General features: G+C 52.5%; 10 protein-coding genes and 1 pseudogene across 16 annotated transcripts; 6 read left to right on the forward strand and 5 right to left on the reverse strand.

Moving 5' to 3' along the window:
* Positions 1–47,960: 47,960 nt before the first annotated feature.
* On the forward strand, positions 47,961–104,508 carry NFIC (nuclear factor I C). 3 transcript variants are annotated; one of them, XM_087816637.1, is made up of 11 exons: positions 47,961–48,038; positions 57,588–58,119; positions 83,405–83,476; positions 86,977–87,051; positions 87,817–87,940; positions 88,570–88,694; positions 94,757–94,882; positions 96,875–97,059; positions 97,687–97,834; positions 99,999–100,084; positions 104,301–104,508. In XM_087816637.1, exons 1-11 carry the CDS (start codon positions 48,009–48,011, stop codon positions 104,316–104,318), a joined length of 1,521 nt encoding a protein of 506 aa, XP_087672763.1. In that variant the 5' UTR covers positions 47,961–48,008; the 3' UTR covers positions 104,319–104,508. The 3 variants fall into 3 exon arrangements, with proteins under 3 accessions (XP_087672763.1, XP_087672761.1, XP_087672762.1); XM_087816635.1 differs by lacking the exon at positions 97,687–97,834; XM_087816636.1 differs by lacking the exons at positions 97,687–97,834; positions 99,999–100,084.
* Positions 104,509–115,777: 11,269 nt separating this feature from the next.
* SMIM24 (small integral membrane protein 24) lies at positions 115,778–117,825 on the reverse strand. Its single transcript, XM_016197932.2, has 4 exons — positions 117,599–117,825; positions 117,190–117,301; positions 116,837–116,899; positions 115,778–115,904 (listed from the first exon to the last, which is right to left on the reverse strand). The coding sequence occupies exons 1-4, from the start codon at positions 117,672–117,674 to the stop codon at positions 115,778–115,780; spliced, it is 378 nt and encodes a 125-aa protein (XP_016053418.2). The 5' UTR covers positions 117,675–117,825.
* Positions 117,826–119,217: 1,392 nt separating this feature from the next.
* Positions 119,218–121,163, reverse strand: SMIM44 (small integral membrane protein 44). Its single transcript, XM_087815998.1, has 3 exons — positions 120,993–121,163; positions 119,652–119,861; positions 119,218–119,456 (listed from the first exon to the last, which is right to left on the reverse strand). The coding sequence occupies exons 2-3, from the start codon at positions 119,851–119,853 to the stop codon at positions 119,218–119,220; spliced, it is 441 nt and encodes a 146-aa protein (XP_087672124.1). The 5' UTR covers positions 119,854–119,861; positions 120,993–121,163.
* A 2,368-nt stretch (positions 121,164–123,531) lies between these two features.
* On the reverse strand, positions 123,532–130,969 carry DOHH (deoxyhypusine hydroxylase). 2 transcript variants are annotated; one of them, XM_016197826.2, is made up of 5 exons: positions 130,589–130,969; positions 127,832–128,150; positions 127,057–127,133; positions 126,220–126,460; positions 123,532–125,819 (listed from the first exon to the last, which is right to left on the reverse strand). In XM_016197826.2, exons 2-5 carry the CDS (start codon positions 128,103–128,105, stop codon positions 125,500–125,502), a joined length of 912 nt encoding a protein of 303 aa, XP_016053312.1. In that variant the 5' UTR covers positions 128,106–128,150; positions 130,589–130,969; the 3' UTR covers positions 123,532–125,499. The 2 variants fall into 2 exon arrangements, with proteins under 2 accessions (XP_016053312.1, XP_016053311.1); XM_016197825.2 differs by lacking the exon at positions 130,589–130,969 and adding an exon at positions 129,236–130,558.
* FZR1 (fizzy and cell division cycle 20 related 1) lies at positions 130,933–166,620 on the forward strand. 3 transcript variants are annotated; one of them, XM_016197822.2, is made up of 14 exons: positions 130,933–130,954; positions 156,481–156,601; positions 157,663–157,788; positions 157,912–157,975; positions 158,059–158,186; positions 158,856–158,938; positions 159,352–159,535; positions 160,371–160,436; positions 161,237–161,339; positions 161,483–161,667; positions 161,856–162,089; positions 162,461–162,565; positions 163,149–163,250; positions 163,529–166,620. In XM_016197822.2, the coding sequence occupies exons 2-14, from the start codon at positions 156,533–156,535 to the stop codon at positions 163,568–163,570; spliced, it is 1,491 nt and encodes a 496-aa protein (XP_016053308.1). In that variant the 5' UTR covers positions 130,933–130,954; positions 156,481–156,532; the 3' UTR covers positions 163,571–166,620. The 3 variants fall into 3 exon arrangements, with proteins under 3 accessions (XP_016053308.1, XP_087672764.1, XP_087672765.1); XM_087816638.1 differs by lacking the exon at positions 130,933–130,954 and adding an exon at positions 141,416–141,522; XM_087816639.1 differs by lacking the exon at positions 130,933–130,954 and adding an exon at positions 141,416–141,522 and having other exon boundaries at positions 163,149–163,241.
* On the forward strand, positions 133,608–134,246 carry LOC107525627 (large ribosomal subunit protein eL38 pseudogene; annotated as a pseudogene).
* A 532-nt stretch (positions 166,621–167,152) lies between the features above and the next one.
* Positions 167,153–170,880, forward strand: TEKTIP1 (tektin bundle interacting protein 1). The gene is made up of 4 exons (XM_016197827.2): positions 167,153–167,250; positions 169,902–170,140; positions 170,227–170,352; positions 170,446–170,880. Exons 1-4 carry the CDS (start codon positions 167,168–167,170, stop codon positions 170,622–170,624), a joined length of 627 nt encoding a protein of 208 aa, XP_016053313.2. The 5' UTR covers positions 167,153–167,167; the 3' UTR covers positions 170,625–170,880.
* MFSD12 (major facilitator superfamily domain containing 12) lies at positions 170,376–181,361 on the reverse strand. Of its 2 annotated transcripts, XM_087816641.1 has the most exons (10): positions 180,956–181,361; positions 176,789–176,999; positions 174,151–174,289; positions 173,844–174,026; positions 173,464–173,556; positions 173,281–173,373; positions 172,663–172,833; positions 172,483–172,577; positions 171,334–171,464; positions 171,142–171,232 (listed from the first exon to the last, which is right to left on the reverse strand). In XM_087816641.1, coding segments are annotated over exons 1-10 (1,416 nt in total). In that variant the 5' UTR covers positions 181,254–181,361; the 3' UTR covers positions 171,142–171,230. The 2 variants fall into 2 exon arrangements, with proteins under 2 accessions (XP_087672768.1, XP_087672767.1); XM_087816642.1 differs by lacking the exons at positions 172,483–172,577; positions 172,663–172,833 and having other exon boundaries at positions 170,376–171,232.
* A 9,578-nt stretch (positions 181,362–190,939) lies between these two features.
* HMG20B (high mobility group 20B) lies at positions 190,940–196,325 on the forward strand. Its single transcript, XM_016197965.2, has 9 exons — positions 190,940–191,268; positions 191,690–191,798; positions 192,339–192,542; positions 193,146–193,266; positions 193,417–193,463; positions 193,741–193,813; positions 194,081–194,296; positions 194,983–195,115; positions 195,661–196,325. The coding sequence occupies exons 1-9, from the start codon at positions 191,231–191,233 to the stop codon at positions 195,671–195,673; spliced, it is 954 nt and encodes a 317-aa protein (XP_016053451.1). The 5' UTR covers positions 190,940–191,230; the 3' UTR covers positions 195,674–196,325.
* Positions 196,326–199,444: 3,119 nt separating this feature from the next.
* On the forward strand, positions 199,445–202,214 carry GIPC3 (GIPC PDZ domain containing family member 3). Its single transcript, XM_016197934.2, has 6 exons — positions 199,445–199,705; positions 200,479–200,664; positions 200,786–200,966; positions 201,395–201,507; positions 201,772–201,853; positions 201,978–202,214. Exons 1-6 carry the CDS (start codon positions 199,445–199,447, stop codon positions 202,127–202,129), a joined length of 975 nt encoding a protein of 324 aa, XP_016053420.2. The 3' UTR covers positions 202,130–202,214.
* Positions 202,215–205,788: 3,574 nt separating this feature from the next.
* TBXA2R (thromboxane A2 receptor) lies at positions 205,789–214,187 on the reverse strand. The gene is made up of 3 exons (XM_016197966.2): positions 213,832–214,187; positions 208,380–209,248; positions 205,789–207,421 (listed from the first exon to the last, which is right to left on the reverse strand). Exons 2-3 carry the CDS (start codon positions 209,163–209,165, stop codon positions 207,176–207,178), a joined length of 1,032 nt encoding a protein of 343 aa, XP_016053452.1. The 5' UTR covers positions 209,166–209,248; positions 213,832–214,187; the 3' UTR covers positions 205,789–207,175.
* Positions 214,188–217,868: the final 3,681 nt, after the last annotated feature.

Consider the following 217,868-nt stretch of genomic DNA (forward strand, 5'->3'; position numbering starts at 1 on the left):
GAGAGGAGACTATACAACACATTTTTGAAAATTGGGGTAAAACTCACCCTAAAATTCACAAATTTTATCATTTTAAAATGTACAGCTCAATGGCATTAAGTACATTCACAAGGGTGTGCAGCCATCACTTCTGTCTAATTCCAGATCATTCCGTCACCCCAAAGCAATCTCATCTTCCTTAGCAGTCACTCCCCGTTCCCTTCCCCCAGCCCCTGGCAACCACTAACCCACTCTCTGTCTCTCTGGACATTTCACAAAAATGGAATCACACACTGTGGCCTTTTGTGTCTGGCTTCTCTCACTGAGCATCATGTTTTCAAGGTTCATGAATGTTGTAGTGTGTCAGTGCCTCCTTTTAATGGCTAAATAATATTCCAGTGTGTGGATAGTCCACATGGTGTGTATTAATTCATCAATTGTTGCCACCTTTGGGCTATTGTGAATAGTTCCACCCTAAATATTTGTGTACAGTTTTTGTTTGAACACCTGTTTCAGTTGTTTCGGGCAGACATCTATGAGCAGACTTGCTGGGTCATGTGGTAATTCTATGTTTAGCTCTTTGAGGAACCACCCAACCATTGTCCATGATGACTGCCCCATTTTACACATCCACCAGCAGTACACAAGGGCTCCAGTTTCTCCACATCCTTGTCAACACTGTTATACAATAGATTTTTAATTGGAATGTTGAGGGAGAAAGTCCCCAATTTGACCTGTAGCCAAGGACCCAGAAATGCTCCAAGGAAGGCATGAAGTGAGCCATGAAGGAGATGAAATTAGAGAGATGATGTGGTTTTGGCTCCTGCCCCACTCCAGTGGAGGCCTCAAAGTCCCCCCAAAACAAAAAATCCTGGTACCTGGGGTGGGCCCGGGATGGGGGTGTGAATAGTGGAGACAGCCACACCCAAGCTGAGTCTCTTGAAATGGATGGGAGTCATACTAACCACTTGATTTAATGAGCTACTGAATATCCTGCCAGATACTTTGCAAAACCATGTCTCTTATTGGTAATTCATCCTATTTTATGGTTGAGGAAACTGAGGCTCAGAGACATGAAGTGCCTTGCTCTAGCACCCACAGAGGACAAGGCCCAGCTGGGATATAAGCTGGGAGGATGAGTCTGAGTCTGCCTAGAAGGGTTTTTGTGTGGAAGGAACAGCCTGGGCAAAGGCTCACAGGCCTCAGATGGTGTGGTGGTGGTTGGACAGTTGGCTAAGACTGCAGCACTGGGCAAAGAAACAGAGGCAGAGATGACGGGGGCCAGATTACAGAGGTCCTTTCACGATGAAGCACCTACTGTGTGCCAGACCTTGTCCCTCCCGAGGCCTCAGTCAAGGAGAGATGTGGACAAAGAAATAAAAGTACCCATCTCTGCAAGAAAAAGTAATTCTAGAGAATGCTAAAAGTCCTGACCATGATGAGATTAGCAAATCTAGGACAATACCTTAGGGTGATCGGGAACCACAGAAGGGCTTTGAGCAGAGAAGGGCCATGATCAGATTGGGGTGTTAGGAGGATACCTGGGGTGACCTCCAAGCTGGTGAAGTATAAATTGATGCTCTGGAGGATAATTTGGCAGGATAATATTCCTACAAAGCATTTATTAAGCACTTACTATTTGCCAAGCATTGTTTCAAGCCTGTGTCATCTAATACAGTAGGCATTAGTACATGTGGCTATTTAAATTTAAATCAGTTTTGCCCGGCTGGCGTGGCTCAGCGGTTGAGCATCAACCTATGATCCAGGAGATCAAGGTTCAATTCTCAGCCAGGGCACATGCCTGGGTTGTGGGCTCGATCCCCAGTAGGGGTGTGTAGGAGGCAGTCAATCAATGACTCTCTCATCATTGATGTTTCTATCTCTCTCCCCTTCTCCCTTCCTCTCTCCAAAATCAATAAAGACATATTTAAAAAATTTTTAAGTCAGTTTTAATTATTATAAATTATCTTCCTCAGTCATACTAAGCTACATTTTAAGGGCTCAATAGCCACTGCAGAAAGTTCTACAAGGCAGCATTGGCCTAGGTGTTTCACGTGACAATTCATTTAGCCTGCCACCATCCTATGAGTATGTTCTAATAATAGCCCAAATTTATGAGTTAGTAAACTGGGGCCCAGAGAGGTTAAGTGACTTGCCTGAGGCTGCACAGCAGGAACTGAATCCAGGCTTTCAGGTTTGTCTCTTAACTGCTACACTACCCCACTTCCCTGTGCTGTGTAGTGGCTGAAATTCAAATGTTAGATTGTAATTCAAGTTATTATTTGTAACACTTCAATTTCAGCTTTTAAATTTAGCTCAAAGTTGTTAAACATTTAGAATGTGCATCCTTACTATACGAATGTCTCTGTAGAGTGAACAGGTTTGGGACAGCTAAGCCATGGCTGTGGTGTAGCTGTTTATCCAGGGGGATAGGCTAAGTGACATCCGGGGTATATCAGTTAGCTATTGCTGCATGACAAATTATACCTCCCCAATTTGAGTGGATTAAAACAATACACATTCATCATCTCACAGTTTCTGTAGGTCAGGAATTCAGGAACGACATAGCTGGGTGGTTATAGCTTGGGGTTTCTCATGAGGTCACAGTCAAGACATCAGTCAGGCCTGCCTTATCTGAAGGCTTGACGGGCTGGAGGAGCCCCTTCTAGCTGGTTCCCTCATGTGACTGTTGGCAAGAGGTCTCAGTTCCTCTCCATGTGGACCTCTTGAATCCTGCCTTTTGTGACTTGTCTCCAGGTCACCCCCCTTCACCTCTGCCTTATTCTATTCGTTAGAAGCGAGTCACGAAGCTTAGCCTACAGTCACAGCAGGGGTTACACACAGGCATAAATACCAGGAGGTGGGGACAGAGGCCCCCACAGGGAGTACTCCCACTGTGGAATACCATGTGGCTGTTAAACAATGGAATCATCTCCAGGTCACACTGTTAGATGAAAACAGGAGAGATGCAGAAAAATACACACAGCAGGAAGTAATCCATGAAGGGGGGTGTATGTGGGTGTGTGGTTTAAAAAATATATATACATTCTCTCCCAGGACCATGTATATGCTTGTAAGAAAGAGAAGGGAAGACTAGAAGTGTGTTCACTGGAACGATGAAGGTGGTGGGTTTTCAGAGTGAGGCACTGGGGCCAGGATGAAGCAGCGTTGAGCCTTAGCTGCAACTTTACAAGGTGAATATATTCAGGTATCACTTAGGAAATTAAGAATTCATTTTAAATACATTTTCAAAAGATGAATGGAAAAGGCAGGTATGAGAGATATCTGGGGGAAAGTGCCTACATTTAATTCACCCACTTCTCTATGGAGAGGCCCATGTGGCAAAGGCCAACAGCCAGCCAGGAACTGAGTCCTGCCAACAACCACACAAGCTTGGAAGTGGACCCTTCCCCAGTCAGGCTTTCAGAAGAGACCCAAGCCTAGCTAACACCTTGATTGCAGCCTGCAAGAGACCCTGAAGAAGAGAACCAAGCTAAGTAACCCCAGATTCCTGACCCACAGACATTGCGAGATAAATGTTTGAAGCTACTAAGTTTTCAAGTAATTCATTATGTAGCAATGATAACCAAAACCTTATCTATAACAACAAAAACTACAAAGTGCCTGAAATAAACCTCAGGGAAACCTGGAGAACTTGGTAATATTTTTTTGAAAGACATAAAAGAAAAAGTGGTGAACTGGACAATGATGGTACCCACGGCAACTCAGGATTTTAAAGGGTCAGTTCTCTCCCGGATAAAATGAATTTCTGCTCAGTTCAGATCCCCACAGTAATTTCCATGGAACTGGACAAACTGATTCTCAAATTTATGTGGATAATTGGACAGTAAGGGAAACAAAACTGGAATGGGCCAAAGTGAATGGCTGTTTATTGAGCACCTACTATGTGCCAGACACAGTACCTAGTGTGTCTCATCTCATTTAATCACCACAGTAGTCCTAGGAGATAGGATATAGTTCACAGATGGGGAAGTACAGAGAGGTTGGCTGACTGGCTGCAGAGCCTGCCTACTTAACCTCTATGCCAGGCTACTCTATAAAGCACTAAGGCACATTATGAAGCCATAGTAACTAAAATAGCATGTCACCAGTGCCTGCCATATCTTATTTCCTTTTCTATTCTCTAGAGCCCTGCTAAATGTCCTAAAAGCATAGTGGTTAAGCCTGGAGGCCAACTACCCAGGATTTGAATCCCAGTTATGACTTTTATCAGACGAGCGGCTGATCTCTCTGCAGCTCAGTCCCTCCCCCCTAGCCTCCACCCCCCGTCTTCTGGAAAATGAGGCTAATAGGATACACGCTTCTGAGGGTTGTTGTGAGAGTTAATAGTTATAAAGCCCAGCGAAAGCTTCAGAAGTGTCAGAATAATCCCTTTGAAAAGTAAAAAAATGTACTTTCCAGAGGCTTCACCCCTAACCACCAGCAGGGGCCAGCAGAGACCCATGCCTTCCTTCAGTATTGGAGCCTTCATTTAAAATGCCTCAAGCATTACTTAGCATCCCGCGTGTGCCACCTGCTACGCAGCTGCATGAGGTTGTGAGGGCAACTCTGGGCTCTCTTCTGGGGCACAAAGGCTACCCTGTGCAAATTTCTTAGCTTGTCCCTTAAAGCCTGCCCCACCTCCCTTCTCTCCCCTCTTTTCTACAGATTGAATGTATTCTGGACACTCCATCCCTCCACTCCCCCACCCCTGGAGTTCTGCAGTGGAGGCACATGTGACCTTTCAGATGCAAGGAACAGCACTGGCCGAGGTATACAGGTAGGAATTATTCGGGTCCTAGTCAGAGAATAGAGGGCCTTCAGCCTGGTTGGCCTCCAGGCTGCACAGAGGGTGGAAGCAGGGCATGTGGTGGTCAAACTGAGGTTGAAATTGGACATGAGGCCTAGGAGGACAGAGACTGACATGCTCACCTGTCGGTTGTCAATATTTGGTGAGCAATTTAAGGTTTGCATGCCTTTGAGCAATCTCGTTCTCTCTCCAAACCTCAGTTTCCTCATATGTAAAGTGAAGCTCATGATAGTATGCACCATTCAGGTGTGTTGCAAAGACCAGGGAGATTAATTAATGCACACATATAACAGCCTTGTCCTTATAATATTTTGAAAAGGCAAAACAGGAACTACTCCAAAATCAGAAAAGTGAATTCTTAGACTTCGCTCCTACTGGATTCGAGCAGCAAAGAGCATTTATTGAACACCTGCCATTTGCCAGGTGCTGTGGTAGATATTGGAGACACATCCAGGACAAAATCACAAAATTCCCTGACCACCCCCAACCCCAGAGCCGTGTCCCCAGCCCTGCCTCTTCTCTGCTCCCCCTTTTCCCAAGCCTACCAGAGCAAGTTGGATGTAAGGGTAATCTACATATTCATAAGGCCATCAGCCAATCCACAATCTGAATTCGGGCTTGACTTCAGAGCCTGGGTGATCGTGACATCAGTAGTGACGCATTCAGTGGTCCTTAAAGGAGCAGTACACTGTAAGTCAGTCCCAAACTTTCCTATAGAGAAGGGAGTTTGGAACCAACTTATAGAGACACATACGTGCCTCTCTTTGGGGAGGTCTGTGTAATGCAGGTTGGGGAGTGCAAGGCAGAGAAACCAATGAAGACTAATGGCACCAAATAGCTTTGGTATCCTGGGTAAAGTCCAGGGAAGCGTTTTGAGCGCTCGCTCGCGCTCCCGCCAGGTTGCAGCAGAGAGCTGGAGTTTCAGCACCGGGGGTCGCGGACAGCTCCAGGGTCTGCACCGAGGGCTGCTGTGTGGGTGGGTGGATGGGTATACAGGCGGTTCTGGGGACAAGGTCCAGAAGGAACCCCTGGCCCTCAGCCCGCCCACGGGGACAAGGACCTAACCTTTCTCTGCCTGTCTGCCCCCCACCAAAGCCTCCGATGAGCCCAGCCCTAAACCTATTGACCCACCTACATCTCCAGGCAGATGTTACTCAGGTGGAAACTGTTCCTGATCCCCAATCCTGCTCCTCCACATCGTCTTCATCTCAGCAGATGGCAGTCCCATCCTTCCAGGTGCTGGGGCCAAACAGCACTTTTTTTTCTTGCTCGCTCCATATCCAATCTACTAGGAAGTCCTGTTGCCTCTGCCTTCAGAATTCTATCCTGGATCTGCCCACTTCTCCCCACTCCTCTGCCTCCACCTGGTCCAGCCCCATCATTTCCCACCTACACCTGCACAGCCCTCTGTTCTAGTCCCCAGGCTCTCCTCCTTGCGCCACCTTTGGTCCTGTCCCCCTGAAGCAGCCACCAGAGGGTGCACGTAAGCAACCTCCTCTGCACCTCTGCTCACAGCCCTCCAGGGCTCCCACCTCCCTAGGGGTAAAAGCCCAAGTCCTCCCTTCCACCCACTAGGCCCTGCATGAATGCCCCTGTCTCCTCCCAGCCCTCATCTCCCCCTCGCTCACTCTGCTCCAACCTTAGGGGCCTTCTTCTAACATTCCAGGCACCGTACTACCCCAGGGCCTTTGCATGGGCTTTGCCCTTTGCTTAGAACCCTCTTCCCCCAGATGCTCACCTCCTTCTCACTCACATGGGTATCCTGGATGGGGAGTGGAGGTGTGAGAAATTAGCAGAGGACTAACTATGAAGGCATCACAGGCCCCAGAGACCCAGTGAGAACATTGATCTCTATAAAGGCAATAAAGAGCCATGGGAGGGTTTTATATGGGGCAGAGGTCAGACAATCACATCTGCATTTTTAAAAATGTTTTTATTGATTTCGGAGAGAGGAAGGTAGAGGGAGAGAGATATAGGAACATCAATGATAAGAGAGTCATTGGTCAACTGCCTCCTGCAAGCTCCCTACTGGGGACTGAGCTCGAAACCTGGGCATATGTCTGGACCGGGAATTGAACCATGACATCCTGGTTCATAGGTCGACACTCAGCCACTGAGCCATGCCAACTGGGCAAATCTGCATTTTTAAGCCTCTCCCTGGCTGCTGTGTGGAGAACATGCTTCAAGGGAGACTAGGTAAAAAGAGGAGGCTTGTACTGGCTTCTAGGCAAGCAAGGGTGTGGTTTGGATGAGCCCAGGGCCCCCCAGAATTCTCCCAGAATCTGCCACCTTTGTCATTTAAACATGAATGTGTGTAATTATTTACCTAATGTCCATCTCCTCCGGCATACTGTGGGCTCCTCGAGGGCAAGATTGGGGTCTGCCTTGGTCCTACTATGTTCCCCAGAGCTCAGTACAGGACCTGGCATATAGCAGGTGCTCAGTAAAAGTCTGATGAATGATTGAATAAATATATCATGCCCAAGGACCTGGCTTGAGGACACCTGACATCATATTAAACTCACACTAAAGTTACAAAGAATGTGTCATTGGGCCCACTGTACAGATGAAAAATTTGAGACTCAAAAAGGGGAAGGAATTTTCCTGAACAAACCCAGACCACATGAGAGGGTCCTCTGGTGGTCATGGAAAGGTTCCAGGGGAAGGTGGCATTTGGGTGGGAGCTGGAAGGGTAGGGATGAAGGTCAAGGACCAGAAGAATTCACTCCAAGCTACAGGAAGGGTGTGAGAGTCAAGTGGTTCAATTGCAGGAGGGTGAGATCCAGCTGGGCAGAATGTGTGGGGCTTGAGGGTCAGAGAGATGGTCTTGAGCTGGAAAGCTTTGTGAAGTACAGAGAAGAGTGCTGTGGACTGCCAACTACCGTGGCATTTGTCCAGCCCTGCCCTTCGGTCAGCCCCTCCCCTTGAGTGTGGGGAGGACCTTGACTTGCTCTAATCAATAGAATTTGGTAAAGGTAACAATGTCATTTTCATGGTCTGTTTATTCCCCCCACCTTTGTGTTTTTTCAGTTGTGGTAAAATAGATGAAGCATAAAATTACCCATTTTAACTTTTTTAGGTGTAGAGCTCAATGGCATTAAAGTATATTTACATAATTTATAACATAAGCATCTATTACATACAATATAAATAATATAAAATGCTATAATATAAGCATTTATATGAAATATAATGTATATAATACTAAAAGCTATGCTTTTTCTCCTAAGCACTGTTTTAGCTACATTTCACAAAGTTTGATATGTTGCCATTTTCATTTTCATTGAATTAAAAGTATTTTCTCAGATCACAAAGATTTTTTCTTTGATCTAGGTTATTAAGAATTTTGTTGTTTAGCCCTGGCCGATTTGCTCAGTGGTTAGAGCGTCGGCCTGTGGACTGAAGGGTCACAAGTTCGATTCCCAGTCAAGGGCATGTACCTGGGTTCAGGTTCAATCCCTGGCCCCGGTCGGAGCACCTGTGGGAGGCAACTAATTGATGTGTCTTTCTCACATTGATATTCCTCTCCCCTCCCCCATCTCTGGAAATCAGTGGAAAAAAATGTAAAAAATATCCTCGGGTGAAGATTAACAACAACAAAAAAAGAATTTTGTTGTTTAATTTCCAAATATTTGGAGATTTTTTTTTATGTACCTTTTTGTAATTAATATCTTATTTAATTTTGTTATGGTCAGAGATGTAATTTGGATGATTTGAATTTTCTTAAATTTATTAAAGTTTGTTTTATGGCCTATCTCGGGGAATATGATTAAAAAGTATGGTCTTTTTAAAAAAATTCTTTTTCTTGTTAATCCTCACCCAAAGATATTTTTTCCATTGATTTTTAGAGAGAGTGGAGGAAGGGAGGGAGGGGGGAGAGAGAGAAACATGGATGTGAGAGAGACACATCAATTGGTTGCCTCCCACACATGCCCGGACTGGGGCTGGGGATCAAACCTGCAACCAAGGTACATGCCCTTGACCAGGAATTGAACTCGAGATCCTTCGGTGCCTGGGCCAGTGCTCTAACTACTGAGCAACATCATCCTGGGCTGATGCCCTATGCGCTGAGCCACACTGGCCAGGTGAGTATGCTCTATCTTGATGAATGTTCCATTGTAACTTAAAAAGATGTATACTCACCTGGCTGGGCATGGCTTAGTGGTTGAGCATCGACCTAGGATCCAGGAGATCAAGGTTCAATTCCCAGTCAGGGCACATGCCCAGGTTGCAGGCTCAATCCCCAGTAAGGGGCATGCAGGAAGCAGCTGATCAATGACATTCTCATCATTGATGTTTCTATCTCTCCTTCTTCCTTCCACTCTCTGAAATCAATAAAAAAATTTTTTTAATGTATACTCTACTGTTGTTGGATGGAGTATTCTATAAATGTCATTTCAAGTTGGTTTGTAGTATTATTCAGGTCTTCTATATCTTTGCAGATTTTTTGTCTACTTTTTTCAGCAATTGCTGAGAGAATAGTGTTGGAGTCTTCAAGTATAATTGCAGATTTGCCAATTTCTTCTTTAAGCTCTATTAGTGTATTTTGATTGTATATTGCTGGATTGTATGTGATTAGATGCATACACATTCAGAGTCAGTGAACTGACCTCTTTATAATTATATGTCCCTTGCTGCAATGTCTGCTTTGCCTGATTTTTAAAATTTTAGTTTTTCAGTTACAGTTGGCATACAATTGCTTTGTCTGATTTTAATGTATCCACTCCAGCATTTTTTAAATTAATGTTTTCTTGGTATATTTTCCACCATCCTTTCACCTGTAACTTATCTATATCTTTTATTTAAAGTGCGTTTCTTGCCCAGCTGGGCATGGCTCAGTGGTTAAAGCGTCAACCTAGGATCCGGGCAATCAGGGTTTGATTCCCAGTCAGGGCACATGCCCGGGTTGCGGGCTGCAGCCGATCAATGACTTTCTCATCATTGGTGTTTCTATCTCTCTCCCTCTCCTTTCCTCTCTCTGAAATCAATAAAGATGTATTTAAAGTGCGTTTCTTACTAATCATAAAATTTCTGTTTTTGTTTGCTGAAAAAAACCCTTCATTTCTCCTTTATTTTCAAACGACATTTTCACTGGGTATAAAATTCTGGGTTGAGAGTCTTTTCCTACCAGCACTTTAAAGATGTCACTCCATTGTCTCCTTGCTTGCACTGTTTCTGATGAGAAATCTGCTGTTATTCTTGTCTTTGTTCCTCTATGCAATTTTTTTTCTTTTTTTATTTCTGGCTGCTTTCAATAATTTTCTCTTTTTCTTTAATTTTCTACATTTTGAATATTACAAGTCTGGCTATGTGTTTGGGGTGATATTTGTTCTGTTTGGTATTTTCTGATCTTCTTGGATCTGTGATTTAATGTCTTTAATTTTGGAAAATTGTTGGCCCCTCACTCTTAAAATATTCTGCTCTCTTTCTTCTCCTTCTTGGATTCTGATTACAAACATGTTAGATCACTTGATCTTGTCCCACAGCCCTTGGGTTCTCCTAACCTGTCTGTGACACATCTCTAATTCTTGAATATCTTTTTAACAAAGAGAGCAGGCTTCAGGTTTAATCTCTGAGTAGAACTGGGTAAGATTGAGGAGGTTCTTGTTGCATTTATCTTTATAGCTGACCTTGACTCATAGTAGCCAGTAGTTATGTTTTTCTCTTTAAATACATCCAAGTCTCTTTATATAAATGGTTGAATCAAAAGAAAAATGTTCAGTAATACCTGGACACAGGCAAAATGGAGATGGTGGTCTGGAGTTACAGAAAGGTGAAAGAGACTTCCCTATCTAGCTTCATCATTTTGAAGCTGGGGAAACTGAGGCACAGAGTGGACCTGGGTCCTCTGCCCTTGGTATTGGAGGATGGGAAGTGGTGGAGGAGCTGGGGAACCCTCACAGAGATCCAGGCCTTGGCCCAGTTCAGCTGCTGCTGAAGGATTGGGCATTGGGCTGTCCCTCAGGGGTCTCAGCTTTCTTGAGTGGAAAATGTGGTTGGAGTATGGCTAGGTCTCTTGGCCTTTCTTGTTCCATCTCTCTGTATGTCTCTGTTTTCTCTGTCTCAATTTGTTTCTCTGTCTCTCCTTGCCTCTGCCCCACTCTGTGTATGTCTCTCTCTCCTGTCTCCCTTTTATCCTCTTTACATCTCTGTCCATCTTTGTGTCTGTCTTTAATGTGTGTGCATGTCTCTGTCTATCTCTGTTTATCTCTTTTAATGTATGTCTCTCTCTTCCTCTCCCTCCTTCCCTCTTTCTCCCATTCTTCCTCTCTTTTCTCTGTTTCTATTTGTCTTCTTTTCTTTGTGTGTAGTTTCTCTCTCTATTTCTCTTTTACTCTCTGTGTGTCTCTGTCTCTCTCTCCTTCCTCTCTCTATTTCCCCCTCTCCTGCCGCTCTCTCTCTGTCTCTGTCAATTTCTTCCCCTGTCTCTATCTCTCTCAGGGTAGTTCTATCTCTCTCTTTCTTTCTCTCCCTCCCTTTCTCCCTCTCCTGTTTGCTCTCTCCCTCTCCCTCTTTCTCTCCCTCTCCCTCCCTCCTTTCCCGTTTGAAGGCTGCCTCCCACATCTGCCTTCCGCCAAGGCCCAGGCTCTGACCCTCCATCTGAATGCCTCACTCCAACCGCACATCTGTGGGGTAATTGTCTCCTAGACCACAAGGTACTGAGGCAAATTATAGTTATGGGGCGGGGGCCTCCATGTGGGCGAACCGCGTCCGCTGGGCTGGGCTTTGCTGGCCTCAGCTGGGTGAGATGGCCGAGGCGTGGCCCCACTCAGGCCATGGGAGCTATGCTTGGCTTCTTGCCCCTCCCCACCCCCCTTGCCAGACCTGCATCTTTTATGCCAAGATGTAAATGCCTTTTGTGAAAGTCAGCAGGAAATGCCAATGTTTGCAAAACCCTAGACACGTTATTCACTCATTCGTTCATTCATTCAATAGATATATTACTGAGTGCCTATTCCGTGCTGGATGCTGTTCTGGGTACTGAGGCCAAAGAGTGAATAAGACAGACAAAAGCTGAGACTCCAATGGGGGACACAGACAAGTAATAATAGTGATAAAGAAAAATAAAGCTGGAGGGAGGAGAAAGAGTCAGGGGAGGAGGAGCAGTTTTCAACAGGAGGTCAGAGAAGGCTTCCATAGGAGGGTTACATCCTGAGACCTATAGGAGGTGGGGGAGGGAGCTGGGTGAATAGTTGCCTCCCCTGCCTCACAAGGGTGAATTCTACTGACTGTGTGTCCCTGGGGTCTGACTAAATGTCTCTGATCCTCAGTTTCCCTATCTGTAAAAGAGGAACAATCAAAGTATTGACCTCACATGGCTCTTGGGAGAGGGTAGGGTGTGATTGTCCACCTGGTGCATAGTAACTGGTGGATCAGCAGTTTCTGTTAATAACGATGATTCAAATAACCGGGTTTAATGCACATGCTTGCCTTTTGTGAGTGATCATTGGAGCCTATTGTGTGCACAGTTCTGTCCTGGGTGACTGGGAGTCCCAGTGAGGGCTTAGACCTGGAGCCTGTTCTCCAGGAGCCCTCATGTGCTCAGGGCTTGGGCCTGGGGCTAGGAGGGCGTGTGTCACACAGGCATCTTTTTCTCAAGGAAAATATGGCTGATAATCCAGGCCTCTTGGGTGGGAGTTAAGAGTGTGTGACCCAGACAATGGATGGGGTGAGGCTGAGTGTCTCTCTCTAACCCTCTCACTGTCTCTTACTCTCACTCTATCTCTGTTTCTTTCTTTTTTTTTTAATCCTCACCAAAACATCGATTGAGAGAGACACATTGATTAGTTACCTCCTGCACGCACTCCGACTGGGGCCAGGGATTGAGTCTGCAATCAAGGCATGTGCCCTTGGCTGGAATTGAACTCAAGGCCCTTTAGTCCACAGGTTGATGCTGTAACCACTGAGCCAAACCGGCTAGGGCTCATCTCTGTCTCTTTCTTTGTCTCTGTATCTGTTTCCCTTTGTCTCTATCTAACTCTCATTCTCACTCTGGGGGTGAGTGGGGCTGGGTTTTAAAGAGTGCATAGGAGTCTCCAGGTGATAGAAGAGAAAGGGTGTGCCAGACTGAGAGGATGAGGGGGAAGCCAGCCTCAGTCCCAGTGGGGCCCTTAACCTGGCGACGCTGGGGATCAAGCAGCGGAAGGAACTAGTCAGAACTGTGTTTTAGGAAGATGTCTACTAGTAGGTTGTTGTGGGGCAGAGGAGGTGGGGGGGAAACCTGTGGCAGCTACATTCCCACATGCCACTCTGTCTTCACTCCCTATTCCACAGAAATCAGCCTCTGTCCCCATTTATGTCCAGCACCTGCTGCTCGACATCTCCCGTTCCCTCTGTCCACTCCTAATTCATAGCCTGCAAGGCCACATGCAAAAGCAGAGGCCAAATGCTTTCTAGCCAGACCCTGTCACTGCCTTTCAGAGTCCATTGGCAGGCCCTTGCTGGGAAGTTCTTCCTGCTGTCTACCTTCAGTCTCTCCTACTGCCAGTGTGGGTCCAGGACAACCAACCCACACAGAGCAGTGATCAGCCCCTTCTCATTTAGCTTGTACTCACACTCAGCACTCCCCTAAAGCATAGTGGGGATTCCATCATTAAAACAAGAGAATCCCCCTGGTTTGGGATTCTCTGCTCAGAGGTTGGGAAAAGGAAGGAAAGAAAAGGGAATCATGGCAATTACATCTCCTTCTATGGGCTTTGTATTTTGTCTCATTTCCACCCCTTCACCCCTCCACCGTTGTCAGTGATTATCTGCCATTTTTAAGGTAGGTGGAGTGAAGTCCAGAGAGGCATGGTGACTTGTCCAAGATCACACAGCCAGAAAGCAACACCATACCTCTTTCCAAATCCAAGGCCCTTGCCCCAACTCTCTTTGCACACTGAGAGCACCTTTCTCATCTCTCAAAACATACCTGTTTACTGTCCCATAGCTTCAGGCCCCACCTGGAACTAACAGTGCCTCTGGGAATGTTCAGGGGTGCCCTCCTCAGCTGGCATCTAGAACAGGGTGGTGGGTGGGTCGCGGTTCCAGATTTTCTTCCCTGATGGAGTTGATGCGGAGGCAAATAGGCCTGGAATGGGGTGGGGGTGGGGTAGATGAGACAAGCTACACTCCTTCCGGGGCTTGAGGGGGGATATTCCCAATCAGAGTCTCATTCACAAATCCATGCTTTAGTGTGATCATACTGACTGCCGAAACAGACACACACACAGTGCACACACACACACACACACACACACACACACACACGGCCTTCCACAGCCTCCTCGGGCTGTGGGTGGCCACTTGCATGAGACTGGTGGCCTGGTGTGTCTCAGATTAACGTATCTCCATTCCTCCGCCTCTCCCTCTCTCTCTCTCTCTCTCTCTCCCTCTTCTCTCCCTCTCTCTCTCTCTCAAGCCTATGATCTCCAGCTCTGAACATCCCAGGCACCCTCCTCTGACTCCCCGAAGAAAGCCCCCTTGCCCAGGGCCATGGGAGCTGGATCCCTGCACCCCAGGCAGCCATCCCAGCCCTTGCTTCTATCTGAATAAGGCGAGGTGGGGCCAGCCTCCCCCTCCGTCCAGACATGGAGGTGCCTGGGGCCCCCGTGTCCAGCAAACCGGGAGAGACCTCAGTCAAATGGCAGCTCTGCTACGACATGACAGCCAAAATGTGGTGGATGGTGAGTGGGGAGGTGCCCTTCGGCACCTGAGTGGGGACTCAGGCGGCTGTCATGGGGGCAGGAGGGGGCAGCGGGCAGAAGGGAGGGGTTTCTCAGATGTGTGGACATTTGAGCATTGGTGCTGGGGTGTCAGGCGTGGTTGGCAGTGGCAGTGACCCTGTCCTGAGCATTTGAAAATGGGAAAGCTGGTTAGAAGTGGGGAAACCGAGACCAGACAATGGAGAGAAAAGCTGTTCCTGAGTCTTGCACTTGAAAGCGTGGCCGAGACTCCCCAGATGCAATTTAGGGTCCAAGTGCACCAGTTTCCGTGCCCCGGGAGGGCGCCAAGGGCGGCCACTGTCTTGGAAGATTGGCAGTGAGTTAGCTGGACTGGAGACCTTGCCATGGCGTCACCACGACTCCTGCAACCCCAGGGCCTGCAATGAGAAGTTGTGAGTGCGGCAAGGTCTTGGGGGCTGGAGGGGTGCTAGGGAGCACCCAGGTTAACTGGCCAGGAGGCAAGAGGCTCAGAGTCTGAGCCTGTGGGACCTTGGTCATTTCTGCGTCCTGGATCCCAGGGAGAGAGTGGGTACCCTGCAGCATCCACCCCTAGGACTTAGCACCCTCCAGAAGTTTCCCCAACCCAGCCAATGAGGGGAGAAGCCAGAGCAGTGCAAGCCATGGGGCCTGGGGATGGAAGCCCAGTGTCTCGCAGGCCAGTATGAGGCTATTAGGCCAATGCACAGTTGCCTGCCCTGCTGTCCATCCATCTGTCCACCCAGAAACTGGCCTGTCACCCATAGTGGAATTCTGAAACCTATAAACATGGTTCTAGATCACACATACCCAGGTTTGAACCTGGGTGTGCTGTGTGATCTTGGACCAGTGGCTTACCCTCTCTGGCCTTTGGTTTCCCCGTTGGAGAAATGGTGTGGGGTCTGAATGTCTTGAGCTTCGTGGCCAGTGCTCTGTGAGTCTCCAAGGAGAGTTGGGCCTCAGGGTGGGAGACAACACCTTCTGTGACCCCTCATAGCTGCTGCCGTTTCTTGGGTTCATTGATTCACGCATGTTGGGGACTGTGGGAGTTGTTCTCCCCAGTTTCAAAGTACTGAGGTCTCAGAGTCCATGAGGACAGATTTTCCACATATCCCGGGGGAGTGTCATGAGTTGTTTTCAGTTTTCATTCTTCATTTAGCCAGCATTCATTGAACACCTATTGTGTCTCCTGTTATCCTGGGGACACAGCAGTGACCCAGACAATGATACTTGTCCGCTTGGGGCAGATGTTCCAGTGGGGGAGACAGAAAATAAAAATATCAGTGAAAATATTTTTAAGTAGGACTTAGTTATGGTTGTGTAAGGGGCTATAAGAAGCTGGGGGGCCTTTGAGACTGGGCAGTCAAGGAAGGCTTCACTAAGGAGGGGACATTTGATCTGAGACCTGGCAGATGACAGAATTCACTAAAGAGGTACAAATTCTAGTTCGAGGGAGGAGTATATGCAAAGACACTGAGGCAGGACAATGCCTGGCATGTTGCAGGAACGAGGAGGCCTATGTAGCTGAAGCAGTGAGTGAGTGAGTGAGGGGGAGGGGGGGTGAGAGCACAAAGGGGGGGGGGCTGGTCACTCAGGGCCTTGCGGACTGGTGGGGACTTGGGCTTTTAATCCAGTGAGATGGGTGCCCTGGAGGGCTGTGAGCAGAGGAGGGATGGGACCTGTTTTGCATTTTTAAAGCTTCCTTGGGCTTCTGCAGGAAGCAGGGATAGTCTGGACCTGACGTGGCAGCCGGAGGCCAGGGGAAGGCTGGGGCAGTGTCAGGCCAGTGACGATGGGGGCCTGGAGGTGGAGAGAAGTGGGTGGGCTTCAGATGAAGAATGGTGGAGACTTGGTGTTTCAGTCAGAAGCACAAATAACAGAGTGACTTGTTCAAAGTCATGGAGCAAGCGAAGGGCAGAGCTGGAAATGGGAGAAGAGGCCTGGGGTCAGAGGTGAGGGTAGCAATTCCCCATCCCCAACCTCCAGGGTCCTGGGAGAGTCACGCAGGCTGGCAATTTGAGAAAAGGAGAATGTTTCTGTGCAACTTTGAGGTCTTATTAATAGAGGTAAAAGCCCATACAGGGGAGGTTATGGACCCACTTATCAGCCAAGGGCAGGAGTCAAACTGGGGTGTATCAGGAAGAAAGAAGAGGATGGGGTTCAGCAGCCTGAAGGGAAAGATTGAGAGACAGGGCTTTAGCCCAAAGAAGACGCTGCCTGGGAGAATTCGGTTCAATTAACCATGTTCCTCCTGACCTTTCCCTGAGGGCCCGCTCTGAGTTCAGTCATCTGGGTTCCCCATAGAGGATCAGTTCCAGCCCCACCCACAAGGAGCCCGAATCACAGGGGCTGAAACAGCCAGCCTCAAGGCGGGTCTCAAATCTTCCCAGCACAGGTCTCAAATCTGCCCTTGAGCACAGAAAGCTGACAAGGCTGGGGTAGGGAAGGGGTCTGTTCAACCCCAGAGGTCAGAGCTCAGCCTCTGAAGGGTCAGTTCACCTTCCCAAGGACTTCCTCCTAATTGGCTGAAAGGTAATGAGGTGTTCATCACAGGAGGCATCCAAGCCCCAATCAGTGGGAGTTTCATGCTCTTCAGTAGCGTGAGCCAGGTAATTCCAAAAAGGTCCCTTTATGCTCAGAGCCTCAGGGGTCCCCAGGGGGGGAGGGGTCCAGGCAGCATGAAAATGTGGGACTGAATGGGGGAGAGAGGGGCCAGAGACTCAGCCCCCAAATCCCAGGCAGACTCAACGCCTCCCACAGCCACAGGAGGCATGGCACCGGGGGGGGCCTGCGAGACTTTTGGGGTCCTCGTAAATATTTTAATTTTTACTTCCTTTACAACCAGAAGAAAGCAGTGATGTAATGAGTACATAGAAACGAATCCAGCTTGGGCTATATTCCTCTGTATACCGATGCAGCCCTGAAAGATAATGCTTAATAATTGTTTTCAAGGAGGAAGGCCAAAGTGCACCAGGCCCTCCAAAGTCATAACAGCCAAGTTCATTCAACCTCTGTTCATTCATCAGAGAGCAAGCTAGCTCACCACCTCTCTGTGCCTCAGTTTCCTGATCTGTAAAATGAGGGATCATGAATAACAGGACCTCGCTCCCAACAGGGTCTCTGTGGGAAATCCAATGAGCAGATGGCTGTGGAGGTGTCTTGCAAACTGTTAAGGACTGTACCCAGGTCAGAAACTGTGTGATAGTCACACAGCTAAAGCAGAAGAGATCGTGGTCAGATTTCAGGAGGACTTCCGTGGTTGTTCCATCTATTCAGTGAGTGCTTGTTACATGTCTGCGGCGAATGAGGCCTACCCAGCCCTGCCCTTCCTGGGCTCACAGCCCAGCGTGGGGAACAGTAAAAGAGAAAATGAATAAATGCGTGAAATAATTTCAAATTGGGAGAAAGACTGCAGAGACTTTAGAAGAGGGCGATGGGAGCCGGGCGGGCAGGGAAGGCCTCTCTAAGGAGGTGGCATTGCAGTCTGCATGGTCTCAATGGACCAAAAGATCTGAGGGCAGAGAGAACAAGAGCACGTGCAAAGGCCCTGGGGTAGGCCGTGCCTGGCATGTGGGAGGGACAGCGAGGCGGCCCTGAGGCCAGAGCAGAGTGAGTGAGGGGGAGAGGGAGGAGGTGAGGATAGGTAGGGCAGGGCTTTGTGGGTCCCAGGGAGGACTTGGGTCTTATTCAAGGGGCACCGGGAAGCCCTGGGAGGGCTATTAGCAGGGGAGGCCCTCCCCCATCTGCCCAAGCAGGTCCCTCTTCCTGTCTGTGAGTGCCACCCACCGCCTCCCCCACCGGGTGCCCGGTGCTGGAGTGGGGGTCGGGGGCGCGCAGTCTCCCCAGCCCCCGGCCTGCGCCCGCCCGGCCGCCGCCCACTCTGCCCACATCTGAAGCTCCGAGGAGCCGGACAGTCTGCTGCAAACCACGGAATGTTTCCCGGAGCGCCCGGGCTGGGAATGCCGGTGGTGAGGAGGGGAAGGGTGGGGAGCCCCGAGAAGAGAGTCGGGGAGACACAGACAACAGGCCCAGGGCAGGGAGAGGGCCGGGACAGCACCACAGGCCAACATGACGTTATTGTCAGTGATGCCTCCCTCTTTACACATGGGGAAACTGAGGCACAGAGCGGCAGATGGACTTCCACAGGGCTGGGGAGAGTAGCACTGGGATTCAAACTCAGACCAGCTGGCCGCAGAGCTCGGGGCTTAAATGCTCACCCATAGTGAAGGAGTCAGTGCAGTTCTTTCAGTGAATGAATGAATGGATGAACGAATGATGTAAGTGAATGAAGGCAGAAAATACCAGTTAGCTCAGCCTCCCAGTTCAACCTGACACAAACCAGCATCCTGATGGCACCGGCCAGACCCCCATTCTCCAGTTCCCAGCACATCTGCCTTCTGGAAACACTTCCTCATGTCCCACCTCGGCCTCTTCTCGACCCTTCTTTCTCCAGGGCAGACAAACGAGGGGTGTTCAGACCTGCCCTGGGGGCCCTTGAGGCTCTCCCTGCAGCAGAAGGTTAGAACCGGGCTACTGCTTATTCTAGAAGTGATCAGAGAAGGGAAAGCCAAGGCTCAGGGCGACGGCACGTTTTCCAGGATCACACAGCAAATGGCTGTAAACTCAGAGTCCCGAGCTGAGACCTCAGATCATAACCAATTGGAGTCACAGCCAGCTGAGCCTCCCACGTTTTATTTCATTGCATCCTCCCCACAAGCTTCTGAAGAAGGAACCACTCTTATCACCGTCTTATGGATGGGGAAACTGAGACCCATAGAGGGTCACTGTACAAGGTTGCAGGGTAACACTATGGTTCAGAGCTCACCTGCTGGGTCAGAGTGGACAGAGATCAGCGTCTGGCTTTGCCATCTGCGAATGGATGGTATTCTGGGAGGCTGCACACCCAGGAAGCGTGTGTCACACCCTAGTTTCACACTAAGTGCTCCGGACTTTCACGATATGGTGCTTTTGTCCAACATTGCACCTGGTGTCCTTGCAGGCCTCTGAGAGCCTGAACAGAGCCACTGGCAGGGTGGAGGTACCTGGTCCTTTGATAGGAAGTCACAAGCAGGTAGCTGCTGGCTTCCTGGAGAAGGAACTGCCCAAAGGTGTGGAAGTGGGAATGTGCTGGGTGTGACAGCTACAACGGGGAGGTGGTGAGAGAGAAGTGCTAAGTCAGACCATGATGGTCCTTGAACGCCAGGCTGTATTCAAGGGAGCAGGGGCTTTCTCCCAGAGCAATAGGGAGTCATGGGAGGTGTTAGAGCAGGGGGTGGCATGGGCAGATCTAAGGCAGGTGTGGGAATTTGAACGGGGGCCAGGAGGAAATAGAAGCTGTGATCCAGATGGAAGGAAAGTAGACATGAGCTGAGACCGAGTGGGTCAGGGAAAGGCCCAGGGGGAGAGTGGGCAGAATATGGGGACTGACAGGCCATGGGGAGTGAGGAGGAGGGAGGAAATGAGGCCAATGGTTGAATCCCTGCCTCAGAGGTGGGGAACGATGGTAAAATTGTCTCTGAGATGGCACAGGGAGGGGTGGGTTTGAGGAGGAAGATTCTGAATTCAGGCCCCTGGGGATGTTCTGGGGAAATGCTGAATAAGTGTGGAGAAGACCACTGGGCCTAAAACAATACCTGGTGCCTATGTGATCAAAAACTGCCTGTCAATGGAATGGAGGGATGAATGGGTGGGTAGTAGAGGGATAGAAGGATGGAGGAATGGACAGATGATGGATGGATGGGTGAACAAATGAGTGGGTGATGGATGGATGGGTGGGTGGGTGGGTGGATGGGGGGGTGGAGGCTGAAGACAGGAGTGCTTGCTCTGAGTGTGAAGGGCCAAGGACCTGGCACAGCCCCAGGAATCCCCCACTTCAGGACCAGGCAGGGGAGATTTGGAGGCCCCAGAAACCATGCCAGTTGTCCCCATCACTGTCTCTCGGTGAGGTCTCCCCACCAAGTCCTTTCCTCTGTCCTCATTCCTCATAAACGACATTGGAACTTCATGTTCCTCTGCACACACACATGGCTCAGCTCTGGGGGGCCCACCGCAGACAAATCAGTGGAAAATTAAAATAGTCCCTGTGTGCTGGTGATCGGCGGCTTCAGCTGGGCCACTTAATGACCCCTTTCTGAGGATTGTTACCAGCTGGAGGTGGCTGGGGGAGGGGGTCAGCACAAAGCCACCCAATCTGCAAGGGAGAGAGAGGGGGGCTGCAAACAGCGCTGCTGGGAGAGCCATATGGTGGTCACGATTGGTGGGGAGGGTCAGGGAAAAAATGACCCTGATTTCTGGGGATGGACCCACCTGTGCCCCTGCATCCCTGTGGGTCCTCCCTCAGGTCCTTTGCCCATGCAATTTCCCCTGCCGGGGGTGCTATTTCTCCCTTAATTTACCTGGGTCATCTATTAGGTCTCAGCTCCAATGTCACCACCTCCAGGAAGCCCTCCAAGACTAGGTCATCTCTTCCACTCACTTACTCTCAGAGGCATCTGCCCTGCCCACCTACAATCTTAACCTCCTAGATACACAGGGATTAAGAACAAGAACCCTACGTTACCACTCACAAGCTGTGTCCTTGTGCAGGCTCCTTTCCTCTCCATGCCTTGTTTTCTCATCATTAAAAAAGGGATAATAATAATCCCTCCCTCATAGGGCTGTGGGGAGGATTAAATGAGCTGTTCAGGGCAAACTGCTACTTACTGAGCATTCGTGATGTGCCAGACATAGGACTGTCTGGTCACCAAACCCTTGCAATCTCATTTTAGGGTTGGGGTCACTGAGGCCCCCAGAAGTTAGAAAAATTGACCTGATAGCATCGTTGTATGCCTGGACTGGTACAATTCCTTCTGCCCTGGTCCCTGGCTCCCACCCAGGAACCCGCAGTCTGTCCTCCTTGAAGCTGCCCGAAGGTGCCTGTGACCACCTAAGCCAGGTCCTGCCCCTCCTCTGCCCACAGCCATCCCATCTCCCTGGAATAAAAGCTCAAGTCCTCCCCCAGCCCTAAGGCCCTGCACGGTCTGCCCCACTCATGTGAGGTCCCTAGAGGAGTCAGATTCAGACAGAAAGTGGAATGGTGGGTGCCAGAGGCTTGGGAGGGCGATAGGGAGTTAATGTTTGATGGGGACGGAGTTTCTCTTTGGAAAGATAAAAAGATCCGCAAATGGATGGTGGTGATGACTGCACAACAGTGTGAATGTCCTTCATGCCACTGAATTGTAGAGTTAAGAATGGTTAAGATGGTAAATTTTAGATCACATATATTTAATTACAATTTTAAAAACCAAACAAACTGTGGTGCGTGCATGCAGTAGGCCACTGCAGCGACTAACCAGCTTGAGTTTTAGCTGCTCTGACGGGCAAACCATCTGTAAAATAAACCGGGATAAGGGCTGCGATGCTCACAGGTGCCAGTAGAGGGCAGCACATGAGCGGGAGACCCGCCCTCAGGCTTTGATCTCCTTGGCACTTATTGAGGGTTTTCTTTCTCCTGTTTCTCACCCACCACTTATTTTTCTTTTATTTACCTAAGTATTCCTATCCTTTTTTCCTATTACCTTTACTCTATAGACAAGCATTTCAGTGTTCAGTGTGTGTGTTTTATTTCCATGTGTCCTCGAAAAATATATTTTGGTGTTGTAGGTTGCATATGTTCCTAATATGCCTGAAAAGGTGACACATAGTGAATGGGTGTGGCTGTGTGCCAATAAAATTTTATTTATAAAAGCAGGTGATGGGCTGAGTATCGATCAGGGTTCTCCAAAGAAATCAAACCAATAGAGATGTGTGTGTACATATATGTATGATGTACGTGTGGATGGATAGATAGATACAGAGAGATAGACATAGAAATATAGATATAAATAGATAAAGATGAGGCTGGCAAGCCCAAAATGTGTAGGACAGGCCAGCATGCTGAAAATTTGAGTAAGAGTCGATGTTATGGTTTTAAGCCTGACATCTGCAGGCCAGGCAGGCAGGCTGGAAACTCGGGCAGCATTTCTTGAGGCACAATTTCTTCTTCACCAGGAAATCTGTTTTTGCTCTTAAGCCTTTCGAATGATTGGGTGAGGCCCACCCACATGACAGAAGGCCATCTCCATCACTTAAAGTCAACTGATTGTAAATGTAAGTTGCACCTATGAAACACCTGCACAGTGACATCTGGAGCAGTGTTGGGACCAAATAGCTGGACACCATGGCCTGGCCAAGTGGACACAGAGAATTTAACCATCACAGGCTGGGTTTGATCCATGGGACATAACTTGCCATACCTGGGGCATTCGTTTCCTGGAGCTGCTATAACAAAGACCACAAATTGAGTGGCTTAAACAATTGAAATGGACTGTCACACAGTTCTAGAAGCTAGAAGTCTAAAATCAAGGTGTTGGCAAGGCTGGTTCCTTCTGAGAGCCATGAGGGAGAATGTAACCCAGGCCTCTCTCCTTGGCTTATAGATGGCCGTCGACATGTTTACGTGGCATTTTTCCTGTGTGTGCATCTCTGTCCAAATTTCCCCTTTTTACAAGGGCCCCAGTCATATTGGATTAGGGCCCATTCTAACGACCTCATTTTTAGCTTGATCACCTCTATGAAGATCCCACCTCCAAATACAGTCATATTCTGAGGTCCTGGTGGTTAGGGTTTCAACATATGAATTGAGGAGACACACACAATTTCACTCATGATATAGTCAAATTATAGATGTGAGTGGTTCTTTTTGTTGTTAATCCTCACCTGAGGATATTTTTTCCATTGATTTTAAAGAGAGTGGAAGGGAGGGAGAAGAGAGAGAGAGAGAGAAACATTGATATGAGAAAGACACAATTGGTTTCCTCCCACATGCACCCTGACCTGGGCTGAGGATGGAACCTTCAACACTTCAGTGCTTGGGTGGACACTCCAACCACTGAGCCACACCAGCCAGGTAATGTGGGTGGTTCTTTTTCATTGCTGCGTAATACTCCACCGTGTGAATATACCTTAGTTTTTTCATCTGTTCTAGTATGGATGGGCTTTTATGTTGTTTCTAGTTTGAGGTTTTTATGAATGAAGTTTCTGTGAACATTCCTGTGCTTGCCTTCTGGTGGAGAGATGCGGCCTTTCGGTTGGGTGTGTACCTATCTGTGGCAACTAGTGGTGACAGACTGCTCCCTAGAGGGGTTGTCACAGTCCAAACTCACACACACACACAAACACACACAGAGGGCTCCCAGGTCCTCACATCCCTGCAATCCTTGGCATCGTCTATCTTCTTCATTTTTGCCTCTCTGATAGGGGTAAAGTGATACCTGACTGCTGTGCTATTTTGCATTACTCAGGGAAACCTGCATTCTTCTTGAGCCTGGTGGTCTTTAGGCTTCTATCCTCTGAAAGTTGCCTGTTCATACATTTTGTCCACTTTGCTCTGGTGGTGCCATCTTTTTGCAGTAGTTTTGAGGAATGGGGTCACCATACGGTACACGTCCAGGGCAAACATTTCCATTGGGACTTCTTGAAACTCAGTTAGATAGAATGAGAATGACTCCCCCTGCAATATGCAATACAGCAGCCCTGGGTAGGAGTTTCTTGTATACTCCAGCTATCAGCCTTGCCATTTCTTCTATTCTGTCATCTCTCTATTCACTCTGTTCATAGTGTCCTTCACTGGACAGAAATCTTTTTTTTTATTGTTGAAAATCAGTAAGAATAAACTTTAATTGTACAACTTACAAGAAAAGATAAACACTCTTCAAGTTACTGGCTTGACATGAAAGTTGGGATAATTAAACAGGAAAAGAAAAACAACATAAATACATTTTAAAAACAGAAACAAACACACATAATAAACTTGGGCATGTCAATGAAACAGTTTGTAAAGAGAAATAGAGCCTCCCTCAGTTTAAACCTAATTAAAATACATATTTCAAACATCTTAAGAATAACTCTGACCATAACTAGATTTGGCTATCTGAATAAATAAATAATGGAAGTAGTTAAAGAGATACAATCACCAAGGTATTAATCTTGTAAAGATAAGTATGGAAGCCTAGTTATGTGTTAAGGTCTCATATGCATTCTTTTGTATTTAAATTTTATTTTTCAATTACAGTTTTTATTAAATATTATTTTGTATTCATTTCCGTGTACAGCATAGTGGTTAGACAATCATATACTTTACAAAGTGTTCCCCAGTACCCACCATACATGGTTATTACAATATTGTTGACTACATTCTCTACGCTGACTTTACATGCCTGTGACTATTCTGTGACTATCAATTTACACTTCTCAATCCCTTCGCCTTTTCCACCCAGCCCCTAACCCCCTCCCCTCTGGAACCAGCAGTCTGTTCTTTCACTGAACAGAAATCTTTCATTTTAATGTCACCGATTTCACACATCTTTTGCCTTCTGGCTTGTGCTTCAGAAGTTTTGTTTAAGAAGTTCTTTCTCACCCTCCGGTCATAAAGCTCTTCTACACTTTCTTCTTCTAATGCTCCCGTTTGATCTTTCCCATTTAGGTCTTTAGTCCAGGTGGCGTCCACCTCTAAGGTGAGTTAGTCAGGGACCCAGCCTGAGTTTTCTCACGAAGCGAGCCAGTTTCCCCGAACCTTCTTTTCTTCATCAGCTTGTTACCACTCTACAGATTTTCAAGGATGCATCTCTGGGCTCTCAGATCTCTCAGTTGGTCCATTTGATTACTGTGAACATATTGCCCCGCTGGGTGCTGTTTGTGAGGTCAGGATTCTGGCAATCTCCATTTGAAAGGTGGGAAACTGAGGCTCGGGGAAAGGGAAGAGTGCTCCCAAGTCATAGTGGGGGAGGCTGACATATGTCAGGTGCCTGGTTGGTGCCCATCACAGAAGACCAAGGAACAGAATGGAAGGAGAGCAGAAGATTGAAGGTTGAAAGGGCCAAGAAAACTGTGCCCTGCTTGGCAAGTCCACGCCCACTCTCACTGAGTCTGTGCCAGTCATGGGGGAAGGGGGTCCCCAGGAGAAGCTACCAGTTGGGTTTAGCCACTGTCGGAGGGTATGGGTTTCTGAAGGCTGAGGACAGGTTGCTAAGATGGGACCGAGTGGATTGTGGCATGGACCGCACAGGGGCCACCCTGTGGGACAGTCTGGGGCGCATCTGCGGTCGGGAAGCCTCTAATGCCTCTTTCCTGCCTCGAGGACACCAGACACCTGAAAGGGAAGCGGGCAGCTAGGCCAGGGTTGGAGGGCAGCGGTAACGCCACGCCCTTGTCTAGTCCCGCAGCCGCTGGCGGAGGCCGTGACCTTTCTCCCAGATCCCGGAGCTGAGTAATCGTCATGGGGAAAATCGCTCAGCCCGCCCAGGGGCTGCCCTTACCCTCCTGTGGGGGCGGGGGCGGGGGGGGGGGGGGCTCAGGCTCGGCCCCCAGCCTGGCGGGTGGAGACAGGAGTGGCAGGGCCTCTGATGTGTAACAGGGCCGAGGTTCCCCCTTGGCAGTCTCATGTGTTTCCTCACACGTTGGTCCCAGAGGACCAAGTGTGTCCAGAAGGAACAAGTTAGCAACTTGGTCAGGAGCCTTGACATCAAGGAGGGCTGGGTTCAAATCTCAGCTCTGTTGCTTTTTTTTTTCAGAGTCACCTTAAGCAGGTGACCCCCCCTTTCTGAGCCTCAGTGTCCTCCTCTGGAAAACGAGAGCAATGAACCCCCCCTTTCCTGGTTTTGTGAGACTCGAATGTGATGCCGACGCTCTGAGAGCAGAGCACGGTCCCCAGTGGCTCCGCAATACATGCGAGCGGCTCGGCCCCGCTCCCAAGACATGCACAGGGCGGCTCCCGGTGCCAGGTCCTGTCCTAGATGCCGGTGATACAGCAGCGAACAAAACAAAGATGCCCATCCCGTAGAACTTGCCTTCCAGGGAGACACACACAACAGACAGAACAACAGCGCGTGTGGAGGAGCGCTTGGCACCATAAAGAAAACGGAAGCAATCATGAGATTTTATTATCATGATTGCTGTTGTTGACGCTCCATCAATAGCGTGGATAGCCCACACTCCAGCTTCCAAGGCCTTCCAAAATGCACAGCTATTTAGTGCCAATTGTGTACCAAGCTCCAAATGCATAATCCTGCCAGCCCATTTCCCAGAGGAGAAAGCAAGGTCCCTGGTTTGTCAAAGGTCACAAGCTGGTTGTGCAGGTAGAGCCCGGGGAGTGGATCTGCCAGGTGTCATAGTTCCTGGACCCTGCCCCTCCCCCCAGTGCTGGCACCCTTCCAGCTGCAACCCCCACCCCCCAAATTCCAATCTTTCCCAAACAGGGATCCAGGAAGGCTGGGCCTCAGGAGGGAAGTAGCTAAGGCAGGCACCTGGGCAGGGCAAGGCAGGGCAGACTGGGAGCCTGGTGCCCGTCACCCACCCCCGGGGCTGCCTGGGAAACGCCAGCGCCTAATCCTGGCTCAGGAGGACACGTTGTCCTAGAGATTACATAAACCAGCCTCTCCCTGTGTTTGTTTAATTCTTGCAGGCTTCCCCTCATCTGTCACTCCTTAATCGCTCTGTTAACTGGGCTGGGGATGGGGCACTTGGGGCCAGGCATCTTTGAGGAGGGGGGTCTGCAGCCCAACCCTCCCTACCAGCCGGGCCCTGGGCCACCCCCTTCCCTCTCCATGAAGATCTAGTGGGTCCAGCTGGTGGAAGGGGCATGGGGCTGGGCATGGCTGATGGAGCATGTCTTAGACATGGGAGTTTAGGCCCAGACTGAGGACACCAAAGTCAGGCTCTGACCCCAAGCATATCATCTCTCTACTCTGCACCTCAGTTTCCTCCTCCAGAAAATGGGGGGCCCTGGTGGTCCCAACTTCCAATTTGTTGAGAAGGCCACTCAAGGAATGAGCATGGCATATAGTAAGTGTTCAGTTAACACAGGTTGTTTGCTAAGATGTACCCTGAGAGGTATTGATGCTGACCCCACACACACATGGGGCACCTGGGCACAGGTTAGCCCCAGGACTGGCCCCGGGACACTGTGACCTTGGTGGCTCTCCCAAGATTCGAGAGGACAGTGTGCACCTTCTCCCTCGGCTAAGTCTCAGGGAGATCCCCACAGGGAGGCCTGGTTCACATCCCAGCTTCTCCTCTACCAGCTATGCCATCCCAGCCACTTCGTCACTCTGTGCCTCAGTTTCCCTGTCAGTAAAGTAGGGATCCTATTAGTATGCCCTCTTCCTCCAGGGTCTCTGAGGAGATTAAGTTCATCCGTTGATATAAAAAGGGTTTAGAATGAGTGCTGGCACAGGTGAAGAGATGTGTCTGCTAAATAAGAGAAAATTAGAACTAAAAAGAAGTAAATAAATAAACCAAGCTCGTTGCACGAATGAACAAACCAAGCTGGGGTTCAAATGGTGTATCAGGGGCAGGGCTGGGTGTCGAGAAACCAAGTTGGCTGCCTCCCACCTCTCCACTCCCATGGTGCCCAGTGGAGGGGTGTCTGGGGCAGATGGAGAGATGGGGTGAGGGTGTCCAGTCCCAATGGGCCTGGATTCAAATCTCCACCTGGCTACCTCAAACTAGTGGCCACCCTGCTCTGAACCTTTATTTCCCTCCTCTGTCAGACAGAACTGAGATGGGCAGCAATGTCAAGGTGCCCACCCTCCCCAACCTGCCACTCTGCCCCTTTGCATAATCTGGCAGTGGCAGCACAGCCGGAAATCGCAGCGCCAACGACTCCCTCCCTCTGTAACCGACTTCCTGCCGTTACCCACCCACCTTGGGTACCAGCCACCCGCTCCCCACCCCCCCACCCTGGGCTCAGGAACAGAGGGTTGCAATCTCTCACCCAGAGGCTCCCACCCCAAGGAATGAGCGCCTGCCCCCTCCCTCCACCCCGTCCCCAGTGGCACATCCTCCTGGATGGGTCCCTGGGCTGCTGGTGGCCATCACCAGGCTTCCTTCTGCCCCTTGGCTGGCAGGTTGCTTGCTGCCTGCCCTCTGCTTAAAGGTCAGAGGGCAAAGGCCAAGAAGCCCCCTTTTCAGATGGAGAGAAGCAAGAGTTGCCTCCCAAACTGCGGTAGGGAAACAAACCTCCAGTTCAGCAGGACTTCAGAGCAGCTGGCAGGGGCAGGGGCTGTCCTCGGGTGCACAGGGAGATGACCCCAAACCTGGCCTGGAAGTGGATATGGGAGACATGCGAGGTGGTCTCTAGGACACTCCTCCAGCCAGCAGCACAGTTGACAAATAATTACAGCCACGGGACTGTGCCCATTTTGTAGATGGGGAAGCTGAGGCATGGAGAGAGCATGCTACCTGGCCAAGGCCACATGATCTGCAAGCGGCAGAGCTGGGATTTGAACCTCCAAAGGCCTGACTGCCAGGGCCTTGGGACATCAGGGAAGAAGGCCTGGGTGGGCTCTGTGGGGTGGAAATCACAATGCCACCCTCCCATTTCTGCACAGAATTAGGTATCTTTTCTTCCCTGTGGCAACCCTTGCCAGGCAGGGAGTTAGTGTGGGACGGGGGGAACTGAGGCCCAGACAACAGAAGCAACTCGTCCAAGTTCCCACACAACAGTGGGAGGCACCCAGCCTGGGAAGTGCCTGAGTTGGGCATTAACGGGGAACATGTAGGCAGTGTCCCCACACCCCATATCTTTCAGCAGCTCTCATCCTGTGAGATCCTGGCACCCTTGGGCCTCAGTTTCTCCATCTGAAGGGAGAGGCTCCAGAGAGATGGGAGTTGGACTTGGGAGGCTGGCCCTGGGGACCTGCGTGTGTGGGCAGGTTCCTGAGTTCCTGGCAGGGCGAGCCCACACCCAGGTGCTCGCGCCAGGCCCGGGGGCAAGGGGCTGGGTGGAGGCTCCCCCTCATCCCCATGGAGTCTGGGTTTGGCTCTGGCCACCTCACTCCATGGCCTCACTGTCCTCGAACATGCCAAGCTCAGTCCCACCTCCAGACCTCAGCCCAAAGTCACATAGCAAGTGACAAAACCAGGATTCCATCCCAGCTTAGCCCAGCCCCAAAGCTCAACATCTGGAGAATTTAAAAGGATTCAAGGGTACCAGCTCCCCGAGAGCCAGGGGCCCTGCTGCCCACGGGCAAGTGGCTATGGTTCCCCAAGCTGCAATTGCCCTGTCTCCTCCAAAAGGATCATCACTCGCCTGCTCTGGACTCAGGTCCACTTTCAAGGGCATGGAATGTATCCACAGTGGGGAGAAAGACTGGGGAAATTCCCTGCTCCCCAGATCTCCAAACGTGGGAAGTGCTACCAGGCCTCTTGCTGCTTTGCCTCTCCTCCTAGCTGTTTAGAGAGCCATAGGGAGGAGCCCAGATAAGCCCTGAGCATATCGACAGCAGTGCACCCCCTCTCCCAAGGGGTCGGGATAAGAGGCTGGGGGACCTAATGCGGCAGAAACGCAGGCAGCAGCCTCCAAGCGTGGGACTGGGACCCACCAAGATGTGGGTTCAAGTCTGAGGTGACCTGGGAACCTGCATGTTGCATGAGGCCATGGAGCCCTGGAAGAGACGCGTACCTTTCTAGGCCTCAGTTTCCCCACCTGTAAAACGTGGGCAATAGTGCTCCCCCCCCAGTCAGCTTTGAGGATCCATGCATGGACTGTGTAAAAGATTTGGCACAGCATCTGGCGCCCAGCAGGCTGTCCTTGATATTGGCTATTGATATTCCTACTATGAATACAAGTGAGTCTATCTACACCACATGCAGGGGCGCCACCAAAGCATTTGACAACCACCAGAGCCTGGGCTGACTGAGAATAGATGCTGGTTGTGGACACTGGGAAGGGCCTCTGGGTGGGTGAAAGGTCTTGACTCTGCCTCTTTGTCCTAGGCAAGAGTAGGGGGGGCTGAACTGAAGGAGCACCACCTACAGTGCACTCTTGTCAAACCAGGGCAGCCTGCAGAGATGGGTACAGTGGTTACTGGGCAGAGAACAGAGAGCCCCAGGCAGGGCCAGGCATTGGGGTGGAGGGAGCCTGAGTTGGCCTCTGGTTCAGTGTGTGACCAGGGGCACATGCCTCAGTTTGCACATCTGTGAAATGGGGTGAGACGAGACAGGCACGTCCTGGTTGTGAGATGGACTCATATGTGGAAGAGGCGTGGGCATTGCCTGGCACACAGTAGGTGCACAATAAAACGGTCATGCTTTCACTGTCCCCACCTCCCAAAGCTGCCATGAGGATAAACGAAGCTCGCCCTAGAAGGGCCTGGCCCATGACAGCAGTCTGATAAATGCTTGCTGAGTAAATAATAACCAGGCAGTCCCTTTCTTGCACACATTCCAAAATGGCAAGACCTCTGCGCAGAGCTCTCCCCCTTGGTACTGCTAACATCGGGGCCTAGGTCACTCTCTGTGGGGGCTGGCCTGGGCACTGTGGAGTGTGAAGCAGCATCCCACCAGAGACCAGGAGCACCCCAGTATGAAAACTGGGGATGTCCTCAGATGTCATCCAGTGTCCCCTGGGGGGCAGAACCATTCCCCTGGTCTCATTAACATCCACTGCAACAGGTCGATGCTCTCCTTCAGCAGAGGACAGAATTAAGGCTCAGAGAGGGGCACAGGCTTGCTGGGGCACACAGCACGTGGGGTGGAGCTGGCCCCCGCCCCAGGCTTCCTCACCACACGAGACTCTGGGCCCGCATGGCGAGGAGTGGGCAGTCCACACCCCCAGCCATGCCAGGGTTCCAGGAACTGGCAGAGGAGACCAGGGCATGCCACAGCGGCATGCCTGGGCGGTGCCACCATCTTGGCCCCACGAGCACGCTAAGAAAGAGAAAGCAACTCAGAACTGGGCACCAGGACAAAAGGTGGAACCCTAGGCCTGGGGGTGGCCGCTGGAGAAGAGCCCAGTCAGAGACTGCGCCTTGCTGCGGGCCTATTAAGACACAGTCGGTAAGGCCTCAGCCAATCAGGCCACACCTCCAAGTGAAGCCCATTGGTCCAATGAAAAGATTGAGGGTGGGTCCCTTAGATCCCCCAAATCCAGCCCTCTTGGTCCTTTACAGAGGATCCTCTGCTCGTGCTTCCTAATATGGGGGTGCAAGGGTTGGTTTGAGGAAGCTCCCTGTTCAGATATGTGCCCTTGAGCTGTTATTACCTTATCAGAGCAGTAGTATGCTTAAAAGTTCAGTAAGTCATTCATTAAACATTCATTAAGGATGTGAAGCTGATTGAAGAAAAGCCATTTTGGAAGGAAAGCTTTCCAGGCAGAGGACACAGCCTATGCAAAGGCCCTGGGGCAGGACTAGGCCTTAGTGTGTTGAAGGAATGATGAGGAGGCTCGTGTGGCTGGAGCAGAGTGAGCAAGGGAAGATGTGAGGGCAGGGTAGAGATGGGGCAGTTTGGGCAAGGCCTGTGGGCCGCATGGAGAAGAATGGATTTTGTCATAGACAATGGAGAGCCCTGGAGGGCTTTAGACAGTGGGGAGATGTGATGTGCCACCTAAAAACTGTGAGATTTGGGGCAAGGTCCTTTCCCTCTCTGGGCTATAATCTCCTCATCCATCAACTGGGGAAAGATAAAACCTACTTGGGGAACTGATGTGAACGTAAAGAAAGGGTATGGCAAGGTGGTTGGCACATAGTAGGTGCACAGCCTTCAACTGATCCAGCCCCTATCATCACTCTCCTAGACCTGCATAGTGACCCCAGTCTTGGTCCCCTGGCTCACATCCTCGCCACCTACAGTCTGTCCTCTCCACAGTGGCCAGAGGGCACTTGTGAGCACTGCAGTCAGGTCCCACTCCTCCCTCTGCCCATAGACCTTTTTGTGGTCCACAAGGCCCTGCATTGTACAACCCATTCCTGTCCCCTCCCTTCCCTCACCTCTTAACTCTCTCCTCCTCACTTACTCTGCTCCAGCCACATGGGCCTCTTCACTGTTCCTCCAACATGGCAGGCCTGTTCTTGCCCCAGGGACTTTGCATATCCTGGTTCCCTCTGAACACCCTTCCCCCAAAGACCCACATGGCTCCTCATTCGCCTCCTTCAGGTCTCCCCTCCTTTAAAATTGCACCCCCGACCCTGACCCACACTTCCCCTCCCCCTTTCTCTCTAGCTTCATTTATCTGTCATGCTCACCCCCAGCAGCCCTCAGCCACCTTGCCACACTGACAACCACTTATATGTCCCCATGGTGCTCTTTCTGAATTAGAAGGGGAGTGAACGAAGTTGTGGCCATGTTTGTGTTTGTGGGAAGGTTCCATGGCCTGGGCAGGCCTTGCCAAGTGGTTGGCTGGGCCTCCGTTCTGGTCAACATTGGAAGGTATCAGCCTGGTTCCCAGAGGAACTGAGGAGACAGATCTGTGTGGATGTGAGCAGATGTGTGTAGGGGTCTCAATCCCCCCGCCCAGTCCAGAAGCTCACCTTGGATCATCAGGGGCCTCTGAGGCCCAGGCCAGCCTTCTCCTCATACATTTCAGGCCCAGCAGTCCTGCCATTAGCTCCAGAATCTCTCTGCCAAGGAAACCCCAGTGCTGAGGTTTTCCATGATGAACAAACATATGGCCTCAGGCCGAGTGGGGTGGGGTGCTGAGCTGAGCCCTGGAAGTAACCAGGGGTCCCTAGAGCAGCTCTGCTGCCCTTCTAGGGGGAACTGAGGCAGGGAGCTCCTCCATGCCTCTGTGCCCAGAGTCGGGGGGTGCCACTCTTGCAAGGTCCCCAGGTTTGGCTATGTAGCGTTTGGCAAAGGATAGCATGGGGGAAGGCGGAGACCTGGGCCTGCTGCCATGTCAAATTCCTCCCAGCAGCAGTGGAGGCAGAGGGAGAGGGTTTTCGTTGTGTGTTTTCTCTTTTCTTTTTTTCCCCTCCCCAACAGAATCAAAGAGTGAGAGAGAGAAAGAGAGAGAGAGGGAGGGAGAGAACTGTTGGCAGGAAGAAGGCACTGAGCCAAAACTAGGCGGGCTCTCTCCTGGCCTCACTCAGTGCTCAGAGGCTGGGACTGGGGTGGCTGGAAGGGAGAATGGAGAGGCTCGTCTTCCACCAGCATCCCAGCGTTTGGCAGAAAAGTGGTGGCCTCCTGGAAGGACACCAAGCACAGCCTTCAAGGCCCCCTGGTGGCAGCTGCAGCCCCTCTCCCACCAGTTTCTCAGCAGGCTTCTCTGCCTGCGGACCTTTTCCCAGACTGGTCCCTCTGCCTGAGATGCCCTCCCCATCCATCTCAGCATCCCCCCAGGCCACCTTGAATCTGGTCTGCCCTCCCCCTGGACCTACAGGGCCAATGTGAGCCAGGATGGAGCCTAAGGCCAAAAGAAAAATTAGTAATACTATCATGTCTTTATTTAAACATGATATTGTGTTCATCGTGGATTTTCTGCATTCATTTGGATTCTTTAAAAGATGAAATAAAAGATTAGTTATCTTGATGACTGAGTTTTTCGCATACATCCTCCCTTAAATGTTGCACCCCCCACAATAAGTGCCACAATTGCCTCATCCATATTTCGGCCCTGGGGATCTAGTTTATGCCAGGGCCAATTCAAAAGCTGGGGGAGGGGAGGGGAGGGATACAAGGTGAGGAGGTAAGGAATAGGAAGATGGAGGTCTGGCCCCCACTCCTGGAGACAGACCCTTGGGGACATGACCCCAGCAGACCTGGTCACACCTACTTACCCACTGTGTGACCCTGGGCAAGTCATTTCTCTCTCTGGGCTTGAGCCCATGCCTTGTCTATCAAATAAGCTAATAAGGGTTCCTCTGCCTGCCTCCAGGGCTGTGTGTCCATCAAATAGAATAATAGCCCTAAATGGTTGCCTACACAATGTAAGCTGTTATTAGGGCTTCAGGGCCACCCATGGGCCTCAATTTCCTCATCTATAAAATGGGCATAATGATACCTGCTGCTGCTAACCTCTCAGGGCTCCGGAGAATTCAAGGGGTAGTGATGATGCTTTGCAGAGGAGACATCTGAAGGCTGAGAATGTTCTGCAAGGGTGGGGACAGTGGCTTCTGTTGGGAAGTCCAAACCTTCCTCCCCCCACCCCAATTATAACATCTCATGCAGAAACATTGAAAAGGAAAAAAAAAATCAGCCAACACCAGTGTTGCAATTTAGACCTCTTTCCTCCTTGTCCATCCCTTCCAACCCCACCATTTTTTTTCCTGCCCTTTTTTTATAGCTAAGCGCTAGAAGGTGGGACCATCCAGGATTAGAAAAATGGGCCTTGTGAACCAGGCTGCCCAGGTTCAGATCCCAGGTTTACCATGTACTGGCTGTGTGACCTTGGGCAACTCCCTCAGCCTCTCTGCCTTAGCTTCCTTATCTGTAAATGGGGATGATGACAGTACTTTTCATGTGGAACTGTGGCAATGAGTTAACTTAGGGATCAGCAAACTATGTTACAGGGGATGGATTTTTTTGTTCATCATGTGAGCTAAGAATAGTTTTTACATTTTTAAATGGTTGGAAGAAATCAAAAGAATAATATTTTGTAACACGCAAAAATTATGTGAAATTAAATAAAGTTTTATTGGCACAAGGCCCATTTGTTGATATGCCATTTCTGGTATCTTTTGACTTTTGTGCTACAAGGGCAGAGCTGAATAGGTGGGACAGAGACCATCTGGTTGGCAAAGCTAAAATATGCACTCTTTGGCTCTTTACAGGAAAACTGCAATCCCTGAGCTACTTTGAATAGTGCTGGGCTCAAAATGAGCTTGGTCCAGGTGTGCTTGCTATTGTTGGTAAATGTGTGGTTTGTACAAAAGTCGCATGCTATTTTCCCCCTGTAACCATCGCATTGCCAACATTTCTCCCACACCACTGACAATTCTTGGAAGCCTGCCTTACTCCCCAAATGTGAAATCTCCATAGTCCCACCCTGATGGGCACTTAGGTTGTTGGTGGCTAAGGCCAGAGCTGCAGTGAATAGCCTCAATTCTCTAGCCTTTTTTTTTTTTTAATGTAACAAACACTTCTCTCTCATTCACTTGGTGATGGATCCTATTCTAGGCACTTTGCAAATAACTTATTTAATCCTTACTATGACTACTGTGATTCTCCCATATTACAGATGAACAAACTGAGGCTTAGAGAGTTAAGGTGATTTCCCCAGGGCTACACTGCTGGGATTTGAACCCAGGCTGGGTGGCTCCTGTCTGTGCCTTGGGCCATTCTCCGCTTTCCTTGAGATAAAGACCCGAAAGCTGAATCCTTGTATCAAATGATTCAAGGATTCCACGACTGGCAAACTGCCCCCACTGGACATATAGGGAGATCATTTAGGGCCAGCCTGAAGTTTGATACTTGCGACTCAACTATGGGCTCCCAAGGGTGAGCCCTGGACTCAGTCACCAGGAAAATTGTCCATCCCTGCCAAGACTGGTGAGTGACAACCCCTGGTTAGAATCCAGGTGTGGTGGCCCTGCCCCAGCCCTGCAGCCGCTCCTCTGCCCTGGTCCTGGAGGGTGTGGCCAGCACACCACGGCATAATCCAGCCCTCTCGGTTCATCCCTCGCTTGGCTCACTCCCTCACCCCCACCCCCGCTGCCATCCGATTGGCACTCTTGCCGTCACTCACCCACAGGAGGCGTCCGTTCCTCTGTCCGGCCACAGCCACCGGAAGTGGGGCGGCCTGAGCTCCCCGTCGCTGCGGGTGGGCGTGTCCAGTGGTGCCACCACCATGGAAAACAGTCTAACAGGTTTAAAAAAGTTAAACACACACCTGCCACCCTGGGATCCAACCTTTTACACTAGGTCTTAATAACCCAAGAGGAATGAAAGGCTATGGCCATGGAAAGGCTTTTGCATACATGCACTTGGCGCATGGCGCATTCCACTCCCGAGCATTCATCCAAGGGGAATGAGAGCAACTGTTCCCTCCAAGGCTGTGCAAGGAGGCTCAGAGCCGCTTTAGGGTAACAGTGTGGCTGCTATACCAGGCAGCCACGCAGAGGCAGGAACTGTTGGTACACGAGGCAACGTGGATGAACCGCGGAATAATTAGGCCGAGTGGAAGAAACCAGGCAGAAAGAACGTGCGCACACAGCCACACCCATTCCTGTACTTACCTTCTGTGTCCAACTGGGTGCTTCAAAGGCAGAGCGGAGTAGTAAGTAACTTTGGGTAGTCAGTAACTCTCGGCCTCAGTCTCCCATCTGCAAACCGGGGCTAGATATCTGCCAGTTTGTATTGTGTGGATTTGTTTGTGTTCTTTTTACATAAATGCTGGAAGCATATATTTATCATCCAGTGATTTGGGTTTTCTTTTTTTCCCTCCAAAAAAAGCATCTTGGAGATCAGGTCATATCAGTGCTGTTTGAGGAAGCCTGGTGTGTGTGTGTGTATGATTCTTTTAAATATGTATATTTACATATTTAATATATAATAATGATATATGTATATCATATATAATACATGTTGCATATCTAACATATATGCATTTTATATATGTATATGTCATGTATAATACTTGGTTAATAATATACATTTATAATACATTTTATATATGTATATATTATATGTATCATATTTAATACATATGCATTTTATATAATATATTTTTATATGTATATATAATACATATATTTGATACATATATATACACATATATATGATTGTTTTAAAATAGGATTTACAAGGCCTTTGGTCCCTCTGAGACTTTCATTAACTCCACAAATATTTATTGAACACCTACTATGTACCAGGCACTGTTTTCAGTGTCTGGAATGCAGCTGTGAACAAGACAGACTCTCCCCCACCACACTCCATCATGGAGCTGACAGTCTACTCTCAGCGCATTCTAATTTTGAGTTAATGATTTAGCTATTTATTTGGGCTTTAGATGCTGGAATGAGTGTAATCCCAGTCTGACTCATGACTTGCTTTCATCATTGTTCCCTTTATTACTAAGTGTAAAGGTTTGCTAATAGAATAAACACCTGAAAACTCAACAGCACCAGGCTAAACAGAACTTTAGCAATAATCTGCACCCCAAAGTTAACCATACTCCTGAAACTGGAATTTATCTTTTCCTTACTTGAAAATAATTGTATCTCAAATATGTATTTCCTAAAAAATATTGTTTCACTTTAGTTACTGTAACTTCATAAAGAGGGCATCTTGTTGTGTGAAATATTTGGGAGATTCTTGTTCCACTTGATGTTATCTTGCTAAATCCATTCCTACTATTTGCCTATGGCTGAGAATACCACTCATGGCTGCAGATAATAGGCCCTTGGGTGAATTTCCCACAATGCATTTCTCCATTCTCAGCTATGGGCATTAGAGTTGTTTCTGGGGTTTTGTATTCTTCACAGTACAGTGATGAACATTCTGGGGCATGTTTCCTGGGGCAGCAAGCAAGGGTTTCTTGTGGCTATGTATCTGGGAGAGGAAAGGCTATGTTATGTGACACATGAATGTTCAGTGTTGTAATTAATGTTAGCCTGTTTTCCAAAGTAGTTGCAATGTGGAAGAGCCCTGCATATTTAAAGTCTCTCCAGCATTTGGTATTGGTGGACATTTTAAATTTGGTGCAATGATATAGGAGTAAGATGGGGCCTTGTTGTGGCCTTGTCATGCATTTGCTTGATCCTAAAGAGGTTGGACATCTCTCCATGCACTTGTTGGTCACCCATGTTTCACTGTTCACAATATGCCTGTTCATGCTTTTTGCACATTTTCCTCTTGAGTAGTTGTCTTTTTCTTATTCCTTCTTTTTAAAAGATTGTATCACATTCCATCAGAAGGCTACACCACTATTCATAGCATGCATCCTCAACGGAGGCAGAAGTTTGTTCATGCAGGATGAAAAAAATTTTGCTCTTTTAGTGTACAAAACACAGATATAAGTTCAGTATGTAAACTAATATGCAGTATATCTGTGGTATTAAAATTTCATGAGGAGTGATTTGGAAAAAATGTCCCAACTGCTCTGAGGGGGAGCGATAATGAAAAAAAAAAAAGGCTGGGAAACACTGATTTATAGCAATTTTCACAAGTATATGGCAATGAAGATCTTTAAGGGCATATATACCTTTTCCCAAGTTCAGGATAGACTCCGGGAAGTTGAACCATATGGTCTGAACTTGTCTTACACCTCTGCTATACTTGCCAAATGGCTTTACTACTCCATACAAACATTTACCTCCAAGCAAGTTATAAAAATGTCTGTTTCACCACATTCTCACCAGCACTAGGTTTTATTAATTTTAAAATCTTTACCTATTTTAATGAGTGCCAGAGCATGGTATGTTCTTATTTTTTGTTATCATTTCTTTGGTCTCTGCAAAGCCTGACATTTTTTATATGTTTGCTAATTATACTGTTTTTTGGGAATGTTCTAGAATGGAAGGACTGCAGACCAACACATTTGGAGGAAAGGGGATCCTTATTATAGAGGGGCAGGAATTTAGCTGAGTTTTGTCCCACAATTATACAGAAAGCAGAACTTGTAACTAAGTGATGAACTTGGATATTTAGCAGAGGGGGATTTCCTGGTTTATTCTTGCTGCTCATAGTAAAATGTGGGCGTGAAGAACTGTTAAGCAAAAAGAAATCAGGATTTGATGATTTGGGAGATTCTCAGTCTATTCAGGTCACAAAAGAAGCTAAAATTAGGAGATCTGCTGTCAGGAAATTGTCTTCCAGACCATCATTACTTACCAGGTGACCTTGGGCATGTGTCTAAACCTCTCTGAGCCTGTTTCCCCATTTGTGAAATGGAGATGGAGGTAACAGCACCCACCTCATAGGGGTGTGAGGGTTAAATAAGTAGGCATGTGTAAAGTGCTTAACACTGTTCCTACAGGCCCAGGGGGTGGCCTCATGGGGAAAATGATGGGTGAAGGGCTGCTTTGGGGCTCCTGCTTAATGCCCTTTGGACCCCAATCCTTGCCTGGCTGCTATCAAGGTATCCCTCCTTTTCCCTCCTTTCCTCCCAGGTATCTAATTCCCTGAGGTAGGGGTGGGACAGAGGATTCCAGCTAGGGATTAACAGGGGCAGATTAGAGGTGCACTGAGAGAAGAGGGGGTCTCTATTCCCTTAACCCTTTCCTCACCTGAGCCAGAGCTGGAGTACCCACACCGCTTCCTTTGACTTCAAGTTTAGGAGAGGGGAGGCCACCTCCAGAATCTCCCCCGCTCCCGCCAACGTAGGATCCTAAAGAAGGCGTGCGGATTAGGTTCCTTGGGCTTCTGACATGATGGTTGACTCGGGGAAAATAAGTTTCCCTTTCCTGGCCTCACTTTTCTCTTCTGAAAAATGGGCAGAAAAATGTGCAGATGAAACAGAAACCTCCGCATCTCCTAGTGAATGCCCTTGGATGATTAAAATTGGCTACAGGAGTGGACACTTATTGAGCATCTACTATGTTGGCAGGGCTGCTGTCACCACCCTTTGTCTGAGATTTCCCAGTCTCCCAGGGGGCCCAGCATCGCACACAAACCGCAGAATCAACTTCCAGAAGTCCCCAGAGTCAGCCATGGCTCCAGAAGGGCGGTCCAGGGTCTGATTTTCTTCTCTTGGGGTGCTGCCTGCCCCCACCCTAAATCCTGTCGTCCTCCACTGGGGAGCTTGGAACGGCTTCCCTAAAGGGGTCCCTGGATTCTTGGAGAGAACTGGGGTCGCAGGCAGGGGAAAATCTAGGCAGAAATAAGATACGGAATCTTCTCCACCCCACCAGGCCCGGAAAAGCCCCCCTCCCAGCCCCCAGCTGCTCCAGACGCAGAGCCTGGAGGGGGGAAGGGGCGGCGCCTACTCTGCGGCTGCTGGAGGAGGGGGGACTGCGGGAGAGCGCTGGGGGGGTGGGGGGGTGGAGCGCTGCGGCACCGCGTCCCAGCCCACAGCAGCCCAAGCGGCAGGGGAGGGGACACTGACCCTCCACAGCCGTCCCCTCCCCAGCTGCGGAGACTTCGCCATTAATCCTGACCCGGGGAGGGGGCGCCCGGTCCCTCCTCCACCTATGTAGCCGCCGCGAGCGCTCCCCACCCCCACCCCGCCTGAAGCCCCCAGAGGGACCCCCAGGGGACCCTCGCCCCCAGGTCTGTCGCCCCCGGTGTCCAAGTCTCTGTGTTCCCATCTGTCCCATCTCCCCGTTGTGCGTGTTTGTGACTGTGCGTATCCGGAACACCTGCACTCATGGGCCAGTGTGGCTGGTGCGATGGCCTAGGGCAGTGGTACTGGGGATCAGTGTGCGGGTCAGTCCCAGGTCTGAGGTGTTCTTCTATGACTGTCAATCTCTGTGTGTGTGTGTGGGGGGGCACCCTGCAGGCTGTGAGTCCCGGTCAGGCTCTGGATGTCTAGGTGACTCCCTAAGGCTGTGAGCATGTGGGTCCCCGTGTGTCTTATCTGGTTGACACTCGCAGGCTGTCAATGTGAGTCTGTGTTGGTGGCATCCTGCAAGAGGTGTGCTTCCTAGACACCCTATTGACTGTGCGCGTGGGTCCCGGTGACACTCTCAGGCTGTCTGTAACACGCTGTAAGCGCCCGTGTGCTTGTCTGCGCGCGTCGGTGTGCATGGTGACAGAGTGGGAGCCGAGGAGGCCGGGGCCCAAGTGCCCCTAGACGTCTGCGTGTGTGTGTGTGTGTGTGTGTGTGTGTGTGTGTGGTGTGCGCGCGTGTGTGAGAGCGCGCGCGCCGCGGAGAAGGTGGATCCGCTCCGTCCGACGCGAGCCCGCCCCGGGCTCCACGACCCGCCGCCGCGGCTGCTCGCCCGGCCTCCCCTGGAGCGGGCCGGGCAGGGGATGGAGCTGCCGCAGCCGGGGCCGGGGCGCCCAGCAGCTTGAGGAGCTAGCGGCGCGCGGGGCCCGGGGAGGCGGGCCGAGGGGAGGGTCCTGTGGACCCGGGGGGCGGGCGCGGCGCGCCCCCTCCCTCGCGCGCTCGCTCCCTCCCCCGCGCGCCCTCCCTCGCCGCCTCCTCCCGCCGCCTCCGGCCCCCCCTCGCCCGGGACCGAGCGCGCTCGCTCGGGCGCCGGCCTCGCCTCCTCGCAGCAGCGCCATGGTACGTCGCCGCCCCCACTTTCGTTTTCGCCCGGGGAGTTTTTGGGGTGGTGCGTGGGCTCCGGGCGAAAGTTGCCAGGTCTGGGGGGCTGCCCCGAGGAAGGGCTTGATGTGGGGACCCCCTTCCCTCCCGCCACCGCAGGACCCCGGGCAGCCGATGCCCCCCCCCTCGCGTTTGGGGGCGGAGCTGGCGAGCAGGGCGCAGCGGGGGATCCCAAGTGGGGGGGCCCCTCGCCCGCACCGCGGCATTGGCGGGGAGGGCGGGGCTCCCCGGAGAAGGTCTCCCCAACCAGGCCGGGCCCCCGCCCCCTATCCCGCAGGGTGGGAGGCTCCGGGAGGGCGCGGCTCGCGGCGCACGACCCCAGAGCAAGCAGCGCGCGGGGGAGCGGGGCGGGGGAGGGGTTGCCCGGCGGGACGGAGGTCGCGGCAGCCCCCGGGGGTGCCCCGGCCCGGGCGAGCGCGGCGCGCCAGCTAGCGGAAAATGGCCGCTGCGGAGAGGGGCGGAGAGCGCGCCACGGCCGCCGCCGGGCGCCTTGAACTTGGAGCCGGGAGGGCGGCCGCTCTAAGCGCCACGCAGGGGTAGCCCCGGAGCCTGCCCCCACTCAGCCTGAGCCCCGCCCACAGGCCGGGCCGCAGCGTACGCGGGATCTCAGCCCGGAGGGGTCACTAGGTCTCGGCCTCGAGCACCCCAGGCAGGCGAGCGTCAGTGCCTGCACTTGAGGGTTCCGGTGTCTGGTCCGCGGGTGTCGGTGGCATTCTTACTCGAGGGGTGCGTTTGGCGGCTCTAGTGCTCCCAAATGGGTCAGCACGGGAATCCGGGCATGCGTTCGCGGGTCTGTGCGGCTATGTTGTCCGGTCCCTGTCCGTGGGTCCGTGGGTCCCGATGCGTAGGGTCTTCTCCTTTATGTGTCTGCGCATCCACGTGGCTGGGTGTGTTGTGTTGCGTGTGTTAGAGCATTGTGCGGCTCTGGACAGTGTGCGTGTGTCTTTGGGTAACTGGGCGACTGTGCCGTGTGTCCCTGTGGGATGGTGCTGTGAAGCGGTGTGGCTGTGTTGTGTGTCTGGGGGTCCCCCTGTGTGACGGTTAGGAGGTTGTCGGTGAGTAGGGAACGGTGTCGTGTGGCTGCGTTCCAGGGGACAGTTGGGTGTCTCTGTGTGCAGGTGATTGGCGCTGAGTGACTATCTTGGGGATGGGTCTATGCACTCCTCTCTGCCCCTCCAGTTCCTTTTTAACTGCCACGGGGCTGCTGGGTGGGGAGCGGTGCTTCCTCTACCTTGCCAAAACCCTGTCCCCTCATCTTATCCTCAGCCCATCCCCTCCACTTCTCCCTCCTTCGGGGTCCCCGGTGGGCGTGGACCTAGGTGGTCTGGGCTTGAGGTTCAAGCTCGAGGTGGCGCGGGGACGCGGTCGCTCCTTGGCAGCGCTGTCTCCCGCCAGGGTCTGCGCCTGCTCCGGGACAAGTCTGGGAGCGAGGCAGGGCTGCCAGAGAGGCAGGGCAGCGGGGAGTCCCCCCTACTGCGGAGGAGGTCCTGAGGGAGGGTTAGTAAGGAGGCGCAGGGGCTAGTTTGGTCCCAGGGGTGTGGCCAAGGAGACCCCTTCACCCCCCCCCTCCGGCTGGGGACGGTCCAGCGTGCTGCCTCCCTGCTGTTGCCTGGGACCAGGTTAGGGGTGTGGGGGAGTCGAAAGTGTTGTTTTCTGCCCTCCAGGGGAATCCCTGCCCAGGGCCTCTATATAATTTTCTAAATATGAAATATGAAAGCCCAAAGGTCAGGCCAAATCTCTGCTTTTTACTTTAAACCTGCATCCCATTTTGGGAGGGCTGTTTGGGAAGGAGGGGGAAAAGGGGTTCCACGTTGACACAGGGGTACATACACAGCGCTCAGGGTCATGCTCTTATCAGCTCCCCCACCTTCAGGCCCTTCCCCTTCATCCTCACCCTCGCCTAAACCAGCTGCACTCCGACACAGCCCTCTCGCAGCACACTCCTGTGCAGCCACACACACCCGATCTGCCCTACACCGCACTCACCTCCATCCCCACTTGTCTGCAGGTGCCCAGGGGGACACATTCATGTATACATCTTCATAAGCATACACCCATGACACACCTTTAAGAGGTGACTGGTGACACCACGCCTGTGCAATACTCCATGCACACAACCACACGGACCCACACTGACACACACAGACACAAATACACATGCACTGACAGACTGGCACCTGCATTTGTGGTGGCAGAGGGAGGAACCTAGCTGTGGGGAGAGTTGGTGGGAACTGCCAGGAGGGAAGAACAGGAATGTGATGTGCTGTGTGTCATTGTGTGTGTGTGTGTGTGTGTGTGTGTGTGTGTGCCTGTGCCTGTGTATGAATACTGGATTCTGTTGTGTGTGTGTGCTTGTCAGCATGCGTCGTTGTGTTTGGGCGTCTGTGATTATGGGCGAGTGTATGTGTGTGGTGTTTGGGGTTGTGTGTATGCTTGTATGGGTCTGTGTGTCAGTGTGTGGGTCTGTATGTGTGTGCATGTATTATGTGTAGGTCTGTGTGTGTGTCTATGTAGGGCTGTCTTCATGTGAATCTCGGTGTGTTGTGTCGCTGTCCATGTGTGACTCTGTGTCTGTGTGTGTCATGTTGGACCTATGTATGTATGAGTCTATGTATGTGAAAATCTGTGTGTGGCATGTTTGTGTATGTCTGTGTGAATCTGTGACTCGTGGTATGTTGTGTGTGTTTGTATGTCTGTGTACTGTGATTGTGCCAGCCCTAGTGTCATATCCCACCTTTACTTCTCATGACCAAGGACCTGAATGTCCCCTTCTAGAGCCTCAGTTTCTCATCTGCAAAATGGAAACACACAGGACTCCCCTTCCATGGCCAAGGAGGAATGGCATGGTTAGGACCAAGCATTCACAAGGCCTGGCCCCATGCTGTTTTCTCTGTTCTCTGGGTGTAGTGGCTGTGGTGTTACCACTTGGGCTCCTGTCCTCCTATCGTCCCTGCCTAAGCTACTCTGTGAATGCCACGCACTTTTTCAAAGTTTACTTTTTAATTACGTAAGCCATACATGAACATCTAAGGAGAGTACAAAAGTAAAAATGGAAACTTCATCGCCCCTACCCGGGCAGGACACCAATCCAGGGAGGCCCTGTTGTCATCCAGCTTTGTTTCAGCAATTACAGGTAGAACAGATACAGATTCTTGTAAAGAACACATGTACATTCCTACAAAGGATACATGTATATTCTTATAAAAGGTACATTTATATCTTATAAAGGATACACGTATATTCTTGTTTTAAAAATTCCCAGATGAGAATTTGTGTCTTCTGGCTGAGTCTACAGCAGGTGTTCTCAACCAGGGGTGGTTCTGCCCCTAGGGGACACTGGGCAGTGTCTGGGAGCATTTGCGATTGTCCTGACTGTCACGGCTGGGGGTGTTCCTGGCATGTAGTGGGAGGAGGAATCTGGTCCAGACCTTGCTTTCCCCAGCATGTCTCCTGGAGACGTCTCCATGTGGGAGCGCCTTGTTCTTGTGGAGCTGCGTAGTATTCCAGCCTGTGCCCATGTGGGGAGTGTTGAACTGGCCCCTCACAAATGGACAGACGGTGGCTGGCTCCAAATTCTCAACACTACTGCGCATGTGTATCTGGGACAGTTACATAGAAGCCTAAGAGTGAATTCTAGGGAGAGTGCATTTTTATTTTTTAACAAAGGAACTAAATTGTGCTCCAAAATGCCAGGAGCTAAATTATGCACCCCCCTTCTGGACCCTCCACACACAGGTCCGAATCCACCAGTTGCCTTTTAAAGAAACCACTATATCCAGGCCCTGTTCTAACTCTGACCAAGCTCTCACTGATTTACCCACAACCCACGGGGTAGGAACTGTCATTGATCGCCCAGTTTCACAGAGGGGGAAGCTGAGGCACAGGGAAGGTTAAGCTGCTGGCTAGAAATGTAGATTCAGGTTGCAACCTTGCAGCATAACTGGCTTGCTGTGGACCTACTATGTGCACTGCAGGGGCCTCCCTTTCCTGAACTGTGGGAAATTTTATATATATATATATATATATATATATATATATAAAGGGGTAGGCAAAAGTAGGTTTACAGTTATGAGTACGTGAAACAGTTTATCCTTGTGTTATTTATTAATTATTGTATTATAACTGTAAACATACTTTTGCTAACCTGTGTGTGTGTGCATGTGTGTGTCCATATATATGTATATGGTTGCTGTTAGTAAACTTGCAGAAGGTTCTACCATCCAGCTATCTGCAGTCTTCCAAGATGCATCCTAATGTTGCTATCTCACAGATGTGGAAATTGAGGTTCCAAGAAGGGCAGTCTGTGCTCTCCAAACTTTACCTTAGAAAGGAACTTCAACTGCTACATAAGATTGCAGGCAGGGTGGGAATGGGGCAGCACTCTGAGGAGAATCCTCATAAATCTACTTTAACTTTTAAATGTCTGTGAATTGGGGTTTCTGCCATCTACATGTTCCTGGCATTTTTTTAAACAATAAAATATTGCTTTATTTTATTATTTTTAATATATTTTTATTGATTTCAGAGAGAGGAAGGAAAAGGGAGAGATAGAAACATCAATGATGAGAGAAAGTCATTGATTGGCTGCTTTCTGCACACCCTGCTGGGGATGGAGCCCGCAACCTGGGCATGCAACCTGGGCATGCGCCCTGACTGGGAATCGAACCTTGATCTCCTGAATCATAGGTCGATGTTCAACCGCTGAGCCACACCAGCGGGGCGAAAAATTGCTTTATTTTATGTTGGTATTTGGGTTCGTAGACACCTGCCTCCCCCATTCATCCTGGGGTTTGAAATGTCCACACAGCTTCACAATGGGGGTTTTAAAAAACATTTGTGAAGTGCTCACGATGTGCTAAGCACTGTTTGAATAACCCTCAGCCGCATGCAGTGAGGAGCTTATAGTGACCAAGGAATATGTGCTGCGTATAAATCCTTCCTCCTAGTCCAGCACTGGGGCCCTGGACAAGTGGCCTGGGTTCTGTGGGCCTCAGTTTTTTCCCCTGTAATACAGGGAAATATCAGAGTTGCTGGCATCTTTCATGTCCCTGGGCATAGGGAAGCTGCCCCAAGTTGGTAACAGGGTGTCATTGGCCTCAGGATGTTCAGAGAGACTAGTCAAAATGGCCAAGCTTTCTAACAGTGTCTCAGTACACTTTTGATAGGAAGTCAAGGCTCTGCTAAGTAATATTATCCTTGTGCCAAATCATCCCACAGGGTGGACACTGCTAGGCCACTTTACAGCAATGGACACCAAAGGATGGAAGCAAGGGACAATGTCCCCCTAGTCTTCGAGGTGGGAAGAAGAGCTTAGGCAGCCTCTGAGCCAGGCTGGGAGGATTAGTCAGTGAACCCAGGAGGGGAGAGGGGGAGAGTTGAGGTCAGGGGTTGAGGCCAAGGTCATCAGGCACCCAGAGGACTCAGACTGGGGGAGGGCAGGTCTGTGCTTAGTTATTCTAGAGGGAGAACAATGGAGCTTGAAGAATGTGGGCTACTGGGCCAGATGGCCTGGCTCCAAACCACTGTGCCTCAGTTTCTAGATCCTTGAAATGGGCACATGGCTATGGTCGGTGGGAATCAATGGATACCTGGGAAGAGAATGCAAAGGTTTATCTGGCCAGCCTGAGGTTCTGTCTGGACATTTTCATCCCGGGGTGCTGATGAGACATATAGGGGAGGCCAAAACCAGCCCCCTCCCCAGTTACCCTTTGGTGATGGGGAAGGAGGAAAGAGCAGATTCCTGGAGGCTCCTGGTTTAGCTCCGGTCCCTCTGGCCAATGAGGGCGCTGTTGTAGCCAAGCAGCGTTGCCCGGGCACTGCAGACCCTGTCTAGCTTTCCGGGACCAGGGGTAGGGGCTCTGGGGACCCCCTCTCCTACCACACACCTCAGTACGTACATCTTTAAGGGGAAAGCCGCGCAGCGCGGCCTCTGCACACGTCACTGCTTCATTCTCCACCTCCCCCCCCCCCCCCCTTGGCTCCTTTCTCCAACTTCCCGGCCAGCTCCCGGCTGGTTTGGGGGGGGTCTTAAAATTCACCTCCGGCCCCCAAATGTCCAGCAACAGCCCAGCGTCCCCTCCCCACTTGACTTGGGCGTACGGTCCTGGGGGACCCTCTGCGGTCTCATTGCGTATGGCAGCGGGTCCCCATCCGGTGTTCCGAGCCGAGTGGCTAAAAATTCGTTGCAATAATGGGGTTCATGAGGCATGAGGGGAGCGTCTCTCTTTCCTCGTTCGCGCTCTTTTTTTCCCTCGGTTCTTTGAAAGTTGGATGTTGAGAAGTGGGAGGTTCGGGTGGGAGGGGAGAGAAATTGGGGTGGGAGGGAGGGAATAGGTTGCCAGAGGGAGGAGAGACAGAGACCCAGAGACGGAGGAGGGGAGAGGGAGAAGGGGGGGCAGGAAAAGAAGAGAGTGGGAGAGAGAGACGCAGGAGAGAGGGAGGGAGAGAGCGGGAGGGAGGAGGGAGGGAGACCGAGGGAGGAGGCGGCGAGGAGCGCGCGCCGGCCGCGGCCGCGGGGGGGGGGGGGGGGTTGGAAAAATGACTCAGTAAGTTCAGCGCGCCCGCTCCGGCCGGCCCTGCGCCTCCCGCCGCGCCCGGGATGTATTCGTCCCCGCTCTGCCTGACCCAGGTACGCCCCCCACCCGCGCCGCCTGAGCCCCGGCCCCAGCCCTTCGGCCCCCGCATCCAGGCCCGGGAGTTTGGAAGCCCGTAGAGGCGGGACGGAAAAGGCACGCGTCCCTCTGGCCGCCCGGGCCGGATGCCGCGACCCAGGACCAGGACCGGTGGGGGATGGGCTGGTTTGGGACCCCCCTCCTACCCCCGCGGACACACCCCGGACTCCTGCTCCGCGGCTACCCCCGCCGTGCCCAGAACCTACCCCCCTCCCGGACGTGGGGCTCCGGTGCAGGTTCGCCCACCCCTGTGCAAGACCAACTCCCTCACCCACTCGGGAAGGTCTGAGGGGCGCCCCCAAAGACAGGGCTCTGCGTGAACCCCGTGCCTAGGCCAGGGCCTGCCTCTAAGAGGAATTGAGGGGATCCAGGCTGGCCCCTGGCCTCCCCAGCACTCTTGACGTGTTCCTCGGATCCTCTCCCCGCCAAGGTTGCGCCCCGTCACTCCAGCCCCGGCCGCCTTTCCCCCCATTATTGGCCCACGTGTGCGTGGAGGGGGGGGAGGTGCACGAACTTGGAGGCACCAGCGGTGGGAGGAGGGGTGCTCGACGTCCCGGCTAAATCTCCCGCTCCTCCCCACCCGCGCTCCAACCACCGTCCCGATGTTTTCCCTGCATCGATTTGGGGATTATTGAGCCGCAGCCGCTGCCGGGAGGAGCCGGGAGGAGCCGGGAGCAGCCGGGAGGAGCTGAGAGGAGCCCTGAGGAGCCGGGAGGAGCCGGGAGGAGCCCGGAGGCCGGTGCTCTGGGGTCTGGCGGGCACTGCGGCGCTGCTCACGCCCTCGCCCGCCGGCACCTGCCCCTTCCCCTTCCCCTGCCCCCTCCCGCAGCCTTTCGCCCCTGGCCGAGCTCCCTGGCTGCCTAGTGGGCCCTGGTGCAGTGACGGGGTGGGGAAGCTGCCCTTCTCCAGGCCGCACCCCGAACGTCCCAGCTCCCTCACAGACAACACCCCCTTGGTTCTACTTTCCTGTTTTGCCCCCCCACTCCTTGTCTTTGAGTGTCTGTACGCCAATAAGGTTCTGGCCTCAGTTTCTCTTGAGGTGACATGAGGCTAAGACAGGTTCTGGAGAGAGGGGGCAGCATGGGCTCCTAACTGTAAAGTGCAGTCCTGGATGTCCTGAGGAGCACTGTGTGGGGAGTACACAGATGCCCAGCTTGGGCCCCAGAGACTGTCAGTCTCTGCCAGGGGCCCCCCATCATGATCCTGGGGTCCCCCTCATTCACAGTAGGATCTTTGTCACTGGCCTCCTCCAGCACCCACTGAGGAGTTCCTGGCCCCAGGCAGAGAGATAGTGAGGGCTGGTGCTGAAGGGGTCTCAGGCTTGGCCTACCCATGATCCCCTGGGTGACCTTGGGCAAGTCCCTGCCCCTTTCTAGGCCTCTAGTTTCCCCCTCTGAGCAACTTTTTTTGGGGGTCCCTCAAAATAATCAACGCTGGCCCACCTCATTCTCCCAATATCCTGAAGTTCCCCAATAACAACTAGGGTTCTAGTCCAGTTGCTGTGTGACCTTGGGCCTTAAGGGGGTGGGTGGCCTGGGTGGCTCTGGGTGCCCCTGCCCCCTCCGCTCTTCCTTCACACTCCCTAGAGCCACAGGGGGAGCCAGGCAGAGGAAGGCTATTCCAGGCGAGGAGGTTGGAAGGCCGCCTGTTGTCACTGCGCCCTGGAATTCCCCCATCAGGACGCCTCAGGAGACAGGCCTCCATCCACGTTGCAGAGAGGGGGTGGCGGGGAGAACCAGAGCCCTGGCATCACCCATGAACTTGGGCACTCACTGTCCCGCTTTCCCCAGGAGCAGGGCAAGGATCAGGCGGCTCTCTGGTAGAAACCTGAAATCACAAAATTCAGGGGTTGCTGGGTGTAAGGAACAGGGAGACAAGGAGACAGAGACAAGCAGAGAGAACCAGAGTGCTCCTGCTGGGGTGGGGAGGGAGCAGCCCAAATGCAGGGGTCCCCTCCTGTTATTCTCCCATGTGCCCTCCCCCACTCTGGAGGGGAGTCCCCCCAACTCCCTCTCAGGTATCCTCCTAGCCTCAGTTTAATCCCTGCAGCTTCTTGCAGGCCCAGCATGGTCTGGAGTCTCCAGCTTGGGGACCTGGGAGGACCCTAACTGCCCCTACAGGACCCCCACCCCTGGCTTTCTGGCTGAGTCTCCCTAATCTGCCCCCACCCTATTTTTCTCTATCTTTATCTCTCCCTCCCCCTATCTCTCTGTCTCTGGCTGTATCTCTCCATCTCCGTCTCTCCCTGTCTTTCTCTGCCTCTCTCTTTGTTATTCCATGTCGATCTGTTCCTGTCTTTGTTGTGTCTCTCCCCATCTCTCCTTGTTTCTCACCATCTTTCCCCTTTTTGTCTATGTCTCTCTCTCCTTACACCATCTGTCTCTCCCTCTGTCTCTCTGTCTCTGAGCCTCCATGTCCCCCCTTGACGACTAATTTTACAACCTGAGTCCAGCCTAAAATAGCTCCCTTCTAGCTGATCCCACCCCATCCTCCTAGGAGCTGAGACTGGCTTGGGGGGAGGGGGCAGCTCCAGTGCCAGCCACCCTGTGCCCCTGCCCTGCCCACCTAGGGGGGGATGGTGGCCCTGAAGGATTCTGGGAGCCCCATCCCTCTTTCAATGGTGGTGACTCAAGCGCTTTTTCACTTTTACTCTTAAGAGGAACTGTGTGGAGCAGCCGTTACTTCCATAAATCCTGCCAGCGGGAAGGCCGGCCTCCCTGCGCTTGCCCCGCTCTGGGCCTCCCTCCCTGCCTCCCTCCTGCCTGCTGCCACCGCCACGTTAGTTATTCCGGGTTTGGGGCCAAATCTCTCTTGGCTGCAGTGCCCAGGATTCCCCGGGGCCACAGCCAGTGCAGCTGCCAGGGCCCCCTCCCTCATTCATTCATTCTTTCCTTCATTCTTTCACCTGGGTCCTTCTCAGGGAGGCACTTTTTTACTGCCATTTCTCCAGAAGGGAGACTGAGTCTGGGAGAGGGCCCCCAACTTTTGTTTGATTTAATAGATGTTCATTAAGCGCCTTTCATGAGGGTGGGGGGAGGCAGAAGGCAGTGAGATCTAGGCCTGGTATGGGCTCTGCGGGGGTCAGGCTTCCCCAGCATCTCTGGGCTGAAAAAGGGGCCAAGATCAGAGAGGACCAGGGCCCACCCAGGGCAGCACAGCATGGCAGGGGAGGCTGGGGGTTAGAGCCACTTCGCACGTGGTTGGCTGGCCACACCTGGGCAAGTGGGCACTCCCTGTGTACCCCCCACCCAGGACCTGATGGCCTCTGTTTAGATCCTGTAAAAAGCACAACCCCCCTCCATGTCTGTGTCTCTCTCAGTCTCTCTTCATGTCTGTACTCTCCCCCCTCCCTTCTCTGCGGTAGAGGTGCCTCAGCACCAGGGCCCAGTAAATCTGCTGGGATTCTAGCCTAGTCAGCACTCTCTCTCTCTCCTTCCCTCTCTTTCTCTCTCCCTTTCCTCTCCCTCTGTCCCTCCCTCCTTCCTTCTTATCTATCTCTCTGTCTCTTTCCCTCTGCCTCTCTGTCTCTCCCTCTCCCTCTGTCTGTCTGTCTCCCTCTCCCTCTGTCTGTCTCTCTTCTCCCTTCCTGCCTGAGCCTCCCTCCCTTCCTGTCTCATGACAAATGGATGGGAAATGCTGAGTCCTGGGGCCTCCTGCCCCATGCAGCCCCTGCCCATGTTCACACACCTGGGTGCATGTTGACCTGTGGTCAGTAGTGCAGGGGCACCCCCACACTCCCATGCGCACTCACTGACACCACATCTGTGAGGACAGAGCCCTGCCCCACCTCAGATGTGCCCTAAGGTAGGGGGGTAGGTAGCAGAAACCTAGTGTGGCCTCAGACCTCCATGCAAATCTTGCTCAGGAGGCTCAGAAGGGAGTTCTCTTTCCAGCTGTGTGACTGGGTGGGTGACCTAATCCTTCCAGTGCAATGAAGTGACCAGTAACCTTCAACTCCTCAGGCTGCCTAAGGATTCAGGGAAGCAGGACACCTCTGAGGCACTGGGCACAGGGCCTGGCACATAGTCAGTACCCATAAATATTTATTGCATGAATGAATGGGTGAATGGATGGGTGGTTCTGTCAGTTGAAAGAAGGCACTTGAGTCTCCCTGAGCCTCCGCATCTCTTACTAAGTCCCCCAATTCTTCATCCTTCACACAGTGCCTGGTATACAGTAGGCACCAAATAACTGGATAGTAGGGACCCCACAAAAACTAGAACTTTGACCCACAAGGGTTTTTCTGTTGAACTTGCTTCCAGGCCCAGCCCCGTCCAGGGTCTTCCCAAGTTTGGCCAGAACAAGTGGCTACTAGCAGCCTTTGTTAGCTGGGGTGTGTGAATGGGGCTAACAGGCAGAGCATGAGATTGTCCCTTCACTGATCAGGATTCTGGAGACACGACAGTAAACAAAACAGATCAAATTCATCCCATTAGAGGGGCTGCAGTCTTGAGGTGGGGGGAGAATGGGCAGGAAACAAGGTGACAGAGCAGGACCAGGCTGCCTGGAGTGAGCCTCCCCAAGGAGGAGGTGGTAGTGCATTTGTCCCAGGATGGAGCAGGGGAAGGGAGCCACACAGAATTCAGAGAGCTCATACAGAATGCAGAGTGAGCATCATTGGGGAGACCCACTGATGGGGTCAGACCTCGTGCTTAAGGGCCCCAGCAGTGGGGTTAAGGAGTCAGGAGGTCCACAGTTGTAGGGACTCAGGTTGAAGTCCCAGCTCTGCTTCTTCCTGGCTGTGTGACTTTGGGCCAGTGGCTTCAATGCTCAGTGCCTCAGTCTCTCCTTCCAGATGGCGGGCACAATAAATGCTCAGCCTTCAAAAGGCACAACCTTGCTCCTTGTCTCTCTTGAATACCATGACCCTCTGGCTCAGTCCCCATCCTCTTCCTTGGATACCAGAGAGGGAAGTCAGAGGGAAGGTGAGGGCTCACACTCACCTGTCATTTTGGTAGGGGGTTTTCACTCTCTGGTCCGTTTACCAAAATTCCTCCCCTCAGCCCATAAGGTCCTGCACCACCAACCTCAGTCCCCTCCCTGCTATCACCCCCTCTACTTTCCCTCTTGTTCACTCTGCCGTAATTTCACTGCCTCCTTGCTGTTTTCATAAAACATTAGACTCAGTCCTACCTCCAGACCTTTGCATGTGCTGGCGCTATTTTCTCTGGTTGGAAAGCTCCTACTCTGGATTGTCATCTTTCAGGTCTTCATTCAAGGGTCCTATCCTCTGAGAGACCCTTCCTGGCTACCCCCAGCTAAAAAACAACCCCCAAGGGATTCCCTGGCCCCCTCAAACTCCTTTAAATGTCTTCAAACCACTTAGTTCAGCGTGATGTTTTATTACATACTTGTTGGCTTGTTTAATGTCCATCCCTGCCCCAGATCAGGATCTGGGTGAGAGCCAAGCCCAGGTTACTGCTGGATCCTCAGCACCATACATGGAGCTGGCACACAGTAGGCACTCAGTAAATGTTTTTTGAGCAACTGAATGACTCTCTCCCTCATTAGATAAGAGCTGTTCATAAACTCTGATGCTCTGAGCTTGGGGGGAGGAGTGACCCTAGGTTTGGGACCCTAACTCTGGTGCCAGATGGGTCTGTGTTCACATATGAGCTCTGCTGTTTGCCATTTCACCTGGGCTTAACCTGGAGAAGGGTACATTGCAATCAGGGCTTTGAAGAATACATAGGAGTTTGGGTTAAGTGCTTATTAGGTGGATAAGATAGATTCTCAATGTTTGTTGAATTGTTGAGTGAATGAAGGAGAGAGAATCCTTCCCAGAACACTTTTGGGGTGGGAATTTGAGTTCCATGTGCTGGTTTGTTGCCCTCGACTGCCAGAGTGGGATGGATACAGGGAGGCCCAGGGAGGGGTACAGCCCAGTGCATAATTGTTCATCCAATCCATAGGGCCCAGCAAGGGCTTGGACCCAGGTGCCTACCTCCAAGCTGCTGCTATCTTCTTTGGCCAGGAAGTCCCAGTGGATCAAGTGAGGGTTCTGGGAAAGGCCTAGCCTTGCTCTACCTCCCTCCACTCTCTGGTTACCAGGGCAATAGACAAGCCCCCCAACCCCCAACAGGCAGCAATGTTCTTTTCTGCCCGCTGTACAAAATGAGAAACTAAGGCCCAGAGTGTAGTAGTGATTTGTCCCTGGATCATACCGAAGGTGCAAATGGAGGCTGATGTCACCCGGCCTCATTCCCTCACAGGTGCTGCCTGGCAATGAGCACCTCAGCCCTGGGACTTAGGGCTGGAGAATGAAGAAGAGCTGGACTCAGACCCCACAGCGTGTGTGGTCCAAGCCAGGTCTGAGGGAACCCTGAGGAGAACAGGAAAGGCTGCCTGAAGGAAGGAACACTGGAAAAAGGGCTTTGAGTGATGTGTAGGAGTTTGGGAGGGTTCTTAGCGTCTAGCTTGCTTTGGCGCTCTCCTATGCCATGTCAGCCAGTGAGGGCATTGGGAGGTGCCTGCGGAAGAGGCCTTGGTTGTTGCAGGTCTTGTGGGACAAAGAGAGTGACAGGCCTGCCTCTCATCTGGCCTGACCTCCCTGGGAGGACAAGGGAGGATGGGGCAGCAGGTCCATGACCCAGTTAAGGACTGTTTGTCTTCTTTCCGCCAGGACCAGCTAGGGTCACTGGTGACGTGGGCTCCCACCCCTGTTCGCCTCCCTGGCACCTTTCCCCAGAGTGTAGAGATCAGAGAGGGGGAAGAAGGGGAGGCGGGCTCAGAGAGGGAAGGAGCTGGAAAATGGGTGGGGGCTCAGAGAGGAGGTGCCCAGACCAAGAAAAGGAATTGAGAGAGAGGGGCTCAGAAGTGGGGAGGTGCTCAAAGAGAAAGGGCGTCAAGGAGAGGAGGAGTCTGGGAACTGTAGCCTGCCCCTGCTGGTTGACACCCCAGCTCCCTCTTATCAGGGCCACAGTAATCACCAGAACTTGGGTGACAGCCACAGCCCAACGTCCACACCGTTGCCCTGGCATCCCCTCCACATTACAGTGACCTGTGCCTCTATCGGTTCCCTGTCCCCAGTTCCCCAGTCAGATGGCCTGGGCTGTGGTCCTGGCTCTGCTGACTGACTGTGTGACCATGGGCGAATGGCTCCCCATCTCTGGGTCTGGCACGTCAAGTGGCATCCAGGCACAGGACAGGCAACTCAAGTTGGACAGGGACTGGCAGGGGATGGGCCCCTCAGTCCTCCCTCTGCCTCAGCAGGCCAACACAGTTGTTTCACTTCAGGGCACATTGGAGTAGGGAGCTGGGCACACAAGCCGAGCCCCCTGTCATGCCACCCTGGCAAGGGCAGGACACTATTTTCAGAGCATTGGTAATAGGTGAAATCTGAGGTCATTCCCCTCCCCCAAGCACCCCATGGCCAGAGATGACTCAAAGAGAAATGAAGCACAGAGCAGGGAGGGTGTGCCCATCAGGGGTACCATGAGCATCCAGGCCTGGAGGTGGGACTGAGCCCAGCCACACCCATCTAGAAAGCAAACCAAGATCCCAGAGCAATTGTCTCTCTCTTTGAGACCCCAGCCTGGCGAAAAGCAGGCTGTTTTGAGAAAGGGACCTAGCCCGGCCGGGTGTGGCTCAGCGGTTGAGCGTCTACCTAGGATCCAGGTGATTGGGGTTTGATTCCTGGTCAGGGCACATGCCCGGGTTGCGGGCTAGGCAGCCGATCAATGACTCTCTCATCATTGATGTTTCTAACTCTCTCTCTCCCTCTCCCTTCCTCTCTCTGAAATCAATAAAGATATATTTAAAAAAAAGAAAAAAGAGAAGGGACCTGATGGCCTTTGTGGAGGTGGGAGTCCTGGGTTCTTATCCTCTCTTAGGCCCTGAGAGTGGGACCTAGTCCAGGTCTCCACCCTTCTCTTAGCCTCAGTTTCCCCATCACACAATGTATAGCAAAGCCTTAGGCCTTTTCCTGCCCCCTGGAAGATTGCAAGCAACCAAAATAATTGTAACAACATCAATAATAATAGTAATAGCTAGTGCAGCGTTTTGAGAGCTGGGCAGATAATGGCATTCATAAGCCAGGAGGAAATATCACCCCATTCAAGAAGCCTAGCATAGTCCTGCAAGAGTGGGGAGCTAGGACTGATATTTTTCTTCTGTCTTCCTTTCTCCTTGAATGTCTCACTCCTTGAAGCTGAGAAACCAAGTCTTGGATGTTCTGCAGACTGTTTCCCTTGCTAGGAAATGGAGAGAATGGATGCAGTCCTTACATCCCTATAGAAGGGGATGGGGCTTCCCATGTGGTTCTCTGAGGGGCCCCACTGGGGATGCTGCTTTCATGGGCGAAGTCAGATGAGTGTGGGGTCCAGTCCTAGCCCCTCATGACTGGGTCCCCTCTTGGGGCGTCTGTTTCCTCATTGTGGGCCCAGCAACACTAATTATGCACAATGGGGGTGGGGGTTGTTGATGTCATAGCTCTGGCCAGGTCTCAGCCTCCCTAGGCCTCAGTTTTTCCATTTGTGGAATGGGTCTGTGGTGAGGGGGAGGTGAACTGGCCCCCAGGGGCCCCTCTTTGTAGCTCTGAACCTCCAGGGCTGAACTCTCCTGTCCCTAGTGTATTTTGACCTGTGTCTTGGGCCTCAGCTTTCCTGGCCCCTTCAATGGGCCAATGCAAGAGCCCTCACCCTTTCATCAGCCCCTGGCATCCAGGGGTCCTAGTCTTGGCCTGTGGGCCTCAGCCAGTCCCATCTGCACATGTGTTCTTTACAAACAGCCCCTTGTCCTCATTTTTTACATCAGTGCCAAGGGCCAGTAGAGGCAGCCCTGGACCTCCATCTAGTGTCAGCTTCCTCTGTTGAGCAGTTGGTCTGAGAAAGGAGCCCCAAGCACTATTCTCCAAGCCTGGTTTCTCCTGCAGTCATTGAAGACCTACTGTGTTCTGGGCCTGCTCTCAACATTAGAGCTCACACACACAGCCTGGGGCTGGATGCCAGCCATCTGTTTTTGTCAATAAAGTTTTATTGGAATACTGTTCTGCTCATCATTTACATCTTACCTGTGTTGCACTTACAGTGCAGAGTGGAGTAGTGGCAACTAAAGTATTCACTATCTGGTTCTTTATGGTACTTTGAAACCGCAGTTAGAAGGCAGAGAATGGATCCATGACATCCTCATTCTCCCAACCTCAGTTTTCCCATCTGTACAATGGGTCCCCATCAGCCTCCACCTGGGACCCTCAGCCTGTCCTGTTTTGAGATTCAATACAGTTTTTCACGAATGTCTTCCTTGGCCTGGACTTCCCGTCTAGTCCAAGCCTTAGTTTCCCCATATGGGCAGTTGGTTCTCGCCTGTCCCCCACGAACTTCTGCTAGGTCCCTTCAGCTTTCCCCAGGGTGTGGAGGGGTCTGCAGTGGCCCCTGCCCACATCTGCCTGGCCCTCTCCCCCACCCCTTATTTTGTTTGCCTGGGGGTCCCGGTCCTCAGTCTTCTGGTTGGGGCAGTGGGTCCCCTGTGTCCAGCGCCTCCTGACTCCCCGCCTCTCCTGCCCACAGGATGAGTTCCACCCGTTCATCGAGGCGCTGCTGCCTCACGTGCGCGCCTTCGCCTACACCTGGTTCAACCTGCAGGCGCGAAAGCGCAAGTACTTCAAGAAGCATGAGAAGCGGATGTCCAAGGATGAGGAGCGAGCGGTGAAGGACGAGCTGCTGGGCGAGAAGGCGGAGGTGAAGCAGAAGTGGGCGTCGCGGCTGCTGGCCAAGCTGCGCAAGGACATCCGGCCCGAGTGCCGGGAGGACTTCGTGTTGGCCATCACCGGCAAGAAGGCGCCTGGCTGCGTGCTCTCCAACCCTGACCAGAAGGGCAAGATGCGCCGCATCGACTGCCTGCGCCAGGCTGACAAGGTGTGGCGGCTGGACCTGGTCATGGTCATCCTCTTCAAGGGCATCCCCCTGGAGAGCACCGACGGCGAGCGCCTGGTCAAGGCGGCTCAGTGCGGCCACCCCGTGCTCTGCGTGCAGCCGCACCACATCGGAGTGGCAGTCAAGGAGCTTGACCTCTACCTGGCCTACTTTGTGCGCGAGAGAGGTGAGCTCAAAGGAGATGGGATGCACCTATCTTCCCACCCAAGGGGGAAGGTGGGCTCAGGCAAGGTCAGAGGGAGGAGGCAACATATGTCAGGTCTGATGAGAGGTGGGTCTAGGCGTAGTTCAGAGGAGGAGGCAGACCAACAGGAGGTCTGAAGGGGAAAGCAGACCCATGGGCAGTCTCGGGGTTGGTGGGCCATGGCAAGGTCCATAGGGGAAGGCAGAAGAGGGAGTAGGCAGACCCAAGCAAGGCCCAAGGGAGGAGGCAACCTACAGAGGTCTGAATGGGGAGGCTGACCTTTGCAGAGTCAGAGGGAGAAGGCAGCCTGTGCGCTATAAGGGGGAGGTGGATGCAATGGGAGGGTCTAAGGGGGGCAGTGGGCCTACACTGGAGCTTGAGGGGACAGGCTCACTTGATGTGAAAGTCTAATGGTTCAAGGAGAGTCTGGGTGGGGAGGCAGGTACATCCTGAGACTCTGAAGGTAGAGGCAAACCCTGGCTTTGATGTCTGCGGGGGCTGGCATGCCCTTGAGGTCTCAGGAGATGAGACTCTGTCCCAGAAGATCTGAAGAGCAAGATATGGCCTGTTAGGAACAGGGAGGAGGACAGGAGAGTGACTGATGGGAGGCAGACAAATGGGAGACAAACAAACAATTTGATCCCTCTGGGGAAAGCTGGGAGAGTGCTGGATTTGTGCACTGTGAACACTGGTTGATTGACTCTCCGACTTCCAGTAGAGGCCCAATGGGGCACACATTTGTGCTGTGAGTGGGAAGCTGGGTGCTGTGTGACTTTAGCTAGGTCACCACCCTCTCTGGTCCTCAATGTCCCCAGCTCTGGCCCTTCCAGCTGGGTGTTTGCTGGTTCTCTGGTTCTCTGCCGGAGGTTGAGACTGGTCAGCAGGGGTTTTGAGAGTGGGGGAAATCCATGGCAGCTTCCTGGAAAAAGAGGTATGGCTGAGCTGAGTACTGCAGGATGGCTGGGCAGTGATGGGCATGGAGGTATCCCAGGTGGTCAGCGGCCTAGGCGGAGATGTGGAGGCCAGATGTGTGTGGTCCAGCCTCTCTAGGTCACAGGTGCTGGTGGCCAAAGCCAGGGCCACTGCTTCCTGTCGGTGTGTCTGTGTTCCAAATGCAGCCCTGGTGTGACTTTGGACGTCTCATTGTTCTGTGCCTCAGTTTCCCCCTTAGTACAATGGGGATAATGACCTTGCCGACTCCTAGCAATGGTATAAAGATTAGATGACGCTGTGGAGCTCCAGGTCTCCAGGGTGTATAGGAGGGAGAGCCAGGCAGAGTTTCCCTTTTTTTAAAAATATATCTTTATTTTTTAATATATCTTTATTGACTTCAGAGAGAGGAAGGGAAAGGGAGAGAGATAGAAACATCAATAATGAGTCATTGATTGGCTACCTCCTACATGCCCCCTACTGGGGATCAAGCCTACAACCCGTGCATGTGCCCTGACCAGGAATCGAACCACAATCTCCTGGATCATAGGTCGATGCTTAACCGCTGAGCCATGCCTCCGGCAAGTTTCCCAGTCTTGACCTTGGTCCCATCTGCCCCTGCCCCATCCCCACCAATAAGTAACAAGCCCACTGGGGTGGGCAGTGAAGCAGTGTTGGCAGGGTGTGGAGGCAGAGAAGTGGAGAAGGTGACTGTCGAAGGCAGGGAGCAGGGGGCAGGGACTGCCTCGGCTCCTTACCATACAGGTCCAGATCTCCCCCTCCACATTCATCCTCTGCACCCAGCCCCACCCCCACCTTCTCTGAGCTGAGCTGATAAAATTTTGAAGCAGAGTTTTCTGCCAGCGTCAGCATAATCTCTGGGCTCCTACCCTCCCCCACCTGGCCCCCTCCCCCTCTCAGCTCAGCATGCAAGCTCGGCCTCCAGGCCTCCCCAGACACCTTCAAGCCCCACTGCTGGCCTTTGCCAGCCAGTCTGGTCAACCTCCTTGAATGAGGGCCAGGAAAGGTCAAGGCTGCACCTTCCCCTGCTTCCAGCCGACTCTATTATCCCAGGGGAATCCCTGTTCAACTGGACCCAGCTGACCCAGCCCCAGCTGGCCTGGAGTGCGGGTGGTATATGAGAGCTAGGCCTGGATTCCAGCCCTAACTCAGCTGCCTGCTGCTGGGTGATCCAGGACAAGTCGCTTAACTTCTCTGTGCCTCGTTTTCTTTTCTATAAAATGGGAAGCTCAAAAGTAGCTGCCGGTAGGAACATTGGATGCTCATGGTTGTTGAAGACAAGTACTAGGCACAGGGCTAGGGCTCCATGGATGGTTATTGTACATCCTTGTTATGATTACAGTTTCCTCTCCTCCAGGCCTTTGCCCGTGCTGTTTGCTCTGACTGGAATGCCTTTCTTATATGGAAAACTCCTACTTATGCTGCAAAACTCCAACTCCTAGCTCCACTTTCTCTCTGTCAGGCATTGTTTTCTGATGGCTTAGCAATTCCTTTCCATTCTCATAGCAACTCTATTCGTCAGGAATCATTGTTGTACCTATTTCACAGAAAAGGAAACAGAAGCCCAAAGAAGGGACCACCCAAGGTCACACAGCCAAGAGTGGGGAGAAGAGGGGTTTGTAGTAGGCAGCTTCTGAGCTGACACACACACACTTCCAACCTTCCATACTCAGTGGCAGAAAGGGATGAAGGAAATCGTGGTTTGCAATATGGGCATCTAGTCATCATGACTTGGCCACCTCCAGGCTGGGTCTGTGTTCTAGGCCTCCAGCAGCCAAGGCCTCATCCAGGGTTCCTGAGCCGAGGCTGCCCTCCAGGAACCTGTGCTGAGCCCAGCTCCCTGACATTTATCCCAGGACTCTTGTCCTCATTCTGGGCCAGAGTTAAGTCTGTTTTCGGCCAGGCAGATGTCAGTCCAATGGCAGAGAAAACTGTCCACCGCCTCCCTGTTCCCACCCAGTAGGTTCTAGGACTTGGGCGGGGGGGGGGGCAGTGCCAGCCTAGGCCAGAGCAGTGTCCACTTTCCTTAGCCTTACTGGGAGGTGTGGGACTGATGAGACAGTAAGATTTGGCCTCAGTTGGCCTCTGGAGGGGTTCAGGGTGGATGATGAGGGGAGTACCCACTGCACAGCTGAAAGGAGGTACTGCCTCCAACATCAGGAGTAGGGTCTCAGAACTGACAGAAAGACAGACAGACACACACACACAGATGCAGACAGAAACACAGAGACATGGAGAGACACAGAGAGACTCAGAGGCACCGCGTATGCCTGCCCTCTCACTCAGCCCTTCCCTGCCCTTGGACAAGCCCCTCCCCCCCAGCCTCTCTACCTCTCCCGGGGGGCGGGCGTCAGGTGGACTTGTGGGGCCACACCCCAAAGGGGAATCCCAGGCCTCCACCCTTGGATTTATTTTGGGGGATGTAGGAGTGAAGACTAGCCATGAGAAGGTCCCTTCAGTACTGGGGCTGTAAGAGCCTAGAGCACCTCTTGGACCCAAATTTGGCTGCCCCAGGCGTCCATCTGGCGCCACCATGGCCATAGGAGCCCAGTTCCAGGGGTGGACGAAGTGTGTGCCCCAGGGCCAGCCTAGGGGACAGCTGGGGAGACGGTGATGAAGGGGTGATGTGAGCTTCCCCTCGGGACATTGGGGGCTGCCTGCTAAATCAAGGCACTTTGGGAGGGAGGTGCCATGAGCAGAGGATGAAGAAGCTGACAGTTCACAGTACAATTAATAAGAATGTGACGTCAGGGAAACAGAGCAGGGGAGAGGTGTGGAGAGGGGTCAGTGGGGTACACTCTAGACAGGAAGGAACTCTTGGAGGAGGTGACTTTTGAGATGAAGCCTGAAGGAGATGGAGGTGTGGAGGGACTGAGAGACAGTGCACCAGGCAGGGGCACAGCCAGTACAAAGGCCCTGAGGCTGGAATGGCCCAGAGGCTGCAGGGAATGTTGAAGAGGGAGGTGATGAGAGTGATGGGGAGGCCAGGACCTGGCGCTCTTTAACCTGCCTTGCATTTGGGAAGGTGCCTGGAGGAAACGGGGCCCAGAGAGGGAAGCTGCCTGCCCAACCCTGAAGCTCAGCCAGGCCTCCCTGCCCCCTCTGGCGGCCTGAGAAACCTGAGGCTGGCGGGCCCAGTGCCAGGGGTGGGCAGGGGAGGGACTGCCAGGCCTGCCCGCTCCAGGCAGCTGCCAGCCCGCCCCAGCCACCAGTCCAGCTGGTGCCCATTTGCTGACGCTGCCCTGGGCTGGCCTCCTGCTCCTGCCTTGTGCGGTGCCAACCTCCCTGAATGGCGCTGTGGGCAGAGGCCAACTTCGGAAGCTTGAAGTAGAGAGAGGCTGCCCACGGTGCCCCCAAGGAGGGGGACAGGAGAAACTACAGGGGTCCTCAACACCTCCTGGATGGAACCAGGAAGCAGTAATAACAACAAAGTTAATAATAGCTGTGGACATGTATTGAGTGCCCACTGTGTGCCCATTCCACATCTCAACTGGTTTAATTCTCTCCACCATCTGGGAAGGAAATACCTTCTCCCGTGTTTTCCATAAGGAAACAGGGTTCCAGAGGTGGTCAGGCACTTGCCCAAAGTCACACAGTTTGTAAGAGGCAGAGGAGAATTAGAACCCATGGACTGTGAGTCCTCAAAACCCCTAAAAGAAAAACACTAAAGCCCTACCTGGTTTGGCTCAGTGGTTAGAGCATCGGCCTATGGATTGAAGGGTCTCAGGTTTGATTCCGGTCAAGGGCATGTACCTCAGTTGCAGGCCCGATCCCCCATCCTCACCCTGGTCAGGGCACGTGCTAGAGACCAATTGATGTGTCTCTCATGTCGATGTTTCTCTCTGAAAAGCAATGGAAAAAATATACTGTTCCACTCTCTCTGAAAAGCAATGGAAAAAATATACTCTGGTGAGGATTAAAAATAATAATTTTAAAAAGGGGGAAAAAAGAAAAAACACACCTTTGAGGTTATCAGGTAGGACTCCCACTCCCAGTTGTACAGATGGTAAAAAGGGCAGGCCCTGAGTACATAGTGAATAAATGAATGAAGAGGGGTGAGCCACATTAAAGTGCCTGCTGTGCCCAGACCTGGGGCCAAGTTCTCCATAAGGGCACCGTGGGCTAGAGTGGCAAGAGAAAGGGCCTAAGCCTGGAGAGAGGGGACCTGAGCCAGCCACAGCTCTGCCCCTGGCTTGCTGTGTGACTTAAGGCAAAGCCCGGCACTCTTTGATTTAGGGTTGGGGATGGAGGGGACCTGAGGGCAGGAAGGAAGGTCCTGTGGGCCACAGAATAAAGTAAGCCAGGCCCTGACTGAGGGTCTCCCTGTCCCTGTTAATCTTCCTCGCAGCACTAAGTGTTGTGCTGGGGAGGCAAAGGGTGGGCAGGAGGGTGCGTGAGGTTGCCTATTTCTTTGTACTATGGATATAATTCATGTCCATGCTTGCTCCAGGCTGTGTGAGGTGCATCTCCCTTTCTGAGCCTCAATTTTTCCATTTGTAAAATGGGGTGAATACAAACTGTGTCCATTGAATTGAGGGATCAGAGTCAGTGACTCCAGAAAAGTACACAAGAGGCACTGAATAAATGCTCACTCAGTTCCTTCCTGGATCCTCTCTGCAGCTGCAGGAGACCTCAGTTCTGCTCTGAGACTCGGAGCCATTCTGCCCACAGTAAACCCACAGGGGCACACATGACTCAGGACAGGCACCTTGTTGCCTCTCTAAGTCTCTGGGTGGCAGAGAGGTGAGGGGTCCTGGCAGCCTGGATTTTCCCAGGGCCAGGCAGCCAGGTGTGCCAGTGTCTGTCTGGACAGGAAAGGTAGCTGCATGAGTGTGGAGGCCCAGACACCAGCTGACGGTATATTTATAGTGATGGTGGGAGGCCTCTGGGCTCATGGTTATAGTGGCCAAGAGGGACTAACAGGTGAGGGTACTGCTAACGCAGCAGGCCCAGAGCCCACAGTTGGAGCTGCACAATGTTGGGAAGTTAGGGGCATATGAGTGGACTTAATGCCACTGAACTGTGCACTTAAAAATGGTTAAAGTGGTAAATTTTATGTTATCACTATTGTATCATCATTTTAAAAATTACTTGTTGTTAATAAAAATAATAAATAGTGATGCTTTCTATATGTATAATGTAATGATAAATAATTCATAAATGTAATATCAGTGTTGGTAATATAATAATAGTTATTATGATCACCATTGTCACCATCGTACTGCGGTTCTAGGCCCAGCTCTGCCCTCTTGACCACTGGGCAGCCTTGGGCAACTTAGTGCCCATCTCTGGGCTTCTACTTGGCAAAGTCAGCACAGGGAGTATCCGGTGAAGGGAATCCAGATAGCATCTAAGAGAAAGAAGCCTCTTAGCACATGGTGAGTGCTCAGACATGAGAACTCTTGGTGAGTAGGTCCTACCCCTGCAGATGCCCCTACACATGTACTTGGGTTACACGTGGGCACACGCCAGTGCAAGGGTGCTGAGACAGCCCATGAGGGTGCCTTGTCCACACAGGCATGGCGCAGGAGCCCGCAGAAGCGGAAGGCATCACATTGCACCTGTGGCGGCCATCCTGGCATGACAGGGCTGCAGTTGGTACCCTGGCCCTGTGCCCAGGGAGCTAAGGGGTGGCTGAGGGCAGCTAGGGACATCTCCCAGCCGCCCCTCCCCAGCCAGCTGCCAGGCCAGCCCCTCTCCCTCCAGCTGGGTGTGGGCAGGAAGTCACAGATGGTCAGAGTTGGTGAAGGATGAGGGAGGGAGCACTTAGGGACACATGGATGTCTTGTCCACATGGGGAAACTGAGGCCCAGAGAGGGATGGGGCACTGCCCAGTAAGGGCCCTTCTTCTGGTCCATTCTGACCCATCTTATGTTCCAGGCCAACTTGTGGGGTGCCTGGGCAGGGAAAGGAGGGACCCCTTATACTGCAAGTCTGGAAGGGGTTTTAAGGCTGGGGTGGGGGAGACAATAGGATGCCAGAGCTAAAGGGGCGTCTGGATCCTCCAGGGGGGGCAAGTTCTGGAATTCCCAAGGCCTGAGTTCTAGAATTTCCAGAGCTTGGGGGGTCTTCCCCCTCCAGGTGATTCTAGAATTCTCCTAGATGAGTTTCAGAATAGCACGGTCCAGTAGAAATACAGTGTGAGCCACATAATTTAACATTTTTCTGGTATCTATACTTATAAGTGTGAATGTACAGGGGAAATTAATTTTAACAACTTATTCTGTTTAACTCAGGGCATCCAAAATAGTGTCATTTTGACATATAATCAATATGAAACAGTTGAGATGTTTTACATTCTTTTTTTGTCCTGAGTCTGTGAAATGCAGCATGTGTTTCCCACTCACATCTCCATTCCAGCTGACCACATTTCAGGCACTCAGCCCCATGTATGGTCAGTGGCTGCTGTGTTGGGCAGCTCAGCTCTAGAACATCTGAATTCTAGACTATTCCGAGGCAGATCTCCAGTCTCCCAAGTGGGTTATGAGAATGCAAGGAGTGGATTCTAGAATGTCTCACTTTGGGGCTTTCCCCCATCAGCACTGCTGACATTGGGGTGGGGTCATGCCTGTGGGGGGCTGTCCTGGGCACTGTGGGGTGTTAAGCAGCATTCCTGACTTGATGTCAGGAGTATCTCCCAACTGTAACAACCAAAAATATCTCCAGACATCATCCAGCATCCTTGGGAAGCAGCATCACCCCAGTGAGAACCACTGTACTAAGGGAAGCCTTAGAATTCTTTGAAGTTAGATTATTTTACCACCCGAGAAATGGTTCTAGAATTCCGCAGGCTGGTTCCTTGATCTGGAATTTCTCAAATGTATTCTTGGCTATCCAGGAGCAGGATCCAGAATTTCCTGAGTTAGGTCTCTGGGTGTCCAGAAGCAAAGTGCAGAATTTTTTACATTGGTTTTTTTCTTACCCATGGACAAGCTCCAGAATTCCGTGAGCTGGATTCTAGCACATCCTGGGGTGGGTTCTAGCATTCTTTAAGGCGAGTTTTTACAGCATCTGGAAACAGCTCTCACCATCTCCCAAGCAGGGTTCTCGAAAATGTGAGGATAGATTCTAAAACTCCCAAATCTATCATCAATTATCTAATCCAGTATTGGCTTTACCAATATCCAAGAAACCCTTAAGTGTATTCTGGACCATTTACAGCTGGTTGCAGAATTTCTTACCCTGAGTTTTTGCGTGCTGGAAGACAGGCTCTGGGATTCTCTTGAGCTGGTTTCTAGAACATCCAGGGGACAGGTTCTAGAATTCTTAGAGTCAGGGATCCAGAAAGTTCAGGTCAGAGTCGAATAAGCCTGTCCTCAGACATTGGTGACTGAGCCGAATATTCCAGAAAAGAGGGGGAAGGAGGTAGATTTTAATTTCTCTGAGGCTGTCTTGGGGGCAGCCAGCTGGATGGGGGCCCACATGTGGTTTGACGTGTTTGGGAGCAGATGGTGGGGATGTGACTGAGAACCTGGAATAAGAGTGGAGACTTTATTTAATCCCTAGTAAATGTCTTGTTTATTGGATGTGGGACATGGAAACTTGGCTGTGTTTCCAGAGGCTTTTGTGGGGTTATGGACACTTAGTAGGTCCTCAGTTGAAGGCAGCACTGTAATAGGTGATGGTGACATCTGGCGGGAGGCAGGGGTTGTCTGCCTGTGTGCTTTGGGTGCTGGGGGCTCTTACAGGGGAACTGCAGGCATATTGAGGGCTTACCTAGTTAAACCCTCAGTAAATGTCAGGACTTATTAGCACCATTTTATTTCACCTTAATTCCACCGAGGGATGATCATTAACTGCATTTAACAGATGAGGAAATTGAGTCCCAGAGAGGCAAAGCCACTGGTCCAAGATTGCACAGCTAAGAGGCAGAGTCAGGATTCAAACCCAGATTTGGTATCTCTGAGGGCCCACAATATTCCCACAAAAAGGAGCTGTTTGGGGTGCCTCAGGGACCTACCCAGGATGTCCCAGGAGTCCCTGTTTGGGTCTAGAGTTTAGCTGGACAAGGAACACCTTTGGGGGCTGCAGCCTAACTAGGGGGTTGGGCAAGCCTCAAACCCTCAACCTGGGGGAACAAGAAAGGTAGAGGTGTAGCCTAGGCCAGCTGTCTCCCTTTCTGTCTCTGTCGCTGGGTCTCTCTGTCTCTCTGTCTCTTTGTTTCTCTCCTAGTCCCTGTCTTTGCTCTGCCCACCTCCCTGCCTTCGTCAGTCTCCTCCCGGCCTCCCACCCCAGGCCAGCCTGCGGGCTGCCCGGAGGCAGCAACAGCAGCTGAATGGGCCCCTTGTTCCTGACCACACCCACCCCTTGGGGTCACCCCGGGACAAGCCCTGGCAGCCTGCTGCCTTAAAGGGCCAGCATCCGGAGAGAAGGGGGAGGAGAGGGACCGCCTCCACTCCCAAGCCCCACCCTTTCCAAAGATGGAAGAACTGATGTGCATGGTGGGGTGGGAGGGCACCATACCCAGATACCTCCAACCCATGTGGTCAGAGGGATGGACCCTGGGCTAGGGAGGCCTGCCTGGGGGAGAAAACAGTGCACACATGCACGCATGGTAGGGCTTGGGTTTGACCTTGGATGTATGTATCCCTTCTCCCCTCTGTGCCTTGGTTTCTTCATCTGTGTCTGAGGCTCCTTGTGCCCACCCTAAGGGTTTTTTAGCAGATGGAATAGTATCAGCCAGGATTTGGTACACAGTCGGCATTCTCCCTGTACCCATTGTGCAATTATATAGCACCTGCTACCTGGGTATCTTGTGGGCATTTGCCTGCCCTGTGACAAGGCATTCACTTCACCCTTCTCTGTGCCTCAGTTTCCTCAAATGTAGAATGAGTTCAACCAGCAAGGGTTAAGCCAGTTAATAGAATTACAAAGGTTTTAGAGCAGGGCCCAGCACAAAGCTTAAGGTTCCATTTATTGAGCGCCTATTGCATACTAGGCCTTGCTGAGAAAGGTCCTATTTGCAGCCGTTTATAGGGAGGAACTGAGAGATTAAGGCTCTGGCTGAGGCTTACAAAGCCCAGATTTCATCCTAGCTCTGCCACCTCCACCTTCCACTCTGGGCTGTGCAGCTCCAGGCTGCTCAATTCCTTCTCTGGACCTCAGTTTCACCTTCAGAACAATGGGAATAGCTCCTGTCCACTTGCACACTAGAAGCCTTTCACTTCGTCTCGCCCAGAGAATGCTGTGTCTGGGAGTCAGGGCTTCCCCCAGGCCCGGGCTGCACCTAGTGGCTACTCTGGGTGGCCACGGCTCTCCTGCGACTTAGGCCAGCCCCACAGACAGCCCAGGACAGGTTGCCGGGACAGGTTGCTGCCGGGTGGACAAGCCTGTTCCCTGCCTTCTTATGTAATCAGGTTATGCAAGGGCAGCTGGTCTGCTTACATAAAGGGAGGCGGGCCAGAGCCCAGCTGGGGAAGGGGAGGCTCTTAAAGGGACCTGAGTCCCCTTTAGGGCCCTGCATGAACCCACCAAGGGAAGCCTCATAAGTCCTGGCCAATTTTGTGCTCATTGATGCCATCATTGTTATCATTACTATTGTTATTGATTATGTTTATTGTCACACTGCTTTTCCCCAATAGTAGTGGGTCAGTAGAGTAGGGCACAAAGTCCTGACTTGACCCACTCTTCTTCTGATGCTCAGTTAATCCCTTCTCTCCCTGAGCCTCAGTTTCCCCATCTGGTCAAAGGGGGATGTCAGTGAAGAAAGGCAGTGGGGCATAATGGGGGTCTTGCCCTTGCCACCTGCTCACCACATCAGGCAAGTGGCATCCCTCTCTGGGCCTCAGTTTCCCGACCTGTAAAATAGTCCTGCTTCATGGGGCTGCTGAAGGAGACATGAGTGAAATCACGCAAAGGGGTTACGACCACATTGCGCACACATGCTCAGTGCTCAGCCAATAGAACTACTTTGTTGTCAATAAGTATTTATTAAGCACTTACTGTGCCAAGCACTTTTCTAGGTCGTGGGGACACCACAGTGAACACCACAGACAAAAACCCAGCCCTCATGGGGCTCACAGTCTGTTGGGGGAAACGGACAAAGAGCAAGAAATAAAGAATAAGAGACTAACATCAGTTCATGATAAGGGCTATGGAGAAATATAAATGAAGGCAAAGGAATAGAGAGTGATGGCCTGTCTGCGAATTTGACATTTGAGTTGAGACTTGAGGGATGAGGAGGAACCAGTTGTGTGAAGAACTAGGGGACAGGCATTCTAGGCAGAGGGTGCAGCCTGTGCAAAGGCCCTGGGGCAGGACTCAGCTTGGCATATTGGAAGAATAGCAAGGAAGCCCATGTGGCTGGAGCAGAGTGAGCATGGGGGAGAGAGGGAGTTCTGCGAGGGCAGAAAGATGATGGGGCCAGGGAGGACTTGGGCGATTACCTGGAGGGAGGTGGGCGCCCTGGAAGGCTGTGGGCAGAGGAGGGACTGGACCTAACTCAGGCTCACAGGCGCCCTCTGGCCACAGCAGAAAGGACAGACTCTGGGGGCCAAGGATGGGAGTTCAGAGACACAGGCTGAGGCTCCTGCACTGATTCAGGCCAGTGGTAATGGGGGCCTGCCAGGCAGAGGCAGATTCCAGAGGTATGAGAATTCATTGGCAATTGTCAGCCTGGGCCTAGTGGGAGAGTGGAAGTCACCCGAATCACACACCTCCTTCTGATGCTGGCACTGTCCCTTCTGACTCTTGCCCCCTGCCTCCTGCCTGTAGCAGCAGCTGCCTGGGAATATGCAAGGAAGGAAGGGGCAAGGCAAGGGCACAACACCCCAGACACACCCAGGGACACTCCTGGAATCAGAACGTTGTTAGCGGGCAAGTTGGGATGTGGCTTTGGTTCCCAGGTGGCCCTCAGGACTCTGGGTATGCCAGATGCACAACTGCCAGCTTCCCAGCCCTAAGCTGGGTGTTTCACCTGCATAGGCACTATTTTTCTCAGTCTTGCCAGGTGAGCTTGGGCCAGCTCCTGCCCCACCCTGTGCCTCTGTTTCCCCCTCTGCAAAGTGGGAGTGATAGTCTGTAATTGTTCGGCAGGTACAATGAGCAAACAGTAGGTGCCAATTCAGTGATTAGCAATAAGGCAGGAGGCTGAGGGGAGGGAGCTCCCTGGCATGAGAGGCATGCAAGTGAGAACCCACAATACTCACTGAGGTGGGCCACTGGGCAACTGACTGCCCCTCTCTGAGCCCATTTTGTTCCTGTAAAATGGGGACCACAGCCACAGAATCCCCGTGGTGCCAGGCCAAATTCTTGCTCAAAAAGGTGTCTAGGCTAACGTTTTGCAGTCTCAGCCCCTTGTGACAGCTGGGGAAACTGAGACCCAGAGAGAACCAGAGACTGGCCTGAAGTCACACAGCTAATCAGGGACAAAGGGAGGCCATACGCAGTCTTGCCACATGGTTCTTACACCCCAGGAACAAGAAGAAACCCCTGGAACAGATAGCCTGGCTCGAAGCTATTCATTGTGCCTCAGTTTCCAAATCTGTCAAATGGGCATATGGCTGGAGTTGGTAGGAATCCCTGGATACCCGGGAAGAAGCTGCAAGTTCTGCCTGTATCCCATCCTCCTGGGGTACTGGGGAGACATTTTGGGGAGGCCACCCCAGTTTCCCTTTGGCACTGGCAGAGGAGGAGAAAGCAGATTCCTGGGGGCTACCAGGTTAACTAGGCTCCTTCTGTTGCCAAGCCCCTCGGTACTGGAACTGCAACCCGTCTAGCTCTGGGGAAGCAGGCCTGGCCTCACCTGTCCAGTAGAAGAGCTGGAGCTGGATAGTCTGTCCCACCTCAGACCTTTGCTGCACAGCCTTTGTGCACCTGCCCAGTCCCTGTCAGACCTAGACACATTTAGTGACGCAGCAGGCAGTGCAGCTGTCTCTCTGCATGCACTCAGACCAATTGTTTAACTTCCCCAGGGCTTCATCTGCCCCACTGTAGGTCTGTATTTAGGTCCTGGGATTGTGTGTAGTTCCTGGCTTATAAGCACTCAATAAATGAAAGTGATTATTACTAGTATTTTCATACACTAGTCTCTCTACCCACAAGCCCATTATCCTGGCAAACTCCTACTTATACATCAATGCCCCAACACAAATGTCCCTTCCTCCAGGAAGTCCTCCAGGCCAGGTTCCTGTCACTTCCTTGGGCTCCTCCTGCCACAGATCCTTCCCTTTGATATCCAGAACCTGGAGCAGTTGGTTGGGCTTCTCAAAAGAGGATTTCTGCTCATTCTTAAAGGACCAAGGAGACGGAGATGGGCAATGCTTGGGTTACATTTCACACCCTGTCTTGGGCCTATTGTCCAAAATCCCCTATGTCACCATTGGTTTAAGTCTACATCCCACTAAACCTAGCATTTCCCTCTGAATATCCCCCAATTTTTCCATCATCCCTCAGATTCCTTTGTCCGATAAGCATTTATTTTGCACATATTGTATGCCAGGCCATATCAAGATGGCCTGGCATACAATAAGTGCACTCAGTTAATCTTTCAGTGAACATGTGTTGGGTGCCTACTGTATGCCAGGCTCTGCTGAAATAATCACACTCGTCTTCAAGCATCTATTGAGTGGCAGCTATGTGCAAGCATTTATTATTGAGCACTAACTATGCCAGGCTCCAGGAAGACACACCGCAGACGGGGAGGGAGTGTCTCCCATGGCGGGGTGAGGTCTCCCGCTACACCCCTCCCTTCAGGTTTGGGCCCTCTAGTGTCAACCTCCTCCTGGATTTGAGGCAGCAGGTTAAAAATGTGGGCACTGGGACCACAGCAGCTGGGCTCCAATCCACTTGTCCACCTACTGTCCATGTGACCTGGAGTAAGCTCCTTCTGTCTCTGACCCTTATTTTCCCCTCTGTAAAATGAAGCGTCCAACAGTCTTACCTGTGTGCAGTTCAACATCTACTTTCTAGAGAAAGGAAAAGTGAGGCATGGAGGAGGGCCACCATGTATCTGTTCCCCCTGCCTCCTTATGGGGTCCCTTTTACTGACCACCCTCTAATGCCAGGCCCAGAGAGGGGCAGGGCTCACCCGAGGCCACATGGTCTAGAGCTGGCTCTGCCCTGCCCCTGGAGCCCTCCCCTTGGCGCCTGCCTCCCTTGACCAGGCTGCTGGCCTCCAGCCTCCCAACTACCCTGGGGCCGCTGGGTCAGTGACACGGCCCCAGAAACATCAGAAGGAAGGGGAAGCTGGGAAGTCCCCCCTCACCCGCTGGGCCACCCCCACCCCATGCCCATACTTGGCAGAGGGTGTTTGTTCTCGGGCTTCCGTCCGCTTTGTCCACCATGGCCACAGATGGCTTCCGGGGCTGGCCTGTCCCCCTCCCGTGGGCCTGCACATGTGTGCTCAGCTCGTGGGCACATGTGGCTCCCGGAGGCCCCCCCAGGCTTGCCCGTCTCCCGCCCAGCCGCCGAGCCAGGCGGGCCTGCCAGGGAGGCGGGAGGAGGCCTTGGCAGAGCTGCCGAGGAGCCAAGAATTTGCTCCAAATGTAAACAGCGAGTTATTTTAAGTCGCCCCCCCTCCCCGGGGGTGTTGACACATTTGACATTGGAGGGGGGGCAAGGGTGCGTGTGTGGATATTTTTAACCTTGTTTTTCACATCCTTGGTGCCACCCGGAGAATTTGGTTCACGCCGAGTGGCCGTGATGGGGCTGCGGCCGGTGCGGGGTGCGGGCCAGGCAGCAGCGGGCACGGCCTCCGGGCTGCGGGCGCCAGCGCCCGTTGGCACACACGTGTTTAACCCCTTGGAGGCTGCAGAGGAAGCCGGAGGAGAGGGAGGCGGACAGAGCCGGCCTGTGCCGGGAGCCCCCCCACTCACCCCACCCTGCAGGGTGGGCCCGGCGCCCAGGCCCGTGCCAGCTCCTCCTGCGCACAAAATGGCCGCCAGGGCCGGGAAGCATCTGGAATAGGGGAGGGAGAGGAGAAAATGGCCGCCGGAGCGATGATGTCATAAGGTGGTGTAGCTGCCAAAAGCGCCCTGGGACGGGGCGCTTCCACGCCTGCGGGCCCCAGCGTGGGCCCGGTGGCCCTCAGGGGCCTGCCCGCGGGCTGCTCAGGCCAGACATCCCGACCCACCATCGCCAAGCTCCCCGGGAGCCCCCAGACGCCCCACGTCCGGCTTGAAGCCACCCGTCGGCCCGGCCGAAGCCCAGCGCGTGGGGACGCCGGGGACTGGGGACTGGGGACAGCCATCACGCTGGCCCGCCCGTCAGAGCTGTCCACGAGCGCTCGGCGGGGACCGCAGCCAGGCTGTGGAGCAGGCGGGGGTGAGAGCTGGTCGGTGGGAAGAAAAAAGAAACTTTTCTTTGAAAGTGATTCCAAAGCAGGTTGGCTCGGGCCCAGGCGGCCAGAGGCGGGGGAGAGGGAGATGGAAAGTGTGGTCCAGACTCGAGGAACGCAGCGGGTCAGGAAGGACAGGGCGGGGGAGGCCCTGGTGGAGGCTGGTGTCCAGGAGGTCACCCGGCCGTGCCCTTTTGCCTCTCGGGTTCACCGCTTCTTGTCCAGATTTCCCAGACCATTCCCCAGGGGCAGATTGGTGCCATGAACGTCTAGCATCTGGCTTTTTTCCTTTGATTTGTCCAAACAGGCCCTGGAGAAGGGCTGGGCAGGGGGTTGAGATCCTCCGAACTGAGACATTCAGGCTCAGAGAGGGAAAGGACTTCTGCTGAGGTTACACACCACCGGGGATACTTACAGCCAGCTCTCATTATTGTCGGCCTTGGGGGCTTGTGCTGTTGCGCCTGTAGGGTCAGGATGGGGTGTCTCCAGGAAATTCTTTGAAGCTCGGGGCAATTTTGGTTCTCGTCTTCCTTCCACACTACCAGGGAAGTCCAAGTACAATCTAGCCCAAGGCCTTCATGCTGTGGTTCAATGCCTGGTCCTTCTCAGGGGTTGGGAGGAAACCCATGACTGTAAACCTCATTGGGCAGCACTTTGTGCCTGTTTTGTTCATTGCTGTGTCCCCGGAGTCTAGGACAGGACCTGGTACACAATAGGCAATCAATACATGTGCTGAATGAAAGAATCAGTTTCCCCTTATGCTTGTGTTTGCAGAAACACTAGGCTCGGGCGGAGGGGGGGCGGCTCAGGGCCGCAAAGCAGTTTGTAACATAACTGGATATACACAGAATCTGTTGTCACATTTCTTGGGAGGGACATGAGGAGGTAAACTGCTGAACTTCTCCAAAGTCAAGCTCAGATCCAGTGTCTGGGCCTGTGGACACACAAACCATGTTTAAGCAAACACCTAAATAAGTGAGGGAGTGAGCCAGGCAAGCATTTACAGGAAAGGCATTGGAGGTAGAGGAAATAGCTCGTGCAAAGGCCCTGGGGCAGAACTGTGCCTGGCATTTTGGACAAACAGTGAGGAGGCTGGTGTGGCTAGAGCAGAGTAAATAAGCGAAGAGAGGAAGGAAGTGAGGGCAGGGAGGGTACTGGGGCAGGTCATGCAGGGCCATGTGGGCCATGGGGAGGGGTTTGGACTTGCATAGAATTATAGACCCAGATTCAGTCAAATGTGTTGGGGGCTAGGACAAAGGTTTGGACAAGGGGCCAGGGGAGGGTGTCCCAGAAAAGATGTTAAAGTGGGCTGGGAAGGGTGGCTAGAGTTTGTCTGAGAGGGAGAGGGGTAGGGAAGGTGCCCGGGAGGAGCATGGTGGGTCGGGGGGGGGGGGGGCAACACACGGACGAAGGCCAGGGTCACATGTACAGCATGGCCTTCCAGGACAAAGAAAGTTGAACCTTAGCCTGCTAATATTTAAAAATGTCTGGTGACACTGGAAGCTGGGAATTCCAGGACCTGGCTTTGGTTCTCTCTCTAGCTGGCTGGTGTTGGGAAGCAGACGTGGCAACCCAGCAAAGCCAGCTACATTTGGAAGGCTGCTAAGGTTGGAAAATAAACCAGGTGAGCTCACTGTGGCAGCCGATGCTAGTCCAGCAGACAAGCCGCTGGGCCCTAGTGGGAACACTAGGCTCTCCCATATCCTGCCAGGTTTTAAATAAGTGTAATTATGGTTTCAGCAAGTCCTTACTTTCTACATCCCAAAGATTAAATAAATATGACCCCTCTGTCCATCCCCAGGCCATCACCCTGGGCTAGGTTGTTACGCCAGCCAGGATGCCTGCGCATGTTTCCTCTGTGCCCTCCCAGCACCCAGGAGTCCAGAATTCACTCAACAGCCAGAGACTGTGTGTGTGTGTATTTAAGTAAAATATATAGAACATAAAATTCACCAGCTTAAACACTTTCAAGTGTATATGGTTCAGCGACATTGAGCACATTCACATTGTTGTGCAACCATCCCCACCATACGTCCCCAGAACTTTCTCACCTTCCCAAACTGAAACTGTCCCCATTAAACACTCCCTCCCTAATCCCCTCCCCGCCCCCGGCTCCCGCCATCTACTTTCTGTCTCTATGGACCTGACTCCTCTAGGGACCTCCTGTGAGTGGAATCACACAGTACTTGTCCTTTTGTTTCTGGCTTATGTCACTGAGCATAAGGTTCTCATGGTTCATCCATCTTGTAGCAGGTGTCAGAATGTCTTTCTTTTTAAGGCTGAATAATATTCCATTGTCTGGATGGACCACATTGTGTCTATCCACTCATCCGACGATGGACACTTGGGTTGTTTCCACCTTTTGGCTGTTGTGAATAGTGCTGCTCTAAACACAGACATGCAAATATCTGTTTGAGTCCCTGCTTTCAGTTTTTTGGGGTATATACATTGGAGTGGAATAGTTGGGTCATAGGGAAATTCTATGTCTAACTTAAAATTTTTTTTATATTTATTGATTTTTGAGAGAGAGAGAGAGAAACATCAGTTTGTTGTTCCACTTATTGATGTATTCCTTGCTTGATTCTTGTATGTGCCCTGACGGGGGATCAAACCCACAACCTTGGAGTATCAGGACGAAGCTCTAACCAACGGAGCTGCCCGGCCAGGACTCTGTGTTTAACTTCGTGAGCACCTCCAAGCTGTTTTCCACAGTGGCTGCACCATTTTACATTCCCATCAATAGTACATGAGGGTTCCACTTTCTCTGCAGCCTCGTATAACATAGATCAAGTCATATCATTCCTCGTCATGCTCGAGAATAACACCCAAGCTTCTCGCTGCAGCCCACATGGCCCTGATGGTCCAGCTCCTCTCCCCTTTGATCCCCTTCGCTCACCATGTCTGAGCCACATGGTCTGTTCTTCAAACAGCCCGTGTTTATTCCTGCCCCAGAACCTTTGCACTTGCTGCACCATCTGCCCAGCTCTCCCTGGGGCTGGCTTCTTTCCATTCCTAAGTCCTCAGCCCTAATGTCACCTCAGAGAGGTCCTACTTGACTTCTGTTTTGAAAGTCACCCCCAGAGCCAACTCTCTGTCCCCTCACCCAGTTTCATTACCTCTGTGGAACTTAGAACCATGCAAAATTATCTCAGCCTTCTGCTTGTTCTTTTCCTGTCTGTCTCTCCTCCCTTGGCTCTCTGCCATTTTTCCAATCCTGGCAAGTAGTAGGTAGTCGACACATATCTGTGACATTAATACTGGGTTGATCTCCCCGTTATGGACAGTGGCAGTTTTGGCCACCAGGATGAAAGAAGTTGTCAGGTGTGAAGGGGGTGGGTGCTCCAGGACAGGAAGGGCGGCACCAGAGGCCACAGCAGTGCCTTTGTCATGGGCTGGGACAGACCAAATTTGGGCTCATGGCCATGGACAGGAAAGAACAGTTTGTACACTCTGTCAACGGGATCCAGGTTACATTTCTTTTGTCGCCATGATCATGTGTTTGTTTGAGCAGAAGGCTACAGGGGGTGGTGACATTCCAGCTGCACATGAACACCCCCACAGACCTGGGAAGTAGAAAGAATGGTCCCCAGCTAAACGAGGATGTCACTTGAAATACAGCTGCTGTTGAGGGCCAGACTCTCACTTATACTAGCATGAGTGTGGTTAGTTATGCTTCATGCATGGTGCTAAAGAGCCTGTGTGTCTCTGAGGAAGGCTCCAGAATGAGGGGAGAGTGTGAGCCATGTAGATACTGAGGGAACAGTGTTCCACACAGAGGGGACAGCGCATGCAAAGGTCCTCAGGCAGAACCGTGTCCAGCGTGTTGGAGGAACAGGAAGGAAGACTGTGTGGCTGGAACAGAGTAAACAAGGGGGAGAGAAGGAGAAGGTGAGGGCAGGGAGGGGGTGGGGGCAGGTCATGTGGGCCACAGGGAGGGCTTGGGCTCTTATCCTGAGGGAGGTGGGAGCCCTGGAGGGCTGAGGGCTGAGGGCAGAGGAGGGACAAAATTCATTTAACTTCTGAGTTTGGCAAAATGCTCTCACCAAAACAGTTTTTATCCCTTTATCTGTGATTGGCCCCTCCCCTCTCTCAAACCCATAAAGTCAGGAAACAATTGAGAATGCCCACTTTACAGATGAGGAAAACCGAGGCTCAGAGAAGAAAGAGACACAAGTAGTCCAAAGTCCCGTGCCAGGCTGTGCCAGAGCTGGGACTCAGAGCCCAGGTTTTTGGGCATGGCTGTAGCTTCTAGAAGATGCCCCAAGTGCAGATGAGTTTGGGACCTGCCTCTTCTTCAAGACCCCAGTGCATTTTACAGGCTCTGAAAGTCCCACACTTGCCTCAAGAACTCCAAAGCAATGCCTTTCGACCATATGCATTCACATCTCTGGGCACCCCGGTAGGAATTCCCCAGCTCAATTGCTGATAGCATAAACTTTGGTTCACCAGCTTCCACTGTCCTGCTTTAGTTTTTACAGTGTGTCTGTCCATGTTTTCCTCACACTATTGAGAATTCATTCAGAGCAGCACCAAGGGCCAAACTGAACGAGCTGACTGCAGGAAACATATTTGGGGTGGAGAGTGGGGTCGACAAAGTCAGGAGAAAACTCATGATCAAGCAACATTAAAGTTCAATAAGATGTTCATTTTTATGTTGTTAAGAGAGGAGCAGATAAAACCAGGTCAGTGTATCCATTTTCTTTGCTGTGTGGGCTTAGGTAACTTACCCTGTCTGGGTAAACCAGACTGTCAGCCTCAGTCAAGAACTGCTACAGGGAGTTGGGTGTATAAGTTTTCCCCATCTGGAATATGGGCACAATAATCACATCTCTCCTGGGGGAGTTTTGAAGATTAAATGAGTTAATGGAGGCAAAACTTGAAGCCTCACATAGTCTAAGGAATGACTACTCAGTGTTAACTATTGGATGTACCGTCTGAAAAGGAGTGACCTTGTCAACCTTCCCAGGAGCCAGTCTCAGTCCCTCAAGCGCCAGGGGCTGCCACTCCTATCTCAGGGTTGTGTGGCCTCCCATGCACTTGGCAAAGCCTGAAATTATACTCCTGGTATATGTGATTACTTGTTCATTGCCTGTTGCTCCCCCTATTAGGACATCAATGCCACGAGGGCAGGGATTTTTGTCTTTCTTGGTCACTGCTGTGTTCCCCAAGCATTTGGTACCCAGGAGGCACTGACTGATCAAAGGAGAGAAGTAAATGGTAGTGCTGTTCAGCTCCAATTTATGGATGAGGAAACAGAGGCTCATAGATGTGAAAGAACTTGCCCAAGAACACACAGTAAAGGTCCAGATGGAAAATATTTCAGACCTGACAGGTCATGTATGGTTTCTGTCCCATATGCTTTTCCTCTTTTTACAACTCTTTAAAAATGTATCTGACTTTTTTTTTTCCATTATTGCTCCCCCTACAGAGCCTTTTTAGGTATTTTTTTCCCTAATCACTTCACCCCATGAAATTTTAATATCATGGATATACTATATACCTATTTGTGTAGTGTATCTATATCTATACATATATTTATGTTCTATACATAAAAAGAGCAAAATTCTTTAGCCCCCCCTACCACCAAGAACCAATTTTTGCCCCCACTGAGAATGGGTAGATTTAGACCAGGGTCTCCCCGTTGGCACTACTGAAATTTGGATCGGGTTACTCTCGGGGGGGGGGGGGGCTGTCCTGGACACTGTAGGGTGTTGAGCAGAATCCCTGGCCCCCACCCACTTGATGCCAGGAGCACCCCCATTGTGACAACTACAGATGTCCCCAGACATTATCCTGGGGGGCAGAATTGCCCCAGTTAAGAATCTCTATGCTAGGCAGACAACTTTTAACTGACATCAGCTTTGGGAAATAGACTCTGAGCTGGGCCTCAGTTTACCAACCTTATCAATTGAGCAGATTTAATCAGATGGCACCACAAAGCTCTTAACATAGTGAGAACTGAAAGCTGCCCACTGGAGGCTGAGGCATCTTGGGGCATTGGACATTAGCCAGCCTTTAGACATTGTCTACTGTGGGCACATCTGTTCAGACTGGAGGAAGATCCACTTTAGGGTTGGATATCTAAGTGGGAGGAGGAGGAATTAGCTGTGTCCTTTTTTTCTGGATTTTTCATGGAACATGAAAAATGAGCAGCTCAGCCCAGTAGAACTTTTGGTGATGATGGCAGTGTTGAGCACAGTCCAATCTGGTTGCCATAGCCACGTATTGCTGTTGAGTATTGAAAGGTGACCAGTGCGACTGATATCCTGAAAATTTAATTTCATTCATTTAATTTAAATGCAAATCCATATGTGGCTCCCATACTAGATAGCTCTAGAAGCTGGGGAGTTTTTAGGAGCCAAATGACAGGTAAGACATGAGCAGGTGGGTGAGAAATGTTTTGAGGTTTTAGAGATGATTAAAGAGGAAATAGCATAATAAAAAGGAAAAAAATTCTGACAAAGGCCACAACATGAATGGACCTGAGGACATTATGCTCGGTGAAATAAGCCAGGCACAAAAGGACAGATACTGTGTGATTCCACTCATGTGGTCTCTAGAGAAGTCAAATTCATAGAGACAAAAAGTAGATGGTGGGTGCCAAGAGCTGGGGGAAGGGGAGGGGGAGTTAGTGTTTAATGGAGATAGAGTTTCAGTTTGGGAAAATGAGAAAGTTCTGGAGATGGATGGTGGGGATGATTGCACAACACTTTGAATATGTGTAATGCCAATGAACTGTACACTTAGAAATGTTTAAATGGTAAATGTTATGCTATGTATTTAAACCTAAAAATTAAATTTAAAAAGAATTTAATGAGATAGCATGTAAGGACATCATCATATTATTTAGAAATTATCCTTATTTAAATTAAAAAATATTTCCCAGGACTATGGAAAAGGAAGAGATCTTCAGCCCAATAAAGGGATCTACAGAAACTCACAGCTAACATCATACTTAGTGGTGAGAGATTGAACGAGTTCCCTAAGATCACAAGCAAGGCAAAGAAACCTCCTCTCCCCACTTCTATTTAACAGTGCTCTGGAAATCCTAGCCAGTGCAGTAAGGCAAGAAAAGGAAATCAGAGGCATACAGATTGGAAAGGAAGAAATAAAACTATATAGAAAATTCCAAGGAATCTTAAAAAAAAAAAAAAAAAAAAAAGCTCTTAGAACTAAGAAGTAAGTTCAGCAAGGTTGCAGAATACAAGATTAACACACACACAAACCAATTGCATTTCTAAATGCTAGCAATGAACAATTACAAACAAAAATTAAATTAAAAACACAGTATCATTCATAATCTGTCCGAAAACTTCCATGTATTGATTGGCAATTTGGTGACAACCATTTTATTCTTAATATTAGCTAACTAGATGACTCAACAACACCTGGGAGGTTGGGTTTATCTTTCCCAATTTACAGATAAGGAAATGAAGGCTCAGAGAGGTGGTGTGGCTGCCTGAGGTCACAGAGTGAGTGAACAATGAGACGGGCCCTAACTAGAGCCAGCCATAGCCTGCAATCGCTTTTATGGAGTACAAAGCAACCAAGGCACAAACAACCACAGAGCTGGTAATAATAGTAATAAGGCTCTTCCAACATTTGGTGAAGTACTTACTACACACCAGCCTTTGTTTCAGGTATTTTATTGTATGTATTATCACCTTTTCTCTGATGAATAGCCTTTGAGGGAGGTACTATGGTTGTGCCATTTCACAGATGAAGAGAGTAAGGCAGAGAACATAAGGCATTGCATCTGAGGCCCACAGCCTTGTCTGCGTGGTTCCAAAGTCACAAGCTCAGAGGCGGTGCTCAAGAAACATGCCCACTTCCCGAGTGCCAGCCGGGCACTGCTGCCTGCTGAGTCCATGTGGGCACCGTTTCCGGAAGAGGGTCCTGTGCCCGAGGCCCAGAGCCCGACGGATGATTGCCCGGGCTGGGCACTTCCCAATGGAGTAGCCACTCGTGCCCAGCCTCAGGGCCATCCAAGCGGGACTGGCGAGCTCCGAGGGGCTGCTGGCTGCCCAACCTGGGAGTGGCCATAGGGCTCAGAGCCGAGCCGGGCACACTCCCCTCAGCTGCTGCCCAGCGATGCTCAGCCCAGTTGGCCATGGTTGGGGCTGCAAAGCCAAGTCAAGAAGGAGCTGCCCCATCCATCTACTCCTGGATGGGAAACTGAGGCACAGGGCCTTGCACGGGCCCACTCCTGTTTATGGCACACTCAATCTTGGCAGCCAGTAGGTGTGCAACACACCATGTATGCAAAGCCACTAGCACAGTACCAGGCAAACAGCAAGAGCTCGTGACTATTTTAGGAAGTATCATCATTATTATTATCTCCATGACAACACTGAGGGAACAGAAGCCCCCAGAGGGGAAGTAACCTCGCCACAACCACACCTCCTCTGAGGATCCCAGATGGATGGGAACTCAGGCATCTGATCCCAGAAGCCAGATGGCTCACGCACGCGCAGAGCGTTGGATGTCTGGCCACCTGCCCAGACGAATGAAGAAATACAGTTGACCCTTGAACAACATGAGTTTGAATGGCGTGGATCCACATGGAATTTTTTTTCAATAAATACTATAAATGTATTTTCTCTTCTGCTTTTTTGAATAACCTTTTCTTTTCTCTAGCTTACTTTTTTGTAAGATACAGTATGTAACATACAAAATATGTGTTAGATTGTTTACGTTATCAGTAAGGCTTCTGGTCAGCAGTAAGCTATTAAGTTTGGAGGGAGTCAAATTATACAAGGATTTTTAACAGTGCTCTTAACCCCCACGTTGTTCAAGGTTCAACTGTTGCCCTCATAACAGAGCACAAGTGGCATGGAGTGGGGACCTTTTCAGCATTCTAACCCTGTTTTCCTTGCCTATAATATGGGTACAATAACAATGCCAGCTTTGTGGCTATCTTAAGAATTTAAGGGAACATATAAAATGGGAACAATAAAGTGCCACATCTTTGGTCATTTTAGGGATTTAAAAATAACAATAATAATAATAATAATGATAATGTTATAGACATTACCATGTATGCCCAAGTGCTTCAAGATGTATTATCCCCTTGTGACCTCCTGGCTACTCAGTCAGGCCTGGGCAATGCTCACACTCATTTGAAAGAGGAGAAAACTACAGCTCAAAAGAGTTAAGTGACTTGCCTAAGGTCACACAGCAATTACTCTTAGCTCTGGGGTATGGCAGGTGCAGTGGGTGTGTGGGGGGCTGATTCTCTTTCTCTGGCATTTGATTGTGATTCCCACCACCTTTCTGTTTGACCTGAGAGACAAACAGGTGGGTCCTGGGTTCTGTCCACCTGGGCTTGGTCATGTGCCCCCCCCCCCCCAGCCTGGTCCTGGGTGGATGTGGGGGCTGCAGAGGGAGCTGGCGTGATCACCATCCAGGCCACTGGAGCCAATAAAGCTGAGCTCAGCGTCTGTCTGCTACATTCCTCTGCCAAGGAGCCTGATTATTTTTAGATAAGATGGATGAGAGGGTGCTGGGACAGGAGTTAGCCCCCAAGCCAGGTGGATTGGATTGGTAGGGGCATTGTAGCTGCAGAGGGACACCTCTCAGCCCCCTCTCTAGAGACCCTGAGTAGCACCCCAAGACCAAGGGCTGAGCCCTCAGGACTTCAAGGGCAGAGGACGAGAGGAGGGGCCCTAGCATTCAATGATTTATCTCTGTGGCCCTCATTTTCTCCATCTGTAAAATGGGCATGATAGCTTCTACCTCCTAGGGCCGAGGCAGGATTAAATGAGCTACCCTATTTCACAAATGAGACTGAGGCTCAGGGGAGGAGCTCTAACCCAGGACCGAGCCAGCCCCTGCACATGGCTTCTTGCCCTGTGTGTGAGGCCATATTTCAGCACGTAGGTATACGTGAGCCCTGGGTACCTGTGCTGATGTCTACAGGTGCCTGGCCAGACATCCATGACCTTCTGGGGCAGCAGCCAAGGGAGGGCGCCAAGCAAAGACCCCAGGGCCTCTAATGTTCAGGGGCCATTCTGTGTCACCAATTCCTTCCTCTCTTTGCAGATGCAGAGCAGAGCGGCAGTCCCCGGGCAGGGATGGGCTCTGACCAGGAGGACAGCAAGCCCATCACGCTGGGTGAGTCTGGGGAAGGTGAGGGGTGGAGGGCATGGCCCTGTTTTCTGAGCATCTCCCCTTGTGTGCTCTGGTGGAGCTGTGTGTGTGCTTCATACACATGAATGGTCAATTCCTCACAGCTATGCTATGGTATCTGCTGTGTTGTTCCATTTTGCAGATGAGGAAACAGGCACAAAGAGGTTAAGGGGCTGCCCAGGGCCACCCAGGGAGCATCTGGGCTCCAAGGTACTCACTCACCCCATGAGAGAGGCCCTGGAGGGCCCTGCATTCCCATGGGACATTTAACAATAAGTAGGAAAATCAGTTCTATGTTGGAAGGTGGAAAGTGGGAGAATTTGCCTGAAGCATGGCTGAGAGCAGAGCCCTGAAGAACAGAAAGGATTTAGAAGCTGCTTCTGCCCTGCCCTCCCCCCATCCTGACCCCACAGTCTGTCCTCCCCAAAGTGGCCAGAGGGCACCTGTGAGTACCTGAGTTAGGTCCCGCCCCTCCTCTGCCCAAAGCCTTCCAGGGCTCCCACCTTTGGGTGGGGGGGTGAGCCCAAGTCCTTCCCACAAGGCCTTGCACAACTTGCCCACCCACCCCACCCCCATCCTTTCCTGCTCTCCCCTCCATCTCTCCCCCTCACTTTGCTCCCTCACTCTGCTCCAGCTACATAGGGCTTCTCCTTGTTCCTCCAACATGCCAGGCATGGGCCTGACTCAGGGCCTTTACATGTGCTGGGACCTCTGCCTGGAGAGCTATCTGCTCTCTCGCTCTCTCCAGATCTCCCAGGTCTCAGCTCAAATGCCCCTCTCAAAGAGATCTTCCCTGAGCCCCTCAGCTCAAGCAGCCTCAGCCACTCTTGACTGATCACTGCCCTCTATTTTATTTCCTTCAGAGAAAGTTAGTGATTGCGTATTTGTTTGCTTGTCTCCCCTCATGGAACATCACCTCCTTGAAGGCAGAGGTTTTTGTCTCTCTTGATTGCTATTGTATCTTCAGTGCCGAGAATAGGACCTGGTACACAGTAGTTGCTCAATAAATATTTGTAGAGAGAAAGAAAGGAGGAAGGGAGATATGAAGCAGAGAGAAAAAGAGAAACTAGAGAGATGGGACATCAGGGACAAGGAAGGAGGAAAGATGAAAAGGAAGGAAGGAACAGCCAGTGTGTGAGGGCATCCTGTTGGATGTACTGGCACAGACATGCCTAGGGAGGATGGCCCATTCCAGGCAGTTCACAGGCCCCCAAGCCGCTCCTACTGGCCATCTGTGACCAGAGTCCTCCTTGGTCTCCTGAGATCCCCGGAGCCTCCCTCTAACTCAGATGTTCAAGTCAGGCGGGGCAGCTGCACATGGTTGGCCTAGTCCCCTGAGGAGCTCCAGCCTCTGGCGGAGGAAATCACTTCCTCTCCACCCGCCAGGGAGTCCCCTGGAGATGGAGCTGGGCGAGTGCTGCACAAACAGGAAACCCCGGTGGGGGGAGGGCAGAGGGGGGTACAGACACCAGCTGGCCAGTTGGGTGAGCAGGAAGCAGCCATGGCCACTTGCCCTGGATACTGGGGGTCCACCACCGCCCTGTCCTCCCTGGGATGTGACCCTGTGTGTCCCAGCATGAGCCTGGGAAGATAGTAAGTGCTCAATAAATTGTGTGCACAAAGCTTGTAATCAGGAAGGCTGGGGTTCCTCCACTGTCCAGGGTGTTGGACAGCTGGGAAACTGAGCACCATGATATGCTCCCTGCAGCCAGTGCTGCCCCCTGGGGGCCAAAAGAACTGCTTCCAGCACACACCACCAGTCAAAGCCTAGATTACTGCTTGCCCATCCCACACCTTCTCTGACCACTTTCCCAGAAGCAGGGCTGGAAGCAGAGTCCTGAAGAATGGAAAGGAATCAAAAGCTTCTTCCAGCCCTGTCGGTCTCCACCTTGCCAAGTGTGTTCTAACCCCAGGGCCCTTGCACAGGCTGTTCTTGCCACCAGGAACTTTGTGGCCTCCAGGGGGGTGGCAAAACATCACACTTATGATCATCCTAACCAGAGGAGCGAACACTTACAGGGCAGTTACCCCGTGCCACATGCTGCTCTTGTCACTTCCCAAATTTTAACTCACATATTTCTGTTATCCACCAGTAGGTAACCTGAGGTCTTGGTAAAATGCTACCCTCTCAGCAAGGCTTTCTCTGAGCCCTTTGTCTAAGATATGTCCCCTTTCCAGTAGACTCCCTCCCTGCCTTACCCCTGCCTGCCTTACCCCTGCCTGACACACCTCACATTGGACTTAGTGATATCAAAATGTTTTTCTATTGTGATAAAATACACATAAGATAAATTTTATCATTTTAACCATATTAAAATGTAAAATTCAGTGGCATTATATACATTCACAATGTTGTGCAACCATCACCACTATCTAGTTCCAGAACATCCCATCACCCCAAAAGAAACCTCATTCCCCCTCAGCAGTCACTCCCTACTCCCCTCCCCCAGCCCCTGGCAACCACAGACTAACTCTGTCTCTGTGGATTTGCCTGTTCTGGACATTTCATACAAATGGAATCATACCTTATGTGGTCTTTTGTGTCTGACTTCTCTCACTGAGCATCATATTTTCAAGGTTCGTCCACATTGTAGCGAGTGTCGATGCTTCATTCTTTTTATAGCTGAAAAGTATTCTATTGTCTGGAGGGACCACGCTGTGTTTATCCATTCATCCATCATGGACACTGAGTTGTTTCCAGTTTGGGCTGTCATGAATCATGCTACTGTGAACATTTGTGTACAAACTACCCCAGCCCGGAGAAGAGAGTCTCTCTTCCTTTGACATTACATGGGAGTGGTTCTGGGGACACAGGATTTTAACTGCTGTTTGTGGACACTCTATTCAGCTTGTGTTCTGGGCCTTTTTGCCAAGCTGTCATCTAGGCACTAGGGACAAGGCAGGGCCTGGGCAGAGACATCCTGCCTTCTTGAAGCTCCCAGTCTGGAGGGAGAAGGATACTAAATAGCAGCATTGCCTGCGGTGATGATTGATGCAAAGAAAGCAAGCCTGCCCCTCCTAGGTAGTTTGGTTCATGTCTCACAACCACCTAGACAACAGAGTACTGTATGTGGGCCCCATTTTCAAGATTAGGGAGCATAGAAGGGAAGGGATTTGCCCAAGATCACCACCAAGTGGGTGACCGAGCTGAGATTTTAACCTGGGTTTGGCCCCTGCTTGCAGCCTGCTGCGGCCTGGGGAGCCCCAAATGAAGGTGAGGCTGGATATGGGGCCCACCTGGGGCTCCCTGGAGAAGGGGAGACTGGATGCAGATATTAATAAAAGGATATTTGCTCCAGCTGTGTAAGGACAGAGGGACTCTCTCATCTGACTGGAATGGCTTAGCTGGATAGCCCCACCACTGTATGGCTGCAGGAGTCAAGGGGGTGACTGCCCAGGCTGGGTCCAGCCCCCTGAGTCTGGGCAGCACCGGGGTGTCGAGGAGGGACACAGACCCACTGACGCCCATTCTCTTCTTTTTCTAGACACAACTGACTTCCAGGAGAGCTTTGTCACCTCTGGTGTGTTCAGTGTCACCGAGCTCATCCAAGTGTCCCGGAGTGAGTGTCCCCACCCACCCTGGGCTGGGACCCGGATAGGAGAGGGGCTTGTACAGAGGAAGGGGCAATGGAGAGTAGAAGGGGCTTTAGGATGGAGGCTCCAAGAGAGAAGGGATCTCAGGGAGACGGTAGGGGCTCAGGGAGGAGGAAGGGACCCATTACCCTCCCCTTCTCCCTCTTGTCCTCTCCAGCCAACCGGTCACCAAGCCAAGGTTCCTAGGAAGGGTAGTATCCAGGCCCTTCCCAGAGCCCAAGGTCAGGGTGACATGCTCCTCCCCAGGAAATAGAATCCATATGCTGGGTGGAGGTGCTGAAGAACTTTCTTTCCAGTGTCTCTCCCTCCTGGAGCCTCCCTCACCCTGTCCCAGGAGGGGACCCCAGAGAGCCCCAAATCCCCCACCCATTTTGTTTCCTGCCCCCTTGCCTTCCCTATGAACCTACTGGGGATTCACCCCACTCTCTCAGACACCCCGTTTGAATTCCACCTCAAGGAGTTCTGCTTAACCCTGACCATTGTCTTCCCATCCAGATCAGCCTCTGGGAGCACTGGAAAGCTCAATCTCCAGCTCTGGCTATGCCTCTGCCTCAAAGCACGACCTTGGCCTCTCTTGATGGCCTTGGTCTTTTGAGCTATTGAAGAAAGCCAGTTTTGGCCAAATTAAGAACCAGACCAATTTGGGAAGGGGCTCTCCCCATTCCTCCAGGGCGTATTGCAATCCGGGACTTTGCTCCCTCCCTCATTCTCCTCTTTGTCACTCTCTGCAGCACCTGTGGTGACTGGAACAGGACCTAGCTTCTCACTGGGGGAGCTGCAGGGGCACCTGGCATATGACCTGAATCCAGCCAGCACCGGCATGAGAAGAACGCTACCCAGCACTTCCTCCAGTGGGTATGTGCCTAGGTCCCCATCTCTGGGCATTTCATGACCACTTGCCCACCATTACCTGGCCCCAGCTGATTCATTCCTCTCTCTGGAATTCCTGTTTTCGTGGTCCACTTGGAAAATGCCTACTCATCCTTCAAAACCCAGCCCCAAGTGCCTCTTTCTCCAGCCCTGACACCCAACTCTGCACTTCAGTCCTACAGGCCCAGACCTTGAGACTCCATGGAAATGAAGTCACCGCTTCTCGCTGATACATGCTGTGTGACCCTGAGCTGGTCACATTCTTTTTGCCTCTGTGTCCTCATCTGTAAAATGGGATCATAATCCTACCAGTTCAGAGGATTACAGTAGGCCAAGTCACCAGCCAGGCCTCAGGGCTTTAGTCAGCGCTCTGCTAGCTTGCCGTGTGACCTCAGCTGGGTCCCTCCCTGCCCCTGGCCCCAGGTGTCATCCAAGCAAAGGGCAGGTTTTAACAGGTGTTAATGTAACTGGATGAGAGAGTGCAGCTTCCATGACCTCTCGCGAGAACACCCTCATCGCCCCGCCCCGTAAGGACCGGAAGTTAGCAAAGCTCATCCCCCTCCGCCCTCGTCTCCGTGGTAACAGGCCCGCGCTCTTCTTCCCTCGCCCCTTAGGAGCAAGCGGCACAAATCCGGCTCGATGGAGGAAGACGTGGACACGAGCCCCGGAGGCGATTACTACACCTCACCCAGCTCTCCCACGAGTAGCAGCCGGAACTGGACGGAGGACATGGAAGGAGGTGGGGCTGGCGACGGGGGTGGAGCCGGTCTTCCGGTTGGAGTTACGCGGCGGGGGACTACGGATTCCAGCAGGCACTGCTTGCGCGCCAGGGAGCGGGAAGCAGGCCTGGATCCGTCAGGCCTCCCGGGAATTGTAGTCACACGGCTGCAAGTCAAGTCCGGGCTCAAGTTCCCAGAGCTTTTTGGTTCCGCTCAGGCCGGGGAGAACGTAGTATCTCCCAGGCCCGACTTTCCAGCCCTCTGCCCTTCAGTGGCCAATCTTTGTGGGGTTGCTGACCTGTAGAATTAACTGGCGATTCTGATCAGCAGGGTGTTTCTTCCAGGGGTCTGCCGTAGACCTCATCTAGAGGGTCCTGAGATGTAGTATCCCTTCTCACTGGGGTCCTCTGTGAAGTTCGTGTATTTACAAGATTCCCATCAACATGGGATCTTCCCCCGTGCGATTCCAGTTCTGTAGAAGCCCCGTCTCTTTTCTCATAACTCTCTTTTCCAGGGAGATTTTGTTCACACGGACCTCTCCAGACTCTTTCTCATGGGAGGTTCCTCTTCTATAGTTTTAGGAGTTCCATAGAGTCTCTTTACTGTTGAGCGCTAGCTTCTGAGGACTCTTTGTTTATGTACCGTCTCCCCAAGTGCTTTCTCCAAAGAGTTCCCTTCTTTGTGGCCCCCACCTCCACCACAATTCTCATCTAAAGAACCCCTTTTACCTTAAGGTTTTCTCTAGCGGGCCAGCATCTGTGACTCAGGAACTGTGCAAAGTAGTCCACAGGCTTGTGTTACTCTGGGGCAGGTGTCCCTGTTATTTCTCAGATTCTCAGCAAGGCCTGTGCCCCCCAATTTTATAAGCCTCTCTCTATCCAGCTTCTTATCCCTTATCAAGGGTTCACCCCATGAGATAGCCTAAGAGTTATGAACATGGACTCTAGAGTACACCAGTTCTTGGAGCTTCCTGGTAACCCCACCTGTCTGAGCTCAGTTTCCTCATTTGTGAAATTGGGACGTTAATACCTGCAGTACCCACCTTATAGGTAGTTTTGGGGATTAAGTGAATTAATAATCTGATATCCCTAACACAGACCTGGCACATAATAAGCACCCAATAAACCTTAGGATTTGTTTTCTCCTCCCCTCCTGCTCTTTCCCTCCTCCCTATCCCTGTAGAGCCTGCTTTTGTATGAAGATCTGTCTACACACAGTGCCATACCTACAAGTTCCTGAAAAGCAACATTATAATAAAGAGGGCAGGTTCAGGCATCAGAGAGACCTAGGTTCTAATCCCAGCTCTGCCCTTGACTCGCTTTGTGGGCTTTGTAACCTTGGGCAGGTAACTTATCTGAGCCTCAGTTTTCTCATCTCCAAAATGAGAGTGATAACTCTTCTTTCAGAAAGTTGAAAGGGGGAAATGGTAGAATGTGTGTGGAGAAACTGTCTAGCGCATGATAAGTACCTAGGAAATAGAATTTATTGTTGCTTATGTCTTTATAAAATTCCCATGTCTTTGAATCAGTACACATCCGATTGACTTCTGAGGTCCCACAACTCCTCCCTCTTCCATGGTGTGGGCTCCCAGAGCAGGTACCTAACTCTGGGAGAACCTAGCTCTGTATTTAATAGGCTCTAATTTATGGGTCATAATGTCTCTAGGGTTCTATCTCTGTGGGTTCCCCATCTCTTGTCAGGTTTGCCTCTAAAAAAGACCCCGTATTCAGTAAACTTTAAGTTTGATTGTGATAAACAGAAAACTCAAAAGGATAGTGTATTTCTTTTGCAAGTAAATGTCTAGCCATCAGCAGCCCTGGCAAGTATGATGTAAGGGGCTTAGGCTCCTGCCTTATACTCCACTGAATAAGGTTTTCATATCCACCTCATGGTCCACATGACACCTGCTGGACTTTCAGCCATCATGTCTGCATTCCAGCCAGTAGGAAAGAAGAAAGGTCAAGGGCATGTCCTCTCCCTTTAAGAAAAATTCTCAGAGAATGCACTAACCTCTTCTGCTTATCTCTATGCCCCTGAGTTAGTTATGTGGCCATACTCTGCTACAAGGTACACTGGAAACTGTAGTCTTATTTTGGGCAATCAGGTGCTTATCTCAAATTTAAGGGTTCTGTTATAAGGAAGAAGAGTAGAGCAGATATTGGGAGACTTCTGCTCTGTCATTTACTCACTGGGAACTCAAAAGCACTTCTCATTAACTCTGTGACTGAAGAGGCTGTCTACATATAAAGTATATACTATTTAGAGCTGAAAGACAGCATCTGTGATATAGCCACAGCAGCCCTGAGAGGTAAAATTATAGCCTTAAGTCTATTGATTAGGAAAAGAGCAAGGTTGGAAATAAAGAACCTAGCTTTCAATTCAGGAAGCTTAAAAAAGAAAAAATTTTAAAAAGAAGGAGCCAAGCCAGTGTGGCTCAGTGGTTGAGTGTCGACCCTGTGAACCTGGAGGTCATGGTTCAGTTCCCAGTAGGGGGCATGTAGGAGGCAACCAGTCAGTGATTCTTGCTCATCATTGATATTTCTGTCTCTCTCTCCCTCTCCCTTTCTCTCTGAAAATCAATAAAAACATATTTAAAAATAAATAAATAAATAAATAAATAATAAAAGGAAGGAAATGTTAGAGCAAGTCACTGGCTTGGTCTGACCTTCCTGCCTTGAGAATGGAGTGGCACCAATGGGGGAACAAGGAAAAAACCTATACCAGCTTCTGGTGTGTGACTGGGAATTACGGAGCTGGAAGGGAATGTCACAGGGTGTCTGTCCCCTTATAGCTTCCATTGCTTGCCTCCAGTCATGGCAAACTCACTCACTTCTATGGGAACCTCAGTAAAAACCTGTACTGAATGCCTGTGCCTGCCCTGTAGGTGCTCACAGCCTAGTACAGGAGATGGATTCATGTCCTACTTCTGCCCTCCCCCCCTCCTCCCTCTCTCTTTCTCCTCCACCTGGCTTCCTCCAGCTTCCTGTCTAGACAGCCCCCAATTAGCTGCTCATTAAGGGGATTAAGCTGATTGGAGCACTCTCTCCCTTCTTCTGTTGTGGCTGCCAAGGGCAGTGCTCAGCTAAGCCCCCACCTCCAGTAGCCATACTCTGTTGCTTGGGAGGGTTAGAGGTCTGAGGGCATCATGCCGGCGCCACCCAGGCAAGATCCCCGCAGCCACATCTTTCAGGCTCCATGAGCCAGTCTCCTGGTCATTGCCCCATCCATGCCTGAGCCAGGAGTGCCCTTTCTCCTCCCAGCCACCTCCTCCTGAGGCCTTTCCTGATTATCCATCCAAGTGGGGCAGAAAGAGGGCACCTTCTGCTCAGCTCTCAGGGTGCTTTGTTTTTGCTCCTTCTGTAGCTCTTCACATCCACAGTTATTATAGGGGTGAAGCAAGCAACCCCCTTTCCAGCTCTCTCCTCTGCCCCCTGGGTGGTGGAGCGTGGCCTGTGAAGTTATAGAGTTGGATTTGAATCCCAGCTCCACCACTTGTTAACTCTGTGGCCTTGGTTGGGCAAGTGAGTTCTCCCATCAGGCCTTAGTCATCACATCTGTGAAATGGGGGTGACTCCTGTAAGTCCTGTATGGGGTAGCTGTAAGGATAATGTGACAGCAAGCTCAGAATGTTCTGCCCTAGGCCTGGCAAAGGGTCCTCACCCAGGGTGACTCTGTCCCCAGAGGACACTAGGCAGTTACAGTGCCAAGGGAGAGAGGCCTTACTGCGTAGTAAGTGCTCACTGAATGATGGCTGTTCTCAGCAGAACTAAGCACTCCATTCACCACACACTCTCATTGACCACCCTGTGTTCTAGGGCACTGGAACCCCAACAGTCATCTAAAGAGGACCCCCCTACAGCCTGTGGCTTGCCCCTCAACCTGTTTCCCTTATGCCACACTCAAATAACCCACAATAGAGCTGACATTCCTGTAGGGGATGGCCTTGTTTGTTCTACAAACTGATGATCAGATGGGAGATACAGGCCTGCTCATTCATTGAAGAGTATGTGCTTTAGTGGAGACAGACAAGCATATGTATATCTTCAATGGGGGCATACAGGGTGCTCGGATAGGGGCTTGTAGATGTGTGTGTTGAGAGAAAGATGGCTGTTCAGATAGGAGGGGATGTTACAGGTTAAGTGGAGAGGCAGGGGGACTTAGATGGAGAACATATAGCATGTGTTAACCGACAGCAGTGGCTCAAATGGGGCATTACAGGTCTGTTTGCTGAACAAACGGGCTTGGGGGTGCCTGCTTATTGGGGGGTGCTTGCTTAGGGCCTTCTGGAGCCTGCCCTGGAGCACGAAGTTATTCTTGCAGCACCCGCTGGGTTTCCCCCTCCCCCATGCCCTTCCCTGGCTCCCTAAGGCCCCATCTCAGGAAGCTCAGGGGGGGTGGTTCCACACCAAGCTATTTCCATCCAGGACAGGCTGTTCTAGGAAATCCTCCTAAGTGAGCATTTGACAGCCCTAACCTGGTTCTGCTGCAGTCCTGCACCAGCAGAAAGCCTGCTACCCCTTGAGCATGCACATGCACGTGCATGTGCACACACGTGCACACACACACACACACAGGGCCAGCCTTCTCTCCTGCCCACAGCCCTGGCTCCCAAGATCCTTGCAGACCCACGTGCCAGGATTCGCTCATTCAAATAGCATGGTGCATCCTCAGGGCCATTGAGGGCAGCATGGTTTGTAACAGCAAAAGGAACTGACAGCCTGAGTGGCCATTAGGGGGCCTGGTTCCCAGATCCGTTCACCCCAAGCAATGCTGTTGGAGAGGACAGGAAGCTGCCTACATGGAAAAGCAACAAGGGAAAGGGTGCAACAGCGAGCTGGACGGAACTGAGCTAGGAAGCATGTGCAGATGCCCACCTGCAGAACCATGGGCAGAAGACCCTAGAAAGAGTGACAGCATGCCTTTGAGGAGGGCAGGGGTTCTAACTGGGGTGACTCTTCCCACCAAGGATACTCGGCCATGGCTAGGGACATATGTGGTTGTCACAAGGGGCTGGGGGAGGACTCCTGGCTTTGAGTAGGTGGGGGCCAGGGATGCTGCTCCATACCCCACAGTGCCCAGCACAGCCCTAATATCAGCAGTGCTGAGGAGAAGTTCCTGAAGCAGGGGACCTTGTGCTGGGAGGCAGGAAAGTCAGATCTCATCATGGTCTCAAGGGTACGTTGTGCCCTAAAATAAGTTTTAAAAGTAATTTCTAAACATGCCCCTCTCTGGGCCCCACTTCTTTGAGATCCCAATTCCAGAGATGGCACCAGGCTTTGCATTTTTTTGGGAATGCCACCATCCTTAGCTCTCACATTTGGAGGATGGTGGAGGTGGGAGTGCAGGGAGGAAGTTGAGGGGCACTCACATTTTTTCAGGGCTAACGTGTGCTTGGCCCTGGTGTGGCCTGTCCTCTGTATTATGATGATGGCGGCTCCTTCTTAAACCAGTGTTTGCTCTGTGCCAGGGTCTCCATGGATTCTACATGTGCCCATTTTACACCATTCATTCATTCATCAGGAAGGTTCAAGGGGCTGAGCTGTCAGGGTTCCCGAGGGCCAGGGCAGGGGAAGTAGTGAGGCCCCCATCTTCAGAAGAATGACAATGTAATTCCAGCAGCTGGGCATGCACCACTAGGCCCTGGTCTAATGGCTTCACACATTATATCTCATTTAATCCTCACAATGACCTTGCAGGGAAGGTTCTCTTCCTTCCCCTGTAAGAATGAGGAAGCGCAAGCGCAATAGCTCAAGTGTTTGTCCATGTCCTCTCAGCTTGCCAGGGCCCAATCCTCCCCTCTGTTCACCCTGCTGCCTTCTCCAGGGCTCTGGCATCCCCTGGGAGGACCTCTCTCTTGAAGGAGAGAAGATAGGGGGCTGGTTGGGATATCAGAGGCACATGTTATCATCAAGGTCGTGAATCCTGGAAATCTCCCTTCTCTGCTGTGAGCCTCAGTTTGTTCCATCTATAAAATGGACCCTCAGCCCCTGCCCACAGGCTGCTGGGAGAAAGAGGAACAGGGGCTTTGATAGGGAGGCTGGAGTCCTGCAGCACTGTGACCCTCTGGCTCCTCCCCACACAGGCATCTCATCCCCTGTGAAGAAAACAGAGATAGACAAGTCACCTTTCAACAGCCCGTCTCCCCAGGACTCACCGCGCCTCTCCAGCTTCACCCAGCACCACCGGCCTGTCATAGCCGTGCACAGTGGTGAGCGCTAAGGGCCCCAGGTGGGGAGGTGTAGCTAGGCACTCTTATCCCCCTCGAGGCCAGGGGAGTCCCACCAACTGTCTGAGCACGAGTCCTGCTGAGCAAGGAACCCTGGAGGTGCCATGGTAGAGAACTCCCAGGCCTGACTCTGTCATTTTGAGCCTCAGTTTCCCCTTGTGCATGAGAGAGAGACACAGCCTGCGGCTTACCTCTCAGTCTGCTTCCCTTATGTCACATTTGAATGACCCATAGACAGACAACAGTGTCAGGCAGTCACAGAAGGAGGTAGATACACCTGGCATGTGGTCAGACACACAAGCCACGCAGATGATACGGGGTGCTCCTGGCCACACAGATAGGAATTGTCACAGTAATAACAGAGGGAGACAGACTCTGTCAACTGCAGGGTGTAAGCTGAGCCAGGCACTCTGTACCGGGCCCTCCCTAATGTCACCTGTCAATTGGGACTCCCCCTCCCAGGGTTGTCATTAGTGCTGACAGTTAAATTATGATAAGCTCCCAAGTATCACCTGTTACCCCACTGTTGCAATGATAATTATTTGGTTCCATATAAGAGCAGACATATATAGGGTGGCAGGCAAAAATCAACACAGCACAGTGACTTAGACCAAGGGCTGGCAAACCACAGCCCTCAGAGCATGTTCTTATAAAGAAAGTTTTATTGACTCACAGACATACCCATTCTGTGGCAGCTTTTGGGCTATGATGGCAGAGTTAAGTAGCTGTAACAGAGACCATATGGCCCAAAAAGCTAAAAATATTTATTATCTGGCCAGGAGCTGGGATGAGAGGGGAAGGGAGAGTGACAGTGAATGGGCACAGGACTTCTTTTTGGGGTGATAAGAATGTCCTGGAATTAGAGAGTGAATATACTAAGAGTCACTGAATTGTTTAGAAAAAGAAAAAAAGCAAACACCACAGCTCACTATTTGGTTATGAAAAGAAGTGAAGCACTGACACTCACTACAGCATAGATGGACCTTGAAAACATGATGCTCGGTGAGAGAGGCAAGATACAAATGTGGTTGCATTCATGCGAAATGTCCAGAAGAGGCACATCCACAGAGACGGAGAGTGGTTGCCAGGGGCTGGGGAGCCAGGGTGGGAGCTTCTGGGGATGATAAAAATTTTCTAAAAGAGATTATTGTGTTGGTTGCATAGCTCTGTGAATGTGCTAAAAACCATTGAATTATATACACTTTAAAGAGGCGAATTGTACAGGGTGGGGCAAAAGTAGGTTTCTAGTTGTTCATACGGGAAAAGACATGCAGGTTATGATTATTTCAATAGCTTTGTTAACTCAGAAGAATGGCACAGTGGCACAGTGCACTTAGGTACAATATCGTAAGTGCTCTGATCACCGGCCTTCACTATTCACACATTCCTGTAGTCTTTGAAAAGCAGTAAACCTGAATTTCAGTGACCTGCTTGGGTTTAGCCCTACTGCCTCTTGAGGTGGTTGAATTCAAGCCTACTTTTGCCTACCACTGTACAGTATGCAAATCGTATCTCAGTTTTAAAAAATATTGACCACTGGACCCTTTACAGAAAGAGCTAGCTGAGCCCAGGGTTATGGTGTGGGCCATGGGGCCAGATGGCCTGGGCTCCAGCCCTGGGTCTGCCATCTGCTTGCTGTGTGGCCTGGGGCAGGGGGCATAACCTCTGGGAGCCACCACATCAATCTCTGTTTAAACACACACACACACACACACACACACACACACACACACCAAAAAAACAAAAACAAAAAAAGCAGGGATGCCACTAGAATCCTGAGGGTTTTCTGTGAAAGTCAGCAAATTTGGATGTGTGAATGACAACAGAGCCTGGCCATTGCAGGCACTGCTGGGTCCTACTGCTGTCACTGTTATTAAATGCATGGAGATTCAGGTGCAACCCACAAATGCAGTCACAGAGAGCAGAACAGACTGGGCAGAGCCCCCAAATAACTGCCCCCTTCTGTCTCTGCAGGGATCGCCCGGAGCCCTCACCCATCCTCGGCCCTGCACTTCCCCACCACCTCCATCCTGCCCCAGGCGGCCTCCACCTACTTCCCTCACACAGCCATACGCTACCCACCTCACCTCAACCCCCAGGACCCGCTCAAAGATCTCGTCTCACTGGCCTGTGACCCGGCCAGCCAGCAACCTGGACCGGTGAGTTTTTGGGGTACAGGCCTTCTCTCCCACACTGGGCTCCAGGCAACTTCCCTGGGGCCCTGAGCTGTCTCAGGTGGCCTTCTGACATGCATCCTCTATTTTAAATGGTTTTCTGAATGGCAGAGGTCCACAGTTCGCTTCTGAAGCACTTAGAGCTGGGCCCGTTCAAAATTTGGACTTTTCAGATGTTAGAATTGACAGCATGTATTTTATGAAGTGCTTTGAAATCTAACATGGTCCTATGGCTGCAGCTCAGGCCCTCTTTTGTCTAACTTCCACAAAAAGCTTTCGGTGTTCAGAGCTTTTCAGGTTTTGGAACTGCTGGCAAGGTGGTGGATGGCTAGGTCCTGGTCGTGAATGAGGAAAGCATATAGACCACCTGTGAGGTCCACTCATGTTGTTTAGGACAAGGCGGCATCTCGTGGAAGGAAAGTGAGTGGATAAAGTGGCTTGAGGAGACAAAGGGAGTGCAGTCCCAGGATGCTGGAGGCATGCAGGGTCCACGGTACCCACCAAACTCGTCCAACCATGCCAACCTCATCGTCCCCCAGCAGGACCTCGGACAGCAGCCCGAGGCGGAGGGGGTGCCTCCACCTTAACCACCTGTCTCTCTGTTCCCCCCAGTTAAATGGAAGTGGTCAGCTCAAAATGTCCAGTCACTGCCTTTCTGCTCAGATGCTGGCACCCCCGCCCCCTGGGCTGCCGAGGCTGGCGCTTCCCCCTGCCACCAAACCCACCTCCGAGGGAGGAAGCACATCACCGACCTCACCCTGTAAGCACTCGGGAAGCGGTGCCTGTGGCAGGGCGGGCGTCCCCAAGGGGCCCCCTCCACTCCCCTCCCCGACTGCTGGGGTTGGGGGCTCAGGCCCAGCCTGGTGGGTACTGGCAAGTTCCATGGTTCCCCAGATAGAGGCCATAGGGTCAGGTCTACATGGGGCCAGGACAGCCTTAGGGCACATCAGGGGCAAGTCTGCTGTCTGCCTCGATTGGCCAAGTGGCCTGGGGTCCCCATTTGCCCACTCGGGACCCCTAAGCCCTCCTCCGTGCGAGGAGCCGCTGACAATAAGTGAAGGTCTCTAGCTGGTGGCCTGAGGGCCAGACCTGGCCCACAGCTGCCCTTTGTGGAAAATGAGAATCTGTTCTTGTGTTAAAATCAGGACATTTCACATAAAAATTCCAGAGTTCCAAATTTTGGGGGGAAAACAACCACAGTAGGCCCTATTCTTACCAGTGACCAGGGCTGAGCCATATCTATAGATGGGACAGTCCCCACCTGACTCCCCAGAAGGCCCTGGGTGTGAGCTACCTGGCCTTCTAGAACTTTCCATTCTTTATGTGGCTCCAGGTGTTAGCCTGGTGGAAGCCCCTGGTTTGGTTTTACCTTCTAGAATTTTGCACTCTCTGGATATGGCTCCAGGCTCACTGACTCCCCATGTACTCCCCCCATCTGGGATTGCTCCAGTCTGGGAAGCCACACCCAGATTCCCTGTCCTGAGGTCTACCCATCAACTGGGACTCTGCACCCAGACTCTCCCTGGACTCCAGAGCAGACCTGAGTGTGCCTGCCTCATTTAGGGTCACTGACCCCACCATCCTTTCAGTGCCCAGCACGCAGAGCATCTGTCCTGCTTCCTCTCAGGCTGAGCAGCCCCAGGTGGGCAGACAGTCTCAGAGCCTCTGACTTCTCCTCGAAGTCTCACTCTGCCCCTCACACCCTTTTTGAGCATCTCTCTCCCTCACTCCTCAAATAAGATTCCTCACCCCACCCGAGCAATAGCGGCCAGTGGTTCCACCTGGGCCCAGTTGGCCTCCTTCCTTGCATGCAGCACCCCTTGCCCCCAGCATCCGCTGCCTGCTAAGATCCAGGGCAGCTTCAGGTACAAATGGGCTTTGTCTGAACACCAAATGCAGTGCAAGATCCTGGGTTTGAATCCTGCCTCTGCAATTCACTCCCTGTGTGACCTTGGGCAAATGTTCTCCCCTCTCTGAGCCTCGGTTTTCTCAGCTGCAAAATGGGACAGTCACAATACCAGACTTGTAGGGCGGTGGGGAGCGAGTCAGTGAAATAGATCAGGAAGGACATTTAGTGCAACATCAGGCACTGAGTAAAGTCAGTATGGTGATCACCGACTACCTACTGTCTCATCTGTGAAAAGGGGCAAATAATTATGTTGGCTTCATTGAGGCCACAGAGGGTTAAATGGGATTATGCCCAGTGCTTGGCATACAATAGATACTTAATAGATGCAAAATAAATATAGATTCCCTATTCTTCCCTGCACTGGGTTCTTAAGTACAAGTTTAGTCTGCTTACCCACATAGCCCCCAAGTCTCACTGCCTCCCACTTAGCTTCACCCCGGCCAAGACCACACAGGGACCCTCCACCACCCCAGCCCCAGACTGCCTGAGGCCCCTGACCCACAGTGGCACCCAGCCATGAATTATTCACTCGCCCACAAAATGTGATGGGTGAAATTAAAATACAAATATATACATATATATATATACACACACATATATATATATGTATATATATGTACATATATATATATATATATATATATATATAGATGCACATACCCAGCCTTCCCCATGCCTCTCCAGGAGGAAAATTAATAAATAAAATAGCCTCAATAATTGATGGCGCCCCGTGTGGGATGCACGCTGCCATCGCAGGATGGACCAGGCAGTGGAACACCCTGAATAATTCACAGGCGGTTTCTGAATTATGAATCTTTCATCCTGTGCCTTCGCTCCCAGCAGACGCCCCTCCCGAGTGACCCCAGGGGCCTGTGACTATGGGCTTTTCTGGGTGCCCGGATTGGCCAAGGGAGGGCACTGGGTACTCTGTGACCCTGGGCAGCGGCCACCCTCTCTGGGTGCTCCCGTGCGGCCCCCTTTGCTAACGGGCTCTCGGTCTCTCTCCTCCCCGCAGCCTACTCTACGCCCGGCACGTCCCCTGCAAACCGTTCCTTTGTGGGATTAGGACCAAGGGATCCAGCGGGCATTTATCAGGCACAGGTAGGGGCCAAGAGGCCGGCTGGTGGCGGGGAGGGAGGGCCAGGGCAGAGGGGCTAGCCTGGGTGTGCAGGGAGAGGCCAGGCTGCTGGGTCCCATGCTACACCCCTCTTGCTGTACATATGGCACAGTAGCCATTAAGCGTGGCAGGGAGACCAGCCTCCTGTACCCTTCTAGGGCCTCAGTTATGGCCATAGCCACAAACCCTACCTGCAGCTTCCTGCCAGGGGACCCTCATGGGCTATTGTCACCCTGGGCCCATTTGTATAGATGGGGAGACAGAGGCCCACAGAGGGGATTTGCCCAGGATCACACGTCACCCCAAGCTTTCAACCCCCCAGTCTTCATCCCTTCCATGTCTTTGGCCAGAGGAACCATGGGGGAGGTGAGCAGGGGGTGGCAGAGGACTCCTGGATGCCAGGGTCAGGTGGGGAAACTGAAGCAGCCTGTGACAGGTTATGGGCCTCCCAGTAAAGCATGCATGCCCCCACCTCAGGTTACAGCCTGCGAGGTGGGGAAGGTGGCAGCAGAGGCAGAGTTGCTATTACTGCAGCTAAGTGTGCACCAGGGTTGGGGGAAAGGTGGGCTGAGCATCAGACCAGGAGGCTCAGAGAGGAGGAGCAAGTTGCCTGAGGCTGCACAGCAGTGGAGGACAGAGCCCTGATGGATCCAGAACTGGAACTGGTTCCTAGCTTCTGGTGGAGTGGGAGGTGGCCTCAGCCCCAACCCATGTGTCCTGACTCCAGTCCTCGGGTCAGGGTTCAAGTCTGTGCTATATGCAGGCCAGAGTTGGCAGACAGTGTCTGAGGGTGGTGGCTGGACCCCAGAGCCCCTGATTTCTGGTGCGTGTTGCGGAGGGGGTTGCACAATGTAAAATAGCCCAAGGATAGCACCAGCTCCTTCAGGTCCTCTGAGGCCCAAATGCACAGAGAAACCCACTCAGGGCTCCCCAACAGCTCCGAATCGCCAGAACCACAGAACAAGGAAATTTGTGGGGTCCCAGGGGCCGTGTTCAGACCCCCCAGCCACTGTGGGAGGGTTCCTTGCAACAATGTCCACAGGGAGGTAGCCACATCTCCCATTCTCCACTGAGATCAGAGTCTGCCACACTGACCAGGCCCAAGGAATCACCAGCCACAGTCAGGCATCCTGGAGACCCTCCAAGGCTGGCCTGTTATAGCTCAAGGGGCACAGAGTATGTGGAGAAGACCTGGCCCGCCCCCTCTCTCATGGCTTAGGTCTCACACCCAGCCCTGCTTTACCCACTCTGAACCCCTGTCTCTTCTTCTAGCCTTGGGTACCTCCCGGGGAGCCTTTGAAGGGCCTAGAATATTAGGGGACCAGTTTCATCCAGAAAGGGCACCGAAAGGCCAAGGCCACCCCACATACCCTCACATGCTCACATATTAAGCAGAGCCCTGGCAGGGATCCAGACAGAGGACTCACTTGGGCAGGGTCACCCAGCAAACTGGGGTGACCCCAGGACTCCCCATTTTAGGTTTTGGGCCCCAATGACATGGCCACCCTCTCTGTCCCAGCAGCATGGATGCCTCATCCCTCCAGTGCTCAGGGAGCCAGGCATTTCCTCTCCCGCCCCCACCCTACATCCCTCCCCGTGGGAGTCTGGGAATGTCCTGATTGCTTCAGAAACCAAAGTTAATAAAAACAACAGGGAAGGGGCCCTGCCTACCTAACTCTTCCCCAGCCACTATCCACCTCACCTCTTCCATTATCAATCTGTGCATGAGGGGGGTGCACCCCAAGTGGTCAGCCTGAAAAGGAAGGGAAGCTGAGGCAGGCAAGGACAGGTGCCTTTGCTTCTACATGCTTCTCCTTGCCCCCTCTTGATCAGGGGGATGATGAGGACCCAGAGAGGGTGGGACAGGTCTGGTGAAGCCCTGAGGAGGAGGCCTTCAGGGTGCTGCGTGGGTAGGGAGGAGTTGGATCCCAGTAGCAAAGGCTGGCCAGGCAGAGAAGGATGAGAGTGTCTACACCAGGACTTGGCACTGACAAAGGCTAGAGGTGATGGAGAAATAGCCCAAATGTGGAGAACCTCGAATGAGGGCTTTGGCTGGGGGCCGTGGGGAGCCATGGAAGGGTTTAGAGTGAGGGAGGGGCATAGCTAGGTCTGGGAATTGGAAAGAATTTTCTGGGACTGGTGTTGGGGGCGGTGAGACACGGAAGCGAGATGACAGATTGATGAGAGACTCCCAAGGGAGCCTGGGTTATGAGGGAGGCAAGGCCCCCAATCTGGGTGAACAGGGAGGGCAGGTCTGGGGGAATCACGCCGGCACTATGCAGACTGGGCCCTGGGCCACTGGACGAAGGGCACCCCAATTCCTGGGTAGGGCCAGGCCTCCCTTCCCCCCTCAGAAAGTGGGGAGGAGGAAGCCATGAGTGAGACCCTGCTCCCCCCTCTCAGAGCCCCTGCACAAAGGCCTCAGAGCTTAGAGGCCTCTGGTTTCTGGCCCAGTCAGCATTTCTGCCTCTGCCTTCATTATTCCTGGCAGGTTTGCTTTTCTCTGCCCCCACTCCCAGCCTGCATTGGCTTCTCTTTCTCTCCCACATACCCCCTTCCATCTCCTACCTTCCACCCCGTCAGTACCTCATTGGCCTGATTAATATCCCCTCCCCCATAGTGCCCCTCCCCCATCAATATTTTCTCCCCTATCAGTACCCCTCCCCTTAATCAATATTCTCTCCCTCCATCATTGCCCCTCCCCCTGATCAATATCCCCTCCCCCCATCAGTGCCCCATCTTGAACAATGTCCATTGCTCTCCACCTGGTCGATTACCCTCCTCCATACCCCCCCACACACTCCCTGTCTTCTCCATCAATCCCCCCAGGCCTGAGCCACCCATCATTTTGGCCCCCAGAGGGGGTCCCAGGAACTCTGACACCTTACCCGCTTTTTCTGTGTGATGGGGTGCCCCTGACCAAGCATCTTACACCAGATCCTTTCTGCTCAGGAGCCCATCACACCCCTTCGGCAGATGAGTAAACTGAGGGACAGAGGGGTTAAGCCACCACCTGCCCAAAGCCATACTGGTGGCTCTAGGCAGCCCAGGTGAATACCAGAGCCCAGACCTCAGCCCTGGTACTGCACTGCCTCAGTCTCCCTCTCAGCTGAGGGAGAGGATGTTGAGTTGAGTGTGCTGCCCCATTACTGGGGCCAAAGCAGGGCAGCTGGCCTGGGAGGGGAGGAAGGAAGGAGGAAGGGCCAAAGGGAGGCCGGTCATCACTGGAGAGGGCCACACCCAGAGTCTGTCTGGTTGCCAAGGGAAACCAGACATGAGGTAATGGCCAAGATGAACTTGAACTTGGTTGGAGGTGGGGGTTGGGAGCCATAGCACTAGCTTGATGGGATGGCCTAGCCGCTGTAGGACAGTCTGGTTTAAGGCCTAGTTGGAGGGGATTTACAGCAGCGGTGGGAAGCAGCACTGCCCTGACCTCAGGGAAGAGGTAGTGGTCCCCAGGCGCACCCCACACTGGCATGTTACATTTCCAGGGGAAAGGTCTGTGCAGCAACTTCCCTGTGGAGACTGACACTGGAGCTGCCCAGTGCAGGCCAGGTTTCCCCTCCAGGAGTCTCTGTCTCCCACTTTGCAAAGTGTTTCCCACACTGGTGGCCTTGGGCAAATTACTTGACTTCTGTGATCCCCAGTTTCTCCACTGTGAAATGGGATGGTCCCTCCTTCACAGGGTTTTGGGGGGGGATCATTAAATGGAAGAATATTTGTATAGAAAAGGAAGCAACCCTGGTCACAGTGCCTGGATATGATGGCACTGCAGAAAATTGACTTGGAGGCAGAGTGAAACCACGGGCAATGAGGGTCAGAGTTCCTGTTGTCTGATTCAGCAAACAAAACCACAGGACACTCAGGTAGATTTGAATTCCAGATAAATGAAGGATTAAATTTTTTTTTTCTCTTTGGTATATAAATATAATCCAAAAGTTGCATGGTATATATTTATACTAAAAGGTTTATAGGGAATTTAGATTTCACTGGATTGTTTTATCTAGTAGCCTTGCTCAGGGATAAAGTCACTTGCCCAGGGTCACCCAGCAAGTGATGATAGATCTGGGTTGGGGGAGACAGCGGTCCCAGGTCAGGGAGAGGTGGGTGGAGCAGAGATGGGTGTGGGCAGTGGCAGAGCCTGACCCCACTTTCTTTCTTTCTCCTTCTCTATCTCTGTGTCCCCCTGGGGCCGGCTAGTCCTGGTATCTGGGATAAGAAAGATTTCTTCCCACGGCCTGCTCCTTCATCCCTGGTGGGCTGCACTGCCAGCCCCCAGCCTACGTTTTCGGTGGAAAGTTAGAGCAAGCAAGAACACCCTGCCGACTCCCAGCCCAGCCGAAAAGACAAAACACATAGACACATACACACAGGAGGAAAAAAAGAAAAAAAGGCCAAAAAAAAGACAAACAGGAAAAAAATCATAAAAATAAACCCACCCAAGCAAGAAGACAAAAGGTAAAGACGGCAACGCTTCAGACTCTCGGGACGCCACAGCTGGACCTGCCACCCCTTGGTAGAGGACATGAGGATATGACAGTGCCACCGGGGTCTTTCTAAGTTACTCATCTCTCACTGCTGCTCTGGAAGGGCAGGTGCCCACCTCCACCTCCACCAGGACCAGGTGAGCGCAGCCTGGTGCCCGTGCCCAGGCCCCACGGGGCAGGACACCCAGCAAGGCCACCTCTCCCCCGTGCCCCCATCGTCACCACCGCCAGGATGTTGGCCAGGCTTCCCACACTGGTGTTGGTGTTTCCAAGCAGGAAAGCAGGTGCCATGGAGGCCGGGGTGGGCAGGGAAGTGACAAGGTCAGAAGAGGGTTGTGGGAGACCCCAGGCATCACCAGGGGACAAGGACATGTGGCAGATTCTTTCTCAGGAGTTTCCTGGGGTCCGTCATGGGATCTCTACCTGCCCCAAAGCGTGCACGTGCTGGGCTGGCTCTGGACTCGGTCTTTCAGCCCCACGCCTGTCTGTTTGGGAGGAGAAGTCTCTATGCAATTGCCCCCAGCCCCACCCAGCGGCATAGAAGGCCACCCCCCACCGCTGGCCTGCGGCTCCACACCCCCGGGGGAGGGATCCACGTTGCACACACTGTAAGAAATGCACTTTCCAAGGAAGGGGCTGTGGAGGCGGAATGGAAAGACCCAGAGCTCCTCAAGAAAGGAGGTCATCTGGCGTCTCCACCCACTGAACCCTGGGAGGGGAGGACCCCTCCCCCTTACCCAGAGGAGGTGGGAGGTGAGAGCAAGTGGATTAAGTGCCTGATTCCCACCGCCCACCCCTCTTTGTCCAGCTGAGACGTGAGAGTGGCCGTGGGCATCCCCACCCCCTCCCCCACAACCTGGCCACCTTCAGTTCCCGACCCCTCATTGCTATGCTCCCCTCAGAAAGATGGGGACCCCCAGGGGGCCTGAGGGGCAGAGCTGGGTATCCCCAAGCATCCTGCTGTGCTGGGGTGCGGGGGCAGGGTCTGGGGAAACTGGTGTGCCCCCCTCCACGCCTCCTCTGCCAGTGCCTTACATCCTGGAGCGACACCCCCTCTCTGGTGCCTCTCAGCCCAAAGGGGGACTACGGTTTGCACTTTTATCTCCCCCAAAGTGGGCACAGCTGGGGAGGTGCATTGCAGCAGGGCCCCCAGAAGGACTGCAATCCTAGATGAGGTGGGGGTTCTAATGGAGGGGGGTGCCAGCACCTCTGGGCCCCCTGCGGCTGCATAGGGGACCTCCCATCTGCTAAGCGATTTCCGTTGAGCCGCTCCAAAAACACTAAGCTGGGGACACCGGGTGCCCCCAACCCCGGCTCCCCAGCCCCATTCCCACCCCCATCCCAGGATGGCCATCTTGGGTGGGGGGCCTGGGAGGGAGTGTTAGGTGTTCTAGGGTTACCAGGCCCAAACACAGGGACCCCTCCCGGCCCATCCATCTGAGCCCCCACTGGCCACCTCCAGCCTCCATGCCTGGCGCTGAGGAATATCTACCCCACCACAACCCCCACCCCTGGCCTAGGCCAAAGCTATTGCCCTGAGCAGGGCCTCCACCTCATCTGCTCCCAGCCTGGCCCTCAGCTCCTTCTCTTGGTACCCCCAGGCCTGGCCAGCCTCCCCCCACCTCCAGAAACCGGACTTTCCTCCCAAACCAGCCCGAGGGGCCTGGCGAACCCACTTGACCATAAAGAGAAAGACTCAAGACCCTGCCCCACTGACTCCCACCTCCCATTGTCCAAAGGGGTACAAGAAACCTTGGTCCGTCCGCGGATCCCCAGGGCCCCCTCCAGGTGGCCATTGGGGACCAAAACATGGGCTGTTCTTTGGGAGGTCAGGAGGGGTGGGTCATGCAGCTAGGGTATCCAGAAGCTTCTCAGCTGGGAACCTTAGGGTGCAGGTAGGCATGGTAGGGGAGGGGGCGCCTGGCAGCCCCCAGCGACCTAACTTTGCATGGTGCTTAGTCGAGGACTCCTGTGACCTGGCTCCTGCTGTCAGCTCACTGCAGCTGACACTGCATGGCAGACTATACCCGGCTCTATCCCCCAGCCCCAGCCCTCACCACTCTCCCTCCTCTTTAAAAAAAGATACAAAAAAAAATACCTTTAAAAAAGTCCATGTTTCCTAATTTGCACGAAATTTTCTACCACATGATGTGCCTTGCCTTCCAAAAATAAGTATTACCTTTAAACAATATCAGCGCAAAGGTAGCTGCATGCCCTGCTCGTGTAGTTAAAAAGAAAAAGACAAAACAATGACATGAAATAAAAAGTAAAAATGGAAAAGGGATGTATTTCTATTTGTAAAAAAAATAAAAATAAGAACTTTAAAAAAATTTCCACGCTAAAAAGCAATCCACAGAGCAATTGCCCCGTCATCTGCCCTACTGCCCACACCCACCTGCCTGGGCTCTGTCTCCATGGCTCCTGCTGCATTGGGAGTGCTCCCTGGTGCTCCGCCAACCCCAGCCCCAGCCCTGGGCTCCAAGGGGTAATTTCTGAAGCCCCCACCCATAGCAGCAGACAGACCTCAGGAGTGTGCCCTGGCTCTTGGGCCACTGGCCAGTCCCCCAGACGCCACGCATGCACGCATGACCCCAGGCAGTACCCCCATGGGATGGCCACCCTGCCTACAGCCAGACTCCCCCATCCCACCTCTCATGCAGGCTGGCGTCCCTCTGGCTCAGGGTCAAATTGCTCTCCCACCCCCAAAGAGGTCCCCTCTCTTCCCCTGTGTACCCCATCCTTCTTGCCAAAGGACTCCCTTGTCCCCCATTCCTGGAGACCAGCCTTGGGTGTCAGTTCCCTCTTGCCCTCTCCTTGCCCCCCAGCACCCAGTTTTATGTCTTCCAGCTGTGACTATGGAGGGTATCTGGCATGAAACAAACAAAAACCAAACTTGATATATGCAATATCTGTCTGTCTGTACCTGTAGGTCCAGCCCAGCCATCGGAGGCCCAGTTAGAGAGGCCAGTGGGGTCAGGGACAGTCACGGGAACCCCCCATCATAGGCCTCTGTCTGGGTGGCTGGCCATACTGTTGTCTTTTCCTTGTTTTTTATTTTCTCATTTCCCTTTCTTTTTTTAAGTTTCAATTTCCTCTACCTATAACTCAGTCAAAAGTGAGACAGTAGCAGACGGTTGGTTAGCGGGGTGTCCCAGCAGAGAAGACCAAAGGGCTGGGTTCTCCAACCTCAGGCCCCCACCTGGGCCCCCACAAGCATCTATGGGGATACCAGTTGGACGATGGTCCCCATTTATTTGCCTGCTGCCCCCTGGTCTTTAGAATTGTCTCCAGAGCACGATGGGACTTTGCAGAAACGTCCCAGCTTTCATCAGCCATCATATGCTCATCCCATGCGTTCTTCCCAAAAGACACCTCAGCAAGCCCCAGGGAACAGAGGGAGAGCCCCGACCTCGGCCTCAGCCAACCATGACAGTGCCCTTATGAACTGTCACTTGGCTAGAGAGCCCAAGGCCATGCCTGTCAGTTTTCATGTGCCTGATTTGTTTTTATTCTCCCCTACCCCATGCAAGGGCTTTGCAGGGGCCATTCTGTCCCTCCATGGACTGCACCCCCAGCGCCGCCCTTCCTTGCCCCAAGTTGTGTGGTCTTGCCCTTTCAGCACCGTTGCTGAGTACTGGAGGCACTTCCTTCCCAGCCAGTGTGTTATCCTGGGGCAGGCTGGTGGTTCCCATTTCTTGGAAAAGCTACAGGGTCCCCTGTTGGGCAAAATTCCTAGACCCCTCATTGTAGGCAGAATAAGGCAGAAACACCAGGAACTAGGCCCCTGACCCACCTCTGCAGTTTGGGTTTATGCCCCGAGGTGGGTATGGGGGCTTTTGTTGGGTTGTTTTTTGTGTGTGTGTGGTTTTTTTTTACATGTATGAAACTGACATCTTCTCAAACCCCATTCCTTCCCAAGCCCACATCACCCACCACTTATCCCCACCCATGCGAAGCCCCCATCCTGACCCTGGGGTCTAGAGACTCATGCTGTGGGAAAGAATAGAGGAGCCTCCCAAATATATGCAAGTCGCCCCATCTCTCATGGTTGAGGGCACCAGACAGCAACCGGATGGAGAGGGAGGTGTGAGAAGAGCTGGCCCTATCTGACTGGAAACGGGGATCGGGGTCCCCCATGCCCAAGTCTGGAACTCAGGTTCTGGCCAAGTTCTGAGCCCCACCCTGAGCTAGACAATCAGACCTGAAAGGAACCCAGAGGAGACTCGAGGGGCTGCTGCAGCTCCCCAAGCAGCAGTCATTTCCAGCCTCAGCCCCACGGATCCCCTCCCTGCTCCAGAACCTTCTGTCTGCCCCCACAGACAGCAGTGTTCCAGGGGCAAGCAGACTTGACTGGACAGTAGCCAGTTAGGCAGGACCCTGGGGCCATGAGCAACCACCCAGCCCCGTGGAAGAGAGAGCACACAGGCCCCCTCCCCACTCTGGCTTCTCCAATGGTACTTTGACCTTCAGTGTAGGGATATATATATATATGAATTTTTCTTGTAATACATATTATACAGTGTCTACTTTTTATTTTGGCCTGGATTCTCTCGCTGAGACCCTGATTTTTACTTACTTTCTGGATGATGTTGGGAGAGAGATTTTAGAGATCCACCCTCGGCCAGCTTCTTCCACATCCTCTCATCTTTCCCCATTTCTGCAGCTTTGGACACTTTCTACAAGTCCCGCCTCCAAGTTGGCACGGCCTCCCCTCATCCACCCATTCCTAAGCATTTCAGAGTGTGTGGGGTCAGAAGTGGCCCAGATGCCCACCCCCACCCCTGCCCCCAGCCAGGCAGGGAGACAGACCCAAAGCCATACCAGCAGGACTTGTTGCCAGTGATACCAAAACAGACTTTTCCCAAGCAGTGCCTCACATGTCTGCTGGTGTGGCTTTGGAGTTCTCCCCGGCTCCCAGGGCAGGGGTAGGGGCAGGCCTCAGAGGAAAGGAGGTAGGATCTAACAGGAATAAGGGCTCCGGAGGGGAAGGAAGTCACCCCCAAGCTATAGCCCCCCATTCACACCTCCTGGCTAGAAGGCGACCCACTGGAAAGGGGACAGGAGCTTTCAAGGCCTACTCCAGTTGGGAATCCCAAAGCCCACTCCCAAGATGCATCGACACTTCTGTTGAGCCTCCTATCTTGGGTCCCAGCCAGGCCCCCCAAAACCAAAGCCCCTTCAAGTCCAGGGGTCCCGGCCCTTGCCCCCAGCTTCCTGCCCTCCCACCCCCTAGGACCCCACGTTGGGGAAGGACAAGCAGTGTCCAAGCAAGGGACAGAGCGCACAGCATGGGGGGGGGGGGCACAGGGAGGAGGGAGAGAGACCCATTTTTCCCTGAATTTCCCTCCCTCCCTCCCTCCCTCCCTCCCTCCCTCCCTCCCTCCCTCCCTTCCTTCCTTCCTTCCTTCCTTCCTTCCTTCCTTCCTTCCTTCCTTCCTTCCTCCCTCTTTCCCTCTTTCCCTCCTTAAAATTTTTGGTGGTGTTGCTGTTCATTTTCTTTTTCTCTCCAAGATATTTTTTTGAGGTTTTTTTTCTCATTTTGTATTTTACTGATATTACCAGGATAGTTTACTCTGTTTCTTGCTTTCTGCTTGCCACACATACCGGATAACACACACACACCCACACACACACCCCGTGCTCATGGGGGAGAGGTTCTGGCTGGGTCTGCCCCTCCCCCTCCCCAGTGTGGGGACCGGATGGGGGACAAGGTGACATGTGAGCAGACCTCGGCCTCGCCTTCTCCCTCCCCTGGCTCACCCACCCTGCTCCTTCACACCATGCTCCAATCATAACCTTGTATATTACGCAGTCATTTTGGTTTTCGCAGACGCGCCTAAGTACCATTTACAGAAAGTGACTCTGGCTGTTATTTTGTTTGTTTCCCTATGCAAAAAAAGAAAAAAAAAAAAGAAAAAGAGGGGTTCCATAAAAGATTCAATAAAAGGCAAAAAAAGAAAAAATGTATAAAAATTAAACAAGCTACGCTTCGACTCGTTCTGGCTGTCTTTGGTCCTTTCTGTGTTCAGTGCAGACTGTTCTGTGTTCTGTGCCAGGGAAGAGGCTGGAGGGGCAAGACGGGTGACCACAGGAAACAAGGACCCCAACACTTTGAGTGAGCTGGCAGGTGTCCTGAGACCTTTAGATTAGATGTCCCAGGGGACATATCACAGTGGGAACATCTGTGGTTTTAACTGGGGGAAGCTACCGGCATTGAATGGGTGGAGGCCAGGCTTCTGCTCAGCACCCCACAGTGCCCAGGACAGCCCACTACAGAGGACGATTCAACCCCAAATTTCAGCAATGCCGAGGGGCAGAGACCTGCTTTAGATGGTAGGTTTGAGTGAGCTCTGGGTCCAGGCTCTTCCCAGCTGTACCCTGTTGTCTCCAACCCTCTCCAGTCCTAGGATGCAGCGGTTCTCCTGCCCTCAGCAGTGAGGTTCTGGCACCCCCTTGTGGGCAGTCTGAGGACCTGGACCCAGAGACCAGGTTCTCTGTGGAGAGGTCAGCAAGCAGCCTCTCCCACCTCTGTCCCCATCCCCAAGTCCAGCCCCTCCCCACAGCAGGAAATGGGGGCACTAGCAGGAGTTTCTTTAGGGGGGGCTAATCTGGGGTTGAGCTCAGCCAGAGGGGTCTCAGCGGGGTTGGACTGGGAAACTCATTCTGGCCTTTAATCTCAAGTAATGCCTCAGGTTTTTCAGCCATTGGCCCCTAGGATGAAGCAGTTATTGGCTTTTGGGGGCTGTCTCAGCACTGCAGGCTGTTTACCATCCCTAGGTCCCCATTAAATACCATAAAAGGGAGGCAGGCTTTTAACAACGCACAGAACGCCCCCCCCCCCAATTTCCAGATGCCCCCTAGTGGGGAAGTTCTGCCACCTGCAGAAAGGGAGGAGTCCAAACAGGCCCTCCCTCTCCCTTCCCTCCCTCGCCAGCATCCCACACACTGGGAACCCCCAGACTGTGCACAGAGGAGACTGGAGGCAGAAAGTTCCTGCGCTCCCAGAGCTGTAGTCAGAAAACACACCCTCCGGCTCTGACCCTGGCCAGTGTGGCTCAGTTGGTTGGAGTGTCTTCTGAAAGGTCGTTGGTTGGATCCCCGGGTCAGGGCACATACCTGGGTTTCCCGTGCAGTCCCTGGTCAGGATGCATCCGAGAGGCAACTGGTTGATGTTTCTCTCTCACATCGATGTTTCTCTCTCTCCCCCTTCCTCTCTCTCTAAAAGCTGTAAAGCATATCCTCGGGTGAGGATTAAAAATAATAAGAAAACACGCCCTCTGACCTTCAGAATTCCCCTAGCCTGAGGGGGGAGTCTCATGCACCCTGCCCCACCATCACCATTTCAGCCTAACAAAAAGCTGGCATTTATTGGCCAGCTTTTTGGTTCTGGATTCTGTGCTCAGGAGTTTTGTAGACATCATTTCACTTAGTCCTCATGAAGACTTATGAAGGGTCTAGTTATTTTCCTCCCCTTTAACAGGGCAAGACACTTAGGCACAGAGAGATTAAGTCACTTGACTGGGACCACACAACAAGGAAGCTGGGACTCCAGCTCTTTCTCCGTGGAGCCGCCACCAGGAGTGCTGGCCAGGAAGAGTGGGGTGATGATGACATGCACCCTCAAACCTCAGCTCCTGGGTGTCGCAGCTTCCAGGCAGGGCCCTGAAACTCAGCATGTGGTGGGAGGGGCCCTCATCTCCTAGGAAACAGTTCCCGTGCTGAGCCTGCTCAAAGTTCACATTCAGGAACTGCAAAAGCAAGATTACAGGAGGAGGGCTGGCTCTGCCCTGGGTCATGCAAAGACAGGCAGAACCATTTGCACAGTTTCTCCCCACCTTCCCTTTTGCCAGTGAAAATGGGGCTTGGGCTGCTCCCATGTGGCAGAGATGGAAACCGAGGCTAGGAGAGGGGCTGGGAGCCAAGTAATTCCTATGAACTGGGAGCAGGGCCACAAAAGGTCTTGGAAGTAGGAGGGGAGGAGGAAGAGCTGGCTTCTCTGATGAAATCCAAAGGGCAGCAGAAATCAGAGGTAAGAAAATAAATCAGGCAGTAGATAATAAATATCCCTGCAATGCAGACTGGGTAGAGATAAGATGGTGGGGGACTCGGGGATGTGGAGAGCTTAGTCCAGGGTTATGCTCCAAGCTTGAGAAAAATTATTGGGTGGAGACCAAGCTTGGGGAGGGGGTGTAATGCCCAGGGAACATGCAAAGAGCCCTCCAGGAGGGACTTTGGGTGGGTCCTGGGCCCTCTTCATTCAGGGACACTTCACCCGGATGGGGTCATTTTGCTGGCCCCAGAACCAGGTCTTTCCTTACAGGGTGCAGAACAGGCATTGGGTCAACCCTGGGAGCTGCCTGGTGGAGCTGAGCAGGACGCCTTCATGAGGAGGGGTTCGCCATCCTTGCATAGTTTGGAGGCTCCTTTCTCCCTCAGCTCCAACCCCCAGTCGCCCACTCCTTCCTTCTCCTTTCTCCCAGCCTCCTGTTCCCTCTTCACTGCTGTGGAGACAAGAAGGGACCAGATAACCCAATTTCGTAAGGCCTTAAGTGTTCCAGGCCTCTTACAGTTCTCTCACCCTTGTTGTCCCGCACCCTTGTTTCCATTGTCCAGAGAGGAGGCGGAGGCTCAGGCAGGTGAGGACATTTGCCCAGTTTGAAGAGGAAGGAAGTGCTGGGGCCCAGGCTTGAGCTACATGAGCCCAAATCTGGCCCCTCTGGCTTCCTGATCTCAAAACTGTGTGAGTGGATGGGCAGAGACATGAGGGGTGGGCCCATTTCTGTGTGCATAGGCGAGTGAGCGGATGCGTGGATGGCTGGGCAGATGGGTGTGTGGACACGTGGTGGGAAGGTAAGTGGGTGGGTGAAAGGATGAGTGATGGGTGGGTGGGCAGACAGAGGGCTGGACAGACGGGTGGATGATGAGGGGTGGAAGGAGGGGGGAGGGGTAATGGATGGCTGGAAGGAGAGGGTTGGACGAGAGGATGGATAAATGGACGGGTGGGTAAGTGGATGCGTGAATGAATGGGCTCAGGCAGGGTGATAAAGACTGCAGGTCCATTTGAAGTACATGTAGGGATGGGGTCCTCTGTGAGGAAGCCACCTTGTTTGGCAGGTAGGAAGTCAGGAGGGAAGTCAGCAAGGTTATGTGAGGCCCCCATGGATTCTGAATCAAAGAATTACCCCTGGTGCCCTCAATTGCCTCCTGGGAGGAGGCTGAGAGGAGAGGGGCTCAGAGGGGAGAGGGCAAGGGAGGGCGGGGCTCAGAGAGGGTGGGGACCACCTGTCATGAGACTCGCTCTACCAAGTGGCATAGGCCACAGTGAGGATGAAGATGGGGAAGAAAAGGCCAGTGTGGCCCATCAGCCACGCCTTCCTCTAGGCCACTGTGGGCAGGAGCAGCGCAGGGTCAGCGGCCTGGCTGCCAGGTTGGGATTCCCTCCTTCCTCCACCTCCCTGCCCCGCAAGGCCTTGCAGGGTTGGGCCTGAATCTGCCTCAGGACCGGAGCTGCCTGAAGGGAGAGTCACTGGGGGTCATCCAGAATCTGTCCATCCTGGTCTGTCCTTGCTCCTGTCCAGCAGGTTCTGGGGTGCACCCTTGGCTGGAGGAGGAAGTGGGCTGCCCAGGGCACCCCAGGGCAGGGTGTGGCCAGTGCCAAAGGAAATGGGAGATGGGGCCCCCTTCCCTGGGTCCTGAGTATCCCAGTGCCCTGTCTCCCTGAAGTTCACCCTGACCCCCTCACTCCCCACAGTCAGAGCCATGGGAGGGGAAGGCTCAGGAAAGGTGGGGAACTCATTTCCTGAGAACCTACTATGTGTCAGGCCTTGCAATGGCCCTTATGCCCCAGTGCCTCCTTCAAGCCTCAGACTGATGGTCAGAACTCTTGTCTTCATATTGCAAAAGAGCTGACTTGAGACTCAGAGAGGTCAGGCCACCTTCCCCAGGGACACATAGCACTGCAGAGAAACAGTTCTCCCAGGTAGGAACCACAGCGAGGAAAGAATACCCCCCCACCCCAAACCCCACCATTAGCTCCTAAGATCTGAACCTCCAAATTTGACCTTAGCCACAGCCCACAAACCCATATTTTGGGCAGCCTGAGCTCCAGTCCAGGCTCTGCCAAAACAGCCAGGGAGACCCGCCCCAGTGGCTAACGTCTTTCAAAGCCTTAGTATTTTCATCTGGGAAATGGGGCTAATTAGGTATTGATAGAGACAGAGAGAGGGTAAAGATACCAGGTGTTCAGTGGGAGCATCTATTAGGGCATTTATTTTGTTTGTTTTTTTATGGTTTTCCTGCCCACCTGGTGGGCAATCCTGGAAGTGTTCTTAGAAGCCTTCTGGGTGCTATGGGCCCCAGGATGGAGCTCCAAATGCCACATTTTGTCAAAGACCTCATTAAGAATATTTATTAAGAAATAGCTAACATCCAGGGCACAGAGAAAGTGAGAAAGGGAAGGCTGGAAACTGGGAGGAGAAAATGCTTGTTCCATCCCAAGAAAATGCAGGGCCCTGAGGCCCCCATCCAAAACCCAGTTCTCAGAAATGGGATTACAGAGTTACGTGACCCAAACATGGGGTAGGAGGAAGCAAGAATTTCCAGGGAGACAGCCCTGGGGGCTCAAAGTCCAGGGCTCAGGGCAGCAAAATCAAGATTGCAGGGAAGTGTTTACTCTGCCCAGGGCATCAGTGCAGCCTGATCTTCGTTCCTGCCTGGGCATTGCCCCCAAAACCAAAAGCTGCCTCTCAGGGGGAAATAGTCCCAAGACACAACAGGAGCACTTCTGAAAGGCTCTGATCAATTCTTTAATGCAGGTCCCCAAGAGGCAATCCCTAGCTCATATTGGTCCTGAGGGAGGAGGGTCTAACCAAGAGGTATCAGGCAGAGGGAAAAGAAACCAGACAGTGGGTAGAAGCGGGAGAGCCATGAGATGGGGGGGGGGGGGGTCCTCATAACAAGTGCAAGAAGAATCACTACACAGGACGAATCAGGAAGGAGGGTGCATAGAGACTATGCAAGGTGCAAAGAGCCCTCCTGGTGGGGGTAAGGCAAGTCCCAAGCCTCTTCATTCGGGCACAGGGTTCCCACCCCAGATGGAGTATTTCTGTGGTTTTAGGTCCAGGTCATTTGTTATAGGGTGCGGAAGAGGCATCTCTGGGGGTCTGCCTGGAGGAGGCGGGCAGGCAAGCTTCACATGGCCGTGATCTTGGCTTTCTCCTGGTCTCTGGGCTCCTCTTTCTCCTCCAGTTCCAGCCCCAAGTTGCTCTCTCCTTCCTTCTTGGCCTTCTCCTCTCTCTTCTCCCTCTTGCCTTCTTTACTGCAGAGACACAAAGGCCCCAGGCCACAATAAGAAACAGAGTCCCTACCATTTCATGGAAATGTACCTGTGCAGGCCTTGTGATGAGTGTTTTACAGAAAGTATCTTCAGCCCTCCGGGCGTGGCTCAGCGGGCAGCATCGACCTAGGATCCAGGAGATGGAGGTTCCATTCCCGGGCGGGGCACAAGCCCGGGCTGCGGGCTCAATCGCCAGCAGGGGGCGTGCAGGAGGCAGCCCATCAATGACTCATCACTGATGTTTCTCTCTCTCTCCCTCTCCTTTCCTCTCTCTGAAATCAATAAAAACATTTTTTTACAAAAAAAAGAAGAAAGAATCTTCATTGAATCCTCAAAACAACCCTAATGAGGCAACATTGCTGTTTCCACTTCACAAAGGCAGAAACTAAAGCTCAGTTGCCCGTGGAGGAACAGGTGGATGGGTGGGAGGAACAGGTGGATGGGTGGGAGGAACAGGTGGATGGGTGGCAGGAACAGGTGGATGGGTGGGAGGGTGGGTGGGTGGATGGATGGACTGATGGATGGATGGCACATCTTGGGCTTAGCTGAGAATCTTTCAGCCAGGCTGGTCTCCTCCCAGCTCCTGCACTTCTGTCCCCAAACCTTTGGTCCCTGGTCCTGCCCTCATGGCTGTGGGACACAGTGTCAGGAAAGCTTGTGGTCAGGATGGGCTTCTATGAGGAGAAGACACCTGAGCAAGGACTGAAGAAGGAATCAGCCAGAAGATACGAGGAAAGGGGTTCCAATTAGAACCCACAATAAGTGCAAAGGCCCTGAGGCAGGAACGTGCTTGAGGTGTTCAAGGACAAAAAGAGGTAATTTGTACACACCCACTTCCCCCAGGAGGGGGCTCACAGAGACCCCCTGACACACACCCACACCCACTCACACGTCTACACACACACAGGCAGTACCTCAGGTCCATGTCCTGGTACAGGCTGGTCTCCATTCTGAACATGGATTCCTCGTCCTCAGCGCTTTAGGAGAGATGGAGACGGGGGTGAAGGGGAGTGAAGGATGGGAAATGGGGATAGCCTCACCCCAGTCTTCCCAGGGTTGGGGATCATGAACTCCAGGAAGCAAGGAGGGGTGGGCTGCATGACTATCCTGGTCTGTGCAATGGGGATCTAAGGAATAGCAGGGAAATGGGGAGATGGGGAAGGGACCAGAGAGGGTTAGGAAGTGGGAGGGGGTGCCCAGCATTTGGGGGAGGGGGAGGGGGAAGGGCCAGGCAGCTGTGGGGGGCTGTGGGGAGAGGGGCTCCCACCTCCCTTTGGAACACCAGATGCGGTTGACCAGCATGAGGATGAAGACTATGAACAGGAAGCCCACAACAGCGGCCAGGCCCGTCAGCCACGGCTTCAGGCGACGTTCTGTGGCTGTTGGAAGGTGTGGGGAGGTGGGACTCAGAGGTGGGGGAATGCAGGGCCCCGCCGAAGGTGAAGGGGAGAAGGGAGCGAGGGTTGCTTAGACAGATAGGGTCCTGGAAAGGCGCTGGGTGTCACAGATGGGTTTTAGAGAAGGGAAGGGTGCTGGGGACTCAGCCTGGGGAGGTGAGCTCCAAGAAGGGCCCGATGCCTTTCGTCTTCTGCCTGCCCCCTCTTCTCAGAGGATATGGTGAGCTCGTCCCCACAGCCCCTCCCCACCCCACGGCCCTAGAGGTGGGACCTCCCTACCCTGCTGTGCTTCAGCAGGCAAGAGGAGCAGGGCGCTGAGCACGAGAAGGGTCTCCAGGGTCCCCAGGGTCTCCATGGCCTTGGAGGAGCCAGCAGCTGGAGTGCGCCGTTCAGATGAGCATAGTCCTCTTTGGCCTTGTGAGGCCCTGCCCAGCCCCTGATAAGGCGCAGGTGGGTCCGAGGCAGGGGCAGGGGCAGGCCCTTCCTTTACCCTACCTGGTTGGCATCCCTCCCTTCCCCCTGGGAGGGCAGAGTCTGGACCTGGTGTAACAATTAACCCAGGGAGCCTGGCACCCTGAGGCTGAGATGGCTCTAACCTTCTTTTCTGGGCCTAGGCTCAGCGCTTTTATGGGTTATGTTGTTTCCTTCTCTGAACACCCCACAAAATTTACCACCCCCATTTCATAGCTCAGTGAGACCAGGAGCACAGAGGTCGTGCAGATTTGACCTCAGGTCTCCCTCACCACCAGTTTATGCTGTCTCATCCTGGCTCCCCAACCCCTGGGGACCCACAGTCACTGACAGGGTGAGCATCTGAACTGGCAGGGATGGGCGATGTGCCCAGTACCAAACCCAGCCACTCCCGTGTGGCCAGAGAACGGGGCACCCTAGGGAGCTGATGACTCAGGCTCCAGGCTCTCCTGCCCGTCAACTTTGGTCCCGGGGTTGATTAGATAGGGGGCCCCGCTGGACTGGAAGAGGACCCACAGGACAGCCACAGCCCAGGCACATGGCAGGAAGGCCAGGGGGTGGGGAGCTGGCTTTTCTTCAGGCCTGTGAGGCCTCCGCAGGGTTCCTGGGGGCTGGGGAATGCCAGCATCATTGCACATGCATTTATAGAGTACCTTCTGTATACCCGGAGCCTCCTCCTTTCCTGAGGTCTGACTATAACCATTGTGCAGATGGGCCACTCAGGTGACATTGCTCAGGCAACCCAGCCCTAGAAGAGGCCCACTTGAACCAGCCAGCAGGCATATATGAAGCTCCTACTGTATGCCCTGTCCTGTGCAAAGCTTGGAAAGGAAGGAAGCCTCAGGTGTTGTCCTCAAGTTCTCAGGCTAACTGGGAAGTCAGGACTGCCAGAGAAAGATCCAGCGGCAGAGCAGCAGAGCTGGGAATGAGGTGTGGAGGTGTGGAGGGTGTGGATATTTGAAGGTAGAGGAGCCCAGCAGAGCGAGTGGGGGCAGAACCCCAACCAAGTCATTTCTGGGCTGTGTGCTTCTGTTTCCCCATCTGTTAAATGGGTGCACTAAGTCCCCCTCAGAGGATTAAATGAGATAATACATGGAAAGGGCTTACTTAACACGATAGCAGGCACATACTAACAACTAGGTAAGGGCTGGCAACTATTACTATTTTTAAAATCTTCTTGGTATTCTTGTTTTACAGATTCCCAACAGCTTGGTGGGGGCTGGGTGGGGTTAAACTCTGGGAGACTGGGGAGCAGGAGTGTGGGAACAGTTAGTGTCCACCCACCAGAACCTGCCAGCCAAGAAAGAGAATGTTCTCTGCCAAGACAGTGCAGCTCAGTGGGGAAAGGACTCGATGAGCGCAAGTCTGGTCAGTACAATTCCAAAGCAGCTGGCATCCAGGCGTTGGGTCCGAGGGCAGTACCCAGCTCAGTCCAGCCTCCAGAAGGAGCTTTGAGTGGGTGGTTCCTTGAAGGCGATGGAGGGGCACTGGGGGACCCGGGCCAGGGCTACTGCAGGGGCCCCCTCGTCACCCCCGCCAGTGTCGTCGTCACCCCGCCAGGCCAGGGCCAGCTGCAGGTCTAGCTCCTCCAGATCCTCACCCTCCAGGCTTGGGCGCAGCTCCCGGGGGGCATCTTCCTGGTCTGGCTTTGGGCCAAAGGCCCAGTCTGTGGCAAGAGGCTGGTGAGGAGCCTCCCCGGGCCCTGCCCACCCTCCACCCCCTGCACTGAACCCATAGAGGCCCTCAGCCTCCCCAGTCCCCTGTCCACCCTCCTAACCTCCCTGACTGGGAGAGGCCCCAAGACCAACCCCCTCCGGGGCCCAGCACTAGCCCATCAGGCTGATGGTGGGTTGGGGCTCACCAGCCAGGTCATGGGCGAGGTCCTTGATGAGATGCCCGACAATGGCATAGGCCACGGCCACCACCAGGAGTGCGGCCAGCAGCAGGTACAGCGCGTACCTGGGCAGGCGGATGGCGTCCAGCGGCGGCGGGCGGTATTCCTTGTACAGCGGCGGGGCCTGGCTCCAGCTCTCGGCCCCCGCCCCATCCACCAGCCCGGGCATGGCGGCCACTGGAGCAGCAGAGGCCCAGAGGTGACCCGTGCAGCGGAAGTATTAAGGGGCTTTGGGTAAGCAGATCGGGCTTCTCTACGGCCACCATCTGCCTGGATGAATCGCAGCCGTAATCGCCTCCGCCCGGGAGCCCTCCCGGCTCCACGCCAGCCACACCTGCGGGGCCCGCGCACCTCGCCCGGGGCCTTCGCGCGGGCTCTGCCCTCTCCTGGGAAAACCCCTGCCCTCGTGGAGCTGACATTCAAAGTGGGGAAATGGACTGAAAAAAACATAACCTTAGGCTAAATTATGTATTAGATTAAAAAATAAAGAATGGGCCCTGGCCGGTTTGGTTCAGTGGTTAGAGCGTTGGCCTGAGGACTGAAGGGTTCCCTCGGTTGTAGGTTCAATCCTTAGCCCTGGTTGGGGCGCATGGGGGAGGCAACCAGGCGATGTGTCTCTCTCACATGGATGTTTCTCTCTCTCTCCCTCCCCTCCCCTCTTCCACTCTCTCTGAAAAGCAATGGGAAAATATCCTCGGGTGAAGATTAAAAAAAAGAAAAAAATGAAGAGTGGTATTGGGGGTGGGGAGGGGCAGAGACCATGGTCTAAGGGGTTGGTACTGCTTGGAGGGGAGTTAAAGTTTAAAACAGGGTAGCTAATGCCATACTGAGATGACATGTGAACAGAGACCCAGAGGAGGAAGGGAACCAGCCATGGAGGTACCAGGGGGAAAAGTGTTCCAGGCAGAGAGAACAGCCTGTGCAAAGGTCCTGAGGCTGGACTGTGTCTGGTATGTTGGAGGAACAGTAAGGAGGCCCATGTGGCTGGAGCAGAGTGAGCAAGGAGAGGAGGTGAGGGCAGGGAGAGGATGGGGCAGGTTGTGCAGGGATTTGTGGGCCTTGGGGTGGACTTGGGCTTCTCCCCATCCCCAGCGAGGTGGGAGCCCTGGAGGACTGTGGGCAGAGAAGAAACCTGACTCGGGTGCTCAATGGCACCCTCTGTTGGCTGCTGTGGGGAGGACAGACTGTGGCCAATGGAGGCAGAGAGAACTGAGCTGGTCCAGGTTGGCGATGCTGGGGCTGGACCTGGGTGGAGGTAGAAGAGAGGAGGCAAGTGTGCGCACCTGGGGTAGGTTTTAAATTGGTCACACCTGAATGTTTTTAGGCTGAGCACCTAGAATGATAGAGTTTCCACTTCCTGTGGGAGAAGCAACTTCGGAAGTAATATGAGGAAATGTAAGGACATACTGGGTTTGGGGCGTTTCATCAACATCAAACAGAGATGTGGAGGGGCAGTTGGACCTCGAGTGTGGAATTCAGGGGAGCCCCGACTCAGCACAGGTGAGATTAGATTCCCCTACAGACAGTGGAGGGGAAGAGGGGGAGAGGAGGACTGCGGGGTCCCAGAGTTGGGGGAGAGAAGCTGGGCAAATGCAGGGTTCCTGAGGAGTTCCCAGGAAGATGGGGTGCCGGTGACACTGAGATCATAAGAAACGTATATTTGAACTTAGTCCAGGTTCCTGGCACAGCGCTCCTAAAACCCTGTCATTTCCTGAGTGATGAGGGTGAGTCCCTTTGTGCTTCTTAATTCGCCCCTCCCACTATACCTGAGCTGGGCTAATGAGGATGGGGCTGAGGCCCATAAACTAACCATGAGTAAAAGGAAACTCTTATTTTTAAAATTTTTATTGATTTCAGAGAGTGGAAATGAGAGGGATAGATAGAAACATCAATAGTGAGGGAGTCATTGATCGGATGCCTCCTGCACATCCCCTGCTGGGGATCGAGCCTGAAACCCGGGCATGTGCCCTGACCGGGAATCAAACCTCAATCTCCTGGATCATAGGTTGATGCTCAACCACTGAGCAACACCAGCCAGATGAGGGGGAACTTTTAACCCCACCCCGGACCCTGCCTGCACCAACCAGCAGTGCTGAAGTGATGGACCTTCCATAAAAACATGAAATCAAGGAGCTCAGGGGGCTTCCACATTCCAGGAAGGTGGTGCAGGGCACCCCAGTTCCACTGGGACAGAAGCGCCTGTGCTCAGGACCCTTCCAGAACTAGCCCTGTGTGTCCTTTACAATAAATGGGTAAGTAAAGTCTTTTCCTGAGTTCTGTGAACTGTCCTAGCAAATCCTCAAATTTGAGGAGGGGGTTGTGAGAACCCTGATGGATCAAAGGTACAGGAGGACTGGGCTTGGAACCTGTTTAAAGTGGTGGCATTCCTGTACCCTGAAACTGTAGGGTCTGCACTAATTCCGGGTCATTAGTGTCAAGACTAACTTACAGGAGGACAGCAGCTGGTATCCGCAGAGAAATAGAAAACTGCTGTGGAAAATTCACGCACTTGATGCCAGAAGAGTTGTGAGCAGAAAAGAGGCTGTGTTTTGGCCCTGGCTGGTTTGGCTCAGTGGTTAGCATGTCAGCCTGTAAACTGAAAGGCCTCGGGTTCAATTCCCGCCAAGGGCATGTTCCTGGGCTGCAGGCCCAGCCCCCAGCCCTAGTCAGGGCCCTTGAGGAGGCAACCAACCAACGTGCCTCTCTCACATCGACGTTTTTCACTCCTCCCTTCCACTCTCTCTGAAAAGTAATGGAAATCCTCAGGTGAGGATTTAAAAAAAGGGGGGTCATACAGTGGTACCTCAGTTTTCAAATGTTTCCATTGATGAACATTTCGATTTAAAAGGGCCATAAACCCGGAAGGAAATGCTTCGGTTTCGAACACGCCTCGGAAGTCAAACATGCCACACGGCTTCCGCTGAGGGCAAGATCCTGAGGCCCGGCTGTTGGCTGTTGACCCGAGCACCCGCGCAACATGGTGATATTTGGGCTTATTTGGTGACTGTGTGCAATCAATCTGTGCAACCAATTTGTTTTTGTGACTGTGTGCAGTAAATCTGTGTTCATGCCATCTCAGGAGCCCTCTGCCAATCCCCTTGCTATGAGAAATGATAAAAGCTGTAAAGCCAAGAGAATCATTAACAGCAATAGAGGTGAAGAAGGGAATTATTTCCAAACATGAAAGTGGTGTCCGTTTATGTGTTCTGGCAACACAATTTGTATGGCCAAATCTACAATTTGTACCATCTTAAAAAATAAGCCATTAAAGGAGCCAATGTTGCAAGAGGTGTTAAAACACAAGACAAAGAACACAGACAATTGGAGAAGTGGGAAAGTTGCTTTTCATATGGATAAATGAAAAACAGCTGGCCGATGACAGCATTTCTGAGAGCATGATTTGTGAAAAAGCTTATATTTGCATGCTGACCTCATCAAAAACACCCCTGGAACAAGTGCTGAGAGTGATATTTACAAAGCAAGTAGAGTGGTTTGAAAAGTTTAAGTGGCATTCACAGCATGGTGAGACACGGTGAAGCTGCCAGTACCAACAAAGACGCTGACCAATTTGTTTTGGAATTTAAAGGTTAAGTAGAGGCAGAGGGTTTCCTTCCCCAGTAAGTTTTCAACTGTGATGAGATAGGCCTCTTTTATAAGAAAATGCCAGAGGACCTACATAACAAAGGAGGAGAAAGCATTGCCAGGACACAATCCCATGAAACACAGGCTTTTATTTTGTGGGAACACAAGTGGAGGTTTTAAGTTGAAGCCTTTGCTAGTCTACCATTCTGAGACCCCCCAGTGTATTTAAGAAAAACGTCATAAAAAGCAAATTGCACGTGACGTGTAGGGCAAACAGCAAAGTTTGGGTAACCAGGCAATTTTTTATTGAGTCGGTTCATGAAGTGTTTGGGCCAAGTGTAAAAAAATACCTCCAAGACAAAAACCTTCCAATGAAGTGCCGGCTTGTTATGGGTAATGCTCCAGTTCACCCTCCAGGCTTGGAGGGCAAGTTGATGGAAGAGTTCAGTTTTAAAGTTTTTGCGCCCCCAACATGACTCCACTCATCCAGCCCATACACCAGCAGGTCATATCTAATTTTAAGCAGCTTTATACCAAAGCACTGTTCCAAAGGTGCTTTGAGATGACCTTGGACACAGAGCTAACAGAGTTCTGGAAGAATCATTTCAATATCCTACTTTGCTTACATCTCATAGACAAAGCATGGAACAATGAAGTCAGCATAGAAGAAACTGGCCAGAAGCTGTCCCTGAACGTGTATTTGAGGATGTTGAAGAGGACGCTCCTTTTGTTGAGGATATCGTGTCTCTGGGAAAGGCCATGGGCTTGGGAGTGAGTAGTGATGATGTGGCAGTTAGTGGAGCACAAGCCTGGACGTGCCACAGAACTTCAAAGCATTTTGATGGAGCAGCAACAGGTGGCAATTGAGGAACTGTCTTCAGAGGAGGGAAGAGAAAGTGTTTCTATTGCACTGATCAAAGAAATGTGTGCAAAATGGGTTTTTGTTGAAAAATTATCACCCTGATAAAGCTGCTGTACATCATGCCACTAAACTTTCAATGATAATGCTGTCTCACTTTAGACAAATTTTAAAACATCAGAAAAAACAAATGTCACTTGAAAAATTTTTAGTAAGGAAAAGATCCAGTGAGTCTGAACCAGGTGTCAATGGTGTAAAAAAATCAAGGGAAGGAATGGCAGGGGAGGAGTCACCTGCAGTGATTCTGGAAGAGGACCACAGAACACCTGAAGAACAGTCACCTATTGTGATTATTGCAGGGGATCCCCCCATCCAAACAATGACTATCATCACTGCAGATAAGAAAAAATTACATTTTCATTGTGTATCATTTTATGGATCTGTGGTATCATTAGATAGTAAGATTTATGTTAAATTGCTGTTTTAGGGGTTGATTTTAAAGGTCTAGGACGAATTAATCCATTTTGCATTACTTTCTACTTTGCCTCGGTTTTTCAAACGTTTCAGAACTCGGTCTTCCGGAATGGATTACATTAGAAAACAAAGGTACCACTGTAGCTGTGCCCAAGGACCATACCTCTTGGTACCTGTGCCCTCATGGAATCCCCTCCACCTGCATCAGGGTTGTTGTTGACCCATAGAAAGCAGGAGAAATGTGGGGGACTGACTAGACGTTGTGCCAAGGAATGGTGATGAAGCGGGACACAGGCCTGCATTGGTCACATGTTGTCCAGCACAGGGCAGATCGCAGAGCTGAGCTGAGCTCTCCAAATGCCCTGCAGCCCCCCCCACACACACTTAGACGTTCCTTGAGCAGCCAGCTTAAGCCTCACAGCCTCCCAACACACACAGTGATTGCTTGGCAAAAATAATTTAATATTCCACTTAAGCAGTGACCTGGGGCCTGTTACTTGACCCAAGTCCCTAGCCCAGCCCACCCAGGGCCTGGAGTGGGAGTTAGAGGCCCAGACCCTGCCCAGGCCCACTGGGCACAGGTTTCCCCACAGTGCCTTTATCCAGACACCCTCATTCCTGAAGAAGCTGGGCAACCCAGCCTCCCCAGAGCATAGCACCCCGCACCCAGATCCTCCTCCCATGCTGATATTCCACCTGGTGCACTGCACCTGTGCTAGGCCCCTCAGTAGGGGACAATGGAGACCTCAGCCTGCCCCGGGAGTGGGGGGCTCAAGATGCGAAAGCATCTGAGGTCTGCCCAAGTGAACAGGTTTAGGGAGCCAGGGAAGCAAGATCCAAATCACACAATTCTGTTTATATACTGAGTCCTTAGGGGAGAGGGCCAGGCTGGCGGTAGCTCTAAGAGGGGGGCGAGTGCAACTGCTCCAGCCCATCTGCATACTGGAAGGCCGATCCCATCTCATACTCGTACATGTCCAGGGCCACCTCACAGCTCTCCCGCACCACACGCTCGGGGTCGGCCATGTGGGCCCGCAGAGCAGCCAGGCAGGTGGGCTTGGCTATGGCTCCCAGGGCCTCCGCACACTCATGTCGCACCATGGGGCTCTCAGTCCTCTGGGCCAGGGCCGCAGCCAGCTGGGGCACAGCCGCCTCGTGCTGCAGCTGACCCAGAACGTAGCCAATTTCATGGCGAAAGAGGGCGCTGCCACAGCGCAAGCCTGTGGGAGGGAGTAGGGGAGACAGAGAAATCACTGGCTGGGTAGTGACATCAAAGCAGGTGAGGACGGGGGGGGGGGGGGGGGACAAGGAGCTGGGCACCCAAGGGGTAAAGTAATAACAGGAAGAGGTTAAGGACTCTGGAGCCAGGCTGCCGAGGGTCAAATCCTAAGTCTGCTGACTGCCTGTGTAACCTCAAGCACATCTCCTTGCCTTTCTGGGCCTCAGTAACACCCATGGAGAATGGGGGTAATAAGACTGCCCACCCACCTCTGAGGAGTTAATTTGTGTAAAGCCCATGGGGAAGTGCTGCAGGCCAGGCCCAGGGTACACATCCCCTGGAACAAGTTGTTCCATGTCACAGATGTAGGCACTAGACCTCACCCAGGGGCCCTTCCTCACCCTCAGCCAGTGCCAGGGCAGCCTCCTTGCCACCAGCATCTCGCAGGGCAAACATGGCTCGGTATCGGTCAAAGAGTGGCAGGGCTTCATCCAGCAGCGCTTCCCGCAGCCGCCCCACATCATGCTCCTTGGCTGGAGGAGCCGGGTCCACTGAGAGGTAGGGCCCTACTGCTGCTGGCTTCCCACTGCATTGCTGCAGCCACTCCAGTCGACAGACAGCCAACTGGCACGTCTCAGCCACCTGCAGAGAAAGGGGTGGTAGGTGGCCCCTGGGGACATGGCGGTGGGCCTCACAGGCCCCCTTCCCTATCCTCCGGGGTAATTAGGAAGTGATGAGAGAGACAGGGCCAGGGAACAGATCAATGTGGAGGTGACATCAGAACCAAGTGAGAGATGGAGTCAGGTGGAAACGTCCAATGCAAAGACCCTGAGGCAGGACCTGCCGGACCTGTCAGGGAAAAGCTGAGGGGGAGTTAACCACAGAGGTGACCTGACTACAGGTGGTCAGAACAGACTATTTAGGGTGTGTGGGACACAGTGAGGACTTCGGATTTTATCATAAAGGTGATGAGAGACCATGAGAAGGATGGACGGTGGAGGTGCCAGAGAGGTAACGACAGTTCCGCAGTGGCTAAAAGCCTGGGACAGGTGAGCTGAGCAGGGCAGGTTTTGATGGAAATGAAGTGTTCATTTTGCCTCATTTGGCAGCAGCCTGTACTCATCCAGACTACCACCTCTCCCCAGAATCCCTAGCCAAGTAGTCATCATGGCAAACAGACCCAGGGTCTGAGGCTGGTCCAGGCGAGGGCAGGGAGAGGGAGGGCCTGGCCCAGTTACCTCGACAACAGGGTCGGTCGAGTACTGCTTCAGGATATCCAAAACTTCTGGGTCCCCGATGGCCCCCAAGGCCTCCCCTAAGAAGAACCAGGCAGAGAGAGCGCATGTTGATTAGTAGAAAGGATCTGGGCACCTCAAAGCAGCTCACAATAGGCACTCAAAAAACATTTGTCCAGTGAATGAAATGAGTAGATGAAAAAGGGGTTGGCAATCTATAGCCCACCAACTGTTTTTATATGTATAGAATGGTTTTTATAGTTTAAAAAAAAAAAAGTTATTTTTTTAATTCTCACTCGAGGCTGTTTTTCATTGATTCTAGAAAGAGAGGGAGAAAGAAGCATCAATCAGTTGCCTCACACACAAGCCCCAACTGGGGATCGAAACCACAACCTGGGTATGTGCCCTGATAGGAAATCAAACCCATGACCCTTCTGTGCATGGGACAACATTCTAACCACTAAGCCACAACAGCCAGGGCTAAAAAAATTTTTTTTTAATCAAAGGGATAATATTCCATGGCACGTGAAAATTATATGAAATTCAAATCTCAGCACCAATGAAATACTGGCATGTGTCAACACCCATCTGTTGACTGTTTTATGGTGGCTTTTATGCTACAATGGTAGAATTGAGTTGTGGCAACAGCCTGTCTGGCCAGCAGGACTGAAAATACTTACCACCCTTTACAGAGAAGATTTGCTGAGCCCTGGTTTGGATCGTGTATGAGTTGACGCAAGAGGCAGACGGGTGCCCATTCCCTCACCTCGCCACTCACCTGCTTCGTGGCGCACCATGGGCTCCTGGCAGGTGTCCCGCAGCACATCTACCAGCACAGGGATGGCCCGGCGGTCCTGCATCTGACCCAAGCAGTAGGCCAGCTCATGCTTGAGCAGGACAGAGTCATCACTGAAGGCCCGGCTGATCCAGTCAATGGCGTCCAGGCCACCAAGCCCTCTAAGTGTGAAGAGCGCCCGGAACCGGGCTTGCAAGGGCTGCTGGGGGTCCACCAGAGTCTGCCCAATGGCCTCCACCTCCTGCTTGGTCACCATAGCACACGCCTTTTTCCTTCCTTGTCTCCTCTCAGGCACAAGAACCTTACCATGGAAAAGCAAAAGGCCAGGTTAGAGGCATCCTTCTGCTCAATGACATGTCCATTTCATTTAGAACCTGGAGAAGTGGCTTCCTACCTGCTGTCCATTCTGAGTATCTAGGTTGAAAGTCTGGGTCTGGCCCTACCTTCTTAATGCGTAGACCTCCCTAAGTTACTTTCCCTCTCTGGGCCTTTGGCCTATATATCAGCAATGACCTCCAAGGGTCTGCTCTCCACACAGCAGCCAAAGGGACTGTGGAAGTTGGTTCCCAAGATAACTCCCAATGGCCCCCACCTCTTGGTATCAGTGCCCTGTGTGGCACCCTCCCACAATGAATAGGGCTGACCTGTGTAAACAATAGAATATGGAAGATATGGCAGTGTGACTTCTGAGGGTAGGTCATAAGAAACACTGTGTAAATTTGTTACACAGCACAGGTAACTAATAATACAGGAATCCTTTCAGCATATAAATGAACCATGTGACTCTCTTGCAAAATCCTCCTATGGTGCCTCACTACCTCAAACTCCTTGAGAGTCCCAAAGGACCTTATATGACCTGCCCCTGTCCCCTCCCCATCCTCACTTCATCCCTCTCCCCTCGCTCATTTCGTTCCACCGAACAGGCCTCCTCACTGTTCCTCCAACACACCAGGCACAGTCCTGCCCCAGGGCCTTTGATGAGCTGTTCTCTCCCTCAGGAACACTCTTCCCAAAATGCCCCCATGCTCTCTCACTTCCTTGAGTCTCAAATGTTACCTCTTCAGGGAAGTCTTCCCTGATTACAATCTTCAATGTTACTCCTCTATATCTTTTCCCTTGGTCTGCTTTATCTTTTCTTTGAAGCACTTACCACTACTAGATACCATATTGAATATTTATTGGTTTAGCTGATTACGGTCCTTCTGATCCCTCACTATAAGCAGGGATGGAGTTTCTCTCAGTCACTGCTGTATTGTCAGCACACAGAAGGTCCTCAATAAGAACAATAACCCTAACAGTAACAGCAGCTGACATTTACAGAGCATGTGCTATGTGCTAAACACTTCTTCTAAGCCCTTTATAGCTATGAAATAATTTAATTCTCACCACACCAGATGAGACAGGTACCAGGACTGGCATCATTTTACAGGAGAGGAAACAGAAGCACAGAGAGGTTAATGACTTGCTTAGAAACAACATGAAGTTATAAATCCAGGTGGCTGGGTTCCAGAGTCAAGCCCTAAATCAGACGCTGTGTTGACTGGATGAAATAAGATGAAAAGACACAGCTGAGGCTGGAAGGAGGGTTCCCCTCTCAGTCCTCTAGACCAATGAGGACCTGGAGGCTGTGTAATAAACATGACAAGCAAGCTGCAGCATGCCAGCAGCCCTCTGGCTCCCAGCAGCGTCAGCAGGTCCCACCCAGGGTTTAACAAGGGAGGGAGGTACAGCTGCTTGAACACAGGTGACCATCAAAGGAGGCGACTCCTGAAAGAGGGATAATCAGAATCCATAGAAGCCAGGAGTGAGCCACAGCAAGTCAAGGGCAGACAGGACCCAGGACTCCTGATAAATATTTGTCGGATGAATTGAACATTTACTGCCTGCCATGCCTGTTACTAAACACTTTATACACAGTATAAATCTGCCAACATCTGTAAAACGGGCTAAAGGGGCACTGGGACCTCACAGAGTTACTGTGAATGAAGTTACCCTCACAGAGCACCAAGCACAAGCACTGGCACCCAGTGTGCACTTAAAAAACCTGAGCTAGTATTAAACATTTCTGCAAGGAGCCCCACACCCGCCTCTGTGCTCAGGAGGACGAGAGTACACCTACCACCTGGAAGCCCACAGCTCACACCTGGGGCCTATTTCTTAGCGGGAAGGGGGACTAGGGTGTGGGCATGGGGTTGACGGAATCAGCCCCCAACCAAAGCAGAATGTGGAAATCCACTCACCCCTGTGAAGGTCTGAGAGACAGGCAAGATGAATTAGTAAGGCATAGAGGAAGAGGAGACCTGGATCCTCGAAATCCCTTCCCCTCCTAAAGACCTCTCTATACCAAGAATTCTCAACGAAAAGATCTCTCGAGTAAAGAGGCTCCCCCCCTCACCCTTAGGGGTTGCCCCACATGGAACCCCTCAGGACTGCTAGCAGGATCCTTCTCCTTGAAAGACTCCAGGGAACCAGATGCCTGAAGATCTGTCTACCCGGGTCCCTCACAAACTGGTTCTCCCAGGACCCCAAGAAAGAAGTCTTCTGATATGGTACCCCCAACACGCGCTGGGCCCCCAGCAAAGGCATCCCGGGAAACCGGGTCCCTAGAAGACGGGGGGAAGAGCTCGCCGGGACTCAAGGAGTGGCCGCAAACCGCCAGCCAGACTCCCGGAGCCGGGCGCCGCGCCCCCCCAACGAGGCGTCCTCCCCGTGTCCGCCCGCCAGGTCCGGGCTCCGCACCGTGCTCCCAGCCGCGGGTACACCTGAGCTCCAGAGACGCAGAACCCGCACGCCCGGTCCGCTCCCGCCGCCTCCGCCTCCGCCTCAAGGGCCGCGAAGCTTGCCGTGTGCTCTAGGAGCCGCCATGTTGCCGCCACGTGACCTGAACGGACGGCACCAACGCAGCGCCGGAAGGTGGGAGACGGGGCAGCCAAAGGCTCTGTGGCGGAGGAGGCCCGAAGCGCGAGTCGGCGCCGGCACTAGAGCGCACACTCCACACCAGGCGGCGCCTGAGAATAGTATTCTTCAGGGAAGGCGGAGCCCAACGCCCATCCTTTCCCAGGAGCGTGTCTCCGCAGCCTCCCGCGCCAGATATAAGTGGAAAAGGTTTGTGCCCATTCAGCCCCGGGAGCGGGGCGGGGGTGGGGCGAGCGGTGCTTAGCCACGGAGCATGCGCAGGGTCCCGGGGGCGTGGTCAAAGTTCTAGGGCGTGGCCAAGACTGGGGACCGAGGCATTTATTTATTTATTTAAATATTCATTTTTCGATCCTCACCCAAAGACATTTTTTCCATTGCCTTTTTTAAAAAATTTATCTTTATTGTTGAAGGTATTATAGGTATCCCATTTTTTCTCCCATTGACCCCCTCCACCTCGCTCACACCCCCTTCCCCAGGCCTTCACCCCATTATTGTCTGTGTACAGGGTTATGCATATAACTTCTTTGGTTAGTCTCTTCCCACCCACCCCACTCCCGTTCCCTCTTCCCTTTGCGATACAGCCGTCTGTTGCATGCTTCAGTGTCTCTGGGTCTAGTTTGTTTGTCAGATTCTTTTGTTCATTAGCTTCTTCTTAAAGAACACCCTTCAGCATTTCATGTAGTACTGGTTTGGTGGTGATGAACTCCTTTAGCTTTACTTATCTGTGAAGCTCTTTATCTGTCCTTAAGTTCTAAATGATAGCTTTGCTGGGTAGAGTAATCTTGATTGTAGGTTCTTGGTTTTCATTATTTTGAATAGTTCTTGCCACTCCCTTCTGGCCTGCAAAGTTTCTGTTGAGAAACCAGCGGACAGTTGTATGGGTGCGCCCTTGTAGGTAACTAACTGCTTTTCTCTTGCTGCTTTTAAGATTCTCTCTTTGTCTTTAACCTTTGGCATTTTAATTATGATGTGTCTTGGTGTGGGCCTCTTTGCTTTTCAGAGAGAATGGAAGTGGGGGAGACAGAGAGACACTGATTGGGTTTTGGTGGGATTCAAACCCAGGACCTTTCAGTCCTCAGGAGGAAGCTCTAACCACTGAGCAAAACCGCTGGAACTGAGGGATTTAAAAAAGACAATTCATTTACTCTACAGATGCTGAGAACAAGACAACCTGCAGGCTTTACCCTTGAGAAGCCAGGGTCTTGTCATAATCTGGGAAAGACATGCCCTGACTTAGGTGTTAAGAGGATCATTCAGGCCCTGGCCAGGTGGATCTGTTAGTGGAACGTTATCGCTATACCAAAAAAGGTTGTGGATTCTATTCCTGGGTTGTGGATTCTAGGATTCTATCCCGGGTCAGGGCACATAGGGGAAGCAGACGATTGAAGTCTCTCTCCCTCCGTCTCTCTCTCCCTCTCTCTCTCTTCCTCTCTCTAAAGCATATCCTCGAGTGAGGATTTTTTTTAAAAAAGGATCATTCAGGCTGATGTGTGAAAAAAGCAGACAATGGGATTCTGGGTTAATTTTGAAGATGGAGCAAACAGGTTTGCAGGTGGACTGGATATGAAATTTGGGAGAGTCTTATCCTGTCAAGGATAAGTACAAGGATGTTGACTTGAGTAACTGGGGGGTGGGGGGAATGGAGTGGCCACTGATCATTAGCCTCCCCATCCTGTCCATCCACAGTCCTGTCGACTCTACCTCTGAAATAGAGTTTGAATCTAGTCACTAGCCACTTCCCCCATGATGGTCCAAGCCACCACTGGCTGTCACCAGGATACTGTCCACACAAGAAAAAGAGAGTTTTCAGGCAACTATGTCAAATCAGTATGGTGGTTCCTCAAAAAATTAACATAGGTATACACTCAAGAGAAATGAAAGCAGGGACTCAATTGTACACCCATGTTCATAGCAGCATTAGTCACAGTGGCCTCAGGCCCTGTCAACCTCTATTATATTTTTCTGCCTCTATGAATTTGTCACCTCTAGGGACCTCATAAAGTGGAATCGCACAATATTTGTCCTTTTGTGTCTGGCTTATTTCACTGAGCATAATACCCACAAGGTTCATCCACATGGTAACGTTTGTCAGAATGTCCTTCCTTTTTTCAAGGCTGAATAATATTCTATTGTAGTGCATAGACCACATTTTGTTTATCTATTCATCTATTGATAGACATAGGTTGTTCCCACCTTTTGGCTATTGTATATCATGCTTCAGTGTACATGGCTGTGCAAGTACCTAGGAGTGGAATTATTGGGTCATATGGTAACTCTATGTTTAACTTTTTGAGAAACTGCCAACTTTTCCACAGCAGCTACACCCTTTTACATTCCTACCAACGGTGCACAAAGGTTCCAATTTGTCCACATTCTCACCAACACTTATTTTCCAATTTTTTATAGCCATCCTAATAAGTGTGGTATATTTTGAGATGCATAAAAATTGATATATTTATGGATAGGTATATAATAGAGCAGATATAGAAAATGGCAATTGGAGAAAGTGGACTGTGGGCATATGACAATTCACTGTAAAATTCTTTCAACTTTTCTATGCACTTGAAAGTTTTCATAATAAACTGTTAGAAAAATTGGTGATGGGGAAGGAAGGCTACTTCTATTCTTAGTGTTCGAAGATTTCAAACTTAAATATTTGAAATGTTTTAACTTTTAAATTTCTGTTTTTGGATATGTCTTTATTGATTTGAGAGAGAGGAAAGGAGAGGGAGAGAGAGAAATAGAAACGTCAGTGATGAGAGAGTCATTGATCAGCTGCCTCCTGCACGCCCCCTGCTGGGGATCAAGCCTGCAACCCCCGGCATGTGCCCTGACCAGGAATCGAACCTCCATCTCCTGGATCCTAGGTCAATGCTCAACTGCTGAGCCATGCTGGCCAGGCCTGTTTTAACTTTTAAATGCAAAACCTTTGAGTCTGCAAATCCATTTTGACGAATTTATGACAGCAGTGTGTGTGTTTTTTGATTTTTAGTATATGTGCTGCCAAAGCCAGCACTACAGCAGTGTTTTTTAAAAATGAAAATGGCTCTTCACTTCTTGCCACTTGCTGTGAGTGCCTCTTGGGGGGTACATGGAGAATAGCAGGGTAACCTGAGATGCCAGCCACAGGCTCTCTGTGTGCCTCCCAGCCATGCCTCGCAAAATTGAAGAAATCAGGGACTTCCTGCTCACAGCCAGGCAAATGGATACCAGATCTGCCAAGACCAAGAAAAATAATGTGAAGTTTAAAGTCTGATGCAGTAGATACCTTTATATCTTGATCAACACAAAGAGAAGGCAGAGAAACTGAAGCAGTCCCTGCCTACAGGTTTGGCAGTGAAGGAGCTGAAATGAAACAGAGAAATCTGAACTGTATTAAAATGTTAAAAATTTTTAAAAATTAAAAAAATGAACTGTAACATCATTGCATTATTTTAAATGGGGGGGGGGGAGGAAAAACACTAACAGCCCCTCCTCTGCCTCCTCGGGGTCCGGGCAGGCCCCATCATCACTTACCTGAGGGGTGCCAGTCCCCTCTGCCCTGGATCCTGGGCTCCCACCCTCTTTTCCTGCAGCCTGTGCTCTCCGAAGCAGCCACCGCAGGGCGCCTGTGAGCACCCAACTCAGGTCCCATCTCTGCTGTGCTCACAACCCTTCACGGCTCCTACCTCCTTTGAGGTAAAAGCCCAAGTCCTCTCAGATGCCCCTAGCCCCTGCATGACCTGCGCCCCTCCCTGCTCTCATCTCCTCCCTCTCTCCCCCTCGTTCCCTCTGCTCCAGCCACATGAACCTCCTGCTGCTCCTCCTTCGCACATGCTGTTCACTCCACCTGAAACATTTTTTCCTCCAAATATCTCTGTTCACTCCTTCCCTGAAACGCTTGCTTCTTTACTCAAATGTTACCTCCTCAATGAAGCCTTCCCTGAGCACTTTAACTTAAATCATAACTGGACCCCTAGCATTCCTTTGTCTAGTTCCCTGCTTAATTTTCCTTCATAGCATCTGTATTTTACTGTATGCCTTTCTAGTTATTTTCATTACTGTCTTCCCCACTAGAATATAATTACCATGAGAGCAGGGATTTTTGTCTGCTTTGTTCTCCATGATATGATACAGTCTGACTGGAAAATAAAAATAGAGCCCTGATTTGTAGTGTTTGCCAGCACCTGTGGTGAAAATTGTCCCACCATGGTCCACTCATTAATTCCAAACAGTGACTCTTGGAAGTCAATACACACGGGCTCCAGCACATCACTAAGTGGGCCCCCAGCAACTATTACACACCTGGCACATAGTATGTGCTGAATAAACATTTGAGGAAGGAATAAATGAATCATTCATCAATAGGGGGACTAATTAAATAGCCCTGGCCCGTGTGGCTGAGTTGGTTGGGAGTTGTCCCATGGGTCAAAAGGTTGCTGGTTCTATTCGGGTCAGGGCACATGCCTGGGTTGCAGGCGCCATCCCTGGTAGGGGGCATGCGGGAGGCAGATGGTCGATGTTTCTCTCTCTCTCCCCCCCTCCCTTCCCCTGACTCTAAAGGGTCGTGGGTTTGGTTCCCAGTCAAGGGCACATACCCTGGTTGCAGGTTTGATCTCCTGCCCCAGTTGGGGGGGGGAGGCAACCAGTTGATGTGTCTCTCTCACATCGATGTTTCTCTCTGTCCCTCTCTCCCTCCCTTCCACTCTCTCTAAAAACCAATGGAAAAAATATCCTCAGGTGAGGATTAACAACAACAAAATAATGGATCAGCCCTGGCCAGGTAGCTCAGTTGTTCAGTTAGTTAGAGCATCATCCAGATACTCCAAGGCTGAGGGTTTGATCCCCGGTCAGGGGCATGCAGGAATCAACCAGTGAATGCATAAATAGGTAGAACAACAAACTGATGTTTCTCTCTGCCTGTCTCTCTCTCCTTTCCTGTCTCTCTCAAATCAATCAAGAAAAATTTCAGTAAATAATGGGTTAAATATGCCATTCTTAGTAACAAAGTCTGATAGGCCAGCTACAGGTTTAAGATGTTCAGTCATTCATATCACAAATGAAGCTGACATTCCAATGATTATTATATCGTCTTTCTGTGCATTCTAAAGCTGACCCTAGATAACTGGCTTTGCAGCCGACCTTGCTGGCTTGCAAGTACACCATCTCGATAACGTTTTGTGGCTCAGGCTAATGTTTACACTTATTTTGATTCTGGAAGACTACAGGGCAATAGGCCAGGAGTGGTCAGCCCCAAGTCTACCCTGGGGGAAGGAGATAGGCCCGGGGGTGCAGGAAGCAGATATGGAAGCCACACCCAAAAGCAAGGTCTATGTCTGTCAGGGAACTTGGAACCTTGGGCCTGCAGACCTGTGAGAACCTGATAGCAGGAAAGAAACCTGCACCTTCCCACACCTTCTGTTCTAGGCCTTCTCTACACTTGAGCAAAGCTCTGGAAGCCAGGAATCCAAACTCAGGGTGACAGCAGGGCCGTACTCCCTCTGAAGGTACCAGAGAAGGGTGCTTCCTGTCTCTTCCAGCCTTTGGTGATGGCCACCAGTCCTTGGCTTGTAGATACCTCACTCTAGCCTCTTCCTCGTTTTCCGGTGGCTGTGTCTTTGTGTCTGTGTCCAACTTTCCCTCTTCCTATAAGAACATCAGTAACTGGATTGGGGGTTCACCCTACTCCAGTATGACCTCACCTTAACTTGATTCCATCTGTGAAGACCCAGTTTCCAAATAAGGTCCCATTTCCAGGTACCAGGGGTCAGAATGTGGACATATCATTTTGAGGGACACAGTTGAACCCACCACACTTAATTATAGTTCTGATTTCAGTGTGGGCATCCAACCTGGCCTCTTGCCCCAACCCAGGTGGAGTGAGAGACTTTCTCTGGACTCTGGTCCCCTCTTTTCTCTCTGTATCCAGTGCAGAGCCCAGGAACAATTTACTGAATGTTTACTGGGCTCTGTCACCCCTCTGGACTTCTAGTTTGTCAAAATGTGAACCTCTGCTAAAAAAGGGTGAAATAAATAAGAATCACACAATGCTATTCACAAGCAGGATCAGAGAGAGGACACAATTTTCAGCAGTGTGGAGCGGGGGGGATGAGCACAAAATTGAAAATTGCCCCAAAAAACTCAGTAAATTAGATCAGTAATATCTTAATGCAATTTTTTATCTTTTTAAAATTGACATCACCCTGGCCATTGTGCTCAGTAGTTAGAGCGTCAGCCTGCACACTGAAGGATCGCAAGTTCAATTTCCAGTCAAGGGCAAGTACCCGGGTTGCAGGTTCAATCCCCAGCCCCAGTTGGGGCACATGCAAGGGGCAACCAATCAATATATCTCTCTCACATTGCTCTCTCACATTGCTCTCTCTCTCCCTCTCTCTCCTTCCCTCCCTCCCTCCCCTCTCCCTCCTCCCTTCCACTTTCTAAAACTCAATGGAAAAAATATCCTCAAGTGAGGATTAACAAAAGAAAATTTTTGACATTTGTACTGAGATCATTGTAGGTTCACATACAGCTATAAGAACTAATACGGAAAATGCGGTGTACCCTTCACCCAGTTTTCCCCAATGCTAACTGGTACAAAACACAAGCAAAACATTAGTATAATATCATGACCAGGATATTGACATTGACACAATACACCAATCTTATTCAGATTTCTCCATTTTTCCTTATACCCATTATATGTGTGTATTAAGTTCTACACAACTCTGTTACTGTGTAGGTGTGTGTGTCTACACCACAGTGATAATATAAAAACCGTGCCAACACCAAAAATGTGGCAGGCTGAATAATGACCCCCCAAAGGACATCCATGCCCGCATCCCCAGAACCTGTGAATATATTGTTCTATGTGGCATAAAAGGGATTAAATCAAGGACCCTAAAATGGGGATGGGATGATCCTGGATTACCCAGAGGCCCAGTGGCATTGCAGGGTCCTCAGAAGAAGGAAGCAGGAGGGTCAGGGTCAGAGCTGGCTGTGAGGATGGAGGGAAGGGCCAGGAGCCAGGGATGCCATGCCTCTAGAAGCTGGAAAAGCCTGGAAACAGTTCTCCCTGGACACTCCAGAAAGGCCAGCCCTAACCACACCTGGGTTTAGCCTTGGGAGACCCTTCTCGAACTCCTGCCTTACAGAAGGTAAAATAATAAATTTGTGTCATTTGAAGCTACTAGGTTTATGGTTGTTATAGCAGCAGTCAGAAGCCAATGCACAATGATCTCCTGTGTTGTCCTTCTATAACAGATCCCTCCAGCAATAATTTAAAAAATAAAAATTAATGCAAAAAGAAATCCATACTTTTACATAAAGACAGGATCCACCTTGACCTGTGCATAACTCCCATCCCAGCCCTGTCTAATGCTGTCTTTATTGGGTATAAAACAACCAAGTCAGGTGGCAGCAGTGGAATTCTGATTCAGATAAAATTTGCTCACTTTCCTTCACCCCCTGGATGTGCACCCAGTTTTGTCTGAAACGGAAAGGAGAAGTATTGTGGATGTGGACACTTTTTCATCATCATCAGAATTTTTTAAAAGGTGCAATGCATCTGAATCATTTTGTTTCGTTCTACATGTCACATGTTAGCTGGAATGTTGATAATCTGGGTTTGGTGCGAGGAGCAGTAAATATTAGACACATGTTTATTGAATCTGGTACTGGGCTTGAGGAAAGAGATAAATCGGCCCTCGTCTGGAAGGGCAGATAGTCAAGAAGTTTCTTCATTTGACATTTATTGCTCTCCTCTGTGCCTGGCACTGTCCTGGACCTTGTTTTTTTACATATATGTCTTTATTGATTTCAGAGAGAGGAAGGGAGAGGGAGAGAGAGAAACATCAATGATGAGAGTCATTGATCGGCTGCCTCCTGCATGCCCCTGACTGGGGATCGAGCCCGCAACCTGGACATGTGCCCTGACCGAGAATCGAACCACGATCTCCTGGATCCTAGGTCGATGCTCAACCGCTGAGCTACGCCCGGCTGGGCCTGTACCTTCTTTGTCCAAAAGAATTTTCTGTGATCTACACATTCTATATCAGCACCATCCAATGTGGTAGCTATTGGCTAACTGTGGCTACAGAGCATTTAAAATGTAGCCACTACAGAGTTGAATCTTTAACTTAAAAAAATTGTTTTAAATTTTATTTATTGATTTTCAGAGAGAGAGAGAGGAAGGGAGAGAGAAGGAGAGAAACATCAATTTGTTGCTCCACTTATTTATGCATTCACTGGTTGCTTCTTGTATATGCCCTAACTGGGGATTGAACCCACAACTTTGACATATTGGGACAGTGCTCTAACCAACTGAGCTACCCTGCCAGGGCCTAAAATTTTAAGTAATTTAAATGGAAATGAAAAAATATAATATTTGATTCAGTTATTGGAAAACTCTTAAGCATTCTTAAAACACCCGGAGTCTATGAAATTTTATAAAACATAAATAGAGATCAAGTATTCCCAGTGCAAATTAGCACCCAAATGGAGATAAGCTGAAAAGATACAATACACACTGGGTTTTAAGACCTAGTATGAGAAAAGTAACAGAATATCTTATTGATAATTGTTGATTTTGATTTCATGTTGAAATGTAAATACTGTTTGACATACCAAGTTGATAAAATATATTATTAAATTAATGACACTGGTTTCTTTTTACTTTTTAAACATGGCTACTAGAAATTTTTAAATTATTTATGTGCCTCATGTTATATTCCTATCGGATGGCACTACTCTAAATCCTACAGTGGCTGCAGAGTTCACTGAAATGAAATAAACAGGTACTTACATTATATAACTTCATACCGAATGAACAGCAGTAGTGTGCCACAGTATGCTGTTTTCTTTCCAGTCTTCGTGCAGATGCCATCGCTGCAGCAAGGCCGTCCCTGGTCACTGTGTCTGAGACCGTGACCCTTCACTTCTACTCTCCTGGTTTTGTTATTCTCCATAATTCAGTTCCAGGCAGTCAAGGGATTTTTTTTTTACAACAACTTCATTGAAATAATAATTCACATACTGTAAAATTCACTCATTTAAAGTGTATCATTCAGTGGAGTTTAGCATATTCAGGTTGTGCAACCATCACCACATCCATTTTAGAACATTTTCATCACCCCAATAAGAAAGTCCCTAGAAGGCCCCCATCAACCACAAATCCGCTTCCTGACCCAGAACAGGATTTGCCTGTTCTGGACATTTCACAGAAATGGCATCACACACTCTGTGGCCTTTTGTGTCCAGCTTCTCTCACTGAGGATCGTGGTTTCAAGGCTCATCCATACTGTGGCACGTGTCAGTGCTTCCCTCCTTTTCACTGCCAAACACTGTGCCATGCTATGAATATACCACATTCTGTTTAGTCATCCCCTTCGTTCATTCGCTAATGGCTCGTTTGCAGTTTCTGGCCATTATGTATAATGCTGCTATGAACATTCATGTAAAAATATTTCTGTGAACACATGTTCTTTATTTATTTATTTTTTTAATATTGATTTCAGAGAGAGGAAGGGAGAGGGAGAGAGACAGAAACATCAATGAGGAGTCATTGATCAGCTGCTTCTTGCATGCCCCCTACTGGGGTTTGAGCCCAAAACCTGGGCATGGGCCCTAATCAGGAATCGAACCTCGACCTCCTGGATCATAGGTCAATGGTCATCCTCTGAGCCACGCTGCTGGGCTCAACACATGTTCTTTAATTCTCTTGGTTATATACCTTAGAAGTGAAATTGATGGGTCATATGGTCACTCTATGCTTAAGTTTTTGAAGAACCATGCCAGGCTGTTTTCCACAGTGGGTGCAGCATTTCCCATTCCCACCAGCAATATGTTTAGGGTTCCAGTTGCTCTACATCTTCGCCAACACTTATTGTATTCTGGGTGTGGGGGTCCTTCTGTTTTTTTAACATTGCCCTCCTAGTATGCTTGAATTGGTATTGTACTGCGGTATTGATTTGCATTTCCCTAATGACTAATGATGGTGAGCATATTTTCATGTGCTTATGGGCCATTCATTTATTTTCTTTGGAGAATTGTCTGTTGGGATCTTTTGCCCATTTTTGGAGCAGAGATTTTTTTCTGTTGTTCCCTGCTTGGCGGGCCTGGAGGAGCACTCAGTAGGAGCAGTAAGTGTTGAATGAATGAATGAATGAATGTCCGCAAGCAGTGGGGTTTGCATGTCCCGCACATACACCTGTCATTGGGTCCCATCCCCTGGTGTGACTACTTCAGTGCTGTGCGGGTCTGGCTTCTTTCCATCCTATGGCCCGTCTGCCCTTGGGCTCCTCTTTCTGAGACCATCCTCTACTGAGGATTTTCCCATATTCCAGGGAGCGACCTCCGCCCCTCCCCAGACCCACTTCCGCTCGCGGTTGCCCTTGGCAACGCGTGGAGCTGGGCTTCCTGTATGGATTCGAATCGTAGGCGACGTCACGTCCTCCCGAGATGCCCAACGCGCGCAGGCGCAGCCCGTGAAGTGGGCGTGGCCCGGGGGCGCGGAGGCGTGGTGGCGCGTGGCAGCGGCATATAGCGCGCCGGCGCGGGGGGGGGGGGGGTGGTGGCCGGCCGCGGGAGCGCGCGGGAGGCCGCCGAGCAGCGATCGCCGCCATATTAAGGAGCGCGGAGCTGCGAATCCCTTCTGTGGCGGCCGCAGCCGGACCGGGCGGGGCTGCGGACAGCGGAGGCGGTGCGGCTCTGCTCCGCTCGGCGCGGCGCAGCGCCGGGAGAGGCGGGGCCGACGGACCCAGCCGGTGACGGGAGCGAGCCAGGTGAGGTGGCCGGAATCTGTGGACCCGCCCCCCGGGCCCGAGCCGCGACCCCCGAGCCGGGCCTGGCGGCGGCGCGGACCAACCCAAAGCCCCCTGGAATCGAGCTGACGGGCTGTGCTGCAACCCCCAAGCTAGGGCCCTCCAGGAGGCGGCCGGACCCCCGAACACCCTCCCCCGCAAGCCGAGCTAGGCCCAGGGTGATCTCAGCATCCCACTACTTTCTTAACTCGCAAATCCGAGCCTCACCCCTAAACCCGGCCCTGAGTGACCTTGTCCCCAACCCAGATTACCTTCAGCCGTCGACCTCTCCTGGCAGTAATCAACCGCAACCCTTTTATAAACATGGGGCCGAGCTCTGTCCCCCAAAGCAAAAAACAAGGGAACCTCCCCATACCACCCCCAGAACAGCGGGCCCAGCCTCTAATCTGCACTTTTCATCTCTGGCTTGTCAAACCCAGGTCTTCCAAGTTCGGACCATCCCAGCTCGGGCCCTTTCCAAATTTAAACAGCCCCCCATAGCTGTTGTGACTCACTCAGGCTCGAACTAGCCCCCCGCCCCAATAAAATTCGTCTGAGCTCTGTGTACTCTGAATCAAGTAGGCTGAGGTGTGGAGACTCAGTCTGGGCGCCCCATTGTATTCACCGCACCCCTCTCCACTCCTGACACATAGAAGCTCTTAGGCAAGGCGGTTTGAATGCATAAATACACCCCCCACTCCCAGACTCTCTGCTTTCTAATCCTCCACCCTCCCAGCTTGACCCATCCCAGCCACCCAGGATCCAGCTCTCCCATTTTGGCGTTGACCCCACCAAAATCTGAGGTGGCCTGTCTATGCCCAGCTACTCTGAGCTCCAGGATGGGTCCCTCTCTTCTGCAAGCACAAGACACCCACCACCCTAGACACCCCCACCCGTCTAAGTGTGGAACACCCTCTTCAGCCAGAGCTGTTTTCTCCCACTAAAAACTGTGCCCCCCACTCCTGCATTGGTCCTGCACGGTCTAGACCTTGCCCCCAACCCAATGCCTGAGATCCACCATTGTGCAGATGTCCAGTCTAAACCTGTTTTTCCCTGTTCTATTCTCCCCCAAAATCATCCCCTTGTTCAGGGTGCCTCTCAGGCTAGGAACTAGATCCCCTTACCCCAGTCCATCAAGTGATGTCCTTATGCCTCTCACTGGTGAGGCTGTACTCACCACCACCCCCATCTTAACATAGTTTTGTTTTCAATTATAGTTGACATTCAATATTATACTAGTTTTAGGTATACAACATAGTGATAAGACATTTATATACCTTATGATGTCTCCCAAATCTGGCCCTGTGTGGCCTCCACATCCTGAACCCCCTGCAACCCATGACTTCCCCCTCCCTCCCACACACCCTCCACAATCCTTTTGTAAATAGCAGGCATAGCTTTGCTCCCCAAAAGCAGCCCCTTCTACTTCAGCCCCAGAACAGCAGACCCACGCCCAAACCTGTGCTTTAGGAACTAGCCAAATCTGGTACCCATCTGGCACCAATCATAGTTACTACAATATTATTGACTATATTCCCTGTGCTGTATGTTACATCCCTGTGACTGTTTTTATAACTGGCAATTTGTAGTTCATAATCCCTTCACCTTTTTTTTTTAACCACACTTTAAATGAGGACTATTCACCTAAAGAAAAACCATCCACCCAGAGCATACATAGCCAACCCCCTGGAGTGGAGACAGGTGGGAGGGACTTTGAAAAGAAGGAGGTTGGGTGGTCTCCCCTGGAGTTGGGAGCAAGATTTGCATACTGGGAGCTGGTGAGATCCTCTGGGGGCAGTCCCCAGAGTGATACATTGTCTCCTAGTTTGTTTATTGGACAGAGCTTCTCCTGGACCATCATGGCCTTTGATGTTGACGGCCCCTTCTGTTTTGGCAGTAGTGTACTGGCATTTCCTTCTGGACTGAGAGTGGAAGCAGGTGTGCTGGCCACTACCTTCTTTGTGTAACAAGTGAGGTTGGATTGCTCTGGGAGAGTTTTGTTAAGGATTTGGGCCGGCTCCCTCCAAAAACCAGGGTTCTAGTCCTTGGACAGTTCTTGGGTCAAAAAGGACAAGTGGTTTGCTGAGGTGGGGGCAGTGTCTCAGGTGTCTGTGCTGGCCAGCTCTCCCCCTCAACACCTTCCTCTCGAACCCATGTCCTGGCTGCTGGTGGTGGCTGTTTGGGGCTGGGGGAGGAGTAGCTGGAAGCAAACAGGAAAACCTAATGAGGCTTCAGAAGTAGCTCTGCATTGATTTCACACTGGCTCCTCTGTTTCAGCAGAAATCGCCCACCAGTGCTATTTATTGGAATCTCTGGCCAGGCAGGTTTTGTACACTTGAGACTCCTGAGTTTGAGGAGGTCTAAAGTCCACTCAGGGACTCCTGGTTGGTGTTGAGATCAAGGGACTTGGTCTTTTAGGAACCAGCCAAATTGCAGTTCCTCTGTAGTTTTTCTCTTCGAGAGCAAAAGTTCTCAACTGGGGACATCTGTGGTTGTCACATTGGGGTCTCCTGGCATTGAGTCGGTGGGATCCAGGGATGCTGCCCAACACCCCATAGTGCCCAGGAGAGCCCCTCACAGTGAATGACCTGGCCCCAGTGTCAGCAGTGCTGAGGGGAGAGACCCTAGACCAGATTTTAGACTGAGCCCTGGGAAGGCAGGGCCTTTGTCTCCAGAGCCTGCATAGAGGCTGGAGCTGGAGCACGATGACTTGAGTGGGTGCTGAGAACCAGGCCCATTTTGGGGTTGGTACAGGGAGTCAGCAGAAAGGAGTGTTTGGCGGCCCTTTTTCTGCCCTGAGAGCTTGTGGTCTGTTTTCTGTCCTATCACAGGCCAGTGGTCACCACCCTGCCCACCCCTCATTCGACCTCCCTGAGAGTTTGGCCACTGCGAGGGCCTGCCCATACATGTAGATAGGAGCTGGGCAAGTCCCAAAGCTCCTCCCTACAATGCACAGACATCTGTTGAGCACTGAGACCAAAGCTCCCCCTTCCTTATGTGGCACTCTTTCCAGGATGTTTGTTGCCCTTGATTGCCATACATCCTTGTGTTTTTGGCAAGTGCCTACTTTCTCCTGCCTCAGTTTCCTCATGTGTGAATGGAGTGACAGAACACACTGTGCATTGTTTTACTTAACCATTCAACCGTTATACATAATAAGTGATCCCTCTCCCCAAATAAAGTAGAATGTAGAATCCACTCTCTTGGCTTCCTGTGCATTATATCTGTCCTTCTCCTTCCTTCACTGGCTCTCCTTTTTATTATCTTATTCATTTTTGTTGTAACAGCTTTATTCAGATATAATTCTAATGCCATACAATCCACCTATTTCAAGCGTACAATTGGTGGTTTTCAGTATGTTCACAAGTTTGTGCGTCTATCACTTCTATTTAGTTCCAGAACATTTTCATCAGCCCAAAAAGGAACCCCTTCCCCTCTCCCCAGCCTCTGACAACCACAGATCCATTTTCTGTCTCTGGATTTGCCTGTTCTGGACATTTCACATAAATGGAATCACACACTGTGTGGCCTTTTGTGTCTGGTTTCTCATACTGAACATTATGTTTTCAGGGTTGTAATGTGTCAGTGCTTTATTCCTTTTCATGGCTTAATAATATTCCATATGGATGTGGCACATTTTGTTTGTCCACCACCAGTTAGTGGCACTTGAGCTGTTTCCACCTTTTGCTTTTTGTGAATAGAGTTGCTATGAGCAGTTAGGATCAGATTCTTGTGTGTTGGCCCTTGTTAATCTGGACTCAGATGCCTCTTTGCTCCTGTGTACATGCTTCTTGATGGCCTTTCACCCTTAACTTCCTGTCCTTGTTTGCTGCTGGCACCAAAAACTGACTCCTGAACTCCAGGCCCACGTAGCCAGTGTCTCTGTCCATCTCTCCTGTGCACCTCTGGTTGAGTGTCCAGAAGATGTCACTCTTTCTTCAAACCTGCCCCTCCCCCCTCCTGCCTATCCTCTCCCTTACAACCCCAGCATCACATGGGTCCCCTCCTCTTTATACCCCCCATCTTTTCAGGACCACCTGCTTTCTCACCTAGAGAGGCAGGCACCTCCCTGGTTCCCTTGCTGGCCACCACTCTCCCTAGCCTCCACACTACACCACTGCCAGCCAGTAAACCCATATCTGATCATGTCACTCTAAACTTCTGGTCCCTTTCCCACCTCCCTGCCACCACACAGTCCCAGGAGACTGCCCTTTTGGCCTTTCTACCTTTCCCTCTTCCTGCCCCAGAGTACTCCATGCACCCAGACTCCCCAAACTGCTTGCTGCAGGGTTCTATAAAGCTACAGGCCATTCTTTCTGGACCCCATGCCTTTTTGTACGTGCTTGTCCCAGATCAGATTGGATTCGGGAACCACTGCTTTGTAACTCTCAGGGAGGTCTTTTCCTACGGGGCATGATAGCCGCTGCAGAAAGGACTAGGCTACATTTGCACTGTTTCCCATAATAAGGAGAGGCCAGCTGAGTGGAGGGTAGAAGGATGGTGGCAACAAGGGGAAGGGTAGATAGCTGGATGAAGGGTATTTGTCTCTCTGCACTTCCTGAAGGGCTGAGCCGCTGAGAGAGGTTAGAGCTGGTCTATGGAGCTTGCTGGTCTATGGAAGCAACCATTTCCCTAAGGATTCCTCTAAACCAGAGGGTCTCCACCAGGAGTGATGTCTGGAGACCTCTGTGGTTATCACAATGGTATGCTCCTGGCATTGAGTGGATGGGGCCCAGGGATGTTGCTCCACTCGCCACAGTGCCCAGGATGGCTCCCCAGAGAATGACCCATACCTGATGTCAGCAGTGCTGGGGGGCGGGGAGTAGAGGAGATACCCTGCCCTAAAGATAATAGGTTTTTCCTTCTGCCACTTCCACCTCGGACCCATGGATGGGAACAGCAGTAAGACAGACTGAAGAAGCATTTCCTGACGTTCAGGCTGCTTGTTAGAGGGTGAGCTCCCTTTCCTTGCAGTTGTGCAAGCAGATGCAGAGTTGTGAGGGCTTCAGGAACCTGATGGGTCTTAATCTGATCCCCTCTAAGGCCCCATCCAGTCTTGAGAGTTGGCCCTCTGATATCAGTCACAGTTAGGATCACATAAATGATCAAAAATCATTTGGGTGTGGTGCCCAAGTTGATATTCTTCCTTTGTATGGGGTTTGCGTCCTTTGAGTTGCAGCAGACCCAAATGGCCTTTCAATCTGAACATTTCGCCAGGCTAGACTGGGGAGCAGGTCCTCTGCGGAGCAAGAGGTAGGGACTCACCTCTCTTTGGGCATCATTTCCAGGGCTTAGAGTGGCAGTTATCACCTGGGGTGGGCACAGCCCCTGCTTCCAGCAGTGTCACCATGGGTCCAGAGAGGAGGTGTTGACGGAATTATCAGTCTCTGGTCTGTGAGCCCTGGGGGACAGCAACTTCAGGCCTCTACTTTCCAGCTCCTTGCTCAGCATCTAGGACCACCTGCACATGGAAGGTGGGAGTAACCATCAGCTCAATGAGTAAATGAATGAATGAATGTGTGCATGCTGGAATATGCTCCTCAGGGGCCCTCACCACAGGTCCCCAGAATAACTTGCCTTGTGATGATTCACATCAGCTGTCCATGAAAGGTGTGCTGTCTCCTTACTGCATGCTTTTGCTTTTGTTAGCAGTAAGGGGACGCTAGCTTGTGTTCCCTCTGTGGAGTGGGACCACTCCCCTCAAAGATCCCAGGTTGTGCTTCATCTGTTCTGAGGCCAGGCATTCAGTTCCAGCCTGGAGTCCACATCTGTAAGACCACAGCCAGTCCTCCTGCCGAGCAGCCCTGTTCCTCCCATGTTCTTAACTGAGGACGGACTCTTGGGAACGGCTGTCCTTTTCACCTTTGGTAACAGTGTGGGAGGAGATGGGGTACCACCTTGCCACCTGGCCTGCAGCTGTGGCCACCAGTGTACTTCCCATGCCACACAGTCCAGGCACGCTGTGTGGTGGAGGAGTAGGAAGCAGGCATGACTGGGGCCTATAGTGTGCCTATCGTTGGGCCCATGGGAATAGCCACCACTTCCTAGCATCTCCTTTGGGTCAGGCACTCTGCTAGTTGCTTCACAGAAGTTGTATCCAGTTTCACAGCAACATAGGCAGCATTATCTGCTTATCCCCATTTTCTAGATGAAGAGACAGAGGTTCAGAGAAAAGTTGCTTGTCCAAAACTATGCAGCCTATAAGGCTTAGATCCAGTACTCAAAGCCAGGTCTGTCCCTTTGCAAAGCCTCCCTTCCTCCACTACACACTGCATAACCGGCTGACCAGCTGTACAGTATTTTGGTTTGTTGTAGCAGAAGGGAGGGAGCCTCTAGGGAGGCTGGACACAGGCTTGCCTGACCCAAGGCAAAAGAACAAGGCCAGAGACTCTTCTCCCAGCCTCCCAGATCCAACATGAGCAGAAAATTAGACAACTCATTGTATCTGATTGGGTCTTTCTCAGATGGGACCTCTCCACCAACCCCTTAGAGAATGGCTGGGAATAAGATGACAGCCCCTGGGCCCCTGGCATGATTCCCCACCTTTCCTAAGAGGGAAGGGCTGGTTCAAGGCCCATAGGTAGTCTGGGGGTGCCTAGAGCCACCTCCTGGCCTCCCGGTTCCTCCACCTGTGTGTACTTTTCTCCAGAGGTTTCAGGGCCCTGTGTCCTAAAATGATGCTTCCTGGGGAGCCCCCAGTCATTTGTCATCATGACCTCTAATTGGATGATTCCTGCAGGAAGTGCCTGGTAGAGATTCACACATGGTATAATGAGCCATTCAGGACAGTCCTTTGAGCTTTAGACTACTGGTTCGCTCCATGCTGAGCCTGGGGACCCTAACCTGTGGGAGCATTGTGACCTGAATGGTCATAGCAGGTGGAATTCCAATATCAGCTCCATCGCCCACCAACTGCCAGTGCCCTGAATTCCTTATTTTGTGAAATGGAGAGATGGCTCATCCTTGGGGACAAAATTAAATAAAGCATGTTAAATGCTTTGAGCTGTGCTGGCTCATGGAGGGGTGCAGGTGGTGTTTGCCACTGTCATTGTCCTTTGTGTTCTGATGGTCTCCCCACGGGACCAGGAACAGTGACCCAGGAGCCTGCACAGGACATGGCCAGGCAGGTGTTCACAGGCTCTGGCTAGCGGGCTTTCTTCCCCTACCTTCTCCATATCCCTCGTGGGTAGCAGGTGCTACCTGACTGCACTCACTGTTGGCTGGTGCAACTTCCCCCCAGAGTGACGGTCACCTCACCCTCACCTGGAACGATTCTGCTCCCAGTGGACCCTGGTGATTTCTGTAGCATTTGTGGTTGTCACAGATGCTTCTGGCATTGAGGGGTGGGGCCAGGGATGCTATTCAACTCACCGTAGTGCCCTGAATGGCCTCCCACAGAGAATTACTGGATTCCAGGGTCAGCAGTGCCGAGGGGGAGACGGTAGTGTAACCCATTTCATAGGTAGCACATTCAGACCACAAAAGCTCTGAGTCATGGCAGATGTGTCATGGGAATGTCTCATTTCCTTTGGTTCCTTAAAGAGCCTTACAAAATATAAAAACAGTGGGCACCAGTTTTTCGAGATAAGCAAGACCTTGAAGGCCTTGAAACTTGGCTTCAGGAAGCAGAGTGTTCTGATCCTGGGGGCCTCGGGCCTACTGTGAACTCATAGGACGTATGCCCGAGCCATACCCAGGCCAGACAGGAGGCCCCATGTACCTAGAGCACTGCCCTCCACGGCCATGGCCCCTCTTGAGGAAGCCTTGAAGACGATCATGACATACTGTATGCTGTGTCATTGTTCTTCCCCAAACAGGCCCTTCCACCTTGTTTTCTCATTTGTGAGGTGGGGGAGACCAGTGGGTGACTTGGTAAGATTAAAGCTCACCCACCTTTTTGCTCTTCACATGGGACTCCAGGCCACTGCTGGCTTCAGCTGAAAAAAGGACTCGCAGGTATTGGCACAGGGTTGTCTGCAGGCTCCTTTGGCCCTGCCAGCTCCAGGGTCAGCCCACACATGCTCTGTTGTCTTACTCAGCAGGTAGCACTCTGTGGCCTGGCCCTAGATTAGGTATCTCGGCACTTATGACACCGGGGCTGTGTCATTCTCTCTGGGGCCATCCTGGGCACTTCTAGGGAGTTGAGCGGTATCCCTGGCCCCCACCCACTCAATGCCAGGAGCACTCCCTGTCATCAGACCATAGTGTCCCCTGGGGGCAGAGTCACTCCAGTGAGAACTGCTGGTTTATACTTAGAGCAACCTCTCATCCTTAAGTATTTGGTGAGTGGGAATCATGTGAATCTTACAGGACGGATGAGGCTGGGGTAACCAGGAATGGCAGGGACAGCCCCCTCAGGAGGGTACAGTGGGCCACTAGGTTGAAAGCAAGCTCCCTGCTTCATTGCTGCCTGAGTTGGCCTGGCCAGGGTACATATGCAGATTGCACTGAAGGGCAGCCCCCAGATTGCCAGGTGGTCCCTTCCATATAGCCCTAGCCATGGGGGAACCTCATCGCTGCCCTTTCAGGTGACTGGGGTTGTGCCCCTTTTCCTGAGGGGCAGGTTGAGACTTGTCTGAGGCAGTGGCAGAATGCAGGCCTCCTGTCTTTCATTCTGGGAGACCAGGGGAAAGAGGAAGCCCTCCTCCTCTTTAGGGCTGGCTTGGTGGGTGAACAAGACCCCCAATGACAGTACTCTGCAGAGGGGACAGTGGTAGTAGGAAGCCAGGCAACCAGGGCTTTGGCCACCTCACCAGACCAGGGACACCAGCCTGCAGGTGGCACCCTTCAGGGCAGCAGGGCAGGTATCTCTCCAGGGCCAGAGTTCTTGCACTGCTACCAGCTCTGTCCTCACCCCCCACCCCTTCCCCAGTCACAAGACCTTGTAGATTATGCTAAGTGACTATTCATTAACAGAGAAATCATTACTTTCTCTAACATTCACACAGCAAAGGCAGCACGTTGTTCGGGTGCACAGCCAGTTGTGCCCCTGCCACTGAGACTTCTGGTCTCATCCTGGGCTTATGTAGTCCCAGCTGGTTTATTTCTTTGAATAGCTAACACTTTCCCATGACACAGAATTCAAGAAGTACTAAATTATGAGCCAGGGGAAGCAAGGCTTCCTCCCTCTCCTGACCCCTGTCCACTAGTTCCCCTCCCCAGAGCAACCTCTGCCAGAAGTTTGTTCTCCAGCCTTCCACAAATTGCTCACTCACACAGTGCTGTTCTCACAGGCAGCAGGACCCCAAAACCCTCAGATCTGCTCTTTTTACTTCAGTGTCTCCTGGTGGGAGAAGAAGCCCTGCCCTTAAGGTAGCCCTCTAGGTCATTTCTCATGGTCTATTCTCATAAGCTGTCTGCACAGAACAACTATGTACACAGGGTTTTGCACACACATGCCCAGAGTTGCTAAGGGTAAATTCTTAGAAGCACTGCATCAAAAAGGATGTACTTTTTTAGATTTTGCAAGCAGTTGCCAAACTGCTTTCCTTAGAAGTTGTACTAGTTTCAGCTGCTGTCAGCAGTGCGGGGGAGCAACCCCCATGCCTCCGTGGCAAGGGCGTGTCACCTAATCTCAGAATCACTCAGGGCTGGGAAGTGGAAACTACCTTCCCTGACTGTGAGGGTGAGTACTTTTTCCAGGAACAGTTATTCATGTCCTATGCCACTTTGGTCTATCTTCAGGGTGGTAGATATTTTTCTTAGTTGTCTTTTTTTATTAATTGATTTTTAGAGAGAGTAATAGAGAGGGAGAGAGAGAAAAATGTCAGTATGAGAGTGAAACATTAATCAGCTGCCTCCTGCACACCCTGTACTGGGGATCAAGCCCGCAACCTGGGCAGGTGCCCTCACCAGGAATAGAACCAGCAACCTTTGGATGCACAGGATGACACCCAACACACAGAGCCACACCTGCCAGGGCCTTAGTTGTCGTTTTTTAAAACATTGTTTGTGGTTGTTTGCCTTGCAGACACTTTTCATTTCTCCAGCAATGAATTGACCAGAATTTTCTCTTACAGCTTCAGAATCTTTTGTTCTTCAGCAATGTAGCAAGCAGCAATCTTAGAGGAGGTGGGCGGTGGTGGGGAGGTGGAAAGGGAGGGTTTCCAGGCTGGTGCTGAAGTGCGGGTGTCCCCTGAGGAGGTCCCAGTCCTTGGACTTAGGTAGTCTTCAGCTCTCTGGAATGAGCCAGTCTACAAACTGGCTGAGCTCCGGGCCTTGGTTCCAAGGTCGGGCTGGAGCAGGGTCTCTGGACTGGTGGGCAGGCCTGGTTGTGTGTTTGTTTCCCAGGGTCATGCAGTTTAGGTGTGAATTTGTGGCTGATTGGACCTGCCAGGTATCACTCTCCTGAGATCTTAGTCTTTGCCCATCTCTACCTTTGTCTGTCTCCACCTTCTCATCAAGAATACCTGGTGAGGTGTGTGGGGGTGGGGTGCTCCCGAGGGTAGAAGGTCAATTTAGAAACAAGATTGGCATCTGCACTGGCCAGCAGGAAGGTTCACCCCATCAGGGATGTTATAGGTCAGAGCCTGGAACGAGTTAGTTCTGGAGCCCCTTCACCGTGCCTGCACCCCGTGGGTCCCTCTGTGCTTGCCTCATCTTGGAGAGACCATCCCAGGCTGGGTGCTGGGATCAGTGTCCCTCTACCACCACTCCCTCCAACTTGCCCTTAGACAGCTGGATGTTGGAGCCACTTTTTTTTTTTTTTTTAAATATCTTTATTGATTTCAGAGATAGAAACATCAATGATGGGAGAGTCATTAATTGGCTGCCTCCTGCATGCCCCCCACTGGGGCTTGAGCCTGCAACCCAGGCAAGTGCCCTGACCGGGAATCGAACCACAGTCTCCATAGATTGATGCTTAAACTGCTGAGCCACACCGGCTGGGCTGGAGCCACTTTTTAAATGTGCTGCCTGACAGCAGGTGCCACCACCGGAAATTGTTCCTCACCTAGTTCCATGTTTCTAGCCTGCTTCCCCTGATACAAAAGAAGCTCAGGAGTGTGGGACCATGTGCATCTTTGCCTGCTTAATCCCAAGCCTCTGGGCAGGTACTCAGCAAATATATGTGTTGGCAGCATGAAGATCCACTGCCTCTCTGACAGACTTAGGGATCTCGTAAGTCAGGGAGGTAGGGAGTGGGGGTTAAGGAGAGACAAATGAAACAGACGGGTTTGTTCACTATCCACAAGACTGGACAGAGAGGCCTATGTTGAGCATAAGCATCTCAGGTACCCTCTCAGCAGCCACCCCCCAGAAAGATCCATAAAAGAAGGCTACAGCATGGTCACTGCCTTCCTCTGCCCTACCCCAGTGTGCGTCCTGTAGCGGCTATAACAAGTCACCGCAAATTTGGTGGCTTAAAACAACAGAAATTTATCTCATAGATCTGAAGGTCGAATTCCAGCAGGGGGCTAAACTCAGATGTGGGCAGGGCTGGTCCTTCGAGAGGCTCCAGGGGAAAATAGTTTCCGGCCTTTTCTAGCTTCTAGAGGCGCTGCATCCTGGGCTCTTGGCCCCTTCCTCCATCTTCACAGCCAGCAGCGCAGCCTCTTCCATCATTCACTCTGACCCTGATGCCTCTCTGTTATAGGGATGACACTGGGCCTTCCGGGGATTCCAGGACCATTCTCTGTCTCAGGGGCCTTGACTTAATTTCATCTGCAAAGTCCCTTTTGCCACGAGGTGACATGTCCACATGCCCACATGTGGGCAGCCTAGAACCTCTCTGGCCCTCAGCAGCCGTCTAAATGGCGAGATGCCACCCACCACACGGGCTTCTGTAAGCGGCAACATCAGAATGTAGTGGATAGACAGGGGCAGCTGATCCGCTGATGACAGGAGGGCGTGCCACTCAACATTTGTTCTGGACTCAGATTCAGCACACAGCTAGCTATATGGCACTTAACTTCTTAACCAGTCCTGGGAAACCAGTCTCCCACTCTGTGTCTCTGAGATGACTGCAGCATTTTGGGCTCTGCTTAATTTCTTTCTTTTTTTAAAATCCTCACTGAGGATATTTTTCCCATTGCTTTTCAGAGAGAGTGGAAGGGGGAGAGAGAGAAACATTGATATGAGAGAGACACATGGATTGGCTGCCTCCTACACACGCCCCAACCGGCGCCGGGGATTGAGCCTATAACTGAGGTACATGCCCTTGGCCAGAACCCAGCCCGGGACCCTGCAGTCCTCAGGCAGACTTTCTAACCACTTAGCCAAACTGGCTAGGGCTGCTTAGTCTGATGTGCAGAGTGTGTCTAAGCTATTGTCTGGGGCCTGCTGTCCTAAAACAGACCAGCCCTGCCGGCGTCAGCGTAGTGCCATTGGTCTGTGAATGGAAGTGATCTCCATGGGAATTGAGCTCATCTGGGCCAAGAGGTTTAGACGACTGTTACCCACAGTGTGACCAGTCCCCGCAACGAGGCCCCTAGGGTTTTTTCCTGGGGAGGCCTCTCATTCCCCCAGACCCCCTGGCCCTGAGCCTCCTTGCCTGAGGAAAGCTAGTTACTGACTTTGTCTGGAACAGTTCACTTTCAGCAACAGTGGCTGAGTGGCTTGCAGCAGGTTTGGAAGCCTTGGAGAGGGGCAGCTGCAGAGCACAGGGACCAAGGCATGGCCTCCACCCTGTCTCTGGAGGGCTCACTCTGGTGGGTGGTAAATGAAGCTCTAGGCAGGGCCAATGGGGGAAGTTAGCCAGCCTCTCTGAGCCTTGTGGGGTTTTTTATCTGCGAAGTGGGAGGACAGACAACTGGTCAATGTCTGGGAAAGTGCCCAGTGATGGTCGGAACTTACTAGAATGGAGCCATGGCTGCTCTGTTTAGTGTCTGGCCCGCTGTGAACCCCATTCACAGGATGCTTGCTCAAAGTGGACCTGGAGCTCAGTTCTGGTTTGCATGCAGAACTGAGATGATTTGGGCCCGCCCTTGGGAAACTATCCTTTTGAACAGGTGTCTCTACCTGGGACAGACTCTCAGACAGACACAGGCATCTCTGTGTCCCAAGTATGGCTGTGCTGCCACAGGAGTGGTCAGGTGTGGTGAGGGCACACTTGGGGGTGGGGGGGTTGCTGGGCAAGTCCTAGGCTTTGGGGGAATTCTGGAAGAGGAGGGAGGAGGCAGGTACATCCTGGGGCAAGCCAATGGGTGGACCATGAGCTAGGCAGGGCCGGGCTGGGCTGGCAGGAAGAGGAGGAGGTTGAGGATGTGGCCCCAGCCCCCAGACAGATAAAGAAGGCCTGAAGGAGGGAGATAGCCATCATCAGCCCCTTCAGGAAGAATGTAGCCAAGAAGGGGGTGGCTGCTCCCAGAGCTTTACCCAAGGTGGGGGGGGACTAAGGTGCTGCAGTCCCACTTTTCTCATCAAAGCAAGAGGCCTGCTGTCTGCTGAGGTAGGAGACAGTGGGGCTCAGGACTCCAAGCTAGCACCGGCTTGGGGCTCCAGGTTAGCACAGGCTCAGAAGAGCCCTGGGCTGTGGAGGGAGGGCCATGGACACACTGGGTGTGTTGCTGCACCTTGCTTGGTCTGCACATCCTCATTTGCACAAGGGTGTGGGCACCCAGTTCATGATGCCATGCCGGAGGAGCATGAGTTAAAACATGTAAGCCCGCTAACGTGGGATGTGGCAGGGACACACTGTGGTGACCAATGGCTGTGTTCTGCATTTTGACCAAGTGTCTGGCTTCAGGACTGGGCCACATCAAGGCAGCCCCATGTATCCAGTAATGAGAGGTGAGAGACAAGGACCTGGCAGGCTAGAGCTGGTACTTTAGCCACACAGTATGCATGGTCTCTGTGATTGGCCCAAGAAGTCATCAGAGACATCATTTGGGAATGTGAAAATAGAACTTAGGCAGACCTGCCTAAATATCTCACAGTGTGGACCTTTGGGCTCCAGACAGAGGAGTAGTGAGACAGTAACTTGGGAGGGGGTTCTAGGGTGCAGAGCTGGCCCAGAGCAAGAAGCTGCAGTCTGCTGACCTCTTCTGTGCCACGCTCTGTCCTGGAAACCTGCTTTACCCTCCATGTTCTGCAGTGCCTTGAGAGGAGGCAGGACTGGCAAACATTTTCTTCTGAAAGCAGCTAGAGGTGTGGCTGTGGGTCTGGTTTTTCCTTGGGCCCTGGTTTCCCATCCCCACTGTAAAGAACAGTCCTTCTCTCTGAGGCTGCCACTCATCTATGCCCCATCCTGGAACACACACAGCCCTGCTCTTCCCTCTCTAGAATGTTGTCCTCCTTTTGCTGGTGATCTCTCACTCCACTTCCTCAGAGAGACCTCTCCAGTTGGGTAGAGCTCAGTGGGAGCTGGGTGGAAGCTGGAGGCTGATTTCCCTGGGCCACGACCTGGTCTCCCTGGTCTTGTCCTAGGGCCCAAGTGCCTGCATAGGGCCTGGTACCCAGTCAGCTCTGGCAGATGCCTGTGGAGTGTATTGACCCACATCTGTTTTGTGCATCAGGGGACACAAGCTGCCCTGCTGAGGAGGAATCCTTGCTGGTACCACCCCAGCCCTTGCCCAGCCTCATGCCTCCCTCTTGGGGCCAAAGAGCAGGGACATGGTCCCTTGGATGGCTAATGGTCTCAGAGGGTCTGAAGTAGGAAGGCAATGAGATGGGGGCCCTGGGTTGGAGGAGTCAGGGAACCGGGGCAAGCCCTTGGGGGGCAGGGATGGAGGCAGCCTTGCCCTAGCAGAACAAAAGTGAAGGGCCCTGTCAGAAGGTTCCGACAGAGGAAGTAGAGAGGAGTCCTGTTTGTCCTGGTTGTATCTCCCTCTGCCTTCCAGGGCCTCTGGGGTGTGGCCAAGCCCGAGCTCTGGTCTCCTGGTAGGGAGGGCCCCCCACATGATAGGGGAACTCGGCCATTCCTGAGGAACACCCTGTGGTCACTAGGTGGTGGTGGGGGCTGCTGCCCACTGGTGCTGAGCTGTCCTGCCCTTTCCCCTCCAGGCTAACTTTGGCGGGCTGACTTGGCTGGCAGCCATACCTGCCCTGCCTCACCATGGACCAGGACTACGAGCGGCGCCTCCTGCGGCAGATTGTCATCCAGAACGAGAATACGATGCCGTGTGTGAGTACCCGGTGGTCACCCCTGCCAGTGCTGGCCTGGCCCAGTGGAGATGGTAGGGAGATGGGGTTGGGGGGTGTGGTTGGCCACAGGGCTTCAGCCCTCAGCAAACAGAGGGAGGTGCTGTGCAAGTGAAAAGCCACCAGAGCTTCATTGCATTTCCCCTCCTCCTGCTGGTGGCCCCTTATTATTTTCAGGGCCTGTGCCTCCTGGTTTGCAGGGGGCACCAGCTCTTCTCCTGAGGCCCTAGTTAGGACTGGCTTGGGGATAAGGGGATGTGAGCCACCTTTCCATTTTCCCAACAGGGCAGTGAAGAGCCCAGTATCATGAAGCTGGGGTTCAGTCCTGGCCCCACAACCTGTGTTGGGACCCAGGAGTATATGGAGCAGGGATGACAGGGCTAAGGTGCCTGGGGAGGATCCTTCCTGTGTCTTCTAGCTTCTGGTTTTGCCAGCAATCCTTGACTTTTAGACCCATCACTTCAGTCTATGCCTCATTTTCACATCCCCATTTCTGTGTCAGTGTCTCTGACTCTTAAGGACACTGAGCATTCATTTTAGAGCCTAGGACTTCAACATATGCTTTTGGGAGACACAGTTCAACCCACAGCAGATTACTTATAGATTAAGGACATTCGCCTGATAATTGAGTCAGGTCAGAGGGTTAGCTGGAAGCTATGTATCTGCCTTCGAGTTTTGGTTCAGGTTGTTGGGTTATTGTTCTATGGGAGAAGATCCCCATGTGCAGGAAGTGGAGGTGATGGGGCAACAGGTTCTTGGTGCTCAGGGAATAAACTTACAACTTCCTGTTCCCTGTGATTACTTAGAAATAAAGCCACCTCGAAGTGTGCTAATGTCTCGGACTCTGTTGCTCCCTGGCCTCTTTCTTCCTCACAAAGCTGCCAGCAGCGTTCAGCATATGAGTTATTTACCCAGATGTTTTAACAATGCCCCTGGGGTTTGAAGATTGAACCCCTTGTTCAGTGGCCAGAGGCCAAGTGCAGCAGGCAGGGTGCGTCAGGCTGGAGTTCTAAGGCACCCAACCCCACCCTGCCGTCCTTTTAGGTCTCAGAGATGCGGCGGACCCTGACTCCTACCAACTCCCCCGTGTCCTCCCCCAGCAAGCATGGGGACCGCTTCATCCCCTCAAGAGCCGGTGCCAACTGGAGTGTCAATTTCCACAGGATCAATGTGAGGGCAGAGGACAGGGAGGGTCAGGGGAAAAGGACCACTGACCCTAAAGCCTGGGGTGGAGCCAGGCCATTCCAGCTCACCCCACTTTCCTCTCCCTTCCTCTCCCTTCCTCTCCTGCAGGAAAATGAGAAGTCTCCCAGCCAGAACCGGAAAGCCAAGGATGCCACCTCGGACAATGGCAAAGGTCAGGAGTCAGGGCCCCAGACACCCTTTTTCACCCCCTCGCCTGATCCCACCATAGCCTCTCAATGTGTTTGGTGCCCGCAGATGGCCTGGCCTACTCAGCCCTGCTGAAGAATGAACTGCTAGGGGCCGGCATCGAGAAGGTGCAGGACCCGCAGACGGAGGACCGCAGGCTGCAGCCTTCCACGCCTGAGAAGAAGGGCCTGTTCACGGTGAGCCTGCCACCCATGCCCACAATGACTAATGCTTCCCACTGGGGATAGAGGTCCCTGTCCTCCCTGACTGACCCATGCTCAGCCCCTATCCCTGGCTTCCTGTGCTGTGTGGAGGCTCCTTCAGGACACCAGCCTCAGCTTCCCTGGGCTCCTCCACACACCAGCGCGGCTGGAGCCTTGAACTCCAGAGAGGGTGGGAGAAGGCAGGGCTAGGCCCCTTTAACCCCAAGGCTTCCCCTGTGGCCCTCCTGGGCACCTGCTGAGACAAAGGTTACCCTGGGGCAGGTGCTGGGTTGCAGGATGAAGGGGCAATGGTTTCAGAAGTGCTGCCCCAAAGAACATGTCCAAGCCATCCCAGGTCATGGGGGCCCCTGGCAGTGTTGGAAAAGAGCATGGCTTCTGTCCCTCAAGGTGGCTGAGGGGCTGGTGGCTGCAAGGGGACAAGAGCATGCTGGCAGTCATGGCTGAGAGGAGTCCTGGTTTGCTTCTTTGAGTTCCCCGGAACCCAAGACATCCCCAGTTAGAGGTCCTCCTGGTTAGGGCAAATACCACCCCCCTACTCTCCCACCCAGCCATGAGCTCAGGGCACCTAAGCTTTGGGTCTGAGGTTTCTGAGCTCTGGAGCCACAGTGTGCACTCAGTAGGTGTGTGCCCACCCCCTTCCAGTATTCCCTCAGTACCAAGCGCTCAAGCCCTGATGACGGCAATGACGTGTCTCCCTACTCCTTGTCACCAGTCAGCAACAAAAGGTGAGTCAGGGTCTTCAAGGGTGGGGACAGGGCTGGGTGGGCAACCAGGCAGTACATGAGGGCAGCAGTTAGTCCTAGGACCCCTCACTGGGGCACACTGTCAGCCTGAAGGTTTGTGTCCTTTCTGGGGTAGGGGGAGTCAGGGAGGGCTCTCTCAAGGAGGTGCCATGCAGAGGGGACAGCATGGCTGTCGAGGCTTGGGGTGGCCAAACACCCAGGGGCAAGTGCCCATGGGCTCACCCATGGTTTTGGGGTCACCCATGGTTTTGGGATCACATGGGCAGAGGGGCAAGATGAGAGGGAAGAGATACACTAAGAACTAATTTGAACCAGGAGTAGTAACATTAGCCAAGGAGTAATGATAACCATGTGACTGATTGACAGAAAATCACCATCTCGGGCTCTCCCTACAGTCAGAAGTTATTGCGGTCACCACGGAAACCTACCCGCAAGATCTCTAAGATCCCCTTCAAGGTTCTGGACGCACCCGAGTTGCAGGACGACTTCTACCTGAACCTGGTGGACTGGTCATCTCTCAATGTGCTCAGTGTGGGGCTGGGCACCTGTGTGTACCTGTGGAGTGCCTGCACCAGCCAGGTGGGTGCCCCAGTGTCTGCAAGTGTGTGTGTGTGTGTGTGTGCGCGCGCACGCGCGCGCGTGCCTCGGGTGCAGGTTGGCTTCCTCCGGCACCTGAGCTGAGCCAGCCCATGTGAAGAATGAGTGTGGCTAGGTGCTCCAGGGCCCACGGCAGCACCTGGCCACTCTTTCACCCCCGAGGCCCACCCTCCAAGTGCAGACTGGAACTCAGGAATAGTCAGCAGGTGTGAGCGGAGGCCCCTATACCCCTCCTGCTGTAGGCTGTCTCCTGTGATGACGGGTAGTCCCTGCTCCCTGCCTGAGTTCGGCCTTTGCCCGTGTCTGCAGAGGAGGGGAGATGGGTGTTTGGGCCTGCCTGAACCTGGGGGCTGGGCTACCCCACCCCACCCTCAGCACTCACTATGACGTGCTGCTAGGCCCACTGTGGGCTCAGGCACTGCCCACCAGGACGGGACATTTTCAGAGATTAATGCAACTGGGTTCCCTGCTGGAGAGGGCTGCCACCTGTTGGAAGAACCCCCAGGTGTGTGATGCATCTATGTGGTGCCCTCACCACCTGAGCATCCCTCCCCAGACTTTGTAGTCACTCATTCCTGTGCCGGCATGTGTCCCCTTGCAGCCTGCAGCCTCCTGGGCACTCCAGCATCATTATCTCAGGTGCCAGCTCTAACACCAGTGCCCGTAGGCCTGAGGTGTGACTGAATGAATGAATGAATGAATGAATGAATGAATGAATGAATGAACAGATGGATGAATGGACAAATGGACGGTCGGGGCCTTGAAGGATCAGCGGGCAGCATATCAGCTCACACCGACTGCTCCCTCCTTCCCCCAGGTGACCCGGCTCTGTGACCTCTCTGTGGAAGGGGACTCGGTGACCTCCGTGGGCTGGTCTGAGCGGGTTAGTATACAGGGCTCATTCCTGGGCTGGGCAGGGGAACTCTGATTGGGCCATGCTGGCAAGGGCCCTCCACAATGTTTGGGGGCTGGGAAGACCCAGAGTAGCCAGAACCCAGCCTGGAGGTCTTTTTACTTAATCCGCACCCGAGGATATTTTTTCCATTGCTTTTCAGAGTGTGGAAGGGAGAGAGAGAAAAGAGAAAGAAACACTGATGTGAGAGAGAGACATCAACATGGTTGCCCCTTGCATGCACCCCAACCAGGGTGAGCCAGCAACCGAGGTACATGCCCTTGGCCAGAATCAAATCTGGGACACTTCAGTCCTCAAGCCGACTCTCTAACCACTGAGCAAAACCAGTTAGGGCCAGCCTGGAGGTCTTATTCAAGCCATAGGGTGATGTCTGCATCCCACCTGTTCCAAGCTTGGTAGAGAGTGTTACAGTGACATGGTTGCTGGCAGGACTTCCCCCACAGAGACACAGGATTAACCACAGGCCCCAGAGAGCCGCTCCCCAGCCAGGGGGCAACCCAGGTTCAGACAGGCAAGTCCACACATTGAAATGCATGGGTCTTAAGTGTGTGGGGGCTGGATTTTGACAAACCCAAGCATTATATGACCATCTCCCCAGTAAGTTCCAGGTCATGGCAGGTGTCACCTTGATCTGAAGGGACACACATTAAATATATTTTAAAGAAATGGCCCCAAGGCCCTGTAGCAAGGAGCAGGGAGGAGAGAACCCAGAGAGGCTGGGTCCCCACACCTGGGCCTGATGCCTGCTCTTGCCCGGGTCCTTGTCCTAGGGGAACCTGGTGGCTGTCGGCACGCACAAAGGCTTTGTGCAGATCTGGGATGCAGCTGCGGGAAAGAAGCTCTCCATGCTGGAAGGCCACACAGCACGTGTTGGTGAGGAGCCCAGGGTCCTGATGGGTGGGTGTGATTCCAGTGTGTAGGAGTGATTCTAGACATGAGGAAGTGATCATTTCCAGTGCACCCTGTTTCTGAGAAGCTAGGCCTTGGCCTCACCCTGCCTTCTGCCTGGCTTCCAGGGGCGCTGGCCTGGAATGCCGACCAGCTCTCGTCTGGGAGCCGGGATCGCATGATCCTGCAAAGGGACATACGTACCCCGCCCTTGCAGTCAGAGCGGCGGCTGCAGGGCCACCGACAGGAGGTGTGCGGGCTCAAGTGGTCCACCGACCACCAGCTTCTCGCCTCAGGAGGCAACGACAACAAGGTAGACACTCTTGGCCCCTCACTGACCTGGCCTTCAGAGTATCCCACCCACCTGGCCAGCCCTCATCCATAGAGCAGGGGTGACAAGGGTGTGCCCTGAGGGAGGACCATGACAGGTTGGAGTGAAGTCATTCATCCTCCCCCTGGGGGCCACAGCAGCTGGGGGCCTCACAGCTGCTGCCCCCCTAGCTGCTGGTCTGGAACCACTCGAGCCTGAGTCCTGTGCAGCAGTATACAGAGCACCTGGCGGCCGTGAAGGCCATAGCCTGGTCCCCACACCAGCATGGGCTGCTGGCATCCGGCGGTGGCACAGCCGACCGCTGCATCCGCTTCTGGAACACACTCACAGGGCAGCCGCTGCAGTGCATCGACACAGGCTCCCAGGTGTGCAACCTGGCTTGGTCCAAGCACGCCAATGAGCTGGTGAGTGTCATGGCAGGGCCCTTGTGGTGTGCACGAGAAGGTGCAGAAGCAGGAGCTCTGGGCCCCAGCAAGCCCTTCCCTGGGGTCTTGGGGTGAAGTCAGGCCCCTGCCACCCAGGTCAGTCCAGAAGTGCCTGCCCCTAATCTGGGCGTCCATGCCTACTGACCACCAGCAGAGGCTGGCTGAGCTCTGGGTACAGTGTAGCTCCGTCACCCTCGTCATCAACCAGAGTTTGGGGGCAAGGGGCTGGGCGGATCCAGGTATCCTTGCTCTGCAGTGGGTGCATCAGGGGGAGTGGATGGCTTGCGTCTGAGCCCTGGCATCGTGGGAGAGGAGCCTCAGGTTCTGACAGTGCCTTCTCTATCCCTCAGGTTAGCACGCATGGCTACTCACAAAACCAGATCCTGGTCTGGAAGTACCCATCCCTGACCCAGGTGGCCAAGTTGACTGGGCACTCCTACCGAGTTCTGTACCTGGTGAGTCTGCACTGGCAGGTCCCAGACCCAGCACTGGGCCCCTGGGAAGGCAGGGTGCAGAACCAGCTGGCAGCCTCCCCATCTTGGGTCTATGGGGTGGAGGGTGAGGTCATCCAGGACAGCTCCCGTGTTCTGTTTTCAAACGTTGGTTGTGTTATCACTTTGGATCTAGTTTCTTGAACTCCCCAGCCTTGTGAGGAAGGACAGCTGTGCCCTCCTGAGAATCTCCGCACATGAGTTTGTCTTTACAAAGAAGCACAACTAACCCCCATCCAACTACTCAGACAATCTCTGAGGACAGTTTACCAGATATATTTGCATATGCCTGGGGACAGGAGCCCCTCCCCAAACACAGTCCTTTCTCAAGTGTTTTTCTCTTTCCAGAAGAAATGTTCTGTGCTTAAACTGTTGTATCTTTGCCAAAGTGCACAGAATAGACCTACCCTCCTGGGTAGGGGCTGGGGTGTCCTATGTTTTTGGGTTTGGTGGGGGCCTGGCCCCCCTGCGCCTGCCCCCCATCATTGGCTCCATCCATGAGGCCAATTGCAAGGCACAAGGACAATGAGGATCTCTCCTGCTGCAGGCCATGTCCCCTGATGGAGAGGCCATTGTCACTGGTGCTGGAGACGAAACCCTGAGGTTCTGGAATGTCTTCAGCAAAACCCGTTCAACAAAGGTAAAGTGGGTCGGTATCAGCGCCAGGTGTTCCCCCATGCACATCCCCTCAGCTATCCTGGGGCCCGTCCCCCACTGCCACCTGAGCAGCCCTGCTCACCAAACTACTATAACTTCCCCGAGTCCCTCTGCACCACCCCCCCCACCACCACCCCCGCTCCTGCATCACTCTGCACCCCCAGCCAGGGCACCAGGGAACAATGGTGCCTACTCATGCTCCTCCTCCTGCCTGACGCCTCTGTTCCCCTCCAGCTGCAGGCTCAGCTTTCTCTCCTGTATACCCTGCAGGAATCTGTGTCTGTCCTCAACCTCTTCACCAGGATTCGGTAAACCACGGGCCCAGCCATCAGGGCAGAGGAGCACCACCTGTCATCACGTGCATGACCCTCCCTCCCTGCACATGTCCCCAGAGGAAGCAGCCGGGGTGGGCGGGGAACCGGGCCCAGAGAGACCCTGAAGATTCTCATTAAAGCCTGATTGCGAACCCTTTCAGCGGTGTTTGGGGTGGGGATGTTGTTGGGCACCAGCAGGTACCAGGCGCTCTGGCTCCCTTCACACTGGGTGGCCCTGTAGCCCCAGCTCTGACCGTCTACGCTTGGATGGGAATGGACGCCTCCTTGGACCCCCACCTGCTTCCCTTTGTGTCCATCATCACTTTGTTGGGCTGCATGCTCTTCCGGAAGCATGGGTTCACCACTACGGCCACCACCCAGGCCTGCGACAGGACAAACAGCTGGATGCCAAGCCGGTCAGCCAGGGGAGGGCCCAGCAGTAGGATGGTTCAGGTCAGCCCATGGATCCACAGGACACTCCTGATAGGTCTCTTTGCGGCCACTTCTGCTGTCCCTGTGCTGGCAGCCATCCCAGTGACTTTGCTAGGGGCCAGGCCCCAGGCAGGCTGTGCACCAGAGGAGGTCATCTCAAGATGGACTTGTTCGAGGAAAACTGAAGTCGGCCCACTCGTCGTCATGTGCTTGCCCTGACCCTGTACTGTCCTTGTCACTAACAGGGACACAGCTGAGCTCTGTCACCAGCAGGACTATGGTTCCTACGGCTTGCTGGGTGAGCAGATCTAGGTGACCTAAGGGTGGTATCTAACCCTCCTTCCCTGCTCCTTCCCCATCAGGCCATCCCATTGTATCCTGTCAACTGTGCCTATGACCTCAGTTTAGACAGGGAGGAGAGCGAGGGGAGGGGGCAACCACTGGTCCCCCAGAAGCTTTCCAGGTTTCCCCTGACCCTGTCCCCATCCTGTCCTCTACCCAAGCTGTATCTGGACACCACCTCACTTCCAGACCTGGAGAAATTAGAGGGGGAGAGGTGAACCCAGGTGTGGCCAGGGGCCTGAGTAGCGCTTCCCATCCCACTACCCCTCAGAATGGGGGACAATGACAGGAACTGGACTGTGCAGAGCAGGCCTGGGGCAGGGTGGTGATCACTCTGGCTCTGCTTCTAGGCCCCATTCCTTTAGTGTTCCCCCTGCAATTGGCCATGCGTGTGCATGTGTATATATGTATTTGTGACTTTTCTTTGGGTTTGCTTTGTGGTTTGTCGATGAGTCCCAGAAATGTTTAAGGCTAGCCAGGGAGGGGCATGGCCCACCCACTATGCCTAGGGGTGACAGGGATTAGCTTTTAAAGCCTTCATTTAGGAGGGGTGATCAGCTAAACCTGCTTGGACTTGGGGAAGGGTAGGACCCTGCCTCCCCTGCCCCATCCCAGCATCTGTGCCGCAGCCTTGAGCAAGGACAGTGTACATAGATGTATTTTGATTGGTCGATATCTTGTTTTTGTTTGAGTCTTTTTTTGAATAAGAAAATGGTCCTTCCGTACCACACCCTCACCCTGTGCAGCTGCCAAAGAGCCCAGGAGCTGGCTCTGTGTGTAGGACCCGTGCCTGGGAGTTGAGACAACAGAGAGGTTGCAAAATGTGTATTCCCCTGCCTCTGAGTCTGGTGGACTGCAGAGTGAGCCTTAGTTCTCATCTAATACAGTATAATATCGTCATTAAACCAGATGTGGGCTCATGCACGACTAGGGCGAGCTGGCTGGCTGGTCCCTGGCGGGGGTGGCTGACAGTTCCAATCTGCACATACCCAGGGCCCCAGACCAGCCTGAATGTCACAAACAGGTGGTGAGCAAACTGCCCTGGGTGAGCTGTCTTTGAGGGATGCCAGTGTCCTTGACTTTGTGGTCTAATGGGGGTGAGGGTGACCCCAGTCCTTGCAGCCTAGCTGGGAAGAGGTGCCCACAGCGCTTGGGTGGTGTTCTCTACATGCAATGAGGAGGGCCTGTTGGGGGGCTGCACACTGCACAGGAGCTCTCAGGCAGGGTAGGCACTGCTGCCACCTCCACCTGACATGACCGAAGTCAGCAGCAGGGGCATTGCCCACCCAGCATCCGCACTTGGGCAAGGTTGAAGGGTGGGGTGGGGTGGGGCATGGTCTGTCAGGCATCCTTTGATTATTGAATGTAGCTTTTTCATAAAGGGGAAAGGGGAGTTAAGGGTGAGGCAGAGGCCAGTGCAGCTCAGGGCAGAGACCAGCAGACCTTGCAGCTGCCCATGACTGGTGGAGCACCACAGACCGTTCCCTTCAGGTGACAACAAAGCAGACCAAGTCCCAAGACCAGCCCTCATGAAGCTTCTGTTGGATGTGAGAGGAAAGTGTGTGTTGTGACAGAGGTAGGAGGCTTTAGGAAAGGACAGTTTTGAATCCAGGGCCTGTTACAAACCTGATGTTTGAGCAAGGGCTCAAAGAAGAGCAGGAGACACCTGGGCAGAGGACTTTCCAGCCTGTGCAAAGGTCCTGGGCAGGAAGGTTCCTGCTGTGTTGGAGGAACAGCGAGGAGGCCCTTGTGGCTGGAGCAGAGTGAGCAGGTGAGGGGAGAAAGGGAGGAGGTGAGGGAAGAGAGGGGCCCGGGCCTCGTGGGTGGGCTGTGGGAACGACCTGGGTCTCTACCCTGAGGGAGGTGGGAGCCCGTGTCCTGAGTTGAAAAGGAAAAAGATTGCTATGTGGAGACCTGACCACTGGTGTATGGGTGCACAGAGGCCACCGGGGAGGCTCTGCCAGGCTGGTGATGACATGACTGGCCAGGACCCAGTGGAAATGGTGAAAAGAGGGTAGGTTCTGCATTTTGTTAACTTTTTAATTGTAAAATATGCATAACTTACTGTTTACCTTCTTAAATTGAACATTTCAGTGGCATTTGGTGCATTCACAATTTTGTGCAAACAGCACCTCTAATTCCAGAACATTTTGTCACCCCAAAAAGGAAACATCTTCGTTAGCAGTCACCTTCGGCCTCTGGCAACCATGAGCCCACTTTCTGTCTCTGGATGTACCTGTTCTGGACATTTCACATAAATGGAATCACACAGTGTTTTTGTGTCTGGCTTCTCTCACTGAGCATCATGTTTTTAAGGTCCACCCACATTGTAGCAAGTGCCAGTGCTTCGACTCCTTTTCATGGCTGAGTAATATTCCAGCAAAGTGGATGGGTGACATTTTATTTAGTCAGTGGGCATTTAGGTTTTTTCCACTTCCTGGTTGTTGTGTGTCATGCTGCTGTGAACATTCGTTTGCAGGTTTTTGCTCTGATGTATTTTGGAAACATGAAGGACTAGATGGGGGTTCGGTGAGAAAGGAAGGATTGGGGACTGGCCATCCTGGCCTAAGCTTCAGAAGCTCCCTTTGAGTCAGAGACCCCCATGTAGAGATATGGGGCAGGGGGCAGAACACTGAGCCCCAAGCCACCTACGTATGGCCCCACTTCCTTCTTTCAGCCCTTTAGCTGGGGTGGGAGGGAGTGGCCTGGATGGGAACCAAGGCCACCAGTAGCATTGCCAGGACACAGAGGATGGCCTTTGTTGCTGTCAACAATGGCTTCACAAGCCCAGGCAGGAGCACCCAGGAACCCAGAAACAGACATGCAGACCCTGAGGCAGGGGCCTACCCAGCCCTATGTCCCCCAAGGGACTCTTGAAGTGGACTTCCCGGCACCTCTCTACAGGTGAGTGTCCACCCCACCCCCAGACTCGGCCTCTCTGGGTCAAGTGACGGATTTGGTTTGGCTTTTCCCAAGTGTCTAATACTTCAAAAAACGCATGTTGGTGCTGGACCCTCGATCATCTGCTCCCTGCATCTCCTCCCACCCACCTGCACCTGGGTACCCTCCTTGCCGGCATCAGAGCAAGGCAAGCTTGGACACTGGCAGGTGCACAAGTCACACGTGATTGTCACACATGATTGCTCACTGTGGGCACAACACACCCACACAGCAACTGAGAAACAAAGTATATAGGAGTTTCCTAGATACTGCTGTAATAAGACCACCACACACTGGACAGCTTAAATACCAGAAATTTATTCTTTTCCAGTTCTGGAGGCCAGAAGTCCAAGATCAATGTGTCAGCAGGGCTAGTTCCTTCTGAGACTGGTTGGGAAAATCTGTTCCATTTTCTCCTAGCTTCTGGTGATTTACTGGCAATTCTTGGTGTCTCTTGGCTTGTAGACATATTACCCTACCTATGCCTCCATCGTCCCATGACCCCGTGTGTGTGTGTCCAGATTCCACTCTCCCTACAAGGATACCGGGGCCCACCCTACCCCACTATGACCTCATCTTAACAAATTCTATCTGCTAGAAGTCCCTGTTTCCAAGTAAGTTAATGTTGTGAGGTTCCAGGTGGACATAAATAGTGGGGGACACTCAACCCAGTAGAGTACCCATTAATAAGTGACTGTTTCAGTGAGTTATTACTCTGCAACTGTAAAATCAAAAACAGATGAGTAAGTGCCCTTTGTGCTGCTCCATTTACAAGAAAAAAAGAAGTGAAACTGCAAATTCCCACATTTCTGTACTAGTAGGGTCACATGCACGCACTGCCCAATTCTGGAATAAGGCAGAAATTAAAGTGGCAGCCCAGGTCCAGGCTGCTGGCTGGGGTAAGGGGACACTCAGTGTTCATTTTGTATTACATTAGGGCATGTTGATTATATTTTACAAACTGCATTTTGCAGTTCAGAAATCTGTCTCAAAAGAGTGGGGCACCTCAGGTGACCTTGAAATGTACATTTGGGTGGCAAATCGAGTCTACCTCAGGTTTCTGAGACATGTTCCAGAGCCTAACAGGCTCATGAGACATGTTTCTAGTTTTGATGCTCCTATCAAATCTACTGGAGAACTCAGCCAGGTTCTCCGTGCATGGCAGAGATTAAAGTGTTTTGTCAGTGGTCCTGCTGGGCCCATTTCTGGGCATCCGATCTCATTCACAGGTGATTTTCCAGGAGCAAGCTCACCAGGTCAGAGCACACGCACATCTTTGCCTCTCAGGCAGTGGTTATTAGGATGCATTCCAGAAGGAACTGCCATTTGGGGTTTCTGCTTAAACAAGTTCCCCTGAAGCTTCATGTCAACAGCTTTGGGTTTTTTCTGTGTGTTTTTTTTAATTGATTTTAGACAGGAAGGTCGGGAGAGAAAGATGAATTTGTTGTTTTACTCACGCATTCATTGGTTGATTTTTTTTTTTTTTAATATGTCTTTATTGATTTCAGAGAGAGGAAGGGAGAGAGGGAAAGATAGAAACATCAATGATAAGAGAGCCATTGATCAGCTGCCTCCTGCACGTCCCCTACTGGGAATCCAGCCCGCAACCCAGGCATGTGCCCTGACCAGGAATCAAACCGGGATCTCCTGGATCATAGGTTAATGCTCAACCGCTGAGCAACACTGGCCAGGCTTATTGGTTGATTTTTGTATGTGCCCTGACCAGGGATCAAACCCGCAACCTTGGCATATGGGGACAACGCTCTAACCAACTGAGCTATCTGGCCAGGGCTTTGCTTTTTTTTTAGTTTTAGTTTTAATGGCACCTCATTGAGGTTTAATATTTGCCATCATTCTCATATTTCCATTAACCTCTGCACTGCAGCCTCTCTGTTCCTTAAACCATCCTGTGTTACCCCAGGGCCTTTGCACATGTTACTCCCCTCACCTGAAGTAGACCTCCTCCTCCCCCCACTCCTCCAGGAAGCCCTCCCGTGTTCTCAGCCTAAACAGGTCTTGACACCAGAGATGCCCCCTGGAATAGGCACGAATGTGTAGCTACAGTTTGTCCTTTAAATGTAAGCTCGTCCTCACTCCCAGCTGGTCCCTGATGATTGGGTGGATGATGACACAGGGTCACCCCCCCCCCCCAGGTCTTCCCAGGAGCCCATGCTCTCTCTGGGTCACTCACTAGCTGAGACCACTTCCTCCTGGTGTACCTTCAGGCCAAGGGACTTCCTGGAGGAAGGAGCCTGTGCATCTGGCAGGCTGGACAAGGACTTAGGACCCCAGGAGTGGCCAGAGCTTTTACATCCCTGCCCCCTGGTGTCCCCTGGGGGAGAAGCAAGAAAAGGTGAAAAGTTTAGTGAGGATCCTGGGGAAGACGGGCAGAGAGGAGGGAGCCTCTCCTCTGCTACCTTGGGCAGGAGTGTCTGGTGCTGAAGGACACGTGGCCAAGTGGAGATAGAGAAAGGCCCTCTGCAGTGTGGGCTGGGCCTTTGCACCCACCCTCCATGTCACAACATGTGGCAATGAGCGTAAAAGACCCATTCTGTGGCCCAGGGAGGGGCAGGGGAAAATCAGGCTTAGCCTCTGTCCCCTACCCTGACCCTTAGTGATGACTACCTGTCCCTGGAGGGCCCCCGCTGGGCACCAGCAATCAAGCAGGCAGTGCGCTGGAAGTACACACCCATGGGACGTGACTCGGCTGGCCAGCCATGGTACACTGGCCTAATCAACTCAGACTTCCGTGAAGCCTGGTACACGCTCCCGAGGGCCCTGGACAGCCCCTACCGGGAGGCTTATGCCCGCTGGTATGGATGCTACAGCCACCGGAAGCACAGCATGCCTTCAGGTGAGTGCCTGGCCGCCTGCCTTTCCCCATGCCAGCCTCAAGTGGAGGTTAAGGTCCAGAGATGACCTCCCCTACTCTCCCTACAGCCCAAACCCAGTGCCTCCAGGAGACCGCCTGGTATGACCCCATCATGCCTGCCCAGTACAAGGCTCCCAGCACACGGTGGGGGACCATGCTGTGGAAAGACAGGCCCATCTGGGGCAAGGAATATGGTGAGGCTGGCATCGTGGGCCAAGGGATGGGGGTAAAACTGCCTGGGTCCAGGAAGCTGGAGCCAGGAGGTTGACCTGGGTCCTGTTCCACAGTGGTCAATAGGCACCAATATGGGGTAGAACCGCTGGGGCAGGAGTCAGACTACGTACCCTACTTGTCAGCACTGCAGCGTCCGCGCTACACAGCCCAGAACTACCGGCAGTGGGACCTGGAACCCTACTGCCCATCCACTGGCCAGCAGTCCCCACCCATCTATATGCCCACTGCCTGATAAAGACCGTCCCTCTGTGGGGACGGTGTGCCACTCCTCAGGTGTCTGTCCACATCTGGGGACTGGGGTACTGATAGGTCAGGCAAGGGAGTTATAGCCAAGATCCCAGTGACTAGAGCAGAGGCCAGGACAAGGGCCCCTGCTGCCCTCCCCAACCCCGGCCCAGGAAGACAGCTGAGGCCAGTCCTTACCGTGAGTGGCTCTTTATTCACTGTCAGCAGTGCCCTGGAGACCCCCAGCTGGGCCAATGGTGAGGTGGAGCTGGAGCTGAGCTCAGGGCAGCCCCTGGACCCTAGGACCTTCACATCCTGCCCCCATGCAACATAGCGAAGGCACCCCAAGTCACGTATTAGAGTTAGGCTTAGGCACCCCCAAACCATGAAGACCCATGGGCCCCTGGATACCAGAGGGCCTAACTATGTGTCTCGCCCAGCGGAGATGAGCTGATGGGGTCCAGCCCATCATGTTCTTATCCACCATCCCTGCAGCCAGGCAAGGAAGGGGAGGGGAGGGACCTGAGGAGCAGGGCATGGAATATGCACAGTTGCAGCTCATTTGCATAGGGCTGGAGGCCCTGGGGGAATGTCAGGGTTGGGCTCCAGGGGCTCCTGCAAGAGAGGGGTAGGGGTGGAGTTAGTGAGCATAGAGCCTGCCCCAGCCCTCCCACTCAAGGCCAGGTTGGGAATGGAGGGGGGTGTCTATAACTCACAGCTCCGCAGGCGGATGGGCCAGATGAGGAGACTGCATAGAGCAAGGGTGGCAGCCACGCCTACACCACCTGTCACGGCCACCATCACCCAGTGGTAGAAGCTTATGCAGGCCCTGCAGCAGAGCTCCGAGCTGGGGTAGGGGAGGATAGAGCAGGTAAGCGGACACTTGTGGAGACGCTCCAGCCTCAGCCTGGACCTCCCACTCCTCCCATCTCAGCTTTGGGCAGCCCTGTGTTTCTCAGCACTCAGGCCAGAACCTGGGGGTCGCCCTCAACCCCTTTTTCCCCCCACATCTGACACTTCAGCAGATACTGCCAGCTATGCCTTCAAAGTCTATCCTGATTCTGCCTACTGCTTCCCCCTCTTCTACCACCACCTGGTCCAGTCCATCATCACCCACCTGGACCAGTGTACAGGCTTCTGCCCCAGTCCCCAGGCTCCAGCTCTCACCTTCCACAGACTGTCCTTCCAGGGGCAGCCCCGAGAGGGTGCCTATGAGTACCTGAGTCAGGCCTCTCCTCCTCTGCTCACAGCCTTCCAGGGCTCCCAACTCCCTTAGGGTAAAAGCCCAAGCCCTCCACAGGCTCTGCACAACTTGCCCCCAACCTCTCCCCACCCTGTCTGCCCTTCACTCTGCTCCAGCTACATGGGCCTCCACTGTGGTCTTCCAACACACCAGGCCTGGTCCTGCCCCAGGGCCTTTGCACTGGTTATTCCTTCCCATTTGCCTAGAACTCCCTGGTAACCACCAGGTCTCAGGACCAATGTCACCTCCTCAAGTAAGTCCTCCCTGACCTCCTGCACCAGTCAGGCCTCCATATGTGGTGTCCTTCACACCCCTGGCCAATGGTCTGGATCACATTTATTTCTGTGATTAACATGGCTGGTATTACCTACAGCTCCTTGATGACAAAGGACCAGGCTGGTTCTGGTTCCCATATCCTGGGCTTCTATAAGGTGAGAACTCGGTGGTCTAGAATCATCCAGGTCTGAAACCCCAGGTTCTGAGTGTCTGAGTGACATAGATTCTGGCTTCCCTGTAGTATTGCCCACTCACATTCCCCCAATACCCTAGACCTGGAGCAGTACCTGGCACACAGCACACATTTAGTTTGCTCTTGTTAAATGAACTAATGAGTCACACTCACGAACAGGGGTACAGGCTCTGGATGACCATGACTGCCAGCCCATTGGCTACTTTATCTGAGAAGCTCATGGCACCATACACGAAGGCTCCACTGTGCTGGGGGGACATAGGCAGGGAGGTCAGCACCCATGGCCTGGGCCCTGGGCCCCAACTCCCACCCGGCCCTGCCCACCAGCCCTACCGTGTGGGGGCCAATGAGATCAGCTGTCATTGCCAGTGAGGTGACAAGGATGGTGGCACAGCCCGTGCCCAGCAGCACAGCTGCTGCATACACAGCCACACCCAGCCCATCTGCCAGCGTCACCCAGGCCGCAAAGGCCAGGATCACCAGAAGGCCCACGAAGTACGTCATCTGCAAGGGAGACCAGCAACAGGCTCGCCTCACTGTGCAATCTATCACCCCAGCCCTTAACCCCAGAGAGTGAGGTTGGACCATCCCTAAGGAGCCCCCAGCTCTGACGTAACCTGGGAGCTGACATTCTAGAGACAGGTGGCTTTTTACATCTTAAGTGCAAATCAATTAAAATAAAATGAAACATTCAGTTTTTCACTTGTACCTGCCACATTTCAAGTACTCAGTAGCCACCTTGGCTAGCACACTGGTCAGCACAGAAATTTCTAGAGCTCTGCAGCCCCAAGACACTCAGAAGCCAGGATTCTAGAACATGGGTCTAAGACACAGGGCATCTACAAGGTGTGGAGGCTGAGATATGGAATCACCTGGGTTCTATGCATCTGAGCTCTGAGGGTCCTTATCTGTGGCATCCCCACACTGTCCCCCACCAACCCGCACACTCACATTCCTCCCGATCCACTTGTTGACCGGGTTCATGAGGAAGGAGGAGAAGAAACCACTGAGATACATCACTAGCGGGATAGTGGCGATGAACTTCTGTTGGGGCAGAGTGGACATGGGTGTATCAGGTAGGGCTCCTCGGGCTCAGGACCCACCCACAGCTCTGGCCCACCCTACCCAGCTCACCTTGGGCAGGTTGAGGGAGTAGGTGAGGTACATGGCCATGTATGTCTGGGACAGGTTCACAATGAGCCTCGTGCTCATGTACAGGAAGCCCACCTATGGGCAGACAGAGGGACTGGTTTAGGGGTCAGACAGGGCCCTTCTCCGCTCCCACCAGCAGGGGACGCTGGGGGCCTAGGTACAGCTGTCACCTGATCCACTATTAGTGGCCATAACTGGCAGGTGGAGAAGAGAGCAGTAATTGATTAGCACCGTCTGCCCTGCCTGTGAAATGGAAAATCCGGTGTTTGCTCATCTACTGGCCACCCTGCCCGCAGCCCCACACAGGAAGGGCCAGGTGGGAGACAGGCATGCATTCCAGCCCACTGTGCCCCACTGCATACCTGGTAAAAGGCCGGCTGCCGAAGCCAGTGTTTCCAGAGCAGCAAGGGGCGGGCCGTGGTGGGGGCCAACAGGGGGCTGTGTTCATCTGGTTCCTCCACAAGCTGCTTGCGCCCCTCCCTGGTGCCCAGGTGGAACAGCAGTGAGAAGATGGCTCCAATGCCCACCACCAACAGGGAGAGGTTCTGGGGATCCGGCAGAAGAGGCGTCAGCAGTGGCTCTCCCAGCCTGAGCCCCAAGTTCAGGGCCTTGGGGAGGATGTCCTATCCCGCCAGCAGCAACTTTGCCCCTATCCCGGCCCCAGCTCACCCGAAACACTGGCACATCTTGGACCCCCAGCTGGTCACTGACATCCTTGGTGGGCCCCATGTTTGGAGAGGCCTGCAGGTGGAGCAGGAGCCAGGCAGCACCATAGACAGTGATGTTGGCCACCACGGTGAAGGCATACCTGGAGGGGACAGGCGAGGCCTCAGCATGGAAGCCCAGGAAACCACATAGCCACTTCCTCCCCAGGCAGCCACACAGTGAGAGCTGCTTGTGGCCTCTGGGGAACCTCTGGCTGACAGATTTCAGCCACCAAACCTTAGGTGGCCCCAAGGAAGTCCCTGCTGGCCCCAGTTTACCCAGCCTGCAGGTTATCTGATGATTTATAGCTCTGACCCTCAGCCACCATGACAGAGGGCTGAGCCTCAGAGATGCAGAGCCTCAGCAAAGTAGGGCCCACTTAGGGCTGCAACCCAACTCTGAGAACCCAAGATGCTCAGAGGCCAGGATTCTGGAATTCTTGGTACCAAGATCCTGGGCTTCAGCAGGGCAAGGTCCAGAATCGTATAGATCTGCTCCTGCCTGCAGCCCCAGAGTGATGTCCCTCCCGGGGCTGGGAAGGGCAGGACAGGGGCAACCTCTGGCTCTTACCAGGACTCAGTTTCCCCTTCTAACAGTGAGAACAAAACTACCCCCCAGAGGTCACAGTGAAGATGACACGAGGTTGGAAATGAAGCACTTGTAGGAGAAAGCTCATCAGAGCTTGGCCTGGCCTAGCCTGTCCCCTAACCTCTCGGAACCTCTGGGGCCCTCAGGGGCCCGGCCATTGAGCAACCCCTGTCGTTAGTGTCTGCAGCTGTTGGCCATAATGGGGAACTCAAAGGCAGGGGTGGGGAGACCAGACTGGGGCCAAACAGGCTGAGTTGAGTTGGACCCTCAACAAAGATGCTACCCTAATAGCAAGAGTAACATGCACTTACTGGGCACCAAGTGTGAGCCGGGCTCTTTGAGCTCCAGCAACACTGGCCACCCTCACATGTGCTCTCCCTTCTGGCTGGAACTGCCACCTCCTTTTTTCTACTGCACACCTCCCATAGACACCTTGGTCTGGCCTTGGGCATGAGCCTACATGGGTTTGTTGTGAGGATTAAAGAAGATAATCCATGTGAAGGGCCTAGAACTGTGCACTGTGCCTGGCATACAGCAAGCACTCCATAAATGCTCCTATGATCACCAAATCCAGAATAACCTCACTGAGCACCTCAAGCAAGTGCTGGATAAGCTGGGTGCCAAATGTACCCACATGTGGCAGGCAGGATTCTAAGATGGCCCTGCAGACTCCCATGCCCTGGCCCTGCCCTACCTAATCCCCTCCCCTTGGGGATGGGACCCATGAACATGATGGGATGTCACGCCCATATTTAGGCAACTAAATGAAAAGATTTTGCAGATGTGGTTAAAGGGGTTATCCTGGGTAGGCCTGACCTATTCTGGTGACTCTTTTTGGTTATTGTTAATCCTCATCTGAAGATATTTTTTCTTACTGATTTTCAGAGAGAGTGGAAGGGAGGGGAAGCAGGGAGAGAGAGAGAAACATCGATGTGACAGAGACAACTAGCTGCAGCCCGCAAGCACCCAGACTGGGGCCAGAGATCAAACCTGCAACCGAGGTACAGACCCTTGACCAGGAATCAAACCCTTGACCCTTTGGTGCGCGGGCTGACGCTCTAACCACTGAGCCCTTTTTCTAAGAATCACCTAGCTGGCCAGGGCTAAGCGATTCTTAGAAAAAGGGCTAGCCTGGCCAGGCGTGGCTCAGCAGTTGAGCATAGACCCAGGATCCAGGCGATCGGGGTTCGATTCCCGGTCAGGGCACATGCCTGGGTTGCGGGCTCGATCCCCAGTTAGGGGCATGCAGGAGGCAGCCGATCAATGACTCTCATCATTGATGTTTCTGTCTCTCTGTCCCTCTCCTTTCCTCTCTATGAAATCAATAAAGGTATATTTTTAAAAAAGAAAAAGGGCTTAAGCCATCCCTGAGGTCTGACTCTCCTGCTGGTGTCAATCAGCAAGCCACCATAAGTGCTATCTACATCAGTAAGAAAATGAATTCTGGTCTAGGCCAGTGTGGCTCACTTGATTGGGAGTCATCCTGTGCACCAAAAGGTTGCAGGTCCCATTTCCAGTCAGCATATGCCCAGGTTTCAAGCTTGATCCCGGTAGAGAGTGTGCAGGAGGCAGACCTGATTGATGTTTTGCTCTCACATCGATGCCTCTCTCTCTCTTCCTCTCCCTTCCTCTCTCTCTCTAAAAATCAATTAAAGAAGAAAGAAAGAAAGGAAATTAATTCTGCCACCAACTACATGAGCAGAGTAGAGAGACCCCAAGTCTCAGATGAGGCCAGCCCTAGCCGATGCCTTGATTGAAACCTTTAGACCGACACTGAAGCAGAAAACCCAGCTAAGCTGAGAGAGGCTCTTAACCCATAGAAACCATGCTTTGTGGTCATTTGTTACGCTAAGTAGCAGGTGACTGATATACTACATTACAGATGAATAAACTGGGGCTGAGAGTCCCAGAGCAACATAGCCAGGCAGAGACCACATAGAGAGTGTAGCCCTGGGTCCCCTGTCCTCGCCTGCGGTGCATGTGCCCTCCCAACCCTGCCCCGCAGAGGTGGTACCTGAGAGCCGTGAGCTCTACCTTCTCGTGGTCATTGGTGATGAGCTCGGGGATGAGGCTGAGGTGGGCAATCTGTGTAGCGGCCCAGCCAAACTGGAAGATGACAATGAAGGGCCCGTAGTAGAGGAGGGCGGCCCACTCAGGTGTGGTTGCCCCACAGCCCAGGCAGGGACTGAAGATGAAAGGGAAGGAGAGCAGGACGCAGATGGTGCCTGTGGATGGGCAGAGTAGGGGGAGGTCACATCGCCAGACCTTCCCACAGTGGCCCAGGGCTCCGTGGCGTGTGACCAGGTGGGAACAAAATAAGAGACACAGAAAAGGCTAGAGACCCTCCCAAAGTTACACAGTGTGGTGTGTGGGATCAGCAGCCTAGGACACCCCAGGCTTATGGCCCATGACAAATGGGGAAACTGAGGCAGATAGATCTGGGTCGCCCAGAAATCACACAGCCAAACAGGACAGAGGGGCCAGGCCTCTACTCACCAGTCCAAGCTTTATGCCCCTTTTGTCCAATGGAGACACAGAGTAGGCTGGCACAGTCCTGAGATCACATGCCATAACAGGTGAGCAGGCAGGACCAGGACGTATGACCAGGTATTAAAAGGGAGCAAGAACAGGGCCTCCCCATGCCAGTCCAGGGCTCCCTAGTGTTGCCCCTGATGACAGATGGGAAACTGAAGCACAGAGAGCCTGAGGTCACACAGCAGGTTGAAAGGATGCTGTGGAGTCCCCTAGAAAACTGTCCACTATAGACACACCATTTACACCCACAACTTCCCCTTCCCATCTTGCCTGGAGAGTGAGCCTTTTCCTCCCCAGCTCCTATCAAGGATCCTGTGGGCCACCAGAAGTCAGGAGGCCAGGCTATGCTGGACCCTGCCCTCCATGAGTCTCCATCAGCTCATAAGGGGACCTCTCCCTGGCAAACATTCCAATATCTCAGAACAAGCCCAAGTCCTCCCTGAGGCTCACAAGGCCCTGAACAACCTGCCTCCGCCCCCCCCCCCCCACACACACACACACCTTCTCCTCTCCCCTTTGCTCACTCTACTCCAGCCACACAGGGCTCCTTGCAGTTCCTACAACACACCAGGCACAGTCCTGTCTCAGGATTTTGCACGGGCTGTGCCTGCTGCCTGGGATGCTCTTCTTTTCATCCCTCAGGACTCCTCCATAAAGCCCTCCCTGACCAGCTCAGTTACCAGTCTTCAAACAGTCCCTTCGCTGCCTCAACACACTATTCTGGACCCTGCTTTGTCTTCCTCTCACCACTCACACACAGGAACTCTTTTGTCTTTCTGCTTGCTTGTTTCCTGCTTGCCTACCCCACCAGACTGTGGGCCCTATTGGGGTGGGTCCCAGGTTTAAATAAGTCACTTTTCCTCGCATCTCTGCGCCTGGAAGGAGTCTGGCAGCTGGACTTCCTTCCTCCCCCAGGTTCCGGAGATGACCTCATCCCCAGACCCTGAGCTCGCCCCCACAGTCCTGGGATCAGGAAATGAAACCAAAACCAGCCTGGCTCTTTCTCTGGAACTGGGAGGGGCTTTCTGAGCAATTGCAGGCCAGGCACCAACTGCAGACTGGTCAGGAGAATGTGCTGCCCTGGGTGAACTCCACTCTGCTGCTGCCCAGGCCAGTTAACCATTGTCAGAGTTAGGCTGCCTGGCTGGGGGACCTTGGGAATGTGACTTTGCCTTTCAGGGCCTCAGTTTCCAGAAAATGAAAATACTTGCCTCCTGAGGAAGATGTGAGAATTGAGAGTTAATGTGTGAAAGTAGGAGCTCCTACTACTCTGAGCTAATTCCCACCTCTGCAGCTTCAAAGCCATATTTCACACCTTTGCACAAGCCCTTTCAACTACGGTGATGCCTCAGTTTTCAAACGTCTCTGTTGATGAACGTTTCGGTTTATGAACGACGTAAACCGGGAAGTTAATGCTTTGGTTTTCGAACATGCCTTGGAAATCAAACATGCCACACGGCTTCCGCTGAGGGCAAGATCCTGAGGCCTAGCTGTCAGATGTTGATCCCTCAGTTTTCGAACGTTTCAGAACTCGAACAGTCTTCCGGAACAGGTTACATTCGAAAACCGAGGTACCACTGTACTTGGAATGTACCCACACACCACACACATATACACACTCCTATTCATCTTTCAAAACCCCAAAGGCAATGTCCTGTCAGAGCTCAGCTTCTTTCTTATAAAGCCCAGTTCATGTACCTGCCCCAGTCTAGACCCCACAGGAGCATCCATGTCTGGCTCTGATGGTCCTCTCTAGGCTACAGGGGGCAACTGGGAGGGCTTGTTAAGGGAAAGAGTGAGTTCATCACCACCACCCACAGACTCAGGGGCCAATAGAGAAGTGGACACTATTACCAGGGTGACCTTTGCTCAAGTCATCTTATCAGGCATTACGAGGGGCCACCCCAGTTTCCTCTCCCCACAGGTCCTCCACCTCAAGATATGAAAGGGGTGCAGGTGGAGACCTTGGTGTCTGGATGGATCCCCTAGGCCTGTTTTGCATAAACACAAACCCTTCAGTTCTTTATTTACAGAAGTGCCACCACCACCCCTAACTCTCACCTCTTTAGGGAAATTCTTTTTGGAGTCAGGTGGGACCCTCACTGAGCCCCAGGACTCCCACATATGAAAGGGACAGAGTAAGGTCTGGAGGCTCTGAACTAGTAACAGGTCCCACCTTAGGGATTTTGCACATGCAGAACCCTCTGCCAGAGCTACCTTCCCAACACTGGCTCCATCTCTTTGTAAAGGTCTCCCCTATCCCCCCCCAAAATGAGCCCTTCCCATCCACCCCCACTACCCCACAAATCTCTCTGGCCCAGGAACTTCCTTCTTTGCATGTCAGTGAGTTGACCCTACTATTACAAACGTAACTGCCTTTGAGACTATGGGTCTGCAAGCAAACCCAACATCAGTGAAAAGAGGGACACCTTAAATGTCCATTTTCAGATGACACAGTCACTGGTCTGAGCTTCCTACAGTCTAAAGTGGCCCAAGAACAGTCCAGGCAACCTCAGACCTGACAAACCTGAAATCCAGCCCCAGGATGTGGCCAAAGTGATGCCAGCCACCCCTCAGGCCACCTGGAGATCTGCTGCATCTTGCAAAATGCAAAAATGTCACTCTCAAGGCCCGGGGCAAAACACTGTCTTCCCCATCACTGTTCCCAAGGGCAAGAAGACACCAGTTGTCCCCTCCTGCCTTCTAGAAAGCTGCCACCCAGAATTCCCCAAGTGGCAGGATTCCTGACCCTGCCTCCTGAAATGCCCGGAGGGCCCTCAATGCAAGGATGTGGTGGGCACTCATGCCAGGGAAGAAACAGCAGGGAAAGTGGCCAGGGCTAATCTCAAAGCTCGACCTGGGCAGGCAGAGAAGGGCCACATGGACGCAGGCCTTATCATCAGTGCACACAGGGCAGAGCGCCCCAGCCCCCTGGGACCTGCCACCTATCCTCTCCAACAACCCTCTAGGCGGGCAAAGGCCCCAGACCAGAGGGCAACCCCATTATCTGCCCAGCAGACCCTATCCCTGTTAGTCAGGCACAGACCCCTGACACCTCTCTCACCTGCCCCCAACTCTCAGCTGCCAGGGCAGCTCCCCCCAAACACTCAAGCACCAACCAGGTTGCCCAAGATGGGAGCGGGGATGGACAGAGAGCACCGGGAGAACAGACAGACAGAGGGGCTGCAGACAGTCTGACGCTCACTCAAACCGAAATGTCCTGGTAGTCACTCTGATGGAGAGATGGAGAGGTCAAGCCAGACAAGACAGATTGACAGAGGAGGCGCCGGGTAGTCAGACCCAACCCAAAGATGGTTCAGGGAGCCCCAGGGGTCAGACAGACAAAGGCAAGCGACACTGGAGGATCACACCAACAGTCAGATGAAGGGGGCTTGACAGGTCAGACAGCAGCCATGAGGCAGAGGGGGAAGACTCAGGACAAGGGGCAGACAGAGAGAGGAAGAGACTCAAGTCATGTGACAGACAACGCGGGGCGGCGGGGGGGGGGGGGGGGAAGCAGGTTCAGGCCACGGGACAGAGACAGAAGCGGGGCAGGCCAGCTAAACAGAGGGGCTGACCCAGGCCCTGAGGCAGAGGGGTTGGCTCTGGACAGGCAGGTGAATGGGGCGGCTCGGCCGCGACTTACCAACCAGATGCCAGGCCTTGCGAGGCCCGCAGCGGGCGCAGCGGCCGGCGGCGCGGTCGGCCTCGTAGCCCACGAGGGGCGTGCAGAGCCCGTCGGCCACCTGGCCGAGCAGCAGCAGCAGCCCGGCGCCGCGCGAGCTGTAGGCGCGCACCGAGTGCAGGTAGACCAGCAGGTAGGTGAACCACATGGACGCGCACAGGTCGTTGAGGAAGTGGCCCACGGCGTAGCTCAGCCTCGCGGCCAGGGACAGAGGCCGCGGGGGCGCGCCAGCTCCGGCCGCCGGGGGCCCCGGGCCCATGGTGGCGCTCCGGGCTCGGGCTGGGCCGTCAGGCGCGCCGCAGATGGACCCCCGGACCGGATTGTGGGGGCCACTCTCCGCGCCACCAACAGCGCCCGCCAGTCAACCCGGCCAAGGACGCCTGAGGCCAGGGAGCCGGTGGACTCAAGACTACGGTCCGGGAGGGGCGGGGCATTCCGGGAGCAGCGGCCTTCTCCGCCAATCGGGGCCGTGTGCCGGGTCTGAAGAACCAATCATCATGGAGACGGGCGTGGCCTCGAGTTGGCTTGGCCTATCCACCCGGCGCCGACCGAGTCTCGTGGTCCTAGCGTCTACGTTGTTTGGTGTTTGTGGGACCCCTCACCACGGAAGTTGGGGTGACGCAAGGGCTGCCCCTACTCAGACTCCGCTGCCAGGCCCGCGCCACCCCATCCTGCCCGCAGCTTCACCAGGTCTAATGTGGGCCGGGGAGAACGAGGTAGGCTGGGGCGCGTGTTGGGGGAAGGTCTGAGACCCAGCTCGCCTCTCCACGGGGTCCGGTGACTTCCCAGCCGGAAGACACCTAATTGGACGCGGAGAGGACGCATTAGTTCTAATTAATTAGTTATTAAGGATAACAATAGGGATAATCATCATAATAACACCAGCTGGAATTTAATGAGCGCCGACTGTGCCAAGCACCCCACGTGGATTTACTCATCCCAGCTGGGCGGGAGGCGGAGCAAGTCTCTCCTATTTCACGCAGCAAAAATACGCCCAAAGAGCAGACACGGTGCTCAGGGGCGCACAGTGCTCACCTGACAGCGAGTCAGGGTCATGCACTCGGGGGGCCAGTGCTCTGCGCCCCTCCTCCCCGCCCAGACTGGCCACTCCAACTGTCCTCCCAGACTTGGTCACCACACAAGCGGTTTGTGGTTCCAACAAACGTTGGGTGTAGTTTCCCCCACTCCCCCCACCCCTGCCCTGGCCTCCAGCCCTCCTCCAGCAGTGGTTTTAAACCTGCATGGCCAGAATCGTGGGGTCCAGACCAGCCCCCTTCTAGCTGCTCCAGCTGGGACAAGCCCCTTTGTGGGTCCTCAGTCTCCCCAGCTCTAGAATGGGTATGGTAAGAGTGATAGACGTGTTAGCTCTTAATATTCTCAGCCAGAAAGCCTTCTCAGGACGCCCTGGGCCCCTGTAAGTTATTACTCTGGGCTCCCACAGTACCCTGGGCTGCACCCATCACAAGGCTGACATCTGCGCTCTCTGCCTCCCAGCTGTAACTGCCCCACTGGATTGTGATCCACATGGAGGCAGGGATCAGGACAACTTTAGTCACAGCATTGTCTCCAGCCAGACACACAGTAGGAGCTCAAGAAATATATCTAAGACAACAGAATGCTGATTACCAGAGGGAAGGGTGTTGGGGGAAGGATGAAAAAGGTACAGGGGGTAAAGTACATGGTGAGGGAATAGGTTAGACTTTGCATGGTGATCACACAGTGGAGTACACAGATGTCGGGTTATGAGGTTGGACACTTAATATTTATATAATGTTAACCAATGTTACCCCCATAAATTTAATTTAAAAATAAATATGTCAAATAATTGAATGGTGGACATACAGGCAGAGAATCAGAAATTCAGACAGAAATTGGGAAACACATAGGAATCCACTTATAAACTCGAGGCTCACCCGGCCGGGCGTGGCTCAGCAGTTGATCATCGACCTAGGATTCAGGTGATCAGGGTTCGATTCCCGGTCAGGGCACATGCCTGGGTTGCGGGCTCAATCAATGACTCTGTCATCATTGATGTTTCTGTCTCTCTCTCTCCCTCTCCTTTCCTCTCTCTGAAATCAATAAAGATACATTTAAAAAAAAACAAAAACAAAACTCGAGGCTCAGGCAACTCAAAGGGTGCCCATCCCAGCCCCCACACTGACATAGATCATCCATGGAAACACACATTTTTTTATGAAAAAAGCCGGAAAAATGGGTGTGGGTGGGGTCATGGGGGCTCAGGAGAGAACCTAGCAGGAGAAGGGGAGATAAGGATAGGACACTTTGGAGGAGATAAAGGGATAAGAAAAGATAAGAACCTCAGTTCTTTCCTTCCTGCAAGTCAAACTCCCTTTAGATTTCGCCAAGAGAAATGAAAGATTACTTCTAAAAATATTAGCCTAAGCTTTTTATTTCCATTCTTGCCTCCTTTCATCCCGTGACACCCCTAGAGGACTTTACATCACTTCATGTCCACTTTCCAGATGAGAAAACTGAGGTTCATACTGGCATCCCTTGCCATAGGACTGAGCAACACACAACCACCAGTATCTTTGAATGATTTATTCCCCGGCAGAGAAGGGTCCACCTGAACAGGAAAAGATGGCTCAGTGTTCACTCTTCTATCAGCTTCCTGTGTGGGGCAGGAACCCAGGGGATCATCCCAGCAGCCCCTTGGGGCAGACCCAGCACCAGCAAGAGAGGGAAGCATCAGTACATCTCTGGGTTCTGGTCCTGTTGGAGCTGGCTGTTTCCTGGCCCTGACCAGGGGGAAGGCAGGAACAAGGATGCCCCTGACCCTGAGGCTCAGCTGGGGAGTTGCCCCAGAGCCGTGTCATTTATTCATTAATTTATTCATGAACTCATTCATTCAGTGAATCTGGCCTCATGTCGAGCAGTGCTGGAGACCTAAAGATTTGAAGCCCCTAGTCTGAGGGACGGAGACAAAGCTGAACCCTCCCAGTCCTCCATGGTCAGGGCTTCAGCTGGAGAAACCCAGAAGGGTGATTTCATGGCAGATAAGGAGTCAGAGCTTTACCCCCAGGCCACCAAGGACTTAAGGTAGGGTTTTGAGAGAGAATGGAAGGGTCAGATAAAAAGTCTTATGGGAGGCCCTGGCCAGGTGACTCAGTTGGTTGGAGTGTCCTCCCATACACCAAAAATGTTGCGGGTCCAAACCCTGGTTGGGGTGCATACGGGCGGCAACTGTCCGATGTCTGTCTGTCTCTCGAATCAATAAACATATCCTTGGTGAGGATAAAAAAAAGTCCTATGGGAGTGGGGTGGGGCTGTTTGTTCCAAGGCAGGCCTCAGCTACAGGTTGGGCAACCAGTGGAGAGCATACATGCCCCAGCTAAGAGGGGGATCAGATTTGCCAGGAAGATCAGACAAGGCTCTGCCTAGAGAGAGGGAGATCGGGAAGGAGAGATGAATGCCCAGCCCTTGGAATGGGACATATGGACAGACAGACAGGCTTGGGGTCAGGAGAGATACAGATAGCCTTCAATATCCCCAGAGCGTCCCCAGCTGCCCCCTGACGCCAGACCTGCGTCTCCCCTCCCCTGGCCAGAAATCTGATGTCCTGTTGGCCCTAGTCCAGCCTCAGACCTGGGGAGGGGACAAGGGTAGAGGGAGTGGGGGTGTGTCCTTTGATCTCTCTTTGACTCAGACCCAGGATGACCAGAGCTGGAGGTGGAGGAGGGGGTGGGGAGAGAAAGGGAAGGGAGGCTTTTGAGGTCAGAGGGTGTCTGGGGGGCAGGCACGAGGCACCAGATCATTAGATCAGAGGGTGTCTGGGGGGCAGGCATGAGGCACCAGATCATTAGATCAGAGGGTGTCTGGGGGGCAGGGACGAGGCACCAGATCATTAGATCAGAGGGTGTCTGGGGGGCAGGGACGAGGCACCAGATCATTTTTTGTGATAGGCAGCTGTCCTGTTCATTGTAACATCCCTGACCTCCACCCACTTGATGCCAGGAGCATCCCTTCCTCCCAGTTGTGACAACCAAAAATGTCTAGACATGGCCCTGTGTCCCCTGGGGGGACCAAATCACCCCTGGTGGGGACCCCTGCACTAGAAAATTCTCTGCAAAAGGGGTTTTCATTCTTGGTGGACAAGAGTAGTACTTCATGTAGCATGAACCGACCAGGCCCAGTTCTGAGAACCAAACTTGAATTAAACTCATCCAGTCCTTTCAATGACCTCATGAAGGTAGTTACTGTCCTACTTTGCAGAGGGGCAAACTGATGCACAGATGGTTTTGGTAAGTTGCCCAAACCACACAGCTGGGGTTCAGGGCTACTTCTCTGAGTGTCTGAGGGTCCAGCAGCTGTGAGGGTGCCCTCTCCTTAGATGCTTGAGACTCCTGTCCCCACACCCTTTTGTTCCAGCAGCTGTTATCCCTGTGCTTCCCTTTTGTGTTCTCAGCCTTTTATCCCTATTAACGTGATCCCTTGTATTAAATTCACTCTGTGATAAAGCCCCAGGAGGGTTGGGATGTCCTGGAAGCACCACCCACACCCTGACTCTTCCTGGGGGTGGAGAAGAGCTGAACCACCCATGTTGGCAAATAAGCATTAAAGAATTTAAATGGGAAGTGCCACAACCCATCAATTTCATGACTCCCTGCCTACGCTGGCAAAGCAGTCTATGGGCCTCAGACAAGCTGCTGGAGATGTTTGTAGCTGGGGCTGTGACACTGGGAAGGACCCTAACGTGGATCAGCCAAGACTGTTTGGCAGGCGGTGGCCCAGTCCCTCCGTGGAATGTTACCCAGTGTTGGAGGGACTGAGGCACTGCTGTGTACAGCTAACATAGAAAGGCACTCGGAGAAAGGTTACTGTGTGAAAGGAGCAGATTTGCAGGCTGATGTTTACAGCACAAGGGCAGTGTGATGACACGTGTGTGTGCATGTGTTGTGCTTGGTATTGTGACCCCTAAAATTAATATGAGGCATTGCTGACACCCAGGACCTCAGATTATGACCTTATTTGGAAACAGGGTGGTTGCAGATGGAATTAGTTGTCACACTGGAGTAGGCTGGGCCCCAGTACAGCATGACTGGTATCTTTACGCAAAGGGGAAATTGGACACAGACTCACACGCACAGGGAGAATGTCGTGTGACAACAGAGGCAGAGATGGGGTGATGCTTCTACAAGCCAAGAAACGCCAGAGATTGCCAGCAAACCACTGGAAGCTAGGAGGGAGACAGAACGGACAGCTTCTCCCTTACAGCTCTCAGTAGGGACCAATTCAGACCAAGTCCTTGATCTTGGAATGCCAGCCCCAGAACTTCGAGACAATAGATTTCTGTAGTTTAAGCCACCCACTTGTGCTGCTTTGTTTTGCAGCCCTAGGACACTAACACGGTGCGTGTGCGTGTGTGTGTGCGTGTGTGTGTGTGTGTGAAAGTTTTAGTAAGAAATGTAACAAGGCTGATAATGGGGGGCATGGTGGCCTTAATACACTAATTTTGTACAAATGAAATGGATTTGGGCAATATTTACATTACAGATTAATTTCAAAAACAAAAAGTTTAAGCCATCCTGAATGGATCTCATATTTCTAGTATTTCTAGGGCTACAAATTGGAATAGTCTTCCTGATTTGATACTATAAAGATTTCCAAATGAAGCACAGAAATGATTGCAAAGGAACTAATACAAAATTATATGCCTTCAAATGCCTATGGTTACCGAGAGCTAGGAACTGAGAGAGCTTCATGCTGCCAAGAAAAACCAATTTATAATTTTGGGACAAAAAGGAGATGCTTTTATATAAATGTATGAAGGGTGCTTCATAAATGCTGCTTGTTGGGGGTTGGGCTGTGTATGGACAGTATGAATTGGACTGAATACACTATTATTTTTTCTAGAAAATGTAGCAAGGCATTTTTCCCCCCCACAAAAAGTACAAGGTGGAGCAAAAGTAGACTTATAGTTGTGAGTACTCAAAACACAGAGTTTATCCTTGTATTATTATTTATTAATTATTGTATTATTCTCCATATGAACAACTGTAAACCTACCTTTGCCCCACCCTTTATTTATCTTTATTTGATGCATTTCTGTCGTTAAGACGTTGTTGAACATAATGAAAAGGAGAGGTGCTTTTTTTTTCCAGCTACAATTTACATTCAATATTATTTTGTATTAGTTTCAGGTGTACAGCATAGTGGTTAGACAATCTTATACTTTACAAAGTGTACCCCTGATATTTCCAGTACCCACCTGGCACCATACATTGTTATTACAATATTACTGACTATATTTTCTATGCTGTACTTTACATCCCCATGACTATTTTGTAAGAACCAATCTGTACTTCTCAGTCCCTTCACCTTTTTCACCCAGTCCCTCAACCCTCTCCCCTCTGGCAACCACCAGTCTGTTCTTTGTATCTATGAGTCTGTTTCTGTTTTGTTTGTTCATTTATATTGTTCTTTAGATTCCACATGTAAGTGAAATCATATGGTGTTTGCCTTTCTCTGGCTGACTCATTTCGCTTAGCAAAATACCCTTTAGGTTCATTCGTGCTGTAGCAAATGGTAAGATTTCATTATTTTTTATGGTCGAGTAATATTCCATTGTATATATGTACCACTGCCTTTAAAATTTGTTTTCATGTTTTTATTGATTTCAGACAGAGGAAGGAAGAGGGAGAGATAGAAGCATCAATGATGAGAGAAAGCCATTGATCAGCTGCCTCCTGCACACCCCCTGCTGGGGATCAAGCCCAAAACCTGGGCATGTGCCCTGACCGGGAATCGAACCTTGATCTTTTGGATCATAGGTTGATGCTCAACCGCTGAGCCACGCAGGCCGGGCTGTACCACTGCCCTTTTATCCACTCATTTACTGATGAACACTTGGGTTGCTTCCATAGCTTGGCTATTGTAAATAACGCTGCAATGAACCTAGGGGTGCATATATTTTCTTTCAAAGCAGTGTTTTGGGTTTCCTTGGATATATACCCAGAATTGGAATCACTGGTCATAAGGTAGTTCCATTTTTAATTTTTTGAGAACCCTCCATACTGTGTTTTCCATAGTGGCTGCACCAATCTGCATTCCCGCCAACTATGCACAAGGGCTTCCTTTTCTCCACATACTAGCCAACACTTGTTTTTGACTTACTGATGATAGCATAGCCATTCTGACAGGTGCAAGGCATTTTCCCCCAAAGATATATTTATTGAGTTTAGAGATAGAGGAAGGGAGACGGAGAGAGAGGGACAGAGAGAGAGACATTGAGGGGGTGCCTCCAGGGTGCACTCCCACTGGGGATCAAACCCACAACCTAGGTATGTGCCGGGACTGGGAATCCAACCCAAAACCTTTTTGGTGTATGGCGATGCTCCGACCAACTGAGCCACCAGGCAGGGGTGCAAGGCATTTTTCTTGATGCCAAGGAGCTACAAACTGCTTTCAGAACAGCTCTCGCAATGCTTAATTTCTTTTTGATGTGCAGGAAGAGCTCTGAATTCCTGGTGTGGAACATTGGGAACAGAAAAATTATTTCTATGGTAACACCAGACTTGTCAATCAAGCAGAAGAGGTGGGGCTCAGAGGGCGGGTCTTTCCCTGTCTTCCAGCTTGCAAGTCTTACCTAGAATTTCTTTTTAATATGCTGATTTATACTTTCAAAATTTTTGTTAATCCTCACTCAAGGATATTTTTTCCATTGATTTTTAGAGAGTGGGAGGGAAGGGGAGAGAGAGAGAAACATCATTGTGTCTTAGAGTGACACATTGATTGGTTGCCTCCTAAATTTGCCTGAGGCTGGGATCAATTTGCAGCCCAAGTAAGTGCCCTTGACTGGGAATCCAACTCATAACCCTTCAGTGCGAGGGCCAACACTCTAACTATTGAGCCACACTGGCCAGGGCATGACTGGTATCTTTTACTGAGCATAATGTTTCAAAATTCACCATGGTTGTAGCATAAATCAGCAATTTATTCCTTTTTATGGCCAATAATATTCTATTGTTTCACATGATATTCTGTTGAACCACATTTTGGACATTTGGGTTGTTTCTACTTTTTTGGCTATTGTGAATTCTGCTGTTGTGAACATTTTTGCATAGGTTTTTGTGTGGACAAATGTTTTCAGTTGTCTTGTGTGGATACCTAGGAGTGGAATTGCTGGATTGGATGGTAACTTCATGATTATTTAACCTTCTGAGGAGCTGCCAGGCTGTTTTACAAAGCAGCTACACCTGCTTGTTTAGAAATGTACAGGATTCAGCCTGGCCGGTGTGGCTCAGTGGTTGGGCATCAACCTATGATCCAGGAGATGGAGGTTCAATTCAGGGTCCTGGCACATGCTGGGGTTGTGGACTCTATCTCCAGCAGGGGGCGTGCAGGAGGCAGGCTATCAATGAGTCTCTCTCATCATTGTTTCTCTCTCTCCGTCTCCCTTCCTCTCTCTGAAATCAATAAAAACATATAAGAAAAGAAATGCACAGGATTCATTCATTCATTTAGCCAATGAAAATGTATTAAGCAGCTCCCATGGGCACTATTCTATGTGCTGGGAATACAGCAGTCAACAAACAGGCAGGTCACGGTCCTGGCTGGGTAGCTGAGTTGGTTAGAGCATTGTCCAGATAAGCCAAGGTTGCAGGTTCCATTTTCAGTCAGGGCACATATAAGAAGCAACCAATGAATGCACAAATAAATGGGACAACAAATTGAAGTCTCTCTCTCTCTCAAATCAATTTTAAAAATTAAACAGGCCATATGGAGGAAAAGGGTATATGGAGAAAAAAAGAGGATGGAGTGTATGGGTACAAGCCTGGGAAAGCCTCACTCAGAAGGTGACATTTGAGCAAAGGCCTGAAGGAGGTCAAGCAGTGAGCCAGGCAGATAGTCTGGGTGTGGGCCATGGCAGGTGGAGGGGACAGCGAGTGCAAAGACCCAGAGGTGGGAATGAATGAAATGGATGTATTTGAGGAACACGGAGGAAGCCGGTGTGGAATAAGGAGGGGGAGAGTGGAGCGAGATGAGACAGGAGATAATGTCCGGCGGATTGTTTCGGAGCAGGTGGGCTTATCGAGAGCACCCAGTGACCGCTACCGGCAGTCTGGGAGCGGGAGCATCGGCAGCCTCAGCCCAGGCCATGAGAGGACCAGGCTACTCCCTGGGAGTCCCCAAGATTCAAGGGCAGCGCCTTCTGCCCCTCCAGCTTCACGAGGTCCTCGCAGCCTTCTTGTCCCACCACTTTTTCCCAAATGCTTCCAGCCCAGCTGCTCTCCCCAGCCCCAGCCTGACCAGACTCTTGGTCTCAGCTTCACAGCATCCCAGTCCTGGTCCTGGGCATCGTCGAAGGGAGAGCAGTTCTTCCCCTGGCTCAGAGCAGGAACAGGCACAGCGGGGTGTCTGGGGCCCTAAATCCAGTCAATAAACGGAAAACTTCCCCGCCAAGTTTGCAGGTCTCTAAAAACTATCCACTGTGCGCTGAGGCAGGGGGCTGCCCCGAAGGTCCTTAACCCCTTCCTTAGCAACCTGCCCCCGTCCCCATGGCAACTGGGGCCGGGCCGAAGCCGGTCTGGCAGGAGCTGGGAATCTCTCCGTCAGCGGAGGAGGAGTCCACGCCGTACCCACTGTCCCTTTAAGAGGCTCCTTCAGGCGAGGCCTCAAAGCGCCCTGATTAGTCCTGAGAGCAGCCCAGCGCAGCCAAACTTGACGCACCGCCTGCAGACTTCCCTATCCACCTCCCACGCGACTCAGTGGCCGCCTCAGCCAATCGCAGACCGGCGCGCCAACCTTTATCTGCATGGTCACGCCCCAGGGAAAGGGCGCACCCCAATCGGACCGCGCGTGGAGGCCATCATTAGCTTGCCAGGGGCGGAGCGGGGCGGGGCGCACCGCAGGGGCGGGCTCCGGGCGGTTGGTTGGAGAGTCGCAGCAGCCGAGAGATCCGGGAAAGTTTCTTTGGAGGTGAAAACAGCCGCGGAACTCAGGGCCCTGCGAGGGGCCGGCGGTGCGGGGGTCTCGGGACTGGGACGGGGCCGCTTCCAGGCCAGGTGGGGAGGACCAGGGCCTCCCGAGGGCCCATCGCCCAACAAAGGATCCCTGGGGCGCCCGCCCTGGAGGCCCTCCCAGCCCCCGGATCCGGCCCCCCCAAGCGCTCCGGGCCCGGCATTCCGGGGCTCCCCAGCCGGGCCCCGCCGTCGGTGGCTCGGGAGCCCCTTACTCGGCCACGCGTCTGCGTTCCAGGTGCGGCCGGGAGCGGCCATGTCCCACGGCCCCAAGCAGCCCGGCGCGGCCGTCGCGTGAGTGCGACTTCCCCTCCCACAGCCCACTCGGGGCTGCAGCTCAGCCCCCGCCCACCTTGACCCCGGCCCCCAGGGTCTTGACTCCCTGCCACCCGGGCAGGCCCTCTCGTAGGGCCCCACGGGCTTCTCTCCACGCCCGCGCTCCAGTCCCTCCCAGGGGTCCCTACTAGCCCCCCTAGCAGGGATCGGGTCCCTTCGCTGCTGCCACATCTGCAGTCGGGGGTGATGGGTGGGGGTGACCCTGGGGTCCTTTGGCTTCAGTCTCTCCCAGGTGTCCTTACTAGCTCCTTTAGTGCTCCTGATCCGACTCCCGGACCCTGACCCCTAGAGACCCCTGTTCCCAGGTCTCAGGCCCCTTCTCTGCCAGCCCCGATGTCGGAGGATGGGGTGGGGGTGACTAGCGTTCCCGTGACTCCAGGCCGGCGGGTGGCAAGGCTCCTGGACAGCATGGGGGCTTCGTGGTGGCTGTCAAGCAAGAGCGGGGCGAGGGCCCTCGAGCCAGCGAGAAGGGGTCCCACGAGGAGGAGGTGAGAGCCCCGGCTTCGCAGTGGGGAATGCCCTGGGTCTCGCCCCCAGGCTCCAAGCTTTGCCTCAGACTAGATTTGAATTCGAGTTGGCTCCGCCCACTGTCCAGATTTCCCTGGGGAAGTTGAGACCCCGCCCCATACCAGATGCCCCGCCCCATAAGGTCCACTGCCACTCTAAGTCCAGGCCACGCCCACAACCGAATGCCAGATCCTCCGACTGCTTGCCTCCCAGGGGAAAGCATCTTTTGGTGGTTATGTGGGCCCTTCCTCCAGTGCAAGAAGCCACGTTCATATTACAGAGGCCACACAAGCCAGCATGAACCTCTGTTCTCAGTACCCCTCACTCTGTCCAGGGTTCCCCGAACCCCCTTTACAATCCTAACCCCTGACCTGGCCACGCCTCCAGGCCTTCTGGGTTCTACCTGCTGGCTACCTCACCACACCTCTAGCTTCGCACACGTCTTCCAAGCCCCCCCCCCCCCGTGTGGGCCCCTCCCCAGCCCTCCAGGCTCCTCCCAACGGCGTTGCCTGGTTCTGCAGCCTGTCAAGAAGCGCGGCTGGCCCAAGGGAAAGAAGCGAAAGAAGATCCTGCCAAATGGTCCCAAAGCACCTGTCACTGGCTACGTGCGCTTCCTGAATGAGCGGCGCGAGCAGATTCGCACGCGCCACCCGGACCTGCCCTTTCCTGAGATCACCAAGATGTTGGGTGCCGAGTGGAGCAAACTGCAGCCCACAGAGAAGCAGGTGGACGGCAGGGGGCGGTAGATGGGGCCACTGACCTCCCCCACCCATTCAGATACCCCTCGCAGCCACATCCCGAAAGGACCTGGTGTGGAGGGTTCTTCTTCCTGGAGAACTGACTACCCATGAGGCCTCCCCAGTTTAATGGGGGGAGGGTAGCAATAGGCGAGACTAGACATAAAACTTAACCTGTGTGGCTACCCAACGTCTAAAGAAGTAGGGGTGGGGGCTGAAAATCGGGTAAAACCCAATTTTCAAATCCTGGTAATTTAAAAATTATATAAACATCAAAGAAAGATAACAAAACCCACCAGCGGTTTGTACCCTTATAAGTGGGATTTCAACAGGTAAAACGGGTGCAGGACGGCAGCCTGGAGGTGGGAGCCTACAGTCAGACACCATGGAGTGGTTTATAAAGGCTGGAGATGGGGTGGGGAGCTAGGAGGTACCGTGAGCAGCAGGCTGAGGGGCCAGGTTTTGTCCGGAGGGTAATAAGGAGCTCTGGGAATGTCCGGCACAGTAAGATGAGTGATGGAGATGGGGGCCTGGCCTTGGAGGCCTCCTCTGCCCGGGGCTGGGTCAAGCCTCCTCATGCTGCCCTGCCAGAGGTACCTGGACGAGGCCGAGCGGGAGAAGCAGCAGTACATGAAGGAGCTGCGGGCATACCAGCAGTCAGAAGCCTACAAGATGTGCACTGAGAAGATCCAGGAAAAGAAGATCAAGAAAGGTGAGAAGGGCCCCAGCCCCCAGGCTGCTGAGTGCTCCATGGGGGGAGGGGCAGGAGGGTGTTCCAGGCAGGGGGAACCACACATGCAAAGCAAAGCAGAGTCAGAGGAGACCTGGGAGGCTAACCCTGCCCTCTTCCCTCCCCTACCAGAGGACTCTGGCTCTGGGCTCATGAATACCCTCTTGAATGGACACAAGGTAAGTGCCCCTCCTCCAAGGAGAGCACCTAGGTGAGAAAGGTCTGGAAGTCTTTAGACCCCAGGGTGAGGCCCCTGGGTGAACCGGGACCAAGGCTCCTGGGAAGGGAGCACCCCGGTCCATCCTGTGAAAGCAGAGTCAGGGACAGCCACAGTGTGGGAATGTTAAACAGACTCCAACCTAAATGGCTCAAGGAGACACCCCCAAGCTTGGGGGACATCCCAGGGGGCATTTGGATGCCCTCTCAAAATAAACATTGCCATCTGTCTTGTCCCAGGGTGGGGACTGCGATGGCTTCTCCACCTTTGATGTCCCCATTTTCACTGAAGAGTTCTTGGACCAAAACAAAGGTGAGGACCAACTGGGGGTTCTTGGGAAAGCAGGGGTTAGGAGAGACGGTTGACCAAAAGAGGGCTCCAAGGCAGGAGGCAGCGAGTGGGGGGTGTTTACTCCTAAAAGCCAAGCCATCTTCCTCCTCTGCCCCTTAGCCCTGGGAGCTAAAGGGTGGGCTGGAGGCAGAGCAATGACTTAAGGCCTGGCGCTGGCCACAGCTCGGGGAAAGGCCTGCAAAGGGTAGGGGGAGGAAGCACCAGGCTCTGACCGGCTCCCTACTGCAGCACGGGAAGCGGAGCTGCGGCGCCTGCGGAAGATGAACGTGGCCTTCGAGGAGCAGAACGCGGTGCTGCAGAGGCACACGCAGAACATGAGCAGCGCTCGTGAGCGCCTGGAGCAGGAGCTGGCGCTGGAGGAGCGGCGGACGCTGGCGCTGCAGCAACAGCTCCAGGCTGTGCGCCAGGCGCTCACTGCCAGCTTCGCCTCACTGCCTGTCCCAGGTGCAGAAGCCCTGGCCCCACTCGCTGAGTCCTGGCCCCGCTAACCCCGCCCTCAGCTACCTCGAACCCCACCCTGGGTCACAGGGAGTCTTGCACCTGGTGTCTCCCCTTCCTTGCCTGACCCTGAAAATAGCCAACCCCTACTCCACTGACCCCGCTTCCCTCCACAAGCCGAGCCCCACTCCATATAACCCCGTCCCTACCCCCAGCATTGCATGCACCTGCCACCCTCAACCCCTACCCCTGCCCTCGCTAGCCGGCCCAAGCTCCTTCCCTCATCCCTCACCCCAGCCCCGCTGACTGCCCATAGCTCCGGTCAGCGCTGCTGGCCCACCCTCATTGACCCATGCCCATGCCAGACCCTCCTCACTGACCTGCTGCTGCTGCAACCCCCGTTGGTCCCCACCTTTAGAGATTGTCTTTGGCTGACTTTGACTAATTTTCTCTCCCTCACTAGACCCCCATACCCCCCACCACAACCTGTCCCGGGCCAACTGACCTCCCTCCCCCCACCTCCTCCCACAGCCAACACACCCTGACCCCTCACCCAACCCTCCCACATGCTCCAAGGGCCCCTACTCCAGGGCCCCTCCCTTAAAGACCCCATCCTCTGACCTCTGTTCCCTGGAGCTTCTACCTTGGCTACTTCAACACGGCTTGGCTGACCGGTCCCCTGCCATCCCCAGGCACGGGTGAGACGCCCACACTCAGCACGCTGGACTTCTACATGGCCCGGCTGCATGGAGCCATTGAGCGTGACCCTGCCCAACACGAGAAGCTCATTGTCCGCATCAAGGAGATCCTGGCCCAGGTCGCCAGGTGTGTGCCTGGGTCTGCCCCTGGGCCTGCTCAGCTTAGGTGGGGTGGCCCGGAATGGGGGACTGCCTCAGGCTACAGCTGCCTTGGCCTACCTCTGCGGATATGCTTGCATTTCACCCTTGGTGGGGTTCCAGGAGTCTGGGCACTGCAGGGTGGGATCCAGCAACTGGATCTTGCTCTGAGGGTTGCCCATTTGGGATTTACCAGATGAGACTTATTTAGTGCATGGGGCACAAGGCTAATGGCAGGACCACTGGGGGTACTAATCAGGCCTAGTACTGTATTAATGCTGCTGGGTGGGATCTGCCAGCCCACCTTGGCCAGTTGGATTCACTCAGGGGGAGACTAGAACTTCTCCAAAGCTTCTTGGCAGTTTCTTCTGGGTGTTTTCTGGCTCCCCAGGTTATATGGGGTCAACTCCAGGCCCGCCACCTTGACATCTGGAGCTGCTTAGGGAGGGTAGCCTCTAGTGTCCCCTAGGATGGTGGTAGGGACTGAGATGAGGGTGTCCCCCATCACAACTCCCCTCCTCTCTCCTATTGCAGTGAGCACCTATGAAGGTGTTGGTCAACCCGTGGGGATCCAGAGAAGACCAAGCTCTGGTCGTGGCCCCTACCCCATGGAGGAGGGATGGGTGTCCACCCTTTGGGGCCAGGCCTGATCCTGTGCCTTGGGATCTCTAGCCCCCTAAAATTATTCTACACTATCCCCTAGCTTTCAACTTCCCCAGCACCCCAAATCCAGAAAAGTTACCTGCCATGCACAATACACATAGAATCCCATGGCCTCATAGGACATGTCATATTACAGGTATGTGGGAATACCACACATGGGCAGCATAACCCAGGATACAAGGGGACCAACAGCAGCTCTCAACACTGGTGTAGGGAGGGTGACACAGGCTACAGTGGCTCTCTAGGATCTGCCCCAGGACACAGGGCAGTGAAAACCCACACCTGACACACTAGGAGGGACTCTCCAGAGGTGCTGACCACAAGTGCCCCACACAAACAGGCACTCTGCAGGACATGCTCTCATGCTTGGGCAAGGGCCTTCTGCCTGTGGCCCTTGAATTCCTGCACCCCAGGATGAGGGAGCTGGTACTGAACCCCCTGCCCTCGTCCAGCTAAGGGGCCCTCATGAAGGTGGCCCTTTTGCAACTGCTTAATCTGGACTTTTAAATAAAAATAAAGTGGAATTTGAATTTCAAGCTTGTGAGTGTGTGTGTGTGTGTGTGTGTGTGTGTTTTGTAGGGGGTTGGGCCAGAAGATGTGCCCAGGACCCCTCAAGATGCCCCTTCTGGGCTCCCAGGCTTGCCCTCCCCCAGCCCCTGACAACCAAGAATCCACTTTCTGTCTCTGGATTTACCTGCTCTGGACATTTCACATAAATGGGATCATACACTCTGACCTTTTGTGTCTGGCTTCTCTCAGCATCTTTTTTCAAGGTCCATCCACATTGTAGCAAGTGTCAGTGCTTCACTCCTTTTCTGATTAATATTCCACTGTGTGGATGGACACATTTTGTTTATCCATTGAGGGACATTTGGGCTGTTTATCCACCTCTCGGACTTTGTGAAATGTGCTGCTGTGAATATGTGTGTACACGTTTTTGTTTGAGCACCTGTTTTCAGTTCTCTTGGGTCCATCCCCGGGAGTGGAATTGCTGGGACATATGGTAATTCTATGCTTAACTTATTGAGGAAACTCAGAGACTTTGGCATTTAATGGAATATTTAAAACATTCTAAAACTTTTGGAGACTAATTTGATCAACACCCATGTTACAGGTTTAATTACATCCCCTCAAAAGATATGTTGAAGTACTAACCCCAGGAATCTCAGAATGTGACCTTATTTGGAAATAGGGTCATTGTAGATATAATGAATTAAGATGAGGTCATCCTGGAGTAGGATGGGTCTAATCCAATATGACTGGTGTCCTTATAAGATGAAAATTTGGACACAGACACAGAAAGGAGACAGCTATGTGATGACAAAGGCAGACAGAGTACTGCAAGATGCTGAAGATTGCTGGCCACCACCAGAAGCTAGAAAAGGCAAGGAAGGATCCTATCCAGAGTCTTGGAGCGTAGTCTTGCTGACAACCTGATTTTGGACTTCTGGCCTCCAGAACTGTGAGAGAATAAATGTGCTGTTTTAAACCACCTGGTTTGTGGTACTTTGTTATGAGAGCCCTTGGAGACTGACACAACTGAATATTGTCAACTCCCCCACACCACCCCCTGACCCAGTGTGAGCTCCCTAGTCCCACTCCCTCCCTGGCACAGATACCTCCATCCCAAATTTGTAGTTTATCACCCCTGGGCAAGTCTTTACATACTTTTAACACATGAGTATGTCTTCCTGAAAGTACCATTTTAATCATTTGGGGTGTTCTTTTTCCATTTTTAAAGGTTTTAATGTATACAATTCTGGGATTTCTAGTGTATTCACAAAGCTGTGCAAACATTGGCACAATCTAATTCCAGAAGATTCCATCAGTCCAAAAAGCCCTCTCCTGATTAGCAGTCACTCCTGTTCCTCCTCTCCGCAAATCCACTTACTGTCTCTGAGCATTTGCCTGTTCTGGACATTTCACATAAATAGAATCACACACTGTGTGACCTTTTGTGTCTGGCTGCTCTCAATGAGCATCATGTGTTCAAGGCTCATCTATGTCATGGTGTGTGTGATGTTTTGTAGTCTTTTTTTCTTTTTAAGTTTAAATATATCTTTATTGATTTCAGGGAGAGGGAGAGGAAGAGAGAGAGACAGAAACATCAATGATGAGAGAGTCATTGATCAGCTGCCTCCTGCACGCCCCCGACTGGGGATTGAGCTCGCAACCCGGGCATGTGCCCTGACAGGGAATCGAACTGCGATCGATCTCCTGGTTGATGCTCAAACAGCTGAGCCACACTGGTTTGTAGCATTTTATTTTATTTTATTTTATTTTATTTTATTTTATTTTATTTTATTTTATTTTATTTTATTTTATTTTATTTTATTTTATTTTTTAAATATATCTTTATTGATTTCAGAGAGAGGAAAGGAGAGGGAGAGAGAGAGATAGAAACATCAATGACGAGAGTCATTGATCCGCTGCAGCCCACAACCCGGGCATGTGCCCTGACCGGGAATTGAACCCTGTCTCCTGGATCCTAGGTGGATGCTTAACCACTTAGCCACGCCCAGAAGGCAAGGTTTGTAGGCTTTTAAACTTTACATACATACATTTTCTTACATCATCCAAAGTCTTTTCCCATCAATGTCTGGGTTCTGAGATTCTTCTAAGGCAGGAGGCTCCTCTTTTACACTGTCATACAGCAGTCCACCACTTTTTACTGAGCCAAATTTCCTGATGCCTAGTGTTGTATTCCCAGGGGATTCTTACAGAGGCCTCCTGGTGTCAGAGCCTCCTTCTTCAGCTGTCACTTGGGGGTCCATTTATTCCCTCACCAAATATCACCTGAACGCTGCTCACTGTGTGCCAGGCACGGAGCACCCAAATACAGCAGGGGAACAAGGGACCAGAACCCCTGCCCTCCTGGAACTGACATTCCAGTTGGGGAGACAGGACACAAAATGGATAAGTAAAAATATGTGATTTGTCAAGCTAGGGAGAAAAAGAAAGCTGGGAAGAGATTATGGAGGCATTAAAGGTGACATTTGAGCAAAGAGCTGAAGAAAGGGAAGGAACCACCTGGAGATCTGGGAGAAGTTCCTCCAGGCAGAGGGTACAGCACAAGCAAAGGCCCTGGGGCAGGACTGTGCCTGGCAAGCTGGAGGAACAACTGAGGCCCCTGTGGCTGGAGAGCGGAATGAGCAAGGGGGAGAGAGGGAGGAGGTGAGGACAGGGATGTGATGGGGGCAGGTCGTGCAGGGCCACATGGGAAAAAATTACGCTTTACCGTAAGAGGGGTGGGAGCTGTGGGCAAAGGAGGGACAGGATGTGTCTCTGGTTATATCAGGGTCACTTTATTTCCACCTTAGGGCTGTTGAAAGAATTTAAGGGCGTCTTGGCGCTCTCAGATGCCCCAGTCCTTATTTGTGATCCATGTTTTTCTCGCTCCACAGGTGAGGCCCCCACAGACCGCCCAGCGTCCCCAGGGAAAGCGCAGCTGGCTCTGGCAGGACCCGGACACCTGGGGCCGGGCCCCCCCTCTCCGCACCCCGCGGTGTCGCCTTCCTGGGCGGCTCGGGTTCCTGGATCCCCTTACCCGGGCAGCTCGGCTGTCGTGCCCCGGGCCGGGGGAGGGGAGGACGCAGGAAGCAGCGGATCCGGCGGCGGCGGAGGCCGTGGCCGGGGTCGCCTAGCTCCTCCGGCCATGGAGAGCGCAGCGGCCCGCGAGGCCCCGGGGACCGAGGCCCCGCGCCCGTCCGCGCCCCCGCCCTCGCCCTCGCCCTCGCCCTCGCCCTCGCCCTCGCCCTCGCCCTCTGAGCCCCCGGCGGCGCCCCGCACCCGCCCGCGCCTCATCTTCCGTACGCAGCTGGCTCACGGCAGCCCCACCGGCAAGATCGAGGGTTTCACCAACGTCCGCGAGCTCTACGCCAAGATCGCCGAGGCCTTCGGGATCGCGCCCACCGAGGTGAGGACCGCAGACCCCCAGCGCCCGAGGTCCACCGGGCTGAGCCAGGTGTAAGGGTGGAGCTTGGACCCCTAGCCTGGGGGTGCCCCGATCTGCCACTCCCAGATGGAGAGGACCCGATCTCCAGTTCTCAGAGATGCACACTCAGATCCAGTGGTGTCCATACCCTGGGGACGCCTCCTTTGAGTGGCCTGCACAAAAGATGAACAGGTCTAAGGGGTTAGTGAGGCCCTAGATCGCCCGGGAACTCACTTCACCCACCCAGTTAAGGTGGATACCAGCTCTCAGGGAAGCGCATCTAGTTCCTGGGTGCGGCTGGAGGCTGGGGTTCCAGGCAGCTCCTTTCCTGGCGTTACGTCGGGGTGGCCTGCGTTATAGGCAAGGCTGCAGAGCGGTGCGCCGTGTCGCCCCCAGGGGGCGCCAGTGGATGTAGACCCGCCTGAAAAAGACGGTGGGCGGAGGGGTCAGGACACCAAAGGGTTAGAACTGGAAGTCTAGGGGTGGGAAAGGTTTCTTCCTGCCCACAGCCTCCTTCTCTCCCTGCTCCTCATTCTGGGGGTCTGTCTCCTTCTCGTCCCCCAACCCATCCTGAAGATCCTTTGGGCTGAGATGCTGGGCACCAGATGACTGGGCCAGTTTTATGATTCTTTGTGCCTCGGTTTCCCTATCAGACCCATGAGCCCATTCCCCCTCCCCCCTCGCCCGTGGTTCTGCGCAGACAGTGGGGAATGAGCACTGCCATTAATTCTGGGCTTCCCCTCCCCTCGGGACAGATCTTATTCTGCACCCTAAACAGCCACAAAGTGGACATGCAGAAACTCCTGGGCGGTCAGATAGGGTTGGAGGACTTTATCTTTGCACATGTGCGCGGCGAGACCAAGGAGGTGGAGGTCACTAAGACGGAGGATGCCCTGGGGCTGACCATCACGGACAACGGGGCTGGATACGCCTTCATCAAGGTGCCCGTGGTGGGGGAGGGGCATCTTTCAGGGTACTTCATGACCTGGGGCAAGCCACTGCCCCTCTGGTCTACGTGGGTTCTGTGCGGGTGGCCCCTCGAGTGACTCTGTGTCCCTGCAGAGGATCAAGGAGGGCAGCATCATCAACAGGATCGAAGCTGTGTGTGTGGGCGACAGCATCGAGGCCATCAACGACCACTCTATCGTTGGCTGCCGTCACTACGAAGTCGCCAAGATGCTCCGTGAGCTGCCCAAGGCCCAGCCCTTCACCCTGCGCCTGGTGCAGCCCAAGAGAGCCTTTGGTGAGGGCCACCTGTGGCCTTGAGGGCAGGCGGGTGGGGCGGGGCGAGCTCTTGGGGAAGTGGGTTCTCTGGATGCTGGAGACAGTGGAAGGCGGGGATGGGACAGGAGGGAAGGTTCTAGATGCCTGTGGTGACATGACAGGAAACATCTGGCACTGTTATCGGGAACAGATAGGTAGTTTCTATGTTGTTATAGTCTGCTATGGGGATGGGGGAAGTTTGGGAAGATGGGGCGAGGATGAGGAGGTGTTCAGATCTATTTTGTCACCTGGCTGGGAGCTTTTAAAGTGCTGCTTTAAGGCTATGGGTATAAGGAGGCCTTTGAAGACTAAGAAAGTGCTAGAAAGTCTCAGTTGGTGGTTTCCCAGTGTTTACAAAGAGTGGATCCATCCAGTACACTTGCCCTTCCACCGCTCTGTCCCCTCCAGATATGATCAGCCAGAGGAGCCGGAGCAGCAAATGCCCCATGGAAGCAAAAGTGACCAGTGGGAGGGAGACCTTGCGACTTCGTTCTGGGGGGGCTGCCACAATAGAGGAAGTGGTGAGTGAAGAAGAGGGAGTCTTCAGGGGCTCTTACACCTAGAGCTCTGCCTCTGAGTAGGTGTGACGTTGGGTAAGACCTCCTTCACCCAGCCTCAGTTTCCCTACCTGCAAAATGTTTTTTTGTGGTGATACAGGGCAATAGTGGTTGTACAGGAGCCTTGACACATGAGGTCCCAGCCTGCTGTCACCCAAGGGGTGTGGCCCTGGGTGGGGGCTGGGCTGGAGGGTTCTGACCCTCTGTTTTGTCCCCCTATGCCCTCAGCCCAGTGAATTTGAGGAGGAGGCATCTCGGAGGGTGGACGACCTGCTGGAGAGTTACATGGGCATTCGGGACCCAGAGCTGGGTAAGGGGCCAGGGTAAGCCAGTGGACCCTGGGGGGAGGCCAGCCCACTGGGAGGAGGTAAGGGTCCCAAGGGGAAGTTGGGGCCCCAGAGCACCCTTACCCACTCCCCTCCCCCCCTCCACAGCGTCCACCATGGTGGAGACGTCCAAGAAGACAGTGAGCGTTCAGGAGTTTGCACGCCGTTTAGACTCCGTCTTGGGCGAGTTCGCCTTCCCGGACGAGTTTGTGGTGGAGGTGTGGGCAGCCATCGGCGAGGCCAGGGAGGCCTGTGGCTAGTCTGCTCTGGGGCTGAGCACAGCCCCAGTCCAGAGCCCAGCCCCCTGCCCCAGCCCTGCAGGCTGGTTCCTGAAGCCCAACCCTGCTCCAGAGCCCAGCCCAGATCTGAAACCCAGTCCCCCTCTAGAGCCCAGGTCATCTCTGAGACCGAGGTCACCTCTAGAACCCTTACCAGTTCCGAGACCAAGCCCTGCTCTAGACTCCAAGCCAGCTCTGAGGCCAAGTTCATCTCTAGAACTTCATCTGGTTCTGAGACCCAACCCAGCTCTAGAACTCAGCCCTCCTCTAGAACCCAGGCAAGCTCTGAGACCAAATTTAATTCTAGAGCCCATACCAGTTCTGAAACTAAACCCAGCTCTGAGACCAAACCCAGCTCTAGAGCCAAGCTCAGTTTTGAGACCAAGCCCAGCTCTGAGACCAAGCTCTGTTCTAGACCCCAGGTGAGCTCTGAAGCTAAGTTGATCTCTAGAAGACAATCCAGTTCTGAGACTCAACCTAGCTCCAGAACCCAGCCCAGTTCCAAAACCCAGCCCTCCTCTAGAACCCAGGACAGCTCTGAGGTCAAACTGAGCTCTGGCATTAAGTCAAGTTCTGGAACCCAGACAAGTTTTAAGACCCAGCCCAGTTCTGTTATCAATGCCAGTTTCAGAAGCCAGCCCAGTTCTATGACCAAGCCCTGCCATAAAACTCAACCTGACTCTGGAACTCAAGACAGCTCCATGACACAGCCAGACCTGGAGACCCAGTCTAGCTCAGGAACACCAGTTAGTTCTGAAACCCAGGTGAGAGTCAAGAAGCAGCCCAGCTACAGAAGCCTCTCCAGCTTAGGATTCAAAGACAGCTCCCAAACTCAACCCTATTCAAGAACCCAGACCAGCTCAGGAACCCACATGCATATGGCAGCTCAGCCCAGATCCAGAACCCAACCCTGCTCTAAAACCCAGTTTCACTCTAGTACCCACCCTCATTCTGGGGCCCAGTCCAGCTCCAGTGGTGAGTCCAGTTCAGAAACTGAGCCCAGCTCTAGATCCCAGCCTAGTGCTACAACCAGGCCCATCTCTGGAATTCAGACAAGCCCTGGAACTTCATACATCTCTGAGGTAAGGCCTGTCTCCACAGCTCAGCTTGATGCTGAGCCCCACTCTCACTGCAGTACACAGACCAGTTCTAGAACGCCATCCACTTCTGTGACCCAGACCAACTTCAAGGACTGGCCAATTTCCAGATCTCAATCCAGATCAGGCACCCAACCCAACTCTAGAACTCAGCTCAGTTCTGGGGCACAGACTGGCTCTAAAACCTCATCCAGCTCCAAAACACAGTCAGTTGCTGATACCCAGTTGAGTTCCAGAATCCAGCTAAACTCTGGAATCCAATCTAGTTCTGGAACCAAGACCAATGCAGCAACAGACTTAAGCTCTACAACTCTGTCTAGCTCCAAGAGCAGGCCCAGCTCTATGACCCAGCCCAGCCCAGCTCAATCAACTTCTGGAACTCAGCTCATCTTGGAAACCCCACAGGCCACAACCCAAGGCAGCTCTGGTATTGAGCCAGACTTTGCGAAGCAGATAAGCTCTGCAGCTCAGCTCAGCTCTAAAGTCCAGTTCAGCTCTGAGACTCAACTCAACTCTGAAACCCACACCAGTTCAATACACCCCAGCTCTGGAACTCACTTTAGTTCTAGAACTCAGCCTGTTTCTGGAACTCAACCCGGTTTCAGAACCCAAACAAGTTCTGGAACACAGCTTGGCTCTGAAACCCAGGCCAGTTCTGGGGCCCAGACCAGTACAAGAATTCAACCCAGCTCTGGAACCCAGCTCAGCTCTAGAACCCAGTCTAGCTCTGAGACTTGGCTCAGCTCTGAACCCCAGATCAGCTCCAGAACCCAGTTTAGTACCAGGATTCAGTTTAGCTCTGAGATCCAGCCCAGCTCTGGAATCCAGACCAGTTCCAGAATGCAGCCCAGCTCTGAAGCCCACCTTAGCTCCAGAACTCAGTCCAGCTCTGAAACCCGGCTTAGCTCTGAGACTCAGCTCAGCTCTAGAACCCAGCCCAGCTCTAGGATTCAGTTCAGCTCTGAAACTCAACCCAGCTCTGAAACTCACACCAGTTCAAAAATACAGCCCAGCTCTGGAACCCACCTCAGTTCCAGAACCCAGCCTGTTTATGGAACCCAAACCAGTTCCAGAACCCAGGCCAGTTTTGGAACCCAGCTCAGACCTGAGACCCAGCTCAGCTCAGACACCCAGCCCAGGTCTGGAACCCAGACCAGTATAAAAATTCAGCCCAGTTCAGGAGCCCAGCTCAGTTCCAGAATCCAGCCCAGCTCTAGGATTCAATTCAGCTCAGAAAGTCAACCCAGCTCTGAAACTCAGACCAGTTCAAGAATACAGTCCAGCTCTGGAACCCACCTCAGTTCCAGAGCCCAGCCTGTTTATGGAACTCAAACCAGTTCCAGAACCCAGGCCAGTTTTGGAACCCAGCTCAGATCTGAGACCCAGCTCAGCTCAGACACCCAGCCCAGGTCTGGAACCCAGACCAGTGCAAGAATTCAACCCAGCTCGGGAGCCCAGCTCAGTTCCAGAACCCAGCCCAGCTCTAGGATTCAGTTAAGCTCGGACACCCAGTCCAATTCTGAAATCCAGACCAGTATAAGAACTAAGCCTTGCTCTGGAATCCACCATAGTTCCAGAACCCAGCCTGTTTCTGAAACCCAATCCAGCTCCAGAACCCAGACCAGCTTAAGAATCCAGCTCAGTTCTAGAAATGAGCTTCGTCCACAGACCCCTGGCCTTGACCCTAGAACCCAGCCTGATCCCACTCCTCCAGCCCAACCTCAGCCCGCAGGCCCACCGCCAAGAGCCCCAACTCTGGCCCCTAGCAAGGTCTCTCAGCCTCAACCCCAGCCCCATGATATGGTACATGGAACCCAGGTCAATACTGGCCTGGGCAGAAGCCTACCAACTTCCCACCTGACCTCACAGCCACAGGCCCCCTTGGGTCCCCAGAAACCAGCCCTTTTCCCTAAGCCCCAGGTGGGACCCCATAAATCCACTCCACCTACCATATCTGTCGTCCCTAGTTCTGCCTCCAGGGTGGCCCTCCTGCAGTCCCAGCTCTCTAAACCCCCAGTTCAGGAGCCTGCCCCCTCCCCCATGCTCAGGGAGTCAGGAACTGCTCTGCAAGGGTGAGAGCCCCTCCCCCACCACAGGGAGTTGTAGCTTGGAGGTGACATAGTTTTGGCCCTTGGTGGGCTGCATCCTTCTCCTTCCCCTCCCAGCTCTGGTCCCCCAGAAGCAGCAGGTGACCTCATTCCCCCACAGGTCGGGGAAGGAGAATGGAAACGGGCTTCAGTTTCATTGGGCCTGACTCTGGGAGATGTAAGCAGATCCCAGGTCTGTGGAGGGGAAGGAGGGGGGCAGGGGATGATTTGCTCTTCATGTACTTCGAGGGCTCATGGGGAATAAAGGCACATCCCACCCCTGCAGCCAAGTGTGTTTTTTATGAAGGATTGTGGGGGAGAGCAGAGGAAGGGGCAAGCATGAAGGTCTGGGGGGCTATGACAACACTGGCTGCTTTTTAAGCACCTACTATGTGCCAGGTGCTTTATAAGTACTCACTGTGCATGGGTTCATGAACTTGCACATACACGACACTCCTTAAAATTTGTCATTCGTTCATTCAATCAGTCTTTTTTGAGCACCTACTATGGACCAGGTGCTGTTTGTTCAAGACACTGGGAGTCTGAGTGTTAAGTGGATGAACAATTAAAGGATAAGTTTATGAGAGAATGGCTCCATCTTGAAGAGAGGAAGCGGGTGTCACTCCATGGTCTTGTGTGTGTCTCTCCCTCTGTTTTCCTCATGGGCAAAATTGGTTTAATTCCAGAACCCTTTCTAGAGGCTGTAGGGAGGATTCCAGGAGATCTGACTCAATAAAGGAGGTGGGGAGAGGAGCCAAAACCCAGTCTCATCCTCTCTGCCCTTCACCTGTCCTGTTCTCAGCTGCCACATGGTTGGATAACAATCTAATGCACCAAACTTCAACAAATGAAGACTGACTTCCAGACTCAAAGGAAAATACAATGGGGCTGAGATATATTTTGGCAAGAGAGGAGTTGTCCTGACCATTTATATTCAGTCTTTTCTAGACAGAGCCTTCTCAGGTTGGGGTGTCAAAGGGAATCAGCTGTATCCAGAGAATAGGTAATAGTCAGTGGTCAGAATCCCTAATTTCCTCAGGACTTCTGGAAGGGGAGGCTTACAAGTTTCTTTGTTAGTCTTCACCTGAGGATATTTTTTTCATTGATTTTTAGAGAGAATGGAAGGGAGGGAGGGAGAAAGAAACATTGATGTGAGAGAGACACATCAAGTGGCTGCCTCCTGCACATGTCTGACCGTGGCCAGGGATTGAACCTGCAACTCAGGTACAGCGGTGCCTCGGTTTTTGAACGTCTCTGTTGATGAACATTTCTGTTTAGGAACGCTGTAAACCCAGAAGGAAATGCTTCGGTTTTCGAACACGCCTCGGAAGTCGAACATGCCACATGGCTTCCGCTGAATGCAAGATCCTGAGGCCTAGCTGTTGGCTGTTGATCCCTTGGTTTTCAAACGTTTCAGAACTCGCACGGTCTTCCAGGACGGATTACATTAGAAAACTGAGGGACCACTGTATGTGCCCTTGACCAGGAATCAAACCTGCAGCCCTTCAATGTGCAGGCCGATGCACTAACCACCGAGCGACAGTGGCCAGGGCAAGGTTTACAAGTATAACTGCCTCCAGTCACCCTCCCTACACTCCCACTCACCCATCCTGGGGTTGGGAGGGGGCTGAGAGAAGAGAGAGGCCTTGGGAAGGGGTATCAGGGGAGAGTTGGGAGGTCCCCACAGCTGATGGAAGACAGCTCACAATCCTGTCACTCAAACTCTGTTCGTCCTGCACTCTCAGCTCCTGGACTTCAGAATGGGCAGATGTGACTGTCCATTCTGGACTGAGGTTGGATGTGTGGCTGTCATTCCAGAGCCGACACTGATGTCTACCCCTGCCCTATGCCATGGTGGGCCTCCGGGTGAGCTGGGGCTGCAGGGAGAGCGATCTGGACCGGACACTGAGGCCAGGGTGGAGGCGCCGGATCACAGCCCGGCGGAACAGGATGTACACCCAGGGGTCCAGGATCTGGTTCCAAGTGGCCACGCGCAGGTAAATGAGCAGCTGTTGCTCCATGGCTCGGGACAGCTGCCCAGTTGAGTTCATGGCTGGTGGGCTCTGCAGGACTGTCTGAGCAATGAAGACCTGTCAAAGGCCAGAGCAGTTAGCCAGGAATCAAACCAGACTCCAGCCCTGCCCCTCCACTAGCACCTGCAGTCCCCTGAGATCAAGTACTGAACCTGTCACTGCTTTGCTGTGTGACCTTGGGAAAGCTGCCTGACTTCTCTGAGCTTCAGCTGATGTGACCACAAAATAGCACTCTTTTCCTGCTCCTCTCCTTTTCCACCACAATTAAATGTGGTGGAAAAGAAGACTTGCAGGTGCAAGCAGTTGGAATTACTGTTACACCAGCATTGTTATTCTATTAAATATTTTATATTTTATAAACATTTCATAATATAATATTATAAAACTATAGTATAAAATTGTATATAAAATAAGTTATTTTATATTATATATTGTATTTTAAAGAATTTTATATAATATTAACATTTATATTTTATAAAATTTTATGACAAATAAATTTATATTAATAATTTTATATTAAATTCTTAGATGAAATTATTTTAATATAGTTCATTAAATATTGAATTTTACTTTTAATTATAATATGTTATTTACAATTGTAATGCAATATATTATCTAATAATTAATGTAATTATAGTACATAGTTATATATATAACTATATATTATATAATTAAAATTTTTATGTATAATTTTATAATATAAAATTATAATTCATATTGTAATAAACAAATTATGTTAAAATTCTATTATAAAATTTCTATTAAAACAGTTTCCTGAGCACTATTGTGTGCTGGGTAAGGCTGGGGACACTGCAGTGGACAAGACACCCAGCCGTGCCCTGGTTTGGGGTTTCTGTATCTTGCTCATGAGCTCCCCAAGGAAGGACACCTGCACACTGGGACATGTGCCCACATTTTCTCAGGCGGTGAGAACCTGAAATTCATTCTGGATGAACTGAGGCCCAGTCACCAAGGACGGTGGGAACCCAGGGCGGGCCCTGCTCCGGCCACTCACCAGCAGCGGCATCCAGCAGACACTGGCCACCACCATGATGCCCACGAGCTGAGCCATCATCTCGAGCTCACAGTCCCGGGGGCGCTGCTGCGCGGCCTCCTGCCCGTGGTAGACGCGGCACAGCGTGGCCACGCTGATGGTGTTGAGCAGGAAGGAGAGCGCCACCGAGAAGCTGCCGAGCAGCGCGAACAGCAGGCCAAAGGCCACGTCTCCGCGCTCGGGGCCCAGCGTGAGGAAGCACCAGGAGCCCGGGTACTGCACCGTGTAGCGGCCCACGCCCAGCAGGGGCAGCAGGCCCAGTGCCAGGGCAGCGGCCCACACCAGCCCCACGATGGTCCAGGCGCGGCGCTGCGACGCGAACGCGGGGCGCGAGAAGGGCCGTGTAATACCCAGGTAGCGCTCCGAGGCCATGGCAGCTCCCAGCAGCAGCGGGCACAGACCAAAGAAGACCATGACGACACCCATGAAGCGGCAGAGGCGACAGCTGGGGTCCACGGCGTGCCAGTCAAAGAGGATGGCATGTTGGGACACCACGATGGTACCGGTGATCAGCAGCCCCGTGAAGTCGGTGAGGACCAGGCCACAGAGGAAGGTGAGGAAGGAGGACCTGGCGTGCGAGCTGCTCTGCCTCGCGCCTGCCAGCACGCTCAGGGCCACCAGGTTGGAGGTCAGGCCCACCAGGCAGAAGGAGGCAGCAAACCAGGGAGAGGCAATCAGGCGCCGCTCCTCTAGCGTGATGTTTGTTGGCCGAAAACAGGGGCCCAGAGAACTGCCATTGGGCCACATGGCGGTGGAGCAGAGTCGGGAGGGTCACCACCCCATTGGGCTGAGGCTGTAGGTGGGGCAGGCTGGCACTGGCCCTGGCACACCTGGTGGGGGCAGAGAGATGATTTGCTCGTGAGTCATTCTGCATTTTAATCTGAGTGGCCCTGGTGAACTCCTTTACAACCTTCAATGCCCCAACTCAAATAACCCCTCCTTAAGGATGCCTTACCTGACTTATCTCACTCTGCACTCATAGGTTTTACTATTACTACTACCTCCAGCTCTGTCCTGCCTCAGAATCAATGATTATCAAGGGTGAGGACCAATGCTGTCTCCTCTGGGAGCCCTGGAGGACACCAATTAGTATCTGTTGGGTTGAAGAGAAGGGCCAAGAAACCCCAGGTTTGAACTCCAGCCCTGGTGCCTATTGCATGACCCCAAGCAAGTGATTCCTTCTCTCTGAGCTTCTGTCTCCCTGCTAGTCTCCCATCCAAGCCCTTGGTGAACTGCAGCATCCAGGACAGATTTCAGCCACAGCAAGACAGAATGTATCCAGTGTGGAGAGGGAGGCTAGTTGTCCACCAGAGGTCACTGGCCTTAGTACCAGCCCTGAGGTCAGCCTCCTGAGTCACAGTTTCTTGTGAATGCATGAGGGTGTGGCCCCAGCCCACTAGTATTTTAAGGAGATCCTTCCTCACACATGTTGAAAGTGTGTGGATTATTTTTTTATCTCTTAATCTTTTAAAATCATGTGGGTTCTTCCCCCTCCCCCCCCTCCACCTCCCCATTTCATAGCATTGCTTTTATAATAAGAAATAAACCCAGAAATCCAGTTCCATTCTGGGAACAAAAAATAAGCTCATTTGGAACGACAGGTTTCCCCAGGGACGGGCTATAAAAGGCAGCGGAAGGGACCCATTACCCACCACAGGGCTGGGGGAGAAAACCAGAGAAACATCTGGGCTTGGCTGATGCAAGTGTGAATAAATCAGCCAGATGTGGTGACGCCAAGTAGCAATAAAATGAGAACACTCAGAAAATAGCTCCCAGTTCCCAAAAGGGATACACCAAGGAAGATATGAAGCCACTCAGGGAGCTGGGGCTAGCACCCAGGTCCCCAGCCTTCTGCACTAGGCACATACCGGTAACAAGTCATCCTTGTGTTGGCAGTGAGGACACACCCGGTGGAGGGATCAGAGTGGGCAAAGGTGGGGAGGTGGGACCGTGGGAGGAACCGGGATGGAGGAACCAGGCAATTAAAGCCCATAAAGCTCCTCTGCTTTTTGCAGATGGGGCAAACTGAGGCACAGAGAGGTTAACTAACTTGTTTAAGGTCACACAGCCCAGCCCAAGCTGATCTGAAATTTAAACTTAGGCTTCAGCCCAGATGGGCGTGGCTCAGCAGTTGAGCGTCAACCTAGGATCCAGGTGATCGGGGTTCGATTTCCGGTCAGGGCGCATGCCCAGGTGAAGGCTTGATCAATGACTCTCTCATCATTTATGTTTCTATCTCTCTCTCTCCTTCTCCTTTCCTCTCTCTGAAATCAATAAAGATATATTTAAAAAATAAACTAAACTAAACTTAGGCTTCAGCCCTGGCCAGTTTGGCTCAGTGGTTGGAGAGTCGGCCTGCGGACTGAAGGGCCCCGGGTTCGATTTTGGCCAAGGGCATGTACCTCTATCCCAGCCCTGGCGTGTGCAGGAGGCAACCAATCGATGCGTCTCACTCACATTGATGTTTCTCTCTCTCTCTCTCTCTCTGTCTTCCACTCTGTCTGAAAAGCAATGGAAAAAATATCCTTGGGTGAGGATTAAAACAAACAACCAAAGAAAACAACCAAAAAACCTCCTTGGGCTTCACTACATATAATGTGTGTTAGTGATTCAAAATTCTGCCCAATGGATGGAGGCTGGTGCCAGGTGGGTGTGGGGGTTCACGATCATTGGAATTTTCTCTAAGGAAGGATAACATTTTCTAAAAAGTTGATCAGACCAGATTTAAATACTGCCTTTGCCACATACCCTCTCACTGACCTTGGGCTCCTCATGTCCCCACTCTGAGCCTGTTTCCCTTCATTGTGGGAATGAGTCCATCTGGGTACAGGGCTTAGCACATTGTAGGTGCTCAATTTTTGTGAATGTGCCCAGCAGGTGGCCACCAGCCCTCACTTCCCATCTCCATAATTGGCGCCTTGGCCCAGCCCCTCAGACTCCACGGCTCCTTATCTAGTCTCATAAATTATCCAGCTCCTGACAGCTGCCCTGAGCTTCCCTCCCAGGCTGAGTGCCAAGGCCACCACCACTTTGGTGTGGTGGGGCCTCAAGTGGGGAAACTAAAGCCTGGGGAGGTGGGGAAGGTAAAGGGGGTGCTTTCCATGGTGACCAGGGACCTTAGTCCTCCAGTCTGGGCCAGGGGTATGCTCTTTGCCACTTCAGATTTGACTTAAACTTGAATTCCTCCTCAGAGGAGTCACGCCCTCCCTTGGGAGCTGGTATGCGCCGATTCTGAACATTCCTGGGGACTTGGGCTGCGCCTGCAGTCATTGCCCTGGCCTCTGCCTGAAATGACTGCCAGTCCCTCTTGGGTCTCATGGTCCCCCTCTCCCCATCTTCCTGTGGGAGCTCCTGCACCACTCACTCACCCCGATGCACACCCCTGAGATATCCTCATATCTCCCATGTCTGGGAACAAACCTGTGACCTAGAGCCTGTGGCCTGGGGGAGACTGGAAACTGGCATGACTCCCTCTGGCCACAGCCTGTGGTTTCCAGTCCCCCCTCCCATGGGTTCAGGTGATAGCTGTGGTCTCAAGTTTCTCAGGCAAGCAGGCCAGTAGAGGCACCTGGCAAGGCCTCCCTTCCCCTCCCACATTGGCCAAGAGAGCTGGCAGGGCCCCTAACCTACAAGGGATCTTTCTCATCCCAGCCCCAGGTCCAGAAGTAGCACTATGTGGCCCTTGGGGGAACCCATCTCCCTCTCTGTGTCACGGGAAGCATGGGCTCCAGATTCCTAACCCAGATTTGCTGGACAAATACAGGATTCCATGGCCCAAGAGTGGGGAGGTTTAGACTTTGAAGGTCCAGGGTTCTGGAATTTAAATACGCTCCCAGTTCTGGAACCTGGAAGGCCTCCAGAGCCTAGAATTCCAAGGTGCTGAAGTTCCAGAACTCTGAAGGGAGTTTGGCTGGATCCTGGGTTCCAGAAATCTCTGTCTCAGCAACTGGCTCCTTACTAGAGGCTGGACAACAGGCAGGGCTCCTCCACTGCCCAGCAGAATGTAATTTTTTTGGTTCCCAAGTGCCAGGTCCTGCCTCTGCCTGATCACCCGTCATTGCCTGCCCCACTCCCCTTCTCCCTACTCCACCGAGCCATCCATCTCTCAAAAAGTGCCTCTTCCACTCAACATCCCACACCCTGGCCTGTCTGGCCTGCCTGTCTCCACACCCTGGGCCTCCCCAGCCTCCCCCAGGGGAGATGCTGGCCTCAGACAAGCTCGGATTGAAGTCTCTGACCTGCTACTGCCAAGCTGGGGGCTCAATGTTGCCGAGCTTCATTTTCCCCCCTCTGTGAAATGGAAATAACAAGGACACCAACTTGCCTGCTGGCATTCTGGCTTCTTTTCACAGACCTGCTTTGCTCCTGCCAAGGGGCCTTTGCTTCAGTTGCATCCCCTGCCTTGTGTGCCTTTCCTGCATGTGGCCAGGAGATATGCCGTGTGTGTCACAGAGTATCTACTGGCCAGGTGCACAGGGGCAGCCAGGCAGGAGCCTTGATACTGTGCGTGACCTCCACTGGCTCTGTCCCTCGGCCTGTTTCCCACATTTTTTGTCCTCTAACTGCTGGGCAGTCCAGGGGACCAACGATGACGCCCTTTGGCATGAGAGTGCAGGGTCCAGGCCAGTTCTTGCATCAGTCAGTTCCAGCCCAGGCCTGAAGTATACCCAGCTGCCTATAGGGGACCCCTCCACACCCCTGTACGGTCACAGACACCCATACATACATACCCACATAAAAGCAGAGCCACCATCAGTTTCGAGGCCCATCCCCACCTCCCCTCACCACAGGCTCAGCTTCCGGGAACTTTTCCTGTTTGTGACACTAATTGGCCCCCACCCCAGAGGGTGCAGAGCTAGGGCTCCATAGTCAGCCTGACTAGGTTGAAGCAGAACCTCAGCCCAGACTCACATGGTCCCTCAGCCTCAGTTTCTTATCTGTTTAATAGGTGCCCTTGAAGCGCTCACCACTCAGGGCTACCAGGAGGGCTGCAAGAGTGGGTGGCTATGAGATGAGGGGAGGGGGCCCAGGCCACCTAGCCAGTGGTTAATGATGGACACAAACGTTACTGTGATCATATGAACCCATCATTGCATGCTCACACACACACCCTCGCTCCCAGCCGCACCCTCCCAGGGCACCACAGGATCCTGAGTGGCCGCACACAGACTCCGGGAAACCCACACACAAGCACATCCTCGACTACACACGGCCACACACTGGCCAGGGCAGCAGCGTAAGTGCAGCACCACTCTGCAGGTACAGGCCTGGTCTCCCCAATGCCCCAGCACGCCCAGCACCTGGCTGCTGTCACAGCTCAGGGTGACACACGCAGAGCAGGTCACTGCAGGAAACACCCCAGCAACGCCTGCCCACTCTCAGGCCCGCCCCTAACTGGCCACTGCGTCCTCACCTGGCGATGCTCAATGGATGGGACAGCTAGGGCCACTGTGCTGTCCTGGAGCCAGAGCCTGGCTGACGTGAGGGCGCTAGTCCGGGCCCAGGGTCGAGGGGGGTGGACGGAGCAGGGCGACCTGGCCTCCCGGGGCTCCTGGGAAACCGAGGCACTGCAAGAGCGGGCCCACAGAGGACCTGGGGGCTACCACGTTGCCAGCAGCACAGGAGGCCCCGGTGCGCGTGGTCCCGGGAGGCAGGAGGGGCTAAGTCCCCTTCCGGGCTGGAGGGGTGGGTCTGCGCTCTGCAGACAGCATCCTGTCTGTATCCTTGGCTCTTGCGGTCTCTCAGTCTTTCGGTTTGTCTCTCGCCAGCCCCACCCCCCTGCAGTGGCCACACCCCTCAGGCCTGGGCCTGGCTGATGGGGGTCGGGGGGCGCCCCCCAACCTGCCCGGGAGACTGCGCAGCATCCTGGGGGAGGGACACCAGAAGCACACCAGGCCACAGGGCCGGAGTGTAGTAGGCAGTGTGGCCAGCACCATCAGAGAGCCCCACCACCGGCCAGCCCCAGCTGGGCCCCCCCCAGGAGCTCCTTTGGCATTATTCACCGTCTGGGCAGCACCCGAGGCCAAGAGGGGGCAGGGAACGTTTTGGTCATGGCAGGGTGAGTTCCAGAGGGTGCCCAGACCCTCAGCCAGGGTCCCAGGGCTGTGAGCTGGTGAACCCGATGGGGTTGGGTCCGGCACACAGTAGGTAAGTCTGAGGCCCCTTCCAAGGGTGGGGGTTAGGGGTGCAGGGTGTTTAGAGGGGAGAGGCGACCTCTAAACACTCCAGCCAGAAGCTTGGTGAGCAGCCTTCTGAGACAGGCCTTCCTGGAGCAGGTGAGCTGAGAGGGCTGTGGGAGACTGAGGGTGAGGGAATTTCTGGGGCGGGGTCAGTGAGACAAAGGCTGGGAGTTGGCACTGGGGCCAGGGATGGGAAAGCCTGCCATGGGGGCGGGGAGGTTGCTTCCTTCCCTCCCTCCAGTGCTGGGTGGGGAAAGCCTGGAGTCTGTCACTGCAGGAATGATTTAGAAGTTGAGGCCAGGGAGCAGGAACAGGGCTCCGGAATAGGCTTCCCAGGCAAGACTGACTTCTTTGAAAGTCCCCAGATACACTTGGGAATCTGGACTAGGGTCTCATCAGCCCCAAGTGAACCAGGCTGGGCACAGCTAGAGCAAAGGCATGGTGGATGGACCGTGATGCAGGAAAGTGAGAAGTTTCTTGAAGACCCTTCCTGCCCACAGTCCTGGGGCCTCAGGTGGGTGGAGAGGGTCCAGGGGCCTGGGCATGGAGGGGTGACCTTGGACCTTGTTGACCCAGAGTTAGGGCCTATAGCAGCCCATGACTAGCTAGCTTGGCCTTGAGCCCACCCTGCCTAGTCCTTGGGGGCTTGGGAGGGGCACACAAGTGCAGGTTCTGAGTGAAGATGAACTCTAGCCCTGGACTTCCCTAGGCTCTGTCTAGAAGCCCCTTCTCTGGCTTCCCCGCCCACCATCTTTCCGGTCTCCAGGCCTTGACCTCACACCCCCATCGTTCCAGATGGCCCCTCCCCTGTTCCATCCCATTGCCTGCGTTACTGAGCCATTTAACTCTAACTTCTCTCTCTCTTTTAAAAAAAATGTTTTGAGCCCCGCCGGGCGTGGCTCAGCAGTTGAGCGTTGACCTAGGATCCAGGCGATCGGGTTCGATTCCCGGTCAGGGCACGTGCCCAGTTGCGGGCTCGATCAATGACTCTCTCATCATTGATGTTTCTATTTCTCTCTCTCTCCTTTCCTCTCTCTGAAATCAATAAAGATATATTTAAAAAATAAAAAAATTAAAAAAATAAATGTTTTGATTCTAGAGAGGAAGGGAGAGAGAGAAACATCAATCCGTTGCCTCCTGCATACACCCTGACCAGGGATTGAACCCAAAACCTGGGTATGTGCCCTGAGAATTGAACCAGGACCTTTTGGTGCATGGGATGATGCTCAACCAACTGAGCCACACCAACCAGGGCCAACCCCAACTTCTCTTGATTGGCAAGGAGTCTCCCAAGTCCTGTGCATCTGACAGAGCCCTGGCTCCAAGGCCTCCTCTTCTGTAAGGCCTTGATCTCCCAGGCAGTCTTGCTCCCCGCCTTTTTTTTTTTTTCCCCTCCACTTTAATCTCTCTTCAAGGGCAACTCTGTGTCCAGCCTATGTGGTGGGACAATTATGAACCTCAGGTAGGACTGGAAACAAGACCTGCTCTCAAGGACCCTCCAGGCTGGAGAAAGACAGAGGTAGACACAAACAGTCCTAACCCTCTGCAGTCACAACCAGAGGAAGTAATGGGGCATAGAGAAGCCCAGGAGGTGAGCCAGGAAGGCATCCTGAGTCTTGGAGAAAGCATGATAACTCGGGCTTTGTGGGATGAGTAGGAAGTTTCCAGGTGCAAGAGACATGGCAGAAATCACATGTGCAAGACTTTGGAGGCAAGAGAGAGCATGAGGCTTTGGGAACCTGCAGTGAGGGCAGATGCGGTGGGAAGAGGATGTGGGGCTGGAGCTCCAGATGGTGGGGGAAGAGATGGAGGGAAACTGTTCCATTCCCACTTCCTCTGCCTGGAGATAAGGACGGTGCTCCTTCTGGGAAACAGCCAGAGCAGGGGTCAGAGATACGCGCTTAACTCGCATTTAGTCTGGTCTAGGTCTCACTGCAGCTCTGCAATGCAGGAGGTAAAGATGCTCATTTTATAAATGGGGAAACTGAGGCCTAGAGGGAGGAAATGACATGGCCAAGGGCACATGTGGGTGGAATTTGAACGTCAACTCTGGGCTTCCTCCACCTCCTGGGTTGGTGGCTGGAGATCTTCAGGCCTCTGTTTACCCTCTCCTAGCTCAATGGGCACACAGGAGGCTTCGGAGATATTGAGATGGCTGGGGTGGGGGGGGCAGCATATGGTGGGAACAGAGGCTAAGCTCAGGATGTCCCCCTTGTGGCTGTGGTTTCCCGTGGGGGCCAGGCAGGGAGCATCTATTCTTAGATTTGGACACAGCAGGAAGAACTGGGGGTGGGGTTGGGGGCAGCTTAAGAAACACTGAGTGGACCTTGGGGCAGCTGGATGAGTGCGGTGCCTTCAATCTGCCTGAGGGGTCTCCTTGACACTCAGCTCATGCCCCTGCCCAGCTCACTCACCCTGTATGGTTCCCCACTGCCCTTGGTGAGAGTCCAGTTACTGGGCTTGCATTCAGTCCTGCTGTGACCCCTGCCCTGGGCGAACCTGCTGTCTTTTCCCCTGCAAGGCAGGCTCCACCCTCCTCTGCCCAGCAGCCCTCCTCCAGGAAGCCTTCAGTGTCCCTTCTGAGGTCCCTCAGACACAGTGCCTTCCCCTTTCCCCAGCCTGACTCTTTGGGCTACTGGCATCTGAGCCCAGCTCTCCTCCCTCCAGACTAGGGCCTCCTGACTAAACACACCTAGCAAGTCGGGCAGATGGCTACCTTCACCTAGTACAGCCACCTTCTCCCTTGGAGTGGACACACTGCCTGAACTACAGGGGCACATGAGGAGGAGCCAGGACACTGGGGTTGGGAGGACTCCTCTGGGGGTAGGTGGAGAAACTGAGGCTTAGACATGAGTGGTGGTCTGGGAGGTAGGGTTGTCCAAGTTGGAGAAATTCAGGTTTAAACCCTGATTGCCACTTTCTAGGGTTGAAAATGTGGGCCTCCGTGAGCCTGTTTCCCCAAATGGACATAAATCCTGTGTAGAGCTGGTGTGAGGGCAGGGCCAGGCTATAGCAGCACGCATGCTGTGAGAACAAAATGGGGCCTTACCCATATCATGACCAAGCCCTGAGCTAGGCACAGGAGTACCTCTGGGGTCTACCTTGCACTCAGTGACAGGCGAGCAGGCCATGGATCATTTGGTAGTGGCTGCTGGCTGCCAGGGATTCTAAGGTTGCTCTGGCAATTAGTGATTGTTTAGTGATGTCTGCTAAGGGTTCTGATGAGACAGAAATGGTCCTCATGCTGCCATATGGATCTTCCTCATCCTGG

This window comes from Miniopterus natalensis, chromosome 4 (assembly GCF_054644295.1).
Source record: "Miniopterus natalensis isolate mMinNat1 chromosome 4, mMinNat1.hap1, whole genome shotgun sequence".
NCBI lineage: Eukaryota > Metazoa > Chordata > Mammalia > Chiroptera > Miniopteridae > Miniopterus > Miniopterus natalensis.

Bases quoted from the DNA above. Each gene is read 5' to 3' on its own strand.
- NFIC (XM_087816637.1), top strand. From the start codon at position 48,009: ATGTATTCGTCCCCGCTCTGCCTGACCCAG. The intron at 48,039-57,587 runs GTACGCCCCCCA...TCCTGCCCACAG, and splicing joins CCCCGCTCTGCCTGACCCAG to GATGAGTTCCACCCGTTCAT. The intron at 58,120-83,404 runs GTGAGCTCAAAG...CTCTCTTTGCAG, and splicing joins CTACTTTGTGCGCGAGAGAG to ATGCAGAGCAGAGCGGCAGT.
- SMIM24 (XM_016197932.2), bottom strand. From the start codon at position 117,674: ATGGAGACCCTGGGGACCCTGGAGACCCTTCTCGTGCTCAGCGCCCTG. The intron at 116,900-117,189 runs GTGGGAGCCCCT...TCTCTCCTAAAG, and splicing joins ATCTGGTGTTCCAAAGGGAG to CGCTGAGGACGAGGAATCCA. The intron at 115,905-116,836 runs GTACTGCCTGTG...GTGTCTCTGCAG, and splicing joins TACCAGGACATGGACCTGAG to TAAAGAAGGCAAGAGGGAGA.
- SMIM44 (XM_087815998.1), bottom strand. From the start codon at position 119,853: ATGCCCGGGCTGGTGGATGGGGCGGGGGCCGAGAGCTGGAGCCAGGCC. The intron at 119,457-119,651 runs GTGAGCCCCAAC...CTCTTGCCACAG, and splicing joins CCTCGCCCATGACCTGGCTG to ACTGGGCCTTTGGCCCAAAG.
- DOHH (XM_016197825.2), bottom strand. From the start codon at position 129,328: ATGTTGTTTCTAAGCAAGTCATTAACCTCTCTGTGCTTCTGTTTCCTC. The intron at 128,151-129,235 runs GTGAGAATTAAA...TTCCATGGTAAG, and splicing joins TACCTGTCTCATCTGGTGTG to GTTCTTGTGCCTGAGAGGAG. The intron at 125,820-126,219 runs GTGAGGAAGGGC...TCCCTCCCACAG, and splicing joins TGCCCTGGCACTGGCTGAGG to GCTTGCGCTGTGGCAGCGCC.
- FZR1 (XM_016197822.2), top strand. From the start codon at position 156,533: ATGGACCAGGACTACGAGCGGCGCCTCCTGCGGCAGATTGTCATCCAG. The intron at 158,187-158,855 runs GTGAGCCTGCCA...ACCCCCTTCCAG, and splicing joins AGAAGAAGGGCCTGTTCACG to TATTCCCTCAGTACCAAGCG. The intron at 162,090-162,460 runs GTGAGTGTCATG...TCTATCCCTCAG, and splicing joins CCAAGCACGCCAATGAGCTG to GTTAGCACGCATGGCTACTC.
- TEKTIP1 (XM_016197827.2), top strand. From the start codon at position 167,168: ATGCAGACCCTGAGGCAGGGGCCTACCCAGCCCTATGTCCCCCAAGGG. The intron at 167,251-169,901 runs GTGAGTGTCCAC...CCTGACCCTTAG, and splicing joins TTCCCGGCACCTCTCTACAG to TGATGACTACCTGTCCCTGG. The intron at 170,141-170,226 runs GTGAGTGCCTGG...CTCTCCCTACAG, and splicing joins GAAGCACAGCATGCCTTCAG to CCCAAACCCAGTGCCTCCAG.
- MFSD12 (XM_087816641.1), bottom strand. From the start codon at position 181,253: ATGGGCCCGGGGCCCCCGGCGGCCGGAGCTGGCGCGCCCCCGCGGCCT. The intron at 173,557-173,843 runs GTATGCAGTGGG...GTCTGCCCATAG, and splicing joins GGCAGCCGGCCTTTTACCAG to GTGGGCTTCCTGTACATGAG. The intron at 172,578-172,662 runs GTAGGGCTGGTG...ATGTCCCCCCAG, and splicing joins ATCTCATTGGCCCCCACACG to CACAGTGGAGCCTTCGTGTA.
- HMG20B (XM_016197965.2), top strand. From the start codon at position 191,231: ATGTCCCACGGCCCCAAGCAGCCCGGCGCGGCCGTCGC. The intron at 191,269-191,689 runs GTGAGTGCGACT...CCGTGACTCCAG, and splicing joins CAGCCCGGCGCGGCCGTCGC to GCCGGCGGGTGGCAAGGCTC. The intron at 193,814-194,080 runs GTGAGGACCAAC...TCCCTACTGCAG, and splicing joins GTTCTTGGACCAAAACAAAG to CACGGGAAGCGGAGCTGCGG.
- GIPC3 (XM_016197934.2), top strand. From the start codon at position 199,445: ATGGAGAGCGCAGCGGCCCGCGAGGCCCCGGGGACCGAGGCCCCGCGC. The intron at 200,665-200,785 runs GTGCCCGTGGTG...GTGTCCCTGCAG, and splicing joins CTGGATACGCCTTCATCAAG to AGGATCAAGGAGGGCAGCAT. The intron at 201,508-201,771 runs GTGAGTGAAGAA...CTATGCCCTCAG, and splicing joins CTGCCACAATAGAGGAAGTG to CCCAGTGAATTTGAGGAGGA.
- TBXA2R (XM_016197966.2), bottom strand. From the start codon at position 209,165: ATGTGGCCCAATGGCAGTTCTCTGGGCCCCTGTTTTCGGCCAACAAAC. The intron at 207,422-208,379 runs GTGAGTGGCCGG...GGCCTTTGACAG, and splicing joins TCTGCTGGATGCCGCTGCTG to GTCTTCATTGCTCAGACAGT.